The 275,594-nt window shown below is 38.3% G+C and overlaps 2 protein-coding genes, 1 non-coding gene and 1 pseudogene across 4 annotated transcripts; 3 read left to right on the top strand and 1 right to left on the bottom strand.

Annotated features, from left to right (window-relative positions):
* Nucleotides 1-91,233: 91,233 nt before the first annotated feature.
* On the bottom strand, nt 91,234-233,561 carry GALK2 (galactokinase 2). Its single transcript, XM_049781456.1, has 10 exons — nt 233,459-233,561; nt 225,049-225,137; nt 220,595-220,718; nt 217,660-217,750; nt 212,671-212,817; nt 162,690-162,788; nt 161,091-161,243; nt 142,672-142,882; nt 113,446-113,647; nt 91,234-91,811 (listed from the first exon to the last, which is right to left on the bottom strand). The coding sequence occupies exons 1-10, from the start codon at nt 233,509-233,511 to the stop codon at nt 91,604-91,606; spliced, it is 1,377 nt and encodes a 458-aa protein (XP_049637413.1). The 5' UTR covers nt 233,512-233,561; the 3' UTR covers nt 91,234-91,603.
* LOC126021753 (U6 spliceosomal RNA) lies at nt 121,311-121,415 on the top strand. Its single transcript, XR_007500230.1, has one exon. It is a non-coding gene; the product is annotated as a U6 spliceosomal RNA (small nuclear RNA).
* On the top strand, nt 202,178-202,250 carry LOC126021756 (uncharacterized; annotated as a pseudogene).
* An 8,017-nt stretch (nt 233,562-241,578) lies between the features above and the next one.
* COPS2 (COP9 signalosome subunit 2) lies at nt 241,579-274,624 on the top strand. 2 transcript variants are annotated; one of them, XM_049781458.1, is made up of 13 exons: nt 241,579-241,691; nt 252,471-252,584; nt 254,183-254,260; nt 256,686-256,811; nt 259,013-259,102; nt 259,234-259,311; nt 262,857-263,031; nt 263,713-263,891; nt 263,987-264,039; nt 267,886-267,983; nt 270,202-270,284; nt 272,016-272,074; nt 272,544-274,624. In XM_049781458.1, the coding sequence occupies exons 1-13, from the start codon at nt 241,638-241,640 to the stop codon at nt 272,686-272,688; spliced, it is 1,332 nt and encodes a 443-aa protein (XP_049637415.1). In that variant the 5' UTR covers nt 241,579-241,637; the 3' UTR covers nt 272,689-274,624. The 2 variants fall into 2 exon arrangements, with proteins under 2 accessions (XP_049637415.1, XP_049637414.1); XM_049781457.1 differs by having other exon boundaries at nt 258,992-259,102.
* Nucleotides 274,625-275,594: the final 970 nt, after the last annotated feature.

Below are 275,594 nucleotides of genomic sequence, written 5' to 3'. Positions count from 1 at the left end.
ATCAAATAGTTGCTTGGTGCTAAATGTTGCCCTAAACTTTAAAAGATATAATGGTGAATATACCAAAAGTGGTCTCTGCCCTTTGCAGTGTATGCATTCCATTAGTAGTACAAACATAAACACATTAGTCTGTGCTATGTGTAAGGGAAGTGGGAGGGAGATCAGAGGGGTGGTGGGGATATGCCTGATACAACGAAGAGGTTGAGGAAGATATGAGATAAAGGGGTAAATAGGAAAGGAACTATTTTAAGTAGAAAAAGACTCTCTGAAGCACTACATTTTAAGCCCCAACACACACATGCTAGAAATGACTTTGGTGTGTTCTAAAAGCTAGAAGGTATCCAATGTAAATGATGTGTCTGAGCACTGAGAAGAATGGTTAAAAAAAATCACTGAAGCAAAAATAAATGACAGGATTCAGATCATAAAGAACTTTGAAGGTCTGGTAATCAGAATTTGGGTTTATCCTAAGTGTAGTAGGAAACTGGAGTGTAAAATTGATTGACCTGATCAAAGACAGTCATTTAGACTCTGGAATAAATCCCAAAAGTAATTGAGCAAGTCCCTATAAATCTGCCATTGTGTTTAAACTGTGCTTACTCTTGGCATAATGCCCCACATCTTAAAACTAACTGTATATAAGAGACAAAGTCTGAGTCACATGCTCAAACTGTTGGAATGCTCTGACTCATTATATAAATATCTCAGTTTACAAATGTAACTTGACTCTTTGTGTCTGTCAGTCTGTAAACATTTATTTTATTTTCTATATATTAAAACTTCTCCAAAATGATCATCTAAAACTTAAATTTCTTCCACTGTTCTTATTAATTTACCCAATATGCAACGTTAGACATGGAGCTAGTCTCTAGATGGAGTTGCATTTCCCACTCTATATCTGTGTTTTCATTAAAATTGGGAAATGTTGCAATTGTGAAGGCACAATGATATAATTCTCTTAATTGCATAGAATCCTTTTAAATAAAATCTTAACATTGGCCAATAATCAATGCTATATATTAATGTCTACTTTTGACAGCCTAAGCCACCGTAACAATTTAGAAATGTTATTATGGGTGTGGAAAAAGCATTACTTTGCTCCTAGAAGAACATTTTGTAAAATACAAAGACTAATGTTGTATTTGCTTTAATTGTCAGTGTTTAACTCCATATTTGTTGTTTACATAGCAAGCAGCAAAATAAAGGCCATGACTAGCAATACAAATATTTAATGTTGGGGCGGGAGAGATAGCATGGAGGTAAGGTGTTTGCCTTTCATGCAGAAGGTCATTGGTTCAAACCCCAGCATCCCATATGGTCCCCGTGTCTGCCAGGAGCGATTTCTGAGCGTGGAGCCAGTAGTAACCCCTGAGCACTGCCAGGTGTGACACAAAAACCAATATATATATATATATATATATATATAATGCTTCACAGATTTCAATGTACTAATTAAAAGTTATTTTATTTTTAAATATTTAGATTTTATTAAATGACTTTTTAGTACCAGATGAATTTTTCAAAATCTAAAAAAAAAGTAGAACAAAGAAACTTATGATAATAAAGACACAAAAGATAGATTTTGACCTCAATATCCTTAGTACAAAAATGCATTCTCAAATATCCAGGTACCATAGGCTGAAGAGATAGTAGGTAGAGTGTTTACTTTATACATGGCAAAGCCAGGTTCAGTCTCCGTCACCCTATATTGTCCCCCAAGCCTAACAAGAGTTATCCTTGGGCGCAGAACCAAGAGTAAGCACTGAACACAGCTGTGTGAAGCCCCAAAATAAGCAAATAGAAATTAGCCAGTACTAGTTTAAATTGAGATTTGTGGCTAACGAAGACTTCATAAATAAAAAAATGGAGTTTCTTGGCTTCTCTTAGAACTAAACATTAATGCTATATTTAAATATTAATCATATTTTATTTTAATAGTATTTAATATTATCTTAGATATATTAGATTTCATTCCTCTAAGCAGTTATAAATATCATCCTTTCTTCCGCCACTTTTCCATACATGATTTTTTCTATTATCACATTTTCATCCTAAATCAAGTAATTTTTATCTCTCATGTCAACTTTTTCATTTTTCATCTCTTTTTCTTATAACTCCTCTATCCAGCATCCAATCTAATTTTTGTCTCTATCAAATTAATCTTCCCAAAGCACAATTATAACTGTATTGTTTTTCTGCTCAATAGTCTTTGTAACATCTTCATCTGTCTTCCTTTCTGATGACCAAACTCATTCTGTTTGCCTCATCCTCTTAGATTCTCTTAGTAGGTTGTGGTGAAGGGAACATATCTGCTCTCCTTTTTCCTCTTGGTAATGGAGTGAGCTAATAAGAAAGAAATTCTCACATAAATAAATAGATTTACCTATGATCTTTTCTTTACTTATCTTTCTTGTCTCTTTATCTCTTCTTATATCATTAGTCTACATGAGGTACTATAAGCAATTATTAGAGACATCCTTGGAAATTTTGCATATTGAGTTTTTGACAAGGTATTAAGGTACTTTGGTATTATTTATACTATTAGCTAAATATTTGAACTTAGTATTTACTTAGTATTGTATTTATGTGGTAAATAACATTATATTTATATGGTAGACAATATGACAAAGATGTAGAGCAGGATGATCAAGGTGAGGGCTAGAGGGATAATACAGTGGATAGGGAATTTGCTTTATAGTTGACCTGGTTCAATGGTCCCCTCAATCCCAATCAGGAGGGATCCCTGTGTGAAGGGCCAAAAAATAAGTCCTAAGAACCCCCAAATGTTGCCCCAAAACAAACAAACAAAAATGAGCAAAGTATCATGTGATTTCATGTGGAGGAGGATGCATATAATATACATAAGAATAATATTGAGGATATCGCAGGAGGAAATAAATAGGTATGCATGCTAACCATAAAAAGGAAAAGGTAAGAAAAGGGTGGTTGGCATTTGGTCATTAAAAATGTTTCATTGGGGCCGGGCGGTGGCGCTGGAGGTAAGGTGCCTGCCTTGCCTGCGCTAGCCTAGGACGGACCGCGGTTCGATCCCCCGGCGTCCCATATGGTCCCCCAAGAAGCCAGGAGCGACTTCTGAGCGCATAGCCAGGAGTAACCCCTGAGCGTCACAGGGTGTGGCCCAAAAATCAAAAAAAAAAAAAAATGTTTCATGACATTTAAGGTGAGATCTTGGAAAATAAAAAGTTTCATGACATTTAAGATGAGATCTTGGAAAATAAAAAGTTAGAATATAAACAGAGATATGGAGCTTGCCTTGCACACAGGTTTGACTCCTAGCATTAGCCCCACTAGGATTGATCACTCAGCACAGAACCAGGAGTAATCTTTGAGCACTTCCAGGTGTGATCCAACAACAACAAAAGAGTAGATGCTGAGCATACCAGATAAAGATAACAGGCAAAACAAGTCTTAAAATGAATATGAAAAATTAAAAGAGAAAAAGATGACTTTATAATTGTATATTAGTGAATAAGGTGACATATAATAGTGTCTGTAAAATCTTGGTATCAATGATAGGAACTTTGGATTTAATTCTAAAGGTTATAATCTATGAATACCATGGTCATTCTGAAATTTTTTTGTATAATGGTTTAAGGGTGGCTAAAACTGAAGCAAGAGGATCACTTCACTTGAGTATGTGCCTAATATCTAGACTGGAGATGGTATCACCTCAGACTAAGATCATAATAGAGATATGTAAAGAAGTGGACAGAAAAATGTTGGAGACAAAGCTTGATGATAGATACAATATTAGAAGAGTGTGAAGATTTAATTATAGTTATATGTGGCCCACACTGTTCTGCAGATTGTTTATTAAAAGTCATCATAGATAAAGTTCACAGTTTCAGCTTCCTTTTCCAATCATCTGCCAATGGACATTCAGTTTTACTCCAAGTAAAATTGGCTATTGTGAATAATGCTGTTGTGAATAAAGGGGTACAAATATCCCTTTGAGTTGGTATTTTCATAGTCTAATTAATCAGATGGCTGAATCATATGGGATTACCTTTTTCTTATCTATTTTTTATTTTTAAATTATTATTTTATTGAAACAGTTGTGATCTACAGAGTCCTTCTTAGTTGAGTTTCAGATATACAGTGAATCAGGGCTATTTCCACCACCAGTGTCAGCCTCTCTCCACCAATGGACCCAGAGTGCATCCTATACCACCACCCTTTGCCCCCTGGCCTGCCAGTATAATAAGTCCATTTAAGTTTAGATTGTTAAAGTTTAGATCTCTTTATTTTATTGTTATTGACTTTGGCTTGGATATTTACTTCTTCTATATTTTATTCCCATCAATGCATCTGAGACACCTTGACTCCTGTCCCCCAGATTTTCTTTATTCCTTTCTTGTTAGTTTTATAGAAAAATGCAGAAATATGTGGTAAAACAAAGTAATCTGTTTCCCAAGGTTCTATAGAAAAATAAGAAATAAAAAGGGGAAAAGTGTGTATGTGTGTGTGGCAGTTGTATTTGTTTGTTTGTTGTTTGCATGACACAGCAAAAGATGGGGGAAATACAAAGGAGAAACCTTTGGCTAAAAACAGGGAAGTCCTACCCATGAAGCATGCTTCCATAAGACCTAATACAGGCACGGGGCATAACAAGATGTCTACCCCCAACTTCTTTCTTAGATGTCCCAGGAAAAGTTTTTCTCAGTTACAGTTGTCTTAGTTAGGCTTCTGTAGTTCAGTGGTTCTCAAATAGTGGGGCACACCCCCCAGGAGCGGCATGAGGCTCCGTAAAGGGGGGCACATTTGACCTCGGCAAACACTGTCATAGCAAGCTAAGCTCCATGTTTATGTCTCTGTATGTCTCTGGAGCTGGGAGTTGCTGTGTCCTGCTTCAAACCCCGCTTTGAAGAGCTATGCATTGCAAAATGTGCTTATTGTAGCCATTAATCCAGACATCACCTCTGATTAAAAAATCAGCTCAAATTATTTTATATATTTTTGTTTTGAAGGATGAAGTTTTTAATAAAGATATTATTTACAGTCGCGAGGGAAGGCGCAAAAAATGTTTTCTTTTTCCTAGGGGGGCATGGCGGAAAATAATTGAGAAGCACTGCTGTAGTTAGAGGTCCTGGGTTTTGTGCAGATCCTATATCAAAGTCAGGGTGAAATGGAGTATTCTCTGGTTTCATCTCACTGTTAGGTCGAAATACAGGTGACCCTACCCTGAAAGCAAGTTGTTGCTGTTACCAAGTCATGAGGGTGTCATAAGAAACCACTCTGAAGCAAGTCTGTGCCAGCAGCATTTGAGCTTTCCCTGGTAGAAGCTGATTCCTGGTGCTGGTATAGAAATCCATGCTGGTTCCATTGATTGGATTCAAGATTCTGGGGTGAATGACCAATGTCCTATCTTCTGAAGCCTAAGCAAGTCACTGTGACAAATGTTCAAGGTGTAAGGCCCCACTGCAAAATAAAATATATGTATTCCTTTTCCTACTATGTAAGCATTTATTTCCACACATAAGTTTTCCCCATTTTAATGTGCCTATGCAAAAAGGGACAATTCCATATAATAGTACTGGTGCATATGGGGGTAAAAAATAAAACCAAGCTAAACAATCCAAATTACAGATACTCCTCGCTTAACGACCAATTTCAAAGACTTGGTCGTTAAGTGAATTGGTCATTAAGTCAGGAACTTCATGTACTGTATACAGTAGTACAGTATATGCATAGTACTTGACAATACAGTATTTTGAATAAGTAAAATAACAAGAAAGATCAAACTGAAAACTTCCACTTGTTTTAATTTGCATAGGTTGTGTAATATACACACAGTACTGTAATGTATTACAGAACATAAAGTTAGTAAAGTAGGCTTATTAAAGCACCAAAAACCACAGTACTGTACTGTAGAGTGTACAAGATGGAAAAACGATATTTAAAATAAAATAACGGTGAAGAGATGGTCATAAGTGCAAGCAGTCACTAAAAAGGTAGGTTATTAAGCGAGGAGTAATGTGAATTGTTCTAATGTGAACTCAGAACCCAGAATTTTTCCTAAACAGATCCATAAAAAGATATGGGAAAAATGCCTCTATATAAGGAAATACGCAATAAGAATTATACCTATTAAGGAAATACATCTAAAGAAATACACAAAGAAGATATACATATAACCTTTAAATCTTTAGAAATAGTCAGAGGTGGAAGATAAAATCTGGAGCACAGGATCAGCCAGCGACATAAGTTTGTAGAGTCTGAAAAATGGTTCCCAGTAGTCACTTATCAGGAAGTGTCCTTGAACTGAGGATTTCTCAAAAACCAAATCTGCTAGTGAGCAAGAGTCCACAACAAAAGGAGGGGGGGGCGGGGAAGAGCCACCTAGAGCAGATCAACAGCAGTAGGAGTGGCAGCTTCATTTTGGGCTGAGGCAAAGGGTCTGGGAATCTCTTTTCACTTTGGATTAGCAGCTGGTTGGGGTGGGGAGAACATTTTAGTTCCTGAAGAGTTAAGAACTGAGTGTAAAAAGGGTTAAATGGGAAGCAATAAAAGAGATTGAAGGGCTAGAAAATGATTTGTAAAGTGGTAAGTGGAGTGAGGAAAATATACACCATAGACAGACATTATATATGTTACAGATGGACATAGACAAACATTGAGATGACCAACACATACGCTGGTGCACACATAGGTAGACTCTGAAGATCAATCCATGGGTTACAGTTGAAAAGCTGACCCAGGTGGAATGGGTCAGAACACTTAAAAAATATAAAGCCATGGCTGGAGAGATAGCATGAAGGTAGCACATTTGCCTTGCATGTAGAAGGACAGTGGTTCGAATCCCAGCATCCCATATGGTCCCCTGAACCTGCCAGGAGTGATTTCTGAGTATAGAGCCAGGAATAAACCCTGAGCGCTTCTGGGTGTGACCAAAAAAACAAATACATATATATATACATATATATATGTATATATATATATATATATATATATATATATATATATATATATAAAACCAGCAAGTCAGATGGAAAGGTTTTCCATTTTCTAAGCAAATCACCATTGGTGAGGATAAACTTTACTGAAGAAAGGCTTTCTGGGTTAGATTGTGTATAGAGCATTCTTAAAAACAATCATAATTTTCTTTTTGTTTATGATCCTCCATTTAAAAATTTTTATATTCACTTATTTTTAATAATATATTTAAGCACCATGATTGCAAACATGTTTGTAGTTGGATTTCAGTCATAAAAAAAGAACACTCCTCTTCACCAGTGCAACCTTCCGAACACCAATGCCCCTTATCTCCCTCCTCCCCTACCCTTGCCTGTATTTGAGACAGGCATTTCATTTCTCTCAATCACTATCATTGTCATTGTGTCATCTGCAAATATAGTTTGACTTTCTCTTTTCCTATTTGGATACCTTTGATTTCCTTCTCTTGTCTGATTGCTATTGCTAGGACTTCTAATACTATGTTAAATAAGAGGAGAGACAGTGGGCATCCTTACCTTGTGCCAGATCATAGTGGAAATGCTTTCAGTTTTTCACCATTAAGAATATGTTGGCGATTCAGAAGCTACCCAGCGAGTGGGTGAGTGAGTAAAAAATGGCTGACCATGGGGACTACCTGGTGAAGTGCTGATTGACTCACTTGCGGAGTCCCTGCCTGGCTGTGCTTCTTCTGAGGAAGCTGAGGACCTGAAGGGAGCCCTGCCCTGTGCTTCTCTGTCTTTTCTGAAACCTTGGAGCTCTCCTCAGAGCCCTGGGAAGCGAACCCCCAAAAAACTGCATTCGGAAGCTACCCAGCAAGTGGGTGAGTGAGTAATAGGTGGCTGACCTCGGGGACTGCCAGGTGAAGTGCTGATTGACTCACTTGCGGAGTCCCTGCCTGACTGTGCTTCTTCTGAGGAAACTGAGGACCTGAAGGGAGCCCTGTCTGTCCTTCTCTGTCTTTTCTGACTCCTGAAACTCTCCTCAGAGCCTGGGAAGCGAGCCCCCAAAAACTGCATTCGGAAGCTACCCAGCGAGCGAGCGAAAAAGAACACCATTGCAACAAGAAGAAAAAAAAATCACACTAAGAACCCTGCTGGATCACAGAAGCAAGCATTTCTCTCCGGGCTGTCTTCTCTGCTGCGTGCTCGGGCCTAAGATTTGATCCTGTGTGAGGCTTCATCCACAGAGGACTCCCCTCCCTTAGAGGCAAGTCAGCACATCCATAAAGGGTGGAGCCAGAGGAGAGTGGTGCCTGCATCATATAGCCAATGAATTCCACCACAACACGTAGAAAAATCCACAATATAAGCGTGACAATGGGGAAACAACGCAGGCCAGCATCAGACATAGAGAATGAAGATGACAATTCTGAGGACCAGATAATGACCAACCAACTAATCAACCTCTCAGATAAGGACTTTAGACTAGCAAATTGGAAGATGCTCAAAGAACTCAAAGAAACCATGGATCGAGTTAAACAGAACACTAATGAGAACCAAGAAAATATGAAGACAGAAATCACAAAACTCCAAACTGAAATAACATGTCAATTAACAGGTCTGAAAAAGTCAGTAAACGAAGTGAATGACAAAATGGATAAGCTCTGGGACAGGGTATCAGAAGCTGAGAATAGACTTGGTGCTGTGGAAGATGAGATACATAATAATTCCATACAGTAGGAGAGACTGGAAAAAAAACTTAAAGCAAATGAACAGACAATGGAAAAATTAGTCAAAGAATGGGAACAAATGAAAATAGAAGTCTATGATAAGATCAATATAAACAACTTAAGAATCATTGGAGTCCCAGAGACCCAGGAAGAAAATTTGCAGGAAGAATCAATGGTCAAGAACATCATTAAAGAGAAACTTCCAGAACTAAAGAATATCTGTGATCAAATCCTGCATGCTCGAAGAGTACCAACCAAAAGAGACCCAAGAAAAACCACCCCAAGACACATCCTAGACACAATGACAAATCCTACAGATAGAGACAGAATTCTGAAAACAGCAAGATCAAAAGGGGAAATTACATTCAAGCAAGCATCCTTGAGATTTACAGCAGACCTGTCACCAGAAACAATGCCAGAAAGCAGTGGTGGGACATTGTGACAAGATTGAATGAAATGAATGTTTCACCTAGAATACTGTACCCAGCAAAACTCACTTTCCGGTTTGACGGAAGAATACATGGTTTCACAGACAAAAAACAGCTCAGAAACTTTACAGACTCAAAACCAGTGTTAAGAGAAAAACTGAAAGACCTAATTTAAGACAAGACTAACCAAAAGACACACCAAATTTCGATATAAAGATGGCAGTAAATCCCAGGACAATTCTTTCTCTCAACGTCAATGGACTAAATGCACCAGTCAAGAGACACAGAGTGGCTAAATGAATAAAAAAACTCAATCGAACCTTCTGCTGCCTACAAGAAACGCACCTGAATAGCCAGAACAAACATAGACTCAAAATAAAAGGCTGGAGAAAAATTATCCAAGCAAACAACACCCATAAAAAAGCTGGAGTGGCCATACTAATATCAGACAATGCAAACTTTATACTCAGGAAGGTGGTAAGGGACAAAGATGGACATTTTATATTAATCAAGGGGTATGTAGAGCAGGAAGAAATAACTCTCCTAAACATATATGCACGGAATGAGGGGCCAGAAAAATATTTAATACAACTGTTGACAAATCTGAAAAATAATATCAATAACAACACAATAATCGTGGGGGACCTCAACACGGCTTTGTCAGCACTAGATAGGTCAACCAGACTGAAACCCAACAAGAATATACTAGACCTGAGGAGAGAAATGAAAGAAAGAGGCCTAGTGGATATATATAGGACACTCCATCCCCAGAAACCTGGGTACACATTCTTCTCCAATGTACATGGAACATTCTCCAGGATAGACTACATGCTGGCACATAAAACATACCTTCATAATATCAAGAGAATAGAAATTTTGCAGACTACCTTCGCTGACCACAAGGCTCTGAAATTATTTGTGAATTCCAAAGGGACTCAGAAGAAACACTTTAACACCTGGAAGTTAAACAGCCTCATACTGAATAACCAGTGGGTCCAAGATGAAATCAAGGAGGAAATCAAAAGGTTCCTGGAAACAAATGACAATAAAGACACAAACTATCAGAACTTATGGGACACAGCAAAAGCAGTACTGAGAGGAAAATTTATAGCTTTGCAAGCACACATCAGGAAGGAAGAAGGAGCTTACCTGAGTAGCTTAATGACACAGCTAATAGAATTAGAAAATGCTCAACAAAAGGACCCAAAAATAGGGAGACAGAGGAAATAACAAAGCTGAGAGCAGAAATCAACGAAGTGGAAACCCAAAAAACAATCCGAAAGATCAACGAAAGCAGAAGTTGGTTCTTTGAAAAAATAAACAAGATTGATAGACCACTGGCAAACCTAACAAAGAAAGAGAGAGAGAGAAACTTGATAACTCGTATTAGGAATGAAAAAGGAAAGATCACTACTGATACGACAGAGATTCAAAGGGTAATCAGAAACTACTTTGAGAAACTCTACTCCATTAAAAATGAGAACCTGGAAGAAATGGATAAAATCTTGGACTCTTATAATCTTCCACAGTTGAAGGAAGAGGATGTAGCATATCTAAACACACCCATCTCCATTGATGAAATTAAAACGGTAATCAAATGTCTGCCCAAAAACAAAAGTCCAGGCCCAGATGGATTCACTAATGAATTCTTTCAAACTTTCCAAGAGGAACTACTACCAATCCTGGCAAGACTCTTTCATGAAATTGAAAAAACAGGAAAACTTCCAAATAGCTTTTATGAAGCCAACATCACGTTGATACCAAAACCAGACAGAGATGCTACGAAAAAAGAAAATTACAGACCAATATCGCTGATGAATACAGATGCAAAGATCCTCAACAAAATCCTGGCAAGTAGGATTCAATGCCTCATTAAGAAGATCATCCACTATGATCAAGTATGTTTTATCCCAGGAAAGCAAGAATGGTTTAACATCCGTAAATCTATCAATATAATACACAACATAAACAACAAGAAAAATAAAAACCACATGATCATGTCAATAGATGCAGAGAAAGCATTTGATAAGGTCCAACACCCATTCTTGATCAAAACTCTCAGCAAGATGGGAATGGAAGGAACCTTTCTCAATATAGTTAAGACCATCTACCACAAGCCAGTGGCAAACATTATCCTCAATGGAGAAAAACTAAAAGACTTCCCTCTAAATTCTGGCACAAGACAAGGCTGTCCTCTCTCACCACTCCTATTCAACATAGCACTGGACATACTTGCTATAGCGATTAGGCAAGAAAAAGATATCAAGGGAATCCAGATAGGAAAGGAAAAAGTCAAGCTCTCACTGTTTGCAGATGACATGATACTCTACTTAGAAAACCCTAAAGTCTCTACAGAAAAGCTTCTAGAAACAATAGACTCATATAGCAAGTGGCAGGCTACAAAATTAACACACAAAAATCAATGGCCTTTCTATACACCAATAGTAATAAGGAAGAAATGGACATTAAGAAAACAACCCCATTCACAATAGTGCCACACAAACTCAAATATCTTGGAATCAACTTGACTAAAAATGTGAAGGACCTATACAAAGAAAACTATAAAACGCTGCTCCAAGAAAGAAGAGAGGACACAGGGAAATGGAAACGGAAATGGAAATCCTGCTCATGGATTGGCAGGATTAACATCATCAAAATGGCAATACTCCCCAAGGCATTATACAGATTTAATGCTATCCCTCTAAAGATACCCATGACATTCTTCAAAGAAATGGATCAGGCACTTTTGAAATTCGTTTGGAACAATAAACACCCTCAAATAGCTAAAGCAATCATTGGGAAAAAGAATATGGGAGGAATAACTTTCCCCAACTTTAAACTTTACTACAAAGCAATAGTTATCAAAACAGCATGGTATTGGAATAAGGACAGGTCCTCAGATCAGTGGAATAGGCTTGAATATTCAGAAAATGTTCCCCAGACATACAATCACCTAATTTTCGATAAAGGAGCAGGAAATACTAAATGGAGCAAAGAAAGCCTCTTACACAAGTGGTGTTGGCACAACTGGATAGCCACTTGCAAAAAATTGAATTTAGACCCCCAGCTAACATCATGTACGAAGGTAAAATCCAAATGGATTAAAGACCTCGATATCAGACCCAAAACCATAAGATATATTGAACAACACATAGGCAAAACACTCCAGGACATTGAGACTACAGGCATCTTCAAGGAGGAAACTGCACTCTCCAAGCAAGTGAAAGCAGAGATTAACAGATGGGAATATATTAAACTGAGAAGCTTCTGCACCTCAAAAGAAATAGTGCCCAGGATACAAGAGCCACCCACTGAGTGGGAGAAACTATTCACCCAATACCCATCAGATAAGGGGCTAATCTCCAAAATATACAAGGCACTGACAGAACTTTACAAGAAAAAAACATCTAATCCCATCAAGAAATGGGGAGAAGAAATGAACAGACACTTTGACAAAGAAGAAATACAAATGGCCAATAGACACATGAAAAAGTGCTCCACATCACTAATTATCAGGGAGATGCAAATCAAAACAACGATGAGATACCACCTCACACCCCAGAGAATGGCACACATCACAAAGAACGAGAATAAACAGTGTTGGCGGGGATGTGGAGAGAAAGGAACTCTTATCCACTGCTGGTGGGAATGCCGTCTAGTTCAACCTTTATGGAAAGCAATATGGAGATTCCTCCAAAAACTGGAAATCGAGCTCCCATACAACCCAGCTATACCACTCCTAGGAATATACCCTAGGAACACAAAAATACAATACAAAAACCCCTTCATTACACCTATATTCATTGCAGCACTATTTACCATAGCAAGACTCTGGAAACAACCAAGATGCCCTTCAACAGATGAATGGCTAAAGAAACTGTGGTACATATACACAATGGAATATTATGCAGCTGTCAGGAGAGATGAAGTCATGAAATTTTCCTATACATGGATGTACACGGAATCTATTATGCTGAGTGAAATAAGTCAGAGAGAGAGAGAAAAACGCAGAATGGTCTCACTCATCTATGGGTTTTCAGAAAAATGAAAGACATTCTTGCAATAATAATTTTCAGACACAAAAGAGAAAAGAGCTGGAAGTTCCAGCTCACCTCAGGAAGCTCACCACAAAGAGTGATGAGTTTAGTTAGAGAAATAACTACATTTTGAACTGTCCTAATAATGAGAATGTATGAGGGAAATGGAGAGCCTGTTTAGAGTACAGGCGGGGGTCAGGTGGGGAGGAGGGAAACTTGGGACATTGGTGATGGGAATGTTGCACTGGTGATGGGGGGTGTTCTTTACATGACTGAAACCCAAACACAATCATGTATGTAATCAAGGTGTTTAAATAAAAAAAAATAGAAAAAAAAAAGAATATGTTGGCATGGGGCCAGTGGTGGCGCTAAAGGTAAGGTGCCTGCCTTGCCTGCGCTAGCCTTGGATGGACCGCGGTTCGCTCCCCCGGTGTCCCATATGGTCCCCCAAGCCAGGAGCAACTTCTGAGCACATAGCCAGGAGTAACCCCTGAGCGTTACAGGGTGTGGCCCAAAAACAAAAAACAAAAAAAAAAAAAAGAATATGTTGGCAGGACCCCAGCCTAGGCTTCAGCCTAGGATCTGTACAAAAACCAAGATATCCGATCCCAGAGGTCTGACTGTAACAATTGCAATGGAATAGAACTCTGGAGTCATAATTTAAAAACTCCATTCCAGGCTTTGCCCTGGGATCTGTGCAAAAACCGAGACTACCAATTATCAAAGTCTGATTACAACAATAGTGATGGAACAGAACTTCTAGAACTATAAAAAAAAAAACTATTCCTAGACTTCATCCTATGACCTATGTAAATACCAAAATATCGAGTTAGAGAGACCTGATCATATTCATAACTGAGTGGAAAGATGCCTGACACCTTGGGGAGAGAAAAAGAGTGTGTGCGGAGCCTGTATTGGTTCTCATGACAGCATGCTTCAAGGGCAGAGAAACCCGATATCTCTTAGGCCAAGACAATTCCCTTTCTTTTTCTTTTATTTATTTATTTATTTATTTATTTATTTTGATCAAAGTGGATTACATATCTTTCATAGTAATATTTTAGGTACATATTAACATTGAAGCAGGGGAATTCCCACCACCAAAGTTGACCTCCCCCCCCATTCCCAGCATGCATCTGATACCCCCCTCTCTTACACCCAGGGCTGCTAGTATAAGTGACCCCCTCTGTATCTAGCTTGTTGTAGATTGGGTATCAATTCTGTTGTTTTTGGCTTGGGATTTGGTGATTATGTCTGATCATTTTTATTACTATTTAATGATCATACAGTTATTTGGACTTGGTACCCTCTGTTATTTCCCTTTCAATTTGAGGGCAGAGCAAGATGGTTCCAGTTATGTGGTACTGTTTGAAAAAAAAATTAAAAAATTAAAAAAAAGAAATAGGATGGGGTAAAAATGCCACAGGCCAAAAGTGGGCAGGGTCCTTCTTGAGGATCCACACATCAGTTTTGAGAGAAGAAAGGAAAAAGGGATGAGGATCACCACAACAATACAAAAAGAAAAATCGAACAAGAAATCCAATGAGCATTACAGCAATAGACACATGCACCAAACAATAATCATGCTTCTGAAAAAAAAATCAGAATGGAGCACAAAAGAAGAAAGAAAACAACAACGACAATAACGAAACCAAAAAAAGCAAAATAAATAAATAAAACAAAACTAAAATTTGTGCTGGTTCCTTTTTTTTTTTTTGTAAAAAAGGGAATTCCCTTTCTAATCTCCCCAATATTTACTGTGCCTATGCAAAGAAGAAGGAGGAGGAGGAGGAGGAAGAGGGGGAGGAGGAGGAGGAGGAGGAGGAGAAAGAAAAAGAAAAAAAAGGAAGAGGCAGAAAGAGGAGGAGGAGGAGAAGGAGGAGGAGGAAGAGAAAGAAGGAGAAGAAGGAAGAAGAGGAAGAAGGAAGAAGGAGGAGAAAGAGGAAGAGGAAGAAGGAGGAGGAGGAGGAGAAGAAGAACAAGAAGAAGAGGAGGAGGAGGAGGACGAAGAAGAAGAGGAAGAAGAAGAAAAAGGAAGAAGAGGAGGAGGAAGAAGAGGAGGAGGAGGAAGAGGAAGAAGAAAGGAAGAGGAGGAGGAAGAGGAGAGCACAAACCTTTTCTGGTTTGGGTTTTTTGACTGCTTTTGTTTTGTTTTTCTTTGTCCTTTTTTGGTCTTTTTCATAGTTGCTGGCTTTGGTGTGTGTGTGTGTGTGTGTGTGTGTGTGTGTGTGTGTGTGTGTGTTGGTTCTTTTTTTTTTTTGTTATTGCTTTGTTTTTTGTTTGTTATTGGGTTTTTGTTACCTTTTTCTTCTTTTTTCCCTTCCCTCTTTTAAATTTATAACACCTAGAAGGACTCCTCCTAGTTTTGGGTATTTTTTTTCTGTCTTCTTTTCCTTTTTCTTCTTCTATATATCCAACAGAACTACATTGCTTGAATCATCTTGTTCAGCATCATAAATTGAGGTGGGGGGGGAATGAATGGTACCAGGTCCAGATATTCGCATGAACATTTAGTGGAAATAAAAAAATAATCAGACCTGAACATCAAACCCAAAGTCAATGCCAACAGAATCTATACCTAATCCACAGCAAGCTGTACATGTGGGGACCAGTTATACTAGTATTCTGGGGGGATTAAGGAGGGAGATATGGGATGCATGCTGGGAACAAGGGTGGAAGGAGGACATCACTGGTGGTAAGAATGCTCCTGATTCATTGTCACTATGTACCTTAAATATTACTGTGAAAGATTTGTAATTCATTTCGGCCACAATAAAAAAAAATGTTGGCAGGGGCCGGAGCAATAGTGTAGTGGTAGGGCTTTTGCTTTGCATGCAGCTGATGCAGGATGGACCTTGGCTTGATCCTTGTGTTTCATATGGTCCCCCAAGCCAGGAGCGATTTCTGATCCCATAGCCAAGAGTAACCCCTGAGCATCACCGGGTGTGCCCCCCCCCAAAAAAAACAATATGTTAGCTGTGAGATTTTTATAGATAGCTATTACTATCTTGAGGAAATTCCATGCACACATATATTGCTGAGGGTTTTCATCATGAATGGGTGCTGGATTTTGTCAAATGCCTTTTCTGCATCAATTGCTATTATCATGTGTTTTTTCTCTTTCCTTTTATTGATGTGGTATATGATGTTGATTGACTTGCATATATTGAACCATCCTTGAATCCTTGGGATGAAACCCACTTGGTCATGATATGATCTTTTTGATATATTGTTGGATTCAGTTTGCTAAGATTTTAAGGATTTTGTTTGTTTGTTGTTGTTTTGGTTTTTGGGCCACACCTGGTGATGCTCATGGGTTACTCCTGGCTATGCTCTCAGAAATTGCTCCTGGCTCTGGGGATCATATGGGATGCCAAGGGATCGAACCCCACAGTTTGTCCTAGATCAGCTGCATGAAAGACAAACGCCTTACCGCTGTGCCACTCCTTCGACCCCTTTCTTTTTTTTTTTTTAATTTTTATTTTTAATTATGAGAACAAGGGTGCAAAGTAAGAGGACAAGGTAAAGTTACAGTGGAAGGACAATCACCCATAACAAAATTCTCAGAAGTCCCCTTGCTGATATATTAACTTTGAAATTTCAGCCAAAGAACATTAAGATAAATAAGACAGAATCCATGTACAATTACTTTGTCCCTCAAGTCCCCAGATTGTAACACATTATAATATTTCTTAACAGTACACAAGGCAATCTAAAGCCATAAAACTTATGTAACTCCTTAAACATTACAGGCATAGTATTTTCTTACATTTCCATATACATGCATATTAGCTTAAGTTAACCTCAAATTTTAAGTGAGTTATTTTTAAGGATTAGAGTCAAAGGAGCACAGTAAGAATGGTGTTAGAGTGGCAATTGTTGTTTGCATAGGCCCACCAAAATATGAGGGACATGGAAAGAAATAACCTTGGCCTAAGTACAAAGAGACCAGACCCCTGAAGTTTCCTGGCACAAGACCAAGTCTAGGCTCCAAGCAAGCTAGATCGTCCAATCCAATACATTGTCTGTAGTGCCAACACACTTTTATTTTTCACACAGTCTCTGTTGTTGGTATCATGTTTCTGTATTAAAGATCCTGGAATCTGCATATCTTACATTGAAGTCAGGACGTGGAGCATCCTCTCCTTTCACCTCACAATCAAAGGGCAATGCAGAAAACCCTGTCCTGTAAGCAGGTCGTTGTTGTTGTTAAGTCTTCTCAGTGTTAAGGGAAGTCTCTTTTGAGCAGGTCGAAGTCTGAGCAGTGTAGGTCTTTCGGGGTAGAGGATTGCTTCCAGGTGATGTTATAGACCAGCCTGGATGTTTCGTGGATGGCTTTCCTGGTTCAGGGGAGAATGGAATATGCCCTTTCTTCTGAGGTCTGTGCCAGGTCGTTATGTCAATGTTCAGGGTGTAAGGTCCCTTTGCACTACAAGGTTTGTGTGTTCCAATCTCTATTAGATAGGATTTTATTTGTATTTATACTATTTTCCCATTGTAATGTGCCTATGCAAATAAGAAGCAATGCTACATGGTGTTATTGGCACATATGGGGGCCATAAGAACAATTACAATGATTCCATTGAAATGATTCAATCATAAGCATTAAGCTGGGGGACTCTTCCACCAAAATTCCTTCTTAAACAGCTCAAAAAGAGAAGATAAAAAGTGGTTAGAATCATCACTGTATAAGACAACATTTAGTAAGAATTATAGCTGTCAGAGAAAAAACACAAAATATTCTAAAGAAATACGTGTCCATTTTATGTATCTTGAAACAGTTTGGGTTTGTCACACACAATGCACAGCTTTGGACTGTGATTACGATTCTACACTACTGAAGTTAAAAAGAGTAAACTAGGTTAGTGATGTTTGAGAAGGGGTTAGAGAGTTAAAGAGTAAAAAAGAGCTTTGTAGGGGTGTGGGAAAGGGGAGAATACAAAATAAACATTCTGTATACGGAAAACATAACATAAGAATAAGGAATATTCTGAATACATGAAATATATGAAGTACGCGCGGGGGCGTAAGCCCCCCGCGCGGTTCTGTAGTTTTTGGATGCCTAGGGAGGAATTTCTCACCCCCTCCCCCCAAGGCCCGATTAACCAGGCGTGGCCCTGAAGACCCGCCTGGTGTGGGGGGAATCATGCTCTCCTGGACAAAGTGGTCAGCCCAGGGTCCTATGGCTAGCTGTCCTGCCCAGAGCCCCCATCATACCAGTCAAAAGCCCACGAAATCCTGGCATGTGGAGTGTTCTGGGCCCAGCCGAGCCTCTGTAGTTTTTGGCTGCCTAGGGAGGAATTTCTCACCCCCTCCCCCCAGGGCCCGATTAACCAGGCGTGGCCCTGAAGACCCGCCTGGTGTGGGGGGAATCTTGTTCCCCTGGACTAAGTGGTCAGCCCAGGGGTCCTATGGCTAGCTGTCCTGCCCAGAGCCCCCAACATACCAGGCAAACACACCAAGAAATCCTGGCATTCGGAGTGTTCTGGGCCCAGCCGAGCCTCTGTAGTTTTTTTTCCCCTTTCTTAAGGATTTTCAAATCCATGGTCATTAGTGAGATTGGTCTGTAGTTTTCTTTCTTAGTGCTGTCTTTGTCAGCTTTAAAAATGAACATAATATTAGCTTCATAAATGGTATTAGGGAGAGTTTCCATCTTTTCAGTATTTTGAAAGAGTATAAGGATCAATGGTAGTATCTCTTCTCTGAATCCTTGATAAAATTCACCTGTAAACCCATCTTGTCTTGGACTTTTATTTTTGGGGAGTTTCCTAATTACTGTTTCAATTCCCTTCTTTGTTATTGGCCTGTTTAAGATTTCCACTTCCTCCTCATCAAGTCTCAGGAGATGATATTTTTCCAGAAATCTGACCATTTCTTTTAGGTTCTCTAGCTTAACTGTGTACAGTTGTTCATAATAAGTTCTCATGATGTCTTGGATTTTTTTGGGTTCTGTTGTAGTCTTTCCCCCTTTTATTTCTGAACCTATTTGAGTACTTACCATTTTTTCCTTGTGAGTCTGCCAGTAGTTTGTCTATCTTGTTTATTTTTTCAAAAAAATAAAACTAGCTCCTGGTCTCATCAATTCTTTGTATTTTTTTTTTGTTTGTTTCTTTATTGTTTATTTCTGCTCTGGTTTTTATAATATCTTTTCTTCTTTTTGTGTTTGGGTTTCTTTGCTGTTGGTTTGCCAGTTCTTTAAGGTGTGCATTTTAGGTGTTGATTTTTGTCTTCTTCCCTAATGTAAGCCTTTATTGCTATGAATTTCCCCCTAATTACTTCTTTTGCTGTGTCCCATACTTTTTGGCATTTTATTTCTTTATTATCATTAGTTTTTTTCATGATACATACTGCTAAATAAATAAATTTTTAAAATAAAAATTTTATTGTGATCAAAGTGAATTACAAATCTTTCACAGTAATATGTAAGGCACATAGTATCAATGAATGAGGGGCATTCCCACCACCAGTGTTATCCTCCCTCCACCCCTGTTCCCAGTATGCATCCCATATCTCCCTCCTTTGCCACCCGCAATGCTAGTGTAACTGTTCCCCACTTGTACAGCTTGTTGTAGATTGGGTATTGATTATGTTGTCATTGGCTTTGGATTTGGTGTTCAAGTCTGATCATTTTTCATATCCATTAAATGTTTATATGACTGTCTGGTCTTGGTTTCATCCATTTCCCCCTCAAATTATGAGGGTGAATAATATGATTCCAATGATGTGGTTTTATTGGAATATAAGAAAAGATAAGGGATAAGATAAGAAAAAACAAGAAAAAAAACTAGGAGGTATCCAGTCAGAAGTACCCATTTAGAAGAAGAAAGAGAAAAGGGTATTAAAAAAAAAACAAGAGCTAAAACAAAAACAAAAAACAATAGGCAGTACCAACAAACGTGTAAAAAGAACAGAAAAAGAACAAACCAAAAATCAAGACCATTAACTAAGAGGAAACAAACAACAAAAACAAAAACAAAAAAACTAAACCAGAACTACATAAAAAGGTTTGTGTTTCTTCTTCTTCTTTTTCTTTTTTTCAAAGGCACAGTAAATATTGGGGAGATTAGAGCGGAAATTCCCTTGGCCTAAGAGATACAGGATTTCTCTATCCTTGAAACATACTGCCATGGGAACAACTACAGGCTCCATACATGCTCATTTTCACACCCAAGGCCTTTTTATGGTGCCAGGGATCTTTTCACTCAATTGTGTATGATGACATCATGCCTCTGTAGCTAGAGATCTTGTTATTTGCATATGTCATAGGACAAAGGCTAGGAGACAGTTTTCCTTATGGTGCTAAAAGTTCTGTTCCATCACTGTTGTTGTAATCAGTCTTCTGTATTTGGTAGTCTTAGTTTTAGCTCAGATCCTATGACAAAGCCTAGGATAGAGTCTTTCAGTATGGTTCCAGACATTCTGCTCAGTCACAGTTATTCGTTATCATTAGTTTTTTGTTTTGTTTTGTTTTGTTTTGTTTTTGTTTGTTTTTTGGGCCACACCTGGTGGTGCTCAGGGTTTACTCCTGGCTGTCTGCTCAGAAATAGCTCCTGGCAGGCACAGGGGACCATATGGGACACCGGGATTCGAACCAACCACCTTTGGTCCTGGATCGGCTGCTTGCAAGGCAAACGCCGCTGTGCTATCTCTCCAGTCCCCATTATCATTAGTTTTAAGGAATATCTCTATTTTTTCTTTGATCTCCTCTGTGACCCATCTGTAATTGAGCAGCATGTTGTTTAGTCTCCAGGTTTTAGATTTTCTATATATCTTCTTTAAATGTCAATCTTGATCTCTGTGGCATTGTGGTCTGATAAGGTGGTTGTCATAATTCTTATATTTGTGACTTTATGTAGGTTAGACTTGTGTCCTAGAATGTAATCTATCCTGGAGAAAATTCCATGTGCACTTGAGAATAATGTGTATTTACTTTTTTAAGATGAAATACCCTGTGTATATCCATTAGTCTTAATTCTTCTAGTTTCTCATTTAGGACTCTATGTCTTTTGTCTTAGTGACAATAATGGGGCATTGAAATCTCCCTCTACTATCATGTTTCTGTCCATATGTTTTTTTAAGTTTGTGAGCAGAACCCTTACATATTTTGCTGGCTCTACATTTGGTGCATAGATGTTGATCAGAGTTAGTACTTCTTGCTCTATTGTTCCCTGATCAATTAGTGTCCATCTTTGTCTCTAAGTACTTTCTTAAGACTGAATGCAGTTTTGTCTGATATGAGTATAGCTGTCCCAGCTTTTTCTGTTTTGTTTTGTTTTCTAATGGTTTATATAATTGTCTTCCATCCATTTATTCTGAGCCTGTGTCTGTCCTGACCTTTTAAGTGTATTTCCTACAGGCAGCAGATATCTCGGTTTTGTTTTCTGATATAACCCTCTCCTCTGTGCCTTTTGATGGGAAAGTTTAGTCTATGGACATTTAAGGAAATTGACAGAGAGGTTTGTTGTGCCATTATATTATGTAGTGTTGTTACAATTGAGGATTTGGTTAGTGTACGTGCTCTTTGAGTAGTTCATTTATGGTCAGTTTATTTAGGATCAGTTTATTTAGTGCAAATATTGTGAGTTTTTTTTCTTTGTTCAAGACTGTTTTTAATCCTCCCTCCCATGTAAATAAGAGTTTTGGGGTAGTGGATTCTAGGTTGAAAGTTTCTCATTCAGTAGTTTGAATATGTCATTTCATTCTTTTCTTGCCTGGGTTGTTTTAAACAGTCCTTCTCTCTGCTATTTGAATTACTAAATGTTTTGGTGTTGTTTTATTAGGGTCTATTTCCTTTGACACACTTTTTGCCTCTTGGATTTGTAGAAAAACCTCTTTCCCAAGCATGAGAACGTTTTCTGCTATTATCTCCCTCTCTATTTGTTCTTCCCCTTTCCTGTTTTCTTCTTCTGGTATTCCTATAATTTGGAGATTATTTCTTTTGTCTTTTTTAGTTAAACACCTTACAGTTTTCTTCCAGTGTTTTGTCACTCCTTTGTTTTTTACTTCTTTAGCACTGCTGGCTTATAATTTCTCTTCAAGTTTGTCTGTGCAATTTTCCACCTGTGTAATTCTACTAATATAGCTTGCTAACATGCTCCTTCAGTTCCATTTGTATGTATTCTCTCATCTTCTGAAACAGTTCTCCTTTGAGTTTGTTGAATTATTCATTGATAGATCTCTTAATTTCACAGGCTAGTGACTCCTTGATTTCCATTACTAAAGCATTAAGTGTTGACTTTAGGTCCTCATCTATAACGTTCAGGTGTTTGGGTAGACTTGGAAATTTGCCAGGATTTCTTTTCTCCCCAACTGTAGGTGTCTTTCTTAGCTTCCCCATTGAGTTTTGCATTTAGTGATTTGGAAAGCTGGAGTATCTGGGTGTTTAAGAAAATGATCTATTGAGTAGTTTGTATAAAAGGTGGCTCAAGATATATCTTCTTTAGAGATTGTTTTCCTAAACTAGCAAGGTTGATAAAAGAATATTGCATTGGTTTGTTCAGCTGGGGTTTGAGTTGTGTATTTTTTAAGAGAAAGAAGTGCTAGATCCTATCTGCCAGGAAAACTGTGATAAAATTGACGCTAGTGCATCCATGCAGTTTGGGAAAAGGGGGCTGATGGGAAGGAAGGGGTGTTCTTTGTTCCCACCCAGATACAGACATGACTGGTCGCAGGGGTCAGGCCATCAGCAATGGCCTATTTCTTCTTTTTTCTAAGAATTGCTATCTTGTGTCCCATGGCAGATTCACCAAATTACTCTCCCACAGTTTGCAGTTTCTTTTTCTTTTCACACCCTCTCCAATACTTTTGGAATTGTTTCCAATCATTTGGGTAATGGCTATTCTCATCAGTTTGAGGTGATCTCAGAGAGTGATTTTGACTTACCGAATGGATAAGGCACTTTTGTGCTTCCCACTGTAGGAGTGCTATTGTTTATATCAGTTTTCACAGCAGATTATGTAATAAAATGAACATATCAAAAAATAAATTTATAAGCCAGAGTGATAACAGTGGGTAGAGCACTTGCCTTGCAAGTGGCTAACCCAGATTCCATCCTCATCATCCCACCTTGAAACCACCAGGAGTGATTCCTGAGCACAAAGTCAGGAGTAACACCTGAGTACCACCAGCTGTGCCCTCCCCAAATTAAATACATACATACATACATTTAAAATAAGTGTCTCTCTGATACCAATGAACTGTGTCTAATTTTTAATATATTTCATTTATTTAAATACCTTGATTACATACATGATTTTGTTTGTTTGGGTTTCAGTCATGTAAAGAACACCACCCATCACCAGTGCAACATTTCCATCACGAATATCCCAAATCTCCCTCCTCCCCACCCAACCCCTCCTGTACTCTAGACAGACTCTCCATTTCCCTCATACATTCTCATTATTAGGAAAGTTCAGAATGTAGTTATTTCTCTAACTAAACTCATCACTCTTTGTGATGAGCTTCATGAGGTGAGCTGGAACTTCCAGCTCTTTTCTCTTTTGTGTCTGAAAATTATTATTGCGGCCACTGAACTTCGCTGGATCTCAGATGCCAGCACCCTTCTGCCTCTCTACTCTGCTGTCCTGCATTTTCGGCCTGATTTCACCCTTGGTGCGGCTCATCAGCCAGCCTGCCTTCCTGTGAACTTTCCGGGGAGTCTGCCTTCCCGTGAGCCTTCCGTGGAGGTGAGTCGACACGCCCAGAAAGGGAGGAGCCACTGAACTTCGCTGGATCTCAGATGCCAGCACCCTTCTGCCTCTCTACTCTGCTGTCCTGCATTTTCGGCCTGATTTCACCCTTGGTGCGGCTCATCAGCCAGCCTACCTTCCTGTGAGCTTTCCGGGGAGTTTGCCTTCCCGTGAGCCTTCCGTGGAGGTGAGTCGACACGCCCAGAAAGGGAGGAGCCACTGAACTTCGCTGGATCTCAGATGCCAGCACACTTCTGCCTCTCTACTCTGCTGTCCTGCATTTTTGGCCTGATTTCATCCTGGGTGCGGCTCATCTGCCAGCCTGCCTTCCTGTGAGCCTTCCGTGGAGGTGAGTCGACACGCCCAGAAAGGGAGAAGCCAGAGGAGCACGGTTGCTCCGCTCCCCTTCGTGACGGTGCACAGCATTTAGCCGATGAATACAATCACAACACGTAGAAAAACACGCAGTACTAGTGTGACAATGGGGAAACAACACGGGCCAGTGCCAGACATAGAGAATGAAGATGGCAACTCTGATGACTTGAACATGACCAACCACCTAGTCAGTCTCTCAGATAAGGAGTTTAGAGTTGCAATATGGAACATGTTCAAAGAACTCAAACAAAGTATAGAAGAGAAAACTAAAAAGAATCAGGAGAATATGAAGATAGAAATGAGAAAACTCCAAACAGAAATTTCAGATCAAATAACAGGTCTGAGAAACTCAGTAGATGAATTGAAGAAAAACATGTTTGAGATTTCCCACAGGTTAACAGCAGCTGAGGATAGAATCAGTACACTGGAAGATGAGATACATAACAATTACATACAGCAGAAGAAATTGGAAAAAAGCCTCAAAGCAAATGATCAAACAATGGAAAAATTACTCAAAGAATGGGAACAGATGAAAATAGAAGTCTATGATAAGCTCAACAGAAACAACTTAAGAATCATTGAAGTCCCAGAGACTCAGGAAGAAAATCTCCAGGAAGAATCAACAGTCAAGAACATCATTAAAGAGAAACTACCAGAGATAATGAATACATGTGATCAAATCCTGCATGCCCGAAGAGTGCCAACTAAAAGAGACCCCAGAAAAAACACCCCAAGACACATCCTAGTCACAATGACGAATCCCATAGATAGAGACAGAATTCTGAAAGCAGCAAGATCGAAAAGAGAAATTACATTCAAGGGAACATCCTTGAGATTTACTGCAGACCTGTCACCAGAAACACTCAAGGCCAGAAGGCAGTGGTGGGACATAGTGACAAAACTCAATGAAATAAATGCTTCGCCTAGAATACTGCACCCAGCAAAACTCACTTTCAGGATTGAAGGAACAATACATAGTTTCACAGACAAACAACAGCTCAAAAACTTCACAGACTCAAAACCATTCTTAAAAGAAAAACTGAACGGCATACTTTAAGACAAGGCTTACCAACAGACACACCAAACTTTAATATAAAGATGGCACTAACTCCCAGGACAATTCTTTCTCTCAATGTCAATGGACTAAATGCACCAGTTAAGAGACACAGAGTGGCTAAATGGATCAAAAAACTCAATCCAACCTTCTGCTGCCTACAAGAAACGCACCTGAATAGTCAGAACAAACATAGACTCAAAATAAAAGGCTGGAGGAAAATCATCCAAGCAAACAACACCCAAAAAAAAGCAGGAGTGGCCATATTAATATCAGATGATGCAAACTTTATACTTAGGAAAGTTGTAAGGGACAAAGATGGACATTTTGTATTAATCAAGGGATATGTACAGCAGGAAGAAATCACCCTCCTAAACATATATGCACCGAATGAGGGGCCAGAAAAATATTTAATACAACTGTTGACAAATCTGAAAAATAATATCAATAACAACACAATAATTGTGGGAGACCTCAACACGGCATTGTCAACACTAGACAGGTCAACCAGACTGAAAACCAACAAGAATATACTAGACCTGAGGAGAGAAATGGAAGAAAGAGGCCTAGTAGATATATACAGGACACTCCACCCCCAGAAGCCTGGATACACATTTTTCTCTAATGTACATGGGACATTCCCTAGGATAGACTACATGTTAGCACACAAAACATACCTCCATAATATCAAGAGGATAGAAATTTTGCAGGCTGCCTTTGCTGACCACAAAGCCCTGAAATTATATATAAACTACAAAGGGACACAGAAGAAAAATTTTAACACCTGGAAGTTAAATAGCCTCATACTGAATAATCAGTGGGTCCGAGATGAAATCAAAGAGGAAATCAAAACCTTCCTGAAAACAAATGACAATGGAGACACAAATTATCAGAACCTATGGGACACAGCAAAAGCAGTACTGAGAGGAAAATTTATAGCTTTGCAAGCACACATCAGGAAAGAAGAAGGGGCATACCTGAATAGCTTAATGACGCAGCTCATAGAATTAGAAAGTGCTCAACAAAAGGATCCAAAAATAGGGAGGCAGAAGGAAATAACAAAGCTGAGAGCAGAAATCAATGAAGTGGAAACCAGAAAAACCATCCAAAAGATCAACGAAAGCAGAAGTTGGTTCTTTGAAAAAATAAACAAGATTGATAGACCACTGGCAAAACTAACAAAGAAAGAAAGAGAGAGAAACTTGATAACTCGTATTAGGAATGAAAAAGGAGAGATCACTACTGATATGGTAGAGATTCAAAGGGTAATCAGAAACTACTTTGAGAAACTCTATGCCACTAAAAATGAAAACCTGGAAGAAATGGATAAATTTTTGGAATCTTATAATCTTCCACGATTGAATGAAGAGGATGTAGCATATCTAAACACACCCATTACTATTGAGGAAATTAAGAAAGTAATCAAATGTCTGCCCAAAAACAAAAGCCCAGGCCCAGATGGATTTACTAATGAATTCTTTCAAACCTTTCAAGAGGAACTACTACCAATCCTGGCAAGACTCTTTCATGAAATTGAAAAAACAGGAAAACTTCCAAATAGCTTTTATGAAGCCAACATTACCTTGATACCTAAACCAGACAGAGATGCTACGAAAAAAGAAAATTACAGACCAATATCGCTGATGAATGCAGATGCAAAGATCTTCAACAAAATCCTGGCAAATAGGATTCAATGCCTCATTAAGAAGATCATCCACTACGATCAAGTAGGTTTCATTCCAGGAATGCAAGGCTGGTTTAACATCCGTAAATCTATCAACATAATACACAACATCAACAGCAAGAAAAATAAAAATCACATGATCATATCAATCGACGCAGAGAAAGCATTTGACAAGGTCCAACACCCATTCTTGATCAAAACTCTCAGCAAGATGGGAATGGAAGGAACCTTTCTCAATATAGTTAAGGCCATCTACCACAAGCCAGAGGCAAATATTGTCCTCAATGGAGAAAAACTGAAAGCCTTTCCTCTAAATTCTGGCACAAGACAAGGCTGTCCTCTCTCACCACTCCTATTCAACATAGCACTGGAAGTACTCGCTATAGCGATTAGGCAAGAAAAGGATATCAAGGGAATCCAGATAGGAAAGGAAGAAGTCAAGCTCTCACTGTTTGCAGATGACATGATACTCTACTTAGAAAACCCCAAAGACTCTACCAAAAAGCTTCTAGAAACAATAGACTCATATAGCAAGGTGGCAGGCTACAAAATTAACACACAAAAATCAATGGCCTTTCTATACACCAATACTAATAAGGAAGAAATGGACATTAAGAAAACAACTCCATTCACTATAGTGTCACACAAACTCAAATATCTTGGAATCAACTTGACTAAAAATGTGAAGGACCTATACAAGGAAAACTATAAAACTCTGCTCCAAGAAATAAGAGAGGACACGCAGAAATGGAAGCACATACCCTGCTCATGGATTGGCAGGATTAACATCATTAAAATGGCAATACTCCCCAAAGCACTGTACAGATTTAATGTGATCCCCCTAAAGATACCCATGACATTCTTCAAAGAAGTGGACCAGGCACTTTTGAAATTTATTTGGAACAATAAACACCCTCGAATAGCTAAAGCAATCATTGGGAAAAAGAATATGGGAGGAATTACTTTCCCCAACTTTAAACTTTACTACAAAGCAATAGTTATCAAAACAGCATGGTATTGGAATAAGGACAGGCCCTCAGATCAGTGGAATAAGCTTGAATACTCAGAGAATGTTCCCCAGACATACAATCACCTAATTTTTGATAAAGGAGCAAAAAATCCTAAATGGAACAAAGAAAGCCTCTTACACAAGTGGTGTTGGCACAACTGGGTAGCCACTTGCAAAAAATTGAACTTAGACACCCAGCTAACATCATGTACGAAGGTAAAATCCAAATGGATTAAAGACCTTGATATCAGCCCCAAAACCATAAGATATATAGAACAACACGTAGGTAAAACACTCCAGGACATTGAGGCTAAAGGCATCTTCAAGGAAGAAACTGCACTCTCCAAGCAAGTGAAAGCAGAAATTAACAGATGGGAATATATTAAGCTGAGAAGCTTCTGCACCTCAAAGGAAATAGTGCCCAAGATACAAGAGCCACCTACTGAGTGGGAGAAACTATTCACCCAATACCCATCAGATAAGGGGCTAATCTCCAAAATATACAAGGCACTGACAGAACTTTACAAGAAAAAAACATCTAATCCCATCAAAAAATGGGGAGAGGAAATGAACAGACACTTTGACAAAGAAGAAATACAGATGGCCAAAAGACACATGAAAAAGTGCTCCACATCACTAATCATCAGGGAGATGCAAATCAAAACTACGATGAGATACCACCTCACACCCCAGAGAATGGCACACATCACAAAGAATGAGAATAAACAGTGTTGGCGGGGATGTGGGGAGAAAGGAACTCTTATCCACTGCTGGTGGGAATGCCGTCTAGTTCAACCTTTATGGAAAGCGATATGGAGATTCCTCCAAAAACTGGAAATCGAGCTCCCATACGATCCAGCTATACCACTCCTAGGAATATACCCTAGGAACACAAAAATACAATACAAAAACCCCTTCATTACACCTATATTCATTGCAGCTCTATTTACCATAGCAAGACTCTGGAAACAACCAAGATGCCCTTCAACAGACGAATGGCTAAAGAAACTGTGGTACATATACACAATGGAATATTATGCAGCTGTCAGGAGAGATGAAGTCATGAAATTTTCCTATACATGGATGTACACAGAATCTATTATGCTGAGTGAAATAAGTCAGAGAGAGAGAGAAAAACGCAGAATGGTCTCACACAATTTATGGGTTTTAAGAAAAATGAAAGACATTCTTGCAATAATAACTTTCAGACACAAAAGAGAAAAGAGCTGGAAGTTCCAACTCACCTCAGGAAGCTCATCACAAAGAGTGATGAGTTTAGTTGGATAAATAACTACATTTTGAACTGTCCTAATAATGAGAATGTATGAGGGAAATTGAGAACCTGTTTAGAGTACAGGCGGGGGTCGGGTTGAGAGGAGGGAGACTTGGGACATTGGTGATGGGAATGTTGCACTGGTAAAAAAAAAAAAAAAAAAAGAAAATTATTATTGCAAGAATGTCTTTCATTTTTCTTAAAACCCATAGATGAGTGAGACCATTCTGCATATTTCTCTCTCTCTCTGACTTATTTCACTCAGCATAATAGATTCCGCGTACATCCATGTATAGGAAAATTTCATGACTTCATCTCCTGACAGCTGCATAATATTCCATTGTGTATATGTATCACAGTTTCTTTAGCCATTCGTCTGTTGAAGGTCATCCTGGTTGTTTCCAGAGTCTTGCTATGGTAAATAGTGCTGCAATGAATATAGGTGTAAGGAAGGGGTTTTTGTATTGTATTTTTGTGTTCCTAGGGTATATTCCTAGGAGTGGTATAGCTGGGTTGTATGGGAGCTCGATTTCCAGTTTTTGGAGGAATCTCCATATCACTTTCCATAAAGGTTGAACTAAGCGGCATTCCCACCAGCAGTGGATAAGAGTTCCTTTCTCTCCACATCCCTGCCAACACTGTTTATTCTCATTCTTTGTGATTTGTGTTAATCTCTGTGGTGTGAGGTGATACCTCATAGTTGTTTTGATTTGCATCTCCCTGATGATTAGTGATGTGGAACATTTTTTCATGTGTCTTTTGGCCATTTGTATTTCTTCTTTGTCAAAGTGTCTGTCCATTTCTTCTCCCCAATTTTTGATGGGATTAGATGTTTTTTGCTTGTAAAGTTCTGTCAGTGCCTTGTATATTTTGGAGATTAGCCCCTTATCTGATGGGTATTCGGTGAATAGTTTCTCCCACTAGGTGGGTGGCTCTTGTATCCTGGGCGCTATTTCCTTTGAGGTGCAGAAGCTTCTAAGCTTAATATATTCCCATCTGTTAATCTCTGCTTTCACTTGCTTGGAGAGTGCAGTTTCCTCCTTGAATATGCCTGTAGTCTTAATGTCCTGGAGGGTTTTGCCTATATAGTGTTGTTCTATATATCTTATGGTTTCGGGTCTGATATCAAGGTCTTTAATCCATTTGGATTTAACCTTCGTACATGATGTTAGCTGGGGGTCTAAGTTCAATTTTTTGCAAGTGGCAAGCCAGTTGTGCCAACACCACTTGTGTAAGAGGCTTTCTTTGCTCCATTTAGGATTTCTTGCTCCTTTATCGAAAATTTAGGTCATTGTATGTCTGGGGAACATTCTCTGAGTATTCAAGCCTATTCCACTGATCTGAGGGCCTGTCTTTATTCCAATACCATGCTGTTTTGATAAGTATTGCTTTGTAGTACAGTTTAAAGTTGGGGAAAGTAATTCCTCTTATATTCTTTTTCCCAATGATTGCTTTAGCTATTTTAGGTTGTTGTTCCAAATGAATTTCAAAAGTGCCTGATCCACTTCTTTGAAGAATGTCATGGGTATATTTACAGGGATCGCATTAAATCTGTACAATGCTTTGGGGAGTATTGCCATTTTGATGATGTTAATCCTGCCAATCCATGAGCAGGGTATGTGCTTCCATTTCTGCGTGTCCTCTCTTATTTCTTGGAGCAGAGTTTTATAGTTTTCCTTGTATAGGTCCTTCACATTTTTAGTCAAGTTGATTCCAAGATATTTGAGTTTGTGTGGCACTATTGTGAATGGGGTTGTTTTCTTAATATCCATTTCTTCCTTATTACTATTGGTGTATAGAAAGGCCATTGATTTTTGTGTGTTAATTTTGTAGCTTGCCACTTGCTATATGAGTCTATTGTTTCTAGAAGCTTTTCTGTAGAGACTTTAGGGTTTTCTAAGTAGAGTATCATGTCATCTGCAAACAATGAGAGCTTGACTTCTTCCTTTGCTATCTGGATTCCCTTGATATCTTTTTCTTGCCTAATCGCTATAGCAAGTACTTCCAGTGCTATGTTGAATAGGAGTGGTAGAGAGGACAGCCTTGTCTTGTGCCAGAATTTAGAGGAAAGGCTTTCTGTTTTTCTCTATTGAGGATAATATTTGCCACTGGCTTGTGGTAGATAGCCTTATCTATATTGAGAAAGGTTCCTTTTATTCCCATCTTGCTGAGAGTTTTGATGAAGAATGGGTGTGGGACCTTTCAAATGCTTTCTCTGCATCTATTGATATCATCATGTGATTTTTATTTTTCTTGTTGTTGATGTTGTGTATTATGTTGATAGATTTACGGATGTTAAACCATCTTTGCATTCCTGGGATGAAACCTATTTGATCGTAGTCGATGATCTTCTTAATGAGGCATTGAACCCTATTTGCCAGGATTTTGTTGAGTATCTTTGCATCTGCAGACATGAGTGATATTGGTCTGTAATTTTCTTTTTCTGTAGCATTTCTGTCTGCTTTAGGTATCAAGGTGATGTTGGCTTCATAAAAGCTATTTGGAAGTGTTTCTGTTTTTTCGATTTCAGGAAAGAGTCTTGCCAGGATTGATAGTAGTTCCTCTTGGAAAGTTTGAAAGAATTCATTTGTGAATCCATCTTGGCCTGGGCTTTTGTTTGGGGGCAGACATTTGATTGCTGTTTTAATTTTATCAATAGTGATGGGGGTGTTTAGATATGCTACATCCTTTTCATTCAACCATGGAAGATTATAAGAGTCCAAGAATTGGGGCCAGGTGGTGGCGCTAGAGGTATGGTGCCTGCCTTGCCTGCACTAGCCTTTGATGGACCGCAGTTCGATCCCCCGGTGTCCCATATGGTCCCCCAAGCCAGGAGCGACTTCTGAGCGCATAGCCAGGAGTACCCCCTGAGCGTCACCGGTTGTGGCCCAAAAACCAAAAAAAAAAAAAAAAAAAAGAGTCCAAGAATTTATCCATTTCTTCCAGGTTCTCATTGTTAGTGGCATAGAGTTTCTCACAGTAGTTTCTGATTACCCTTTGAATCTCTGCCATATCAGCAGTGATCTCTCCTTTTGCATTCCTAATATGAGTTATCAAGTTTCTCTCTCTCTCTCTTTCTCTGTTAGTTTGCCAGTGGTCTTTCAATCTTGTTGATTTTTTTCAAAGAACCAACTTCTGCTTTCGTTGATCTTTCGGATTATTTTTTTGGGTTTCCAATTCGTTGATTTCTTCTCTCAGCTTTGTTATTTCCTTCTGGCTCCCTATTTTTTGGATCCTTTTATTAAGCACTTTCTAGTTCTATGAGCTCTGTCATTAAACTACTCAGGTAAGCCCCTTTTTCCTTCCTGATGTGTGCTTGCAAAGCTATAAATTTTCCTCTCAGTACTGCTTTTGCTGTGTCCCATAAGTTCTGATAGTTTGTGTCTTTATTTCATTTGTTTCCAGAAAAGTTTTGATTTTCTCTTTGAGTTCATCTCAGACCCACTGGTTATTAAGTATGAGGCTGTTTAAGTTGCAGGTGTTAAAGTTTTTCTTCTGTGTCCCTTTAGAATTCATATATAATTTCAGAGCCTTGTGGTTAGCGAAGGTAGCCTGCAAGATTTCTATTCTCTTGATATTATGGAGGTATATTTTATGTGCCAGCATGTAGTCTATCCTGGAGAATGTCCCATGTACATTGGAGAAGAACGTGTATCCAAGTTTCTGGGGATGGAGTGTCCTATATATATCCACTAGGCTTCTTTCTTCCATTTCTCTTCTCAGGTCTAGTATATTTTTGTTGGGTTTCTGTCTGGTTAACCTATCCAGTGTTGAAAAAGCCATGTTGAGGTTCCCCACAATTATTGTGTTGTTATTGATATTATTTTCAGATTTGTCAACAATTGTATTAAATATTTTGCTGGCCCCTCATTCGGTACATATATGTTTAGGAGAGTGATTTCTTCCTGCTCTACATACCCCTTGATCAATATAAAATGTCCATCTTTGTCCCTTACCACCTTCCTGAGTATAAAGTTTGCATTGTCTGATATTAGTATGGCCACTCGAGCTTTTTTATGGGTGTTTATTGCTTGAATAATAATTCCTCCAGCCTTTTATTTTCAGTTGATATTTGTTCTGATTATTCAGGTGCGTTTCTTGTAGGCACCAGAAGGTTGGATTGAGTTTTTTGATCCATTTAGCCACTCTGTGTCTCTTAACTGGTGCATTTAGTCCATTGACATTGAGAGAAAGAATTGTCCTGGGATTTAATGCCATCTTTACATAGAAATTTGGTGCGTCTTTTGGTCAGTCTTGTCTTAACTTAGGTCTTTCAGTTTTTCTCTTAAGACTGGTTTTGAGTCTGTAAAGTTTCTGAGCTGTTGTTTGTCTGTGAAACCATGTATTCTTCCGTCAAACTGGAAAGTGAATTTTGCTGGGTACAGTATTCTAGGTGAAGCATTCATTTCATTGAGTTTTGTCACTATGTCCTACCACTGCTTTATGGCCTTGAGTGTTTCTGGTGACAGGTCTGCTGTAAATCTCAAGGATGCTTGCTTGAATGTAATTTCCCTTTTTGATCTTGCTGTTTTCAAAATTCTGTCTCTATATGTGGGATTTATCATTGTGACTAGGATGTGTCTTGGGGTATTTTTCCTGGGGTCTCTTTTGGTTGGTACTCTTCGGGCATGTAGGATTTGATTGCATATATTCTTTAGCTCTGGAAGTTTCTCTTTAATGATGTTCATGACCATTGATTCTTCCTGGAAATTTTCTTCCTGGGTTTCTGGTACTTCAATGATTCTTAAGTTTTTTCTGTTGCGTTTATCATCATAAAGTTCTATTTTCATCTGTTTCCATTCTTTGACTAATTTTTCCATTGTCTGTTCATTTGCTTTAATTTTTTTTCCAATCTCTCCCGCTGTATGGAGTTGTTATTTATCTCATCTTCCACAGCACCAATCCTATTCTCAGCTTCTGTTTCCCTGGTGTAGAGCTTATTCTTTTTGTCATTCAATTCGTTTACTGAGTTTTTCAGGCCTGTTATTTGACCTGTTATTTCAGTTTGGAGTTTTATGATTTCTGTCTTCATATTTTCTTGGTTCTTGTTAGTGTTCTGTTCAACTTGATCCATGGTTTCTTTGAGTTCTTTGAGCTTCTTCCATATTGCTTGTCTAAACTCCTTATCTGAGAGATTGATTAGTTGGTTGGTCATTTTCTGGTTCTCAGAATTGTCATCTTCATTCTTTATGTCTGATACTGGCCTGCGTTATTTCCCCCATTGTCACACTTGTATTGTAGGTTTTTCTATGTGTTGTGGTGGTATTCATTTGCTAAATGATGTACATGGACACTCTCCTCTGGCTCCACCCTTTATGGGTGGGTTGACTTGCCTCCAAGGAAGTTGTGTCCTCCGTGGATGAAGCCTCACACAGGATCAAATCTTAGGCCGGAGCATACAGCAGAGTAGACAATCTGGGGAGAAATGCTGGGCTTCAGTAATCCAGCACAGTCTTAGTGTGATTTTTTTTTCTTCTTATTGCAATGGTGTTCTTTCCTTAGAAAGAGCACACAGCCGCATAGCGAAGCGAAGTGGCCATGCTCTGCTGGAGCCTCTTTTCGGCCCACTCCCAAGAGGTTCAGGTTACAGGACAGGAGACAGACACACACAGGCAGCACTCACAATATTTTCCCAGCCTGATATCAGAAACAGGGGACCTGACTTCTGCAAAGTACTGCTTATAGCCAGTTTTCATGTTATGAAGCAGTTCCTTGGTGTTCCCGCCCTTGAATGAGCCTCTGGGAGAGCGAGTTTTCTGGAGCCTCTTTTCGGCCCACTTCCAAGAGGTTCAGGCGACAGGACAGGAGACAGACACACACAGGCAGCACTCACAATTTCTCCCTGTGGCTAATTTTGAGAGGAAAAGCAACCATTGTGGCCAAAACAAGATGGGCTAATTTTTTTCTAATATAAGATTTTGCTTTATATAGCAGTTTTAATTTCCTTACCTAAGAGGCTTAGAGGTTACAATCATTTCTCCATAAGTTGCTGTTGCTGAGTAAAAAAAAATTAATTATATCATATATGTATAAATAGTTTTCAATGCCAGGTATCAAACTAGGGGACTCACACATGCAAGGCAAGTAGTCTACAATGAGCTATATTTCTGAATAACATATTTTTAAAGAAGTACTATTTAAGCCCATAAGAAAAACAGAAAACTTTAACAGCTTCTCTGGAAGTAAAAATTATTGGAAAATGTCTTACATTTTCTTAAATACATTAAAATTGCCCATTGCAATGATTAATTTTTTTGAGGGGGGGGCGCACCCAGCTTCACTCAAGAGTTATTTCTGGCTCTGTGCTCATAAATCACTCCTGGCAGTTTCGGGAGACCAAATGCAATGCCAGTGATTTGCAAGGCATACGGCCTCCCTGAAGAGCTATTGCTCCGGCCCAGCAATTGATTTTTCTTACTAAGTTGCATTATCTGTTAAATGTCTGTGAGGTCAAACAAAATAGTTTTCGACTCAGTTAATGCTGAATGGTAACAACTCCTAAATTAAAAACTCCTAATAAATTAATTTGTATTACATTTTAAATTACTTTTAGATAGAATGATTTATTATGGTGGCGTTAATTTTATTATTTCTGCCTGTATAAGTTAAATAAAAATAATTATTCTTAGTAGAACTAAAGCATTGATTAAAGGCTAATTCAAAAATGTTAATGAAATTATTTATGAAGAATTGCTCCTTTCCCTCTGTTGCCTTCTTCACATCTTCCATTCCATTATAATTGACAAAAAAATATTGACATATTGTTATAGTGAATATACATTTTTGGTTATAACAAAATATAAAACCAGGAAGCAGTCTCTAAGACATCTAAAACATTATTGTTCTTTTATAACCTCAAAAGTGATGCAAGAGAGGGGATGATAAAACATAAAATTTATAAATTTTTTTGCCACATCTAGACATGCAATCTTAAATTTAATAGATTTTTTTCTTTAATCAGTGATTCTCATCTCATTAGCATTTGTTTTTCCTTTTAGACTGAGAAACCAGCTTGTCCATTTTTACTTTCCTCGTTTGCCACTGTAATCAAATTATTATTTGTTTGTTTGGGTCATATCCGGTGGTCCCCAGGGTTACTCCTGGCTCTGCACTCAGAAATTGCTCCTGGTAGGCACAGGGGACCATATGGGATGCCAGGACTCGAACCACCATCTATCCTGGATCGGCTGCTTGCAAGGCAAACACCCTACCACTGTGCTCTCTCCAGCCTCAAATTAAGTTATTTCTTTAACAATCCCAAATATGTGCAAAGATATATGAATTATTTGGTTTTGTTTTGATTCTGAAACTGTTTCATATCCATTGTCCTTTCTTTTCTCTCTGTATTTTTCTTCTTCCTTTTTCTCCCTTTCTTCTTTTCTATCTCTCTCATCAAATTTCTAGAAATCCCCTTAGTTCATTCTTATATTAATTTTCTACGTTTTTGTTATTTTTTAATCTAGTCTTGAAAACAAATCTGGTTGCTATTATAAGAAGTATTCTTCTTAGAATAGTTTCATATTATATAAGACAAACAATTCTCAAATAATAACCCATAATGATGCAAACTCTGGTCATTTAAGCTTTTATCCAATAATTTTGAAAGACTTATTCATGTAGTCTAACTTGGTGAGCTTTTAAGAGATAAAGTTTATTTAGGTGAATTTTATATAAGTAATCATTTAAATAAAGTTAATATTTGGAAAATTGATTTTGAAAATGAGAAATCTTGGAAAATAATCATGGAAAATAATTCATTCTTTTTATTAACAATTCATTTTTGAAAATTCAGAAGTTAAACAACACATACTAAGTTCTATGAGAGTAAGACAACAGTAAAGCATATGTATTGAAAAAGAGATGACAACATAATTAGAAGTTCTAAGAAAGAACAATAATTATTAAAAGAGAATTACTGAAAAATGCTTATAAAAATGGGGAGTATTGTGCGAGGATATAGTATTCAGAGGTGAAGAATATTCAGGATTCAAATTGTTTTTTTTACAGTCATACATAACTATATTTGAATTATTGTTCTTTATAATTTGTGGCATAGTCAAGTTAGTCAACATCTTTGAATCCATCACATGTAAAAGGAATATTAACAATAACTACTTAAGAATAAGAGTTCCGCGTGGTAAGTGGCATATAGTAGGTGCTCAATGCTGAACATTCCATTTCTCTTTAAAGAAGTAGAAAAAGCTAGAGTCCAGTTTCAGAAATTAAATAGGGTGTTTGAAGGATTATAATTGAGTTTTGAATGAAGAATATGTTTACATCATTCTACCGGCAGCATTATAGGTGAGACTGAACAGTCGATGATCCTAAAAGAATCAAAAACACATAAATGTTTAGCACCTGAAAAGAACTTAATAATTATAAAAGTAGATGTGAATATCATAAACAGAGTCTACTTCACTGACATATATATTCATTTATCAAACACACTAGTATGTGTCAGACAGTTTTCTAAAATTATTGAAAGTTAATCAGTATATTCTGATTAAATTAGGTGTTCCTACTTTTGAAACCTCATTTTTTCAAATATAAAGAACCTTAGACTGAAGCATTTGATGAAATCACTGGTTCAATAGAAGAAAATACATAAGTCCTCTGACCCACTTAAGATAAGAATTTTTGAGAGATATTACCTACCTTTTTCCACATCTTTAATTTACTTATATGAGCCAAGAATGACAAACATTTGGAGTATACCAAAAAAGATGATTCAAAGAGAAGACATAGAAACTTTTTTTGTTTTTTGTTTTTTGGGCCACACCTGGCGGTGCTCAGGGGCTACTCCTGGCTGTCTGCTCAGAAATAGCTCCTGGCAGGCACGGGGGACCATATGGGACACCGGGATTCGAACCAACCACCTTTGGTCCTGGATCGCTGCTTGCAAGGCAAACGCCACTGTGCTATCTTTCCGGGCCCGAAACTTTTAAGTGAATTTGCTAAAGTATCTTTCTTTCTTCTTATAAAATATAACCAAAATCTCCTAAAAAATTTGAAATTAAGCCAAAGAATAAAGATAGTAGTATGTAAATATTCACTAAAAGAAAACTGGTTTTTTATATTAGAAAAGTAGAATTAATAGAATAGAGCATTTATTTAAAAATATAATTGAATTTAGATACACAGTTACAAAGTTGTTTATGATTGGTTTTTGTTTTGTTTTTGGTTTTGGTTTTGGTTTTGGTTTTTTGGGTCACACCTGGCCACGCTCAGGGGTTACTCCTGGTTCTATGCTCAGAAATCACTCCTGGCAGGCACTGGGGACCATATGGGATGCCCGGATTCGAACCAATGACCTTTTACATAAAAGGCAAATGCCTTACCTCCATGCTATCTCTTCGGCCCCTATGATTGGTTTTTAATCATAAAATGTACAACACCCTTCACCATTGCACATTTCCTGCCACCAATGTTCCTATTTGACCTCCCACTAGACCCCACCAGACCCCCAGCCTGCCTCTGTGACAGACATTTTCTTCTCTTTCCCTCTCTCTTACTTCTTTCTTTTTGCTTCCTTTTAGTGGTTGAAAAATGAACTCAGGCCTCTTTTTAACACCATGCACAAAAGTTAAATCAAAATGTATTAATAGCCTTTATAGACCTAAAAACCACAAACACATAGAGGAACTATAAAGTTAAACTTGAACTTTGAAGTTAAAGGCATCTTCAAGGATGAAATATCTCTGTCCATGCAAATGGAAGCAAAGATAATCAAATTGGTCTATATTAAACTAAGAAGCTTCTGCTCCTCAAAGGAAATGGTGACCAGGATTTAAAGACAACCTATAGAATGAGAGAACTATTCAGCCAATATCCAGCAAATAAAGGTTAATATCTAAGATATATAAGGCACCGTAGAACTTAATGAGAAAAAATTAACCCCATCTAAAAATGGGAGAAGAGAGAACAGAAACTTCCTCAAAGAAGAAATACAAGTAGCCAAAAGACACATCTGCATCATTAATCCTCAGGGAGATCCCAAATCAACAATCAGGTAGATATCTCACACCACAGAGACTAACACTCACTAAAGAACAAGTAAAACTGTACTGAGATGAATGTGGGGAGAAAAGGGCTCTGATTCACTGCTGGTGGGAATGTTGAGTGGTCCAGCTTTTTGGAAAAAAATATGAACATTCCTCAAAAAACTAGAAATTGATCGCCATATGACCCACTGCACTGCTCTTTGAGAAAAGCATTTAAAAGGACAGAGATTTCCTACTGAAATAGAATTCAACAGAAAGTATAATCATTGTGACTTTGTGTGTTGAAATAAAGCAAACATTTTAGGCTCTCATGAATTAAAGATTTTATAATTTTTTATTTTAAACTCACAAAATGTTAACCTTTCTATCTTCAATTGTAATTCTGACACATATACAGCATAGAAACATTATCAAGTTTAACATAGAAATGTTTGTGTGCCCAGATGTGTAGAAGGCACTAAATTCACATCAAAATTCTGCATTCTTTTCTTTGGTTTTTTGTTTGTTTGTTTGTTTTTGGTTTTGGGTCACATACAGCAGTGATGGCGCTCTAGGGTTACTCATGGCTCTTTGCTCAGAAGTCACTCCTGGCAGACTTGAGAGACCATATGGGATGCCAGGAATTGAACCCTGTCCATCCCGTATTAGCTGCGTGCAAAGCAAACGTCTTACGGCAGTGTTATCGCTCTGGCTCCTCTGCATTCCTTTCTAATGCAGCTGTACATGAACCATTTTCAAAAATTTTCCACTAGTTAAGCCATAAATGAAATCTCAGCAATACATGGATCTTACCTTAATACTATCTTTCACCCTATTGATGCCCCCTTCCCTTTAACCTAATTTAATACTTTAATCAATTATTTTACTCATTTGTTTGTGTTAGTCTTAGGCTTCTACCAATTTTCTACTTTATCAATTAATTGGCAATCTTAAGACTAATTAAAAACAATTCCCACTTTTCCCCTTCTGGACATTTATAGCAACATATAAATTGAGAAAACAAAATATGCAACCACAGTGATCAGTCTTATTTTTAACTCATAATCTCATAATGTAAATGTTTGTTTAATTCTACAAGGCAACTGTTCAGTATTTCTTAATCCTTTATTTACTTCCACATAGACAATTTACTTTATTTTATTATTTCTACATAGACTATTATTTCTACCTTTTATTTATATACAGTTCCAACACAGCCTCTGCCTACTCTAATTCTTAGTTCTCGGTGGTGAGTTTGCTTCTTACTCAATGAGAAAATATAACAATATGAACTTCAACATCCCCACTATCAAATCTACCCAATTACCAGAATTATCAGTTGGCAATATTCTCTGCTTTTCCTCCTGTGCTCCTAGAGTCCCAGCATATTACAAGTATAATTTAATTTACTGAGTTTTATTCTCATGGTATCATTTTACAGATTAAGGCACAGTTCCAATAAAATGTAACTACTGCAACTTTGTGTCATCTCTTCATTCTTACTCCAAAGAAGACTCTGGACCAATAATATCTTCACATCCATACCTGATGTAGTCAAAAGCTACACTTAAAAATAGCAATACAGGGGTCTAAAGCAATAGTACAGTGGGTAAGCTCTTGCCTTGTATGTAGTCAAACAGGATTTAATCCCTGGCTCTCTGTATTGTATCAACAGGAATGATCCTAGAGTGCAGAGTCAGGAGTAAGACCTGAGCACTGCTGGATATGACCCTAAAACGAAAACAAAAATTTAAAACACTATCATCTCTACCATTTGTCTTTCTCAGGCATTTTCTACTGTATAGAGTGGTGCCGATTATTTTAAAAATAAAATTGATTCCTTGTCAGGTTATAGTAGCACTCAGACTTTATCCCTGAGAAAATATCATTAAGAAGGACTTCCCATGGTACTAACTAATTCAAACCCTCCAAAATTCTGTTAATGTCTTCTAGTTTTACAAATTAATCTTCTCATTTTACTCCTTCTCTTAGTATGATAGATTTGATTAACTTTGGATTTAATTAGTCTCAGTAGTCAAGATCGAAGCTTAGTGGTAGCCAGATCAAAGAATTTGGGATTAGCAACCTTATAAGAGCCAGTTCTTAGTCTAACATCCACTTTGAGTATTAATTTCTCCTTCACTTAGAAATAGCTTGGTTTAATTAAAAGCAGAACCAAATTTTGCAAATTTGATCTTGGAATAAGAACTTACTTTAAATCGCATTGTTAGTGGTGAATATTGAGAATTCTCTCATGGAAGTTTGAGAGCCTGTAATTTAGTTTTTAATAATGGAATAAAATGCTAGTTTCTTTGTTCAGTACAGAAGTCTAAGTTACAGTAAACATTCTGAGGGAAAGATTTTGGTAAAAGGGTGGGGGACTGACACTGCGTCACGAGGACTTTTTCTAGCATTTTTCCAATTAGAGAACAATGGCCCCAAACAAAGAGGAAATGATATAGCTGAGCCACAGCACCCTCGTTTTAGCATTGCCCGAAGAGGAAAGCACAATGACCATTTATTGTGCCTTTTCCCTTTTTCTGTGCAAATGTTTCCAAACATACATACCTCTCCTTCCACATTTTGAAAGAAAAATATGTATGATAAGTAAGTCAACTCAGACCTCACCAAAATATCACTCTTTTATTTCTTTGATTTCAGTATTTCAAATTTTGGTGTATTTTTAAATTGATATATCTCCATTTTAGATCTCTATCATAGCAGGTGACTATACATTTCTTACCTCCTGTTTGTCCATAATTTTTGGATGTCCATAATGTCCATAATTGTCCATAATGTTTGGATCCATCCAATTCTGTTTCTCTTACAAAAGTCTACAGTCAACAAATAAAAAAATCTAAAGCCCTTGACAAAAATATTTAAACAATTGGATGACAGTGAGTAAAAAGAGTTGCAATAGTTTCCAACTTCCACTGGGCTATCATGTTACCTTCCTCTACAATCCTTCTCCTCTCCTAAACAATTCACAAGGTAATGAAATTTATGATAATTAGAAATAATTACACTCATTAACAAGTTTATAACTTAAGGGGGAAAAACCACATCACTCAAATCATTTGTTAAGTAACTATAGTATTTAAATGAATTCATAATTACCCAACAATTATTTCAATCATCCTCAAAGATTTGAGTTCAATGCATTATTTCCTGACAGACACATACAAAAAAATATGTTTACACTAAGCTAATCACTCCATTTTAATCTTCTTTGCTCTTTTTCATATTCTTAGTCTATTAGCCAAAGTGACCTTTGGCTGCTACTAGGGTGGGTGGTCTTTGCATAGTTCTATCCAAGAAATTGTTTCCCAACCTCACCCATATGTACAGGCCATTGCCCCCAATTCTTTTCCCATGTATGAACTGAAAATCTGTTCAGTTTTTAAGTGAGACTTTTGTTTTCTGACATCACCCGACAATCACTCTGTCTTATCCTAAAATGTTTATTTCTGGGGACCAGACGACTCGGAGGCACAAAGCACCTGCCTTTTCAGCCTATATTTCCGAGTTCCTTACATCCCAGGTGCCAACACAGGTATAGAGATAACAATCCTGGCAGCTGTTGTTTGCCTGGCAGCTCTGCTGTCCGATATTAAGAGCATCACAAGTGATTTCAGCACTGTCATCATGTATGTGTGAGTACCACAACTAAATAGTGTGACCCTGGACCAGCACTTTAACTGTGAAGACATATAAGCAGTGTACTACAGCCAGAAATTGCAGCCACTGACAAGCATGTATGTGAACATCATAGAGACCCCTAGCAAACACTAGAGCAAGAACCTGTGTGAACAGCACACAGGGTACCATCTTCAGTACAAACTATTCCAAATAGCCAGCATCCATCTGGAGAAGAGAGGAAAGGAGAGAGAGAAGCAAAGGAAGGAAAGGAGAGACAAAGGGAGGAACACAAAGAAGGAGAGAGGGAAGGAGGGATTCCTTTCTTAGGCAGCGACAGTAGGTATGGATGGGAACACATCAACCTCATGTGTGGCAACTAAATGTTGAACTAAAAGTAAGAAACACAACAAAATATATGTGCAAATGTAAGTCATTATAGCATCAGCAGGAGGAAGGAGAGGGGATAATAAACATTAAAATAATACATTAATAAGGGAACTGAGAATAGTACAGGAGTTAAAGCACATGCTTTATACACAGCAAATCAGTCTTTGATCCCTTTTAACAAAAGGTCCACAAGCATTGCTAGGAGTGACCCTGGATCCTAAAGTGATCCTAAAGCACTACCAGGGAGGCCCAGGTAATCCACACCACCACAGGGTCTCAGCAACACTGAATCCTTCATGTTTTAGTATTGAACCACAGACCTGATTAGACAATAAAAACTGGATGGGTTTCCTGGAACTCTTGTAAACCACTTGGGAAGTCCCCTCAAAAATTAATAAGGATCCGAGAGAGAGAAAGAGAGAGAGAGAGAGAGAGTACAGCAGATAGAGCACTTACCTTAAATGTAGTTCAATCTCCTGCACCACAGTATCTGAGCCCCATCAGTACTGATCCCTGAGTACAAAGTCATGAATAAGTCAGTCCTGAGAGAATATGAGAGAAAGTGAAAGAGAGAGAGAAAAGTTCAAAAAAGAACATGGCTTTGAGGTCAAAGAAAAGGAGATAAAAAGAGAGGTATGTATTCAAGAGAGAACATAGGCTTGAAAAAGCAAGCACTGCCATTTTTCTTATATGGATAGATAAAATTGATCAAATTGTGTTATAGTTATAAAAGAACATATCTCAAGCTTACCATTCCTTCTGTGTTTAGCCAACAGGCCTTCCTCACCTTTTTTATGTCAGGAATTAAACACATAGCTGAAACTCAATGGATATTTATGAAATGGATAAATACAGATAAAATGAGTAAAAATTTGATATATAAAAATTATTTGCTAATGGTTACCAACCAGAGTAATCTTTTATTAAGAAACTGATGAGTAAGAAAAAGTCTTAATCAATTCATTAAAGATGTGTAATGACATGTTTAAAAAGTTGTTTCAGTCTTGGTTTCCTCTGAAGTCTATAAAGACTGATGATACAGATGGATGCATCCCAAAGAGAAATCCTAAACCACCTCTAAGAGTTGGTAAGGAAAACAAAAACAAAAACGAGTTGATAAGGAGAGAATGTTGAAGAATCAAGGTTGTTCATTCAGGATGAAGGTATTGAATTAACTCCTCATGCATTCCAGCATAGTGAAGAAAGGATTGGGAAGTTAGAGTCCATCCAACAGAGCTTATATAGCCCTCATTCAAAGTCGGGTGTCCCTGGAGTTAGAATCACAGGACAGCTGGAAGGGAAGATATGACTCATATTAGAAAATTAGATTACATGTGAGTCTCAACAGCAACATTTGATCTCAGTTTAATATAATAAAATGAAACTGATTTTTGCATATTGAATTAGTACCTGAAGATTTTATTAATCCACTTATTAATTCTAAAGTTTTATAATGGCATGTTTAGGGCAGAAGTTTTCTACATATAATCAAATTATTTCGCCTCTTCCTGTCCAATTTTTTGCCATTCATTTTCTTTATCCAATGTATCTTCCTGTATATTGTTGAACAGAAGTGAAAAAAAAAGGTCAGAAAAAAACAATGGACATCTTTTTCTGTTTAAATTTTTGAAAAAATATCTTAAATTTATTTATTTATGTTAATTTTTTATTTAATTAAAAACATGTTTTATTGAGGCCAGAGAGATAGCACAGTGGTAGAGTGTTTACCTTGCATGCAGAAGGACAGTGGTTTAAATCCCGGCATCCCATATGGTCCCCCAGCCTGCCGGAGGTGATTTCTGAGTGTAGAGCCAGGAGTAGCCCCTGAGCTCTGTGGGGTAAAAAAAAAACATGGTTTACAAAGCTACTGATAATTAAATATTAAGGATATAATATTTCAACATCAATCCCACCACCAGTGTCAACTCCCATCACCATTGCTCCCATACACCTTCCTGCCCATCTCCCTGGCAGGCACATTGCAAAGTTCAATGGTTTCAGTTTAGATCTGATGTTTTCAGTGTTGTTGAGTCTGTGCTTTTGGTGTATAGCTATACCACATCCTCAATGTAACCAAAGCCCAGATCCCTGTTCCCCCATTACTTTCTGTTCTCATCTTCTTTATCAAATGTGCATCCTTTTTCTGTACTGAATTAATATTAGAGGAAATATGTCTAAAGTTTCCCTATTAATTACAACGTTGACTATAGGTTTTCACTAAATAAATTTAAATTATTGTTTTAAGGAAAATTTTTTCTGTGTTTGCTTATTGAAGGTTTCATAACAAATGTGAGACTTTTCCAATGAGATTTTTATTCTTTATTTAAATGTCTTATTAAAATGACCATACAGTTTCTATATTTAATTATGTTGATACACGAAATTGATTTATTTGTATGATTAACTCAATCTTGCATCCCATAGATCTTAGTTGGTCCTTGTTGGATTTATTAGAATGTTTCAGTGTTTTAATTTCTATTATATATATATATATATATATTTTTTTTTTGGTTTTTGGGCCACACCCGGCAGTGCTCAGGGGTTACTCCTGACTGTCTGCTCAGAAATCGCTCCTGGCAGGCACGGGGGACCATATGGGACACCGGGATTCGAACCAACCACCTTAGGTCCTGGATTGGCTGCTTGCAAGGCAAACACCACTGTGCTATCTCTCCCGGCCCATAATTTCTATTATATTTTGTTTATAATAATCTTTCATGCTTCTTTTAACAGTGATCTGTGGAGAAATAGTTTGGATACCCTAGTTTCATGTCACAGTGATGTTTTTCATTGGACTCCTAATACAGTGCTCATTATGTTTTCTTTCAGTAGGGGTTTATTTATCTTTGTTTTGGGGGGGGCTCGGGCAACCCTATGGGATTCAAACCCCCGTCCTTCTGCAGGCAAGGAAAGATGCCTTCCCGCAGCGCTATCACCCCAGCCCTTATTATGTTTTCTTAACAAATATTTTAAACCATTCATTTCCATTAGATTTTATCTGCCTATAGATTCTAATGCCTCTCACTACAGAGTTCTTTAGATAAGGAATCTGAATACCATCACTCTCTTTACAGTGCTCATCATCATATCACTTAGTATTCTAGTCATAAATATTATGATTGTTTTAAGAATGTTCTATGAATGTTCTGAATCATGAAGCCTTTTTACAGCAAAGTTCCTCTCCATCAAAGGAACTAGAAAATGTTTTCACCTGACATGCCAGCTTTATATTTTGAAGCTCTTTGACCCATTCTACCTGGGTCAATTTTCCCTATAGATCAATCCTTTTGTTTTTCTACGTGTGAATGTGTATGTAGTAGCCACTTCTGTGTTTAATGTTCATCCATATTCTACGTAATGTCTGTTTATATTGTAGTTTGCCCTTCCTTCTTGTATATGGCCATTTCTTTTTCAAAGGAAGAAGATGATGCCACTGCTGTCACAGAAGTCGCACTGGTGCTTATAATGCCACTCCAGCATAAGTTTGAAGGATCAATATAAATCAACCCCTCTGGGCAGCCCACTGCAGGGAGGGTGGGGCTCAGGCAGCACCATTGGTGTGTGAACTGCTCATGGTGCATGAAGGTCTCCTGCTCTGTGTCATAGCTCTGCTGCTACTGTCACTTGAGTGACACTTGAATCTTTAAATCTTTGAACTGCATGTCATTCTTAAAGAAAAAGGCAGGCACACTGCTGCCACTGATGTGTTCTCGGTGGCCAATTTTTACCACTTCATTTCACCATAGACTGTTGCTCACAATTGGTTTCACCTCTTAAGAGCTTCTCGGCTCTAGGAAATTTCCTGATCTGTGAATGCTGCGAGCCATTTTCACAGATTCCACAAGACTGCATTGCAGAATGAAGTTGTGATCCAGAATTTATCCTCTCCTCAAATTAACTAAAAAAACTTAGGGGATATGGATACCCTCTTTTTATATTTCTTAAGTGTATCTATTCTATGGTGTGTTTCATTATGTAGTTATAGATGTTCCCCTTTTTTTAGATTTGCTAGTAGGAATTATTAAAAGATAGTATAAATAGTACCTTGAAGTCTTTGCGTTGTTGATAGAAACAGGATAGGAATTGTTTGGTTTATTATCTTCCCCTTAGCCCTGTATTCTATGGTGTCATTCCTTTCGCATAGGTGCATTAAAATTAAAAAACATTATTTATTTGTTCTATTTTAATATATACATTTTTTCTCTATCCTTACCATTTTTGGTGCTGCTTGGTACAAAAAGCATTGACTGGGATAAAAGCTCAGAACAAAACCAGATGACAGAGACTGTGTGTGCAGCCTGTCATCCTTACCCAGAATAGCACCAGCAACACAGTATTACACCATATGTTTTTGTATGGGCACAGTAAAAAAAAGAGGAAACCATAGACACAGAAACAAGATCTTATCTTCTATGGATAAGAACTCACTTCTTATAGCAGGAGGGTGCCTCCTATCCTGAACATGTGTCATGTGGATACAACCAGTCCCCAGGAGATTGGACAGTGTTAGTCCAATCCAAAACCCCAGATCCCTGACGTAGAAATGATACAGCTTCGGGCAACACCACCAGGAACTAAGCTCCATTGGGAGATTTATAACACTACTCTGGCACCAACTTGTGCCAGTTTTGATATGACAATGAGGAAAGGAAAACTTGACCTAAGACCAGGCTGTCCTATCACACCACCTAACACTAAACTGAACTGTGAAAAATTAGAGCACCAACAACAGAAAACTGACTTTGACAACTGTGACTGAACAGAACCTACCTTGGGACTAATAAGGAAAACCCTACCCTAGGCTGAAGTCCAGGACACATAAAAAACAACAACAACAACAACAACAACAACAAGATGTCTTATTGCAGAGGTCCAACTTGGACAACAGAGACTGAGCAGATCCTCTGGACCTATAATATCCTAGGCTTCGGCTTAGGGACTGAACGAAAACAGGGAGCAAGTGTTACGGAAGACTGAACACCACAACAACGATGGATAGGAACCTCTAGAACCTAGAGACTCTATCCTAGACCCTGACCTATAACCTGCGCAAATACCAAGATCGCTAACTACAGTAGCTTGATTTTCTCACACACAACAAAGAGGAAACTTTCCTGGCATCACAAAAAAAAAGCCTTTGGGATGGGGTAATGAGTATATATGGATCCAGGGGTTGATCCCATGATGGTATGCTTCAAGGATGGAGAAACCCTGAATCTCTTAGGCCACGGGAATTCCCTTTCTTCCCCAATGCTTACTGTGCCTATGCAAAAAAGAAAAAAAAAAGTGGGGGGAACGCCAAACCCTACCACTCCAGCACCCATACTTTTTCTTGTTTTTTGATTTGTTAGTTTTTTACTTTATTTTCCTTCTCTTTTTTCTTCCACTTTTCTCTTTCTTTTTCACGCTTGTGGTGATTATTTATTTTATTTTTATTTGCCAGGTCCATTTTTTCTTCCATTTTTCTTTTTTTTTCCTCTTTTTTTTTTTTTGGTAGTTGTCACCAAATTTTTTTCTTCCCTTTTTCTTATTCTTTTTATTTCCAATGACAGTGGGATGGATGCTCAATCTACAACAAGCTGTAAAGTGGAGACCAGTTGCACTAGATACTGGGGGGTAGAGGAGGGAGATATGGGATGCATACTGGGAACAGGGGTGGAGGGAGGACAGCACTGGTGGTGGGAATGCCCCTCATTCATTGTCAGTATTACCATAAATGATGCAGTGAAAGATTTGTAATGCACTTTGGTCACAATAAAAATTAAAAAAAAATTAACTAAAAGGAGTTATCCATTAGGGATGAGAACTCAGTAATTTTTTGCTACAGGGGACCTTCTGCCCTGAATGTTTGCCTTGGTGACTTGATTTAGGCTTTATTCTCTAAAATATCAGTCGTTTACCCCTGAACCTTGAGTCCAGCATGGTTCTCTGCACCTACACCAGAAATGGACCATCTACCAATACAGACCCTAGATCTGCTCGTACTGGTCACAGCCTGGTCTCTCCTCTCAATATCTAGAAAAGTTCTGAAGATCAAAGTCTCTCCCAACCCTGAAGAGGGATGGGGCAGACCCCCTTCTCCAGGACAGTCCTACAGAGGATAAGGGCCCATGGCCACCTTCCAGCTCATCATTTTTACATGGCCTTCTCATCTTTACATTGGCCAAGACTAGGTAGACTTTACATGGAGATCATAAATGTAGGTTACCCTGGGGAAAATGGAGATCATCTAGGAACAAATAGAATTGTCTTGGCACTTACGTGCTCAAGGGTGGGCTAACACGCTAACCTTACTGAGCAAACTGTCTTTGAGGAGGATAACCTTTTCTGGGACCTTGAAGAAAGACTATGGGATTAAACAAATTAGTGTGCCTGTAGCCTGTAAATGGTCTTAAGGCATGCTGCTTCATGGTAGGGATACCCTATTTTTAGGCCAAAAGATTTTCTTTTCCCAACTGTTGCTGCACCTATGCAAAATATTGCCAACCTTTATCTTTAGAGGCTCTGCCCTAATCTTAGAACCATGGGGTGTGAATTATTTTGTTTGTTTTCCTATAAAGTCAGTTAGGGGAAGATGTTGGATTACTGGTCTCACCCTAATCAGTATTCATATTCCATCCTAAAATGTGAACTGGTGCTGGGATTATTGGATTATTCCCTACTTGGTATTCCTCTGCCACCCTAGGGTGCGGCCTGGATCTTGTCAATAAAAGCAAGGGTTGGAGGAAGGCAGGTGTTCATTTTTTGGTCTTCCTCCACTAAACTGCTTTCTTCTAAGGAGAGGAAGGCTTGTGTGGTGAGATTCCTGGCCTGAGTGTTGGATTTCTTGAACCCGTTCTTGTACTTTTTCACTGTGTGGATTATTTCCTGTGTCAACATTTGTTTCCAGACCTCTGTCTCACTAGAGCTCTGGTTATAGACATGATATATAATTTTTATTGCATGCTTTCCTCACATTGCAAGAGAAGACTTGGATATATTAGATTGGTTTTTCATCTCTTCCATAAACAGATGATATACCCAGATAAGGTTGATTTTTCCCTTGAAAACAGAGTAAGTATGCATGAGGATACCCAATGAGAGTTTGATCTTATTAGTCCACTAGTAAATTATATAATAGTGCCAGAATCTAGTACAAGCCTCTTTGGTTATCTTTTTATTTTTCCTATATTATTTTTAATAATAATTGATTAATAAGTTTACTGATGTAATTCACTAAAATGACTGTTTTGTCTTTAAAATATGAGACTCTCAAAATCATAAAATAAAACACGATGACTCATTTTTTTATAGTTGAAGATTATGTGGAAAGCTCTGTATTCATAAATTAAAGATCCATGCCTGCACCATCTTTTGTTTAGTTAACATATTTGACTTAGAAAAGTCATAGTTGGGCCCGGAGAGATAGCACAGCGGCGTTTCCCTTGCAAGCAGCCAATCCAGGACCAAAGGTGGTTGGTTCGAATCCCGGTGTCCCATATGGTCCCCTGTGCCTGCCAGGAGCTATTTCTGAGCAGACAGCCAGGAGTAACCTCTGAGCACTGCCAGGTGTGGCCCATTAACCAAAAACCAAAAAAAAAAAAAAAAAAGAAAAGTCATAGTTTCCTACATTTTATTTGCTTATTTATAAATTGATGGAATATTACTCATATTATAAAACTGTGAGGATAACATATGATAATATAAGGGAATGAGTTTTATAAATTTTAAAGTCCTATTATGTAAAAATGAGGTAGAATATTTATTTCCTCTGACTGGACCAAACTTAAAATATCTTAACCTTCCTCCATTTGCTTTTGCCTCTTTTTGTTTTCAGGGTATGTTGCTAGAAGAAAGAAGAATGTATCATGCCTTTGGAAAAGATAAGAACAACAATATTAATGACTTTTTTCTTATTCTAGCTATATATGCCAATATAAAAATGTTAAAAGACCCAAAATTATATGGAAAGCCTGCATTGCAGTATGAAGAAAAAGTTTCAAGACACACAAAAGAGGTTTGGAATATGGCAATTACTGAAGTATTTTTATTTTAAATAAAACTAGTTGAGCAGTTTTATATAGATAATATTGGTTAATAAATCTTGATATATATTTTAGAAAAATATTATGATCAGATATAATTATTACCCACATGTGAACATTGTTACTCTTAAGACTTGAACACCCATTTTCATCCATGTCCAGAAAGTTGTATCTCAAATAGATTCTATAGAATGCAAGCCTTTTATTGCTTTAGCAAAGATTTTATGAGGTCATTGGATAAAATACTGAATTTCATCTTATTTCAATGATTTTTGTTTGTTTGTTTGTTTGGTTGGTTATTGGGCCAGACCCGGTGATGCTCAGGGATTACTCCTGGCTATGTGCTCAGAAATCACTCTTGTCTTAGGGGACCTTATGAGATGCCTGGATCGAATTGAGGTCCATCCTGGGTCAGCCACATGCAAGGCAAACACCCTACCACTGTGCTATCGCTCCAGTCCCTCAATGACCTTTTAAAGTCTGTTAGTCTTAATAGCTAAAATGTTGTCTGACTTATCTAGTCAAGCCTGACACTTGCTTTAAATTTAAACTATGCTTTATAAAAGTTAACTTGCATTGGAGATCTGAGTGATTATTCAACAGGTACGGTACTTGCATTCATCTGACCCAGGTTTGATTCTTAGCACTCCATATAGTTCCCTATCCCTCCAGGAATGATCCCTGAGTGTAGAGTCAGGAGTAAGCAATGAGCATTGCTGTTTTTGACCCCCAAAACAAAGCAAACAAACAAAAATTACTTTCTGTAAACCAATTTACACATTATTCATAAAATTTTTGATCCTTAATAACCCATGTACATGGAATTTTTTCCATCCTTCCAATTTTTGAGTGATGGAAATTGAAGATAATATGATGAAAACTGATGACCTGTAGGAGTCACTTTGAGATCAATGACAATATCATAGTATTTGCACAGGGGCAGCAAGATCCCTAGGTTTTGACTTCAGAGAAATGTAATATAAATGTAAATATAGTATTACACAAGCATTAAAAATTGTATTATATACTTGTCAACAAATTGAAGACATATAGATGAATTTGTAATTAAGTGAACAGCCTTTCTCTTTTCTTTTTTTTAATTTTATTGTGACCAAAGTGCATTACAAATCTTTCACTGCATCACTTATGGTACATAGTGACAATGAATGAGGGGCATTCCCACCACCAGTGGAACAGCCTTTTTCTAATGACACTAAACTATAAAAAGTACATATCAAATATGTCTTTGATCATTTACTATACTACTGTATCACTGGCTCTGATCTTGCAGATTATTAATCAATAACTTAAATAAAAATGTGACTCATGTTTATTAGCTATGTAGTAGTCACAAATATTGAATAGATTATAATAGCCAAAAAATCAATGTGGCTAGAATAATTGGTCTGCTTTTTGAAGATATTATTATTGTGGGGAAAAAATAAAAGATGAATTTATAATTGTGTAAGTTCATCCCTTGTGACCCTACCAAAGTATATAAGAAAGCTTTGTTTTTCAGATTAGTATTAAGTCAGATTTTTAACAAGTAAAGTTTTATATAGATTCTCAATGTTCTTAATAGTTTCATCCATCTTTTGTGGAATAAATGAAAGCAATAGGATTTTTGTTCATTATTTTGGCTATTTGGGATAACCAAAAATTCTCTTCTCTTCAGTAAGAGTTTGTTGGGAATCTTGAGGTTTTTGCTGTAAAGTATTTAGAAAATGGCCAAAGATCCATAAAATTTTCATTTTCTACCTAATTTTTCTCTTGCCCGGTTGAATTCAGGGATCCTTATAGAGAAAAAAAATGATGTATGAACTGTACAGGAAAGTTCCCCTTACAGTTACAATTAACTGATAATTATAGAAATGTCTTTTTTCTAGAACTTCAGTAAGAATTCTGTTTTGCAGTACCCAGGAAAGAAACCAGAGAAAAGCTCATTAAAAAAAATCTTTCTAGACAGACAACAATTTCTTTTTTTTGTTTTGTTTTGGTTTTTGGATCACATCCGGCAGTGCTCAGAGGTTACTCCTGGCTCTAGGCTCAGAAATCGCCCCTGCCTGGCAGGCACAGGGAGCCATATGGGATACCGGGATTCGAACCACCGTCCTTTGCATGAAAGGCAAATGCCTTACTTCCATGCTATCTATCTGGCCCCGACAACAATTCCTTATAATCAAGACAAAACTTGATCTGATTTGATATGTTTTAACCTTTTTGACAATTATTTACATATATAATCTAAAGTGAATTATCATGGGTTATTATATTAAAGATTATTTACATAATTAAAACTATATCTGATATTGATATTATTCTCACCATTAAATTACATCTCACAATCTGCTTTTGGTGGTGGTAACCTTATTATTTGAAGCAATTCTGGATTAGCAATAAATGAATATGATTATGGAAGAGAATTTAATTTAGTGATGTGAGAGAGAAAAGGAGATGGGGAAAGAGGAGAAAGATGAGAAAGAAAATGTAGAGAGACTTTATATTTTATAGAAATAAAATATCGCCAGAGCGATAGCACAGTGATAGGGCATTTGCCTTGCATGTGGCTGACCCAGGATAGGCCTGGGTTCAATCCCCGGCATCCCATAGGGTCCCCCAAGCTGGGAGCGATTCTGAGTGCATAGCCAGGAGTAACCCCTGAGTGTCACTGGGTGTGGCCAAAACAAAATAAAAGCAAAACAAAATAAAAAAAGAATAAAACCCTATTTTTAAAGATACAATGGGGATCTGATCCACACAACTCACTTGAGAGCAGGTGTTGAGATAAGTGCATAGTGATCCTTAGGAAAAGGGAGGTGTATACACTGATGATGGGTGTGGTGTTGGGATTATGTGCCTAGAAAACTACATTAATAGTCTTGCAAATTAGAGACTCTTAAGTCAATTAAAAATAAATATAAAATGCGATGAAATAAATGTATTAGAATATGTACTATTAACATTTTTGTTTTTCCATTATTGGAACAAATTTTAATGTTTAATCTTATACATCTAAAATATACCAATACATTTCAAATTATGATGTCATAGTCTACATAATTTCAACCCATAATCAAATAAATATAAGATAGTATGGGAAAAAATAAAACCTTATTTCCCCAGAGGAGGTATAATAAATAATAAATATAAATAACAAATTTTACATCAAGTCATTACAAAACTTGAGAAAAGACTAACAAACACATAATTGCTATGTTGACTTTACACCCTACAAGAAGTAGAAAATACATTTGAACCAACCAACTTTTGTCCTGGATCAGCAGCTGCTTGCAAGGCAAACGCCGCTGTGCTATCTCTCCAGGCCCAGAAAATAGAAACATATTACAAATACATTATGGTAGAGTTTCTTTGACAAAATATTTATGATTGATGGGTCATTGTTTTTTTATCAGCAATATCATTATGTTATTCAATTGCTTTCAGTGACTTTGTTTTGATGAGAAGTAATCTATTAATCTTATTAGAGTTCCCTTCTATGTTTTTCTCTTGTTGCTTTTTGGATATTTTTTGTTTCAGTATTTCAGCACTTTCAGTATAATGTGTAGATGTGGCTTTATTCTACTTGGCGTGAAGCCTTTTTGATGTTAAACTTCTTGGATGGATTCTATGTAAAATTTTAAAAGTTTAAATCATTTTATCTTGTATTCTCCCCCACTTTACTGGAGATCTATTCATTTTGACTTTTTTCTTTTTAAATTCAAAGTAGTGTCTATTTATCATTGTTTGTTGTTAACTCAAAAGGCTGAAAGAAACAATACACATATGAAGACTTACACGTTTTGTTTTGGTTTTGATTTGGGGACCAGATCCAGTGGTGTTCAGGGCTTACTCCTGAATTTGTGCTCAGGGATCACTCTTGGAGGTGCTTAGGAACCATATGGTTCTAGGGACTGAAATGGGACTGTCTATGTGCAAGACAAGTGCCTTAAACTCTGACTATCTCTCCATCACACTTTTGTAATTCCTTTAATTAAGAGGGCACACTGAAGAATTTTCTTTTAGTTATTGTATCATATTAAATAATAGTATTATGTATTACTGTTCTTTTTAAAGCACACAAAAATTTGAAATGTGATTTTTTTTTTCTTTTCTCCAATAGTCTCATCCTGTTGGCCTTGGTCCAGAGCTTAATCCTTTTCTCCTCAATACAGGAGGTCAGAGTCCACTAATTCTATATTATCTTAAGATGCATAACATTGTTGGTATTTCTAAAACTCCTCAACATAGCAAGATTACACTGTCTGAAATATACAAAGAACCATATCCTTTTTTAAAACTTATATTTAATAGTTATCCCATCCCCTTTTTTGGATTTGTTTAGTAGTAAATTCTAGTAGATAAGTTGTGCTTGGGTACTGAATTCATGTCAGAACCAGGTTGTAAGGATTATTTAGCTTCTTATTTTTACCCCAATAAGAACCAGTAGTATCATGTGGCATTGTTCCTTTGTGCATATTAAATGGGGAAATCTGTTAATTTAATTTAATTTAATTTAATTTTATGGAAACTATTGTGATCTACAAAGTCCTTCATAGTTGAATTCCAGATATACAGTGTATCAGGGCCATTCCCACCACCAGTGTCGACCTCCCTCCACCAGTGAGCTCAGAGTGCATTGTATACCACCACCCTTTGCCCCCTAGCCTGCCAGTATAACAGGACCATTTAAATTTAGAATGTTATAGTTTGGGTCTCTTGATCTTATTGTTGTTGATTTTGGCTTGGACATTCTATCCTTTATTTCTCCACCAATGCATCTGAGACTACTTGGCCCCTGACCCCCATTCTCATTTTTAATACTCCTTGCTTTTATAGAAAAATGCAGAAATATGAGGTAAAACAAAGTATTTGTGTCCAAAGGTTTTATAAAAATGATGGGTGCCCCTATTTAAAAGATAAAAAAGAAAAAAGAAATGAAAAAGGTATAATTTAGTTAATCACATGACAATATACTTCAAGGCTGGAGAAACCCTGCATCTCTTAGGCCAAGGGAATTCCTTTTGGAATGACCCCAATATTTACTGTGCCTGTGCGGAGGGAAGAAAAACAGGGAAAAAAAGCAAAAAGCACAAAACAATTTTTCTTATTTATCTAGTCTTTGTCGATTTCTTTGTTTTGGTGTGGATATTGAAGTTGTTGTCTCTATTTATATTTTTCTTCTTTTCTTTTCTTCATTTATGTGCTCTGCCATGTTTTTTTTTTTATCTCAAGACCATGGCTTTTATGTGGTGCTTATCTTTATTATTGGAGTGCTCACTGGATATTTTATTTGACACCTCATTTTGTACTATTGTGGTATTTCACCTTCTTCTTTCCCCTTCGTCTCTCCAACCTAGCATGAGAGCCTCCAGAAGGACTCCGCCCATTTTTGGCGTATTTGATTTTCCCCCCAGTTTATTACTTTTCTCTTCTTCAAACAAAACCACATAACTTGAACTATCTAGTCCCGCCTCCCAAATAGAGCGAGAAATAAGGCAGGTACCAAAACCAAACAGGGATAGGACCACTAAGTAGTAAGCTAGGCACAGAGGGGATCACTTATTCTGGCAGCTCCGGGAGTGAGGGAGAAGGATCTGGGAGGTAGGACAGAAACAGACATGGAGGGAGGGCAATTCGGTGATGGGAATTCCCCTGATTTTATGTTAATATGTACCAAAATATTATTATCAATGATATGTAAGCCACTATGATTAAAATACAAATTATATTTATTTAAAAAAAGAAAAAGAAAAAAGAGAAAGGTATAATTGTGGCACGGTGTTTTCTTCCTTTATTCTTTCTTTCTTTCTTTCTTTTTTTCTTTCTTTCTTTCTTTCTTTCTTTCTTTCTTTCTTTCTTTCTTTCTTTCTTTCTTCTTTCTTTCTTTCTTTCTTTCTTTCTTTCTCTTTCTTTCTTTTCTTTCTTTCTGCCTAAAAACAGGGTGTCTTTACTCATGTAGCATCCTGCTATAAGATCAACTATAGACTCCAGGTATAATAAGTTATTTGACTCCAAAGACTTTCTTTGTGTCCCAGGAAAAGTTTTTCTCATAGTCATTGCAGTCAGGTTTCTATTTTTAGAGATCTTGGTTTTTGCAAAGATCCTATGTCAAAGTCAGGGTGTCACGGGGCATTTTATGGTTTCATCTCACCATTGGGTGAAGATACAGGGAACCCTGCTCTGAAAGCAAGTTGTTGCTGTTTCCAAGTTGTCATATGAACCCACTCTGGAGTATGTTGGTGCCACAACAGCATTAAGGCTTCCCTGGTAGGTAGAAGTCTGATTGCTAGTGCTGGTGCAGAAAACCATGCTGGTTTCATACATGGGATCCAAGATTTAGGGGTGAATGGCCAATGATAAATGGAAAATATAAAGATAAAATGGAGAAATCTTATTTAAAGAAGTTCTTATCTAATATAAATAAGAATTCATAAATTTTATATTACAGAGGGGGTCTTTCACCCTGAGTATTTGTCATAGTGACTTAACTTAGGTTTCAGTTGCTTAGACATTGGCTCGTTACCATTATTAGGTAAATGTTTTTAGGCCAAAAGTTTTTCCTTTCTATTTTCCCCCAACTTTTGCTGCACCTATGCAAAAATCTGCCACACACACTTTTTTGGGGTTGTTTTTTCTTCTTTTTTTATCTTTTTTTTTGTGTGTGTGTGTGTGTGGTTTTTGTGTCACACCCAGCAGTGGTCAGGGGTTATTCCTGGCTCCAGGCTCAGAAATTGCTCCTGGCAGGCACGGGGGACCATATGGGACGCCGGGATTCGAACTGATGACCTCCTGCATGAAAGCCAAACGCCTTACCTCCATGCTATCTCTCTGGCCCCCTTTTTTATCTTTTAAATAGGGGCTTCCACCATTTTCTTAGAACCTTGGGGTAAGATTACTCTGTTTTACCTCAATATTTTTGCAATTTTCTATAAAATTAAGAAGGAAAAAAATAGGCTGGGTACCTAAAAAAAGATAAAGCTGGGTGCTTTAGTGGATAAGCAAAGGACAGAACTAAATATCCAAGTCAAAGTCAATAACAATAAAATAAAGAGATATATACTTTAACAATCTAAACTTGAGTGGTTCCTGACTGGGAAAAACTGTGAGTGTTGCCTGTGCGTATTTTTCCACTGTCCTGTCTCCTGAACCTCTTGGGAGTGGGCTGAAAAGGACCCAGAAAAATAGCTCTCTCAGAGGCTCATCCAAGGGCCGGAACACCAAGGAACTGTGTCTGACCATGAAAACTGGCTATCTTCAGTATTCTGCAGAAAGGCAAGTCCTCTGTTTGTGACACCAGGCTGGGAATATCTACACCCGCCAGTGGTTCCCAACTGTGAAAAACTGTGAGTGTTGTCTGTGCATGTTTTTCCACTGTCCTGTCTCCTGAACCTCTTGGGAGTGGGCCAAAAAGGGCCCAGAAAAATAGCTCTCCCAGAGGCTCATCCAAGGGCCGGAATGCCAAGGAACTTTGTCCGACTATGAAAACTAGTTATCTGCAGTATTCTTCAGAAAGGCAAGTCCCCTGTTTGTGACACCAGGCTGGGAATATCTACGCCCGCCCAGTGGTTCCCGACTGTGAGAAACTGTGAGTGATGCGTGTGTGTGTTTTTCAACTATCCTGTCTCCTAAACCTCTTGGGAGTGGGCTGAAAAGAGCCCAGAAATATAGCTCTCCCAGAGGCTCCAGAAGAGCACGGTTGCTCCGCTATGGTTTGTGGCCGCGCACTCTTTCTAACCAATGAACCCCACCACAACATACAGAAAAAATTAGACTACAAGCATGAAAATGGGGAAACCTCGCAGGCAAACACCATGGACAGAGAATGAAGATAATAGCGTGGATGACCTAAAAAAATTCCAACCATCTGATTAACCTCTCGGATAAGGAGTTGAGAGTAAAAATATGGAAGATGTTTATAGAACTCAAAGAAAGCATAGATTGATCTGAAAAGAACACAAAGACAGAAATCAGAAAACTCCAAACTGAAATAACAGATATGAAAAACATGGTAGCTCAACTGAAAACCTCAGTGGATGATCTCACCTGCAGGGTAACAGCAGCTGAGGACAGAATCGGCGTGCTGGAAGATGAGATGCAGAAAAATGCAACACAGCAGGAGAAATTGGAAAAGAGCCATAAGACAAATGATCAGGCAATGGAAAAAGTACTCAAGGTATGTGAACAGATGAAAATAGAAGTCTTTGATAAACTCAACAGAAACAACATAAGAATCATTGGAGTCCCAGAGACCCAGGTAGGAGATCTCCAGGAAGAATCAACTGTCAAAGACATCATCAAAGAGATACTCCCAGACTTAAAGACTACATGCAATCAAATCCGAAGAGTACCAGCTAAAAGAAAAACACCCCAAGACACAATCTTGTTACAATAACAAATCCCACAGATAGATATAGAATACTGAAAGCAGCAAGATCTAAAAAGGAAATTACATTCAAAGGAGCATCCCTAAGACTTACAGCAGACATGTCACAAGAAACTCTCAAGGCCAGAAAACTGGTGGGATATTCTGAAAAGACTGAATGAAATGGGTGCCTCACCAAGAATACTGCACCCAGCCCGACTCATGTTCAGGTTTGAAGGAAAGATACAAAGTTTCATGGATAAACAACAGCTCAGAAACTTCATAGATGAAAAACCAGCATTAAAGGAAAAACTGACAGGTCTACTCTAAGACAAGAGAGACCAACAAACAGTGCAAACTTATCTACAAAGATGACATTAAATCCTATGATAATCATTTCCCTCAATGACAATGGACTAAATTAACCAACTAAAAGACACAGAGTGGAAAAATGAGTCAAAAAGATGAATCCAACCTTCTGGTGCCTACAAGAAACACACCGAGTAGTCATAATAAACATAGATTCAAAATCAAAGGCTGGAGGAAAATCATCCAATCAGACAACATCCTTAAAAAAACTGGGGTGGCCATATTAATATCTGATTACACCAACTTTATACTCAGAAAAGTGGTAAGGGACAACAATGATGGACACTATGTACTAACCAAGGGATACGTGCAACAGGAAGAAATCAGACTATTAAACATATATGCACCCAAATGAGAGACCAGCAAATTATCTAATACAATTACTGACAAATCTGAAAGAAGAAATCAATAATAGCACAATAATTGTGGGAGACCTCAACACGGCCCTATCAACACTTGACAGGTCAACCAGACTTAAACCCAACAAAATATACTAGCCCTAAAAAGAATAATGAAAGGAAGAGGACTAGTAAATATATACAGAACACTCCATCCTGAAAAACCTGGATACACATTCTTCTCCAATGTACATGGGTCATTCTCCAGGATAGACTACATGCTGACACATAAAACATACCTTCATAAAATCAAGAGGATAGAAATCTTGCAGGCTACCTTTGCTGACCACAAGGCTCTGAAATTAGATTGAACTACAAAGGCACACAGAAGAAAAACTTTAACAATTGAAAATTAAACACCCTGCTACTGAAAAATTAGTGGGTCTGAAATGAAATCAAAGAGGAAATCAAAACTTTTCTGGAAACAAATGATAATGAAGACATAAACTGCCAAAATAAATCAAAGAGGAAATCAAAACTTTTCTGGAAACAAATGATAATGAAGACATAAACTGCCATAATCTATGGGACACGGCAAAAGCTGTCCTGAGAGGTAAATTTATAGCTTTACAAGCACACATCAGGAAGGAAGAAGGGGCCTACCTGAATAGCTTAATGATGCGGCTCAGAATTAGAAAGTAATTAACAAAAAGACCCAAAAAATAGGGAGACAGAAGGAAATAACAAAGCTGAGAGCAGAAATCAACGAAGTGGAAAACCAAAAAACAATCCAAAAGATCAATGAAAACAGAAGTTGATTCTTTGAAAAAATAAACAAGATTGATAGACCATTGGCAAAACTCACAAAGAAAGAGAGAGAAACCTGATAACCCATATTAGAAATGAAAAGGGGGGGGCGGAGAGATAGCATGGAGGTAAGGCGTTTGCCTTTCATGCAGGAGGTCATCGGTTCAGATCCTGCGTCCATTATGGTCCCCTGTGCCTGCCAGGAACAATTTCTGAGCCTGGCCCTGAGCACTGCTGGATGTGACCCAAAAACCACAAAAAAGAAAGAAAGAAAGGAAGGAAGGAAGGAAGGAAGGAAGGAAGGAAGGAAGGAAGGAAGGAAGGAAGGAAGGAAGGAAGGAAGAAAGGAAGGAAGACAAATGAAAAGGGGGAGATCACAACAGATATTGCAGAGATACATAGGGTAATCAGAGACTATTTCGAAAAACTTTATGCTACTAAACATGAGAACCTAGAAGAAATGGATAAATTCTTGGACACTTATAACCTTCCACAATTAATTAAGGAGGATGGAGCGTATCTAAACACCCTCATCACGATTGAGGAAATTGACATGTAATAAAAAATCTGCCCAAAAAGAAAAGCCCAGGCCCAGATGGATTTCCTAATGAATTTTTCAAAGCTTTCAAGAAGAGCTACTACCAATCCTAGCCAGGCTCTACCATGAAATCGAAAAAAACAGGAACACTCCCAAACAGCTTTTATGAAGCCAACATCGCCTTGATACCAAAACCAGACAGAGATGCTGCCAAAAAAGAAAATTACAGACCAATATCACTGATGAATGCAGATGCAAAGATCTTCAACAAAAATCCTGGCAAATAGGATCCAATGCATCATCAAGAAGATCATACACTACAACCAAGTAGGTTTCATCCCAGGAATGCAAGGATGGTTTAACATTTGTAAATCTATCAACATCATACACAACATCAACAAGAAGAAAAATAAAAATAACATGATCATATCAATAGACGCAGAGAAAGCATTTGATAAGGTCCAACACCCATTCTTGATCAAAACTCTCAGCAAGATGGGAATAAAGGAACCTTTCTCAATCTAGTTAAAGCCATCTACCACAAGCCAATGGCAAATATTATCCTCAATGGAGAAAAAATAAAGCCTTTCCTCTAATTTCTGGCACAAGACAAGGCTGTCCGCTCTTACCACTCCTCTTCAACATAGTACTGGAAGTTCTTGCTATAGCAATTAGGCAAGAAAAAGATATCAAGGGAATCCAGATAGAAAAGGAAGAAGTCAAGCTCTCATTGTTTGCGAATGACTTGATACTCTTCTTAGAAAACCCTAAGGACTCTACCAAAAAGCTTCTAGAAACAATAGACTCATATAGCAAGGTGGCAGGCTACAAAATTAACACGCAGAAATCAATGGCCTTTTTATACACCAATAATGATAGGGAAGAGATGGATGTCAAGAAAGCAATCTCATTCACAATAGTGCAACACAAACTCAAATATCTTGGAGTCAACTTGACCAAAGACGTGAAGGACCTATACAAAGAAAACTATAAAGCCCTGCTCCAAGAAACAAGAGAGGACACACGGAAATAGAAACACATACCCTGCTCGTGGATTGGCAGGATTAACATAATTAAAATGGCAATACTCGCCAAAGCATTGTACAGATTTAATGTGATCCCTCTAAAGATACCCAAGATATTTCTCAAAGAAATGGATTAAACACTTATGAAGTTCATCTGGAACAATAAACACCCTCAAATAGCTAAAGCACTCCTACGGAAAAGGAAAGTAGGTGGCATTACTTTCCCCAACTTTAAACTGTACTACAAAGCAATAGTTACCAAAACAGCATGGTATTGGAATAAAGACAGACCCTCAGATCAGTGCAATTGGTTTGAGTTCTCAGACAATGTTCCTCAGACATACAATCACCTAATCTTTGACAAAGGAGCAAGAAATCCTAAGTGGAGCAGGGACAGGGTGCTGGCAGAACTGGTTAGCCACTTGCAGAAAAGCGAACATAGACCCCTAGTTAACATCATGTACAAAGGTAAAATCAAAATGGATTAAAGACCTTGATATCAGACCTGATACCATAAGGTATCAGAACAACACGTACATAGAACAACAAGGTATATAGAACAACACATAGGTAAAAACACTGCATGACACTGAGACTAAAGGCATCTTCAAGGAGGAAACTGCACTTTCCAAACAAGTGGAAGTAGAGAAAAACAGATGAGAATAAATTAAACTGAGAAGCTTCTGCACCTCAAAAGAAATAGTGCCCACGATACAAGAGTCACCCACCGAGTGGGAGAAACTATTCACCCAATACCCATCAGAAAAGGGGCTAATATCCAAAATATACAAGGCATGACAGAATTTTACAAGAAAAAAAAACATCTAATCCCATCAAAAATGGGGAGAAGAAATAAATAGACACTTTGATAAAAAAAGAAATACAAATGACCAAAAGGCACATGAAAAAAATGCTCCTCATCACTGATCTTCAGGGAGATGCATATCAAAACAATGATGAGATACCATCTCACACCACAGAGATTGGCACACATCACAAAGAATGAGAACAATCAGTGCTGGTGGGGATGTGGAGAGAAAGGAACTCTTATCCACTGCTGGTGGGAATGCCATCTAGTCCAATCTCTATGGAAAGCGATATGGAGATTCCTCCAAAAACTGAAAATTGAGCTCTCAATCAACCCAGCTATTCCACTCCTAGGGATATACCCGTGGAACACAAGAATACAATACAAAAACCCCTTCCTCACACTTATATTTATCACAGCACTATTCACAATAGCCAGACTCTGGAAACAACCAAGATGCCCTTCAGCAGATGAATGGCTAAAGAAACTGTGGTATATATACACAATGGAATAGTATGCAACCGTCAGGAGAGATGAAGTCATGAAATTTTCCTATACATGGATGCACATGGAATCTATCATGCTGAGTGAAATAAGTCAGAGGGGGAGAGAGAGAGAGAGAGAGAGAGAGAGAGAGAGAGAGAGAGAGAGAGAGAGAGAGAGAGAGAGAGAGAGAATAGTCTCACTCGTCTATGGGTTTTAAGAAAAATAAGTCATTTTTGCAATAATCCTTAGAGACAATGAGAAGAGGGCTGGAACTTCCAGTTCACTTCATGAAGATCACCACAAAGAGTGGTGAGTGCAGTTATAGAAATAACTACACTGAGAACTAGCATAATCATGTGAATGAATGAGGGAACTGGAAAGCCTGTCTAGAGTACTGGTGGGGTTAGGGTGGGATGGAGGGAGATTTGGGACATTGGTGGTGGGAATGTTGCACTGGTGAAGGGGGGTGTTCTTTACATGACTGAAACCTAATCACAATCTTTTATGTAATCAAGATGTTTAAATAAAGAAAAAAGATATTAAAAAACAATCTAAACTTAAATGAGCCTGTTATACTGGCAGGCCAGGGGGCAAAAATGTGGTGGTATAGGATGTACTTTGGAACATTGGTGATGTGAAGTTGACAGTGGTGGTGGGAATGGCCCTGATACACTGAATATCTGAAATTCACTATGAAGGACTTTGTAGATCACAGTGGTTTCAATTAAATAAAATTAAAATATAACATTTTAAATTAAAAGACTTTAAATTTAACATGATCTGTTTATGAATCATTTAAAACTTTTGATAATGTAATGGTTTTTTCTGTAAAAAAGTGCCTTTAAATAATTTTTTATTCATTAATTATGCTAGAAATCTTTGCAGTATGTTTGGCTAAAGTATTTTTATTTTAGACTGTGATATAGACATATGGAACAAATATAAACCCAAGAACTTGGTAGATTTAGCTCTTTTACAAAAGATTATCTTTACAACTCAGTGTAAAGTGGTTCACTTTTAAACATTAGTCACAAGTATGGACTATGGGTTTTTATTCCTGAATAGCATTGCATTGTTGGCATGAGTTTGAAACATCTGGCCCAATTGGCTGAGTACCACTGAGAAAGGTTCCAAGGTCTTCTGAACATTACTTGAAATTAATGCTTAGAAGTAAAATGAATGTTTATAAGTGAAACTTAAAATTAATGTAAAAATATTTCATAAGTTATTTTTATTTCCAGTATTTATTTAGTCACTAAGATTTACAGTACTGTTCATAATAGAATATAAGGCATTTATTGTTCCAACTCCACATTTTCCACCAAGTTTCAGCAGCCTTCCACCTATGTCCCCGTCCCAATGTCTCTCTCGCTTTTCTGTTTTCCTTTAATTTACTTATTATATTTTGAACAAAAAAGGGAGCCATGTTAGTCCCTTATATTTTCAGATAGACAATTAACTAAAATTTAGTTATTTAGTCCTAAGTAAAATCACTTTAGTAAGTTCAAATACATAATAATATACATTTGATGATGGCACCTTATGAAATGTAGCAGGTACATTTAAAATAAATTAAGTTCCATAAGTAATACTGCATTTTCTTTAGAGTAGATTCACAAAAGCACAAAGAGGATTGCTTTCTTGTCTATGGTTAAGATTCCTCTATAAAAATGATAACCATAAACATAGAGAGGTGGTGGGCATACATTTAATTGTTCCTCACAGAGGTGATTATGAAGGCATTTTAAAGCTTCATTATAAAGAAAATAGCAGACATATTTACTTGAGCATTGTAGAGCATGGTTAGCCAAAACTTTAATCATATTTTAACTTTTTAATTTGTTGTGTTTTCCCTTTCTCTTGTTTGTTGTTGCTATAACCTGAGATCACACACATATAGCAAGTCTTATAAACTTAAGTGCAATGCTCACACATGTGCTCACCAAGATGAATTAGTTATGATGTTATCACACACTTGGTTATGGCATACCAAAGAGAGCATAGGATCACAGTTGGGTACATGTGATGGTGCTGGGGACATACAACACAGACCCAGGCTTCCAGAGCAATCTCTCTACTACTGAACTGAACTATACCTGACCTCTTGAAATTACTTTTTCGGAATGAACTTTGAATCTCTCTTTTTTAAAAACTTGATTACTTAAACTCGTGATTAAACAGGTAAAATATTTAACTCTAGAAATTGGAGCAGAATATGTGGTGTCTTTAAACTGTGCAGAATCTTGTGTGAAATGTTTTGTACCTCCTAATTTTCTTTTAGTGGTTTGCATTTTGTAAAGCACCTCAAATTCTTCATATGTTGAGAGTAAACAAATACTCAAAATACTCAAAATTCTATCTTTTACTTATGTAACACAGATTATTGTTGGGGAGGGAGAGTAAAGTATGAAATAAAGAAAGGAGGGCTGAATAAAGGTAAAGAAATAGATCAGAGTAAAAAAAGAAAAGAGGTTCACTCTGAGGACTTCAAGGGAAACTTCTCCTGCGCCAGTCTGCCTGTGTTTCTGAATCCCTGAAGGTTTCCTCAGAAGCCTAGGGAGTGCACCCCAAAAAAACTGCATTTTGAAGCTGCCCAATGAGTGCATTCTGGCTGTGGGGGTCCCCGTCCAATAAGCTGAGCTCTCTGGCCTGTGGAGGCTACCATGCTGTGCCTTTGTTCACTCTGAGGACATCAAGGGAAACTTCTCCTGCACCTGTCTGCCTGTGTTTCTGAATCCCTGATGGTTTCCTCAGAGGCCTAGGGAGCGCACCCCCAAAAAACTGCATTTTGAAGCTGCCCAGTGAGTACATTCTGGCTGTGGGGGTCCCCATCCAATAAGCTGAACTCTCTGGCCTGTGGAGGCTCCGCCCTGCTGTGCCTTTGTTCACACTGAGGACATCAAGGGAAACTTCTCCTGTGCCTGTCTGCCTGTGTTTCTGAATCCCTGAAGGTTTCCTCAGAGGCCTAGGGAGCGCACCCCCAAAAAACTGCATTTTGAAGCAGCCCAGTGAGTACATTCTGACTGTGGGGGTCCCCGTCTAATAAGCTGAGCTCTCTGGCCAGTGGAGGCTCCACCCTGCTGTGCCTTTGTTCACTCTGAAGACTGTCAACTAGAGGCAGCAGAAGAGCTCGGCCACCTCACTTCACGGCCGCGCACTTTCTAACCAATGAACCCCACCACGACACGCAGGAAAAACCATACTACAAACGTGACAATGGGGAAATCTTACAGGCAAACACCATGGACAGAGAATGAAGACAAAAGCTTGGATGACCTAATAAATTCCAACGACCTGATTAAACTCTCGGATAAGGAACTTAAAATAGCAATATGGAAGATGTTTGAAGAACTCAAAGAAAGCATAGATTGATCTGAAAAGAACACAAAGACAGATATTAGAAAACTCCAAACTGAAATAACAGATCTGAAAAACACGGTAGCTCAACTGAAAACCTCAATGAATAGCCTCGCCAACAGGGTATCAGCAGCTGAGAAGAGAATCGGAGTACTGGAAGATATGATGCAAAAAAACTCAACACAACAGAAGAAATTGGAAAAAACCTATGACAAATGACCAGGCAATGGAAAAAGTACTCAAGGAATGTGAACAGATGAAAATAAAAGTCTTTGATAAATTCAACAGAAACAACATAAGAATCATTGGAGTCCCAGAGACCCAGGTAGGAGATATCCAGGAAGAATCAACTGTCAAAGACATCATCAAAGAGATACTCCCAGACTTAAAGACTACATGCAATCAAATCCTGCATGCCCGAAGAGTACCAGCTAAAAGAGACCCAAAGAAAAACACCCCAAGGCACATCCTCATTACAATGACAAATTCCACAAATAGAGAAGAATACTGAAAGCAGCAAGATCAAAAAGGAAATGACATTCAAAGGAGAATCCCTAAGACTTGCAGCAGACATATCACAAGAACCTCTCAAGGCCAGAAGACAGTAGTGGGATATTGTGACGAGACTGAATGAAAAGAATGCCTCACCGAAAATAATGCACCCAGCCTGATTCACGTTCAGGTTTGAAGGAAGAATTCATAGCTTCATGGATAAACAACAGCTCAAAAACTTCACAGATGAAAAACCAGCATTAAAGGAAAAACTTACAGGTCTACTCTAAGACAAGAGAGACCAACAAACACAGCAAACTTATCTACAAAGATGACATTAAATCCTATGACAATCATCTCCCTCAATGTCAATGGATTAAATTCACCAATTAAAAGACACAGAGTGGAAAAATGGGTCAAAAAGATGAATCCAACCTTCTGCTGCCTACAAGAAACACATCTGAATAGTCAGAACAAACCTAGACTCAAAATCAAAGGCTGGAGGAAAACCATCCAAGCAAACAACACCTTCAAAACAGCTGGCGTGGCCATATTAATATCTGATGACACCAACTTTATACTCAGAAAAGTGGTAAGGGACAACAACGATGGACACTATGTACTAATCAAAGGATATGTGCAACAGGAAAAAATCAGACTATTAAACATATATGCACCCAATGAGAGAGCAGCAAATTATTTAATACAATTACTGACAAATCTGAAAGAAGAAATCAATAATAACACAATAATTGTGGGAGACCTCAATACGGCCCTATCAACACTTGATAGGTCAGCCAGACTGACCCAACAAAAAACATACAAGCCCTGAAAAAAATTATGGAAGAAAGAGGACTAGTAGATATATACAGGACACTCCATCCTGAAAAACCTGGATACACATTCTTCTCCAATGTACATGGGTCATTCTCCAGGATAGACTACATGCTGACACATAAAACATACCTTCATAAAATCAAGAGGATAGAAATCTTGCAGGCTACCTTGCTGAACACAGGCTCTGAAATTAGATGTGAACTACAAAGGCACACAGAAGAAAAACTTTAACAATTGAAAATTAAACGCCCTGCTACTGAAAAATTAGTGGGTCTGAGATGAAATCAAAAAGGAAATCAAAACTTCCTGGAAACAAATGATAATGAAGACACAAATTGCCAGAATCTATGCGACTCAGCAAAAGCAGTCCTGAGAGGAAAATTTATAGCTCTACAAGCACACACCAGGAAGGAAGAAGGGAACTACCTGAATAACTTAATGATGCAGCTCAAAAAATTAGAAAATGACCAACAAAAGGAACGAAAAATAGGGAGATAGAAGGAAATAACAAAGCTGAAAGCAGAACTCAATAAAGTGGAAAACCAAAAAACAATCCGAAAGATCAAACAAAGCAGAAGCTGGTTCATTGAAAAAATAAACAAGATTGATAGACCATTGGCAAAACTCACAAAGAAAGAGAGAGAAACCTGATAACTCGTATTAGAAATGAAAAGGGGGAGATCACAACAAATATTGCAGAGATCCAAAGGGTAATCAGAGAGTACTTTGAGAAACTTTATGCTACTAAACATGAGAACCTAGAAGAAATGGAAAAATTCTTGGACACTTATAACCTTCCACATTTAAGTAAGGAGGATGTAGCATATCTAAACACCTCCAACACTACTGAGGAAATTGAAACTGTAATCAAAAATCTGCCCAAAAAGAAAAGCCCAGGCCCAGATGGATTTCCTAATGAATTTTTTCAAATCATTCAAGAGGAGCTACTACCAATCCTAGGTAGGCTCTTCCATGAAATTAAAAAAAACAGTAACACTCTCAAAAAGCTTTTATGAAGCCAACATCACCTTGACACCAAAACCAGACAGAGATGCTGCCAAAAAAGAAAATTACAGACCAATATTCCTGTTGAATGCTGTTGCAAAGATCTTCAACAAAATCCTGGCAAATAGGATCCAATGCATCATCAAGAAGATCATACACTACAACCAAGTAGGTTTTATCCCAGGAATGCAAGGATAGTTAAACATCTGTAAATCTATCAACATCATACACAACATCAACAAGAAGAAAAATAAAAATAACATGATCATATCAATAGACGCAGAGAAAGCATTTGATAAGGTCCAACACCCATTCTTGATCAAAACTCTCAGCAAGATGGGAATGAAAGGAACCTTTCTCAATCTAGTTGAAGCCATCTACCACAAGCCAATGGCAAATATTATCTTCAATGGAGAAAAACTAAAAGCCTTTCCTCTAAATTTTGGTACAAGACAAGGCTGTCCGCTCTCACCACTTCTCTTCAACATAGTACTGGAAGTTCTTGCTATAGCAATCAGGCAAGAAAAAGATATCAAGGGAATCCAGATAGAAAAGGAAGAAGTCAAATTCTCATTGTTTGCAGACAACATGACACTCTACTTAGAAAACCCTAAAGACTCTACCAAAAAGCTTCTAGAAACAATAGACTCATATAGCAAGGAGGCAGGCTACAAAATCAACCTACAGAAACCAATGGCCTTTTTGTACACCAATAATGATAGGGAAGGGATGGAAGTCAGGAAGGCAATCCCATTCACAATAGTGCCACACAAACTCAAATATCTTGGAGTCAACTTGACCAAAAACGTGAAGGACCTATACAAAGAAAACTATAAAGCCCTGCTCCAATAAATAAGAAAGGACACACGAAAATGGAAACACATACCCTGCTCATGGATTGGCATGATTAACATCATTAAAATGGCAAAACTCCCCAACGCATTATACAGATTTAATGCGGTCCCCTTAAAAATACCCATGATTCTTCAAAGAAGTGGATCAAACACTTATGAAGTTCATCTGGAACAATAAACACCCTCAAATAGCTAAAGCACTTCTAGGGAAAAGGAAAATGGGAGGCATTACTTTCCCCAACTTTAAACTGTACTACAAAGGAATAGTTATCAAAACAACATGGTATTGGAATAAAGACAGACCCTCAGGTCAGTGCAATTGGTTTGAGTTCTCAGACATTGTCTCCCAGACATACAATTACCTGATTTTTGAGAAAGAAGCAAGAAATCTTAAGTGAAGCAGGGAAAAACTCTTCGACAAGTGGTGCTGGCAGAACTGGTTAGCCACTTGCAAAAAAGCAAACATAGACACCCAGTTAACATCATGTACAAAGGTAAAATCTAAATGGATTAAAGACCTTGTATTAGATATGATACCATAAGGTATATAACACAACAAGTCGGTAAAACACTCCATGACATTGAGACTAAAGGCATCTTCAAGGAGGAAACTGCACTTGCCAAACAAGTGGAAGCAGAGATCAACAGATGGGAATATATTAAACTGAGAAGCTTCTGCACCTCAAAAGAAATAGTGCCCACGATACAGGAGTCACCCACCGAGTGGGAGAAACTATTCACCCAACACCCATCAGATAAGGGGCTAATATCCAAACTATACAGGGCACTGACAGAACTTTACAAGAAAAAAACATCTAATCCCATCAAAAAATGCGAGAAGAAATGAACAGACACTTTGATAAAAGAGAAATACAAATGGCCAAAAGGCACATGAAAAAATGCTCCTCGTCACTAATCATCAGGGAGATGCAAATCAAAACAATGATGAGATACCACCTCACACCACAGAGATTGTCGCACATCACAAAGAATGAGAACAATCAGTGCTGGCGGGGATGTGGAGAGAAAGGAACTCTTTTTTTTTTTTATTTAAACACCTTGATTACATACATGATTGTGTTTGGGTTTCAGTCATGTAAAGAACACCACCTATCACCAGTGCAACATTCCCATCACTAATGTTCCAAATCTCCCTCCTCCCCACCCGACCCCCGCCTGTACTCTAAACAGGCTCTCCATTTCCCTCATACATTCTCATTATTAGGACAGTTCAGAATGTAGTTATTTCTCTAACTAAACTCATCACTCTTTGTGGTGAGCTTCCTGAGGTGAGCTGGAACTTCCAGCTCTTTTCTCTTTTGTGTCTGAAAATTATTATTGCAAGAATGTCTTTCATTTTTCTTAAAACCCATAGATGAGTGAGACCATTCTGCGTTTTTCTCTCTCTCTCTCACTTATTTCACTCAGCATAATAGATTCCGTGTACATCCATGTATAGGAAAATTTCATGATTCATCTCTCCTGACAGCTGCATAATATTCCATTGTGTATATGTACCACAGTTTCTTTAGCCATTCGTCTGTTGAAGGGCATCTTGGTTGTTTCCAGAGTCTTGCTATGGTAAATAGTGCTGCAATGAATATAGGTGTAAGGAAGGGGTTTTTGTATTGTATTCTTGTGTTCCTAGGGTATATCCCTAGGAGTGGAATAGCTGGGTCGAATGGGAGCTCGATTTCCAGGTTTTGGAGGAATCTCCATATGGCTTTCCATAGATGGCATAGATGGCATGCCGTCTAGTCCAACCTCTATGGAAAGCAATATGGAGATTCCTCCAAAACCTGGAAATCGAGCTCCCATTCGACCCAGATATTCCACTCCTAGGGATATACCCTAGGAAACCAAGAATACAATACAAAAACCCCTTCCTCACACCTATATTTATTGCAGCACTATTCACAATAGCCAGGCTCTGGAAACAACCAAGATGCCCTTGAACAGACAAATGGCTAAAGAAACTGTGTTACATATACACAATGGAATATTATGCAACCATCAGGAGAGATGAAGTCATGAAATTTTCCTATACATGGATGCACATAGAATCTGTCATGCTGAGTGAAATAAGTCAGAGGGAGAGAGAGACACGCAGAATAGTCTCATCTATGGGTTTTAAGAAAAATAAGTCAGTTTTGCAACAATCCTCAGAGACAATGAGAGGAGGGCTGGAACTTCCAGCTCACTTCATGAAGCTCACCACAAAGAGTGGTGAGTGCAGTTATAGAAATAACTACACTGAGAACTACCATAATCATGTGAATGAATGAGGGAAATGAAAAGCCTGTCTGGAGTACAAGTGGGGGTGGGGTGGGATGGAGGATGATTTGGGACATTGGTGGTAGGAATGTTGCACTGGTGAATGGGGTGTTCTTTACATGACTGAAACCTAATCACAATCATTTATGTAATCAAGATGTTTAAATAAAGAAAAAAATAAGAAAAGAAAAGAAGGAAAGAAAGAAGAAAGAAAGTTGATATAATTTATGCAGGTTATTTTCTGAAGGTTGTAGCTATATATCTAACATGAAAAACATTCATATTTTGTTGTAATTCAGGGAAATTTATGATTAAAATGAGGGTCCTGTGTTATACACACATTCATGGTCTCACCATCATGTAGGCATTTAGCAGATCAAAACTGTGCCCAGAATGGATTATTTAAACTCCAAATTGAAATAATGTATATATCAATATTTATTAGGCATAAAAATATGTGCAAAGAAATAAACTGTTGTAAATTATCTGTCATGTGAGAGAATTAGTCACTGTATGAAAAAGACAAAGTAAAAGGAAGAGTAGGACTACCTGAATCATGAAAGATCCTGGCTCTGTATGATATTTGCTTCAGCATAATTCAAGCAGGGGACTTTTCAGAGCTATGCTCAGTCTTTCAAGTTTTATTTATAAAAAGATTTCTCTTAGACTGGTCTTCAGGGTCATGCCTGGTAAATGGGGCCATGGGGGAGGGGGGGAGAGAAATTCCTCTCCTATGCATACACAAACTTCAGAGGCAGGTGCTGCACCCAGAAGACTCCACATGCCAGTTCTTCTGTGTTTCTTCAGCTGATATGTTGTGGGCTCTGGGCAGGACAGCTAGCCATAGGCCCCCTGGGCTGACCATGTAGTCAGGGGACTGAGACTCCCCCCCCACACCAGATGGGTCTTCAGGGCCATGCCTGGTAAATCGGGTTCTGGGGGGAGCGGGGGGAAGAGAAATTCTTCCCCTATGCATACTGAACCCCCTTCAGGAGTTCTTTTCTTACTAGTATTCATTTTCAGCATGACGTATACTTTTTAACAACACCCAAAAATATTCTTAATCCTTGACTGTTTCTAGGAAAAAAATATGGAATTCTCTATATTTGGAGGATAATATTCAAATAGGTCTCTAAAATCAGTGTATATGTAGACGTGACTTCCTATACAGGGATCCTCTCTGACTGCCAAGCCTAATCCATAAAGAATTCATCTATACAATGTATATAGCCCCCCTCTGATATATTTCACCTCCCCCACACCAGAGCCCCTTCTACTCCCTCATCTCCCAATCCGGATTCGTTATCTTCCCCTTAATTAACCCTCTTTACCCTCAGTTCTTTAATTTGTTAGGCACCAAGACCAACCTCCTGCCCCAACAGATTCTGTCCTTTCGCACATCCCTACAAAGCTCATTATTACTCCTTAACTCTCTCACCCCCAACCATCAGTACCCCACATTTACCTTTTTTAACTTCAATACTACACAGTCCTAATCACAGACCAAATTCGTGCATTGGATTCAACAACCCCAACTATTTCAAAAGACATAAAATGAACACATATGTCTTTTGAATATTGATAGCTATAACACTTTCTTTTTTTTTTTTTTTTTTTTTTTTTTTTTGGTTTTTGGGCCACACCCGGTAACGCTCAGGGGTTACTCCTGGCTATGCGCTCAGAAGTCGCTCCTGGCTTGGGGGACCATATGGGACGCCGGGGGATCGAACCGCGGTCCGTCTCCTAGGCTAGCGCAGGTAAGGCAGGCACCTTACCTCCAGCGCCACCGCCCGGCCCCAGCTATAACACTTTCTAAAGATTTTTTTACCATTAAGATTCTACCCACTTTTTGTCTTTTCTTCTCTTTGTGAGCTGTTCAATAAGGAATTTTGGTGGAAGAGTCCCTCAGTTTAATGCTTATGATTGAACCATGTCATGGGGATTGTTGGACTTGTTCTTATGGCCCCCATATGCGCTGATAATGTCACGTGGCATTGTTCCTTGTTTGCATAGGCACATTAAAATGGGAAAATACTATACATACAAATAAGTTCTTATCTAATAGAGATTAAAACACACAAATCTCATAGTGCAATGAGACCTTACACCCTGAACATTGATAAAATGATCTGGCACAGGCCTCAGAAGATTGGGCATCTTCCATTCACCCCTGAACCAGGGAAGCTATCTACAAAACATCCAAGTTTTTTATAACAACACCTGGAAGCAATCCTCTACCAGGGAAGACACTACCACTGCTCTGACATCGACCTGCTCAAAAGAGACTTCCCTTAACACTAAGAAGACTTGACAACAACAACGACATGCTTACAGGACAGGGTTTTCTGCATTGCCCTTTAATTGTGAGGTGAAACAAGAGGTCGCTCTGCATCATCCTGACTGCAATGTAGGACATGCAGATTCCAGAATCTTTAATACAGAAACAATAGAGACTGTGTGAAAAATAAAAGTGTATTGGCACTACAGACAATGACCTGGATTGGACAACCTAGTTTTCCTGGAGCCTAGGTTGGTCTTTTGCAGGAAACTTCAAGGGTAGGGTGTCCTTGTATTTAGGCCAAAGCTTTTCCTTTCCATGTTCCTCATATTTCGGTGGGCCTATGCAGACAATGATTGCCACTCTAATACCGTTTTTGCTGTGCTCCTTTGACTCTAATCCTTAAGAAAAACAACCCACTTAAACTTTTGAGGTTAACTTAAACTAATATGCATGTGCATGGAAATGTAAAAAAGTACTTTGCCTTCAATGTTTAAGGAGTTACAGAAGTTTTATGGCTTTAGATTGCTTTGTGTGATGCTAAGAAATATTATGTACTACAATCTGGGGACTTGAGGCAATTATACATGGGTTCTGTTTTTATTTTTCTTAATGTTCTTTGGTTTTTGGGCCACACCCGGCGGTGCTCAGGGGTCTCTCCTGGCTGTCTGCTCAGAAATAGCTCCTGGCAGGCACGGGGGACCATATGGGACACCGTGATTCGAACCAACCACCTTTGGTCCTGGGTCGGCTGCTTGCAAGGCAAACACCACTGTGCTATCTCCCCGGGCCCTCTTAATGTTCTTTGAAAGTTCAAAGTTAAGATATCAGCAATGGGACTACTGAGAATTCTGTTTATGGGTGATTGTCCTTCCACTGTAACTTTACCTTGTCCTCTTTCTTTGCATCTTTGTTCTCATACTTAAAAATAAAAAAATTAATTAATAAAATAGTTTTCTCTTAATCTTTGTGATACAGGGCTACAGCAAGTAGGTCCTTTTCTTTCCATGCAGCCAAGCTGGGTTTGATTACTGTCACCACATCGAGTCTCCTGGACACAGTCTCCTGGAGTGATCCCAGAGCTCAGAGGCAGGAGTAAGCCCTGAGCACAGCAGGGTATGACCCCAAAATAAAACAAAGCAAAACAAATCTTTGTGATACAGCCATATATAGATTGTTTTTTCTCACTACTATTTTAATTATAATGTGTAAATTGTTACAAAAATTACTATCAATTATACTTTTGATTTCTTGTCAAGGCATTTCAATGAAGAATCTGATAAGACATAAGGATCTGGTAATAGTGTGATTGCTTTATCCAACAGAGTATCACAATTTCCTTATGCATTCATGTTTGGATTTTCACTTTGTCTTCAATCATTTTTGCTAAATATAGAAGTTCTCAGGATTATTCCTGGCTCAGTGTCAGGAGTGACTCATAGTGGTCCTCAGGAGACCATAAAAGCTAAGTGCAGGGCCAGAGAGAGTACAGGAGGCAAAGCACTTCTCTTTCATGTGACCAACCCCAGTTCAATTCATGGCACCACATATGGGTAAAGAGAGCAATCACACCATTAGATCAATAAAGTAAAACATATTTGTATACATGCAGATAACAAATGTAGAGATACAGAGAAAACTAAAACTCACTTTTGCAAAGTGAGTTTTGAGGGAAAAATTTTGATCACATTAATGCTCATATTTTTAATATAATATTCTTTTTTTTTAATATTATATTCTTAAGTCTTGACTGAAACAATGACTAAAGTAGATTTTGTAAGATTTGGTTTCTCTTGCTCTATTTAATTACCTTCTAGATTTTAGGACTAATGTATTCTTAATTTATCCATTGAATAATCAAGAATGCTATTTATGAAAAAAAAAAGATCTCTGAGACAAAATGTGCAAGTAACATAGATCTTATCTAAAAATGTTTTGATTAGTTTTGGTTTGGGGACACATCCAGTGGTACTCAGGGCTTACTCTTGGCTCTGTGCTCAAGGCTCACTACTGGTGAGCTCAGGGAGCCAATAGGATGCCAGGGATAAAACCTAGGTTGAGAGTGTACAAGGCAAACCTCCTATTCCCTGTACTATGACACCAGCCTTCTAGAGAATATTTATTTCAAAACTTTGCCACTCATACTTAATTTATCTTGAGAAAACTATAATTTGTATAGATGTGTATTATAGTAAAGTCATTTAGAATATCTGTCAAAGTAATGTGTTTAGTAGGATCAAAACTTGTACATTGAAGGTAATTTCTGAAGACAACACTTATGTTCCAAATATGGCTGAGACAATCTATTGAAAATAGGAAATTCTGCAATAGCACAGGTGGTAATGTGTTTGCCTTGCATGCAACCAACCCAAGTTTGATCCCTGGTATCCTACATGGTTCCATGAGCCTGCCAGGAATAATTCCTGAGCTCAGACCCAGGAGTAATCCCTCAACAATGCTGGACATAGCTCCAAAAACAAACAAACAAACAAACAAAAACAAAATTAAAACAAAACAAAAAACAAAAATGAAAATACAAATTCTAATTGACAAATTGGCATTTAAGTAATAATTACATGCTAATATAAACTATAAATATAGTGGCATTGCTCCCTGGAGTAAGATGAGCTGACCCCAGCAACACTCAGAAAACAGAATGTCAGTTCAAAAATAGGAAGAGGCTTCTCAAGAAGATGTCTACTAGGTCTCAAGGAAGACAGTAGATAACAGCTCTTTAAACACATGTGCATACAGACACAAGTCACCATTCAGTTGTGCTCAACAGCCTCAAACCATTCTAGAGATACAACTTCCAAAACTAATCACCACATCAGCCTTATGTTAAAAATATAATGGTCATCATTTTTACTTACATTCTTCTCCCAACTACTACCACATTCCCTCATCATCACTGTGAATGCAGAATCTTTAAGGTTTTGTAATTGCTATTGCCTCTTAAATTAATGGATTCACTCATCTGGAATCAGTAATGTGCTAAATGGATGCAAAGTTTTTCTGGTTCCAGGTTTACCTGTTGGCCTGCTCAGTCTTCTGTGCTGCCTGGACAGGGAACCATGTGAGGGCTGGCAATCAGGTGGGGCAACCTGCCTTACACTGTCACCCATGCTACAAGGATGGTGCTCAGAACCCTTTAGGGCCATTAATATTATTCCAGTCCTTAATCATCCATTGCCAATATACTGATTTCTAGTTATTCTACCATGAAGCACAAAGGAAGACTAATTGGCTTCTCCCTATTACACCAGTGCCACTATCACCTCTTACCCAGTTGTAGAAATGGCTTCTAACTATTCTCCCTTTGCTTCTGTTCCATAAACCTTAACTACAAGTCAATCTCGAAATGAAAATGAAGTGCCCTTCAAGGCTCTAATAACTTCTTATTGGTCTTTGCTCTAGGCTACAAAGCCCCTTACAGGTCCTATATGGATTCTGATTTCATCTCCACCACTCTCTCTCCGGCTCTGCTCCAGCTCTCTGTGTCCTCCCTAGTTCAGTTTTCTACTCCCTCTACCTTGTAGGCAGGTTTTGGCTCATTTATCCCAAGCCTACAGACATATTTTAGTTGCTCACCCTCTGCTTTCACTTCTTTCATGAGTCTTAAACTGTAGAACATAGTCTTTTTGCTCATATTTTGTCCCTGCTATATGCTCATGCATTCATGGATGACACACTGTAAAATGTGAGTCATTTTGAAGAAGAGGCTTGCAATATCTTCTATCCACTAAAACTGGAGGATCCAGAGTAGTGCCTAGCCCAAGGCAGGTAATTTGAAAAAACATCATTGAGTCAGTGAATGTATCATTCTGTCAGGTGACCATTTCTTGGGCTCCAAGAAATGACCCTCTCGTGTACTTGGCACTCTTCTTGTTTGTGTTTTTAGTTTGGGAACCATATTCAGTGGATCTTGAGTGGGGAATTCTTGGTTTTGTGCTCAGAGGTACTCAAAGGACCATGAGGATCAAAGCTAAGCCTCCTGTATACAAAACTCAGACTATCTGAGCATTTCTGCAGTTCATTCTCCTTAAATAATTCCTTTATATACTTATTTATTATTCATACATATATAGAGTTTTTAGCACTATTATATTAGTCCTGGATCATCTATGTCATTTCCAGCATTGCTGAATAAGTCTTGAATATACCTTCCAAAATGTTCTTTCCTTCATACTTAGATCTTGATATTGAAATTGTGAGCAAGCAAGGAAACTTCATGTATAGCTTGGAAATTCAAAGAATACATACTTTCAATTTGATTGAGAGAATACTTGTTGTAGGACCATACTTATTTTCCTTTGGGGTAGTCTCAATTGAAACCAGCACTGACTACTACTTATATAGTCCTGGACTCAGGGACTAGCTCCACAGGACTTCTCCTCCAAGCTCCCAGTGATAGTAGAAGTGTGAGTGCTGGAGCTTGTAAGTGAGTGGGGGGGAGTTCTTCATGTATGAAAGGAATTGGTGAAGGAACTTCTTCCCCTTTTGTAATACCCATTGATACTTAAGGAAAAGTATGAACTCGTTTTGAGTAGGAAGCTGAGGACTGGGAAAAGTATTTGGGGAAAAGGTACCAGAATAATGGTGGAGGGAAGTAGACACCTGGGTGGAGAATGTGGTGGTGGAATAATTCATGTATAAAACCCTACTCATGTTTGTAAACCACAGAACCCAAAGTTTAAAATTTCAAAAAAAAAAATCTTAGGATAATAAGTGTGCTTTGCTAGACACAGCTATGGGATAGGGACTCAACCTCGGGCTATAGCATAAAGAACAGGACTAGAATGCCCACCTCATTAACAGCTCATTTGCACTTGCTGTTTAGACTCTCAAGAAGTTTAGCAGAGGCCAGACTGAGGCAGCCAAAGCACAAAACCAGTGACTTCCAAAGCCTGAGAAACCACAGACTCTGACTGTTGGCAGTGTAAGTAGAATGAAGGGATGAGGCATGCCTGTGCATAGTTAAAAATTGGGGGAATAGGCCAAAAAAATGATTCAATGAAGACAACACATGTTTTGCAGGCTGGCGCTCTGGTTCATCCCCAGTGGCACTGTATGGTTTTCCAAAGCAATGAATTGAGGATAGTCCAAGTACCATTGTGTATCGCCCCCAAACAAAAACAAACAAAAAGCATAAGGGTTAGTTTTCTAGTTTTACATTTTAAAAATGTTGCTTTTATTTTTATTTTCTCTGTTATTTCAGAGAAAATTCCCTGTTACTGCCCTGTTACTTCAATAATGCCTATCATATTTTCATGTATATATCACCTAAATTGTTGCCAAAAAATAAAAAAAAGTTTCACAACAGTGAAACTATAGAATTTCTAAGACTGAAATGCTATCACTCTATGAATGGTGTTGTGCAGATAACTGAACACAATTTAAAGAGGCCAGGTAGGTATTAACTTACCTATCAATATAGGAAGATATATTTCTTTTTTTTTTTAATTTTTAATTATGAGAACAAAGATGCAAAGAAAGAGGACAAGGTAAAGTTATAGTGGAAGGACAATCACCCATAAAAGAATTCTCAGTAGTCCCATTGCTGATATCTTAACTTTGAACTTTCAGCCAAAGAACATTAAGAAAAATAAAACAGAACCCATGTACAATTACTTTGTCCCTCAAGTCCCCAGATTGTAGTACATAATATTTCTTAGCATCACACAAAGCAATCTAAAGCCATAACACTTCTGTAACTCCTTAAACATTGAAGGCAAAGTACTTTTTTACATTTCCATGCACATGCATATTAGTTTAAGTTAACCTCAAAAGTTTAAGTGGGTTGTTTTTCTTAAGGATTAGAGTCAAAGGAGCATAGTAAAAACGGTGTTAGAGTGGCAATTATTGTTTGCATAGGCCCACAAAATATGAGGGACATGGAAAGGAAAAGCTTTGGCCTAAATACAAGGAGACCCTACCCCTGAAGTTTCCTGGCAAAAGACCAACTCTAGGCTCTAGCAAACTAGTTTGTCCAATCCAGGTCATTGTCTGCAGTGCCAATACACTTTTATTTTTCACACAGTCTCTGCTGTTGGTATCATGTTTCTGTATTAACGATCCTGGAATCTGCATATCCTATATTGCAGTCAGTATGGTGCAGAGTGTCCTCTCATTTCACCTCACAATTAAAGGGCAATGCAGAAAACCCTGTCCTGTAAGCAGGTCGTTGTTGTTGTCAAGTCTTCTTAGTGTTAAGGGAAGTCTCTTTTGAGCAGGTCGATGTCAGAGCAGTGGTAGTGTCTTCCCTGGTAGAGGATTGCTTCCAGGTGTTGTTATAAAAAACTTGGATGCTTCGTAGATAGCTTCCCTGGTTCAGGGGTAAATGGAGGATGCCCATTCTTCTGAGGCCTGTGCCAGGTCATTATATCAATGTTCAGGGTGTAAGGTCTCATTGCACTACGAGATTTGTGTGTTCCAATCTCTATTAGATAAGAACTTATTTATATGTATAGTATTTTCCCATTTTATGTGCCTATGCAAACCAGGAACAATGCCACATGGTGTTATCGGCGCATATGGGGGCCATAAGAACAATCCCCATGACATGGTTCAATCATAAGCATTATGATTCCGTAATTCCTTATTCTTCCACCAAAATTCCTTATTGAACAGCTCATAAAGAGAAGACAAGATAAACAGTGGGTAGAATCTTAACGGTAAAAGAATATATAGAAAGAGTTATAGCTGTTAAAGAAAATACACATAAAATATTCAAAAGACATATGTGTCCATTTTATGTCTTTTGAAATAGTTGGGGGTTGGTAAATCAAATGCACGACTTTGGTCTGTGATTAGAACTGTGTTTTAAACTGAAGTTTAAAAGGGTAAATGATGGTTGGGAGTGGGAGAGTTAAGGAGTAATAATGAGCTTTGTAGGGGTGAGTGAAAGGGCAGAATATGTGGGGACAGGAGGTCGGTCTTGGTGCCTAACAAATTAAAGAACTGAGGGTAAAGTGATTTAATTAAGGGGAAGATAATGAATTCGGATTGGGAGATGAGGGAATAGAAGGGGCTCTGTGTGGAGGAAGGGAACTATATCAGAGGGGCTATATACATTGTATAGATGAATTGTTTATGGATTAGGCTTGGTAGTCAGAGAGGACCACTGTATAGGAAGTCACATCTACATATACACTGATTTTAGAGACCTATTTGAATATTATCCTCCAAATCTAGGGAATTCCATTTGTTTTTCCCTAAAAAACAGTCGAGAAATAAGAATATTTTTGGGTGTTGTTAAAAAGTATATATGTCCGCACGCTTTTGAAAATGAATAACAGTAAGAAGAGAACTCCTGAATGAGGTCCAGTCTGGGGTGGGGGGATCTCAGTCCCCTGGACTAAGTGGTCAGCCCAGGGGTCCTATGGTTAGCTGTCCTGCCCCCAACATACCAGCTGAAGGGAAACAGAAGAACTGGCATGTAGAGTCTTCCGAGTGCAGCCCTACCTCTGTAGTTTGTGGATGCATAGGGAGGAATTTCTCTCCCCCCTCTGCCCCCAGGGCCTGATTAACCAGGCAGGGCCCTGAAGACTCGTCATGTGTGGGGGATCTCCCTCCCCTGGACTAAGTGGTCAGCCCAGGGGGCCTATGGCTAGCTGTCCTGCCCAGAGCCCCCAACATACCAGCTGAAGAGAAACAGAAGAACTGGCATGTGGAGTCTTCTGGGTGCAGCCCTGCCTCTGTAATTTGTGGATGCATAGGGAGGAATTTCTTTCCCCCTTCTCCCCCCAGGGCCTGATTAACCAGGCATGGCCCTGAAGACCCATCTGGTGTGGGGGGATCTCAGTCCCCTGGACTAAGTGGGGGCCTATGGCTAGCTGTCTTGCCCAGAGCCCTAGCATACCAGTCGAAGACACCCAGAAGTCCTGGCATGTGGAGTCTTCTGAGCCTAGTACCTGCCTCTAGGAAGATATATTTCTATAATAGATATTCACACCTTCATTTCTGAGGAGCCCAGGCAAGGATCGCCCTCTGATTGCCCTTCCCCAATCTTTCCTTAACCATAAACTTATCACACCACCATTCCCAACTTATCATGATGCTTTAAAGGAAGCCAAAAAGCAACTGACAAAGAACCAAAGGGATTTTCATAGGTAAGTTTATAGCATATTATTGTTAAATATAAAATCAGTTAGATTTTAGATTCCCTTAGACCTGAAGCCATCCTAGAAATTGGCTTTCATGAATCTCCTTATTCTACTGAGGGGGGAGGCATATTTGAGCATTTTATAAACTCAGAGACTCAGGTAAGCCTGAAGGTTTTATGTGGTAGAGATTGTTCTACCACAGGGATTGAAGGAGAGAAGAAAGCATGGCTGTGGTCTGGTTGTGGGTATAAGCGAATATGGAGAGACCAGGAAAAAACATTGAGAGTAGAGATGGAAGGATTGTCCATTTGAAAAGGTAAGTGCTGGGAAAAACAGGTGGTTGACTGTCATAGTTCCCTGGAGCTAACCATAGCTATAGGAGTGGAATTCTGAAATGTTTCTTAGAAAAATGATCTCAATGTTATTGGATAATTTAAGCGGGAGGGTGGTTTTATTCTTCTGAAAAAATTTATTATTTACACCGATTTTTTCATGTGGATATTGTTCAGGCATAATGTTTCTAAACACATCCACCAACAGAGTCCATCAATCATGGTCCCAGTTCTTGTCTCAGCCCCCTCCTCATCCAACTAACTTGGTTGTACACATCAGTTCTCAGCATTTGTTAACGTGTTATCATTGTTTCGCCTCTGATCATAGGAAAGAAATTATTCAGTATTTGCCCTTTACAGTTTGTGGTGCTTAATATAAATGACTCTTGGTGGCAAATCAAGTGTTCTTGTGTCAGGAAACTAGAAATAGTATCGACACATAATTCCATCTGCTTTATGACAGCAAACTAGCAGGACCTAAGTCTGCCCCTAAGAACAAGATTAGACGTTGTATTACCCTAAAGCAGAAAAAGAGTGGGCATGCTCCTATTAGGTGCCTGATGCTCTTCACAAAATTTCAAGCAACATGGGGTGAGATCCCTGTAAGAGGCCCCGTGAAAGCAGCAGGAAAGTGTCCAGATCATGCTGTCGTCTTGGTAGGGGCTTTAGTGTTTTTGGAGGGAATATGCTGAGGGATTCTTACACCAACCAGAGCACAGAGAGATATGAAGGAGTTGGTTTGTGGAAATCAGAATAATGTTGATTTATTCTTTCCCAAACAGGAATGTCTGCTTTATTTTAAACTTTAACTCCAAACTTTGATCTTACAGAATAAGCCATAAAATTAATGAAGAAATAAAATTCCTAAGACAACGGCAGAAAAAAATTGACAAGGAAATTTATAGGTTTGTTTCTTATTCAACTTTGCAGTACTTCAAAACGTTTTAACTGAACAAATGTGTAGCATCAAACCACAATGGGTTTATTTGGAGAAAATACATAAAATATCTGCAAAAAAAGTTTTTTTCCCCTCCAGTTCTTTTCTACTAACACACCAGCTTTTCTTACAACACCAACCACTTGGAAATTAAGCTAGTTGCTAAATGTTTTCATTACCTTTTTACTCAAGTCCTAAGGCTTAGCTGAAGCATTTTTAAAAACTAGCTACGATGTGTGTGTGTGTGTGTGTGTGTGTGTGTGTGTGTGTGTGTGTGTGTGTGTGTGTGTGTGTGTATGGGAGGCAGAACAATAGTATAGCAGGTAGGGCACCTGTCTTACACACATTTGATGGAGTTTGATCCCCTGCACCTTGTATCATCACCTAAGCCTACTGCTGTTGTAGAGCCAGGAGTAAATCCTGAGCACCACTAAGTGTGGCTCAATTTCAAAGAAACAAAATCTGTCTATGGGGGCTGGAGAGAGCATAGTGGTCAAAGCACTTGCCTTGCAGGTCACTTACCATGGTTTGTTCCTCTGCCCCTACTGGGGTTCCCCGAGCAAGGATATCTGCCCTCAGGAAGATGTTAGAAAACATCTTATCAGAAATTAGAAAACAACCTATTCAGCTGAACTTAGTGCACTAAGTTCTTTTTATTCTTTTGCTCTTCTTCTACATGAACAGCTGTCTCCAGTAAAGTGAGAAAAATCCAGACAGATTCATTTGCTTTATATACTATAAATATAAAAAGTTATAAAGTACTAAGACTAACCCTATTCTTCCACCATACCCATAAACACAGAATACATGTGTGAAATTCTCCCCTCAAGAAGCCCAAAAAATCTATTCTGGGCAGCAGCCCCAATGCCCTACATCACATTACTGACTTCAAATTAGTTCACTTCTCACCAAAAATCTTATCTCTCAGTTTTCCCTTTCATAAGACCTAAATTATAACATCTGATTTCAGGTAACTTTTTGCAGATTTCCAAAAATTAAATCTGCACAAAATAGGATTTCTCAAGCTAGGCAATACAAAAGAATGTGGAACAGTTTTCAGAGCACTCAAATATGTTTCAGACAATGGCACATTATTAGGGAAAGAGGAAAAATACTTCATTTGGCTATTTAATTCCCATAGGCCTGTTAAATTTATAGGCACATTTTTGAGTTTCTAACTAAACATTTTTTTACAGAAAGAACTAGAGAGAAAAGACAATTGGAAAGGTGGGAATTGGGTAGTGGTGAGAGTTTGTAAACTAAATATATTAAAATAGCTTAGTGCCTGGATTGCATTTAAAATTCACAAGATCTGACTTTTACAGTATGACACATATCTCAATAAAGCTGATATTTGAGAAGGGTGATTGTAAAGTACAAGAGATAGTTGAATGATGGGTTGATTCTCACTAAGTGAAATGACCAGATTCAAGAGATGATGTAATACTCTATCTTCTAAGTTTTATGGGGAAATGTAGATTTCCAGTGGTTTTGAATAAAACTGGCGACCCAAACTGTAAAAGCCAAATTTGAGAAAAGCAAAGAAATACCCAAAGGGTAAGTAGGAGTGAATAGAAAAACAAAACAACAAACAAACAAACAAAAAACTGCCTTATACCTATTTTACTTTTCCTCTTATCCTTATTTTCTCCTGCCATTGTTTTTTTGTCCCAAATCCTTAGTTTTCCTTGCATCTAACCTCACTCAGAGATCACTGAAAAGGTTCTGTTTGCCTCCTAAATTCAACTATTCAACTCCTTCATGAATATTTAATGAGTGCTTTGTGAGAGAAATTATAAATTATTGGACTCCTGCCCTCAGCGAGCATTTCACTTGAGCACTTGCAATGTCCATTTCTTTCTCTCCAGATCTTTCTTCACCTTGTTTGTTCCTTTGACTCTTCTCTCCTCACTAATGATCCCTAAAATCTGCAGTGCAGCCTGCTAAGTAGAATGAATTAAGGGAATACCATGGGCATCCTCTCACTGAACGACACTGCTTGTTACTACTAGATACTGTGCCTAACTCTGAGGATGAAGTGATACTGCTTAAATTAAATTCCTGTTACATGATAGGGTCTAAAATTGTTTCTCATTTCTAATAGAGGATTAGAAAATTATAGTTCCATCTAGTTTTTAAGATTATTACATGGGTAACTGATTTTATCTAACATGTTCACAAGCAAGTAAGACACTACATAAAAGTTGGCTTTGAATTGTTGTCATTTAATACACTTTGAAAGACTTAATTTTGCTTATTTTATGATTAGACTCCAAGGAAAAGCTTTAAAGCAACCTGTTGAAACTCTGGCTGAATTTGAAAACTTTCTATATTCACTGGTATGTATCTTCTTTGAAAAAAAAAACAAACAAACCCAGAATTTATTATCAAACTGTTTGATAATAGATGAGACCATTTCAATAGCAATTTGTTACAGTGACAGAATGTTTTTATCACTAGTCTTGTATAACATAGAATTGAATGTATTAATATTTAATTTATATAGTATATGTAAAATATATAATGTAGTATACATTATAGTATATACAGCTTAGTATATATCAAACATGCACATTATATGCAATATATCACATGGTATAATAATATATTTAGAGCATATTATCACTTAATCTTGTTTCCTTTTTCTTTTTCTTTTATTTATTTTTTGAGATGATCAGGGGTTACTCCTGACTCTGCACTCAGGAATCACTCCTGGCAGTAGTCGGGGGATCATATAGGATGCTGGCATGGAACCCAGGTCAGCCATATGCAAGGCACTTGCCTTATCCACTTACTATCTCTCCAGCCTCCAGTTCTTAAATTTTTAGTAACCTATATGCACAATTAGAATGATCTCTATTTTACACTGCATGCTCTATTGTTCCCATTCATGGAACTGCCCATGGTTTAGTTTGCGCAAATGAAGATTTCCAAGGCAGTCAAAAATATAAGCTCATTAGATATTTAAAATCATACTTTATTTTCTATCAACAATTCAACAAAACATTGGATTCTGGCAGAATGATTCTCTCAATAAACAGAGGTTGTAAAGCTCTAACTAGAACTCTTAAATAAACAAAGTAAAGATACTATTTATATTTCCAGCCCGACCCCTTTTTCCTCCTCAGTAGCCTGTAGTTTAAATCTGATGGGACTTTTCTCCAAGGAAAGAAAATGTAGATAATAATTAATTGCATCTAATTTTGTTTTTGTTTTATAATAATAAACCCAAAGGTTGGGCATTCATTTTGGGGGGGGGTTCATACCCAACTGTGCTCAGGACTGATTCCTGATTCTGCACTCAGGAATCATTCCTAGCAAGCTTAAGGTTCTCTATGAGGTGCCAGGGATCGAACCCAGGTTGACCATGTGCAAGCCTCCAAAGGTTGGACATTCTAAGGTCAGAGATAGTAAAGAACGTTTCATTTTTTTTTTTTTTTGGTTTTTGGGCCACACCCGGTAACGCTCAGGGGTTACTCCTGGCTATGCGCTCAGAAGTCGCTCCTGGCTTGGGGGACCATATGGGACACCGGGGGATCGAACCGCGGTCCGTCTCCTAGGCTAGCGCAGGTAAGGCAGGCACCTTACCTCCAGCGCCACCGCCCGGCCCCAAGAACGTTTCATTTTAAGTGTGTCAGGCTTTCACTTAACATTAAGAACAATTTCTGTTGGCTATTAGTGTAACATAAAGAGAGGTCAAATCTAATCAAATTTGTCTATGAACAAAATAAAAATGATTAGTTGGAACTGATCATTTTGGACAAGAACTGGATGTGAAAAAGAATAAAGTAATGTGCATGGTACGTCTTCATTAGCCATAGTGAAAAAACAGTATCAAAAAAGAGAGTGAGGCAGACAGACAGACAAACAGAAAGAAAGTAAAATGCCTGCCCGGAGACAGTGGGGAACTAGTGGAGGGAGGGAAATTGGGGACATTGGTGGAGGGAAATGTGCACTGGTAAAGGTTGGTGAAGGTTGACTGAAACTCAACCATGAACAATTTTGTAACCACTGTTCTTAATTAAAGTAATTATAGGCATATAAAAAAACTGTGTACATGGGGCTGGAGCAGTGGCATAAGTGGTAGGTAGCCTTGCAAGTGCTGACCTAGGACAGACCCTGATTTGATCCCCCCCATCCCATATGGTCCCCCAAGCCAGGAGCTCATAGCCAGGAGTAACCCTTGAGCATCACCGGTGTGGCCCAAAAACCAAAAACAACAACAACCACCACAACAACAAACCACCCCAACCCAAAAAAACCTGTTTACATAATAGTAAGCAAATAGGGCAATTCTTTACTCCACAAAAAAAAAAAAAAAAAAAAAGAATTCCGTGGGGGCTGAAACTATAGTTCAGCAAATAAGGCACTTGCTTTGCATGCAGCCAATCCGTATTTAATCCCCAGCACTCTAGATGGCTTCCCAAACATCACCCCAAATCTGGGTGCAGAACCAGAAGTCACTCCTGAGCATCAATGGTTTGGTAGAAAAAAAAAAAAAAAAGATTCTTTCTCCCATTTGTCTTGGTCTCTCTTCCATACAATTCATAAAAGCATGCACACAGAGAACTGTTTATCAAGTTTAAGGAAACAGCGAAGCAAATGTGCTGGGAAAGGCTACAGTCAGTGTCGGGGAAACCACATGGAACTGTAGCCCCCAAATACCTGGGGGAGAGTAAGGTGGGAGGAAGAATTTTTGAGGGGCATGGATTGGCCTACATTTGGGTTGCTGGTTAAATGCCTGATTCTAGAGCTCTTCAAAAATGACATGCAAATTTCTAGAATATATGTGGAGGCAAACCCCTCACTCCTACGGAGCCTTCTGAATATGCCATGTTTACCCATATTCATATACTTAGGTCATCCAGTCTTCCTCTCCAGCTTTCAAGTAATACTCATCCTTCAGGGTCTGTTCAAATTCCATCTTTTGTATGAGGCTTTTTTCCTCAGTGACCTTAGACTTCTTTTCAAACAAAGTTTGTTATCACTCATAATGTCTAGACTAATACTTACTGATGGTTTGATTGAAAAAGTTTGTTTTCTTCATGCTAAACACCAAGAGAAATATGACCTGATTTAGAACAACAAAATTTTCTAAAATAGAATGATCATGGAAATTTTTACTCACCTATTACTAAGAAGAAATCTCCTGGTGAAAAATGCACATGAAATAGCAAAGCAACTTGGCAAGTACCTTTTATCCCTACAATTATCTATATATCTTTAATAAATTACATGCCAATAAAAATTTTGTAGAAAACATCAACATATTAAAAATTAAAAGATTATAACTTTAAATCAATTCATATTTTATACTATTAGTTTTAAAAACCTATACAATAGTTCAACAAAATTGACTCTTAATTTTCCAAAGTACTTATCCTTGAGCAATAAAAATGTGCCGTAAGTTTGTTTTAGAATAGATTTCCCAGTACCATTATTTCCAGATTTGAGAGTTTAATGTTTTAATTTTTCAATTATGGTATAATGTGATTTTTTTATAGTCAGTCCTGCTGCACCAGGCCCATCACCAGAGTGCAAAGTTCCCTCCACTAATCTACCAAGGTCCTTTCTCCCACCTTTCCTCCAATACCCTCCCACCACAGTTCTTTAGCCTGAATCTCTGTTTACATTGGGTATAGTCTAATCATGTGTTTTGTTTGTTCATACTCCACAAAAAGTCATATGATCTCATAAATTTGCCTTTTTCTTGTTGACTTTCTTTGATTCCATTCAAGTTGCAGCAAACTGCAAAATTTCTTTTTCTCATAGCTGGGTATTATTCCATTTGTACCTATAACAAACTTTCTTTATTCACTCATCTTTTGCTGAACACCTGAGTTGTTTCCAGATCTTGATTATTGTAAATAATGCTTCGCTGAACATAGGCCCATATTTTCTTCTGAAATGTTTTGTGGAGCTTTACAATGAAGTTTACTTTCCAAGGAATTTTCCTTTCCTTGGTATTTTCCTATGTGTCTAATATTTAGAAACATGGAACAGTCCCTTTGTATATGTTTAGCCTACAGCTTAACTACCTATTAAAGAATTTATCTTGGGCTATATATACTTTTATTAAGAGAAATGAAAGGGAATTTGGAATGACATATTTTCATTGTGGTATATATTTAGTAAGTTGAAGTAATACTGTTTTCAAATACTTCTTGGGAAATGTGACTATTTTCTTCGAAAATATATTACAACCAGCTTTTTCTTAGCCTCTCTGAAGCTGAAATTTAGAATAATATCCAATCTTTGTGGTACATATTAATGATCAAAAACAACCTGCAGAATAATTACACTGTGCTATATTCCTGATAACATACCTTAAGATCATTGCTTATATAGTAAGATGATCTTTGTCTAAATCTAACTTTTGGGAATTAGTAGTGTACAGGGTACAGGGGAGAAAGAAAAGACTTGAAGTATCTTTCACTTAAGTTTCTTTATTAAGTGAAAAATAAAGCTCAAGAAAAAAAAAAACACCTGAGAATATGGTATAGATGGTTAAAACAATTTTTAATAAACCTGGGATTTTCATAATAAATCAATATCTTACAAAGGTATTTGAGTGAAATTTCTCATTTTTTTAATTAAGGAAACTTCATGTTCAAGTAAATAATGTTCTAGAAAAAATTTGATTCCTTATTTTATTATTTTTATTTTAGCAGTGTCCTACATCTCAAATCGAGAGTGATTTTTTTGCATCATTATCACCCTCTTCATCAGTGAAGGAAGACTACAATCCTGAAGAATTACAAAAGAAATCAGAATTAAAACAATAATTAAGAATATTGCATACAAATCAATTTTACTGGCTTAGTTGCAGCAATATGTTTTATTCAAGTTGAATCCATGAAGTCAGTATTGAATTTTGTTTTCACCATTCATTTGTAAATCAATAAATCTTATCAAACCATTCTTAAGATATCTGTCCAAGCTTACACTTAGCTCTTATTGGTAGAAAACATATTTTACGATGGAAAATATAATCATTATAAAGCATTATAAATCATTAAAAAAAGAGAGCTTTTAACCAATTCTTTGGAAATAAATTTTGATAATACCAACCATTCATCATAATACAAAACAGAAAGAAGATTAATTTACTGTGGCGTACAAAGTCCTGCCAAGCTCAAAATGCCCCAAATAGTTTCACTGAGATTTTTTGCATTGTTTAAGCCTCAAAGAAAACCAAAGCCCCACCTCCAGGTTTGGTAGCAAACAGTTTCTGCTTCTCAGGTGCTAAGCCTCGATTGCTTTTCTGATAATAAACTTCGTGGACATTTGCTAGGAAGCTGGAAAGCTTGTCAGCAGGTACTACTGATACGGTACAGCCACCCCATCCTGCTCCGGTAAGTCGAGATCCTTGAGCGCCAAACTTCCTAAAACAGTTAAAAAAAAAAAAGAAAGAAAGAAAGAAAGAAAGAAAGAAAGAAAGAAAGAAAGAAAGAAAGAAAGAAAGAAAGAAAGAAAGAAAGAAAGAAAGAAATATAAGTTAAAATGAGAGCAATTTTCTGGGTGCTTATAGAAAGAACACAGGGCCTGCCCAAGTGTGTGGATAAATGTGTGTGTGTGTTTGGGGGTGGGGGAAGGTATGATGGAGAGCAGGTTAATGGTAGATTAGTGAAGTCACATACTTGACGTTACAACATTTTACACTATTTTAGAAGGTTATCTGAAATTTAATCATACCTAAAATTGATACCGGTTCTTACTCTTAGTAGTAAAAGTTAGAACTGTGTTTGACTCATGAGGGCTTCACGATACTGTCTTAACTTAAAAGAAAACATGAAACAAACAAACAAAAAAAAACCCTCCACTTGAAAAGTTTTATAGCAAGTCCAAAAATGATCAGAAGAGAGCAAAGAAAAAACAGACAATAGACAGGATCAACACTATGAATAAGAAAGTTTCTCCAAATGTAACATACCAAATGTAAAATACAATGCAATATCTACAAATAGGGCTTTTTCCAGTGGTTACACATTAGGGCTGGCTATTCCATGTAAGAGCATGATACCCTAGAACAGGGGTCTCAAACTCGTGACCCGCGAGCCGTTTGCGGCCCTCCGTACAACATTTTGTGGCCCGTGGCCGGCCTTCAAATATCACAGTATTCGTGATTATTCACTTACCAAATAATCACAATAAAAATTGCATTAGTAAGAAAAAAATCTCATTAAACATTAGCATACCCCAAGCAGTTCCGTTTGGAGTATGCAAATGTTTAATGCGATTTTTTGCGATTTTTTTTCTTACTAATACGATTTTTTATTGTGAATATTTGGTAAGCGAATAATCGCGAATACTTTGTGCCTAGCACAGACGTTATTTCCGCTGCTCCTGCCCGCTGTCCTTTGCATTATTGGAGGCCTAAGGGAGAGAAGTTTATGACAGAATTAGATTTTGTCATACCTTCATCATGACTTCATCAAAGCCTGCAGTAAAGAGAAAGATTGATGACAAGCACAGACAATTTCAGGAAAAGTAGGAGACGCAGTATTTCTTTGTTGAGCACAAGGCCATCCCCACGTCTTATTTGCTCAAAGAAAGTTGCAGTGCACAAGGAATACAACTCGAAACGCCATTATTCAACTAAACATGCTGAGAAATGTGCAAAATGTCAAGGAAATGAGAGAGCCAAGCGGGTTACCAGTCTTAAAGCATGTCTAATGAGGCAACAAGATTTCTTCAAGAAAGCAACCAAAGAGAATGTTGCATCAGTGGAAGCTAGTTACATGGTTAGTGAGATGACTGCTAAGGCAGGGAAACCATTCACAGGAGAGTTTGTTAAAAAAAAAATGCATGTTACAGGCTGCAAGTATTATCTGTCTGGAAAAGAAAGGTCAGTTTAGCAAAATCAGCCTTTCTGCCAACACTGTGGAAGAGCGCATTTCTGACATGTCAAGTGACATCATCAACTGTGTGAGAAAGCCAAATGTTTTGATGCATACTCAGTTGCTCTTGACGAGGGCACAGATATAACAGACACTGCGCAGCTCACAATTTATGTCCGTGGTGTTGATTGAAATTTTGAATTGACAGAGGAGCTGCTCACAATAATTCCAATGCATGACCAGACCATCGCTAATGAGATATTTTGGCATCTGTGTGATGCCATTGAGAATGCAGGTTTGCATGGAAGAGGTTTGTTGGAATAATAACCAATGGTGTGCCATCGATGACAGGGAGGAAAAATGGGCTGGTGGCACTTGTTCAAAAAAAAAAACTTAAAGAGGGTGTAGAGAAGGCCATTGCTCTTCATTGCATTATCCATCAGCAGACCCTTTGCAGTAAATGCCTGCCGTGTGACAATGTGATGTCTGTTGTAAAATACATCAACCAAATCAGATCCAGGGGCTTAAAGCATAGGAGGTTCTGTGCTTTTTTAGAGGAAATGGAGTCAGAATATGGAGAAGTGCTCTATTTCACCGAGGTACATTGGCTCAGCAGGGGAAATGTCCTGAAAAGATTTTTTGAGTTGAAAGAAGTGAAAGCCTTCATGGAGAAGGATGGGAATGCTGTTTCTGAGTTGAGTGAGCACAAATGGCTCATGAACTTAGCTTTTCTTGTTGACATCACACATAAGCTGAATGTACTAAACAAGATGTTACAAGGCCCGGAGCAGCTTATCAGTGCTGCCTATGACAACATGAGAGCATTCTCCACAAAACTTGTGTTATAGAAATTCCAGCTCTCTCAGACAAACCTTTGCCATTTCCCAGCATACAAGGAACTTGTGGGTGCAGGCATACCATTCAGTGGTGAGAAATATGTTGATGCTATTTTTTTTTTTTTTTGGTTTTTGGGCCACACCCGGCGGTGCTCAGGGGTTACTCCTGGCTGTCTGCTCAGAAATAGCTCCTGGCAGGCACGTGGGACCATATGGGACACCAGGATTCGAACCAACCACCTTTGGTCCTAGATTGGCTGCTTGCAAAGCAAACGCCGCTGTGCTATCTCTCCGGGCCCATGTTGATGCTATTTTTAAGCTAGAGAAGAAATTTGATCACAGATTTGCAGACTTCCAAAAGCACAGAGCCACTTTCCAAACTTTTGTGGACCCCTTTTCCTTTGATGTGCAAGATGCCCCTCCTGTGCTTCAAATGGAGTTCATTGACCTTCAATGCAAATCTGATCTCAAAGCCAAGTTCAGGGAGATTAGTGGAAAAGCAGACATGCATGGGCAATTTTTGAGAATATTGCCCCCCAGCTTCCCTGAGCTTTCCCGAATATTCAAGTGCACCATGTGCCTTTTTGGGAGAACATATTTGTGTGAAAAGTTATTCTCCACATTGAATTTCAATAAGTCAAAGTACAGGTCTAGACCTAATGATGATCATCTTCAAGCCATACTGAGGGTCTCAACTGCTTCCTCTCTAAAGCCAAATGTGATTCAGATTTGTGAGAAGAAATGCTGCCAAGTCTCTGGCAGCAAAGAATAGGCAAAAGATGCCATGTTCAGAAGAACTGTTCATGATCTTCACTCAATGTTCTATTCATGTTCAGAAGAAATAATTAAAACTGTTAATAATGACTTTTAAGGACTTTTTTTTTTGTGAAATCCCTTATGCGGCCCTGCCTCACCCCGACTTTGCCTCCTGCGGCCCCCAAATTGAGTTTGAGACCTCTGCCCTAGAAGATAGCTGAGATTGATGCTGAATAAATTTGTCACCGAAGAACATGCTATTAAACTCCAGGTCAATTTACCTTTTTAATATCTACTGGAAACAATGCAGACCATCCCACAAAGAGGGTGGTTCATCTCTAGGCCCCTACCCCACATCCTGTGCCTTTGGGAGGTGACAGCAACTCAGAATTTACCATCAGACAAAATTTGTGGTTGGGATGGAAACCACTCTATAATCCACCACGCAGCAAGGGATAATGTCCATTATCATTAACTAGGCACAGTTTATAACACAAGCAGTTCACACCAACCTACTGTTTATACCAAAGGGAAAGGCTCTATTTATACAAAGTACAAGAAGTTCACATCTTTACAAGATTTACCTAGCAAAAATTGTACTTTCAATTCCTCCTAATAAAATTTAATCCAATCTTAGCAAATTAGAATTGACACAATTCATTTAGCACAATTCCCCCCCCCCCCCATCTAAATTGGATACTTTACTTCTTGGAAAAGCTCAATAAAGTAATATGTTTACTCTAATGCATCAAAATTATTTCATCAGTAATTAATTTTGTCCTCAATGATGTTCTCTACTGGCTTCATTCATCACTTGTATTATTAATTAAAATTTACTTTTCAGGGGGCTGGAGAGATAGCATGGAGGTCAGGCATTTGCCTTTCATGCTGAAGGTCATTGGTTCAAATCCCGGCATCCCATATGGTCCCCCGAGCCTGCCAGGAGCTATTTCTGAGTGTGGAGCCAGGAGTAGCCCCTGAGCGCAGCTAGGGCTGCGAACCAAAAAAAAAAAAAGTAAAATTTACTTTTCAAATGAAAAGAGATGCTTAACAAAGAAAAAATGCTGGTAAGTAAAAAAGATTACTCAGCTCTTTCCCTATTACCCAGAAGCTGAACTCAGCCTGAAAAGTTTCTCTGACTCTGAAACCAAGGATTATTCTGAGTTCCTAAACTGGCAACAGGCTCAGTTTGCAACCTGGCAATTTAAAAAAGTATATATAAGAGTTGAAAAAATAGTACATGGCTAAAGTAAAACTTAATAAAACCAACCATGGCATAGTCTGGGGAACAATGTGCTTTCTTTGCTTTATTTTGCAAGGCTCAACTCTGTCCTTTCACATGGTCTTTGCAATACTGCTAGACATATTTTCTTATCCTTTCTCATTTGAACAATTTTTGAAAGCTGTGGTTTCAAAATTGAACCTAAAGCGAGTTAAAAGTGTTGTTTCTAACTGGCTGAAAAACCATAGGAATTGTGCCAGAGGGCCTATTTTCCTGAGTCTCCTCCAGTTTCCAGAGAGCAGAAGCCAGAAGGCTTTCTAGGTAAATACATTCACTTGTGAGTCTCCAGAGCTGCTCTGTCACCACCCTGCCTGCTGCAGAGGAAAAGGCACTGGGTTGCGTCAATTGCCTGGTCTGAAATCATTCAGTCTCAGATTCCCCAAATAGGGAAGGAGAGGCACTATTATAAATAACCTTCTGCCCCTAACTCAATGACACTTTGTGATCACAAATCTAAGGGCCGACCTATTAGCTAGTCAGCAATCTATTCTGCTCTCACACCCACAAAGTAAAAAGGTCCTGTCTGCAGTGATAAATTAAGTCTGCTTAATATGCCCTTTGGGATATGCCATGGAAACTCCCAAAGAGATCCAATGCTTAGCGGAATGAAGAGGAGTTGATCTAAGTGTGTTTTCACATTTTTGAGTTTTCTATCCCCTGGGAGAAGGGGTAAGACATTAAATATATAGTTCTTGAACTATTAAGGGATATAAAAGTTACAAAAACTGAAATCCTTAAATCCCCAAATGCAATGTGCAAGAGTGCGTGGAGCAAAACAGCACAAGCAGAATCGGAATGATAGTACAGAGGGTGGAATGCTTGCCTTGTATGCCCCCAAATCAAGTTTAATCAGGCATCCCTGACTTTCTTTTTTTTTTTCTTTTTTCTTTTTTTTTTTTTTGGTTTTTGGGTCACACCTGGCAGTGCTCAGGGGTTACTCCTGGCTGTCTGCTCAGAAATAACTCCTGGCAGGCACGGGGGACCATATGGGACACTGGGATTCGAACCAACCACCTTAGGTTCTGGATTGGCTGCTTGCAAGGCAAGCACCACTGTGCTATCTCTCCAGGCCCACATCCCTGACTTTCATGAAGAGTGATCCCTTAGTATGAACCCAGGAGTAACCCTAGTGTGGCCCCAAAATTAAAACGCACACACACACACACACACACACACACACACACACACACACACTACCTTTAAAAGCAAAGATCAAGAAGAGAGTATAAGATGTTCCTTTTGATATTTTTATTAAAAGTATATTCAAATAACTAATTTTCCAAGCTGTTCTCCCTCCCCAAATATAAGCTGCCTAAAATTGTTTGTTTGTGGGCCATAACTAATGTGTAGTCAGTAACTACTCCTGGTTCAATGCTTGGGGAGATATTAGGATGGTTCTGGAAGTAAACTCTGGATACTTGACATCCAAAGCATGCATCTGACCATTAGGCTATCTTTCTGGTCCTACAATGATCTTTTAGGTGAAGTGATTATAAAGCAATCACTAAGGTAAAAGGCACAGGACAGGGAAGTTGAATGTAGGAGAAGAGATCAAATCAATAAAACCAACCTTGCTACAAATATAAGGAAGGAAAGCAAGGAATTTTCCAATTTCAATAACATGCTATTTATTTCCAAAAAAAGTATATATTTGTACATTATGAAATAAATATTATATAAATTATTTCAAAAAACCTTAAATTTCAAACAATTATATCTAACTTTATCATCTTAACCTAAAAACAATTCCATAGATTTGGTAGCAATCTCTAATTAATGGTTGTTAGATTATCATATCTGCTTTAAAATATCAATATATATTATATTCAGACCACTTTTATTGTTAGGTAAACATTAAACTTCAAAGTCAGATAACATCAATCTTAAGTAAAGTATAATAATGAAAGAAGAAGTTGATGCTTACCCAAATATAATTCATCTCATTTAACTGACAAACATATAAGGCAACACTATTTTTTTAAAGTTACAGAATGGTTCATGTTTGATTTTGTCATACAATGTCCAACACCAGGCCCTTCAGCAGTGTACATTTCCTGACACCAATGTCCTGTTTCCCGAAAGTCCTCTGGCTTGCCCTCCTCCTGCCTGCCTCTTTTCAAAAGCAATTCTTACGCTCTCTGAAAAATATGGGTCCCAAAGGGCAAGGGAAGCTGGGTAGGAGGAACGGCAAGAAGGGTCATTTGAATACCCTAAGGGTCCTGGATCTTTGGAAGTAGGAATGGTGAAATTTATACATATATAGAAATTTATAACATATATATAGATGTTAAACTATACTACTGAAATTATATATAATAGTGCTAGCCAGTGGTAATAAATTTCACTTAAAAATAAATGGAGCTTTTTCTTGCTGAGCCAGCCTAGAGACACCAAGAACCATAATCCCTCCAGGACCGACACCCGGTAAGATGTTCCCACCCAGACTGGATTTCATCAGCGTTCCTGTTGGTGATCCTGCCTGCTTCAGAGCTGCCTGAGACTGGATTTCATCTGTGTTCCTGACAGCAATCCTGCCTGCTTCAGAGGTGGGTCGGGACAAACACACTGATTCCTGCTGGTTTTCGCCAGGAGTCAGAAGGGTGCAGAAGCCATCTTGGGCCATACTGTTTTCAGCTGCCTGAGACTGGATTTAATCAGCATTCCTGCCAGTGATCCTGCCTGCTTCAGAGGTGAATGTCAATTTTCTGGGTGACCCTGAGACCACGGTGAAGGTTTTGGAGGCTTCAAGCTCTTTCACTTTTGTCAGTAAGAGGATGGGAAACTGCAATCATCTGAGGGGATTACCTATTTCAGACTAGGATTAAAGTTCTAAAGGATTTCTGGGAACTCAGATGCCAGCACCCCTATCTGCCTGTCTTCTGTGCTGTGCTGCATTTTCGGCCTGATTTCATCCTGTGTGTGGCTCATCTGGGGATGGCTCGCCTTCCCTGGAGCCTTCCCTGGAGGTGAAAGTTTACATGCCCAGAAGGGGAAGCCGCTGAACTCTGCTGGAACTCAGATGCCAGCACCCATATCTGCCGGTCTTCTGTGTTATGCTGCATTTTCGGCCTGATTTCATCCTGTGTGTGGCTCATCTGCGGATGGCTCACCTTCCCTGGCGCCTTCCCTGGAGGTAAGTTTACACGCCCAGATAGGGGAAGCAGCTGAATTCTGCTGGAACTCAGATGCCAGCAAGCCTATCTGCCCGTCTTCTGTGCTGTACTGCATTTTTGGCCTATTTTATCCTGTGTGTGGCTCATCTGCAGACGGATCGTCTACCCTGGAGGTGAATTTACATGCCCAAAAAGAAAGGAGCCAGAGTAGCATGGCCACTCCGCTTCGCGGCCTTGCAAATCATTTAGACAATGAATACAACTACAACACACACACACACACACACACAACCCATAATACAAGTGTGATAATGGGGAAACAACGCAGGCCAGCGCCAGACATAGAGAATGACGATGGCAACTCTGATGACTTGAGCATGACCAACCAACTACTCAGTCTCTCAGATAAGGAGTTTAGAGTCACAATATGGAAGATATTCAAAGAACTCAAAGAAAGTATAGAAGAGAACACTAATAAGAATCAAGAGAATATGAAGATAGAAATCAGAAAACCCCAAACTGAAATTTCAGGTCAAATATCAGGTCTGAAAAACTCAGTAGATGAATTGAAGAAAAACATGGTTGAGCTTTCCCACGGGTTAACAGCAGCTGAGAATAGAATTAGTACACTGGAAGATGAGATGAATAAGAATTCCATACAGCAGAAAAAATTGGAAAAAAGCCTTAAAGCAAATGATCGAACAATGAAAAACTACTCAATGGACTAAATGCACCAGTTAAGAGACACAGAGTGGCTAAAGGGATCAAAAAACTCAATCCAACCTTCTGCTGCCTACAAGAAATGCACCTGAATATTCAGAACAAACATACACTCAAAATAAAAGGCTAGAGAAAAATCATCCAAACAAACAACACCCATAAAAAAGCAGGAGTGGCCATACTAATAGCAGAGATTAACAGATGGGAATATATTAAGCTAAGAAGCTTCTGCACCTCAAAGGAAATAGTGACCAGGATACAAGAGCCACCCACTGAGTGGGAGAAACTATTCACCCAATACCCATCAGATAAGGGGCTAATCTCCAAAATATACAAGGCACTGACAGAACTTTACAAGAAAAAAGCATCTAATCCCATCAAAAAATGGGAGAAAAAATTAACAGACACTTTGACAAAGAAGAAATACAAATGGCCAAAAGACACATGAAAAAATGCTCCACATCACTATTAATCATCAGGGAGATGCAAATCAAAACAACGATGAGGTAGCACCTCACACCACAAAGAATGGCACACATCACAAAGAATAAGAATAAATAGTGTTGGTTGGAATGCGGAGAAAAAGGAACTCTTATCCACTGCTGGTGGGAATGCCATCTAATTCAACCTTTATGGAAAGCGATATGGAGATTCCTCCAAAAACTGGAAATCGAGCTCCCAAACGATCCAGCTAAACCACTCATAGGAATATACTCTAGGAACACAAAAATAAAATACAAAACCCCTTCCTTACACCTATATTCATTGCAGCACTATTTACCATAGCAAGACTCTGGAAACAACAAAGAGGTCCTTCAACAGACGAATGGCTAAAGAAACTGTGGTACATATACACAATGGAATATTATGCAGCTATCAGGAGAGATGAAGTGATGAAATTTTCCTATACATGAATGTACACGGTATCTATTATGCTGAGTGAAATAAGTCAGAGAGAGAGAGAGAGAGAGAGAGAGAGAGAGAGAGAGAGAGAGAGAGAGAGAAACGCAGAATGGTCTCACTCATCTATGAGTTTTAAGAAAAATGAAAGACATTCTTGCAATAATAATTTTCAGACAAAAAAGAGAAAAGAGCTGGAAGTTCCAGCTCACCTCAGGAAGCTCACCACAAAGAGTGATGAGTTTAGTTAGAGAAATAACTACATTTTAAATGGTCCTAATAATGAGAATGTATGAGGGAAATGGAAAGCCTGTCTAGAGTACAGGCGGGGGTCAGGTGGGAAGGAGGGAGATTTGGGACATTGGTGATGGGAAAGTTGCACTGGTGATGGGTGGTGTTCTTTAAGTGACTGAAACTCAAACACAATCATGTATGTAATCAAGATGTTTAAATAAAAAAATATATATATATAAAAAGAAAAACTGAAAAACTTTCCTCTAAATTCTGGCACAAAACAAGGCTGTCCTCTCTACCACTCCTATTCAACATAGCACTGGAAGTACTTGCTATAGCAATTAGGCAAAAAAAAAAAAAAATATATATATATATCAAGGGAATCCAGATAGGAAAGGAAGAAGTCAAGCTCTCGCTGTTTGCAGATGACATGATACTCTACTTAGAAAACCCTAAAGTCTCTACAAAAAAGGTTCTAGAAACAATAGACTTATATAGCAAGGTGGCAGGCTACAAAATTAACACACAAAAATCAATGGCCTTTCTATACACCACTAGTAATAAGGAAGAAATGGACATTAATAAACAACCCCATTCACAATAGTGCCACACAAACTCAATTATCTTGGAATCAACTTGACTAAAAATGTGAAGGTCCTATACAAAGAAAACTATAAAACTCTGCTCCAAGAAATAAGAGAGAACACGCAGAAATGGAAGCACATACCCTGCTCATGGATTGGCAGGATTAATACCATTAGAATGGCAATACTTCCCAAAGCATTGTACAGATTCAATGCGAATCCTCTAAAGATACCCATGACATTCTTCAAAGAAGTGGATCAAGCACTTCTGAAATTCATATGGAACAATAAACACCCTAGAATAGCTAAAGCAATCATTGGGAAAAAGAATATGGGAGGAATTACTTTCCCCAACTTTAAACTTTACTACAAAGCAATAGTTATCAAAACAGCATGGTATTGGAATAAGGACAGGCCCTCAGATCAGTGGAATAGGCTTGAATACTCAGAGAATGTTCCTCAGATATATGATCACCTAATTTTTGATAAAGGAGCAAGAAATTCTAAATGGAGCAAAGAAAGCCTCTTCAACAAGTGGTGGTGGCACAACTGGCTAGCCACTTGCAAAACATTGAACTTAGACCCTCAGCTAACATCATGCACGAAGGTAAAATCCAAATGGATTAAAGACCTTGATATCAGACCCAAAACCATAAGATATATAGAATAACACATAGGCAAAACACTCCAGGACATTGAGACTACAGGCATCTTCAAGGAGGAAACTGCACTCTCCAAGCAAGTGAAAGGAGAGATTAACAGATGGGAATATATTAAACTGAGAAGCTCCTGCACCTCAAAAGAAATAGCGCCCAGGATACAAGATCCACCAACTGAGTGGGAGAAACTATTCACCGAATACCCATCAGATAAGGGGCTAATCTCCAAAATATACAAGGCACTGACAGAAATTTACAAGAACAAAATATCTAATCCCATCAAAAAATGGGGAGAAGAAATGGACAGACACTTTGACAAAGAAGAAATACAAATGGCCAAAAGACATGAAAAAATGCTCCACATCAGTAATCATCAGGGAGATGCAAATCAAAACAACGATGAGGTACCACCTCACACCTCACACCCCAGAGATTGGCACACATCACAAAGAATGAGAACAAGAAGTGTTGGCGGGGATGTGGAGAGAAAGGAACTATTATCCACTGCTGGTGGGAATGCCGTCAACCTTTATGGAAAGCGATATGGAGATTCCTCCAGAAACTGGAAATCGAGCTCCCATACAATCCAGCTATACCACTCCTAGGAATATACCCTAGGAACACAAAAATACAATACAAAAACCCCTTCCTTACACCTATATTCACTGCAGCACTATTTACCATAACAAGACTCTGGAAACAGTCAAGATACCCTTCAGGGCCCGGAGAGATAGCACAGTGGCATTTGCCTTGCAAGCAGCCGATCCAGGACCAAAGGTGGTTGGTTCAAATCCCGGTGTCCCATATGGTCCCCCGTGCCGGCCAGGAACTATTTCTGAGCAGACAGCCAGGAGTAACCCCTGAGCACAGCCGGGTGTAACCCAAAAAAAAAAAAAAAAAAAAAAAAAAGATACCCTTCAACAGATGAATGGCTAAAGAAACTGTGGTACATATACACAATGGAATATTATGCAGCTGTCAGGAGAGATGAAGTCATGAAATTTTCCTATGCATGGATGTACACGGAATCTGTTATGCTGAGTGAAATAAGTCAGAGAGAGAGAGAGAAAGACGCAGAATGGTTTCACTCATCTATGGGTTTTAAGAAAAAAGAAAGACATTCTTGCAATAATAACTTTCAGACACAAAAGAGAAAAGAGCTGGAAGTTCCAGCTCACCTCATGAAGCTCACCACAAACAGGGATCAGTTTAGTTAGAGAAATAACTACGTTTTGAACTATCCTAATAATGAGAATGTACGAGGGAAATAGAAAGCCTGTCTAGAGTACAGGCGGGGGTTGGGTGGGGAGGAAGGAGATTTGGGACATTGGTGATGGGAATGTTGCACTGGTGATGGGTGGTGTTCTTTACATGATTAAAACCCAAACACAATCAGGTATGTAATCAAGTTGTTTAAATAAAAATTATTAAAAAAAAGACAAAAAAAAAAAAAAAGATGTTCCCACCCAATGAATGTGGGGCCGATTCCTGCTGTGTGATTGGGCACCCAGAGACTTAAAAGGGATGGCGGCCATGCTCTCTGCCTTTTTCCTGCTGAGCCAGCCTAGAGACACCAAGGACCATAATTTCTCCAGGACACACACCCGGTAAGATGTCCCCACCCAACGAATGTGGGGCCGATTCCTGCCGTGATTGGGCACCCAGAGACTTAAAAGGGATGGTGGCCATGTTCTCTGCCTTTTTCCTGTTTAGCCAGCCTAGAGACACCAAGGACCATAATCTCTCCAGGACCCACATCCCTGAATTCCATTTCTCCACATTGTAAGAAGCAATCTACAGCCTTACCAATGAAGAAATTTTGCAGAACACCCCCATGTTTAAAGAAATCAAGATGGCTGCTCTGATAATCTAAAAAGTAGGAAAGAGCTAGGTATCCTCTCAAATAAGACGTTTAGATTAAAATTCTGGAAGATGTTCAGGGAGCTCTAAAAAAGCATTCATAGATTTGACTGGAGCACAGTTAAGCATCAAGAAGATTTGACGACTGAAATTAGAAATTTTCACACTGAAATAACAGGTTTGAAAAACTGAGCTTATGCAACTCTTGCCAGCATGGGGTTTGGGGAGACCCCATGCCAGAGGCCCTCTCCCTAGCCTAGGGAGTAATGGGAGGCTTGACAGGCCCCATTTCTGTACCCCTCTTTATCCCCTGACTCCAGGCCTTCCCTGGGTGCTATCTCAGATGGCCAGAAGTGGGTTCAGGTGGATTCTTAGCGGTCCTCAGGCTTCCCCCCTCCCTTCGTATTCCAGAGGGGACATGCATGGGGAGTAGGGCGGCCAGATATCTGGCTTCTGGTTTCCTCTTTGATTCTAGAAGCCAGCTGTTGCCAGGTATGGGGTTTGGGGAGGCCCCATGCCGGAGGCCTTCTCCCTGACCTGGAGAGTGCTGGGAAGCTTGGCAGGCCCCCAGCCGTCCCCCTTTTATCCCCCTGAACTCCAGCCTTCCCTGGGTGCCAGCTCAGATGGCCAAAAGTGGGTTTAGGTGAATTCTTAGGTGTCCTCAGGCTTCCCCCCCCTCCCTCCGTACTCCAGTGGGGAGGTGCATGAGGAGGAGGACAGGCAAATATCTGGCTTCTGGTTTCCCCTTTGATTCTGGAGGCCTGCTCTTCCCAGGTATGGGGTTTGGGGAGTCCCCATGCCGGAGGCCTTCTTCGTAGCCGGGGGAGTGCTGGGATGCTTGGCAGGCCCCCATCCATCCCTCTCTTTTTCCCCTGGACTCCAGGCCTTCCCTGGGTGCCGGTCCAGGTGGCCTCTATAGGGGTCATCAGGCTTTCCCCCTACCTCTCCCTACAGTAATGGGAATATGCTTTGGGAGGAGGGTGGGTCATTCTAGCACTGGTTTATATTGGGACAGTCACTGGAAACTTTTACTCCTTGGTCTCCTATTGACAGTATTGTATGCATAGTTTATATATGCATAATATCCAACTTGTATTGTGACCTTGATACTGCCCTACAAAGCTCACATCTAATCTTTTACTGCCTCAGTCCCAACCCTTATTTCCCCCCATCTTCCCATGTAGGTGCAGCTCATGACATGAAGCTCAACACATAGTAATGAGTGCAGTTAGAGAAATAACTACACTGAAGACTATCATAACAATGTGAATGAATGAGGGAAATAGAAAGCCTGTCTTGAGTACAGGTGTGGGTGGGGTGGGGAGGGAGATCTGGGAAATTGGTGGTGGGAATCTTGCACTGGTGAAGGGGGGTGTTCTTTATATGACTGTTATCATACAACTACAATCATATTTGTAATTATGGTGTTTAAATAAAGATAATTAAAAAAAATAAATGGAGAAGGGCTGGAGCGATAGTGCAGCAGTAGTGCATGGGCCTTGCACGTTGCTGATCTGGGATGGACCCAGGTTCGATTCTCAGCATCCCATATGGCCCCCTGAGCCTGCCTGAGTGATTTTCAAGCACAGAGCCAGGAGTAACCCTTGAGCACTACTGGGTATGGTCTCAAAACCAAAAATAAATAAATAAATAAGTAAATAAATAGAGGAAACGGTCAAAACAAAGTTATAGAAACATAGAGTGAATAGTATGTTCCAGAAATTGAGATACCCCAAATAGATAGCACATGGGTATACTGGCTTAAAAGAGATCAGCTGATGCCAATTCAACGAGAATAGTCATGCCATACTAAGGAATTTGAATTCTGAGGAAATAGGTTTTTATGCAGAAGTTAGAATAAATATATCTTTGAAAATAACTTTAGGAGCAGAGTGAATGAGTAGATTATTATGAGCGGACTTAAAAAATATTTAAAATAGCAAAATAACAATTTAAGAAATGGCTTAATTTTAAATTATAACTTAACAACTGTGAAACCAAGACCTTTATACATGATTAGCATATATATTCAAGCATGTATATATAATTACAAGCAATTAATAAAACAGGAATGTATTCCTTATATAGGAATATTTCTAAATTCTCTTCTGATATCTATAATCATTTGGCAAGAATCCTGAGAAATATGGATCTTCCAGAACATCTACTATGATTTATGGGGGAAGAGAACTTTTTTGACTGCAGTTTATTTGTAAAATTCTATAGCACTTATGTTTAAAACAAAATGCAAATAAAACATAAAAATGTTTCTGCATAAAACCATAACAACATAGATATGTTCTTCCACATAAAAATAACAATAAAGTGGGCCCGGAGAGATAGCACAGCGGCGTTTGCCTTGCGAGCAGCCGATCCAGGACCAAAGGTGGTTGGTTCAAATCTCGGTGTCCCATATGGTCCCCCGTGCCTGCCAGGAGCTATTTCTGAGCGCATAGCCAGGAGTAATCCCTGAGCACCGCCGGGTGTGACCCAAAAACCAAAAAAAAAAAAAAAATACAATAAAGTGAGGGGAGAAGAATAACAGGTAGGGTGTTTGCCTTGTATATAGCCAATCCTGGTTCAATCCCCAGAATCCCATATAGGTTCCATGAGCCTGCCAGAAATGGCCTAACATTCACAAAATAAATAAATAAAAGGCCAGAGAGATAGTAGTGGAGTAACATGCTTGCCTATCTGTCTCCCCAACTCTGACCTAGTCTCGCAATGGGTATAATATGAAGAAGCATTCTGTGGCTGTTGAATAAAGTGGTGGCAAGATGTCTGAGGAGGACAGTCAATTAACTATTGGAACCTTTGTTGCCTGATTAAATTGTGCTATTCATCTTCTTCCTTCAGAGCTTGGGCAATAATTCCTCTCAGGCAGAGCTGACACTCAACTTTCCCAATGTTGAGCCCAGTTTTCCTCTCTGTTACCCACAGAGCAATGAATCTTCTCTAATTTCAGTAAGTGTCAAAGTGGAAATAAAAGGCATTTAACTACTTTTTCTTAAGTATAATCAGGGAAACAGATAACAAATGAGCTTTCTTTCTCACATACAATTAACTTGATTTCAAAATGGTCTTGTGTCCCTCAATAAATTCTACTTTAAGCTGTAGGCATTTCTTAAATTTTATATTCTGTTTATTTAAAAAGACTTATAATTGGGAAAGCTTCATCTTTTTCCTTCTCTATTATACTTTGTTCACATAATTGAAGGCTTCTAACATTAATTTAATTTTTTAAAGAACTGCATAAGTCTAGTTTTCTTCTTCCTCCCTTGTCCTTTCTTTGGATTCAGAATTAAATTTCTTTTAAGAGCACACTTTAAAAAAAAGCATTTTGTTTGCTGTGGCCTCTTCTATTCTTTCCATTCCCTAATCTCCTTCGGTGCACTTTGGGCAGGTAGTGTCCTAGACTCTCTCTCTAACTACCTAGAGATGCCTTCTGAACAGTCAAGCACAATCACAAAGGGATTTTTTTTCTATGTAAAATGCCCTGCATATTTGAGGGATCAGTCCTTTATTCAATTACATTGCCTTCATGCTAGCAGGCCTTCAGAAAAACTTAGAAAATTCTAAAGTGCTACAAGTGAACTGGTGGTGATGGTGTGGTGGTGGTGAATTTTTATACTAAAGAATACCCTATCAGTTGCTAAATTTTTGCCAGTGTTGATCCTTCTTTGCTTTGCCAAGGTCCTTCCCAGTACCTCCAATACATTCTCTGCCAAGCCCAGTGAGACAGTCTCAGTGTCAAGAAGAACAAAGGTTTGAGTTTCTTTATTTTTCCACTAGAACTTGTCTTCAAGTTTACTTTCAACTACTTTTCTACTATATTTTTCCCTTTCCACTCCCCACTTTTGTTTTGTCTTGGGGCACATCTGTGATATTCTGGAACTACTTCCCAGGGTTTGCTCCCAGAAAGATCACATGCAATGGTGCTAGATGACCATGTAGAAAATGGAAGCAAACCCAAGCCTTCGACAAGGCACAGCATGTGCTTAGATTATTACCTGTCTCTCCATCACCTTTTCTCCTCCCATTCTTTTCCACCATCACATATGACCATGATTTTACTTTTCTTTTTTACCACATATTACCATTTTCTGTACTCCTTTCCCTTCCTCTTATAACCACACAAAAGAAAGATCCGACACTTGGAAATGGAGTTTAAATTTTATTTTTTACCAAGGATACAGTTAGTCTATGAAAAAAGTATTTTTAGACTCGGAGGGAGACATGGTATTAATTACTACATATCCTCTACTTTATTCTTCTGTACTATTCTCATCTGAGGTTGCTCTGTCACTAAGAATCTTTCAAAACCTAAAATCAACCTAGACAAATAGAACAGTATTATCCACTGTCAGTGACAGTAAAAAAAGCATTGTATCAAGGGTCAGAACAATGGAACAGTGAGTAGGGTGTTTGGCCCTATTCCACTGTACATGAGGTCAACCTGGGTTTGATTCCTGGCACCATATATGCCCCCCACCAAGCCTTTCTAGCAATGTTTCCCTGAGTGCAGAGCCAAATTTAATCCCTGAGCACCACCCCTGCAAAATGTTTTTTATTAATTTTATTGAGACCAATGTGAATTTGGGCTATTTTCACCACCAGTATTGACCTCCCTCCACCATAGTTCCCAGCATGCATCCCATACCTCCCCTTCCTTAGCCCCCTGAACTACTAATGTAATAGGTCCATTTTGTGTTAAGCTTGTTATAATTTGGGTCTCTTGATTCTATTGTCATTGACTATGGCTTGAGTATTTAGATCTGACTTTTTTTAACTAAATGCTCCTGAGACCACTTGGCCCCTGGGTACCATCCATTTTTTTTTCCTTTTCTTTTCTCTATTTGTAGAAAGATATCGAAAAATGAGGTAGAACAAAATGATTTAAGTTCTAAGGTTCTATGTGAAAGGCGAAATCCCTTATCTAGAAGATATAAATAAAATTAAAAGAAAGAAACAGGGGCCGGAGAGGTGGCACTGAGGTAAGGCATCTGTCTGCCTTGCAAGCGCTAGCCTAGGACGACAATTCAATCCCCGGATGTCCCATATGGTCTTCCCAAGCCAGGGGTAATTTCTGAGCACATAGCCATAGTCAAATGGGTGTGCCCCCCAAAAAAACAAAAACAAGGGCCCGGAGAGATAGCACAGTGGTGTTTGCCTTGCAAGCAGTCGATCCAGGACCAAAGGTGGTTGGTTCGAATCCCGGTGTCCCATATGGTCCCCCGTGCCTGCCAGGAGCTATTTCTGAGAAGACAGCCAGGAGTAACCCCTGAGCACCACTGGGTGTGGCCCAAAAACCAAAAAAAGAAAAACAAAAACAAAAACAAAAACAAAAAAAAAAAGAAAGAAACAAAAACAAAAAAAAGAAACAAAAACAAAAAAGGGGGCAGTTGTGGCAAGATTTTTTTGTGTGTGTGTATAGGCACAGTAAACATTGGGGAAATTAGAAAGGAAATTTCCTTGGCCTAAGTCGAGATACAGGTTGTCTCCACCCATGAAACATACTGTCATAAGACCAACTACAGATTCTGGGCATGTTGGTTGTCCTACCCCAAGGTCTTTCTTTATGGCCCCAGGAGAAGTTCTGTTCAGTTGAGATCTTGGTTTTTGCACAGATCTTAGGACTCAGCATCTTCTGATTTCATCTCACCATTAGTTGAAGTAGGGCAACCTGCCCTTAGATCAATTTGTTGTTGTTTCCTCATTGTCAGAGTGTCATATGAACCTAACTTAGAGCAAATTGGTGCCAGAGCAGTATTAGAGCTTCCCTCAGGGAAGAGTAAGAGAGTTTGATTCCTGGTGCTGGTGCAGGAAACTGCCAGTTCTAATGTTGTGATATGGTGTTTGGCATAGATGCTCAATGTCCGATCTATTGAAACCTAAGTCAAGTCCCCATAACAAATGTTCAGGGTGGAAGGCACCCCTGCACTGTAAAATGTATGGGCAAAATCTAAAAATTTTAAAAGAAAACTGTATCAAAAGCCTAAGAACTAGGCAGTAATTCCAACCAATATTTCCACATGCCAAAAAATTATCTTTCAATAAGGAACACTCACCCACATAGGTCTAAAAATAAATAGAAACTAATTGAATACTTAGCAATTATTTCATCAAACAAAAACTAGAATGAAAAAGATATACTCAGTACTAAACTCAGTATAGGAACAGATACTAATTAGCTCCTGATAATACACCCAACTGAATTTTCCCCGGGATCACATCACAGCAGATAATAATAGGCTAAACATTTTAGCTTCCATTCAGATAGGATTTTTCAAAATTAAGTCTTTCCTTGTTTTTGTAAGGTCTCAACCATTTTTGTACACATAATCATTAAATCTTTCATTAGAACCCTACTTATAAAATATACATAGACTTGGAGAACACCTGAAGAGAAAAAAGTGTGGGAAAAGGGGCCAGAGAGATAGCATGGAGGTGGGGCATTTGCCTTGCATGCAGAAGGACTGTGGTTCGAATCCCAGCATCCCATAGGGTCCCCCGAATCTGTCAGGAGCGATTTCTGAGTGTAGAGCCAGTAGTAATTCCTGAGCGCTGCCAGGTGTGACCCAAACCCCCCCCCAAAAAAAAAGGTGGGGAAAGAGAGAGAGAAGAGAAGAAAAAAGATAGAGATTCTAAAAACCAGGCAATAGTCCAAAATCACAGGACTTATGAGGAAAAAAGCATTAGAAAATAGCTGTCCTGGTGCCAGAGAGATAGTACAGCAGTAGGGCATTTGCCTTGCATGCGGCCAACCCAGGAGGGACCTGGTTTGATTCCTGGCATCCCCTGTGGGTCCCCAGCCTTCCAGGGGTGATTTCTGAGTGCAGAGCCAGGAGGAACCCCTGAATGCCAGCCACCAGGTGTGGCCCAAAAACCAATCAATCAATCAACCAACCTATCAATAAAGTTTTTTAAAAACAAAAAAGAAATTTGCTTTCTTAATCTGCAGCCCAGTTTTTTCAGTCCACAGACTGCCTCCCCTGCTTAACATGGTTTCACCATTCTGACACTGCAGATACGGACAACCAAAGCCTCTACCTTTACATTGGAAAGCCAGGGGCAGTGACTGCATCTCAGAATGCACACCTAGATTACTAGGTGAGAAAGCCAGACAAGACAGAATCACAAAACGCCTCCTGGGAGCCAAGCTTTCCTGCCGACCCATGATAACTCTTTCAGATCACTTCATATTTTCCACCCAGCAGGCCTGCTTTCCCAGCTTTTGGTCCTACACAAGAATTTTTACTAAGAAACATGAGATGTGGATTACAAAAAATGTGACTTTGACAGGGAGGAGAAGAGATATTTTCTCAAGACAGAAACCAAGAACCATTTTGATCCTTCGTTTTTCATCCGTACATTGTATGGAATTGCCCTTTTGGCATATCTGACACCAAATTGTTTAGCACTTCCATAGTACTTTCCCCTGTTCAAAGTCAGTCTCCTTCCTCCCTTTCAGGTCACCCCAACTACCCCTGATAGGACTTCCACTCCTCTCACCTCATCTCTGACTAATTTCTCCTTTTTCTGCCCAAAAACCACCGAGAGCCTGCTACCTCTCACTCGTGCCAGCCAAATAAATATACACACTTCAGCACCCATGAACTTGCCGTTCTCATTTCTTCACTTCCTTCAGGTCTCTGCTCAAACAGCATTTCCTCAGAGAGAGAGAGAGGCCTGCTTTAATCTCTAAATAAAGATGGCCACCCAATCCTGTTACTCTCTCCCTTCTTTTATTTTTCACCACAGGCATTTATCAGTATCATTCTGTTTATTTTTAATGATCATTTTCTTCTTCTCTTAAGAGAATGTAAGGTCACAGAGCAAGTATACTGATGTATCTTTAGAGCAAAGGAAGTTTTTAAGAGAATCCCAATAAGTTGGCAAAGGCACCTCAACTTTTTAGGAGAGATTCAAACGATCCAACTACCTTCCAGCCAAAGACGGTTCCACTTGATTTCTGCACAAATCATTTTACTGCCCCTGATTTCCAGAACTGAGCAATATTTGTCTCCTCTATTTAGTGGACCCTTGATATTTTCAGAAGAGAATTTATAGTGAAGCAAGCTTTGGAAAGGCTTTTGGCAATTAGTGAGCAAACCATGACGTCAGCATAGTAATTCTTATCAATACTCCGGACAAGTTGGATTACACAAGCCATTTGTGATCAGTGGAGCAATTTGATTTAAACTTTCAGACTATGTGTGGCAATGAGTGAAGCAAGCCACAAGCACCAAGTTGTTAATTATCTTGTCAGTACTAAGAGTTATGTATTATCTTCTCCTAGTGGAATAGTATCTTGCCAACAGTCACAATTTTCCTTTCAGTCCTCCCAATACCTGTGAGACCCTTTCTGGGGAGAGTGACCATTCTATTCTATTGGCCTCATGCTCTAAAAATTGTGCTACTCTTAGGCTTTGGAAGGGGTTTTCTCCTATACATTTCTCTTTCGACAGATCCTCACTGGACTGGCCTTTCTTTCTTCGTCCTCATTTTCCCAAGTTGCCTAATAGAACCAGAAAAAGTGAGCAATGTCAGCTCTCTGAACATATTCAGAACTTCCTGCATCATATCACCTATCCAGCATAGAGAAATAACTACATTGAGAACTATCCTAACAATGTGAATGATGAGGGAAGTAGAAAGCCTGTCTAGAGTACAGGCCAGGGTGGAGTGGGGAGGAGGGAAACTTGGGACATTGGTAATGGGAATGTTGCACTGGTGAAGGGCGTGTTCTTTACATGACTGAAACCCATCTACAATCATGTTTGTAATCAAGGTGTTTAACTAAAGATATTAAAAATAAAAGACCTCTACACATTTTCTGCCTTCTTTTGAATAATAAAGCAATCAACCTTTGGACAGGAATCAACCAGACAGGAATGCTGGCAAAGCTGCAGTAGAGTGACACCATTGATTAAAAATATCACCAGAGCAATAGCACAGCCTATGTCAGAGAAAAACACCTCACTAAAATGCCTCCATATCCAAAAATGGAAACGTTTTCTTAGGGAATTGCAAACTGGCTCCAAACCCAGAGTCTTCTCAAGTAACAATGCAACTCTGTCCTGTCCTTCAGATGTTTAGGAGGGCCTCTCCCAAAAGAGTGGGAGAAGGACCTTCTGTCACCTAAATTATGAAAATGCTGCAGATTGGCCATTTGCTTAACGTTTCATTAGTGGACTCCCTCAGACCTTATGCACGACACTGCTCTTAGCCTCACCGACAGATGTCCACTAGCTGGTCCAACTCAGGGCAGCTGCACTCAAACATGTCCCGGCAGCTCAGGTGGCTCTGGTTCATTAGCTCGCCCAGCAGCTGGACTGTGTTTTCTGGGGCTTCTTCACATATCTTCTTAAACTGGAGCACTCGTGCAGCCTCGCTGTACACATGCTTTGCCCGCTGATAGAGTTTGAAGAGTGGCACTTGAGAGAGAAGAGGGAAATCAAGGTTAGAAAGTTACGGGGCCGGGCGGTGGCGCTGAAGGTAAGGTGCCTGCCTTCCCTGCGCTAGCCTTGGACGGACCGCGGTTCGATCCCCCGGTGTCCCATATGGTCCCCCAAGCCAGGAGCAACTTCTGAGCACATAGCCAGGAGTAACCCCTGAGCGTTACCGGGTGTGGCCCAACCCCCCCCCCAAAAAAAAAAAAAGAAAGTTACTAGACAAGTATGAGCCATTGCCAAGAAAACTTTAAGCATCGAGATTTAGGGATGTGGTTCAAGTGCTAGAACGTGTTTTACATGTGCAGGACCCTGGTGCAATCCTTGGTGCTATACTACACCACAAGTTCTGCAGGGGATGGCTTCAAGGATGTTTTTAAAAAGGTAGGCACTGAGGCCTTCAATTTCAGCTTCTATTATCAATGCCTAAGACTTTATTATTTATTTGAGATGGCTCACCCCTCAGTGCTCAGGGCTTAGCCCTGGCTCTGTGCTCAGGGATCACTTCTGGTAGAGCTCAGGGATCTTGCTGTGGTGTCAGGGAATAAACTTGAATCTGCATTGTGCAAGATAAGCAACCTACTCGCTGTACTCTGGCCCCAGATTTAGTTATTTAGGTTGGGAGAGTGTATTTACTTTTCTATTATTAAATCACTATGAGATACAGAGTTAAAATATTATTGATAGTTAAGTTTCGGTCATACAAAGTTCTAATATCTGTCTCTTGACCAGTGCTTTTATAACCCTACCAATTTCCCCAGTTAGCCTCCCATCCCCATTTCCACCCTCAGCCTGCCTCTATGAGACACTTCTCTCTCCATCTCTCACTCACTCATACTCTGTCTCTCTCAATTCTCTCTCATCTTCTCCCCCCCCCCTTTTTTCCTTTTAGGCACCATGGTTTGGAATACTGTTACTGAAGGAATATCACGTGTAACACTTTACTTCTTTTCAATTTCCAGTTTTTATTCAGAATGATCATTTTCAACTATTATTTTCATAATGGCCTCTTCTCTGTTCCAACTATACTCCTCCATTTTTTCCATTGTCTTTGGAAATTATTCTCATACTATGGGTTTTTAATTTAATATCACACAGATGAGTGTGATCATTCTATGTCTATCCTTCCTCTCTGAGTCATTTTACTCAGCATGATGTTCTGTCCCCAAATCTATCCAAGTATCAGCAAATTTTATGACTTTATTTTTCCTAACAGCTGCATAGTATTCCATTGTACCCCAGTTTCTTTAGTCATTCATCTGTTTTAGGCTCTAGATTTGTTTCCAGATTCCAGCTATTATGAACAGTACTTCAATGAACATAAGAGAAGATGCCTTTTCTACATTGTTTTTGGCTCCAGGAGTGTATTGCTGGGTCATGACAGAGCTCAATTTCTAGTTTTTGAGAAATCTCCATATTGTTTTCCAAAAAAAGCTGGGTCAGTCTACATTCCCACCAGCACTGATTGTTCTCATTCTTTGTAATGTGTGCCAGTATCTGTGGTGTGAGAAGATACCTCATTGTTGTTTTGATTTGCATCTCCCTGTTGATTAGTGATGTGGAACATTTTTTCGTGTGCTTTTTTGGCCCCCAGACTTTAAATAGACATTTCTTGAACTGAAAAAAATCTTTGTAGTCTCACTTGTGTCTCTTGTGTCTGACTCTCATTGTGTCACTTTTCAAGGCAGTTTTATTGCCTGGTTTTTCTTGAGTCTAAATATAGTATATTTGCTTTTTTTTTTTGACACAGTTCTGCACTCAGAAATCGCTCCTGGCAAGCTCCAGGGACCACATGGGATGCTAGGGATCAAACCCAGGTCTGCACAGGGATGTCAAATGCAAAGCAAATGCCTTACTGCTGCGCCATCACTCTGGCCCCACTAAACATGTTTAAACTGGCAATTCTGTCCATAAAATGAACACCTGAACTTGTGGCTATGAGAGGGAGGAATGTACACAAAAAAGAGGTATGGAGTATTGTATATATATTCTGAAGATTTATTTTAGCAAAACATATGAAAAAGAATCCACAAAGAGGTAGAAATGATATGGAAACAGTGGAGAATAGGTAGGATGAGGTAAGGAATATTGGCCCTAAGGAAGGAGTTTCTGGTATGGAATGTCTGGAAGGACAGGAAACCTGAGAAACTTTCAACTCAATGAACAGTGCTCACCCACTCCCCTTTATTAAAAATGTGTAAGAGAGGAAAGAATTCTGCCTTTCTCTGGAATCCTGCTTAGGGAAACTTCTCCCATAATCCTGGAGTCCCTGCCTTCTCCTTGCCTCCTTTCCCTCTTCTGAAAATCTTTTCTGAAACACCTGGGATTGAGCCATTCTGCCTGCATGCACAAGATGTACTCCACTATACTAAGTTCTCTCTCTGTCCCAAGAAATTTCGAGTATATTCAACACTGGGGAAGCAATAAAGATTTGAGGTAGTAATGTGAGTAATAGGAGCTCATCTGGCAGCTCAGTTCAACCTCAAAGTGACTTGGTGGGAAGAGAACTTAAGCTAGGACTATCAGTTAGGTAGCTGCTGAAAAATAGTTCAAGTAGAAATAGGAGTAAATTTGATCAACATTAGTGGGAAGAGAAGGAAGAGACAAAAGGACTGGAGTCAAAGTGCAGTGGGAAGGGAGTTTTCCTTGTACATGTTCAATCCAAATTCAACTCCCAGCCCCTCATATGGATCCCATAAGACCCATCTGGAGTGATTCCTCAGTGCAGAACCAGGGTTAAGCCCTAAGCACTGCCAAGTGGAGCACAAACCATTTCCCCTACGTCCTCACTCCCAAAGTAAAGAAATGGAGATGACTTTAGTAACTATAAGGTTGTTTTTGGTTTTTGGGGGGTAGGGTGGGGGTGTTTCTGTTTCATTTGGTGTATGGTGGCTTTGTGTGTAGTGCTATAAAATTCACCCAGAGCCCTCCTAAGTGTGAAGTAAATGTTCTACCAATCCCCAGCCCCTAATATTGTTGGGATTTTTTATGTTGAAATTGATATAATAAAATGCTTGCTTTAGGATTCCATATGTTTCAGTTTTTACTTTGGAATTACTTTACTTCCCATAAACATAGGTCAAGTTACAAAATCATGACATGGGGGTGGAAAGGAATGGGGAATATTAGCTCATTTTTACTGTAAAATCCTCTGGATGAAGAAATCAACCTAGTTCCAGGCACAGTAAAGCAACATCCTTGATGATCATAAAGTAGTGTTATTCAGCTGTTAAGCCACAGTATTCTGCTCCAACATGACAAGACTTTTCCCCCAACTTTGATTTTTCAAAAATTTTATGTAAAATTTACAGGACAGTGGAGAAAATACCTATAAACCTATAAAATACCTATAAAATTAGATTGAACAGTTTTTAACATTTTGTCCTTTTTGCCTTAATAATTTGGTGAGTACTTTAAAAGTTATTATATATGTAGGTTTTATCACTACCTATTCAAGTATATATTTATAATTTAACAGTATTTTCTTGATTAATAAGAAACGTGCACAAATTCTGTATCATCTAAGAAAAATACCAAATATTTCTTAAATCATTTAACCAGTCTGTATTTAAAATTTCTGAATTACTTATATATCTGATGTCAATTTAGCCAGGAATCAAAATCCACAAATTAGATTCAATCATTGTATATAGTTGGTCTCTCTTAGTCAATAATTTACAGTAAGTTTTGATGCTCTGTTCTAAGTTGAATTCTAAATTAGAATTAACTAAATAACTAAATTAATTCTAAATTAGAATTTTAAATTCTAAATACAGAGTTCTGACCCATAAGAAAATACAGTAGGTAAACTATGCTTAGGTTTTCTCTTAGAATTTCATGTTCTCTTAGAATTGACTATTCCAAAGAAAGGCTTCTAGAGAGCTATCTTACATTAAACCTCAAAATTGAATTTTTGGTACAAGACAAAAAACACCACAGAGATTCCCAAACCCTTATAATCTTGGCCTCCTCTGGTGTCTAGTATTTTGCAGAACGATTCACAGGAAGACTCTGGCCAGGAATGGCTGATTGGAACCCTCAGGCTGCCTCCAAAAGGTACATGAGAGATTGCCAGCCCATTTCCAGAACTGTAGTAACTCAGACAAGGAAACCAACAAAGAGGGCATCTGTTTTATAATTGTGAAAGAGAAGTCTTGCCAGAGGCTCAAACAGATTTGGAGACCACAAAAATTGTGTTGATGAATATCACCAAACTCTGGACTCATGTTCTCACTTGATAAGGGTTGCTCTCATTGGGTCTCTGTTGTGAAGATACAAAAAAAAATGTTTTAAGCTTTGTCCAAAATAGCTGTCTTCTCTATCCAATTAACTTTAAAACCAGATCTCCATATGTCTATCAGCTCTTATAATCCTCTTTCTGTTTTGCTTATTTTGTTTGAGGGCTATAGCCAAAGCAAAAGTGGTAACCAGAGATTACTCCCGGCTCTGCATTCAGGAATTACTCCTGAAGGTGCTAGGGCAACCAGATAAGATGCCAGGGCTCAAATCTGGGGTTGACCTCATGCAAGGCATGAAAGTTATCCACTGCTATCACTTCAGTTCCAGCTCTTAAAATCCTTGGTAGTAATCATTTTAATAAGTGATGAAAGACATTGCTTTTTACTATGTTTACTGCCGGTATATTTAACTCCAATTTTAGTCTATAATGCCAGATGGCTCTCCATACAATGCTACTAGCTGCCTATTCTATCCACAGGATAACCAAGGCTTCAAAGCTGAACATATAAAATGAACTTTGTGATGCTGACTTTTCCCAGTCTTAGATAAATATAACTACTGAATCTTATTCTGAAATCATGACACAGATTCTGGCACCTAAATTATCATGGTCACAGGCCTTTAACTTGTAAAAATTGGTCAACAATTTCATTATTTTTAGATTTTGGGTTTTGTTTTTGTTTTCTTTTTCATTTTTATTGTGGTTAAAGTGAACTACACTTCTCTCACAGTAATGTTTGAGGCACATAGTGACAATAAGTGAGGGGCATTCCCACCACCAGGGTTAAATTTGTAATATTTCTAACTTCCTTGCTAAACTGAGAGTCTCTGCATTGGGCCCACTGAAGCAGCAGTTTGTTGGTCTGGAATGTTTTTTCCAAACACTCCGAGAAGCTGGCCCATCCTGTCAAGAATACCTTCCCTCAACTTCAATCTATGGTAACCTCTTCACATGCACTTTCTCTTTATTCCTTCATTCTACTTTATTCTCCCAACACTCATCGTCACCTAGTTTTCTTATCTGTTGGTTTTATCTCTTACCCCAGAGGATCAGCTTTGATACCAGGGCCTTGTCAAATTTCTTCACTATTGTATCCTCAGTAGCTAATATTTAGACTGATATATATTGTTTCGTTGTCTTGTAACATAACTGCACTGAAACACAGCTAAGAAAAATTATAGGTAAATTCAGTACTGAGTAAACAAAAAATATTCCTACTTTGGTAATCTATGCTTATTGGCACTTTTCCCCTCAAAGTGGTAGAAAGCTACTGAACTAAGCTTTGGTAAATGACCTTACAACTTATAAATGACCAAAGTATACCTAATTCCATCATACAAATTACTGATAATTGTTTATATTGCTTCAAAATGTGAAATTCAGATTTATATAAGTGTAAATAAAAAGTTAGGATAAAATATAAACAGTCTAGTATTTTTTTTTCTTTTTGGACAATTCTTGTAACAAAGAGGAATTTACTAATTTCTACTTTAAAATGCCTTGATGCAGCTGATCTGGGTTCAATTGTCAGCAACCCAAATTGTCCCCCAAGCCCTGCTAGGAGTGATCCCTGAGCACAGAAATGAGTAAACCCTGAGCTCAGCTTGGTGTGACCCCTAAAAGATAAAAGTAAATGACCCAGAGCAGTGGCGCAGCAATAGGATGTTTGCCTTGCATGTGGCTAACCCAGGATGGACCATGGTTCAATCCCTGTTGTCCCATAAGGTGCCCCAAATCAGGAGCGATTTCTGAGCGCAGAGCCAGGAGTAACCCCTAAGTGTCATGGGATGTGGTCCAAACCCCCCCCCAAAGGAAATGAAGACTGAAAGTGCTTATGTTCAGAATTTCTCCAATCAATGACTTCAAACCATTGGGTACAAATAACTAGCATTTTGTTGTGAGAGCTTCCTCCTAAAAACTCTAAGAGCAATAAGTCAAAATGTTTATATTCTAGGCTGTTACTTTTATTTGTCTTTAATTGAATCACCATGAGATACACAAATACCAAGCTGTTGAGAATTGAGTGCCAGGCATAAAAATTTTCAATCCCTAAAACAGCTCCACTGATTGGCATTCAAATTCTACATTTATCTTCTTCTTCCATTGACTGTCCACTAGAAGTAAACTGAAAGTAATGCTGAACGATCACATCTAGTTACAGGCACCAACTGCTCTCACTGAGCACCTGATGTATGTGTCCTGCACTGAGCTGCCAATGCCAGGAAAGACCTTTGAAACAGAAGACCTTCCTTTGATGAAGGTATAGCTGAAGCAGCCACAGCAAATGAGACTGCCAGACAGCTGCAACTGCCACTGACACCTGAGGGCTGGAAATGCTGCAGCTTGGGTCGGGGTGAAGTGTCAGGAGAAAAGTGAGCTCAAGAGAGCTGCTCCCCCCCTCCCCAGCATGTTTCTTTTATATTGGGAAATTTTATGTCAAAATAAAAATCTGTCCTTCTGCTTTCCCTTGAAAAAATGCAAGGTCTGGCAGCACTCAAACACTTCTCGCACAGCAGCTGCTAGTTAAGAGAGAGCGAAGAGCCCATCCAGCTAGGGCACACACAGTTCATGCTATGTGGTTGCCATCATTTCCAGTTATCTGATGCTCAGCACGCTGCCAAGTTTGAATGCAGGCCTGGTCCCTGGAGGCACTGTGTGTGGGAATGCTGGTCCCATTAAACTTTCCTAACAGGGTTCTCGGCTGGAGAGGAAGAGTGGGCATTTCAAGGGGGTCATAGTACCAGAATGAGCTCTTACTGTTACTAAGAAATATCTCCTGGAGATGCTCAGATAGTTCTGTATTGACATAAAATCTGCCTTCTTCTAACTTAGCCTTTGTTTGGTCTTAGAAAGCTGGTCTGACAGATATTTCCCCAGATGTTTGTAAATAACAATATTCCTTAAGAGATATGAAAAAATTATGTACATCTATTTCTTATACATTTATGAGGATACAATATATGCCACTTCTAATACTAAGGAAAGAGAACTGCAACCAAAGCTCTTTACTGTCAGAAAAGCCTTGGGGCCAGAGAGAGAGGATAGCAAATAAGGTGTTCACCAGAGGCATTCATTAAATACATTTGCATACATTGAACATGGGTTCAATCCCTGTGCCCTAGAGCATCATCTGGAGTTCAGAGCCAAAAGTAAAGCCTGAGCAGCTTGGAGTATGGCCAAAATTATTAAAGCAAACAAAAAAATGTATCGAGTCTTACAGAAAAAAATAAATAAAAGAGTCTTGCAGAAGATAAGTGCTAACAGAATATAAAGATAAGGCACCACTTACAAGAGTAGGAGAGCAAAATGGTATAGCTATAGAGAAATAGTACAAACTCCTTAGAAAATAAGTATTAGATCTATCATATAATCCAGCAACCCCCTTTCCACATAGAATTCCAGAATCTTGTGCTCGCTTCGACAACACATATACTAAAATTGGAACAATACAGAGATTAGCATGGCCTCTGCGCAAGGATGCCACAGAGAATTCCAGAATCTTGAAGAGAAACTGGCACTCTCATATTTACTAAATCCCTATTCACAATAACTAATATTGTGAAAGTAAAAGGATGTACACTGAACGATAGACACCTAAAAATGTGGTGCCTACAATCTGTAATGTGAAATAATATAAATAGACTTTCAGGATACTATACCAAGTGAAATAAGCCAAATAAATACAAGTACTGCATGATTCTATTGTCTGAGACTATTAAAATAGTCAAATTCATAAAACTAAAGACAGGAATATAGTTTTCAAAAGCTGAGAGACAAATGGAGTCTGTTCATGTACAGGCATCACAATTCAGTTGAATAAAATGAAGAAGCTCTAAAGATCTATATATTATTAAGAATTTACTGTACAATATAAACTCAACAAGCCTGTAGTGCCTACTTACAATATGTTAAGAGGCTAGATCCCATGTCAAATGTTCTTACTGCCACAAATAAAATATTAAAAAGTAATAGTATACTGGGAAGAACTGGCTAACAACAACCAATGGGAAACAGATGTTCAGGCAGCTCTTACCAGCTAAATTGATGGCGCAAAGCCAAGAGTGTCTTGATCTGAGCTAAACAGAAAACAGAGCCTGGAGTTTGGGTACAAATGGTGGAAGGTCATAGATGGTTTGGTATTGGTGGGTGCAATGACTCTACAGAAATACCATCAACTTGAACATTTGTACCTATGTTAGCTATACTATAATTAAAAACAAAAGATGAGGGTGCAAGTAGCAAAAATTCAGAAAGCAAGAGCAAAAGAGTAAGAAAAGTGAGATTAAAAAAATAAACTTGAAATCATTGTTATGTTGTAGCAGCGCTACTGTGTCAATTCTTCCACCATTTTGTCAAGATCCCACTACCTCAGCCCACAGTCCTTTTCTCCTCACCCCTCAGTCTCTTCAATTCTCTGTTTCATTGACCATGTCTCAGGATTTGTTTCCTCTGGGACATGCCTAATCCTTTTCTTTGTTTCTCTCTGTTCTGTGTATAATTAAGGTATAAAGGAACTATATAAGTACATAGAAAGATAGCCAGAGAGCAGACTGGCTCCCGAGCCAGTCCTTAAAGTTTTTGATCCATGAAAACCTCCTTCCTAAAAGCATCTATTCTATTTCATATTTACTCTGCTTTCATTAAGTAAAACTTGCAAAAAAAAAAAAACCATCAGTGGAGAATATACATTTGAAGTCACCTTCTTTCTTATGACCATATTAAAGGACTCTCCCTGGTGCTGTTTCTCTGTTTCATTCTATATGTATAATGTATAATTATATATTCCTATTGTATGATCTTCAAATGCATGTAATAACCATTCCCTTTATAAATATGTATGATTTCCCCTGAAAACTCTTAAATATACATAAAATATTATGGCATCCTGACTAAACTGGCATCAAATATTACTCTCTTCTTTTCTCTAAAGCTTGCTCTGCAACCTATGCTGAGAACAGATGCTTCTCAACTACTAAATGTTTCCTTACCATTGAAGTCCCTCTTCTAAGGAAGAGGGGAGAAAAATCAGTAATGGGTACATAGGAAGAAGTTTACTGCTATGAATAAGAGCCTTCTCAAATGCTTACAAAAAATCAGAGATGGGGAACACTCCTAAATGCATTCTTCAAAGCCAGCATGACTCTGGTTTCTAAAACCAAAAGAATGGTGTACACAAAAGAAAAAATAAATCACAGAACAATATCTTTGATTAACATGGAAGCAAAAAATTCTCAATAAAATTTTGGTAACTTGAATCAAGAAAATCAAGAAAATCACTTGAAATAAGTGACAATCATCTCAAGAATGGTTGCAAAGATGAATTCAAAGATTATACTTGGATTAGTTAATGTAACATACAAAATTAGCAACCCAAAATCATATCAATAGATGCTGAAAAAGCATTTAGCAAGATTCAACATCCATTTATAATAAAAAAGTAATAATTTTGGAATAGAAGGAACATACCTTAGTATAACAAAAATAGTATATAACAAATGTACAGCTAAATCATACTCTAAATCATACATACAGGGGGTGAAAAGTGAAAGCTATATCTCAAACATCTAAGACAAGAAAGTGTATTATCCTTTCTTCTATTCAACATACTTTTGAAAGCTCTAGGCAGAAATAAGAAAAAGAGTGAAAGGAACCCAAATTAGAAAAGAAGTAAAATTTTATTTACAGATAATATGGTGGCATAGAAAACCCTAAAGAATTCATTAGAAAAAAATGGGTCTGGAGTGATAGTGCAGTGGCTAATGCAGGACAGACCTCGGTTCTCTCCCCAGCATCCCATATGGTCCCCCAAGCCAGCAGTGATTTCTGAGCGCATAGCCAGGAGTAACCCCTGAGCATCATTGGGTGTAGCCAAACAAACAAACAAACAAGTGTTTAGCTTTAAAGCAACCCCATCAAAACATGAATACCATTTTTCAAGGAACTAAACAATTCTTTTTTTTTTTCTGGTTGATTTTGGTTATACTTGTTTTTTTTTGTTGTTGTTGTTGTTTTGTTTGGTCGATTTTTGGTTATGCTCGGCAAATGCTCAATGGTTGTTACCCTAGGCTCTGCATTCAGGTACTCCTGGCAGTGCTTATAAGTGATGCTGTACGTAAGACAAGTACTTTACCCACTGTACTATCCTTTGGTCCCAGGAACTAAAACAATTCTAAATTTTGTACTAAACTACAAAAGACCTCAGACAGTCAAAGGAATACTGAAAGAAAAGAAGAAAAATGGAGGCACAGTCCAAAACTTGGTTCCCAAGCAGTACTCAGGAAACTTGCCACTGTCCCCCAGTCCCCAGCAATTCTCAGCTCGATTGATGACACTTGTTTCAGGATGTTTGGTGCTAGAGATTACCCAGGCCATCCCAGCAATGCTCAGGGGCCTCAGAGCAATAAATCCAGAATTACTTTGGGGCTGCATCCAAAAAAATATATCCTTCCAGAAAGGCACCTCCACAAAAAAAGAAACCAAGAAAACAGTCAAAATTAAGTGGTAACCTAATGATTATTTGCCTTTTTAGGGTTATTCAATCTCCTAAGAATCAAATTAAGTTATGAATCCTCTTCCCCATCTGAATACACACATGTTCAAAGAATTCATAGAGCTACTCTTGGAGCCAGATTAATAACACAGTGAGTAGGATGCTTGCCTTGGCACAAGGCTGACTTGGGATAGATCCCTGAGCTCAAAGGTAGGAGTTAGTCCTGAGTGCCACCAGGTGTGCCCCAAAAACAAAGAAAAGAGAAGTCCAGGTACAAATAAAAAAAATCCATCAAAGATTTTAGCAATTCTATTAGAATTCTTGATGGCCAAAAATGGAAACCTATTCAGAATAACTCAAAGCAATAAGAGAACTCATGAAATCTATTAAGTTTACATATTCTTATTTTCTATTAGAATATAGAAAGCCAGGTAAAAGCAGGCCAGATAACGAGAAAAGCAGCGACTGAGGAACAATGCAAAAGTCCCTTCACATGTTAAGATATTATATTCAATTCTAGGACCTGTACCCAAACTCCCAAACATAAGCACCTGCTGGCACACCAGGGCAAATCAAGACCCTTATTCAGCATCAGGTGACAGTAAACTGCAAGAGGCAAAGATCACTCCTCAGCTTTGACCAACAGACACAGCAAATTTACATTGCCCCAGCCACAGTGAAAAAGCAAAATTTTATGCATATTTAATCTTTCCTTCTCCAGATCAAAAACCTAACAACTCATCTCTCCACCCAGGATCCACTTCACAGACTCTTTTTTTTGTTTGTTTGTTTTGTTTTTGTTTTTGGGCCACACCCAGCATTGCTCAGGGGTTACTCCTGGCTGTCTGCTCAGAAATAGCTCCTGGCAGGCACGGGGGACCATATGGGACACCGGGATTCGAGCCAACCACCTTTGGTCCTGGATCGGCTGCTTGCAAGGCAAACACCGCTGTACTATCTCTCCGGGCCCAGACTCTTTTTCTTAACACACATCTGTCTATGGATGCCTTTCTAAAGGCGTGTCTCCCATCCTAATCCAGTCTCAAAATCAGTCCAGTGAGTAGGAATTAAGAGTTATATCAGAGTCTCCCTTATTCTCAATACCATGTGTTTCTTCATGTCTCATTGTCAAATTAGATGAAGACTGTGGGGATATACAACACATTGGTTTCCAGCTAACAAGCGAAAAAGTATGGAAAGAAAAGGGAAATAAATATTTTAGGTATCAGCTTAGCCTGGATAAAGACTTCATCTCAGGATGATTAGTCAACAGCAAATAAATAAATAGGATGGTTTGGGAGAATTGGAAATCTTTACTGTGTAAGTTTATAATTAATCTTTCTGAGATTCTCCGACCCCAAAATACTTTCCCACTGTTTGGGTGAGGGGCTAAAAACAGTTGTGGCTTCAGCTGTCTTTACACAAACATGGAGCTGCACGCTACTGTCCAATTTCTCTGCATAACAGAAAGCTCCACTGGGATAAACCAAGAAATGGTTTCCAAGAACAGCAATCCAGAGGTAGATGGGTAAAACCACTTCAGAATCGACTCTGGAGTCCTCTGTTTTTCTATGCAGCTAAATTATAATAAGTCCCTGCTCTGAGGCATATAATCTGTAGAGTATTTAAGCAGGGGAATGGAAAAAAAAAAACATATAATCCTCATTGAAGTTAGACTGTGGTTTTGAATTTATTTTCCTAGCAATAATATTTTTCAAAAATGTGAAGTTTCTGAAATGGTCAAACCCACAAAAAATAAACGGCTGTTTTCGGCCACATTAGTATCCCATTCCCATGCTGCTAGGACTAAATTGAATTAGTATTTTACAGTTAAAAGGAAAAAAAATAACTACCTGCTTTTAAAAGCAAAACCACTGATGAAAAAATACATATAGGCACTTTCATACAAACCACATTAATCCATGGAAAACTACATTCCAAGAGACATTTGTGAAAATTTTAAATCCACAGCATAATGCCATCTCATACATGGAGAGTAATGGCACCCCACATGTTTATAGTTTCCCTCTCTCAGATTTCCAACAGGAATAGGAGACAGTACTGACGGTGTCATAATAAATGTTCCTCATACTGTCTAAGAACCTTTACCAGTCTGCTATAGTCACTCTGTTTGACAATGTACTAAGCTCCTATTAAGTCAAGCAGAACTTAAATAAGCCAGAGCCTGTCTCTCCCTCCTCCTTTTCCTTTTCATCCTTGACAAACAGAAGCAAAAGAAATGCTGAACAATGCCAAGGATAGGTCCTACATTTATGAAAAAAATATATAATGAAAAGTTTCAAGTGTCCTTTTCCTTCCTTCACTTTTTCTTTCTTCTTTCTTTCTTTTTTGTTTCTCTTTCTTTCTTTGTTTCTTTCTTTTTTCTCTTTCTTTTCCTTCCTTCCTTCCTTCTCTCTCTCTTTCTTCCTTCCTTTCTCTCTCCTTCCTTCCTTCCTTCCTTCCTTCCTTCCTTCCTTCCTTCCTTCCTTCCTTCCTTCCTTCCTTCCTTCCTTTCTTTCTTTCTTTCTTTCTTTCTTTCTTTCTTTCTTTCTTTCTTTCTTTCTTTCTTTCTTTCTTTCTCTCTTTCTACCTACTTACCTACCTACCTACCTACCTACCTACCTACCTACCTATCCATCCATCCATCTATCTAGGCCACACACAGCAGAGTTCAGGGGTTCCTCCTGGCTCTTCACTCCAAAATCACTCCTGACAGACTCAGGGGACCATATGGGTTGCTGGGGATCAAACCCAGGTAGGGCACATGCAAGGCAAAAGCCCTATCCATTGTGCTATGGCTCTGGTCCTCCCTTCATTCACTTTCAGGTAGCTCAGCAGGGCCAGGACCAGACAAGTAGCTGTGAGTGAGGAGTGAACTAAGAATCAGAGTTGGGGTCATGGAGACCAGCAGAGCTGAGATACAGGTGGTGATCAGAACCCAGGGGGCTGCCATCACTAGGCTTGCTGGGACAACAAAGGTAGCTAGCTGAGTTAAATGTATTTAGAACCTACTATTTACTATGATAAATTACTATATATATTTTATATATAACATACATTAAAATACCTAAAGGTTCGAATCCCAGCATCCCATATGGTCCCCCAAGCTGCCAGGAGCAATTTCTGAGCATAGAGCCAGTAGTAACCCCTGAGTGCCGCCAGGTATGACCCCAAAACAAAACAAAACAAAAATACCTAAAGGTGTTAATCATTACTATTATAATACTCTTAGCTGACATTTTAAAAAGCCAGGTATTTTCACCTATTTAGTTAGACTTTACATTCTATTTCTTCTCTAAATTGACAGAAATTCTTTGTTTGTTTTTGGATCATACTCGGCATCATCACTCAGGGGTTACTCCAGGCAGGCTCAGGGGACCATATAGGATGCCAGAAATTGAACACAGGTTGGCCGTGTGCTATCATTTTGGCCTAGAAATTGACAGAAGAAATGTTAACTCATTTATTCACTTAGCAAATGTTAGGTACCACATAAATACAGAGCTACACAAGACAGACCATATTTACGGTCTCATGCATCACATTTAGAACTCTGACTCATTGGAGGTTTACTTCTGGGTAATTCCACTAGAGTAACTATGCAATATGAGTTTCATAATTAGGCTGGGTTTTGTTGTATCCAGCTTACTTTCCAGTGTGCCAATGAGGCTGCTGTTATTAAGAAGGTATATTTTTTGTGCTCCCTTTTCTGTAACATTTATGACAAATTCTGAGGCAGAAGACTGCACATCCAGGACAATCTGCCTAGAGAAAAGAAAACTCTCTTCTTTGGGAATGAAGTGCAGTCTCTGACAAAGATAAATGTTCCATCTCATTCGTCTAAATATCTACCACATCCTCTGTGGCTGGCCATACCCAAATCACATTAACTCAAGAAATTTGGAGCTCGAGGATTTAAAGAAACAGAAGATGAAGGATGGTCAAGTCCATGGGTTCACCATGGGCCTGTCTCGGTTAAAGAGGGTCAATATTTGAGGCAACTGCAGGAATCAACTTCTTAATATGTGTCTCCAACATTTGTTTCATTTTAGCTCTTTCAAAACTCACACAAGTAGATGAAAGTTTCAAAGTTCTCCTTCATTTATGGCTCCAGAATGGCTGCAGGAGTCTGAAACGAGGCCACCATGATTAGCTTTATGCAATGGAGAGAAAAAGTTTAAGCTCTAGACCACCCATCAGTGGTCCACAGCACACTGCACAAGCATGATTTCCACACTCTGGCACTGGAAAGTTCTGCAGAAGTTGAGCTGTTTTAAGATGCTGTGTCTTTAAAATCATACTCAAGGAAGTATATTTACAGATCCTTGAACAGTTGAAGAGGCACTATGAATCAGTGAATAAGGAATAGAATGATAAACTTCTGAATACAATTCAAAAATCCCTTCCTCACACCGATATTCATTGCAGCACTATTTACAATAGCCAGACTCTGGAAATAACCCAGATGCCTTTCAACAGATGAATGGCTAGTGGTACATATACACAATAGAATTATGCAGCTTTCAGGAAAGATAAAGTCATGAAATTTTCCTATACATGGATGTACATGGAATCTATTATGCTGAGCGAAATAAGTCAGAGGGAGAGAGAGACACACAGAATAGTCTCACTCATCTATGGATTTTAAGAAAAATAAGTCATTATTGAAATAATTCCCAGAGATGAGGGCCAGAGGCCTGGCTCATGATATGAAACTCACCACAAAGAGTGCAATTAGAGAAGTAACTGCACTGACAACTATCATAACAATGTCAATGAGTGAGGGAAGTAGAAAGTCTGTCTCGAATACAGGCAGGGATGGGAGAGGAGGGGGGGGGGCATTGGTGGTGGGAAGGTTGCAATGGTGAAGGGGTGGGTTCTGTTTATGACTGAAACCCAACTACAATCATGCTTGTAATCATGGTGCTTGAATAAAGATTTTATATTAAAAAAAAAGGAAGAGAAAAACTCAAGAAGGAACCCTAAATCTTGGTTTAAATCATTTAAAATAATACATGCAAATAAAATAAAATAATACATGCACAAGTTGAATCTTTATTCTTGGTACTTCTTGCCTTCCACAATGGTAGATGTCAACAGAAAGTAAAAAAGGAACAAAAAAAAATGAAGAAATAAGACAAAGAGAAAGGGCTAAGGAAAAAAAGAAAAGGGAAAAGCAAATCTTTCTAAACCAGTGAGTTAGCACAAATGTTAAGGTGCTTGCCTTGTAGCAAAGGTTTGATCCCTCCATATAGAGCAAAGAGTAAGTTCTGAGCATATCCAAGTATGGTCCCAAAACCCTTTCCCTCAAATAAGGCTAACTCTCCCCACATTTGGATTCCTCAAAGTAAGCAGTATGTTATCTTATATGCATAGTTATTTGATTTATTCTTTTATACTGTGTTTCATGAAAATTTTCTTCCAAAAGTGAAGCAAAGCTAAAAGATTCATTTTATCTCATCTTATAAGTTAATCACAAAAATGTAAGAATTCAACCAAATCAATATTAATTAATTCTAGGAAGGTTTATAATTCTGATTAGAATTTTTTGTCAGAAATTTCTTCTAGGTTTTTTTTTTTCAGCCACACCCGTTTGATGCTCAGGGGTTACTCCTAGCTAAGCGCTCAGAAATCGCCCCTGCTTGGGGGGACCATATGGGACACCAGGGGATCAAACAGCGGTCCTTCCTTGGCTAGCGCTTGCAAGGCAGACACCTTACCTCTAGCGCCACCTCACCGGCCCCACTTCTAGGTTTTTTATGCAAAACTTTCTTCCAAATTCTTATATAATTTGAATTGAATATCTTGAGTTCATAGAATGTATGCCTAATGTCTTATAAATTATTCTTTAAAAATTTTTTTTATTTGGAGCACTGTGATTTACAATACTGTTGATGACGGGGTTTCCTACATACAATGATAAACAATTCACCCTCTACCAGTGAATTTACTTCCCTCCACCATTGTTTCTGGGTTCCCACCTATCCATCCCAATCCTCCTCCCCACCTTTGGTAAGTTGAGTTCTGTAGACCAGTTCTCAGGTTCTGTTGTCTTTGACCATTTCTTATCCCTATATTTTGTATAATCTATTCTTTAATTAATTAATTAATTAATTTGGTTTTAGGGCCATACTGGTGATGCTCAGGAGTTACTCCTGGCTATGTGTTCAGAAATTGCTCCTGGCTTGGGGGACCATGTGGGACACTGGGGGATCAAACCACGATCCGTCCTAGGTTAGCACATGCAAGGCAGATGCCCTACCACTTGCACCACCACTCCGGTTTCATAAATCAATCTATTTTGTACCTGAGAATAGTTGAAAGTAAAATAATTGAACAACTATTTTTATATTGCAAAGCACCTCAAAAGTTTTTCATTTAGTCAGAAAAAAAAGAAGCTTTTCCGAGAACTAAGTAAAATAATATATGTAGATCATAGTTTCATGAAATAAAAAAAAAAACACTCCATCTCACAATTGTATGACACAACGCTTCAAGAACATTCTAGGCAAGTTGAGTTTGCTCCTTAAACAAAGCAGACTAGTGGATACCACACCTTTTTTTCACCTTCTGAAGCTGGTGCCAGAATGCAGCAAAGCTGTCAAAAGTAAACTCTTTCCACAAAAAAATGTAATCTCTTCTTTTCAATTCTAAGAAAAGAGCCAACCCAAGTCAAAAATCTTTCTTCCATGATGCAGAGTTGCAAAGGCCAGCTTATCTTTGTTGAGATAAAAAGTAACAACAGTAAGAATATTTCATTAAATCAGAAGGTTAGTGTTTGAAATCTGACTCTATCACATCCTACTGGACAATCTTGACAAATCTTGACAAAGTCTCTGTGACTTTGATTTCCTCGTAGTGAAATGAGGCTCACGATGCCCCAGGCTCTCTGTGAGATTCAAATCAGATGATGTGGGTGAAGAGTAATGTGTAAATTATAAAGTAAATATTACATTTTCCTCAAGAGCAGTCTAATGTTGGTGTCCTGTGCTTGTTCAAAAGTCATGATTGCGCGTGACATGGAGGGCACCAGATCCAAACAAATTAGTCAGCAGCTGGCCAACATTTTGTCAGCATGTGGTCAACGGCAAAGTCGGTAATGCACACAATGAAAATGAGATCCAGCACAACAGTCTGGGCACTCCATAAAGAATACTCCCACTTTCTCTTATGTCTTCTGACCATCTGTATTTCTTCTTTGAAGGAGATTCTGATCATCTCTTCTTCCCATTTTTAATAAGATTTGCTATTTTTTCTTAAGATTATCAGTGCCTTATATTTCTTAGATATTAACCCCTTCTCAGATGTGTAATAGGTAGTTTATCCCAATCCATGGTCAATTTTTTTAATCCTGTTCACTGTTTCCTTTGAGGTACAGAAGCTTCTTAATTTAATGTAGTCCCATTTGTTTAGCTTTGTTTTCACTTGCTTGGTCAGTAGTATTTCATCTTTTTTTATAATATCTTTATTTAAGAATCATAATTACAAACATGTTTGTAGTTGGGTTTTAGTCATAAAAAAAGAACAACCCCTTCACCAGTGCAACCTTCCCACCACCAATGTCCCTATTTCCCTCCTCCCCCAACTCCTGCTTGTATTTGAAACAGACATTCTATTTTGCCCAATCACTACCATTGCCATGATAGTTGTTACTATGGTTATTTTTCTACTGCACTCACCACTCTTTGTAGTAAGCTTCATAACATGGGTGATCCTACCAGCCTTCATTCCTACTGTCTCTGTGTATTATTATAATAATGTCTTTTTTTTTCTTAAATCCCATTAATGAGTGAGACTATTCTGTGTCTATCTCTCTCCCTCTGATTCATTTCGCTCAGCATAAAAGTTTCCATGTCCACCATGCATAGGGAAATTTCATGACTCCATTTTTTTCTGATGGCTGCATAGTATTCCATTGTGTATATATACCACGATGTCTTTAGCCACGCATCTGCTGTTGGGCATATGGGTTATTTCCAGATTCTGGCTATTGTAAACAATGCTACAGTAAATATAGGAAGGCAGAGGCCATTTTTGTATTGTGGTTTTGTGTTCCTATGGTATAGAAACACAAAGAGTGTGTAATGAATCAAAGAGATGATGTATATTTATTGATGCTTTTGTTTCGTTTTGATTTTCATTTTTTTTTGGCCACAACCAGTGACACTTAGGAGTTACTCCTAGCTCTGCACTTAGAAATTGCCTCTGGCTTGGGGGACCATATGGGATGCCAGGGGATCGAAACACGGTCCGTCCTAGGCTAGCGGGGCAAGGTAGATGCCTTGCCACATGTGCCATCACTCTGGCTCATCAATGGCCTTCTCATACACAAATAATGATAGAGAAGAAATGGGCATTAAAGAAAACAATCCCATTCACATTATTGCCACACAAATTCAAATACCTTGAAGTCAACTAAAGAGGTGAAGGACCTATACAAAAAAACTATAAAATACCACTTCAAGAAATAAAAGAAAACATAAGAAAATGGAGACACAAACTTTATTCATGAATGGGAGAATTAACATCATTAAAATGGCAATACTCTCCAAAGCATTGTACAGATTTAATGCAATTTCTGTAAGGATACCATGGCATTCTTTAAAGAAGTGGGCCAAACACTTCTGAAATTCGTTTGGAACAATAAACAACCACGAATAGACAAATAAACCCTTAGGAAAAAGAAAATGGGAGGCATCACTTTATTTTTTAAATTGTAACTACAAAGCAATAGTTATTAAAACAGCATGGTACTGGAATAAAGACAAACCATCAGATCAATGGAATAGATGAGTATTCAGAGAATATTCCCCAGATGTACTATCAATTAAACTTTGATAAGGGGCAAGGAATGCAAAATGGAGCAAGAAAAGCCTCTTCAACATGTGGTGTTGAAACAGCTGGTCAGCCACATGCAAATAAACCAACTTGGACCTCCATCTAACACCATGCACAAATATATTAAAGACTTTTATATGAGACCCAGAACCATAAGATAAATAGAAGAACACATAGGTAAAACACTCCGTGACTTTGCAACTAAAAGCATCTTCAAGGAGGAAACTCCACTGTCCAAACAAGTAGAAGCAGAGATAAACAAATGGGACTATAGTAAACTGAGAAGCTTCTGTACCTCAAAGAAAATAGTGACTAGGATACAAAGGCCACCCACAGAATGGGAGACAGTATTCACCCAATACCCATCATATAAGGAAGCAATACCTAAGCTATACAAGGTACTGACAGAACTTAACAAGAAAAAATATATAACCCCATAAAAAATGAGGAGAAGAAATGAACAGATACTTCCTCAAGGAAGAAATACAGATGGCCAAAAGTCACATGAATAAATGCTCCATATCACTAATCATCAGAAAGATGCAAATCAAAACAACAATGTGATACCATCTCACACCACAGAGAATGACACAAATCACAAAAAAACAAACAAAATAATAAACAAAAAACCAAGAACAATCAGTGCCGGTGGGGATGTAGGGAGAAAGTATTTCATCTTTGAAAATGCTTTTTAGTTTCAATGTAATGAAGAGGTTTGCCTATGTTTATCTTTTATGAACTTCATGGTTTCAGGTCTGATATCAAGGTCGTTAATTCATTTGATTTGACTTTCTACATGACATTAAAAAAAGGTCTGGGTATTGAGCTCCCATTCAATCCAGCTATACCACTCCTAGGAATATACCCTAGGAACACAAAAATACAATACAAAAATCCCTTCCTTACACCTATATTCATTGCAGCACTATTTACCATAGCAAGACTCTGGAAACAACCAAGATGCCCTTCAACAGATGAATGGCTAAAGAAACTGTGGTACATATACACAATGGAATATTATGCAGCTGTCAAAAGAGATAAAGTCATAAAATTTTCCTATACATGATGTACATGGAATCTATTATGCTGAGTGAAATAAATCAGAGAGAGAGAGAGAGAGAGAGAGAGAGATGCAGAATGGTCTCATTCATCTATGGGTTTTAAGAAAAATGAAAGACATTCTTCCAATAATAATTTTCAGAGACAAAAGAGAGGAGGGCTGGAAGTTCCAGCTCACCTCAGGAAGCTCACCACAAAGAAGGATGAGTTTAGTTAGAGAAATAACTACATTGTGAACTATCCTAACAATGACAATGTATGAGGGAAATAGACAGCCTGTCTAGAGTACAGCAGGGGTTGGGTGGGGAGGAGGGAGATTTGGGACACTGGTGTTGAGAATGTTGCACTGATGATGGGGGGGGGTGTTCTTTACATGACTGAAACCCAACCACAATCATGTTTGTAATCAAGATGTTTTAATAAAATATTTAAGAAAAATAAAAATAAATAAAAAATATAGGTCTGGGTTCATTTTTTGGCACATAGCTGTCCAGTTTTCCCAATACCACTTGCTGTTGAAGACACTTTTCATGCCATATTTCCTTTTTCAAAGATTAATTATTAACTAAAGATCTTTAGTTGCCTAATTCCTTTATCAAAGATTAATTTATCATATACGTGAGGGTCTCTCTTGGGATATTCAAGTTTATCCCATTGATCTGAGAGTTTCTCTTTATTCCAAGACCATGCTGTTTTAATTACTTATTGCTTTATAGTGTTCGAAGTTGAAGTCTCCTTTCTATTTTTCCTCAAAGATTGCATTAGCTGTTCATGGATGTTTATTGCTCCATATGAATTTCAGGACTATATGATATATTTCTTTGAAAAAATGTCAGTATTATCCATATATTAATCATCAGAGAGATGCAAATCAAAATGAGATATTATCTCACATCACAGAGACTGGCACATTAAAGAAAATAAAAACAACCAGTACTGATATAGATGTGAGGAAAAGAGATTCTCATTCACTACTGTTAAGAAAGTCAGGCCAGCCCAGTGGGGCCCGACTGTAAGAAACTGTGAGTGCTTCCTGTATGTGTTTGTCTCCTGTCCTGTCTCCTAAACCTCTTGGGTGTGGGCTGAAAAGGGCCCAGAAAATTCGCTCTCCAAGAGGATCATTCAAGGGGCCGGACGCCAAGAGACTGCTTCCTAAAGTGAAAACCGGCTATAAGCAGTACTTCACAGAAAGCAAGTCCCCTGTTTGTGACGTCAGGCTGGGAAAATCTACACCAGCCCAGTGGGGCCGGACTGTGAGATACTGTGAGTGCTGTTTGTGTGTGTTTGTCTCCTGTCCTGTCTCCTAAGCCTCTTGGGAGTGGGCAAAAAAGAGCCCAGAAAATTCGCTCTCCCAGAGGCTCCAGAAGGGCATGGCCACTCCGCTTCACTACGCGGCCGTGCACTCTTCCTAAGAAAGAGCAACACTGCAACAAGAAGAAAAAAATCACACTAAGAACTGAGCTGGATCACTGAAGCCCAGAATCTCTCCCCAGACTGTCTTCTCTGGTGCATGCTTGCGCCTAAGATTTCAGGTTTGATGGAAAAATACATGGTTTCACAGACAAACAAAACCTCAGAAACTTTACAGACTCAAAAAAACACTCTTTTTTTTTTTTTTTTTTTTTTGGGCCACACCCTGTGACGCTCAGGGGTTACTCCTGGCTATGCGCTCAGAAGTTGCTCCTGGCTTCTTGGGGGACCATATGGGGCGCCGGGGGATCGAACCACGGTCCGTCCTAGGCTAGCGCAGGCAAGGCAGGCACCTTACCTCCAGCGCCACCGCCCGGCCCCTCAAAAACACTCTTAAGAGAAACACTGAAAGACCTAATTTAAGACAAGACTAACCAAAAGACACACCAAACTTCGATAGGAAGATGGCATTAAATCCCAGGACAATTCTTTCTCTCAATGTCAATGGACTAAATGCACCAGTTAAGAGACACAGAGTGGCTAAATGGATCAAGAAACTCAATCCAACCTTCTGCTGCCTACAAGAAATGCACCTGAATAGTCAGAACAAACATAGACTCAAAATAAAAGGCTGGAGAAAAATCATCCAAGCAAACAACACCCATAAAAAAGCTGGAGTGGCCATACTAATATCAGATAATGCAAACTTTATATCAAGAAAGTTGTAAGGGACAAAGAGGGACATTTTGTATTAATCAAGTGATATGTACAGCAGGAAGAAATCACTCTTCTAAATATATATGCACCGAATGAGGTTCCAGCAAAATATTTAATACAATTGTTGACAAATCTGAAAAATAATATCAATAACAACACAATAATTGTGGGGGAATTCAACACGGCTTTGTCAACACTGGATTGGTCAAGCAGACCGAAACCCAAAAAGAATTTACTAGACCTGAGAAGAGAAATGGAAGAAAGAGTCCTAGTAGATATATATAGGACACTCCATCCACAGAAACCTGGATACACATTTTTCTCCAATGTACATGGGACATTCTCCAGGATAGACTACATGCTGGCACATAAAACATACCTCCATAATATCAAGAAGATAGAAATTTTGCAGGCTACCTTAATTGACCAAAAGGCTCTGAAATTATATGTGAATTCCAAAGGGACACAGAAGAAAAACTTTAACACCTGGAAGTTAAACAGCCTCATAATGAATAACCAGTGGGTCCAAGATGAAATCAAAGAGGAAATCAAAACTTTCCTGGAAATAAATGATAATAAAGACACAAACTATCAGCTATGAGCTCCCATAAGGATTCTGGAAATGTACACTGAAACCAAAAGCACAATGCATAAAAGGTATCTTCACTCCTATATTCATTGCAGCACTATTTATAATAGCCAAATCTAGAAACAACCCAAGTGCCCAAAAATAGATATGTAGATAAAGAAACTTTAGTAATTTACACAATGGAATAATATGAAGCTGTTAGGAAGAATGAAGTCATGAAAATTGAATATACCTGGATGGATACGAAGAGTGTTATGCTCAATTAAGTGAGTCAGGGATAGACAGAATCATCACACTAAATTGTGGAATATATGGAAAAAAAAAGATACAGTAATAATACCTAAAGACAATATATACAAGGAGCAGGAGGACTGGTCCTTGATAGAGAGCTTTCCACAAGGAGCAGAGGAGTACAAGTAGGTCAAAAAAGGACTGTGACAATGATAATTTTAAATGATCACTCTGGACAAGAACTGAGTGTTGAGAAAAGGTAAAGTGATATGTATGACACCCTTCAGTAACAATATTATAAACCATAGGGTCTAAAAGAAAAAAATGGAGGGAAGGAGAGCTGGTAAGAATGAGAGTGAGAGCAAGCAAGAGAGTGAGAAAGAGAGAAAGAAAGCAAGAGAAGAAAAATGTCTGCTATAGAGAAGAGACAGGTCCGAGGAATGGGAAAGTTGGGATGGAAACTGGGAACACTGGTGGCAGGAAGAGTGCAATGGTGAAGGGATGGGTGTTGTGCACTGGATGACTGAAACTCAATCATGAACAATTTTGTAACTTTGTCTCATGATGATTCACTATAAAAACATATTGGAAAAAGAATACTCCCAATAAAATCTCTTTTTCTTAAACTAGTGCCAATTCCCCTAAACTCAATGTCCACTTTGTTACTTATAAATGTTTGTTGTCCTTCAACTGAATGTTCTTAATTTATTTCCTATGACTAGATACATGTACACTGACCACAGTTTCACCTTTTTTCTGGCTCTGACCAGTTTCACCTTTTTGTCTTAAATCAAGACAAGGAAAAAAACTCTCCCAAGCCAATTTGATCTCAGAGAGCATGCCACACTCCTAGCCAATTCCCACCTATGAAAAGACCTGACAATAATCTCTTAATTATTCCTACTCAATTCCAAGATATAGATTATAGCTAATCTATACAGCTTCTGAAATATATGAGAATTTGATAGTGTATGGTATAATTTTAATGGCTTCTAAGTGTTTCAAAGCTACTTGTTTTAAATTTACGAAGTGTAAAAAAAAAACCTCTTTTTAATTAAAAAAAAAAGAGTAAATGAAACTGCACATGGACCTTTAGTGTTCTGGTTGGTTTAACAGAGGTTAGAAGGCACAGATTGATTTTAAGCATCTTTCCCCACACGGTCAACTCAAGGCCAATATATTCCAACTCAACTCATATATAGGTAAAAAAAAAAAAAACACTGGCATAAGGAGAACTTCATAGAGGTATCCCTTTGAAAAAAGACATGATTATAATGATGGGAAAATTTATTCAAGTACACAGCTTAAAGTGTAGGCACCTGACATAGATGCACTAGCACCCCACCAGAGTTGTTGATGGGGGTTGATGGGGATATTTTTATCTTTGCCCCTCTTCACAATAGAGCCACAATTAATAAGTATCATATTTTCCAATATACAACGAGAAACATTTGCTTAAGGTTTTTCTTAGACCAACCAAAGCATAAAGTCAGAATAACTAAGTCAACAAAATAAAAAAAGTTAGATACTTAAAGTTATAACCAAATGCCAAGAAAATTCAATTGGTAATTTGACTGATGCTAGGTTTGCCCAAGCTCAAGAGAACAAATCAAGTGACATAATTCTAGGAAAGCCTAGAATCTCACAACTAATTCATTTAATAGGGTTTTTTATTAATATATTCCAAAAGCAATCTCCTTTGAGGACAATAGAATTACGAAGTGAATTCACTCATTTAGCAGATTTATTGAAAAATATATATGCTTACACTGGTGATGGGGTGTCCTCTTATATGACTGAAACCCAACCACAATCATGTTTATTAAAAAAATAAAAATAAAAATATATAAGCGAATTAAAGAAAATAATGCAAGAGTATAGTAGGGAGGTTATTTTAGGTAGTAAAGTAAAATTAAGTATACATCATTTTTATAAAAAAGAGTGAAATTATTCATGGTAGAGATAAATATATTCATCTATAGCAATGTATGTTAGAAAACTCATTTTTGTTTTTTAAGAATTTCTGAGAAATTAACTTACTAAAAATTTCTGAATGGGATCGAACTGATAGTACATCAGGTAGGGCACTTGCTTTATGTACATCCAACCCAAGTTTGATTCTAGGACCCCAAAAGGTCCCTCAGCACTGCCAGGAGTAATTTCTAAATGCAAGCCAGGAGTAACTCAAGTATCGCCAGGTGTGACCCCCCCCCTGCAAAAAAAATTGCTAAATAAAAGAAGAAAAAATAAGGTAGATGTAGAGAAAGAGAATATGCATGAAGAGAAAGAAAATTGGTCATCATCGAAAAGGATAAGGAAAAGAAAATCATTATTTGAGCTTTTAATCTTAGATAAAAATTATCTAACTTATTAAAAATTATCTAATTTATCTTAACAATCAGAAAATTATAATGTTTAGGATTAAAGGATCAATGGCAAGACCAAGCTTTTATCTAGTAAATGGAATAGAATGATTCAGGCAACAAAATAATGTCCATGTGGGCTCAAAGGACTATTAGGAAAGAATAGAATTAAGGTGAAATTGAAATTAAACTTACATTTAAGCAATGAGCTCACAGTGCAGTTTTCAAGAGCTAACATATTCTAAGAAGAGACCCCATGAGAGTGAGGGGGGGAGAGAGTGAGTGCGAGAGGGGGGGAGGGGAGAGGGGGAGAGATAAAGGGAGAGGGAGAGAAAGAGAGGGAGGGAGAGGGAGAGAAAGAGAGGGAGGGAGAGGGAGAGAAAGTGGGGGAGAGGGAGAGGGAGAGAGAGGGAAGCAAAATGCCTACTCCAGAGACAAGCAGGGGGTGAAGGGTGGGAGGGAAATGGGGACATTGGTGGCAGGAACATTGCATTGCTGAAGGGCAGTATACGTTCTTACTGAGACCCAACTATGAACATTTCTGTAACCACAGTGCTTAAGAATTTATTATTAAATAAAGTATAAAAAAAGGTGACTCCAAGCTAAGCATGAGATTTTCTTTCCAAAGACAACTTGACAGTAAATATTCTCATTATCTACTGTTTTCTTTGCCTCTTCTACACAATACATCTTTAGCATATTTTCAAATGGCCCACTCCTAGTATTCGCTCAGATTCTACTTTTTGCCTGCAATGGCCATTATTAGTCTTTTCAACCTAGAAGTTCATTACTTCCTTTTAAGATGTAGTTCAAATTAGAACCAATTTCTCTAGGCATTTAGCACTTTCTCCTCCATACTCTCAAGAATCTTCATAAAAAAAAAAAAAGGAAAAGAATCTTCATAATTAACTTCTTTCCCTGGGTACTGTTTACTGTGACTTTTGTGGCACTCTCTCTTGGAGATTTGGGTCACAAGATAGAAATCAGAGCATGCTCATCTTTTTGTCCCAGAATCCAGCACATTACTCAGTCTGAGAAGTCAATACTTATTTGCCCAATTAAAGAAATTAAACAGAGTAGAATCAATGGAATAGATTTATTTGACCCAGTAGGTAGAATAGATCTAATAGATTGAAGAGAATGTACTGTATGGAGAGGCACTTAAGTGATGGGCATGATGTAATGACACTGTACCCCACCCTAAACAAGTCTACCTGTTGAATATCTACCTGTTCCAATCTTTATTTAGATGCTTTGACATATCACCAGATGACTCAAATATATAATTCAATGAATTCCACATCTTGAACTAAAATTAGTTCCCAAACAATAATTCCCTAACATATAATCTGTCAGAGCCTTCTTTAATTTCTAGTTTTCCTTTTTCCCTTTCTTTCTTACCTCCATTCCCTTCCTTCCTAGACATAAGTAATCATCAATTCCAACTGAATTCTCTTAAATAATATCAAGAATCTATCCATTGTAGACCTAGGGGAGAGTAAAAGAACATGTACGGAGCCTGTAGTTATTCCCATGACAGTATGCTTCAAGGACAGAGACATCCGGTATCTCTTAGGCCAAGGGAATTCCCTTTCTAATCTCCCCAATATTTACTGTGCCTAATTAGAGAGAGAGAGAGAGAGAGAGAGAGAGAGAGAGAGAGAAGCATGAATTAATTCTGTTGTTTGTTTCTTTTTGTTTTTTTTGCTTTGCTTTGTTTTGTTTTTATTTCAGGACCATGGTTATTCTTTGGTTGTTGTCTTTATTGCTATGGTGCTTTTCGAGAGTTTTTTTTTTTGTATTGTTATATTTTCCTTCCTTTTTCCTTTTCTTCTCTTAAATTGATATTTATAGTCTCTAGAAGGACTCCTCCCATTTTTTGCTTGTTTAATTTTTGCCCCCCTTTTTTTCTTTCCTTCAAACAAAACCACATAACTTAAACCATCTTGTTCTGCCTCATCAATTGAGAGGGAAATAATGGAGGGTACCAAGACCAAACAGTTGTATGAACATTAAGTAGAAATAAAAAATGATCAGACTTAAACACCAAATCCAAAGCCAACGACAACAGAATTGATACCCAATCTACAACAATCTAGACACAGAGGGGACCATTTATACTAGCAGCCCAAAGGGCAAAGGAGGGGCGATATATGATGCATGCTGGGAACAGGGGTGGAGGGAGGGCAACATTGGTGGTGGGAATGCTCCTGATTCAATGTCGCTATGTACCTAAAATATTACTGTGAAAGATTTGTAATCTACTTTGGTCAAAATAAAATTAAAAAAAGAAAGAAAGGAAGGAAGGAAGGAAGGAAGGAAGGGAGGGAGGGAGGGAGGGAGGGAGGGAGGGAGGGAGGGAGGGAGGGAGGGAGGGAGGGAGGGAGGAAGGGAGGAAGGGAGAAAGGAAGAAAGAAAGAAAGAAAGAAAGAAAGAAAGAAAGAAAGAAAGAAAGAAAGAAAGAAAGAAAGAAAGAAAGAAAGAAAGAAAGAAAGAAAGAAAGAAAGAAAGAAAGAAAGAAAGAAAGAGAAAGAAAGAGAAAGAAAGAAAGAAAGAAAGAAAGAAAGAAAGAAAGAAAGAAAGAAAGAAAGAGAGAAAGAGAGAAAGAAAGAAAGAAAGAGAAAGAGAGAAAGAAAGAAAGAAAGAAAGAAAGAAAGAAAGAAAGAAAGAAAGAAAGAAAGAAAGAAAGAAAGAAAGAAAGAAAGAAAGAAAGAAAGAAAGAAAGAAAGAGAAAAAGAAAGAAAGAAAGAAAGAAAGAAAGAAAGAAAGAAAGAAAGAAAGAAAGAAAGAAAGAAAGAAAGAAAGAAAGAAAGAAGGAAGGAAGGAAGGAAGGAAGGAAGGAAGGAAGGAAGGAAGGAAGGAAGGAAGGAAGGAAGGAAGGAAGGAAGGAAGGAAGGAAGGGAGAGAGAGAAAGAAAATGGAAACATCAACATTGTATCAAAGAAATGGAGACCACAGAGACGTGATAATTCTGAAGGAAAATAAAGGCAGTACTTCGTAAATGAAAAAAAAAAAGAATCTATCCATTGTAATATCCACCTACAATATCCCTACTTTGAACAAAAGACTCACCATCTTGTGTGGTTGGACTGAGAATTTGGGTTTGAAGTTCCTTCAGGCTAATTCCCAAATACCTGCAGACCTCCTCAGGACTATACGGTTCGGGGTGAAGGGCATCCTCTATGACTAACAGCATTTCTTCCAAACTCACACCTAGTTTGTCCTGCACCTCCTTCAGCCGCATTACTTGATCCCATTGTAAGCATTTGTACTTAGCCAGGAGCTGTAAATTCCAAGCAAAATAATTGTCAGCTTTCATTTTGGAATTGATATGTACTATTTTAATTAGCTGATTCAACTTTAACTTTCTTTTCCATTCAACTGATCCATTGTTTAACCTTAAAATTTCCCACCATTGCTTGAAGAGGCATTCTGGGTTCAGATGTGCAGATGTTTGGAATTAATGTATCCTAAAACAAAAACAAAAAGCAAAAACAGAAAAGCAACAACAACCCTAATACTCTACTGATTTTTTTCCTTGTCACCACTTTCCCCAAGGCTATTTTTTTTGAATAATTTTATTCTTTCATCCCTCTGCAGTTCATCCCTAATGCACTGCTCTCTATAAAGTCTTCAGAAAATGACTCAAATCTCATGTGACCTGAGTCCTGAGGTGGACAGTGTATGCCCAATTTCATTAAGGCACTTCCTGTTTACTACATGTCTCTTTGAAAAAGAATAATGAGTTTAAGGATATGGGCATGTCGAGTAAAGTCCTAGATTTTAAATAAAAACCTCATTGGTGACCTTATGAGAACCATTTCATTAGGTTGCTGGTGGCAGTAAAGCTTTATGTTTCTCCACTTTTAAGAGTTCCTCTAACTACATCAAGATACACCTCTTCAATCTGTTGAAGAAGGTTTTGTAGAAACTGAATGTTGGTAACTCAGTTACTCATGGGAACCCCAATTCAGATTATGTTTCTCTCTTTTTCCTTAAACTACTGACTTTGGAATAGGTGACAATGAAAACAGCAGATTTCTCTCACTCTGAGATCTATAAGATTCATTTCCTAGATGTGAGGCTAGCAGGTGCATACAGACAACTTCAAAAAGAAGCAAGCCCAAAGTAAGGGAGATTAATTTGGAGGGAAATGTGCATTTGATTTACTATTCTATTATGCTGATAATTTGATTTGATTTCTTTTCAACAGGAAGCAGGATTTACCAGACCATTGTATTCTGGTTAGGCCACTCACTTCTGAAGAATGTTAATAGCATAAATTTTTATAGTCCTTGTCCCCTCTTGAAAATCCTGGCTCATGTATTCAAAAGGAGTTAACGAATTTATGCCAGACATGGGAAAAAAGAAATAGTCTTATACTTTTCTGTTCAATTATTTCACAGAACATAGTGCAGCTTTAAAAGCATGGAAACAAGCTGGAGAACTAGCTCAATGGGTTGAGAACATGCTTTGCTTCTTGGAGATCCAAGTTCCATCCCCAAGCATTACTGGGAAGAACCCCCAATAGAGAGCTAGAAATAGCCCCCTAGGCACTAGTGGGTGTGGCTAATATATCTATATATACATACATATTAAAAAGCAATAAAATACTGGAAGCAAGAAAAAGTTTTCTTTTGATTTCATTTGTTTCTCACATTGGTATTTATTAGTATGGTTGGATTTATACCTCCATAGATTGACTTATTTATTATTATTTTTAAGCACCATTATTACAAACACATTTGTAGTTAGGTTTCAATCATTAAAAAATATATCCCCTTTACCAAAGCAACCTTCCCACCACCAATGCTTTATAATTCATTCATGTGTGTCTATGTTCCAAACACGAAACTTAAGTGATAGGTACATAAGGCATAAAAATATTATACAATATACATATTTTGATAGGGGTCACTGCCTATGACCTTCAGCCCTATAGACAGGCCTAATGGCTCAGTAGTGTTCAAGAACCATCAGGGCTACACCAGCAATGCTGGGGCAAGGAGGGTACATGAGGGACCATAAAATATCTATCACCAAGCCGGGTAGGTGGCGCTGGAGGTAAGGTGTCTGCCTTGCAAGCTCTAGCCAAGGAAGGACCGCGGTTCGATCCCCCGGCGTCCCATAAGGTCCCCCCAAGCCAGGGGCGATTTCTGAGCGCATAGCCAGGAGTAACCCCTGAGCGTCAAACGGGTGTGGCCCAAAAACAAAAAAAAAAAATATCTATCACCAGAGATTGAACTTAAGGGCTTATACATGCCTAGCATGGATTCATGTATCCTACCACTTGAGCTATACCTTTGGTTCGTAACATTTCTTATTTTTTTAAGAGGGGAGGGGAGCTGTAGCTGGCACGTCTCAGGATTTGCTCCTGACTCTGTCCTCAGGAGTCTTTCCTGGGGGTGTTCAGGGAACCAAATAAAACCTGGACCTCCTATGTGCAAAATATGTACTTGAGTCCTTTGAGCTATCTCTCCAGCCTCAATTAAGTTTATACAGAAAAAGCTGATATTGATAATAGCCTAGAATGACACTTTCTCAAAACAAAATTCAAATATGAGATAAGTTAAAGTTATTATTGCTAACAGAACTATTACTTGCATAGTGCTATATGGTATGAAATGCTGTTTATGTCAACTCTATTTCTACTTTCTCAAAGAAATATGGCTTAGATTTGTACTACCATTGTCATTAGTTCAAATCACTGCTAAAATCTTAGAAATGAATTTCTAAGTACAAACTAAGATTTATGGTAGAAATAAAGTTCTGTGATTTTTTTTTTTTTTTTGGTTTTTGGGCCACACCCGTTTGACGCTCAGGGGTTACTCCTGGCTATGTGCTCAGAAATCGCCCCTGGCTTGGGGGGACCATATGGGACGCCGGGGGATCGAACCGTGGTCCTTCCTTGGCTAGCGTGGTCCTTCCTTGGCTAGCGCTTGCAAGGCAGACACCTTACCTACAGCGCCACCTACCCGGCCCCAGTTCTGTGATTTTTTAAAAACACCTTGATAGACTGATTTTTTAAAAAAGGAAAAAAATATGAAAGAACTACCCCCAAAAGATGTGTATGCTCTTCCTATGAATTTTTTTCAGTCAACACCAATCAATCCCTAAACTGCTATCCCCATTAAACAAGTCACAGTGCCTCAGGCACTTGATCCCAGGAAACTGAGCCAGGGATACAAGAGGAGAAAATCTGTGAGGGCTGTTTGCAGCCTTGCTTTCAAGGGCAACCCTCACTATGTGGTTTTCTTCCCCAGACAGAGGAACGAACATACAGAAGTTCACATTCACTTCAGCAATATTCCAGTTCACTGTTGGGTGTACTCAGCACTCAGCTCAAAGGTTCACACAACCAATTTGGTGCATATTTTAATTAAGGATGAAATCGCCCACATGTCCTCAATGACAGCTGCACAGCCATGGACCGCTGAGTAGCACAATTCATCGTGGGAGTGAAGTAGGAAAGCCACTTAAGCCCTTTGAAAGTTGGCTCAGAAAACAGAAAGATGTCTTGCAGATGAGGGAGAAGGGTGAGTAAGATTGCTGCAACTCCAAAAGAGAATTTTGTGAGGGGAACTGCCACTAGCAGCCCTGGTAACTGGTCTGCTGGTCTCATTTGTAAAGCTGGATGATGGGTCATTTCAACACAAGCTACTCAGCAACAGGACAGGGAAATAAAGGAAATCAATTCTTTACCCACATTCACCATTTTCACCACTGTAAACATTAACGACCCATATTCGATATGGGAGCTTTCTTAACTGTCTCACACTCTGGGGACAAGAAAGAGTGTTTTCCACATTCATGGAAAGACACAGATAAATCAAACCAATTTAAGGCTGATTATCCTCAGAGGCAAGCTTGACAAGCAGACCCTGGGGAACATTAATGTGGACAGGTGAGGCAGTACTGCAGCCCCTGAGATCTGTGTGAATAACTTTCTAGACGGGCAAGAAAGCTGAGCTGCTTATCCCCTAACTCTCATCCATCATTACTTGAGACCTGCTTCCATGGCTTTTATTTCCTTCCAGGTGGTCCAAATGCAAAATAAGCACTTTCCAGTAGCTAGAAAACATCCCATCAGAAGAAAGTTGCAAGGTCTTTCAGCAAGAGGGTATGGTAGAAAAGTATGAAGATATGGACCTAAATCAAGAACTTATTTGTTAGAATCCCCATTTTGACTTTCTGGTTGTTGTTGTTGTTTTTTAGCAGCATTAACAAATCATTGGATAAAGTACCAGTTATCTCATCAGATAAGCAAAGGGTAAAATCTCTGGTTCTTTCCCTGAACTAACACCAAATAATTCATTCAATAAGTTGTAAAAAAAAAAATTATAGTTTAAAGCTGAAAAAGTAAGTAAAATAAATCATCTGTAATCATTTCAATGAGATAAACACCAATGTCCATTTTTGTAACCATGCAAAACATACTTTGTGCATACATACACTTTGACATAAAGAGATCAATCATAGCTATTTTGAGTCTACATGATAGTACAGTGGATGGGGTGCTTGCCTTGCATGCAGCACTGGATTCAATCCCTAGCATCCTATAAAGTCCCCCAAGTCACACTAAAGTGATACCTGAGTACAGATCTTTAAGTACAACTGGATGTGTCCCCAAAACAAAACTAAACACCATTTTTTATTATGCACTTTATTTTTCTTTTTGCTTCGCTCACCCCATGTGACATATATAATCATAAACACAGTCACCATGCTGACCTCTCCCAGTGTCACTATCCTCATGGTCCATATTCGTGTAGGGCCCTGGGATAAATGTGAAGAAACACATACAGCCTACTACTACCCTCAGCCAGGCTGCCTCCTTTCCCAAGGCAGCCCCATACACAGTACGGTGGATCTCATTCATATCTAATTCCTATGAACCACAATGGAAAGAGTAAAGGTAAAAGAAAACTGGACTGATTTAAACGAAGTGATCACACTTCCTTGGTCTGAAATGGCTAGATTATAAATTGGGGACTATTGATGCTACTTTATAAGCTACTGTGAAGATAAAGACAGTAAAGACACCCATCGCTTTCTGGTCCAGAAAAGGCACGCTGTGTGGGCCATTTTTCTCCCTATTGATAGTCTCCTGCCTCTCTAGTTACATTTTTTCCTCTTGACACCTCCTTTATACCTTTATATTTAAATTTTATGTTGGAGTTCTGAGGCCTTATCCAGCTCAAGAGAAACTCCTGGGTCGGTTCTATGGGCTCACTCTTGGAAAAGAGATCATATGGTTCTGAGAATACAACCCAGGCCTCCAATATGCAAAGCATGTGTTCAGCCCACTGAGCCATCTCTCCGATTCTTCCCTAGGCATTTAAATATAACATGTTTCCTGCATTAAAGTTCTTTATTCCTGAAGTGACCAATTTTATTTCCCTTCTATCACTGTCTGACAACCAGAACCACTGCTATTAATCACCAGTTTCAGGTCCTCAGCAACCTCTAAATCAAACACCCTCCCCTCTCACCCCCCATGGTGCTTCAAGATGTCCAAACTACTTGCAGAACCTCAGAATGTTAATTTTTAGTCTCAGACTAATTTTTAGTCTTTTTATTCCCTCAGTCCTTATAATTTTAATGAAACAGTGGCTTTGGCTAATACTACGAATACCACTTTCTTTCTTTCTTTTTTTTTTTTTTTTTTTTTTTTTTGGTTTTTTGGCCACACCTGGTGATGCTCAGGGGTTACTCCTGGCTATTCGCTCAGAAGTCGCTTCTGGCTTGGGGGACCATATGGGACTCTGGGGGATCGAATCGTGGTCTGTCCTAGGCTAGCGCTGGCAAGGCAGATACCTTACCTATAGCCCCAGAAGTAAGGTGTCTGCCTTGCCAGCGCTAGCCTAGGATGTACCGCGGTTCGATCCCCCAGCAGTACTACTTGCTTTAAATTCTATATTACTGACTTCTCAAGCATTGAAGGTGCTGGTTTTCCTCTCACTTCTCTGGTCCTTATAATAATTATTTCCATGCTCACTTTTCTCCTGTGATTTAACTCAAGTTATTTCCTAAATTTAATCCCTGACCTTCTGACCTTCGACTATATACACTTTTCTTCAACTAACTAAATATATTATTTGATTTCAATTATCTCAAAACAAATACATCTAAACTCTAATAAACCTATCACTGAAATACATTCCAAAGCCAAATTTCTAAACACTCATAGAGATTCCCACAGGGAATGGGACCTGAGCAATGGGGGGGTCAGAGCAATGCACAGCAGTAAGGCGTTTGCCTTGCACACAGCTGACCCAGGACGAACCTGGGTTTTATCCCAGTGTCCCATATGGTCCCCCAAGCCAGGAGCAATTTCTAAGTGTATAGCCAGGAGTAACCCCTGAATGTCATCAGATGTGGCCCAAAAAACAAACAAAAACAAAAGAAATTCCCACAGGAAAATTACATCATCTTCCACATTCTGGTCACCTTCTAACCTAATTTCTGCAAACAAAAGGTAGCTCTATGATCATTCCCCAATATTCCAAATTGAAACTAAAGCACCAACGGACGCAATGTTTTGGCTTTATACATGTGTGTGTGTCTGTGTGTGTGTGTCTGTGTGTGTGTGTGTGTGTGTGTGTGTCTGTGTGTACAAGTGTTTCCTGAGTTCCCACTATTTTGCAGGGCTTAGGTCAATAAGCAAAGACTAAAGCACTCACATTTCCTGACTTCATGAAGCTCACAATCTGTCCATCCAAGGAGACAGATGTTAAATAATAAATTACACAATGAATAACTTAACCCAATTGTGACTAACCGTTCAAAAGGAATATCCAGGATGTGGTAAAAGCCTATAAAAAGAAACTAAAAGGAATGAAAGTAGAAATGGTGGTCAGGGAAAACTTCCTCAAAGTAATGGTGTTCATGCCAAAAGGACGAGAGAAACCCAATCATGGAGTCTTGTCCTCAATCCTTTCCTGGGTTTAGTCATATCTTTCCTCCTCTCCCTCCTTTTTATTTCCATCTTCATGGAGCCAATATTTTCAACCCACTTCTTTTCAACCAAGTTGGTGCTGTCAGATTACTACTTCTAAAATACCTTCCTAACAAAATTAGCTCTCCACTGTCTTTGGATCCACGTCTGGGTAATCTTGAGTACAGCACTGAAAATGCTGTTATGATCTGGTTCCATTAAATACATCCACCTTCTTTCTCAACCTGTGTGCTCTCTGTCCTACAGCTAGGATTCCCCATCTTCTAAATAATCTGCACTAGAAACTTGGCAGTGTGTTCTCCTGCCTCAACAGGCTAAATGAAATTGGCCACATTCTTGGGTATTTGGTTTTTCTCCACAAATGTCCAAGGACACTGCCAAAGTCTTGAGAATATTTTGCTCATTTCTCACATTCTACCACCAGAGAATAAGTTCCAGGTTCACCACTAAGTGACAGGAAGTCAAAAACTCTGAGTGATGGTCTCAGATTAGATAGGCTCTGTAAAGAACCCTGAAATCTTTGAAGTATCAACACAACACATGAATCTCTCTCCTTCATTGTTTCCCATTTGCCACAACTTGCTCGAGGAATTCAAAGCAGCCACATCCCTTTTGACTTACCATAATACTTATTATCAAGCATCACACATTTTATTCCCCAATATAATTAAGGAATACTCTTTCTTAGACATGAACATTTATTATGAAAAAGTGTGAGCCACTGAATCTGTGTAAAACATGAAAACCACAGTGCTCATTAAAGATTTCTGGCCACTTTGTTAATTTAAGACCATACAAATGTGCTTTACTTAAAAGTATCATTTACGCAAGAAGCATAATCATTATGACTCTCTATTGAGTTTGTTCTGAAATGTTTTTAATTTTCGTTCAAGTGGGTATAAAGACTGAATTTTAATGCATCTGCATCAAGTAGTTTTGGGACACTGATGGAAAGAGGTAGGGAGGCAGAGTGACAGCAAATAGGAGCTTCAGAATAGAACAATACACTTTAAAATAAAACAAAGAACATTCATCTTTATTGGTTTAGTTTACTTCACTGGACAACATACATAGAAATATACTCTTCTAGAGGAGGAGGTTGGGGAGACAGGAGAAAAGGTAAACTAAATGCCAGTCATTATATTATGCCATGTGAAACATTCTATCTAACGACACTCATTTTCAAAATCATCCTAGTCATTTCTTCACTGACAGTACATTTTTACTGTCTAAAAACAAAATTTACCTACATTGAGACAGCTTCTTTACCTTTCCCCATTTGAGTTTATTTTCTTATTTCATGAGTACATTTCCAGCAAAAATTATATTTATATACATGTTGCTAAAAATAAAAGAATGAACAATCTTACAGGGAAAATATACTTAGCAGGACCCAAACCTATGTATTCATAGACAAAGACATATTCCTAATATTAATTATATATATACATGACATATACATTAGCAATTTTATCTTTATTTATTTCTCTTTTGTATATAACCTGAGATTTTGGTGATTGAAGCAACATGGTTCAGAGAGGATTCTACTTCTTTTCTGGGTTTTGTTTGTTTGTTTGTTTTAGGGTCACATCCAGCAGTGATCAGGACTTCTAGCTCTGTGCTCAGGGATCAGGGATGGCAAAATTCAAGGTGATGCCAAGGATAGTACCTGAGTCAGCTGCAAGTAAGGCAAGTCTCCTTGCCTGCTGGTATATTACTGCTCTGGCTCCAATTTTCTGGTTTTCTACTTCATTTTTTAAAATAGAACAAGATTATATAAAACACTGTGTTTTATCTTAAAAAAATGTGTAGCAAAAAGCTGAATTAATATGCCAATTGTGCTCATCAAAGTGCTTCTAAAATGCATGTGGGAACTATAAGGTTAAATTCAGAAGATGTCCTCAAGAAGAATACAGAAGATGACACAGAGAAGAAGCCCAAGAATTCTATAGCAAATTAAGGCTTTCAGCTACTACACTTCCAAAAGAGATACTCTGGCTTTAAGCTAAAATTCTTGAAGACTTTCTTTCCTCTTCATTGATCTTACATTTCCAGAAAAGAAGGTCAGAGTATGAATCCACTCATGTGCCTCCTACTTGTATAAACTCACCTATGGAATCATTGATTCCATGATAAAACTTTAAAAACAATATTGTATATGTTTGAGGTCTCCTCAGGAAGACAACATTTACTCATTGACCTCTGGAGAAATGTTCAACAAGAATAAGCCTTCAAACAAAGACACTAATTTCTTCCATCTCCTCTAAGAGGAAATGTATCCTAAAGAAAGACAAGTTCACTGAAGCCTGACTATTGAAAAACCTTACTTTTTCTCATAATATGTACTATCCTGAGTTTAATATTAAACATTTACTTTCCATATTTTTAAACTAACTAAATGTACCCTAAATTTTAAAACATTTAAATAATGGTTTTTGAAAAATACTTAAACCTGAAATTTTCCAGAAAATTAAAAAAAATACTTTTTGGACTCATCATGTATTAGCTTTCCACTTCAACTTTAGGATGATGAGAATAAGGGCAAAATAAGTCAATCAGAAGAATAACTACATAATTCTACAGCAGGTGGGCACATAATTGGCACTTGTGAAAAAAACTGTAAGACTAAAAAAAAAATAAAACAAGTCAGAGAATTCCAAGAGTGGCCCTTCATTTGTTCAAATAATGACTATCCTTTGCCTACTTTGACCTAAATGTGTGCCAAGAATTAGGACTATAAGAGTTACAAGATGGTAAACAAATGAGACCATATCAAAATTATGAAGCTCCTGCACTGCAAAAAAAAAAAATAGGATGAACAGAATAAAATGATACCCCAGACACTGAGAGAGAGTATTTCCCCACCATTCTTCTGACAAGGGGCAAATATCCAAGATATAGAAAGCATTTGTAATTATTAACACAATAAAATAAAGTACATCAAAAATGGGGAGAAGACATGAACAGAAACTTTTTCAAAGAAAACATAAAAATGACCAAGGATATAAGAAAAAAATTCTCTGCATCACTTATCACCAGGGAAATGAGTATCAAAACAACAGTGACATCTCATTTCATCCCTGTGTAACTGGAACACATCAGAAAGAACAAAAACAACTGATGTTGATCTGCATGTGGAGAAAAGGAACTATACCCACTGCTGGTAGAATGTTAACTGTTTCATCTCTTGAAGCAATATAGACAATCCTCAAAACAAAAACAAAAACAAAAAACCCCAACTAGGAATTAAGCTCCCATATAACCCAGCAATTCCATTTCTGGACATTTCTCTCAAGAACCTAAAAACTCGGGGCCGGAGAGATGGCATGGAGATAAGGCGTTTACCTTTCATGCAGAAGGTCATCGGTTCGAATCCCGGCGTCCCATATGGTCCCCCGTGCCTGTCAGGAGCAGTTTCTGAGCACAGAGCCAGGAAAAACCCCTGAGCACAGCCGGGTGTGACCCAAAAACCACAAAAAAAAAAAAAAAAAAAAAAAAGAACCTAAAAACTCTAATCAAAAAAGACTTTGTGGCCAATAGCGATAGTACTGCTTGTAGGGCATTTGCTCATATATGACTGACTTGAGTTCAATTCCCTAAACCCCATATGGTTCCATAAGCCCCAGCAAAAGTGATCCATGATCACAGAATCAGGAAGAATCAAAAAGCAGACAGGTGTGACACTCCAAATGAAAATAAGAAAAGACATGTGTGTCCCGATATTCAGTGAAGCACTCGTCATGACAGCTAAAATCTGGAAATGATGCAAGTGTCTAAGAACAGATGACTAGAAATATGGTGCCTATACATATTGAATATGTTTGGTTATAAGAAAATAAAAAAACATAAAATTTGATACCACATAGATGAAACTGGAGAGGATCATAATGAATGAAGTCAGCCAAAAGTGGTAGACATACAGAATGATCCTTCTCATATTTGGGATATAAAGAAATATAGTAGGAAATTTTTTCTTAAAAGACCCAAAGCAACAAAAACTAAGAAATGGCTTACAGGACCAAACTTACCCTGACAGTGAAATGAAGTGGTGGTGGGAGTAGGAGAATGTTGAGATGGAGATGGGAAAGGGAGGGAGGACCTGAATAAAATGGTAGAAGGAAACAGACACTGGTGGGAAGGGAGGATGTAGTGTTAGAATGTTATATTCATAAAATCCTCTAATTGTCAAATTGTAAGGACATAAATCACAGGGACTAAAATTAAAAAACCACTTTTTGAAGAATTCACAGATGGACATAGTCTTACCACACAGATAAAATCAAATCAGGAGACCAATGTTGCAGAATTGTGACAAGTGTTAGAATTAAGAAATGCAGGGGCCAGAGCGATGATGCAGTGGTAGGTAGGGTATTTGCCTTGCACACAGCTGACCCTGGGCAGACCGTGGTTCGATTCCCCCAGCATCCCATATGGTCCCCCAAGCCAGGAGCGATTTCTGAGTGCAGAGCCAGGAGTAATCCCCTGAGCGTTGCCAAATATGCTCCCTCCAACACAAAAATAATGTTGGTGCTAGAAAACAAAAGCTTCCTAGAGACACATTTAGACTGACTTTGAAAGGAATAGGGGAAGAAGGTTCTGGATATGTGCTATGTCTCTTAGGTGACAAGAAGCATCCTGGCTGAATTGGACTTACTGGAAGTGGGGGATGCCAAGAAAGGAAGACATGAAATGCCCTGAATCATATCTTTTTTTTTTAAGATTTCTTTTTTTTTTCTTGTGAGAATAAAGATGCAAAGAAAGAGGACAAGGTGAAGTACAGTGGGAAGACAATCACCCATAAACAGAATTCTCAGAAGAAATACCCTTGCTGACACCTTAATTTTGAACTTTCAGCCAAAGAACATTAAGAAAAATAAAACAATAAAAAACAAAACACATGCACAATTACTTTGTCCCTCAAGTCCCCAGATTGTGGTATAACATTTCTTAGCAGTACACAAACCAATCTAAAGCCACAAATTTTATGTAACTCCTGTAACATTAAAGGCATAGTATATTTTTTACAGTTCCATGCACATGCATATTAATTTAAGTTAACCTCAAAAGTTTAAGTGTTTTTTTTTTTAAGGATTAGAATCAAAGGAGCACAACAAAAATGGTGTTCTAACATAGAGTGGCAATTGTTGTTTGCATAGGCCCAGCAAAATATGGGGGACATGGAAAGAAAAAGCTTTGGCCTAAATACAAGGAGACCTTACCCCTAAAGTTGTCTGGCATAAGACCAACTCTTGACTCCAGGCATACTAGGTTGTCCAACCCAAGCCATTGCCTGTGGTACCAATACACTTTGCTTTTTCACACAGTCGCTGTTGTTGGTGTCAGATTTTTGTAGTTAAAGATCCTAGAATCTGTGCATATCCTACATCAAAGTTAGGATGATGTGGAGCATCCTCTAGTTTCACCTCACAAGTAGAGGGCAATGCAGAGAGCCCTGTCCTGAAAGCAGGTCATTGTTTTTGTTAAGTCTTCTGGGTGTTAAGGGAAGTCTTTTTTGAGTAGGTCGATGCCAGATCAGTGGTAGGGTCTTCCCTGGTAGAGGATTGCTTCAGGTGATGTTATAGACAACTGTGGTTGTTTCATAGATGCCATCCCTGTTTCAGGGGTGAATGGAGAATGCCCATTCTTCTGAGGCCTGAGCTGGATCATTATGACAATGTTCGGGGTATAAGGTCCCATTGTATAAGATTTGTGTGTTCCTATCTCTATTATATAAGAACTTGTTTGTATGTATAGTATTTTCCCACTTTAAAGTGCCTATGCAAAAGAGGAACAATGCCACATGGCGTTATTGGTGCATATGGGGGTCATTAGAACAAGTCCAACAATCCCCATGACTTGGTTCTAACATAAACTTTAAACTGAGGGACTCTTCTACCAGAAATCCTTATTGAACAGATCACAAAGAGAAGAACAGACAAAATGTGGGGAAAATCGTCACTGTATAAGAGAATATTTAGTGAGAGTTATAGCTGTTAAATAGAATTCTCAGAAGAAATCCCCTTGCTGACACCTTAATTTTGAACTTTCAGCCAAAGAACATTAAGAAAAATAAAACAATAAAAAACAAAACACATGCACAATTACTTTGTCCCTCAAGTCCCCAGATTATGGTATAACATTTCTTAGCAGTACACAAAGCAATCTAAAGCCACAAAATTTATGTAACTCCTTTAACATTGAAGGCATAGATATTCAAAAGACATATGCATGTCCCTTTTATGTCTTTTGAAAAAGTTGGGAGATGTTAAATACAGTGCACCACTTTGGTCTGTGATTTGGACTGTGCAGTACTGAAGGTATAAAGGGTAAATGTGGGGTAATGATAGTTGGGGGTGAGGGAGTGAAGAACTAGAAATGAGCTTGTAGGGGTAAGGGCAACGGCAGAATTCAAGATGGACATCCTTAATCATAAGGAATACTATTAATATATTATATATAATATATATTATATATTAATATAACTGTATTGAGGGAAAAAAAGTTGCCAATGGCTGCCCCAGTGCAACTCAGCGCAACCCAGCATCTCCCAGCACCCCCCAAGCTAGGGAGAAGGCCTTTGGCCTAAGGTCTTCCCAAACCCCATGCCAGCAAGAGCTAGCCTCCAAAACAGAAAAGGATTCAGTAGAGAACCGGAAGCCAGACATCTGCCCGCCCTCCCGGAATCATATCTTACAAAACTCTCCAGACAGTGTGTTAAGACTGTTTTTACTTTATTCCAGTGAAATAAATTGATCTAAGCAAGAGATCACCAGATCAGATTTATTTAATCCATGATTCTAACTGCTCTCTGAAGAATGAGTAGAAGAAAGCACAGTGTAGCATTTGCTCTAGAATCCATCCCCAAGTTCCCAAACTCAGCTCTGTAATTGGTCATATAATGTTAGGTTTTGATTCTGCCATCTTTAATTTCTTTGTCACTTATAGTACCTGATTATACATCACCTAATCTCTAACCATTTTCTATTGCAAACCTCCAAAATTTTTATTTTCTCTTCAGTCCTGACTTTTTACATGTTCTCATGCTGCGGGAATTCAATAAGTACTTCCTAAATGGACTTCAAACTTGACTGGTAAGGGCCTACTATACACTGGGGTAGGAAAATGTCAAGACTCTCTTATGATTGGTATTTCCCTAGTACACATGAAAAATCTTGCTTGGGAAGAGAAGTTAAGGGTGAAGTAATACTAAATATATATTTAAATGAGAATTGGAAAAAATGGTGCATCTTAGAGAGCCTCGCAATAGAAGTTGCCATCACGTTTGCTGAAAAAAACAAGACCAGTTTTGGCCACTTCATATTAATTACCTCCAACTATGTTTCTGTAGTCACAAATATATCACATGACTGTGTCACACTGATACAATCTGTCCTCTCTTCTCCATTATCACCCTAAAAGACTTATGTATTCCCAAAGAGTAAGAATTTGTCATTGGGTCCCGAAGAGATAGCACAGCGGCGTTTGCCTTGCAAGCAGCCGATCCAGGACCAAAGGTGGTTGGTTCGAATCCTGATGTCCCATATGGTCCCCCGTGCCTGCCAGGAGCTATTTCTGAGCAGACAGCCAGGAGTAACCCCTGAGCACCACAGGTGTGACCCAAAAACAACAACAACAACAACAAAAAAAAAGAATTTGTCGAGCATATTATTAGATGTATTTATCTTTTGTGCTTGGAACTAATTTTATCTTTACTATCTTAGGAATGTTGCCCTAAGATTTAGGAAAAGAGAAAATAATAGGCATCAAAGAAGAAAAAGTTAAAAGAAAGGTTACTTCAAAATTCACTGGTATCCTCCATCTGCAAAAACAATCACAGTTTCCTACACCATCACCAGGAATAAAAATTCTACCAAGAAAGACCCTACTACCGCCATGGCACCGACTTACTCCAAAGAGGGTATCTGATTTTAGAGCAGGACTCTCTGCAATGCTACTAATGGTGAGACAAAACCAGAAGATGCTCATGTCACCTGGACTTTGACATAGGACCTGTAATGAAACCAGGATCTATAACTACAGAAACCTGACAGCAACAACTGTGATGGTAAAGAGCTGCTACTGAGACCACAGAAAATGACTAAGGGGTTGGACAACATAGTATGCCTGGAGCCTGGAGTTGGTCTTATGCCAGAATATTTCATGGGTAAGGTCACCCTGATTTTAGGCCAAAAGTTTTTCCTTTCTTTTTCTCCCATATTTTGCTATGCTTATACCACAAACACACACACACACACACACACACACACACACTCTCTCTCTCTCTCTCTCTCTCTTTATTAGTGTATCTCCTATCTTTAAAAAAAAAAGAGAGAGAGAGAGCGGAGAAGCTTCTGCCAACACGGGGAGCAGCAAGGCTCCATGCTGAATGCCTTTTTACCTTAGAAAGAGCTGCAGGGCTCAGGCTACCCCCAACAGTCTTCCCTCTTCTTCCTCCTGGACTCTGGGGCTATCCCTTTGTGCCTGCCCAGGGGGCCAGCGAGGTGAGTGCCAAGGAGGAGTTTAAAGGGGACCCCAGGCTTTGCCCAACCCCCACCCTGTACAGGGGGGCAGGTTTGAGGAAGTCTCTGGCAACTTTCCTTCCCACCAGAGTACATTCTCAAAGTATAGATAGTTTAATAGGAAATCACAGTGTTTAATTTATGTTTGCAATATACAGAATGTCTATGTTGTATACTGTTCTTCCCTCCTTGGCTCACCACATTATAAGCTCATTTATAGTCCTTTACTCCCTCACCCCTACTACCTATTACCCTACATTTAACACTTTTACCCTCAGTTCTTGGCTCCTCACGAAGCAGATCATTATCCCCACTCAAGTCAGCTGCCAACCAGCTCCCAAAGTGAATAGATAATTCTCTCAAGCTGAGAAAAAAACAATACTCTGTTGCTATTGATCTACTCTCTGCCACCTCCTGTCCCGCACCTCCCTTCAAACTATATCATATTTGCTACCATACTCGGTTTCTGAGAAGTCCTCACTCAAATACATTTCCTGATATGGGATTGCTGGGAGTCATTTTGCAGACTCTACAAGGCCAAATCACAGACCAAAATGGTGTCCCGGATTCAACCCCTTCCCAACTATTTCTAAAGACATAAAAGGGACATGTATATCTCCTTTGAATATCTTAGATGTATAACCTAAACAGCTCTAACTCTTATTGAATATCCTCTTATATAGTCACAATTTTGCCTACTGTTTTTTTTTTTTCTTTGTAGTCTGTTCAATTGGAATTCCGGTAGAAGAGTCTCTGTTTAGAGTTCATGTTAGAACCAAGTTACTGAGATTGTTGGACTTGTTCCCTCAGCCCCCATATGCACCAATAATACCTTGTGGTATTGTTCCTCTTTTGCATAGGCATATTAAAATAGGAAAATATTACATATGCAAACAGGTTCTTATCTAATAGAGATAGGAACACAAATTTTGTAATGCAGTGGGGCCTTACACCTTGAACATTGTCATAATGACTTGGCTCAGGCCTCAGAAGAACAGGCATTGCCCATATACCCTGAACCATGGATACCATCTTATGGAAACTTCCACAATTATCTACAACATCACCAGGAAGCAAACCTCTACCAGGGAAGACCCTACCATTGCCCTGGCATCGACTTACTCCAAAGAGGGTTCTTTTAACATCCACATGACTCAGCAACAGCAACAACCTGTTTGTAGGGCAGGGCTCTCTTTATCTAATGATGAGGTGAAACTAGAGGACATTCCACATCATCCTGACTTCAATGAAGAAGATGCACAGAAACCAGAATCTTTAAATATAGAATCTTGACACCAACAACAGCGAATGTGTGAAAAAATTTTACTGGGACCACAAAGAATGAATCAGGGGTTGGACAGCCTTAGTATGCCTGGAGCCCAAAGTAGGTCCTATGCCAGAAAATTTCAAGGGTAAGGTCTCCTTGTATTTAGGCCAAGGCTTTTCCTTTCCATTTCCCCCGTATTTTGCTGGGCCTATGCAAAAAAGAACAATTGCCACTCTCACACCATTTTTACTGTAATTTTTTAACACTTATCCTTTACAAAAAAAAAAAAAAGAAGAGCTTACTAAACTTTCTGCTAATGCTTTAAAAAAAGAATATATTTGAAGGACGATCTTACTAAACTTTCTGCTAATGCTTTAAAGAAAAAAGAATATATTTAAAGGACATCTTTGCAAACTTAGACCTGGTAAAGATTTTTCAGACACTACACTGAAATCATAACCCATAGGTCTGTAAAAATGCATTAATAGCATGCTCTTCATCAACATTAATATTTTCTACTCAAAAAATACACTGTTGAGATGACTAAAAAGAAATGAGCAAACATGTCACAGATAGTGAGAATATATAATATCCATAATATATATAGAATTTCCAAATTCAGGGGTCTTGGGCCCTCTATGATGTAGAGGCAAAGTGTTTGTATATACCAGACCATTAGGTCTAACACAATATTAAATGGTAAACAATTTAACTTTAGAATATAGCAGTCAAGAATTTAGGTTGTAGTGTGGGAGGGAATCTGGAGTAAGTGATGGAGAAATGAGGACACAGGGTGGTGAGAAGGAAAACATTGTATGCCTGAAAATCCATTGTAAATGCCACTTTAATCCCGGTGTCCAAATAAAAGAAAAAAATTTTAAAAAATACTTAAAAAATATGAAACATAAAGGCAATTTTGAATGGTGTCCACCTTATTTAATAATTTTGTCTTCAATTTAAAAAAATAAGACCCAATTTTTCCCCATCTTAAAGAAAGTTATTTTGGGAGAGAAGGGACAGTATAATTGAATTTAGAGTGGTGGGGGGTAGTGAATTATTTCTGTAAATATAAAATAATAATATAAAAACTGTTATAAGTCACATTATCTCAAATCAAGTAAGAAAACATTGCTGCTGCTATAGTATGTATTCTAACACTAAAATAAGTATTTATTTTTTGTTATATTTTACATTTTTATATATTTATGTTTGTTATATTAGGTATTGATTTATAATAATGAATTCATAAAACATGTAATGTCAATATAATTTCAACAAAATATTTAAAAAAGGAAAAAAAGGAGCTTACTAAACTTTCTGCTATTGTATAATGACTTTATTGGTGATACAGTAATTTTCACGAAAATACTTATCTGTAAACTTTTTCTTCCTTCTTTTCCATATTATTATTATTATTTTTTTAGTTTTTCTATTTTCTATTTTTTTTTGTTTTTGGGTCACTCCGGCAGTACTCAGGGGTTACTACTGGCTCTATGTTCAGAAATTACTCCTGGAAGGCTCGGGGGACCATATGGGATGCTGGGATTCAAACCACCGTCTTTCTGCATGTGAGGCAAATGCCCTACCTCCATGCTATCTCTCAGGCCCCTTTTTTCTATATTTTAATAACTTCACTTCTGTCATCCTGAAACAAATGTATTATGATCCGTTATGTCAACTATGTGATACACTTTCTTTAAATAAATAAATTTAAAAAAAAAGATTCACTGGTATCCTAAATTCTTACCTTGGCAGCCAGCCGACACTCCATTACCCTGATATTAAAATGGGATGTTGCTGCCTTATTCATTTCCACACAGCTGTTGGCAATAACAAACACTGCTCCATTTGGGAGTTTCACATCAGTTGCTCTCAGAGGATTAAATTCTATCAACTTGGCCTATAGGAAGAAAAAAGTAAGAGGTGAAACGTAATCCATTCAGATTTAGAAAATGTTTAATAATTTCTGCATTTATTTTCCTTAGCAAAAATTTTCAAAAGTGTATACATTTATTTAAATGTGAATCACTGACTTCCATGCCCATTAATGGAATCTGGAGAAACAACACTAAGGCTGACAATATCCTACTTTCGCAGATCTTAAAGTTTAGAGGGAAAGAATGGAAAGTCAAGCCTTTCCATTTTCAGGATAGAAGTATTACAATAGTAGCAATGTACAGGACATCATACAAATAAATATATGAAGCATGCTGCTCAGAGATAGTCAAGTGTAAGTAACTGAGAGGGAAATCTTAAGTCTCAATGAATAAACAAGAGTTAAGTTTCTTTCCCCAATTAAGGTCTTGAGAAAAGTGAAAATTTTATGTAAGTTCAGAGGTTTCAAAATAACGGAGCTTTTGGGTATTGAATTTTGACTGTATCTTAAATTTGGAGAGGTGAGGGAGAATACGAGATTAAGATAAAGGGGGAACAAAGAGTAATATTATGAAGTGTTTTGTAAACCCAAAGATTCTGAGATTAGATACCAGAGTCAACTTCTAGTACTCCTGCCATTATGTCAGCTTGTCGGATCTCATTCGACTCAACATGAGTATTTTCTCAGCATTAAACCAAATTTCCTCATGACTCACGTACTTTGTTTAGGGGTATCAACAACAAATATCCTCAATATAAAAAAATCCAGGTATTCTTAGAAAAAATGTCAAGCTTGTACAAATCTGATGACACATGAAGAAAACATTTTAAATAAATGCCTGCTTCTATTTTGGAAATAGGCAGTTTATGGGCAAAGACCAAAACCTCTGCTCTGCCTGAAAGAGTCGATAGCCAAAAGGAAGTGGTATCAAGCTAAGGAATTCATTCCTGGCTTGGTATCAACATTCCTTTTCCCACCACTGAAGCCCCAAAAATGTTGACAGAGAAAAATGATACCAAAAAGTAAATTATAAAAAGGATAGGTTGTGAATATATGTGGTAAGAGAAGTAACATTTGGGTTTCAAACCAACAAGAGATTATGAAAATGCCATGAGATGAAGTGATTTGAGACAAGGGCAGGAATGGAAGTCCCAATAACTAGAGTTGAGAAATCTCAACATATCAACATGAAAATTGAAGGGAAAGGGAAAAGAGAGGAGAGGGGATTAGGAAAAGTAAAATTACATTTGATATATTTTTTCAAGTATAATATTTATAATATTATACTTAATATTCTGGAAACCTCGGGAGAGATAATTAACACAAATAGTAATTAACTATTACCAAGCAGCTGAAAAATATCATCCTATAGTATGATGTCCAAAGTTAAGCATTCTGAGGATCTCAATCAAGCCTTTACACTCTATGAGAATTTTCCCTAGTATTTTAGTATAGCCAAATGATACTTACAGTTCCTTCTTCAGCAAGAAATGATATAGACTGATCCATTCCTCCTCCTTCAGTGCCAATATAACGCTCACTCTTGGCACAGATTTCAGCAAGCTCTACCTGGAAAAGTAAAGTTTGATTTTTACAGTGAGTAAAGTCATAAATCTATTCCTCATTCATTTCTTACACCAGACATGATAAATAGGTCTGAACTCAAAGCCAACTCTAACCAATGTATAGTAGCTACCTGGGGCACTTGTATTAATGAGGATTCCAAGTTATTATTAAACTTAGTAGGAAGTCTGCTATGGGATGGAATGAGCTATTGACTATGCACGGCCTGATTTGCTATTGTGAAAAGGCTCGGAGATCAACTGGAGAGAACCGAGCTTTGCATGCAGAAGGCCTGGGCTCATTCCCAATAGTTTCCCCAACACCATCAGGAACAAGTCCCAAATACAGAACTAGGAGGAATTTCTAAGCACTACTGTGTCTGCCTTTCTTCCTTCACCCCACACACAAACATCCTAAGGCAAGCAGTTTCTCTGTTTCTATTTCTTCAAGCCCTCTCTACACCATTATCACCCAATATACTTCATACAGGCACTAATTCATTTCTGCTTCAACTTCCTTTGTCTCCTAATAGTGAATGATTCCACAATCCTTAAATCCAACAGATGAGAGATCACTCTTTACCTATCCCTTTCCTTCTGACTGACTTCACTCCACACGATATCCTTTAGTTCCATCCATGTTGCTGAAAAGTATACAATTTTTTTCTTTCTTAGAGCTGCACAGTACACCACAGCTTTGTTTTTGGTGGGAGAGCCACACCAGAAGTGCTCAGGGATTATTCCTGGCTCTTTACTCAGAAATAACTCCTCCTTGGGGGACCACAGGATTCAATTCAGGGGATCGAAACCAGGTCATCTGCATGCAAGACAAACACCTTGCCCACTTTATTATCTCTCTAGTTCCTAAACCACAACTTCTTACTTCTTCCATCTATAGTTAGGCATATACTTAGAATTTAAAATGTAAAGAAACAATATGCTCAGGTAGAGAAATCCATAAAGTTCTCAGTGAGAAATCTAACTGAACTCACACTTAAGCAAAGACCTTTGGCTAGTATGAAAAATTCATCTCCTGCTCTCTCCCCCCATACACACAAATATGTAAGCAATAATAATCATCTATACATTATCTTTTTGGTGAGGACTGTCACATTTAAGTCTCTGAGCAATCACCAAATTACACTCATTATAAAGAAGAGCAAAATAGGATGCACAACAAATTAAGATTTGAATTTCCTGGCCTGACTCCAAAATCTGTATTCTTTCCATATATTCTTTTTTTTTCTTTTGGTTTTTTGGCCACCCCCAGTGACGCTCAGGAGCTACTCCTGGGTATGTGCTCAGAAATCGTTCCTGGTTTGGGGAACCATATGGGACGCCAGGGGCTCAAATTGCGGTCCATCCTAGGCTAGCACGCTCACGCAAGGCAGATGCCTTATGGCTTGCGCCACCACTCCAGCCCTCTTTCCATACATTTTTCATATATTCTATATTCATCTCCTCATTGGAGATGATATAATTCTTTGTGCTACTTCAAAGGAGTGCAAAGCACTTAATGAGATTGCCAAAATATAAGTATTTCCTTTCCTTTAAGGATTTCCTCCTCTTAGAAAAGAAAACAAATCCTAGAGGGATATATATTTATTCAGTGTTTTGTAAAACCTAAGGCCTGGCAAAAAAAAAAAAAATACCCACCTATTTCTTTTAAATAGGTTGTTAATTTTCTAGAATATTTACCTACAAGGATTTCAGAATTGGCCCACAGACCTCAGCATCTCTGTGTGAAAAACAGTCCAACCAAGAGCTGGGAATATCCTTCTACTTTGCTGCTGCCTCCCAGTAAAGAATTTAGCCTCATGAATTCATAACTGAATGGGAAATACCTAAGAATTCTAAATGTCAGGAAAACAAAACAAATAAAAATAAGAAACTTGAAGGAATGACTCATTTTATAGTTCCCTCTTCTCCATGAATACCTGAGTAGTGAAAATAAAGGAACAAATCAGTATCACAAGCTTCCAATCTTGGGTTAAGTTCCAACTCACCTACTAACCAGTTGTATGACCACAGAGAGGCTGTTAGTTTTTCTGAATTTTTGTTTCTTCCTGCACTATTAATAATATAATAACCATCAGGCAAATTGTATGGGTTTTGTGGCTAGAAACTATTAAAATGTACCTAAAATATTACTGTGAAAGATATGTAATCCACTTTGGTCAAAATAAAAATCATTATTAAAAAAAAAAAAAAAAAAAAAAACAATCCCCCAAGCCAGGGATGATTTCTGAGCACATAGCCAGGAGTAACCCCTGAGCGTCAAACAGGTGTGGCCCTTCCAAAAAACAAAAACAAAAACCAAAACCAAAAAAAAAAGAAAAAAAACTACAATTTAAACTCAAAACACTCCAGAATATATATTCTATTTTGATTGGGTTTGGGAATGAAGCACAATATTGTCGGGAAGTTCAAGACTATTCTAGAAGGTGCAGAAGAACATTCAGCAGTGATAGAAATCACACTTGGGATTCCAGCAGGAAAAGCTTGTACTCCAGACCTTTGAGCCATATCCTGAACCCCAAGCAAATAGACTTTTAATCACAATGCACTAATGCTTTCTATTTATAAAAGAGAGAAAAATGCCCACTGTCCTAGCTATGGGATTCTGAAATACATGCTCATTTTTATTTGCTAGAGTGTTTAAGGAAAGAGAGAATTTAATATGTTCTGAATACCTTCTAGGAAGAGGACCAACTCAACAATATGAAATGATGGGGCCTGAGGCAAACAGGAGAGTGGGTTTCTGTTTAAAACATTTCAGCCTAATTTGAGGGAAAATTTCTTTGCCAGCCAAACTAAACACACTTGTAGTATAAACTTCAGCAGCAGGCCCACAGGCTGACTTTCCAAAGGCCCTAGCCATCCACCTACATACTAAAATCAGAAAGGTCAATCCTAAATGAGATGTGAGAAAATAAGAGTAAAGTTTTGTTTGTTTTATACTGAGTCATGTTTACGGAAGAATTTACATGCTTCTGAACACAAGCAAATATCAGGGATAAGTTCATAATCTTCACCAGAAGTGATGTCCAGAACTCAGAACCATTAATACAGGGATTTTTTTTTTTTTTTTTTTTTAGTAGCAGAGCAAGTAAATGAAAGCAGAGAGTGTTTGTCATTCGAAGGCATGTTAACCTACTAGACCTTTTCTGTCTTTCGGATACTGGAAATAGAATTATAAAATGTCCTTCAGAATTTTAATCAGGAAATGTAACTTGCAAAGGCACTAAATTAATAACTCATGCATATTTAAATTATGTAAAATATCAATGGATTTAATGAAAGTAAGAAAGAGTTGACTAAAGCACTGTCACAAAAGTATGTGGGTGAAGCATATTCAAACTTAAACTCAAGGAAAAGACATAATGAATTCCAGGACCCAATTATTCCTTAATAAAGAATAAAATTAATTTATCTCCTGATATCTAATAGATTCTAACTCCAATCCCTTTTTCCTATTTTTCTCACTTATCTTCCACCACTGTACCCCAACATCCCAACACACATACATGCAATCCAGGAATCTTCAAAGAGGAAAAGCAAATTCTAACCAAGATGAATTCATCCCCCTTCCTATCAGTTTATTTCTTCTGTTCACTTTATAAGTGAGCACTTCAAGAACTCCAAGAACCTCCAAACTAGCGAGCAACTTGTGGTACTTAATTCTATCCTTTCCTGGAAAAGATGCCTAACAATCATCATAAATTTTAATTTGACAGCAAAAAAATTTTCCTATATTAATAGTCAATAAATCCATCTCTATCTGCGTTCTTTCCTTCTGGATAGTTTTAAAAAACCTGAGATTATTCATAGACTTTCTTTTAACGCAATAGAGGAAGTTGTTGAGTTAATTTAGCTCTTTGTGTCATTCTGCTCTTGAAGCAGTCTGGGAAAGAACCGAAAGTCATCTATGCTCCTAAATTAAACAGCTCACCCATCTGCTGGCCAGTGGGGCTGACAGCAGAAACAGCAGCTTTTAATAGTTGTTCAAAGGGATAAAGATGCATGAATACATTGACTTGCTAAATCTGAATATTTACAAAAACATTGATTATAACACAAAAACTTCTGATTTAATGCAATCAACTCATCTTTAGCAGGTTTACTAATGAGAATAATAAGAATAATAAAATTCCATTCTCATTATTAAATAAAATCATTTAATTATAAATTATAATTATTGAAATAGAATAATTCCATAGGTGAAAATTTTCATCACTTCAAGTCAACTACTCTTGCCTAAAGAAAAAAATTACTACTCAGCAATCCAAACCCTAACCAAGACCAGATTACCCAGCTAAGTACAAGTGAAGAGAATGCAAGAAATAAGCACTCAATGATCATTGACCATGTCGCCACCCTTGTGATTTGTGAGAATTAAACCACATTTGAGTGTGAGCCAGTGGTAGTACATGACAACATCAAAATGTAAAATGCATTGAGCTTTAGAGGTGAATTTCACATAGCATATATACATACTAATTTTTAATATACACTACTAACTCATCTAATGTGAAGATGCAACGTTCCTTCAATTATAATGTCAAAAATAAAATAACCTACATATAAGGAATAGACTAATAACTACACTCAAAGAGCTAGCAATAATAATTGTTTGGGGTAAACACATCTCTAAAAAGAAAAGAAAACACTTGTATGCCAGACAGCACCTGCTTTCACTGCAAGAAAAGCTTTCTACACACTTTCTTCCTACCACCCATCTGATATTGCTGCTTAGCATAAAAAATAGAGATTGTGGTTATATCTTTATAAATGGTCCCTACTTAATTGTCTTTTATTATTGAGCATGTGTTTTTGATGCTTTTATTCTAAAAATAAGGTAAACATGTTAATGACTCAAATGACTTTTCATTACAATACACATTTTCTCTATTTTCTTCCCCTATCTTCTTTCTCTACCCTAAACTTCAAAATATCTGTGTTCTCACCTGGTGCTAATTTTAAATTCTTCTCAAAACTGGCAAAGTTATTAGGTATGATTTAGCTCAGTAGGATAAACTCTTCATGAAACAGAATGTGAAAGCTATAAAGCTATAAAAGATTGATATAAACTTGTTGTTTTGCAACATGACTAACGATCAAGCTTTAAATAGTTGACACTTTGGAGTGTCAAAGAGGAAAATAAAGTTGGCTTGCTCATAATAAAATTAGAAGAAGGAGGGAGGCTATTATTTCTTCACAACTCTAACTCCAAGAGATCAGTAATTTTTGCACTTCAGGAAAAATTGCCTGAGTATAACTCAATTCCCAAAATTCCAATTCCTAATCCAATTCCCAAAATGATTACAGCAGACCCTCAAAACTGAAATAGAAAAGTTCCAGTAATTTAAAAAAGGGGGTCACATATCTAAAAGATAAAAAATAAATATCTTCTCAAAAGTAAACACTGCTAGAATCTAGAAGCATTAGAGCAGATATTAAAAACTCACGGGGCTGAAGAGAAAGTACAGAGGATAGGGAGCTTGCCTTGCAACCAGCCTATCTCAATTCAATCTTTGGCATCCTATATGGTCTCTCAAGCACCACTAGGAGTAATTCTTCAGTACAGAGCCAGCAATAACTCCTGAGTATCGCCAATTTTAGCCCCTCCCCAAAAAAAGCATTAATGAGTGTGTGTATAACAAAAGAACTGAAATGACCTCAATATCTATTGGAGTGAACACAATCTGTTGAACCTGGACAAGATCAATGGTTAGCACACATGGCTCTGAAAAAATATCTTTATGTGCTTCATGAGAGCAGCAACCTGGTTTATGAGTTAATTCCCTTCAAACTCTATAAGAGAGACCAAGAACACTTCTTTTAACTTATCTGATCTCTAGTTTGAACTATGGAAGGAATTTGATTCTGAGAAAGGGCCTTTAAAAAGACAGGGACATAATTTGGGGTTCTAGGTTCATGAATATTCTAAGAAAATGTTTCTGAGATTTCCTTAGATATTAGTCATGTTGCCTTAATGAATGAGGAAAAACCATCTTAGGTGCACAATAACATGCCACTTCTGATACTTTTCCCAGCAATTGTTCTGGGTATGTAGATGTGAGTGGTAAAACTTAAAATACTAATATGAATCTAATAGGTAATATTTTATTTTTTTCTTTTTCTTTCTTCTTTTAATTTTATTTATATTTATAGCTTCTAGACAGAATCTCCTGCCTGCTTTTTTTTTTTAACAGAACCATAGCACATGAATCATCTTTTTCTGCCTCAGATTTCTATGTCTTCCTACAAACTGAGAAAAAAAAAAAGTGGATGAGACCCACAGGTCAAGTGATCTCAGGAGCACTGAGTAGAAATAAAAAATTGTCAAACCTAAATGCCCAAATCAAAGTCAACAACAACAGCATCAAGAGACCCAAATTACAACAAGCTATATACAAAAGGGACCTGTTACACTAGTAGTCCAGGGGGATATGGGTAGAGGTATGGGAGGCAAGCTTGGGACAGTGACAGAGGGAAGTCAACACTGGTGATGGGAATGGCCCTAATTCAAATTCACTGTCACTATGTACCTGAAATACAACTATGAAAGACTTGTAATTCACATTGGTCTTAATAAAAATTATTTAAAAACATCTCTCTCTCTCTCTCAACCAGCCCAATGTCTTTCATAAACTCACAGCACAGAGTGATCATAATTGAGGGCTTGTGGTCTCACATGTAATATGACCTTTGTTATCTTGTAATGACAATAGCATCTAATGCATTTGGTCAGATACAGTTCAGAACATCTTCAAGCACTAATGAATTGCAAATGCAAGAGATAGGTTTTTCTAATTACTGAATATAACTTGTAGTGAAGAAGCAAGTATAGAGAGATTATGTATGACCCACAATCATTTAGCTAATAAATGAAAAGCCAAGAAAGAAAGAAAGAAAGGAAGGAAGGAAGAAGAAGGAAGGAAGGAAGGAAGGAAGGAAGGAAGGAAGGAAGGAAGGAAGGAAGGAAGGAAGGAGGAAGGAAGGAAGGAAGGAAGGAAGGAGGAAAGAAAGGAAGGAGAGAAGAAAGGAAGGAGAGGAAGAAAGAAAGAGAGAAAGAAGAAAGAAGAAGAAAGAAAGAAAGAAGAAAGAAAGAAAGAAAGAAAGAAAGAAAGAAAGAAAGAAAGAAAAAGAAAGAAAGAAAGAAAGAAAGAAAGAAAGAAAAAAGAAAAGAAAGAAAGAAAGAAAGAAAGAAAGGAGGGAGGGAGGGAGGGAGGGAGGGAGGGAGGAAGGGAGGAAGGGAGGAAGGGAGGAAGGGAGGAAGGGAGGAAGGAAGGAAGGAAGGAAGGAAGAAAGAAAGAAAGAAAGAAAGAAAGAAAGAAAGAAAGAAAGAAAGAAAGAAAGAAAGAAAGAAAGAAAGAAAGAAGAAAGAAAGAAAAGAAAGAAAGAAAGAAAGAAGAAAGAAAGAAAGAAAGAAAGAGAAAGAAAAAGAAAGAAGAAAGAAAGAAGAAGAAGAAAAGAGAAAGAAGAAAGAAAGAAAGAAAGAGAAGAAAAAATGTAAATTTATATTTCATATCAAGGTAACTACTATTGGGAAGGGGGAGGAGAGGAGGGAAAGGGAAGGAAGGGAAAGAGCTACCCCCAAAATGAGTTGTGGTAAGACAGCAGAAGGCAGAAGCCTGGCCAGATTGATAAATCAGAAAAATATGACCCAAGTGATTGCTCCTAAATACCAACAGGGCTTCTGACATCTGTGGTAAAGGCTGGTGTCACTCCCTTGGCAAATAAAGTATTTATTTTGGCTCTGACGTTTGAAAAAAAAAAAAAACGTTAAATAATGATGATAATAATGGATGGGCAGCAGTCCTGCAATCTCTCTGGTTTGGCAAGTATGTCCTGGAACTGCACGTCCCTTCCAATGGTCAAAAGGACACTCCCACTCCCTGGGGACAGCTCTTCAGACTGAGTTTGAAGCAGCACAATTCTGGTTACACCCCTAAACTTCAAAGTACAGGCCCCCTGTAAAACACTTCGGACTTTCTAAGAGAAGGGAAAGACGGGACATTATATAATGGCTCTTTCTGCTCTACCATGACCGGAACACCTGCCAATCTTCCTAATATGACTGATGCTAGAGCATTAAAATCGCAAATCCAAGAGCATCTACTCCCATTGATCATTATCAACAGCCCTGACAACAGCGGCAGGAAAAAAAATAGCTCACTGTTCGAGCAAGTTCCTCACAGACTTTGAGTTCCAGTTCCAACTGTCTACATGCTGAGTGTGATCCCTATGATCTACTATTCATGATCCATAGTGAGTCAACCAAGTGTGCAATCTCTTGCACACTGCAAATAAACATTTATAAACATCACAAGTAAAATATGCAACACCCAGTGAGCCAGAGAGCACTACAACTAAGTGTACAGGTACCACAATTGAATATGGGATCCCCAGTGTGCAATGCAATAAGGTGGCAACTAAGGTATGTGAGTACTGCAAACAAGTGTGTGAGCACCACGACCAAATACATAAGAACTGAAAATTGCGCTGCATTGGAGCCAGGGGGACAGCTCAAAGCAACAACAAAGGAAAGAAAAAGGAAGAAAAAATGGGCAAGGTATAGTTCCAGGCTAAAGCAGTTGTGTTGAATGTTTGAGGCCCTTGGTTCCATTTCTAGTAGGATCTCCAACACATATCCCCTGCTAAAATAATCACCATATTGAGGCTGGAGTAATAGCACAGCAGGTATGGTGCTTGCCTTACATGCCACCAAACTGGTTCTATCCCTGGCATCCCAAATGTTCCCCCAAACTTGCCAGAAGCAATTTCTGAGCATAAAGGCAGAAACAACCACCGAACACTGCCAGATGTGGTCCAAAAACAAACAAACAAACAAACAAAATCAACCAAACTAACAACTCATTGTACATATTTATCTAATATATAGGATTTTATGTGTACACTTCACAGAATCTTTTAAGGTCAGAAAATGGTGTTGAACTGTTGAATTCGATGTTTTCTTGAAATAAATTTGATTTACTGAGTTCTGTTCAAATGTCCTACCAAGTACATCTACCAAAGTTCATTATAAGAAACAGTTTTGGGAACATCACTTTTGCATTTGTGCTTAGAATATTGGAAAGGAGGGAGTAGGAACTGTGTGTCTCAGAAATCAAGCTCATGCCTTACATGTGTGAGTCACTGGGTTTATCTTCAGCACTGAAAAAAATAAAAAACAAGCAAACAGAAGCATTATGCTTTGTGTAGATAATAGATATAAATAGGTCAGAAGATGTTGCTCAGTGTTAGAATATGTGACTGACATGTGGAAGACCTCAAGAAATTTGATCAAGCAAAAATAACTTGATGAAGTAATAATTTTTGGTGTCTTCATTCTTCTTTCCTTTTCCCTGTTCTTAATTTATTCGTTTTACCATGTTAATATTCTTGAATGAACAATTGCTAGAATTTTTTTAAATAGTCATCAGAGAGATAGCATAAGTGTTAAGGCACTTCTCTTACATGCATCCAACTGTAGTGTGACCCCAGCAGCACATATGTATGGTCCCTAGGAAAGGTGAATATTAGAAATATTTCCAAAAACAAAAATAGATAGTCACTTTGTACAAGTAAACAGAAAAACTGAGACCTAGCAGGTACCAGATAGAATAGACAATTAAGAGGACAAAGAGAAACAAGAGCACATGCTAAGGAAAATTAAAATTGAATAAATTAGATAGCCATATCCCAGATTAAGAAAGGTCCACTTATTCCCAATTTGCTATGGGTTTGGAAATTTTTTAGTAAATAATTTAATGTATTACTTGCTTTGCTTATTCTTTCTATATCTACTCACATGTTTTTAATATAGAGGTGTTTTCTTTTACTGATTAATGCAGATACTAAATAATTATCTATAATATAATATTTTCTGTTGTTTGTTTTTATTTTGGTTTGGTTTTTGGTTTGGGGGCCACACCCAGTGGACTCAGGATATCTCCTGGCTCTACATTCAGAAATCGGTCCTGGCAGGCTCAGGGGACCATATGGGTTGCCGGGAATCAAATCTAGGTCTGTCCTGGGTCGTCTACGTGCAAGGCAAATACTGTACTCCTGTGCTATCACTCTGGTCCTATAATATTTTCTATCATAAAACCAACACTAACATTTTAGAATAAAGTACATTTTATTCAGATTTTCCTTTAACTTTTAAAAATTCTTATTTTTACTAAATTGTATATTTATAAGACTTATCTATTATTTCTCATAAACTTTTTCTTTTTTCCTCTTCTTTTCCTTCATGTAAATTTTAAAATGTATTGTCATAGAATCATTCATGTTAATTTAAACTTACATTTATTTTTAAATATTCAGCTTTTTAAAAAATTGATCAACTTACCACTTTACATAAACTGATGTACAATTTTTATGGTTTCATGCATTTCACTTTATTCATCTATTTCTGTGTAGCTGTCACCACCTCCACAATTTTATTTTTGGTTTTGGGGCCACATCCAGTGATGCTCAGGGGTTACTCCTGCCTATGCACTCAGAAATCGCTCCTGGCTTGGAGGACCATATAGGATGCCGAGAGATCGAACCGTTGTCCATACTAGGCTAGGGCGTGCAAGGCAAACATGCCCTACCAGTTGAACCACTGCTCTGGCTCCATCTCCACAATTTAAAAAAAAAAATCTTTCTTATATAAGAAATATAAAAAACGCAGTAAAAGAACAACAAATAGGGCCCGGAGAGATAGCACAGCAGTGCTTGCCTTGCAAGCAGCCGATCCAGGACCAAAGGTGGTTGGTTAGAATCCTGGTGTCCCATATGGTCCCCCGTGCCTGCCAGGAGCTATTTCTGAGCAGACAGCCAGGAGTAACCCCTGAGCACCGCCGGCTGTGGCCCAAAAACAAAAACAAAAACAAAAAAACAAAACAAACAAACAAAAAAAACACACAAAAAAGCAAAAGAACAACAAATAACTAGTCAACAGAACAGAAGAATTTGTTTACAAAACTTAGCTTACCGGGCCCAGAGAGATAGCACAGCGGCATTTGCCTTGCAAGCAGCTGATCCAGGACCAAAGGTGGTTGGTTCAAATCCCGGTGTCCCATATGGTCCCCCGTGCCTGCCAGGAGCTGTTTCTGAGCAGACAGCCAGGAGTAACCCCTGAGCACCGCTGGGTGTGGCTCCCCCCCCAAAAAAAAAAAATCTTAGCTTACCAAAAAAAAAATCTGGAATAACTTGTGAACTACACAGGACCTGCAATATCAACTACTACCTGACCATCCTTTGCCTTACATGGCAGCTTTGGTTCATTTTCCCTCTTCACCTCATGAGTCTTCTCATTTTTTTTAGAAGAGGACAGATTCTTTATTTCACGACTGCAGTTTGAGTTCTTCAGAGCATTCTGGAATTCTCTTTGCATTGTGTCAATCCAGGAGATCATCACTTTTTAAAATGTCATTTTCCATAGCATCTTCTACTCAGCTTTTGCATCTTAATTTGTCCCATAGGGGTTACCCTAAAAACTAATCCTCCACTTGAAAGTTGAGCTCCCCGCTGTATATTCCTCTCATAACATATATCACATTGCATATCTTCATAGCACATATCATAATTTGTGTCTGTTCCCTTCTTCTCTTTAACACTTTATCAACTTATTTTATTTTGGTTTGGAGGCTACACCTAAGAGTACTTGGGTGTGGCTTTCAGCTTGGTGCTTCAAGTAGGTTTTCACAGAGCACCAGAGACTATGCAACGCTTTGGATATACCCAACCTTCCTAATGGCCAAGCACTCAGCACATTCAGATATCTCCACAGTACACTCATTAGAAGAATGCTGAGTGGATGACTGAATGAACAAATATATTCACAATGTCAACTTTATTATACACTATACTCAGAGTCAAAAATCTCCATGTAGCAAATGAAGTAAAAATAACCACGGAAGTGCTCACTGCTCCATCAATGCATGGTAGCAGCATATCTTGATAAATAAAGTATCGCTTTCTCTCTTATGCTTCAATTGAACTTATTTCTTATACTTCTTGGTGTTGAGATACAGAAAGAAAAATCCAAAAAATTCATTATCATCAACAGTTTGCAATCTCTTTGATAACAATATGAAAAAGATAATGATTTTACTCTTTTCTATTTTGCAGACTTATTTCATGAAAAATGTGTCAACAAAATAGACATATAAATAATATGAAAAGGACTTAAAATTATTCCAAATAGAAATACTATATTATCATATAAATAACATTATATGTAGAAGAAAAAGCTGAGTGATAATATCCCTCAGAACCCCCAACTGGGGCCAGAGAGATAGTGCCAGATGGAAGACACTTTTCTTGCATGCACGCCACAACCACAATCTGGTTTGACTCCCCAATATCACATCTGGTCCCCTGAATATAATCAGGAGTCATGCCTGAGCATAGATCTAAGAACAGACCCTGAGTACCGCTATTTTTACTTAAAAACCTCCCAGCAAAAGACACCCACAGTATATTGTGGGTCCCCCACTTAAATAATTAAATGGATTAAAGTTTTCTTGTTTAAATGGAAGTCCAGAATTTAGATCCTTACCCTTTTACTTTGTTCCAATATATTTATATAGGGTTTTAGCTCATTATAAGTTTAGCTATTTAATATCTTAAAGCAATATTTTCAAACATTTGGCAGAAACCCATTATTATGGTCATAAAATCAGTTTAGTGTTCCAAAATAAGCTTTGTACAAAGAAGAGAATGGAATGGATTAGAATGAATAGAAAGCATTATTTTGTGAAATTTTTCAGAATATTTGCCCATTGTAAGTGTTACACTGCATTAAAACTACAAGTTTCGGGGCCGGGCGGTGGCGCTCGAGGTAAGGTGCCTGCCTTACCTGCGCTAGCCTAGGAGACGGACCGCGGTTCGATCCCCCGGCGTCCCATATGGTCCCCCAAGCCAGGAGCGACTTCTGAGCTCATAGCCAGGAGTAACCCCTGAGCGTCACCGGGTGTGGCCCAAAAACCAAAAAAAAAAAAAAAAAAAAAAAAAAAACTACAAGTTTCATAATACTATGTTACATTACATTAAAATGTTTCTTTTACTGTGACTATAAAAAAGTTTGAAGAGGCTCATCACCTTTGGGGCATGTCCCTGGCTGGCCAGGCTGAGTGGGGAAAGGTCTGGTTGGCAGCTGGATTAAATTATTAAACTTAAAGAAAAAAGTTTGAAAAACCCTGATTATAGAAATTAACTGAGAGTAGAATAATAGTGTAACTAATGAGTCAGACAGGAACTTTGTGGGTCGATGCTAATACTAACATATATTTGAAAAATATGTAGAAATTGCATCTAAATAATACCTAATATAATAAACCAATAATACTGCAATAATAATAATAATAAATTAAACGATAAAAATTTACCCCTCAAATTTAGGCAAAGCCATCATGTCTTTAGTTTAAGAAATATATGAAGCATTAGCTTATTTTTAATCTTCCCAATCTCTCTTTAATCTCTTCTTCTTCCTTTTTCTCCTCCTCCTTCTCCTTTTCTCTCACTTGTCTTTCTTCTCTTCTTCTCCTCTTCTCTCTCTCTCCCTCCCTCCCTCCCTCCCTCTCTCACCATCACAACCCACCCCAGGAAAAGTCCTTCTAAATTTAAGGGCACTTGCATGTTTTTCACTTCTAAACTTGCATTGCCCTCCAAATATAACTAAAAGTTCTTCCTTTTATTCATGGATCCCTCTCCCACCCCCAATTATCCTTTGTGATATAATTAAATATGGAGCAATAGCACAGTGTGAAGGTGTATGCCTTGCATGATGCTGACTCAGGACAGACCTAGGTTCGATCCCAGGCATCCCATATGGTCCCCCTTGCCAGGAGTAACTCTTGAGTGTCACTGGGTGTGGCCCCAAACCAAAAACAAAACAAAACAAAAACAAAAACAAAAAATACTTGATTCTTTTCTTAGTTCCTGACACAAAATTTTTAGTCTTTGGAATTGAACAGATTTCAATTCCAAAGATGAGGCTCAGAGAGGGAGAGAATTAGTAAAGGTAGGGTAAGGACATGGAAAGCATAGCAAGTAAAGAGATTAAGAAATGTTTTGTAAAGCTCTTCAGTATATTCACCCAGGTGTAAGTGTTGTGACAGTTGGAATCAGAAGCAATGTGACTTTTATACCCTTCTTCCTCTAAGGTCCTAATCAATATTGTTAGCCACTGCAATAACTTACTACCTTATAAATGTAATAGTATAATAGATCCCTCTGACATGGATATATAAATACCCTTTCACATCTTTACTTTTTGAAGCCACTGTCCCTTTCCTTTCCTTCTTTCTTTCTCAGCTCACTACTACAAGGTTATAGCAATTTAACTCTTAAATGCTATATTCATACACAGCAACCCCATCTTTACCCACCATACATACACTCAACCTTCTCACTTGGGATATCTGAATCTATCCAAATGATTTAAAAAATAGCAGTCATGTTTTCTATCATGGAAAAAAGAGGAAGAGTAGAAGCTAGTTTAAAGATAGAGAAGAATCAACCACAGCAATGGCACAGAGGGTAGGGCACTTGCAACTGACTCAGGTTCAATACTCAGCATCACATATGGTCCTGGAAGGCCTGCCAAGAATGGTCCCTGGGAACAGAGCCAGGAATAAGCTCTGAGCACTGCCAGGTGTGGCCCTAAAACAAACACAAGAAGAAGAAAATCAGTCGGCAGACATTTTGGGGCTTCCCTGGGCTTGCTTCAACCTGGGAACTTTGATCTTCTCTGGCATTTATCCCCTGACGGCTTGCCTCGGCTGAGGTGAGTGTTTCCGGGCCAGAGTTGCGGATAAAGCTGACTGCTGGGCCCCTTAGGCTCGGCAGACATTTTGGGGCCTCCCAAAAGCTTGCATTAACCTGGGAACTTTGATCTTCTCTGGCATTCATCCCCTGACGGCTTGCCTCGGCTGAGGTGAGTGTTTCCGGGCCGGAGTTGTGGATAAAGCTGACTCTGCTGGCCCCCTTCAGCCCACCTATAAGGGGTCGATTCGCGGCCCCACACTCCACCTAGCCAATGAATACCACCACAACATGTAGAAAAACCCACAGCATAAGCATGACAATGGGGAAACTATGCAAACCAACTTCAGCCATAGAGAATAAAGATGAAAACTCTGATGACCCAACAATGGCCAACCACCTAAGCAGTCTTTCAGAAATGGAGTTTAGAGAAGAAATATGGAGGTTGCTCATAGAACTCAAAGAAAGTGTAAATCAGAACACTAATAAAAATCAAGAGAATATGAAGATAGAAATCAGAAAACTCCAAACTAAAATATCAGGTCAAATAACAGGTCTGAAAAACTCAGTAGATGAATTGAAGAACGTAATGGATGAGCTTTCCAACAGGTTAAAAGCAGCTGAGGATAGAATTAGTGCGCTGGAAGATGAGATGCATAACTTTACACAGCAGAAGAGATTGGGAAAAAGCCTTAAATCAAAGGATCAGACAATGGAAAAGTTACTCAAAAATATGAGCGATGAAAATAGAAGTCTTTGATAAGTTCAACAGAAACAACTTTAGAATCATTGGAGTCCCAGAGACCCAAGAAGAAAATCTCCAGGAAGAATCAATAGTCAAGAAAATCATCACAGAGAAACTACCAGAGCTAAAGAAAACATGTGACCAAATCTTGCATGCCCAAAGAGTACCAGCTAAAAAAGACCCCAGGAGAAACACCCCAAGACACATCCTAGTCACAATGATGAATCCCAGAGATAGAGATAGAATACTGCAAGCAGCAAGATCGAAAAGGGAAATTACATTCCAGGGAGCATCCTTGAAATTTCAGCAGATCTGTCACCAGAAACACTCAAGGCCAGAAGGCAGTGATGGGATATAGTGACAAAACTCAATGAAATAAATGCTTTGCCAAGAATAGTGCACCCAGCAATACTCACTTTCAGGTTTGAAGGAAGTATACATGGCTTCACAGATAAACAACAGCTCAAAAACTTTACATACTCAAAACCAGCCTTAAAAGAAAAACTGAAAGATCTATTCTAAAGACAAGACAGAAGAAAAAACACACCAAACTTCTACACAAAGATGGCAATAAATCCCATGACAATTATTTCTCTCAATGTCAATGGACTAAATGCACCCGTTAAGAGGCACAGAGTGGTGAAATGGATCAAAAAACTGAAGCCAACCTTCTGTCTGGCCTACAAGAAACACACCTAAATAGACAGAATAAACATAGACTCAAAATCAAAGGCTGGAGGAAAATCATTCAAGCAAACAACACCCTTAAAAAAGCAGGGGTGGCCATACTAATATCAGATGACACAAACTTTATACTCAGAAAAGTGGTAAGGGACAAAGATGGATATTATGTACTAATCAAGGGATTTGTACAGCAGGAAGAAATCACGCTCCTAAGCATATATGCACCCAATGAGGGACCAGCAAAGTATTTAATACAATTGTTGACAAATCTGAAGAAGGATATCAATAATAATACAATAAATGTGGGAGACCTCAACACAGGCTTGTCAACACTTGATAGGTCAACCAAATGGAAACCCAACAAAAATATACTAGACCTGAAAAGAGAAATGGAAGAAAGAGGCCTAGTAGATATATATAGGACACTCCATCCTCAGAAACCTGGATACACATTCTTTTCCAACGTACATGGGTCATTCTCCAGGATAGACCACGTGCTGGCACATAAAACATACCTCCATAAAATCAAAAAGATAGAAATTTTGCAGGCTACCTTTGCTGACCACAAGGCTCTGAAGTTAGATGTGAACTACAAAGGGACACAGAAGAAAAATTTAACACCTGGAAATTAAACAGCCTACTACTGAACAACCAGTGGGTCTGAAATAAAATCAAAGAAGAAATCAAAAATTTCTTGGAAACAAACGACAATGAAAACACAAACTATCAGAACCTATGGGATACAGCAAAAGCGGTACTGAGAGGAAAATTTATAGCTTTGCAAGCACACATCAGGAAGAAAGAAGGAGCATACATGAATAGCTTAATGACACAGCTTATAGAATTAAAAAATGATCAACAAAAGAAACTAAAAATAGGGAGACAGAAGGAAATAACAAAGCTGAGAGCAGAAATCAATGAAATGGAAACCCAAAAAACAATCCGAAAGATCAATGAAAGCAGAAGTTGGTTCTTTGAAAAAATTAAAACAAGATTGATAGACCTTTGGCAAAACTCACAAATCAAAAGAGAGAGAGAGAAACTTGATAACTCGTATTAGAAATGAATAAGGGGGAGATAACTACAGATACTGCAGAGATTTCAAAGGGTATTCAGAGAATACTTTGAGAAACTCTAGGCCACTAATATGAGAACCTGGACAAAATGGATAAATTTTTGAACTCATATAACCTTCCACGGTTGAATAAAGAAGATGTAGCATATCTAAACACCCCCATCATTATTGATGGAAATTAAAACTGTAATAAAAATTTGCCCAAAAACAAAAGCCCAGGCCCCTGATGGATTCACGAATGATTCTTTCAAACCTTTCAAAGAGGAACTACTACCAATCCTGGCCAGGCTCTTTTATGAAATCGAAAAAAAGGAAAACTTCCAAATAGCTTTTATGAAGCCAATATCACCTTAATACCAAAACCCAGATAGAGATGCTTGCCAAAAAAGAAAATTACAGACCAATATCCCTGATGAACACAGATGCAAAGATTCTCAACAAAATCCTGGTGAACAGGATCCAGTGCCTCATCAAGAAGATCATTCACTTTGATCAAGTAGGTTTCATCCCAGGAATGCAAGGCTGATTTAACATCCATAAATCTATGAACATAATACACAACATAAACAACAAGAAGAATAAAAATCACATGGTCATATCAATAGATGCAGAAAAAGCATTTGATAAGGTTCAACACCCATTCTTGATGAAAACTCTCAGCAAGATAGGAATAAAAGGAATCTTTCTCAATATAGTTAAAGCCATCTACCAAAAGCCAGTGGCAAATATTATCCTCAATGGAGATAAACTAAAATCCTTCCCTCTAAATTCTGGTACAAGACAAGGCTGTCCTCTCTCACCACTCCTATTCAACATAGTACTGGAATTACTGGCTATAGCGATTAGGCAAGAAAAAGATATCAAAGGAATCCAGATAGAAAAGGAAGAAGTCAAGCTCTCACTCTTTGCAGATGACATGATACTCTACTTAGAAAACCCTAAAGACTCTACCAAAAAGCTTCTAGAAATAATAGATTCATATAGCAAAGTTGCAGGCTACAAAATTAACACACAAAAATCAATGGCCTTTTTATACACTAAAAATGATAGGGAAGAAATGGACATTAAGAGAACAATCCCATTCACATTATCAAATTATCAAACTCAAATATCTTGCAGTCAACCTGACTAAAGATGTGAAGGATCTATACAAAGAAAAATATAAAACACTGATCCAAGAAATAAGAGAGGACATTCGGAAATGGAAACACATACCATGCTCATGGATTGGCAGGATCAACATAATTAAAATGGCAATACTTCCAAAAGCATTGTACAGATTTAACGCGATTCCTCTAAAGATACTCATGACATTCTTCAAAGAAGTGGATTAAACACTTCTGAAATTCATTTGGAACAAGAAACAATCTCGAAATAGCTAAAGCACTCCTTGGGAAAAGGAATATGAGAGGCATTACTTTCCCCAATTTTAAGCTGTATTACAAAGCAATAGTTATAAAAACAGCATGGTATTGGAATAAAGACAGACAATCAGATCAGTGGAATAGGCTTGAGTACTCAGAGAAGGTTCCTCAGACATATAACCACCTAGTTTTTGATAAAGGAGCAAGAAATCCTAAATGGAGCAAGGAAAGCCTATTCATCAAATGGTGTTGGCACAACTGGTTAGCCACTTGCAAAAAAGCGAACTCAGACCCCCAGCTAACACCATGTACAAAGGTAAAATCCAAATGGATTAAAGACCTTGATATCAGATCTGAAACTATAAGGTATATAGAACAACATGTAGGTGAAACACTCCAGGACATTGAGACTAAAGGCATCTTTAAGGAGGAGACAGCACTTTCCATACAATTGGAAGCAAAGATAAACAGATGGGACTATATTAAGCTGAGAAGCTTCTGCATCTCAAAGGAAATAGTGCCCAGAATACAAAGGCCACCCACTGAATGGGAGAAATTATTCACCCAATACTCATCAGATAAAGGACTAATATCCAAAATTTACAAGGTACTGACAGAACTATACAAGAAAAAAACAACTAACCACATCAAAAAATGGGGAGAAGAAATGAACAGACACTTTGAAAAAGAAGAAAGGGAAATGGCCAAAAGGCACATGAAAAGCTGCTCAACATCACTAATTGTCAGGGAGATGCAAATCAAAACTACTATGAGGTACCACCTCACGCCACTGAGATTGGCACACATCACAAAAATGGAAAACAAGCAGTGCTGGCGGGGATGTGGAAAGAAAGGAACTCTTTTTCACTGCTGGTGGGAATGCCGTCTAATACAACCTTTATGGAAAGTGATATGGAGATTCCTTCACAAACTGGAAATTGAGCTTCCATACAATCCAGCTATACCACTCCTAGGAGTATACCCAAGGAACACAAAAATACAATACAAAAATCCCTTCCTTACACCTATATTCATTGCAGCACTATTTACAACAGCCAGACTCTGGAAACAACCAAGATGCCCTTCAACAGATGAGTGGCTAAAGAAACTGTGGTACATATACACAATGGAATACTATGCAGCTGTCAGGAGAGATGAAGTCATGAAATTTTCCTATACATGGATGTACATGGAATCTATTATGCTGAGTGAAGTAAGTCAGAGGGAGAGAGAAAGACGCAGAATGGTTTCACTCATCTATGGGCTTTAAGAAAAATAAAAGACATTTTAACAGTATCTCAGAGACAAGAGAGATGAGGGCTGTTAGGTGCAGCTCATGACATGAAGCTCATCACATAGAGTGATGAGTGCAGTTGGAAAGATGACTACACTGAAAACTATCATAACAATGTGAATGAATGAGGGAAGCAGAAAGCCTGTCTCGAGTACAGGTGTGGGGGGGTGGGGAGGAGGGAGATCTGGGAAATTGGTGGTGGGAATGTTGCACTGGTGAAGGGGGGTGTTCTTTACATGACTGTAATCATACAACTATAATCATATTTGTAATCACGGTGTTTAAATAAAGATAATTATTAAAAAGAAGAAAATCAGAAAAATTAAATATACAAATAGCAAGAAAGCAAGAAAATATTATTATATTAAATATTATTGGAAATAATTCTAACATTATATTTCTATCAATACTTGAAACCCAATTGTCACAATTGTCTGTTTTCATTTCCTTGCAATGTGACTGTGATTTGTCACAAGAAAATGTAAAATTTATTTCATTACTTTCAGTCCAATGCCCTATAACTTTCTAACTATATCAATTTCAGTTACAAAATATTTTATCTTCAATTTCTGCGTAAACCAATACGTATACATGATCCGACTCATAAAGGCTTATACCTATCTCCTTTCTTTAAAACAAAGAAAACTGGGGAAGGAAAAAAACAAAACTAAAAGAACCTAAGAGTTTAAACAAGTATGAAGAAGATAATTAAGGATAAAGATATGTTTCCACATTCATCAAGATATACAAATTTAAAAACATTTCCACTTTGAAAATTATATTCTGGGGCTGGAGAGATAGCATGGAGGTAAGGCATTTGCCTTTCATGCAGAAGGTCATCGATTTGAATCCCAGTGTCCCATATGGTCCCCTGTGCCTGCCAGGAGCAATTTCTGAGCATGGAGCCAGGAATAACCCCTGAGCACTGCCGGGTGTGACCCAAAAACCACACCAAAAAAAAAAAAAAAAAGAAAAGAAAATTATATTCTGCTTCAAGTTTCATTGCTTCTTTAACTCTTTCAATGCCTCCCTATGCAAGAATACCTTCACACTAAGAACACAGAAGCAAGCACATAGAAAACGGGGAATAAAAATTCAGAAAGTTCAAGATGGCCCAAGGAGGACACTTTACTAGTGATATACATAACTGTACTAATTCAGATACTTAGATCTGAGGGATATGCTGCCATATATGTATATTATAAACATAACTTACTAGCAACGAAAAGGAAGATAGTACAAAATGACTGGATCTAGGGGAATATAGTTCATATGGCAGCCATTTTAACACCAAAAACCTACCAAAAGACTGAACATCAAGGAAGGAGACATATTTAGTATACTCTGCCTAGAACATACTAACATCAAAAGTTACCAAATCAGAAAGGCCAGAAGCAATACGGTAAGAGTGTTTGTTTTGCACTACGGCCAATCCAGGTTCAATCCCAAATGCCATATGGTCCCTGGAGGTCTGCATGAGGTGATTTCTGAGCAGAGTCAGGAGTACCCCCAGTGCTGCTAGGTGTGACCCAAAACAAATATATATATATATAAATCAATATAAATTATTGTGTAGTACATATTTAAACAGAATCTCAAATAGTATATAAGAATAGCCCAAAAATGATAGTTTTACTAGAAAATTATCATATAGTAAATGAAGTCACTCTTTTATTGAGTTAGATATCCAGACTTTACACTCTGCACATACAAATATTTAAAAATAGTTCTTCTGCTTAGAGATCTCACCACACCCTAGATGGAAATACCTTTACAATAAAACAAACAAACAAAAAACAACAAGTTAGAACAGCAAAATTCCAATTTTATAATTAAGACATTTTAAACAAGTGGGGTAGGAAAGTAGAAAGCATTAAATGATTTTCCCAAGAACTCAACCCAATGCTCAAAGGCATGCCAGTTGACATGCTTCTAATTTGCTTTTAATTTAATTTTAGGCACCATGCTTTATAGTACTGCTAATGATAGAGCTGACTGTATACAATGTTTCAACATTATATCCTCCACTCCAGCCTTATCTCTGTGCACCCCCTCGTCCCCACTCTCCCACCCCTCTCCTGATAAGCTCAGTTCTATAGAACAACTCATATGTATGAGAATGATTCAGTGCCCAATAGTTCAGCTAGCCACATATCCATCTTCTATGGCTGAGGCATAAACCTCACAAGCCAAGAAAAAACACTGTTTATCTTTTCTGTCCTTTAAACGTAGCAGTTAGATGACTATAGAGAACTCAAAAATGCCATGATCACCCTGACTTCTATCAACACCACCCACCTGAAAAGAAACAAAAGGTTGACACAAATAAGAAAGAGAACAGGCACATGACAAGCACACAGCTGCAGTGCCAGGCTGGCTCTTCAGTCCACCTGTTCCTTGCAGAAGGTCTGGCGTAAATCCAACATTTATCTAGACAGGCTCTGGTATCACTATTACAGTTAGATATACTACTGACAACCTCTTTAAACTAACACAAAGATTTAAGGAGCTAAGCTTGTGTAGCGGAACCCCCTGAAAAGATTACAATAATCAGAGATACAGAGACATGTAAATATTTGTTAGTCAAACCAAATTCGTGTTGCCTGGTATTTTCTTTGGAGCCTGCCCATGTCATTACCCTGAAATGTGATATATACAAACCCTGAGTGACTGCAAGCGAAATAATGTGACCCTATATACACAGTGACAGTTTAAAATTACATTTGCTTTGGTTATTTTTATGTTAGACATCTCAAACAGTTTATTCCAAGCTTAGTACATTTTGTTTCCTAAACAAAACAATGAAGGAGAACATAAAAAGACTGAAATAGCAGCGCAACAATGAAGGATTTGAATTCCTTGACAAAATTGAAAATTTACAATTTTTAACTCATTGGTATTTCATTCATTCAACCAAAGTACACTTGGGTGTTGCGTTTCTGAAAATATCTAAGATAAATAAATTACAATAGTTAACTCTACCTTTAATGGATTTTTTTAAACTTTCTTTTAACTGTTATTAATGGAGTTTTATTTATTTATTTATTGGTTTGGTTTATAAGTCATACTTGGTAATGCTTAGGGGTTACTCCTGATCTACTCTTGGGAGTTACTCTCAGTGGTGTTTTGAGAACCACATGGGATATTGGGGTTTGAAGGAGGGTCAGCAATTTTCAAGGCAAACACAATACCCACTGCATTATCTCTCTAGTCCCACTTACTTTTTTGAAAAGAGAACTTAGATAACTTTAAAGTAAGGCTTTCTCTCGGATAGGCAACCTATCTACATATAGATGTATTGTTTTAACTGGTAACTATAATGAGATAAACAAAATTCATGTAGTGTGAGTCATTGAGGAAAAAAAATTCACTTATGTAATGTTGCCAGGGAAGAAAGTTAATAAATCAATCATCAGAAAAATACAAATAGAGAGGAAAATACTGGTTTGGGAGTTCCAGAATCGTTAGTGTCATGAAAGGCAAAGCTGGGGGACCATTCTGCAACAAAAGAAATGAAAGCAATATAGTGATTAAAGGAAATCAAAAAAGAAAAATCAAGAGGGGAAATTACAAAGGATATTATTACCAAGATAATTAGAAAGTTTGCATTTGAGTTGCATATTAAATAATAGTATTGTACAATGTGATAAGTATATTGTGGCTATGCTAAATAGTGCCTTGTACTTAGGAGATCATACTGAAGTATTTAGGGGTAATCAGCAATTAACTCTCAAATAGTTTAGAAAAAAATCAAGTAAAATATAAACATGAGAATATATCTGCATGGATCTAACATATATATATATATGCCTATTACCTATCTGCACTTTTTTTTTTTTTTTGTGGTTTTTGGGTCACACCCGGCAGTGCTCAGGGGTTTTTCCTGGCTCCATGCTCAGAAATTGCTCCTGGCATGCACAGGGGACCATATGGGACGCCGGGATTCGAACCGATGACCTTCTGCATGAAAGGTAAATGCCTTACCTCCATGCTATCTCTCTGGCCCCGAACTTTTTGTTTTTGTTTGGGGATACATTCCTGTTGCTTAGGGCTTACACCTGGCTCTCCATTCAGTGTTCTCTACTGTGACCCTTTATAATATTGAGAATCAAATCAATGTAGGTTGCATGAAAGGGAAGCACCCTAATCACATTATCACTCCAGCCCCTATTTTGCCACTTGTATCTGAAATTTTGTCCCAATAAAAATTGAGAAAAAAGGGGGCCGGGCGGTGGCGCTGGAGGTAAGGTGCCTGCCTTGCCTGCGCTAGCCTAGGATGGACCGCGGTTCGATCCCCCGGCGTCCCATATGGTCCCCCAAGAAGCCAGGAGCAACTTCTGAGCGCATAGCCAGGAGTAACCCCTGAGCGTCACAGGGTGTGGCCAAAAAACCAAAAAAAAAAAAAAAAAATTGAGAAAAAAATTCTGAAATATTATGTTAATAATCCATCTAATTCTTTGTGTGTGAAATTTATTGGTGTTGTCAGATTGTAACAACATATCATACTCTGCAGCCTTATAACCCAAATTTGAGCAAATCAAAAAAAACTAATGTCAAAAGGAATCAGGTTTTAAAAGTTTCTCTGAATTATTCCTAAAAAAAAAATTATTTTAATTTTTTCTGAAAAAAAAATTATTGCAATTTTTTGCTCTATCCATAGCTACATTACTTGGAGAATTAAAATACTTGCAATAGCTACTATTAAATTCATTTATTTATTAGTGAATTCATTTATTACATATTATTGAGTTTATACTATTTATACTAGTATCAATGTTTATGTTTTAGGCATAAAATACAGGCCAGAACAATAGACTGCAGGTAGAATGTTTACCTTGCACATATCCTAGCCAGGTATGAGTCTCAGTACTGTACCACACATGATTTTCCAGACCAGCAAAGAGTGACCCCTGAGTGCAGTCAGGAGGAAGCCCAAACTACCACTAGGGATTTCCCCAAACCAAAACATCAACAACAATAAAAGAACTATTGCACTACATATACAACTAGCTTGTCAATATCCCTCCACCAGTCCCTAGTTCCTGTAGTTTCCACTTAGCAAACTCATTCTGTAGGCAGATTCTTAGGATCTATTTTCACTGATCATGTCTGTTCCCCTATTTTGTTTCTTTATACTTCACATATAAGTGCGGTCATTCAATATTTGTCCTTCTTTTCACTCACTTTGCTTAACATGATTCCTTCCAGGTCCTTTCAAGTTGCAGCAAACTACAAATTTTCATTTGTCTTACAGCTAAGTAGTACTCCATTGAGCATGCATATTACAATTTCCGTATATCTTTTAACAGCTCTCAGGCTGTTTCCATATCTGGTTATGTTAAATAATATTGCAACGAATAAAGATGCGCACATATACTTTTTTCAAATTAGTGTCTTTGTGTTCTTGGATAAATGCCCAGGAGTGGAATTGCTGTATTATCTTTCAAAGCCCTTTCACCTTGATATCAGATCAGTAGTACAGTGGGAGGGTGCTTGCATGGTACACAAGTGAACCAGGTTCGATCACAAGCACCACATATGGTTCCTGAGCCATAAACAGGAGTGATCCCTGTGGGGCCGGAGCTATGGAGCAGCAGTAGGGCATTTGCCTTGCACATGGCTGACCCAGGACAAACCTGAGTTCTATCCTTGGCGTCCCATATGGTCCCCTGAGCCAGGAGCGATTTCTGAGTGCAGAGCCAAGAGTAACCCTTGAGTGTCACTGGGTGTGGCCCCAAAACAAAACAAAAATAAATAAATAGATAAAGAGTGATCCCTGAGTATAGAGACAGAAGTAATCACTGAGTACCATCAGGTCTAGCTCAAAAACAAAATTGAAAACAACAATAATAAAATAAATGCACTTTCTTCCCTTAACAAGGGAACAGAATGGTGGGTATTAAATAATAGAGACTCCTTACCCCAGAAATACAGTAAAGAAAATTCAAGTAAGGGCTGGGGGGCTAGAAGGTAGCAGTTAGGGAAGAGAATGATGAAGAGGACTTGAGGTAACATAAGGATATTTGTCAAAGGTTTTGGATACTTGTGTGGTATCGAAGTGAGATAATTATGTATTTCATAAGCATAAGATTCAGCAGTATCATAAGCATATGACCCAAACTATAATAATTTTTTTATTTTAATGATTTTTCTAAGGAGATAGGTTGGGAAGGATGGAATGGAGCCTTGAGACACTAATTGTGGGACAGATGCTAACATTGATGGTGAGTATCTATTGGAATACTGTATGCCTGAAACTCTATTAACAGTTTTGTAAATCACTGTGCCTAAATAAAAATTAAAAAACTAAAACACTTTTTACAGTGTACCTTTACACTTTACAGTGTAACCTTTTACAACACAAAGAATAAATTACATTTTAAAAATTTATAGCTTGAGTTTTTGCATAATTTGCAAAGCAATAACCAAGTTTTATTAAAGGAAGAAGCTAAAAACATATTCTTTCAATGTCCTTGTAACTTGGGAAGTCATGACCAATTTTATCTTCTTTATAACTTACTTAAAATTATAGGAGATTATAGGCTTTGATGGCCACACAGAATCCTGCTTCCACTTGATTTAAATAAATACAGTCAATTAACAGCTAATTAATAGCCCAGAATGTCTTCTTATGTGGGATGTTACCCAAGACCTTTGCAACAATTACATTTATTTGCATGTTTTAAAATAATTAAATCAACATATTGGTCAAAGAGTAACCCGGGTGGCACTCATTAAAAACTATTATTTGAAAGTGATACCCAATTTACAAAAAAAATGTCAGTTCTCTTGTGTCCAATCTTTAAGAAGGCCAGATTGGTATTGATACAAAACAGGGTACCCTGAGAAAGTTAAACAGCATAGCCAGAGCTTCTAAGAGATGAATTTAAGAACTTTCTCTGCTCATTTTAAGAAACCAAAGATAGTGGGACTTCCCACTCTTGCTCTAAAGAACTTACAATATTCTTTTAGAAATAATGTAATTAAGAAGTAAATTATGTTAAACATACTGAATTGCCAAACTGACAGCTGAATAGTCTACTTTTGCAATGAAACGTTAGCAAATGTTAACTTTGTTTTTCAGACACCCAGAAAATACATCTTCTGAAAAGTTTCATTAAGGTTTCATTCTTTAAGAGATTTATTTCTTTTTTTTTTTTTTTTTTTGGTTTTTGGGTCACACCTGGCAGTGCTCAGGGGTTATTCCTGGCTCCAGGCTCAGAAATTGCTCCTGGCAGGCACAGGGGACCATATGGGGCGCCGGGATTCGAACCGATGACCTCCTGCATGAAAGGCAAACGCCTTACCTCCATGCTATCTCTCCGGCCCTAAGAGATTTATTTCTGAAGAGATTTTAAAAGGAAAACAATAGGAATTCTGGTTTTTCAATGTCTTGTTTTAATCACTTATTGAGGATCTGTTATATACTAATGAAGCGATAACTAAAAAATACAAAGAAATTGTGAAATAAGGATGGAAAAAGTACAAACTATACTATACTGGACAACTGGATAGGATTTGAATATAAAAATTAGCTTACTAAAAGTAATGGGCAAAATTTATAACACCCACTCAGTGTCAAATCACTTCCCATGGAAGTAGACTCATCATCCAGTATTCTGTAGCATGGTAAGAGGTTAAAACATTAACCAATAAAGCTGGAAAAATAGTACAGTAGGTAAGGTGCTTGCTTTGCACATAATGACCTGGGTTCCATCCTCAGGACCAATATAGTTCCCCAAGCTCCACCAGGAGTAATCCTTAAACACAAAGCCCAGAGTCAAGTCTGAAAACTGCCAGGTATAGTCCTAAACTCAAATTAAAATTAAATAATACTAAGAAAAAAATGGACTGAAACACTTCATAAAGACAGTTTTTCCTCATTGTAGTTGGTTTTTCTCTAAATATTAAATCAAGTCTGACAGTTATCTCTGACTCCAAAACAGAGTAAAGGAACTATTACTTCTATCTCCCATAGAAAGTGAAAAAAGAGATAAGACAAAGCCAAGCGCACTTACTAGCAAATCCCAATCTCGAAACATAAAAGACTGTCCCCACTGATCCACTTTCACCTAACTTCTGACATCCCACAGAAAGAGGAGAAGCCATTAGAGCCACTTGCCAGGGTGCCGCAGCCTGCCATCCAACCATACTCCCGGTACCATACTCGCAGAATTGACAAGATTGCACCAGAAGAACATTACCAATCCACTCTGAAGGAATATTTTATAAGCCTGCAAGGTAAGTTTTATCCAAAAAAACTGATATTCAAAATAGTCAAATGTACTTCAGCTTCACTATTACTCCCTACATCCTCATTTGATCGGCATCTTCCATAAAATTCAATTTACAAACAACTGATCATAGTTTTGAGCAGTAATATTTTGCCTCTTTCTCACATCTCATTTTTTGTAGGAATCATAAAGTAATCTTCCCCAAGTTATTCTCCATCATTGCTAGACTTAATTTACCTTGCAGAAAGTAATTCTCTCATGCAAAAGAGATTGATGGTTTAATGGGCTTAGTGGATACATTGCATGTGGGAGACTGAGTTTCAAACTCCAGCATGGAAAGTTCCCCTTGTACTGTCTGGTAAAAATGAACCCGAATATCAAGATGGGAGTATTCATTCCTTAAACACTGCCAGGTATGGCCTAAAAATAGAGAAATTAACCCTTGCTAAAAAGTATCTCCCCATTTTTTTAATTCCTTATATCACTAGAAATCATATGTTCTTTGTTTACTCACTGAGTTCCCTTTCTAGGGGAAAAAAGCCACATTTAATAAACATTGTTGAATAAAGAGATGTAAAGTAAGGTTCTTTTTAACTAATCCAATCCATTTGGGGTTCTTGTTCCCTTGAAGGTCAGAGTGAGAAGTACATAAAGACTTAAAGTACAGGCTAAGGGGTAGTGGGCGGTGACATGGGACAGACCCTGGAAACATTGATGGAGGGAGGTTGACACTGGTGGTGGACTGGTCCTGAAACATTAGAGGTCTGAAACCAACTATGAATGCTTTTGCAAATCATAATGGTTTAAATAAAAATGAAAAAAAAAAGTAATATTAGATGGGTTCCAGTGTCCAAAAAAAGTATGTCCTATCATGTATTTTTTGTTGTTGTTGACCAGTAACTTCATAAATACCACTCTGGATTCATTATATCTCAGAAACTGATTGTCAGCCCTTCTCCCACTAGCTACCTAGCTCCCTCAGTGCAATCTTGTTTTGTTATTATTTTAAATTATTGTAGGGGCTGGGGGAAGTAGGGCATCTGCTTTGGCTGTGGACAACTTCCAGAGCTCGATCCTGCCATCCCATATGGTCACCCAAGTACTGCCAATAATCTTTTGGGCCATCTATTTGTCCACTTCATGGAAGTATCTATTCATATCTCTCCACATTTTTTTGTTTTATTTTGTTTTTGTTTGGGGGCCACACCCATTGACGCTGAGGGATTACTCCTAGATATGCACTCAGAAATCGCTCCTGTCTTGGGGGGATCATATGGGATGCCAGCAGATCAAACCGTGGTCCGTCCTAGGCTAGCGCTTGAAAGGCAGATGCCTTACCTCTAGCGCCACCACTCTGTCCCCTATATCTTTCCACATTTGTTGTTGATGTTATTGTTTTCTTTGTCGATGTATTTTGTGAATGTAGCTTGACTTTTCAATCAATGAAAATATATATCAAGGATACTTGACTTTCACAAATACTTATGCTTTAGGAATGGGGTCAGAGGTATATGTAGGTGGCCAATTTTTACTATTACTAGTTTTTTTTGTTTCTACTGTGTTGAAAATTTAACAAAAAACTCAAATATCTAAGGCAAATATTCTAACACTGAGTTATCTTTCTGGCCATAATTTTAAAATCTAAGCATAAGTTCACTCAACCATCTCCTACCCATGGCCAAGTGTTTGTTGCCAATCCAGGATCAATAAAGTCCCAGGTCAGTCCCTGAAAATGCCTACCATCCCTATTACCACATCAGCCTACCCTACATCTAGAATTCTGAATACAATTTCTGCCCACCTAACACTACACACACACACACACACACACACACACACACACACACACCCCAGCCCATAGTTTATCCAGTAATTCACAGAGGACCACAGGTACTCTGCAAATGTTCATGTGACAGTTGTGCTTCATCCATCTCACACACCCCAAGGATGCAAGACCCAAAGCTTTCTTCATTGTCAGAGCACCCTGTAAAACTTCCTAATGTGTGGAGGAATCAGCTCTGCCTCCAGAACTAGAAGGGCTTCTAGTTCCACCATCAACAACTCAGAAAAGCTCATCACTGGTCATTTACGCAACAGGGACTTAGGCAAAATATCAGCATGAAGAGGCCACTAACAGGCGGAGTGCTCAAACTGCACTTCCCACATTCAAGTTCAGAACCTCTTTGTAATAATATAATGGTAATAAAAGAGATTAGTTCTCTCCATCATTTAGTTGATGTATGTGGTGGAAAGGGTTACCAACTGGTGCCTGAAACACTCTAACTCTTAGAGGTGGGGAATTAAAAAGCAACAAGCTGTTCATAAGATGTTCCAGCAGGAAAATTAAGAGTACATTGGTAGAGAGTATGAAAAGACTTTTTAAATTATAATTTAAAATGTGGTCTAATATTGATTAGATCAACTAAAATGTAAATTTGAAAGGAAGCAAATAAAATTTGGTTTCATGTTTACATAAAAATTCAAGTAATATGGGGGCCGGAGAGATAGCATGGAGGTAAGGCATTTGCCTTTCATGCAGGAGGTCATCGGTTCGAATCCCGGCGCCCCATATGGTCCCCCGTGCCTGCCAGGAGCAATTTCTGAGCCTGGAGCCAGGAATAACCCCTGAGCACTGCCGGGTGTGACCCAAAAACCACAAAAAAAAAAAAAAAAATTCAAAGTAATAGGACAATTGATGCCAATATGATAATATTAAATTGAGATGAAATCTTTTTTTTGTTTGTTTGTTTTTGGTTTTTTTTTTTTTGTTTGTTTGTTTTGGTTTTTGAGTCACACCCGGCAGTGCTCAGGGATTACTCCTGGCTGTCTGCTCAGAAATAACTCCTGGCAGGCACGGGGGACCATATGGGACACCGGGATTCGAACCAACCACCTTTGGTCCTGGATCGGCTGCTTGCAAGGCAAACACCGCTGTGCTATCTCTCCGGGCCCGAGATGAAATCTTTTATTTTTCTTTTTAGTGTTATGTTTGGGTCCACACTGCAATGGTCAAAAGGTACGCTGACTCTGCGCTCAAGAATCACTTCTAGCAGAGTTGGGTATCATGTGGAAATCCAGAGATTGATCTGGTTCGCTATCTGCAAGGCAAATGCCCTATCAACTGTACTACCACTTCAGCCCCAAGGATTCCTTTTTTTTCTGTAATATTTTGCTTAGATGTCACACTCAGTCTTATAAATAGAAGCATGTGCTATTCCCGCCAGTGAACAAGCTGCCAGAATTTTAAAAAATTAATCATTCATCTTATGAAACAAATATACAACATAAAATCTTACTATGTGTTACATTAAAAAAGATTGTTGATGATCAAAAAATTTTCCAGTGGATCAGAATGCCTCACTTGAAAAAAATTCTCCCTATCATTCATTATGCAAACTAGAGAGTATTACTTGATGCTGATGATGTGGTAATGATTATAGGCATGATGACTGCCATTTATTATTATTTAAGCTCTATATGTGTTTACACTAATCTTTACTACAATTTTACTGAACAAACATTACTATCCCATCTTACAAATATAGAAGTTCAGAGAAATTAGGTGCCCAAGATCCCACAACTATTGAAGGAGTCTAAGGGTTGACTCCAGAAGGCACATTCTTTCCCCCATAATGTACTGATAAATGTTAAACTTAAATCAGCTTCTTGTAATCCCATCATATATATATATATATATGATATATATATCTATGATATGATATATATATATATATATCTGATATATCATCAGGCCAAATTAATCTAGGATAATAATCTCCAATGTATTTCTAAAGTATCTGGTAGTCATTTCTTTAGGCATACATTTGGTGGATAACTGAATAAAATACTATTAAGTTGTTTTATATGCTTGTATTATTTGCTATGACTTCACTAAAATATTTAATATATATTTTAGTCTATAAACATTAAATTTTTATAAAATTGAATTTTTTGTAACTCCTAGCACCATCACCTACTCTAACATCAATCCCTTGCATTCATAAGCACCAAAGGACTTAAAATTGAATCGGGGGCGGAGGATAGGGAAACATAATATACATGATAAAATACAATCAAATTTTTGGAAAAAAGATATGTATAAACTGCTTAACATACTTTTCAGAAAGTGAACTCCTAAACAATTAATAAGGAAAAATACTCAAAAAAGAAAATAAAAATTGTGTCTATAAAAACTAAGTCTAAAACTTAAGTTAAAAAACAAAACAAGGGGCTGTGATAGAGGTAAGGTGTCTGCTTGCAAGTGCTTGCCAAGGAAGGACCGCGGTTCGATCCCCCAGCATCTCATATGGTTCCCCCAAGCCGGGGCGATTTCTGGGCGCTTAGCCAGGAGTAACCCCTGAGCATCAAACGGGTGTGACCCAAAATAAAGCAAAAACAAAACAAAACATGGAAACATGATAGAAACCATTGTGATTTACAAAGTCCTTCATAGTTGCGTGTCAGACATACAATGAATTGGGGCCAATCTCATCACCAGTGTCCATGTCTCTTTACCAATGTTCCCAGAGTGTATCCCATACCACCACCCTTTGCCCCCCAGCCTGCAAGTATAAAAGACCTACTTAAAGTTTAGATTTTTAGGGTTTGGGTCTCTTAATTCCATTGTTGTTACCTTTGGCTTGGATATTTAGTTCTTTTTATGGTGTTGTTGGTGTTTTTGGTTTTGGTTTTGGTTTTGGTTTTGGTTTTTGGGTCACACCGGGCAGCCCTCAGGGGTTACTCCTGGCTTGTTGCAAATCAGCCCCTGATGAGGTTGACTGATGGAGGGATGGAGGATGAGGCCTTTCTCCTCCAGCTCGGACCACACGTCTGTTACCCTGTTCAGCCGGCGGTTCTGAGGTGAATGCGGCGGGAAGAAAGCCAACAGGCAGTCAGGCTTTCGAAGAAAACAGCTCTTTATTCCCTGAAGAGGCCGAAGCCAAAAGGCCTAAGAATAGGCCCTAGGAAAAAAAGCCCCTTACCTTCCACAGACCCTTACTTTTATGTCCCAGAATCAGGTACCACTCAATGGTGGGATCAGATACCACCCAATGGTGGGAGCAGAATTAGGTACCACCCGGGGTGGGAGCAGAATGTCAGGTCACACCCTAGGTTAGGGCACAATCACTGATCAGGGTAGGGTCAGTAACATAATAATCCTATAAAAATGTTTACATATACAACACTGGCTCTATGCTCAGAAATCGCTCCTGGCATATGGTCCCCCGGGATTCGAACCACCCACCTTCTGCATGAAAGGCAAATACCTTACCTCCATGCTATCTCTTTGCCCCCCCACCTTTTTAACACTACCAATGTACCTGAGGCCGCTTGGCCCTTGGCCCCCATCCTTTCATATTTCTGTTTCTCCTCTCCCACTCAGTTTCTTTCCTTCTCCTCACTATACTCTTTCTCATGAGTTTTTGGATTTTTCAAAGGTAGTATACTGAGCACAAACACTTCAAGAAGTCTAGTTACTTGCAAATTAGGTTGAATAAGAATAAATAAGAAATATGCAGGGCAGCTTGAAAATGCTTTACAATGATTTATAGGGTGGCTGACTCTCCTTGGAGCCAGGAGAAGCCATATTTCAATTCCAGATTTTGTTTTTATTGGTGGTGGTGATAGTGATGGTGGTGTTCTCTTCTTTTTTCCTTTTTATTTCTTTTAATTTATTATTATTGTGATAACAGTAGTTTATGAGAGTTTAAATGTTTGTGTGATAGAAGCACAATGTTACCATACCATTCCCCTGTTAAAACTAAATATACTAATTAGAAGTAAAAAAGCTATATTGTGAGCCAGAATAATAAGTACAGCAGGTAAGGTGCTTGCCTGGCATATAGCCAATTTGGGTTTGGTCCCTGGCATCAAACATGGCCTCCCAACACCCCCCAGGAGTGATTCCTAAGTGAAGAGCCAGGAGTAATCCCTCAGCATTCTCCCATGTGGCCCAAACACCCTTGCCTCCTGGCCCCAGCCCCACAAAAAAGAAAAGAAAAAAAAAAGCTAGATTGTCAATTCAAGTGCTTGCTTACTCCAGTATCTCCATCTAGTGGGCACTAAGGTGATAAAATTTAATTTATCCAGTATATTTCTGATAACCAATTATATTAGGCTAAGTCACTGAAAATTTTCCTAAGAAAAAATCAGGAAATTTCAGATATTTAGTCTGAAAATGAAACTGTCAATTGGCAGTATCAAAATAATTGTTTTACCATTCTACTCCAACAATGACCTAAATGTAGTGTTTCAATATTTTTAACACTTGGATATTACTTTCCAGAGGTTTTTGTTTTCGTTGCTGTTATTGACTTTGTGATAATTATCTTCTTGTGACTTAAATATATAATTGTTAAAAACCATTCAAGTATTTAGATGCCATATAAATATGAGTTTAGACAAATCTTTTTTAAAAAATGATAGCCTTGGGGCTGGAGAGATAGCACAGCAGTAAAGCATTTGCCTTGCATGTGGCCAACACAGGATGGACCCCGGTTTGAATCCCAGCATCCCATATGGTTCCCCCAAGCCTGCCAGGTGCTATTTCTGAGCACAGAGTCAGGAGTAACTCCTTAGTGCCGCCGGGCATGACCCCAAAACAAACAAAAAAATGACAGCCTTTAAGAAAAAGTTTATATCTTAGAAGAGAGAATCTTAGTGCAAGAAGAATCTGCTTTTTTACCTCATGAGAAAGCCAAAATCAAAAGGTAGAGATGATCCTTTAAGACACAAAATAAGAAAATTTATTCAGTCTGTTTTTAAAGTTCACATTCCCATAATAAAAATAAATGCCTTCTCCTAGAACTATCTTTGGAGAGAGATTTGATTTGATACCTTTCTCATCCAAATATAGTTGATGATAATTCTCTAATCTACTCAATTGTTTCTTTTATGCCAAGCATTATAAAAATGCTCACAAGAAAGTACAGTCTTGGGGCCAGAGAGATAGCATGGAGGTAAAGTGTTTGCTTTGCATGCAGAAGGATGGTGGTTCAAACCCCGGCATCCCATATGGTCCCCCGAGCCTGCCAGAAGCGATTTCTGAGTGTGGAGCCAGGAGTGACCCCTGAGTGCTGCCAGGTGACCCAAAAACCAAAAAAAAAAAAAAAAAAAAAGAAGGTACAGCTTTGTCTCTGTTCAGTGAAAAAAACAACTAAGGTTATTTCCTATTGCAAGACTTTATTTCTTTTACTTTTAATAGATTTATATATCTTTCAAGATTTTAAGTTTCACTCTCAATGACTGATACCTCATCCTATAAAATGACAGTGCTCTCCAAGAAATTTTTTGTGTTGTAGCTGTTGTCATAAGTTTTTCTTTGTGGAATTTTTGGGAAATGGAGGCCCCTCAGCTGGGCTGAGAGTCACCAGTGCCACCTAGCAGTGCTTAAGAGACTTTGAAATGCCAGGGATCAAACCCATAGTCCCATGTAGGCTAAGCATAGGCTCCAAACTGCTGACCTGCCTTCTCAAGTCTGGTGCTTATTGTTCTTTAATATTTTAGATCTGAAGAGTAGTGGGGGCTTAACTGACATGTCCTAAAAGCAAAAAATGCCATATCTTCTTTCTATAATATGAGTGCCAAGTAAATAATCCTGGAGTTGAGTCCAAGGAGTCTCTAAGAGGGAGGACTCTGATCTAAGAAGCTGGCAGTTTATTAGTTATTTTACAGAGTTAAGTGGCTTGACATATGAATCACTGTAAAGTTCCTTAAAATTCCCCAAGTGTTAAACAGATGCTAAGTTGCATTCTTCATGATTCAAAAGCACATATCTTACTGCACACGCTATTTGGAAAATATTCCTATTTACAGTACAAATCAAGTCACAGTGTTAGTTCCTCTGAGTAAACTCTTATGGGTGCAGGGTCATGTATGTGTTCAACCAGAGGTACATTTCATGTAACAGAAACCTTGATTATTGAGAAAACCTAAGATATTTTTATCCCCAAGAACTTCATTACAAAATTAAATTAGCTACTTTCCATTCAAGAAATATATAATTGAATGTATATTTAATAAACCCTTCTATATATTTACTTAAGGAGCCAGAGCAATAGCACAGCATTAGGGCATTTGCCTTGCATGCAGCTTACCTGGGACGGAACCCAGTTCAATACTGCCATCCCATATGATCCCCTGAACCTGCCAGGAGCTATTTCTGAGCACAGAGCCAGCAGTAACCCCTGAGCATCGCCAGGTGTGGCCCAATAACCCTCCTCCCCCCAAAAAAATAAAATAAAATAGATATTTACTTAAAATGATTTGTGATTATTTTTGCATTAGAATAATTAAAGGAGTTGAACAGAAAATTGAAGTGGGGACCAGAGAAATAGTAGAACAAATAAGCTGCTTGCCTTGCACATGGCCAATACAGATTCAATCTCAGGCATACAATGTGGTCTCCCAAGCACTGCCAGCAGTGACAAGAGTGATTCCAGAGCAAAGAGCCAGGAGTAACCCCTGAGCATCGCTGAGTGTGGCCAAAAAAAAAGAACAATTGGTTTGAAAAAGAGTGGATTATAAACATAATATATTAATTATATTTAATTCCTTTTTTTGTTTTTTTGGCCACACCCGTTTGATGCTCAGGGGTTACTCCTGGCTAAGCGCTCAGAAATTGCCCCTGGCTTGGGGGGACCATGTAGGACGCCAGGGGATGGAACCACGGTCCTTCCTTGGCTAGCGCTTGCAAGGCAGACACCTTACCTCTAGCACCACCTTGCCGGCCCCTATATTTAATTCTTACTATAAGAATTCTTGTGGAGTAATAAGATTTAGAAACACTTTAACAAGCAGAGAGAACATACAATAAAGGTTTTTTTTAAAAAGTGTCATTTAAAGAAATAGAAAGGTTTTTGGGTCCTTTTGTTTTGTTTTGTTTTTGAGGAGAGGCACATCCGGCAGTGCTCAGAGGTTACTCCTGGCTCTGCTCAGAAATCGCTCCTGGCAAGCTTGGGGGACAATATGGGATGCCAGGAATCAAACCTGGGTTCATCCCCGTTGGCCGTGAGCAAGACAAACACTCTACTGTGCTATCTCTCTGGCCCCCTGGAAAGGAAGTTTAAGGTAAATAATAGTGAATATATGACCAGGACAGCATCTATCTATCAGATGAAATTTTGAGAGGGTTAGTAAAGTTGTTACTAAAGATATAGGCACTCTCATGCAATGCTGCTATATACTCACTAACAAAATATCCTCTTCCTAGAGAATAATTTGTCAATAAATTTTAATTTTTTTTATTTTTTTACTTTTTTTTTTTTTCTTTTTGGGTCACACCTGGCAGCGCTCAGGGGTTACTCCTGGCTCTATGCTCAGAAATCGCCCCTGGCAGGCACAGAGGACCATATGGGATGTTGGGATTTGAACCACCAACCTTCTGGATGAGAGGCAAATGCCTTACCTCCATGCTATCTCTCCAGCCCCTGTCAATGAATTTTAAAAAATAAAATGATCAGGAATAAGAATGTTCTCTCTTACCACTGCCTTTCAATATACCATTTTATATTTTCAATATGCATCTCTATACTAGAAGCTCTAATTAGCAAAAGGTAAATTTTATCCCAGAAAAAAAGGGATAGAGCTGTTTCTATTCACAGATAAATATGATTATCTATGTAAATAATCCAAAAGAATCAATAATAACCCAAAAGACTCATGGAACAAATGAGTATTTATAACAAGTATACAGGATACAAAATATGAAAATTAATATGCAAAAGTCATTCACTTTCCAGTAGACACAATTTGTTTTCTGTTTAACTTATTTCCTAATAAGGTTTTTCATTAATATCTTTCTATTAATTGCTAGAATGAACAAGTACCTCAAAAAATGAAATAATTAAGACATATATAACAAGCTAGGTACACTATGTAAATAGCAAACCAGAATTAGAGAGACAGCTCTAAAGACTGAAGCAAATCTTTGCAGGAGACCCAGTTTTGAGCCCCAGTACAGCATAGTACTTGAAACAGAGCCAGAAGTGACCTTTGAGTACTGAACTAGAGAGGCAAAGGACTAAGTTAATGGAGATAATTAACTTGATTGTGAAAGACCCAATGTCATTAGATGTGACTTTTTCCCAAACTGCTCTACAGTTTCAATTCAATACTATTCATAATCTCAGCAAGTTACTTTGAAACTTTTAATAAAGTCTAAAGTTAAATAGAGGGAGGAAAGAGTTCTAGAAAGCAATGATCAAATAAATACTGGTACTTCAGTTGGTGTAATCCTAAAACATACAAAAATTTACAATCTTGTAAACCAATATTACTTCAACTAGAAAAATGTTTATGTCCATCAGTGATGAATAACACTGCCAAAATACTCTCAAACTTTTATATAAATAATGTTGAAGATAAATTAAGACAAAAAACAATCCTAAAAAAAGACGACTAAGATATTCTAAAATCCATGAGACAAATGACTAAAAATAGCCAACAATACTGAAAGAGAGAATTAAAGTTGGGGTAATGCCACCACTCAACTTGAAAAATACTGTAAGAATTACTTTAGTGGCCTATGTTCATCGCAGCACTATTTACAATAGCCAGAATCTGGAAACAACCCAGGTGTCCAACAACAAATGAGTGGCTATAAAGAAACTGTGGTACATCTACACAATGGAATACTATGCAGTTATTAGGAAAATGAAGGCATGAAATTTGCTTATACATGAATGGACATGGGGATTTTTTTTTCGGGCCACACCCATTTGACGCTCAGGGGTTACTCCTGGCTAAGTGCTCAGAAGTTGCCCCTGGCTTGGGGGGACCATATGGGATGCTGGGGGATCGAACCACGGTCCTTGCTTTCTAGAACTCTTTCCTCCCTCTATTTAACTTTAGACTTTATTAAAAGTTTCGAAGTAACTTGCTGAGATTATGAACAGTATTGAATTGAAACTGTAGAGCAGTTTGGGAAAAAGTCACATCTTAATGACATTGGGTCTTTCACAATCAAGTTAATTATCTCCATTAACTTAGTCCTTTGCCTCTCTAGTTCAGTACTCAAAGGTCACTTCTGATCAGGAGGGCCAGTCCATGGTAGAGCAGAGAGTATAGTTAAGAATAGAGAGGAACTACAATAGTTGAAATTGATCACTACGGACAAGAACTGAGTGCTATAAAGTGAGATGTATGGTACCTCTTCATTAACAGTAGTGCAAACCACAGTGGAGGGAGGGAGGGAGAGAGAGAGAGAGAGAGAGAGAGAGAGAGAGAGAGAGAGAGTGCTCGCTTCAGCAGCATATATTCTAAAATTGGAACGATACAGAGAAAATTAGCATGGCCCCTGCACAAGGAGAGAAAAGGGGAGGGAGGGAGAGAGAGAGAGAGAGAGAGAGAGAGAGAGAGAGAGAGAGAGAGAGAGAGAGAGAGAAGTAAAATACTTACTAAAGAGGCAGGTCAGGGAGGGTGGATGGGAAGGAAATGGGACACTGGTGGCAGGAAATGTGTACTATAATGCAAATCAAAGTGTCTGAAAGGAAAAAAAAAAGAAAGAGAGATAAAGAGAGAGAAGAAAAATATATGCCCCAGAGACAGGAAGGGGAGAGGGCATCAGGGAGGGGTAGAAGAAACCGAGGACATTAGTGGCAGGAAATGTACGCTTATGAAGGTTGTACATTGTATGACTATAACTCAATCATTAACAACTTTACCTGTGAAAGAAATTATTATAAACAACCTGCCTGGCATGCAGGACGGTGATTTGAATCCCAGAAGCCCATGTGGTTCCCCCAAGCCTGCCAGGAGCAATTTCTGAGTGTAGGGCCAGGAGTAACCCCTGAGTCTGGTTCTAAGTTCGCTTTTTTGCAAGTGACTAATCAGTTGTGCCAACACCACTTATTGAAGAGGCTTTCATTGCTCCATTTAGGATTTCTTGCTCCTTTATCAAAAATTAGGTGACTGTATGTCTGGGGAACATTCTCCGAGTACTCAATCCTATTCCACTGATCTGAGGGTCTGTCTTATTCCAGTGATAGTACAAAGGCTTACATAATATTGGCCTTGGTTTAATTCCCAGCAACTCATGTCACCCTCCAAGATCACCAGTATTGATCTAGAGGAAAAAACCTTAGACTATACCCTCAGCACAGCTGGGTATGACCTAAGAACAGAACAAAAATATATATGAAGGCCAAACAAAAATAAATTTAATTAAAAAAACAGCAATGTGTGCCTTAAATGGTCCTTTCACAGACTTTCTTTACACAATACAGTTTTGTCCCCTAACTGTTTCCCAAATTCCAGTAAGACTTTAAGGGGCAGTGGAGATACCTCAAAGGACTGTGTCTCCAGCATCCAGGTGTGGGGTCTAAAACAAGAACAATGAAAAACTTTACACTGATATTAGAAACTTCCCTGTGAGCAGGGAAATAGTCCAGTGGGTAGGGCACTTGCCTTGCATGCAAGAGATTCGACTGGGTCCCTGGAACCATATAGAGTCCCCTGAGGGACTTAAAAAACAAAAACAAAACAACAAAAAAATGTTTTTGGTGTTTTTGGGTCACACCAGCAGCACTTAGGGGTTAATCCTAGCTCTATGCTCAGAAATCGCTCCTGGCAGGCATGGGGGACCATATGGGATGCCAGGATTTGAACCACCATCCCTCTGCATGCAAGGCAAATGCCCTACCTCCATGCTATCTCTCCAGCCCCAAAACAAAAATATTTTAATACAATAAAAATTTCCCTGACAAGCTGAACTGTTAGCACACAGTGGTAGGCATCTGCCTTGCATGCAGATGACCTGGGATGAACCCAGGTTCAATCCCCAGCATCCCATATGGTTTCTCAAGCCTACCTGGAGCAACATCTGAGCACAGAGCTAGGAGTAACTCCTGAGCACTTCCAGGTTTGCCCCCTTCCCAAATAAAACCCTTCCCGGACTATTTCTTTTCCTCCTCTGTATGCATAAGGCCTGAGATAGGATAGGGGTTAAGGCACTTGCTGTGCATCAAGCAGACACCAGTTCAATCCCCAGCACTGCAAATGATCCCCCAAGCACTGGTCAGGAGTGAACCCTGAATACAGAGCCAGGAGTAAACCCAAGTAAGCCCAAGTAAGTAGCATCAAGTAAGCCCCAGCAAAGGAAAAAAAAAAAAAAGTAAAATTAAAAGATCCTACTTTATCTACTTTTTTTGCTCAGCTCTTCATCTAAGTTTTCAAAATATATTAGGAAAGTCAAAGAACAGGGGCAATATGAAAAAAACTGAACTGAATTGTCCCTTAATTTACAGAAATAGCTATTCTTGTGCTTATTTTAAGAATAAACTAGGGCATATGGAGATTTACACAAGTTAAAGCAAATTGGTCACAGAGGGGGACAGACCTCAAAAGTCTTTCATTTTCCCTCTTTCTTCTATCAACTATAAGTCTAAAAAGTCATGTAGCTCTTGATTAAGATAATTGCCATAATCCATGAAACCCAAATGCATAGAAATAAATGAGAAATACCCCTGAATTTAATAAGAGAGAGTTGTTTATCCTTATATATATTTATCTTTAAGCTATTTTCATTGCATCCAATGAATGTAGTGGGTAAGGTAACTATGTAGTATGCTTCCTAATGCCTGCATTGTTCTAATAATTAAAATATTTATTGCTAGGTGCAAGTGGAAGACAGTAGGTCTCAAAACATTGTGACTCAATAATGATAAAGATCTAAGAATCACAATAAAAGTTCAAAATACAATTAGGCATACACACAAACCTGCAGTAATTGTGGAAACAGTGGCCCATTTTCCTCCACCTGCTTCCCCTTAATTGGTGGTCATGTTTGCCTAGGTTAATGTTAAACATAAATACATATTTAGTCAAGAAAAGAAAATGCAAAAGAAAAAAGAAAAAGTGGGGAAAAGACTTAAGCAAGTCTACAAAGAAAAACTTTTATTTGCATTCATATAGCTGTTACTTTATCCAATTGAATCCAAATTGCTTAAAATCATTTGAAAAATGATTCTGTCTCATGAGACTCCTAAAGAGAATAGGCAGTAATCATAGAAATAGACACCCTTCACATAATGTAAAGAATTGTTGCTCTTCTTTTTTACTGATAAAGCTCTGAAAATTGTTTCCTATTTATGTAGGAACAATATTATTTCAAAGTTTCAAACATTTTCAAACATGGGCTACCAGCACTAACACTAAATCCTGGTTTTTGTACCAGTGAGCACATGGCTTCAGTCCATGTTCAACACTTAATTAAGAGATTGTTTCTAAAGATTGTATTCTGGATTTACCATCTTCTTAAAGGCCATGCTGCTGCAGTTTATTAATAGCCAACATCTGGCTAAAATGTGCTGAACTACTATTTTCCTTAACCATTATATGGATGAGATTTTTGTTATTCTAAGCAAACTGAAAACATGTTCTTGTACGGACTTCTATTATAAACCTAATAATTAGTGACAGTGCAAATTGTTTTCTAATTTTTCTTATACCATCTAGCAAACTGCCATTAAAACACTGAAGTTGTAGCTTAAAGTTGTATCTCACTGAGATTCTTTCATTTTATAATGTAGACCATGTCTTCATTTTTTAAACACAGGGCCTCATTCTGAAGGTCAAGAAATATTGAATATAAATATAGCTATATGCAAAGGAAAATATAACCTTAAACTTGCTCTAGGGAGCAGCCCTTATAAACTCAGGAAAGTGAAATCTTGGACAAACTTGGCACAGAGTTTTTGAACATTCCATTGATTCTCCTATGGAACTCAAAGGTCCCTTGCATAGTATGGATTTCTAACTTCAAAAGGACTCCTCTGAAAAGAGTATCAACTCATGTCTATAGAACTAATTTGCCTCTGAATTGAAGTTAACTAAATCTGTTCAGGAATTTAAGCAACTTGAAAATATCCCCATCGTCTAGTAAGTTTTTAAAAGGAATTTCATGAGACTGTAGAAGAATATCGAGGCCTTGCTGACACATATTTATAAGTCTGGCTCAGAGAACTGTTAGAATACACTTAGGGGTTCACTCTGCCTGAAATGCCGAGGGCTCCTCCCTGTACTTTGTGTCAGGACACAGACTTCCCTTCCCTTCAAATTGTCATTAGAACTCATCACTGGCTTTGAGATCTTCTCCATGTAACTAGGGCTCCTCCTTGTACTTTGTGTCAGAACACAGACTTCTCTTCCCTTCAAATTGTTATTAGCCTTGAAATCTTCTCCATGTTAACTTAATCAAGGAATCATTCCTTAAACCCTACTCCCCATTTCTATATAAAACCTTTCACACCTTGTATGAGATAGATGTTCTATTGACATAATATTCCACTATGTGCATTTTAAGGAGGGGAAAGTAGTTTTGGGGCGACATGGCTATGCTCAGGACTCACTCCTGGCTCTGCGTTCTTGGATCACTCCTGGTAGGGGCGGGGGGAACCATAAAGAGTGTGGGGGGTTGAACTCTGGTCAGTCACATAAATGTAAGAACAACTGCTTTACCTATGATTAAGTGGGCAAATAGCTGTATTTTCTTGGATTCATTTACCTAAAACTGAAAAGGAAGCTTCTCTTTAGTTCCTTCTGATTTGGAGTATGGCAGTTTGTGTCTCCTCGGTCTGTGGCTTTGACTCACTGAATCCCTTCTTCAGCTTTCAGATCTTCCAACTTCAGTCACTCAAATCATACACTGCCTTGCCTACAGCCAAGGTATGAAAATTTTCATATGGAAATGAGACATAGGACTAAAGAAATAGGCCCTTTGTGGAATTAGATGAGGCAGATTTCAAAGCAAGTAAATATTAGAAAAGAAAAAAGGCTTTATCTTGACACAAAGTACTAGGAGGGGCCCTATGGAAATTCATTCCTTTCATCTCTTCTTTCTATCTTTTACTTTATTTTAAATTTCAGCCTAGAAATATAAAATAAAGAAAAGGCTATAATAAAAGCATTCAAAAAATAAAAAATAAAAGCATTCTCTAGCTCTCATTACTTTGTTTCCATCCTTAAAATAATTTGCCCAGAGGGAAATACTTCCCATTTCAACACTTGTTTAAATGATCAAAAACCCTCAGAAAAATGTCATTACCTGCTTGTTGTTTTTTTTTTTTTTTTTCAGTTTAAACTTTATCTTCCTGTTCTGATAAATAACAATTTCAACTCCTGACAACTTTCTCTCACCTTCTAATTAAACTAATTGAAACTAAAAATTTTGGTTAAAGCCATATACACTGTTTATTAATGAGAATTTATTAATGGAGAATTATTTATCTCCTTTCTGGTACAAATTTTGCTTTCCCTGTATTTAATGATTGACTAATTTCCTCATTTTCTCAATGTTATTTGTGAATCCAGTCTTCCCATGTTCCGCAACAGCTCTGTTAAAATCATTCTCAATTCATTTCTACATAGTCAAATGTGTTAAATTGATCAGTTCCTGATAAATATGTTTTTCCAGAAATGCCTAGGAAAGTGAAGATAAATATTCTTCTTAGTTAGGTAAGACTGTATTTTGAGGGTCTAACTGTTTTTCATAAAGACTTTCAAATAAATTTCTACTCACCCTGTCACTGCTCTCTAAGGTATTGGTGCCTCTAATCCCTGGGCCTTTCCAGAAAGCAGTGAGTCAGTTTACTTTCCATATACACCCCCCATCATTAAGCACTTGGTTCTGACCTTTACTATTCTCTTAAATCATGTCATATCTTTCCACCCACATCCATCATTGTTTCTTGTGGTTGTTTATGTCTCCTTAACTTATCAGAGGTAGAGCTCATGACTCCTTTCTCATTTTTTCCTGTTATTTGGGGATGGTTTTGAGAAAAGATGAGTAAGGAATGGAGAGTAGCAATATCTATCTGACTTTTTGAAATCAGAAGTCTCTGACCTCTCCTATTTCATACATTCTTTATTACATCAAACCCTCTTCTGCCAGTTCCTGTTTGATTCATAAATTCTTATTTCTACACTTTCTGAGACTAGTCATTGTTGGTTTTAGACACGCAACATTTGCCTCATTAATAGACTTAACAATTCCTACTTCTACCAAAATATTCCATTTGCAGCAACTGTTGCCTGATCATGAATAGGGAATATTGGATGTGTATGTGTTACATCTATATGTATAGATGTATAACATATATATGTTACTTGTGTATCCAGTCTTCCCATGTCCCGCAACAGCTCAGTTAAAATCATTCTCAATTCATTTCTACATAGTTGATTGTGTTAAATTTATCAGTTCCTGATAAATATCTGTTTTTTCCAGAAATGCCTAGGAAAGTGAAGATAAATATCCTTCTTAGTTAGGTAAGACTGTATTTTGAGGACCTAGCATAAAAAAGCAAGGGTATATATATATATATATATATATATATATATATATATATATATATACATATATATGAATAAAAAGCAAGGGTATATATATTTTATATATATATAGGAATATATATCATATTGTTGTGATAAAGTATGTTTGCTTTCTATTTTTGTCTGAAAACAATTGGTCAGAATTAACTCCAAAGGTTTTTGTTGTTGTTGTCTAATTTTCTTTCTTTCCTTAGGATGCTTATATTGCCAGGCCAGAAAAATGCAAACATCAAATTTTATTAATTTTCCAACTAAAAGAGAAATCAATTCTTTGGCCTTACCCATCCTTAGACAACATATTGTTTCCATTTTCCTGAATATCTTGACTTTTTTAATCTACTGACCTTTTCCTCATTCTTATTACTTATAGACCCTTCAATATATTCCTAACTTTAGCAACTCCTTTCCAACTTTTGTTCAACTTCTTTGATGTTGAACTCACTCATGAAATAATTGTCAATCTGTGTTTAACTTCTCGGCATACTCTCTTCCTTCACTGTTGTCACACTTTTCTAGATTACTTCTACCTATTAAACTACAATTCAGTCTTTCCATTCCTCAAAAACACAGGCTTGTCAAATCTCTGTCCTTGTTTTCCTTTTATTTCCACCTACACTCCACTACTGAAAGTTCTTCTAATCTCAAAAACCAAATATACTAACGACCCTCAAAAGAGTCACCTCGGGGCTGGAGAGATAGCACATCAGTATGGCATTTGCCTTCCAAGCAGCCAATTCAGGACAGATGGTGGTTCGAATCCCGGCATTCCATATGGTCCCCGGAGCCTGCCAGGAGCAATTTCTGAGCACAGAGCCAGGAATAACCCCTGACTGCTACTGGGTGTGACCCAAAAAAACAACAAAAAAAGTCACCTCAAGCTCTTCGGTTCTCTTTCCTGACCTTAAGAAATATCATTTCTAAGTAAATATTTATAAAGAACTCCATCATTATGCCCCCAAATTCCTCTCACTCTTTCTTCTTTTCCTCAAGGACAGTTTTTTTCTTTATGTAAATTATGCCAGTGGATAACACCAAATCTATAATGTTTGATTCTTCACTGTACTCCTATTGTTTGCCCTATCAAAATTCAAGTACTGTTGACTCAGTCTAAAATATATCTCTCAGGGTCAAAGCAATAGTGCAGCAGGTAGGGCAGTTGCCTTGTACATGGCTGATCCAGGTTTGATCAGTACCCTCATCTGGTCCCCTGGACCTGCCTAGAGTGATCCCTGAAGGCAGAGCCAGAAGTAAGCTCTTAGCACTGCTCAGTGTGGTCTAAATCATCATCCTCATCCTCATCATCCTCATCATCATCATCATAAAGTCTATCTCTCACAACCACTTCCCTTAAACAAATTATCACCTTCAAATCTAGATTTTTATAACAGTATCATTATCCACTTCCTAAGCCTACAATGGTTTTATATCATGCTTCTTACCTTTTCTTCCAATCAAGAACCCCTTCCAAACTTGTTTTCTTTCTGTGGTACCTTTGTCTTAATGGCTGTCACCCTGGTTTTATGTTCTACTCCCATTTGTGCAATTTTCATCAGTTGCCTCCATCATAGATCCTGCGAACCCACAAGGTACTGACTGTATGGTCCCCCAGTGAGGAAATGCTGGTTTTACACAGTTACCAGGATAAAGCCTCAGTTCCTCTACATTACTGATCACTACCAGAATTAATGCTGTGAACTGTCATCCAAATTACTTCATTGTTGAGGGACCATATTAAGTAATGGAGATCAAACTGGGATGAGCAGAGTATATAAGTCATTCACTTAAACCCCAGTACCATTTTGCCAACCATGATTTCAAATACAATCAATGATAGGGTTGCAAACACACAAAAGAACATGATACAATCCACTGGATTGTCACATCAAAACACTATATAAGGGGCCAGAGCAATGGCGCAGCTGTAGGGCGTTTGCCTTGCATGCGGCTGACCCAGGACAGACCATGATTAGATCCCCCAGCATCCCATATGGCCCCCAGAGCCAGGAGTGATTTCTGAGTGCATAGCCAGGAGTAACCCCTGAGCATCACTGGGTGTGGCACCCCCCCAAAAAAAAAACAAAAACATAAAACAAAAAATAAATCACTATATAAGTTCCAGGCATATGTACTAAAAAATAAATAAATATGTATGTTTACTACGTTAAGTTCAACACAAAAAGTCTAATTCTATCCTTCTGTATAGAATTATCCCCTTTGAAAACTAACAAAACCAAATGAAAACAAACCCTTGGACTCCAACCACAGAACTGAGGTTACCAGAGGGGAACAGAAAAGAGGAAGGGCCCAATGGACAATGGTGAGTGTAGTGGGTAGCACATATTTGGAAGAGGTGTGAAATTACCCCTTAAACATATAGTCATGTAAACCAACATTACCACAATTTAAATTTTTAAAATAAAAACAAACAAGAAGAAACAAATAAGAGTTTCGACTGTCTGCATCATTACTTAAAAAAAAAAATCTGTCACTTTTGATGTGATTTATCCTCATTTCTCCCCTCTCACCCTCCACTTCTAGTAACCACTAATTAGTCTTAGAGACAGAATGTTCTTTTTTTTGGGGGGGGGGTTATTTTGGTCCACACCCAGTGGTACTCATTGCTTACTCAGGGATCACTCTTGGCACGGCTTAGGGGACCAAATGGGGTGCCAATGATTAAACCCAAGCCAGGCATGTGTGCTATTGCTCTGGCCCTTTGCTTTCTCTCCTCTCAAAAAGCAAGAGTTATTCTCCCCCTTCCTAAACCATGGTTTATAAAGACTAAGTAAACAGCTTTCTCCTTCATCTCTTCTTATATAAAATATTCGCAAAGTAAAAGTGTATTCAGGCTTCTCAAAGACTTCGCATATGATTGACTTTCTCTTGACTTGCCTGATGCCCAATGTGGATTTCCAAACTACCTGTAAACTTCGCTACATACCCAAGATTAAAAGTGCCTGTGATAGGGTAGGCTCTTCCTCTTTTTAGGCCAAAGGTTTCTCCTTTCTATTTTCCCCAACTTTTGCTGTGCCTATACAAAAACCTGCCACCACCCCTTTATTTCCTTCTTTTTTTCTTTTAAATAGGGGCTCCTGTCTTTTTCATAGAACCTTGGGGCAAGGATTATTTTGTTTTACCTCAGATTTCTGCATTTTTTCTATCAAAGTAAGAAAAAAGGAAACAGAAAGAATGGAGGCCAGGGACCAAGTGGTCCCAGGTGCATCGATGGGGAAAAAATGTCAGAACTAATATCGAAGCCAAAGTAAATGACAAGAGAATCAAGAGACCTAAACTTTAACAGTCTAAACTCAAAGAGGCCTGTTATACTCACAGGCCAGGGAGCAAGGGGTGGTAGTATAGGATGCACTCTGGGATCATTGATGGAGGTTGACATAGGTGGTGGATAGATCCTGACTCACTGTATAACTGAAAGTCAACTATGAAAGACTTTGTAGATCACATGGTTTCAATAAAATAAAATTTAAAAATTAAAAAAAGTGCCTATGATAACATTTTATTTGAACCAGAACTCCAACGCATTAATTCTCAGCACACCTGCTCTAAATTGCAAAGTCATAAATTGATGTGAACTTGTGAGATGAGGTTTTCTGTCAGATTTATGTTGCCTTTAAACAGGCCTAGGTTCTTTGCAATACAATATAAAAATACATTTATTTCAGGGCTGGAGGTAGGGCATTGCCTTGCGATCAAAAGGACAGTGGTTCGAATCGCGGCATCCCATATGGTCCCCCGAGGCTGCCAGGAGCGATTTCTGAGCATAGAGCCAGAAGTAACCCCTGAGCACTGCTGGGTGTGACCAAAAAAACCAAAGACCAAAATATATATAATATATATTACAATATAATAATATGTTACTATATTATAATATTTTATAATATATAATATTATGATAATATAATAATTATAACATATTATATATGTTTTATATATATTTCAATGATTAGCCTGCTGGCATAAGTAGATAGATAGATAAGTAGATTCTATTCCATTACTGTCTGGTCTTTACTTATTCTTTTTTATCTTCTGCTTGTCACAAGCGCAATAATAAGATCTAGAATTTCTTAGTTTAAACTTAATGTGTTGTTAGCTTGTTAAGTAGAAAACTATGCATGCACTTACACTTCACACTTAATCTGACAACATTTTAGTGCAGTTTTTCACAAATCTACTGTTGACTAAGTATCAGCTACCGCCCAGTGTTTTTTTTTTTTTTTTTTGTCACAGCAGGACTTCTTAGATTGTAACCCTTGGCCATGGACATGCATCCTTGGCAGCTAAAACAATACTTTTCAAAGGAGGAAATCTTGGTTTTGAGAGCCGGGTGTTAATGTGTTTAGAAATAGAAAACCTGATGAAGCGAATAACATTCAAAGCTGATTACCTTGGATAGGCTCAATCCCAACACAGTGAGTGTCACCAAGCCAGCACAACAGACCAAAGCGCTGGAGCTGGAGAGGCCCGAACTTGGTGGGATATTTCCATCCACCAGGCAATTCATTCCCGGCAGGTTACTAAGGCCAAAGTGTTCCTAAAAATAGAGAAAAAAAAACAGTACTAGTAGCTTCAAAGTTCTTTTTAAGGAGTAGCAAGACACTTTTTCATTCCCAAGAGAGGAAAAGACTATCAATGAACTTATGATGCTATTTATAGAAACCACTTGTGCAATTTTAAGTAAGACTATTCACGACATTTTATTTCAAGACTCTTGACCACAAGGAAGAGTAAGATGAAGATTACTTTTTTCTTTGTCCAGCAAAAAAATTACCGATCCATTCCTATAAATTGCCTTAAATTATCTCTTTCTTGTGTATTTGTTGATTTGAACAAAGAGGGAAAAATGTTCAGCAATTTTTAACTACACTTCTCAAGTAGCAAGATGAGAAATATCCATTTATTGATGTGGCAAGTTAAATTTCCATGTAGCAGAGCCCAACACTATAATTGCAAAAGTCAAACAGTAAGAGGTGGCTTTTTTCTAGGAGGTGTCTTTTTTTTTGGAGGGGGGGGGTTTGGGCCACACCCGGTGGTGCTCCGGGGTTACTCCTGGCTGTCTGCTCAGAAATAGCTCCTGGCAGGCACGGGGGACCATACGGGACACCGGGATTCAAACCAACCACCTTTGGTCCTGGATCGGCTGCTTGCAAGACAAACACCGCTGTGCTATCTCTCCGGGCCCAGAAGGTGTCTTTCTTCAGAAGTTTTTCCCAACTTCACTGAAGAAAAAAGCATTCCAAATGTTCCCCATTTTGTTTTACTTAGAAACTAAGATATGTAAAAATATTCTCAAAAGATAGTACAGCAGATCCAAAGCATTTTCCTTGCATGCAGCCATCCAAGTCCAACCCCCAGCATCACATATGGTTCCTACCAAATATAATTCCTGAGTGCAGAGCTAGAAGTAACCCCTGAGCATCATCAGATGTGGCAAAAAATAAAAAATCTTTCTCAAGAGCACATATAGATAACTAGAAGTAAGGTCCAGGCTTTTTAAAATCTGGATGAGAACTTTTCTATTGCAGATAGAAACTTGGGTCAACATACTTGTCACTGTGATTTAATGCAAATCCATTTTTAAAGAAAATCTAGGTTTTTATTTGAATTTATAGATATATTTAACCATACAATAGCCTTCAATATAGGACAATTAGAATCTCTCTACAAATGAGGAGAATGTAGACTCTAAAAGAAACAAGACAACTATGCAAACAGGAAAACCCAAAGAAATAATAAGACCCTTGCTTTCAAGATGGAAAGCTTGAGTTGGTGAGATCAGCCCAGCATGGCATGGTCATTGAGCACAATTAGCATTGACCATTAAAATAAAAAGATGGAAAGCTCTAATTTACTTAGATAACTGTTTAGGACAATGAAATTAGGACACTAATTAAAAATTAGGATTAAAAATGCTTTAACAATGCCAGATAGAGCATTACTGGGGTGCTTGCCTTGCTTGAAAGTTGAATCAGAAGCATCTCAAATGGTGCCAGAAATGATTCCTGACTGCAGAACCAGGAATAAACCCTCAGCATCTCTAAGAGTAGCCAAAAAAATCAAAATAAATAAATAAATTTTGAGATCATTTCCTCCTTATGGAGACATCACTTTTTGCAAATTATTCTAATAGATCAATAACAGGTAGGAAATACTATTACATTACACAATTACAACCAATCTCGACCAATCTTGCAAGAAATGCCAAGCTGATAAGCTAAAAATTTTGGGGTGTTTTTGGGAGAGGGTACAGACTGAGTTCCCCCTACTTGCCAATGCTCCAACAACTGCACCCAATCCCCACAGCTGGCCCCATACATTACATAATCATTTGTTTCATCTCACATATTATTCTAGGAACAAATTTTAATAAGCCAGTCAGAACAAAGCTGGAAAAAAAATCCTTCTCCATTATTTTCTTTCTTTTGTTTTGGGGCCTCTTGGGGGATACTCCCTGCTCAGTCTTCTACAGAAGCTCCTAAGAGCTTCTCTGAAAAGCCATCTGGGACAGCAATAAAATCCACAACTCACACATACAAAACATACTCACTAGCCTTTTGAACTCTTGCCCCAACCCTGCCTTCATGCTTCGTTCTTTTGTTGCTAAACTGACAAAATTCATGGGTCATAAAAAAAAGAAATATATACTTCTTTGCTTTATTTTAAATTTTGAAAATTTTCTTTCCAGAAATACAAATTATAAGCTGAAACACTGCTGCACAATTGTTCTTTCATATAGAATATTAGACATCATGTTAAAAAAAATATTCCTTGGAGGGGCAAGGGCAATAGCACAGCAAGTAGGGCAATTGCCTTGCATGCGGCTAGGGTTCGATCCTCAGCATCCCATAAGTTACCCTGAGCCTGCCAGAAATAATTTCTGAGCACAGAGACAGGAGTAATTCCTGGGGTGCAGTAGGTGTTGCCCAAATACCCACCCCCAACCTCCCAAAAAATCCTTGGAAAATGTCTTATATTTAATGATAAAATAATCCACACTGTAAATTGAACATGAATAATACTTGCAAACTTATCACATAATATTTAAATTAAAAAGTAGAACAATTATAGGGCAGGAGCAATAGCACAGTGGATAGGATTTTTGCCTTGCATTTGGCCAACCAGGGTCATCCAATCCCCAGCATCCAGGTGGTCCCCAAAGCCTGCCAGGCATAATACCTAAGTGCAAAGCCTGAAGCAACCTCTGAGCACTGTAGCCCAAAAACAAAAACAAAAAATGGTAGAACAACATCAAAAAACATGAATGAGGTTGGGTTTTTTTCCCCCAATTTTGTAGAAGCTCTACCTCAAAAGAATAACATGTTCAATTTTTGTTTTGTTTGTTTTGAGGGGAGGCCATGCCCAGTGCGTTCAGGGGTTACTCCTGGTTCTCTGCTAAGAAATTGTTCCTGGCAGGTATGGGAGAACCATATGGGATGCTGGGATTCGAACCACCATCTGTCCTGAACGCCTGCATGCAAGGCATACTGCTGTGCTATCTCTCTGGCCCCAAACATGTTCAATTTTAAGAGAAGCAAATAATCCTCAAGAACTTTATAGTATTTGAATTTGAAGGACCCTTGAAGCTGGAGTGAAGAGTACAGCAGGTAAGGTGCATGCTTTAGACATGGCCAACCAGATTCAATCCTAGCACCTCACATGAATCCAGCACTGCCAAGAATAAGTCCTAAGCACAGACAGGTCTCACTCAAAACTAAAAAAATTCTTCGAAGGACCTTAAACGGATTAACAATTAAATTGCTTTTATGACAAAAGTACAAACCAGTTTGCATATCAGTTGTGAAATTTCAGTTTCAATCTTCTTGAAAAAGAAGATTCTACAGCCTAAAATTTTAAAAAATAACACAAAGCAACATATATATTTTTCATCTTTTTACATAGAAGGTACAAATAGATATTTAAGGTAAATAATAAAGGTATATAAGAAAGATAAAATTTATTGCTAAAAAAATGCTTCCAAATACTGTAATTACCACTAATTTATATGACAAGTCAAATAATAATACTGACAATCACTTTACTTATAACTTTTTGCCATATGGCTAGAAGGTGGGAGGAGAGCAAAGAAAGAAATAAAAACAAGAGTTCTTAGTCCAGAACCATCAAATTTAAGAGTACAGTACTGTACATTAGAAATAAATATGATGCACTTCAGAATTGGATAGGCTAAGTTTGAAGCTATTCATGAAAAATTTCCAAAGAGAAAAACCAGGCAGTAGAGAATACAAACTCCCTAAATCAGGGTTAGTTCATTAATTGTATCTTGCCCACACAGGAAAAATCTGCCTCTTTAATGTTCTTTATCAGACTATTCTAAGATAGACCTAAAATAGTATCACTGGAATATAAAAGAGGACTTGAAATTGGCAAAGTCAGGGGCCGGAGAGATAGCACAGCGGCGTTTGCCCTGCAAGCAGCCGATGCAGGACCTAAGGTGGTTGGTTCAAATCCCGGTGTCCCATATGGTCCCCTGTGCCTGCCAGGAGCTATTTCTGAGCAGATAGCCAGGAATAACCACTGAGCCCAGCCCGGTGTGGCCCAAAAACCAAAAAAAAAAAAAAAAAAGAAAAAAAAAGAAATTGGTAAAGTTATTTTTCTTTTTGTCTTTCATACGTTCTTTATAGGAGAAAAGTGAAATATTTATTATTATACAAATATGAATATTAATTATTCACCATTTCTAGCAAAAGGTTTTTATTATAAATTCCACTATATCTTTTATAAACTCCATCTGAAATAGTAACAATAATACTAGCCACATTTATCTATCACATGTCTACAGTGTTAAATTAGTATGGCAAAATAGAGACCAAATTTCAACCAGAAATGTTTGATGCTACATCGTATTAAGAATATATCTCAGGACCGGCGAGGTGGCGCTAGAGGTAAGGTGTCGGCCTTGCAAGCGCTAGTCAAGGAAAGGACCATGGTTCAATTCCCCGACGTCCCATATGGTCCCCCCAACCCAGGGGCAATTTCTGAGCGCATAGCCAGGAGTAACCCCTGAGCATCAAACAAATGTGGCCCGAAAAAACAAAACAAAACAAAAGAATATAACTAATCATCCCTCAAACAAAATGTAAATACCACTAGAATGTTTTCTTCAAGAGAAAATTTGAGTGATGTTTTCAAACCCAGGTGGTTACTGGATATGAAACTTATAAACAGTCAACTGATAACTCCCTATGAAAACCTGCCAGTAGTAGTCATATCTGTCTCATCCTCTAATATAGTGTCAAGAAAAAGAAGAGACATCAATTAGTATTGAAAGAAGACAAAATGACAAAAACAAAAACACTCTTGATATAATACACATCATAATCCCAACTGCTACCAGGTGTCCCATAAACTGATTTACCTGAATTCCTTTCAATCCACATAGGAAATAGTTATGCCACATAGGCTTGGTTTTGTCAATCTCAATGTTATTGGCACTAGTCGTAAACTCCCTGCAAAAGCAAAAGAAACTGGTAAGAGCGCTGCATAACCATGGCTGACTGCTGCCATCTTGTGCCAAGAGAATGATACTGAAATCCGTCAACATGTACTTCAGGGTGCCCCAAAACAGCAAACATCTCCAGCTGCTCCAAGTTAAGAGCATTTGTAGTGAATGAAGAATGAAACTACTTCCAATTATCCTCGTCCTGCCTTGAAATCGAGAGTAACCAGTAATGTTTAGCATATTCTACATCACTTTTTATGCCATGATGGGCCTTGTTAAGCTGGTTGTAAACCAGATAGGTCTTGACCATTGTGCCTGCTGTTTGGCACACCTCAAGCTGGAACTCAAAGAGGTACTCAAAACCTTCTTTTCCTACCCTCTGCTCCCCATCTCATTTTAGCAATTCATTTCATACAATTAAAAAAAAAAGAAAAAAAGAATTGAACAAAATTCATTACACAGGAAAAATCCCAAGAGTTTACTCTGATATATATTAATAAGTAACTAAGTGGAAGAGAAGGAAAAATTGTTCTTTAGGGTAAAATGCCCAAAAATCGATGAAAAATAAATGATGAAAGTTTAAAAAAAAACATTATTTGGCAAACACTAAAGAGTGTTTCAAACTATTTCAGGAAAGAGTTTTCAATGGGTGCCATTGTTAGTGAGTAAAAATCTGATGTGAAGAAAGATAATCATAGACTCAAAATATTTCCCCCATCAAATACTTACAGTAAAGAAACCTGGCATATACTACACTAACCAAATGATCAAAACTAGCATTGCCAGGAAAAGGATGCCATGTCCTTCCTTGAGATGACACACCGAGGACACATAAATGAGTATGTGGAAATTCCCTGTACTGTTTTTTGTGACATTAATTTGGGATGGTTGGTAGTACGGGATTGGACCATATACCTAGCTATATTTAGGAATTGCTCCTGGCTCTGTGCTCAGAGGACCATATGCTGTGCTGGGGACTGAACCGGAGTACAGAGCAACCATGTACAAAGCAAACCTGTACTATCTCTCTAATCCAATGTTTTGAGACTTCTCTATAAGTCAAATATTTTTTTCAATATGAGAAAGAGAAAGACTTCCAAATCAAAGGCCTGTGTGTATTTGTGTGAAGATGGAGGATTTATTAAGAAAAATTGAGGGGCTGGAGCGGTGGTGCAAGCTATAAGGTGTCTGCCTTGCATGCACTAGCCTAGATCGAACTGTGGTTTAATGCCCCGGTGCCCCATATGGTCCCTCAAGCTAGGAGTGATTTCTGAGCACATAGCCAGGAGTAACCCCTGAGTGTCACCAGGTGTGACCCAAAAACCAAAAAAAAAAAAAAGTTGAGAGGGAAATTTGCACAGATACAGAGAGCCAATTAGGGATGTGACTTCAAGAGCTAGATCACATGTTTTGCATGCAGGAAGCATGTTCAAGCCCTGGCACCACATAGTGTCCTGAACACCGAGGAACAAACTCACAGCAATGTGCTGAGTATGGTACAAAAAATTTTAAAAATACATAACAGAAGTATGAAGCTAGGGGACTGGAGAGATAACACAGCAGCATTTGCCTTGCAAGCAGCCGATCCAGGACCTAAGGTGGTTAGTTCGAATCCCGGTGTCCCATATGGTTCCCCCGTACCTGCTTGGAGCTATTTCTGAGCAGATAGCCAGGAGTAACCCCTAAGCACATCCAGGTGTGCCCCCCCAAAAAAAAACAAACAAACAAAAAAAATAAATATGAAGCTAGGCCAAAACTATAATGGAAAAAGCAAATAGGGCTTATCTCAAATAGGAAGGCTATGAGTTGAATAGCAAACTCATCGATGTAATGAATCATATTTTTTAAACAGATCTTCAATACTGAATCAACATTTGATAACATGTAATACACTTTAATGAAATTTTAATCTTGGAAAACTGAGATGTTAAAAAACTTTCCCTCATCTTGATAAAGTATATGTAGTAAACATTGACATATTTTACACACCACTTATATGACAATGTGATTAGAGCATTCTAGAAAAGGCAATAATATCTGAAGCCACATTGCACAATTTACCAAGAGACATTAGGTAAGTAAATAATGTTAATACACATGCTAAAATGGCAAGCTGTTATGGCAGGGTCCAGAGATAAAACAGTGGGGAAAGTGCTTGCCTTGCATGCCACAGGTAAGAGTTTAATCCCCAACTACACATAAGGTTTCCTGAGCATCATCAAGACTTATCCCTGAGCATGACCAGGTGTTCTACCACTCCTCTACCCTCAAAAAAAGCTATAGTAAGATGAGGCCAGAGCGGTGATGCAAGCCATAGAGTGTCTGCTTTGCACGCACTAACCTAGAACGTGTGGTTCGATCCCCCAGCGTCCCATATGGTTCCCCAAGTCAGGAGCAATTTCTGAGCAAATAGTCAGGAGTAACCCCTGAGTGTCACTGGGTGTGGACCCCCCAAAATACAAACAAACAAAAGCTATAATAAAAGAGTTAGATGGTGCCATAATAAAATACAAGAAAGGAAGGCATCATCCTGAGAATTATAAATACCTTTGGGGCAAAGACATATCTTCAGGAAGTAAATTTTTGTTTGTCTGTTTATTTGGTATAGAGACTCAAGGCCAGGGCCTTACACATGTAAGGCCTCAACACCTGAGCTACATCCCTTACACAGCAAATACATACTAAATGAAAGAACAAATGTTGAAATACAGCCTGAGATTCTTTTGGAATTCAACTACCAATTTACAATAAATTCCATCCCATATATTCAAAAGAGTTCATTTAATTACAATTACAAACACATGCATACATGTATTTCGCACAGTTATACATGGCAATATTAAATACTCACGGGTACAAGGAATTTGTATTGGCCAATTGGAGAATGTGTGTTTTCACAGGTTCCACAGCTATTAGCATATCCTGTTCTACAGCCATAGGAAGAACAGAATATCCACAGTAATCTATATGTTCCCCTGAAAAAATGAAAAAGCAAGTTTGAATCATTGTTAGCATATGAATCTGGAGAACTTCAAGTTAAGTTGCATGTGGGAAACACGAGACTAAATAGCAGTTTTGGTTTTGTTTTCTATTGAGTTTTATTTAGCTCTGTTTTGTTTGCAGGGGGTCTGTGCTCAGAGGCCACCTGAGGTGTGTGCTCGAGGTCTAAACCTGGTAGTACTCAGGTGGTGCCAGGATTTGAATCAGTGACCAGATTCAGGTGCGTCTACTCAAGTGCCTTAACCATTCTACTATCTCTTCAGCCCACCAAAACAGGTTCTAACAGAAATTTGAAAATACTATGGGAGGCAGCAGCAATTCCGTTTTCTTTCACTCACTCCACCCCAGACATCTGAGCCAAAAACTTCCAACATGAGTACATTACTTCTTAGTTTCTGTTCATTTTTAAAGATCTTTACATTTCCACAAGTTTTCCCCCACTTTCTAATTTATAACGATCATGTTTAAACACTTAGGCTTGTGACCACTTACATGAAGCATTTAAAATGTCATCTTTTCCTTGTGCTCTTTTGTAGTAACTTTTTAAGTAAGAACCACTGAAAGGGGGGCCAGAGCAATAGCACAGTGGTAGGGCATTTGCCTTGCACGCGGCTGATCCAGGAAGAACCTTGGTTTGATCCATGGCCTCCTATATAGTCTCCCGAGCCAGAAGCAATTTCTGAGCGCAGAGCCATGAGTAACCCCTGAGCATCACAGGGTGTGGCCCAAAAAGCAAAAAAAAAAAAAAAAAAAAAAAAAAAAAAAAAAGAACCACTGAAGACTTTAGTGCACTTATTTGTCTTTCTTACTAATAATTGCACTAAAGTTGAGAATTTACCTTTTTTATCTTTAGTACCTAATCAAATGCCTAATAAGTTAATTGCATGATAAGCTATGTGGTATTTGTCTGACAGAGGCAGGATAGAATAAAAACAGAATTCAATCCACACTTTTATATATAAAATAAGTAAAAAATGCAAACTATTATTTCTATTTGAAATTTCTCTATTCCAAATAAAAGGGGATTGGAGCGGTGGTGCAGCGGTAGGGTGCTTGCCTTGCATGCAGAAGGATGGTGGTTCGAATCTCAGCATCCCATATGGTCCCCATTGCCTCCCAGGAGCGATTTCTGAGCGCATAGCCAGGAGTAACCCCTGAGCGTCACTGGGTGTGGCCCAAAACCAAAAAAAAAAAAAAAAAAAAGGAAATTTCTCTATTCATCACCAGAAGCATTTTTTCCTATTATATATATATATATGTATATATATGTATTATATATCACAATGTTTTCTCCAAATTATCATCTAGACACAAAGTTATGGTTCATAAGATTTAAATAAGAAAATAGGGCCCGGAGAGATAGCACAGCGGTGTTTGCCTTGCAAGCAGCCAATCCAGGACCAAAGGTGGTTGGTTCGAATCCCGGTGTCCCACATGGTCCCCCGTACCTGCCAGGAGCTATTTCTGAGCAGACAGCCAGGAGTAAACCCTGAGCAACGCCGGGTGTGGCCCAAAAACCAAAAAAAAAAAAAAAAAAAAAAAGAAAAAGAAAAGAAAATAACGAGGGGCCGGAGAGATAGCATAAAGGTAAGACGTTTGCCTTGCATGAAGAAGGTCAGTGGTTCAAATCCCGGCATCCCATATGGTCCCCTGAGCCTGCCAGGAGCGATTTCTGAGCATAGAGCCAGGAGTAACCCCTGAGCGCTGTTGGGTGTGACACAAAAACCAAAAAAAAAAAAAAAAAAGAAAAGAAAAGAGCGAAATTCAGGAAAGTTGAACTGAAAAGCTCATATATAGTTCCCTAGGATTTCATCTTTGTTTTTTCTATGGCAGCACTGATCAACTAAAAAACATAGTGGCCAGAGAGCGCAGCGGTAGGGCGTTTGCCTTGCACACAGCAGATCAGGATGGATGGTGGTTCGAATCCCAGCATCCCATATGGTCTCCCGTGCCTGCCAGGAGCGATTTCTGAGCACAAAGCCAGGAGTAACCCCTTAGCGCTGCCGAGTGTGACCCAAAAAAAAAGAAAAGAAAAGAAACACAATAATGAATAGAATTCAGGAGTATAATTAAACCTTTTTTTTTTTTTTGGTTTTTGGGCCACACCCTGTGACGTTCAGGGGTTACTTCTGGCTCTGCACTCAGAAATCGCTCCTGGCTTGGGGGACCATATGGGACACTGGGGAGATCGAACCGTGGTCCGTACCAGGCTAGTGCAGGCAATGCATATGTCTTACCACTTGCACCACCGCTCCAGCCCCCTAAACTTTTAAATCAATAGTAACAAATGATTCTGGAGAGAAAGTAAAGGGGATAAAGCCCAAATTTGTTTTGGTTACTCCTGGCTCCATACATAGGAATTAATCATGGTGAGCTCAGGGTACCATATGAGATGCCGGGGATTGAACCAAGGTCAACCTAGGGAAAGGCAAAGGTGCTCTCTGCTGTGCTATGGCTCCAACCCCCAAAATTTTTTAAATGAGACAAATTTGTTTCTTTTGATATGGATTGATAATGGAAGATAGAGAAATGATATTCAAAAGTTGTCTCTACAAAAAAAGAGGTTCACAAACAGAAAAGCCATATTTTAAAACTATAACTTAGGACTATCGGGTGTCTTCAACAAGAACAGTAAACAGGGTCACTCCTGGCAAATAGCCAGAGGAGAATAAGGGTTCAGGGATCAAAGTCATAGTTTCCATGCAAAGCATGTATACGAGTCCTTTGAGCTGTCTCCCTGACTGTCTTCCTCAATTAACCATCTTAAACATTCCCTTTATTTTTCAAATCTTTCATTATTTGGTTCAAGATAAAATTCTATGTTGGGGCTGGAGAGATAGCATGGAGGTAGGGTGTTTGCCTTTCATGCAAAAGGGTGGTGGTTTGAATCCTGGCATCCCATGTGGTCCCCGAGCCTGCCAAGAGTGATTTCTGAGCGTAGAGTCAGGAGTGACCCCTGAGCGCTGCTGGGTGTGACCCAAAAACCAAAAATAAAAAATTCCTATGTTATCAGTAACTGAAGCTGGATGTTGGGTCTATGGAAGTTCATTCATTATATCAACTCTAATTTTTCCAATATAAAAGTTACCTATTAACCCTTCTTTAACTCAGGTTTCATATAGTTCCCTATTTATTTTTGTTTTAATAAAATCTACTCGTCTTCAGACTGACAGTTTTCAGTGAATGTAGTGGCCACACCAGGAAATACTCTAAAAAAAAGAATCCAGGAGCTGGCTGGTCACAGAGGCAATCCTGGAAGGGCCTGGGAGACATGTTGGGATGCAGTCTTAGAAATTAAGCCCAGAATACCCCACATGCAAGATATGTACTCAACCCCCTTGAGCTGCATTTCCAGACTCGAGCTGTCATACTATTTAAAGCAAGTAATTAATAAGAAATGTCCAATACCCTTCTAATGTAATGAATCTATCTCTAACATCAGAATTACTCCTTATCTAAAAAGTTATGCTACAGCACAGAGATATATTTTAATCTCACTTGAAAAAATATTAACACACTTTTCAAAAAGTTTACCAATTTATCGTATGAACATTGAGTAGAAATAAAAAAAAAAACTGATCAGACTTAAACACCAAATCCAAAGCCAACGACAACAGAATCGATACCTAATCTACAACAAGCTAGATACAGAGAAGACAACAATCATGCAATGCCCCTGATTCAATGTTACTATGTACCTAAAATATTACTGTGAAAGATTTGTAATTCACTTTGGTCACAATAAAAATTACTTTAAAAAAAATTTCCAATTAAAAACAATAAGCACAAAGGGTCAGAAAGCTAACTCTGAGGACTGGAATGCATGCCTGTTATGTGTGGAGGTCCTGAATCTGATTCTCAGTACCACAAGGCTTGCCCAATGACACTGGGAAGGGTCCTGATGGCCCCACATGGATATCTGTGCGAGGCCCAAGAAATATAACATCTCAAGAGGCCCAAGTATTGAACCATGCAGCTAAGTATCAATAAAAGTGAGCCCAGGCTTTCTCATTATTGCATGAGAGGGTCCTAAGTAAATAAATAAACAAAAATATATACTGAGTAATCAGTTAAGTAATTTAGAAAGATAAAAGTGTAGTATATTCATTATGTAAAAGCTTGTCTTGCCTAGTAGATACACATGAAATGTTGTTTTTGCGGTTTTTTAAGGAAAACACTTGAACAAAACTTTAAGCACCTGCCTTGCATCTATGCATGTTAGTTAATCCCTGACATCACACACACATTTTCTCTCTCTCTAAATCTCACCAAAGGAAAAAAAATAAGAGAAGAAACGTGAAATACCTATTAAGTTGACTCTTCCTGGTGCTCGAACATAAAATTTGGGCATGGTTCCAAACTTAGAGTGAAACATCTCCTTTAGTTTCAGCAATCTAAAAGCAAAAATAAAATATTTCAGAATATCCAAATAATGGGAAAAGCTCATAAAAAACACACATTTTAGGAGCACATTTCATGAGATAAAAATAGTGGTTCCTGGGGAAATAGCTCGAAAGATAAGTAATTAAGTTCAATTATAGAAGCGCCACCAAGTGTATCCAGGTGAGCCCACCGCTGGGACCAATTACTATTTCTTTTTTTATGTTTTTGGTTTGGGGGCCACACCTAGCAGCACTCAGGAGTTACTCTGGACTCGGTGCTCAGAAATCACTTTTAACAGTTTCGAGGGACCATATGGGATGTCAAGGATTGACCCTTGGTAAGCCAGCTGACCAAATGCCATACCTGCTATGTTAATGCTCCAGCCTCCACCAGCAGACACAGCACTAAACTTCAGACCTGCATAGGCAGCTGAATATTGTCAGGAGTGGCCCCAGGTCTTCTTAAAATTGCTTAAAAAGACACCCCACCCTCCTACTGCTACCTGTCCCCCAAATCACCCTTTGATATTTCTTCTTAAAAGTCCTAGGATGGGGGCCAGTGAGGTGGCGCTAGAGGTAAGGTGTCTGCCTTGCAAGCGCTAGCCAAGGAAGGACCATGGTTCGATCCCCCGGCGTCCCATATGGTCCCCCTAAGCCAGGGGCAATTTCTGAGTGCGTAGCCAGGAGTAACCCCTGAGCATCAAACGGGTGTGGCCCAAAAAGAAAAAAAAAAAAGTCCTAGGATGAATCAAGACTTAATTTCCCCCAGTGACTTAAGGGTATAACTGGTGTACCTCACAGAAAATAAATATTTCTTTCAATTATGAAGAATATAACTGTATAAATTTTCTGTGATAATCACACAAGAATCTCTTTCAGGACTTGAGAAATAGCACAAGGGTTAGAGACCTTCCCTCTGGTACTGCATATGATCCCCCCCGCCCAAGCACTACCAGGACTGATACTTGAGCATAGAACCAAGAGAAAGCCCTAAACACAGACAGGTATAAGTCCAAACCCCCACTACCGAGAAATAATAACGAGATAAAGTTAAGAGAGCAGAAAACCAGATCAAATGTCTGAAGCACATCATTGACTGCAGGAGGCCTAGCTTTAATTCTAGCACTCATGGCTCCCCAGCATCAAACCACTTGAGTATGGCCCAAAAACAATAAGAGAAGGTGTTGGAGCATAGCACAGCAGTAAGGCATTTGCCTTGCACACAGCCAACACAGGACAGACCCTGGTTCGAATCCTGCCATCCTATAAGGTCCTCTGAGCCTGCCAGGAGTAACCCCTGAGGCTGCTGGGTGTGGCCCAAATACCAAAAATAAAAAAAAAAGAACAAGAGAAAACAAAAAATATCATGTTTTGTTTCTAGATTAAAACTTTATTTTGGGGGGCCGGAGAGATAGCATGGAGGCAAGGCATTTGCCTTTCATACAGAAGCTCATTGGTTCGAATCCGGCGTCCCATGTGGTCCCCTGTGCGATTTCTGAGTGTGGAGCCAGGAGTAACCCCTGAGCGCTGCCGGGTGTGACCCAAAAAAAAAAAAAAAACCCTTTATTTTGGGGGGAGAGATAGCATGGAGGTAAGGCTTTTGCCTTGCATGCAGAAGGACAGTGGTTTGAATCTCAGCATCCCATATGGTCCCCCGAGGCTGCCAGGAGCAATTTCTAAGCAGAGAGCCAGGAGTAACCCCTGAGTGCTGCCAGGTGTGACCCCAAAACCAAAAACAAGCAAACCAAAAAAGAACCACTTTATTTTTAAATATAGAAAAAAGGGGTAATTTCTCTAGAAAAATATAAAGTTCTAAGAAAATATTATGAGTTAGTTGTATCAGATATTAAAAAAGTTGATGTTTCCATTTGTCAAACAATTCTAACAATAGAAATTGTAGAAAACCGGGCCCGGAGAGATAGCACATTGGCGTTTGCCTTGCAAGCAGCCGATCCAGGACCAAAGGTGGTTGGTTTGAATCCCGGTGTCCCATATGGTCCCCCGTGCCTGCCAGGAGCTGTTTCTGAGCAGACAGCAAGGAGTAACACCCTGAGCACCGCTGGGTGTGGCCCAAAAAACAAAAACAAACAAACAAACAAACAAAAAAAGAAATTGTAGAAAACCTTCTCCTATTATTTTAAGAGACATATATAGTCCAGATGCTACAATTTAAGAATAACACTCCCCCAAAAAGAAAGCTGTTCATTTCAAACAGAGGTTAATTTCACTGTGGCACTAGAGTAAAGTGCTAAATAAAGTATTTTTAATTCAGAGTGCATTAAAGTAACATGTAATCCAATGAAGTTTACCACCAAGAAATGTTTATTCTAGTAGAAGGGAAAACTGTAACGCTAAACTATAATGACCCTCTCAAAATATGAAAAATAGTAAAGCTCAATAGCGATCCTGAGTTCTTTTGTTATTGTTTTGCTTTATAGACCATATATCTGGCAGGGCTCGGAGTTCAGGGCTCCCTCCTGGATCTGTGCTTAGGGATCACTTCTGATTGGTGCTGCAGACCTAATGGCGTGCCAGGGATGGAGCCAAGGCTCACAACATACAGGACAACCTAAATTCTTAAAATAAGTTTTTCTCTTTTTTGAGTCATATCTGGTGCTACTCAGGTGCTTAAAAATAAATTTTTAATATTTTTTTTAAAAAGGCAGTTCCTGGGACTGGGAGGTAGAATAAGGGTTATGTGACCTATTAAAGGAAGCTTACAACGACATTCACTACTATAGATTGTAGGTCCCTGACACCACATCATCTATCATAGGACCCAAGTAACCCCACCTTTTGCCATTCAGCATCTTCCCCAAATGACTGAGTGACCTGAGGCACCTTTAGCGCAGTTTGGGAGGCTCCAATAAATAAATAAATGAATAATTTTAGTTTCTGACACACTAGACAAAACTAAAATATCCTTCATTTAGTAAATAGTAAGCATTAAATTTAATGATAAGATATTAGAAGCATTCCCCATAAATGCTTTCACATTTAACCAGACTCAAGGGGCATGGAGTTTGCTTTAGCCCAAAAACTAAAAAATAAATTTTTTTTTGTTTTTTTTGGGGGTCACACCCCTGGCTCTAAGTTCAGAAATTGCTCCTGGCAGGCTTGGGGGACCATATAGGATGCCAGGATTTGAACCACCATTCTTGTTCATGCAAGGTAAACAAACGCCTTACCTCCATGCTATCTCTCCGGCCCCCTAAAAAATAAATTTTTAAATAAAATCAGGTTCATACTGTTTGTACTACACTATATTTAAAATAAATTGTGGGACCTAGAGCAATAATACATCAGATAGGGAATTTACTTTGTATGTGGTCACTCCAGGCTTGATCTCCCAGCATTCCTTATGGTCCCCCAAGCCCACCACTGAATGCAACTCCACAGGTGTGGCCCAGAAACAAAACCAGATAACTAAAAAATAAATGGTCAACATCACAAAAGATATCATGAAGTTAAAAGGAAAGTGAAAAATTAAAAATCATATACAAATATATAAATATGTAGATATACATGTATATACATGTGTATGTATACATATGTATGTATAACATACATATTATAATGTATGTAATATAGTACATAAATCATGTATATATGTATGTGTTATATATAAATTGTGTCTAATTATAGTTACATATAAAGCAAAATAGTACATCTCAAATATATTCAAACATTAAAATTGGTAGTTATGCAAAGAACCACAAACTAGCAAAAATAGACAACCTGGGTAGAACTAATGATGTGGCTCAACTGAAGAGCACTTGATTTGATTTGCACAAGAGACACCTGAATCAATTCCTAGTACCCTCTCCCTCCTTGCTTCATATATACTCATACACTAACACACAACATCTAATAACACCTTTTTTTTGCAGGGCCATTGACAGAACCTACAAAATTTTCCACACCTATTACCTTTAAACAATCCCATTTTCATAAATGAGCCTAAAGAAACATCCAAAAATGCCCAAAGCATTTTGGAATGTTTACTGCTATAGTTTGATGGAGTGAAAAACAGGAAACAAGCAGACACATTCTGTTAAAACACACACACACACACAAAATCACTAGATTTAAAATAGACTAGAATGATAGCTCAAAAGACTGAATATGTACTTTACATCTGGGATGCTCAGATTTGATCTCCATTACTGCATGGTACCCCAAGTACCACCAGCAGAAACCCCCAGAACACCCAGCCGGGAATTTCCCTAGAGTACTGCTGGGTTGGGCCAAAAAATACAAGAACAACAAATCATCTGGGTAAATTAGAAAAGCTAATTGATGTTTTGGATTGGACAATCTAACTTGCCTGGAGCCTAGAGTTGGTCTTGTGCCAGAAAACTTCAGGGGTAGGGTCTCTTTGTATTTAGGCCAAGGTTATTCCTTTCCATGCCCCTCATATTTTGGTGGGCCTATGCAAACAACAATTGCCACTCTAACACCATTTTTACTGTGCTCCTTTGACTCTAATCCTTAAAAAAAAAACCCACTTAAAATTTGAGGTTAACAAGCTAATATGCATGAACATGGAAATGTAAAAAATACTATGCCTCTAATGTTTAAGGAGTTACGTAAGTTTTATGGCTTTAGATTGCCTTGTGTGCTGTTAAGAAATATTATAATGTGTTACAATCTGGGGACTTGAGGGACAATGTAATTGTACATGGATTCTGTTTTATTTATCTTAATGCTCTTTGGCTGAAAATTCATAGTTAAGATATCAGCAAGGGGACTTCTGAGAATTATGTTATGGGTGATTGTCCTTCCACTGTAACTTTACCTTGTCCTCTTTCTTTGCATCTTTGTTCTCATAATTAAAAATAAAAAAATTAAAAAAATAAAAGAAAAGCTACTTGACATTATTAAATGATTCATGAAGCAGTCAGTATTCTCTCTTGAAAGTTAAAAATATATTTTGGGGGGGCTCTTTCTTTGCACGGGATCCACCCAGATCTCCCCAGTACCCCATATGATGATGAAAGGGGGGGGAGGAGGAGTGGGAGGGGGATGGAGATGAGGAGGGTGAGGAGGAAAGGAGGGGGAAGGAGAAAGGGGAGAAGGGGAAGGAGGGAGGCAAAAGCTCCTTTCAAGGGCCAGGATAGAAAATATTGTCCATAATGAATTAAGTACACAATAGGGGGGCCGGCGAGGTGGCTCTAGAGGTAAGGTGTCTGCCTTGCAAGCGCTAGCCAAGGATCACGACCGCGGTTCGATCCCCTGGCATCCCATATGGTCCCCCCAAGCCAGGGGCAATTTCTGAGCACTTAGCCAAGAGTAACCCCTGAGTATCAAACGGGTGTGGCCCGAAAAAAAAAAAAGTACACAATAGGACAACAGACACAAATGCTTCTAGTCAACTTATTAGCAGCTCATCTGCCTGTAGTGTATGACCCACACATATTTATATCCAAATCATGATGGGCAGGAAAAAAGTACCGGGGCTATAGAGATAGTATCATAGGTAGGGCCTTTCTTTGTTTTGCACACGGCTGACATAGGTTTCATCCATGGCATCCTATATTGTTCACCCAAGCCCATCAGGAGTAATTCCAAGAGTACAGAGTCAGGAGTAACCCAAGATCAGCCAAGTGTGGCCTGAAAAAAAAAAAAAGAGAGAGAGAAGAAAAAAGTAGTTCCATCTTTGTCTTAGAGAAAACAGAGTTTATGTTTGTAAGTAGGTAGATAACTTCTTTCTCTAGTGCAAATGTGGAAATTCTAGGCTGACAGGTTTAAAATTCGACCCAAGGGGTCAAAGGCTAACCTGGTATGTAGAACACCTGCCTTCTTGAAACACCATCCCATATGCTGTTCCCTGACATCACAATATCCAGAGTACCATGAGCCCCACAACCAAGTGTATTATATAACGCCTCCTTATCACAACAACAAAGAGGAATGTTTTAAATGGTATGTTAAAATGTAATAAAGCTACAACCACTATTCTCTTGTCATTAGCCATTATATGAGAAATAAAGCAGATGTGAGTAAATGAAAAAAATTTAATAGATAAAACTGCATCATTAGCCGATAAATTTCAATCAAACTGTATCGTCTTAATTTGATGGGGTGGGGATTAGCACTAATTACTCCATTTTAGGCCTACTGAGTGCTTCTAAACAATTCCAGTAATTGAATGTTAAAATAAATGACCCATACTATAAAATACTTTAAGCTCTTAAAAATGAGGGGGAGGAGGTGTGAGGGGAGGAATGATATAGCAGATCTCTGAGAATCATTGCTAAATGAAAAATAAATAACAGAAACTACTCTGATGTCTATTTATGTTAATAAACATTTTTTAAAATAGTGGCATTATAAAGATCAAATGATACTATTCAGATACAGCTTAATGGATAATTTATAAGAAGAGAAAGCACTGACCACACAGAACGAAATAGCAGACTCCATAGTAAGGAAAGCCTTCTGGGATTTTTCAGAATTTATAGAATATATTGTTATATAATCTGAATGCCATGGCAATATTTGACCATAAAAAGGAATGACAGACAAATGTAACATATAATATAAACCATGAACACTCAAAAAATAAACAAGTCACAAAAATATGTGTCATATAATTCCATTTATTTGAAATATCCAGAAGAGATATTTAAATTTACAGAGATCAAAAGTCCCTTAGTAGTTTCTTAAGGATGGAGGTTGGGAAAGGAAATGTAGGAAGGGATTGAAGGGATTTAAGATTCAGTTTGTGGGATGGTTCCATGGAGACAGAGCATTGGCAATTTTTAGTAAAACAACACTGTCAATTGTCAATTGTCACATGACAGACATAGCATAGGAAACAGAGAAAGCTTATGGACTTGATATTAAACAAATAAATGGGTTGGGGGGACGGAATGGTAGCACAGTGGTAGGGTGTTTGCCTTGCACACAGCTGACCCAGCTGACTGACGCGAGTTTGATCCCCAGCATGCTCTATGGTCCCCCAAGCCAGGAGTGATTTCTGAGCGCAGAGCCAGGAGTAACCCCTGAATGCCGCCAGGAGTGGCCCCACCCCCCAAAAAAAACAAAATAATAATAATTATAATTATTATTATAAATACATAAAAATTTTTTTTTGGTTTTTGGGTCACACCTGGCAGCGCTCAGGCGTTACTCCTGGCTCTATGCTCAGAAATCGCTCCTGGCAAGCTCAGGGGACCATATGGGATGCCGGGATTTGAACCACCATTCTTCTGCATGCAAGGCAAATGCCTTACCTCCATGCTATCTCTCCAGCCCCTACATAAAATATTAATAAAAAGAAAAAAGGTAAACAGAGGCGGAGTAAAATGTAGATAACAAAGGGAAGGAGGTTAAATGAACCATAGACAATCTGTGTGGCAGGTCAGTAAAGATTAAGGATTTTTAATCTGTAGCTAGAAACTGGCAGCAAATTGATTTCATTGATTGATTTGATTTGATTGATTCCCTGAATTCAAAGAAATGAATAGATGGAATACTTTGTGGAGGCAGGGGTGTCCTGAGGAAGACTAGGAAGGAGTTTTCTTATTTCTGTTCTTCAGTAGGGCCTGCTTGCTTTCTGTGACTTATTTCGAGAGCGGGCTTTCAAAAACTAGCAAGTGAGGTGAATCAAGACTGAGTTCCTCTGGAAGTTGCAACTCAAACCCGGTCAAGAGATGGCTGCAGCAGAGACAGGTGGAGGGTGGGAGGTGGCAGGGAAGTAAAGTAGGGACATTGGTGGCAGAAAAAGTGCCTTGATGAAGAGTGGGTGTACATTCATGAACAATTTGGTAACCACGGTGCTTAAACAAAGTAATTCTTATAAATGAATGAATGAATGAATGAATGAAGCCTGAAAGATTTAAATAAAGTCTTGGAAAGAGTGGGAAAGAGCATCAATAACAAACAAATAAACAGATAAATAAAGCAAGCCCGGGAAAGAGCGGGAAAGAACATCAAGCAAGCAAGCAAGCAAGCAAGCTAGCCCTGGGAAAGAGTGGGAAAGAGCATCAATCAATCAATCAATCAATCAATAAAGCCTGGCCCAAGCGGGCAAGAGCATGCACAGACAACTAAAGCCCTGCTAAACTCAAATAAAAGTGGGGCAGCACGCCCTGATCAGTAGCCCAAGCAGGACCCCAAATGCCACCAAGGGCCACCCCAGGGTCTGCCAGGTGAGACCAGCCCAGAGCCCAGAGGCCAGGGGCTGTCCAGGTGAGGCCTCCCCGGGCCCAAACCTCGTCCCGGTGGGGCCTGCCCGGCCCTGGACACCGCCCCCCCCCCAGTCCCGGCCAGCCCCCTGCACCCCCGTCCCAGAGCCCCGCAGGCTGCTGCATCCTCTCTGGGCCCACCTGCCAGGCTCGGCCGCCTCCACTCGCCGCGCGGCCGGGACCCCCGAGGCCATGGCCCGTCCACGGGTGCCTCTGCCTTCCACGTCCACGCGTCCCACCCGGGTCACGGGACATGGGTCCGGCAGCGCGGCCTTCCGGGAGAGGAAACCTGGGAGCTCCTCCTCCTCCACTTATTCTCCTCCTCCTTCTCCTTCCCCTCCTCCTCCTCCTCCTCCTCCTCCTCCTCCTCCTCCTCCTCTTCTACCCTCCTCCTCCACCTCTACCCTCCTCCTCCTGAAAAACATTTATATTTTACAGTATTTTTTTTTTTTTTTTTGGTTTTTGGTTTTTGGGTCACACCCCGTGACGCTCAGGGGTTACTCCTGGCTATGCGCTCAGAAGTCGCTCCTGGCTTGGGGGACCATATGGGACGCCGGGGGATCGAACCGTGGTCCATCCGAGGCTAGCGCAGGCAAGGCAGGCACCTTACCTCTAGCGCCACCGCCCAGCCCCTATTTTACAGTATTTTTACACTCACTATGTGAACACACATATTGAACCTCTTGGCTCTTTAGTTTTTGCATCTTGGGACATAAAAAATAAGATTTAACATCTAAACTATAAAGTAACAAAGTATTTAATAAGTCTAGTAACCATGAGACCAAACAAAAACTTGATTAGAAGTAAAAGCATGGAATTCTAGTCACATTATTGCTTTTGATGTTCATTTTCTGTTAAGTGACAATGAACATTTATTCATATGCCTGTTTACCATCTATATATGTATGTCTTCTTCCAGAAGACCCAAACATATGTTGGAGTTAGATAGGTCCATGTGACTAGAATAATGTTGGGTTGTTTACTCCCCAAATGACTTCTGGATTCATCCTTCATACTTCGTTTAAGCTTCAAGATACTGATCAGTATAAACTGTTTCTAGTTAGACTCCTCTACCTTTTGGCTGGTGAGAAGAATGTGAATCACTGGCAGGATATCGGAAGACAACAAAACAGAGAGATTGGTCACACAAAACACTCACACAAATTTGCAAGAAATTTAACAGAATTTTGAAAGTCAATTTTATACTTCTGAAGTAACATTTTTTATTATCTTAGTGTTATGGTGGTTTTCATGGATTTATACATATATGTCAAATACATAAAATTGTGTGCTGAAGCATGTACAATGTTTAATGTACTGCAAAATTTCACTTAAATAAACTTTTAAAAGCACGTATACATTTTAAACACAGGATTCACTTTCTACAAGATACCATGTTAGATCATCCTGTTTAAATTTGTTTGGGGGCCACACCTAGTAGTGCTCTCTGCTTAATCCTGACTCTGTGCTCCTGGTGGCTTATGGGGAACCATATGGAATGCCTTGAACTCAAGTCAGTCTTGTTCAAGACAAGTACATTATGCACTGTACTATCTCTACATCCCCAAAATGTAAGTGCTTTAATACTGTTATGTGGCATCTAAAGAAACAAAGCCAGGGAATAGGCAATGACCAATGAGAATAAATCCAATGATTCTGATGGAGGAATATTGGAAGTCTGGGTTTGGAAATGGTGTCCTGTAAAATAAATCCCCATGTTGTGAAATCATCCACACATGCTGTGTTTCCACCCCAGGTCTGAAGCAAGAAGGGTAGCCATGAAGAAATATTCCCAGTCAGGTGGGAGTCATGGAGTCAATAACTTCTCCCCTAGTGATGTCACTGCATGCCAAAGTCAGACTGATGGGGCCGGCGAGGTGGCGCTAGAGGTAAGGTGTCTGCCTTGCAAGCGCTAGCCAAGGAAGGACTGTGGTTCGATCCCCCGGCGTCCCATATGGTCCCCCCAAGCCAGGGGCAATTTCTGAGTGCTTAGCCAGGAGTAACCCCTGAGCATCAAATGGGTGTGGCCCGAAAAACAAAAAAAAAAACAACAAAGTCAGACTGACTTTTCTTTATTCTCAGTATAAATTCAACCAGATTGGGGAGAGTATGTGGGCTTTTAAATATCAAAGAGATAGGTTTAAAGGAAAAAGGAAGATGAGGGAACCCCTTTGTTTTGGGTTAATAGCTGGGTATCATCTTATAATACAGCACTGTAAACATAAAACATTAATTAGCATTAAAATATTATAAATGATGATTTATAAAATTTAAAAAATGTGGGGCCGGGCGGTGGCGCTGGAGGTAAGGTGCCTGCCTTACCTGCGCTAGCCTAGGAGACGGACCGCGGTTCGATCCCCCGGCGTCCCATATGGTCCCCCAAGCCAGGAGCGACTTCTGAGCGCATAGCCAGGAGTAACCCCTGAGCGTCACCGGGTGTGGCCCAAAAACCAAAAAAAAAAAAAAAAAAAAAAAAAATTTAAAAAATGTAAAAAAATGCTACTGTTTAATAAATTTGACCTTACATGAAAAAGAATATTATAAATACACAAAATATTCAGGATGGGCTATGTAATTAAGGTGATATTTAGGAATTTGAGGGGCTTACAGAGTGGTGCTCACAGGTTACTCATGGCTTTTTCTCAGGAGTCACTCTGGCTGTCTGTAAGGGACCAAGTGCTGTGCTGTGGACTGGGCCAACTACATACAATTCAAGCACTATAACTCTTGTACTGTCTCTCTGGTCCCATGCTTTGATAATTAAATAAAATTTCAAGAACAGAAAAAACCTCCAAGGGGGGAAAAATCCTAAGAGAAAATATCTGGTTATTTTTAATTATTTAATAGTACTTGTGTACTTTTTGCACATGAAGACAATTTTCATTGCTCTTAGTAAACTTCCAAACTGAATTTATTAAATTTGGGGATAGCTAAGAATATTATGCTTAAGTTTTCTAGGTTTGTCTGTTTATTTTTTGGGCCATACCCAGCAGCACTCAGCACTTTCTGGCTCTGTACTCTGAAATCGCCCCTGGCAGGCTCAGGGGACCATATGGGATGTCGGGAATCGAACCCAGGTTGGCTGCATAAAAGGCAAATGCCCTATTCGCTGTGCTATCACTCCAGCCCCATGCTTAAATTTTGTTTTTGTTTTTGTTTTTAGTTTTTGGGTCACACCCAGCGGTGCTCAGGGGTTACTCCTGGCTGTCTGCTCAGAAATAGCTCCTGGCAGGCACGGGGGACCATATGGGACACCAGGATTCGAACCAACCACCTTTGGTCCTGGATCAGCTGCTTGCAAGGCAAACACCGCTGTGCTATCTCTCCAGGCCCTCCATGCTTAAGTTTTAACTGCAATTTTACCTAGTGTTCAAAACCAATTTACTTGAAAAAAAATCCCTATTTTAGAGTAAGTAGTACATTAAGAGTAGCAAATAATGGGGCTGGCGAGGTGGCGCTAGAGGTAAGGTGTCTGCCTTGCAAGCGCTAGCCAAGGATCAGGACCGCGGTTCGATTCCCCGGCGTCCCATATGGTCCCCCCAAGCCAGAGGCAATTTCTGAGCGCTTAGTCAGGAGTAACCCCTGGGCATCAAACGGGTGTGGCCGAAAAACCAAAAAAAAAAAAAAAAGAGTAGCAAATGATATAAATTCACTAGTTTAAATACATATAATTACTATGCACATAGCTATTAGACCATTTTTATTTTTATTTTTGGGCCAGGGGTAGAAATGCTTCTCATTTCTACTGGATTCTAGTCATTTCTCCTGGATCTAGTCTCAGAGATCATGCTGGCCAGGATTTGAGAGATCACAAGTAGTGCTAGGGATCAAACAGGGTGGGTCTTCCCACATCCACCTGCCATTTGAAAACCCAATCACTGCCACTATCTTCCCAGCAGAAAAACTTCTGGATCTTCCAGCACGTTCAAAAAGAAAATAATGGTCACCTATGCCCCCCAGGTAGTCAGGTCCAGGCAGATATCTCTCAGGAATTCTCATAAAATGGGAGCAGGGAGGGAGTATCCCCTGACTGCAAGAACTATACAACCTAGCACTGCACCCCAAATTAACCTCCACAACTTAACTCAATCAATCACACTTCCAAGCTACCAAATTGTTTCAGATCTATAAATCCTGTACACCTCAATATTTTATAGAAATATCACAAGAAATCTGTTGGAAAAGTTCTAAAGTAATCCACCAAGTTTAGCAAGACTGAACACTCACAGGGAAGGCACCACTAGAACTGTCCTCAGCCCAGTAAATCCAAACAGGGGTCTCAAACTCGAGGCCCGCGGGCCGTTTGCAGCCCTCCGTACAACATTTTGTGGCCCTGCCCTAGAGGAATCTTTTATTGTATTTTTGTTTGTTTGTTTGTTTGTTTTAGTTGTTTGGGTCACACACCCCCAATATTCAAAGCTTACTACTGACTTTGCACTCAAGGATCACCCCGACTTTGCCTCCTGCGGCCCCCAGGTAAATTGAGTTTGAGACCCTGATAGTAACTTTAGTAACCTGAGACACTGACTTTAGTAACACTAGGAAGGAATACAACAATAATTTCAAATTCGCCCATGTTGATCTAAGTTTTGATCGTTCCATTTGCCTTTGTGTTGCAACAAGCAATATGAAGTCAATTTGTTTGTGCCGGCATGGAGGCAAGCTAGAGTGGTGGGTAAGAAAATTAGAGACAAGGGTCACACTGGTGGAGGGATGGGTGTCTTGAACATTTAATGCCTAAAGTGACCGGATTATGAATAATTTATTAAATCACGGTGCAAGATTTTTTTAATCAGATAGGCTGTATGCAAGTGCCCTACCCACTTTACTATTTTTCGGTCCTGTTTAATAGAAAAATTTTATATTGTTTCCCAATTTGGCTCAGCTATGCAAGCCTGAGTTTGGTGCTCAGGCAAAGCAGTAAAAAAGGCCACCAGAATTATACCTGGGCTACCCCAACAATGCTGCGGAGAGGGGCATGTGGTGCCTAGGATTGAATTCACACCTTTTGGGCATGTATTTGCTCTATCTTGCCCTCTCAAAACATGCACTCACACTTTTGCACTATATCCCCAGTCCTTTAATAAATTCTTTTGTAAGTTGCTCTTTTGACTTAAAAATTAAGACTATTTAGCTCTGATTACTTTGAGAAATTAAATCTCTTAACCACATTGGGATTCTAGTGTTACTTTCAAAGAATTGTGATTTTTTTCAGGTAGAGTATGTAATTTATTGTTCAAACTCCTCTGTTGGATGCTGATGAATGATTCTGGCACATTTCTCCACCAGTGCTGTCCTAGGTAACTGGTGTTTACTAGTAGCCACTCTATTTACAGGGTTGCTTTGTTTTAAGCAGAATATACCTGTGTTCTACCTTTACTTCCAGTGAATTAGAATCTCTGTTGTGGAATGTGGGAAAATAAAAATCTAGAGGGGTTGAGTGAAATAGTCGCAGTGCATAAGACATTAGCCTTGCACATGGCTGACCCAGGTTCCATCCCTGGTAGACTACATGGTTCCTTGAACTGTACATGAAGAATCCCTAAGTGCAGAGCACAGGCAGGCTTAGCCCAATCCACAGCATAACACTTGATCCATTGAAGACAGCTGGCATGACTCCTGAGCAAAGATCCAGGAGTAACCTGTGAGACCCACTAGGTATGCCCCCCCCCCAATTCCTAAATATCACTTCATTTGCATAGCCTTTTTATTTTAAATAAAAATTAAAATCTAGTGAATTTCCATGTTAGGTAAGCTTTTATCTTTGATCCTTTATGGCTTTTCTAATCCTGAAATTCTGCGCTTAATGAGAATTCTTATTATGGACAGGTTATTAGTTATTAGGGAATTATTAATTTTCTTAGTGTAAGGATACTTATTATTTGAGAAGATGTCCTATTTTCAGGGAACCTGCACAGATTCATTGGAGGTGGTCTGTCATGATCTCTACATATAACTTTCGTTTGATTCTAGGAGCTCATACACAGATAAAAAGAGAGTCAGAACCGGAGAGATAGCATGGAGGTAAGGCCTTTGCCTTGCATTCAGAAGGTCAGTGGTTCGAGACCCAGCATCCCATATGGTTCCCCATGCCTGTCAGGAGTGATTTCTGAGCATAGAGCCAGAAGTAACCCCTGAGCCCTGCCGGGTGTGACCCCCCCCCCAAAAAAAAAAAACAGTCATTAAGGGGATGTATACTTGTTCATGGGACTATTCCTTATATATTTTTTCTGTATGCTTAAAATTCACTATGATAAAGTGTTAGTGTATTAGACTATTAGGGGAAACACTATATAGAGGTAGAAAAGATTAGTTGTTATTATTTTAATATTCTGATAAAGATGTCAATTTAAGTAACTACTAATAAAATACTCTACTATTCCTTCTTGAATTTTTTTTTTTATGAGAGGGATGAGAGGGTATGAGAAATCAGTCCTAAAATATCACACTTGTAAGGTACAGGTTTTATTTCTGTGCTATATCCCAGGCCCCCTGGATTTTATTTTTTTTTTTTTTCAAAAAAAATTAAGTGACTTACAAGCTGCAACGCAGAGAAACCATCAGAGGTATTCAGAAACGTGAAGCTGGCAATTGCTTTGCCATTCGGCATTTTGAAAGCGAATTTGCTGTGCAAACTTTAATTTGTTCTTGAAGAGTCAAGACAAACATTATTGAGAAAAATGTCAACCACAGCATTACCCTACCCTTTGTATTTTGTGCAGTGATTATTTTTTAAGATCTTTCATGTAAGTAGCAAACCAGGCTTTACTATCTTTTCATCTCATTAATTCAATTAAAACCATTACCTTTTAAAAGTCAAAAAAAATTAAGTGACACATATGTTCCTTATAAACTTGTTTAATACAATACTATTTTACAACATTGTAAGTGTATACTAGTGTGTGCTGAAGCAAATTATGGCACACTAGCATATTCAAGAAGGATTGCACAATTGGTGATGGGAATGTTGCACTGGTAAAGTGGCATGTTCTTTATATGACTGAAACCCAATTACAATCATGCCTGTAATCAAGGTGCTTAAAGCTTTTTTTTTAAAAGGATTGCACAATTTGACAACAATAATTACCAACAATATATTGCATATTGCGCTATGCTGTCACATTCCTAACTGCAAAATAAATCCGAAACTATACCTGTGCTGTAAGTATGCAAAATATGTGTCCAGAATCTGAAATGTATATGTTTGAAAGGGAATTTATTCCCCTAATTGTAATTTTCGGCTGACAATTCCAGTGATATTTGTGCAACAACTACAAATGCACTTTTCGAAATGACAGTTGTCGTTCATTGACATCATCATATGGCTCCCGGGTCAAAGAAGATAGTTTAGTAATTCGATGAACAAACGGTTAATGTGTTGATTCTTTTTGTTATTTCCCTCTTACCAATACCACACTTTGTTAAGTCTTGAATGTGGTTGGTATCTTCCTGTTTTGCTCTTTGTCAATATTGTGCTGGCTATTGTGGGATTTTTGCTTGATACATAGACAGTATGTTTGTATCCACTTTTTTTTTAAACTTGATGGGAATTTTTATTTGCAATATATAATTTTGGCATTTTCAGAATGTAGAGATTTGCTATATATATATGTAGGTATGTATATATATACATATATATATATATAAGAATTTATATCCTGACAATATGGAGCCTTCCTTCCAATGTGGTGATTCTTAGTGGACTGAATGATCAATTAATTATTAATAATAAATAATTAATAATAAATAATTAATAATAAATAATTAGCAATCAACTAATAATAACAAAAGTCTATTTTTTTAATGTCATCCATCAGCAATGAGGTGAAAAGTTTCCAGAACCCCAGGCCAGAGAGAAGACTTTCCCCTGGCCCAGGAGTTTGCGAGTTTTCAAGTTTGTCAGCTCCCATCAGTTGCTAGGCAGAAGAGTTGCTAAGGAAACATCAGACGTCGGAACGGAAGAGGGGGCGATGCGCACGCTTTGGGCGTCCTAGAGGAAGCTCCCAAAGGCGCGTCTCAAGGGTTCCGGGAGAAAGCGTTGAACCTGCGCGGACGAGAACCCCCGGAAGTTACGCAGGCACGCAGGCACGTACGCAGGCGCTGTTGCGCCGCGCGGGGGGTTGTGGGAAGGGCGTCGCGGGGGTAGAGACTGTGGGGGGGCGTAGCGGAGGGAATTGTGGGCGGGGCGCCTCGGGGGTGGAGACTAGGGAGGCGCGTGGCGTCGCGTCGCAGGGGATTGTGGGAGGCGCGCCGCGGTGCATTGTGGGCGGAGGTGGTCTCCGTTTTCCTCTCCTCCCTCGCTCCGTCCCTCCCGGCCAAGATGTCCGACATGGAGGACGACTTCATGTGCGACGACGAGGAGGACTACGACCTGGTGAGGCCGCGGGAGGGTCGCAGCCTGGCGCCACCGCCGGGGACGGGGTCCGGCCGGTGCGGCTGAGCCGGGTCCTCTCGCGGGAGAACGCGCGATCCTTCGCAGCCGCCTCGCTGCTGCAGTGACAGGCCGGGCTCCCGCCTCCCTGCAGGCCCGCCCCGAACGGCCCCCGAGCATCCCCGGGCTCCCGGACCCGGCTTTGGGGTCCCCGGCTCGGGCCAGGGCAGCGCCTCAGGCCCCCCTCCCACCCGGCTCCCCTGAGGCTTTGGGCCCACCTGGCCTGCTGTTCGGGAGGGAGGCACATTGGGGACCCTGGGGGATCCTCACCTGTCTCCTCCCAAAAAAGTCACCCCAGAATGTCAGTCCGTGAGACCCGAGCTAGGAGCCCCAGATTGTCGCTTGGAAGGAGTCTGGCTTGCCCAGGGCCTGAGTGGGTTTATTTTTTATTTTTATTTAATTTTGGGGGGATTGGAAAGATCAGGGTGCAATGGAGAATTGGAAGCCAAAAGACAGACAGACCTGAGCCACTCCTTTCCTTTTTCCTCCTTAGGAAAGCCCTGGAGGAGGTTTGGCCGTTTGTTGAGAGTCTGGCTCAGGGGTTGAGTTAGGTTTATTTTTATTTTTGATTTTTTTTTGGAAGATCAAAGGTGTAATGGAGGATTTGGGGGGGGGGGAGACAGACCTGAGACACTTGTTTCTTTTTTTCTTAGGAAAGCCCCGGAGGAGGTTTTGTTGTTTGTTTGGGTGATGCATGGTTGGGTGTAGCCAGTGTTGGGAGTTATAAAATACTCGTAGTATAGAAATCAATGGATTTGTGTGGTTGGAAGGTTTTTTTTTTTAATGATGTTAAACTCATGAGCGATGGTTCAGTAGTTTATTATTATTATTATTATTATTTCTTATTATTATTTCTTCCAGGTAGCTTTTCAAAAACCGTTATATGTGTGGGAATTAACAACATATGCCCTGGTCAGAATTAGTGGCAACTGCAGAGTGTTACCTAGTTGGGGACATTTCTAGTGCATGTCCCCGGTATATTGTGATGCTCCGTTATCATTTTATCCTAACGTTGAGTGGATGCTTACTTAGGGAAGCCTGGGCCAAAATGTGGGCCAAGATTACCTCTTTGCGTAATTTCCAGTGAAATGGTTTCTGCTTAAAAAGAAAAAGAGAGTATGCTTTTAAAAGATGTTAAATGCATTCTAATATTTAAACATTTTTGGTGACATTCCCCCCCCCCCCCAAAAAAAAAAAAAAAAAAAACAAAGGTTAACTAGAGCCATCTGTAATTTTGACCTTAGATTAACCCAGCATTTTTCAGGTCATCTTTGATGAGTATTAATCTTCAAAGTCGATGTGAATCTTCCTTAATCTAGTGAAAGAAAGTAGGTTACCATCAGAAATAAAGTGAAAATCTGGAGGGCTGGAGGCCAGTGGGTACTGCGCTTGCCTTGCACATGACTAACCCTAAGCATCTGGTCCTCTTAGACTGCCAGGGAACTATCCCTGAGCACAGAACCAAGAGTAAGCTCCGAGCAGTGCAAAGTGGAACCCCCAAATAAAAATCTGTTGCTGAACCAATGTATTTATTCAAAGAAGTAAGTAATGCCTTGTACCTATGAGCTAAAAAAATTTTTTTTGGTTTAAAAATAAAATAATTGAGTATGTTTGCCCTCTTAATAGAAGCAAAAACAAGCATTTTTAACCATATAAATTTATGTAACAGAAGAAATTGATGGTCTGGCAAGTCTTGTTCTATCGTTGATTTTTAGAGATCTGTATATCATTTGCCAACATAATATTAACTAGTAACTAGGGTGCTATTTATTGCATTATTTAGGCCAGTGATCAACCATATTATAATTCCGCATTCCCACTTTTGTAGCATGAAGTTGGCTCTGCTCATCTTTTTAGAAAGACTTACCAAAATGGCTCTTTGCTAAAGGTTATTTTAAGTAGAGCATTAGCTATTTGAACTTCAGTGTATTATTTGGGGGAAATGTTGAAAGGTAGATAATTCCAGTTATTTAAATTACTGTCAGGTTGTGAGTTTCATAGCTTCCCTAGTTGTGAGGAGTAAATGTTCACTGCTTTTATTATCTTAACATCTAGCAGCTTGGATACCTTAATTTTTAATCTTTTCTGGAGAAGAGAGGTGAGTCTTCATTACATGGTTGGTATCTTGCAATTTCTCACCATTTAACAAGATCATTAGATAATTATTTTGACTTTAGTTTCTCATTGTGTGAAGAATCTTAAAATGTGGGTTAGAAAAATTGGAAACACTACTTTGCATTTCTTTAAAAGGGGTATTTGAGGGGCTGAGGAACTAGCACAAAGGGCTTTAGGTTTGATTTGTCACTTATTCCTCCAGCCCTACCAGGAGTGAGCACTAAGCCTAGAGTAGCCCAAATACTGCAGGGCATTGCCACAAACACTGCAGGGATAAGTACATTGAAATGAAAAACTGAGTAAAATACTACAGGACAAAGTAAAAAAAAACCATTGTGTATTTAATATAAGACCTTTTTTTTTTTTTTTTAAAGTTTTTGGGCCACACCTGGCGGTGCTCAGGGGTTACTCCTGACTATCTGCTCAGAAATCGCTCCTGGCAGGCATGGGGGACTATATGGAACGCAGGGACTTGAACCAACCACCTTAGGTCCTGGATTGGCTGCTTGCAAGGCAAACGCCGCTGTGCTATCTCTCCGGCCCATGAGGCCTTATTTTTGTCCTTCATTGTACCTCAGTAGGTGATAGTTTCTTTTCCTGTGATATTTGAGCTTTTTTGTTTTGTTTGTGGTACACACTTTGCTGTTCTCAGGACTTACTCCTGGTTCTAAACTCAGGGATCACTCCTGGTAGGGCTTAGGGAACCATATATGGTGGTGGGCATTGAACCCAAGTAGGTTGCATGCAAACCAGGTGCCCTACTTGCTGTTCTGTCTCTGGCTCACTTCTGAACTGTTGTCTCTAATTTCTTAACAGATGCAATGTTGGGTAGATTTTAGAATAGGTGTTTTTTGTTTTTGTTTTTTAGAGGGAAGGCCACACCCAGCGGTGTCAGGATTACTCCTGGTTCAGCACTCAGAAATCACTCCTGGAAGGTTTAGGGGACTGACTACATGGGATGCCGGGAATTGAACCCTGGACATCCACATGCAAGGCAAATGCACACACTGTGCTATCACCCTAACCCCAAGAATAGATGTTTTTAAGATAACTATTGTTTGGGCCTATTTTTTTTGTGCCACACATTTGTTATTTAGGTTAAACTCTTTGTGAAGATAAAATTGTATATTTAAGATTTTTAAAGAGAAGACTAGAAGGTCAGAGAAAGAGTTCGAAGAGCAAGGTGCCTACTTGTACTTGCCCAACTCCAGGTTGATCCCTACCATCTCAGATGGTCTCCTTAGTATCACCAGGAGCAATCCCAGAATTGCCTAATAGGCTGGACTGACCCCTGAGCACATGTGGGTGTGACCCCAGTAAGCCAAGCCTCCTACATAGTAAAAATAAAAGACCAAGTGACTCAGGTCTTGCCAGATCCTTTGCAAAAGCACCTTATAAGCCCGAGGCAGTGAATTTAGTGCTGCTGCTTTTTTACTGAGAGTAAAACAAATGCATTTGACCTTTCGTTTTCTCAGTGACAATAATAAAAAAACAATGTGAAGTGAATAAATAGCTTTAATTTTTTTTTTTAGGGGAGGTGGAGGAAGGTGAGCTAGGGTGGGTTGGGAATCTCCCAGACATTCCCAGTGATGCTTGACCAAATGATTCATTTCTAGAGCCAGGGGTACAGTGCTACTTGCACCCTATCGAAACAGGGCCACTAAGCTAACCCAGTAGTGCTCAGGAGACATGTGGAACAAGGATCAAATAAGGGCTTACAACTGCAAAGCATGTGTCCCTTATTTATTCTGTTTGTTTTTAGGATATAGGCAGGGTTTAGAGGTTAGTCCTGTTCTATTGCTCTATCCTACCTCTCACCTTTGTCCCTAGCCCTCTGTTTTGTTTTGTTTTGTTTCATATAAAGAAAATGTTGAGCCACAGCAGGTAGGGTGTTTGCCTTGCATGCTGCCAACCCAGGTTCGATACTCAGCATCCCATATGGTCCCCAAGTCTGCCAGGAGTGATTTGGAAGGAAGGGAAGGAGGTAGATAGGGAGTGATTATAAAATTTATAATTATAAAACTGGGACCATGTCCAGGTTATCACCAATATTGGAATATAATCCAGTATTTCTAAAAAATAGTAATAAGAATACTTGCCTTATACCTATAAGCTAAAAAAAAAAGACATTTGATTTAGAAAGAAAATGAAATTCAGTATATTTGCCCTCCTAATAGAGACAAAAACAAACATTTTTAGGCACCTCTCTTCTCCGGAAAAGGTTAAAGATCAAGATATCCAAGTAATAAGAATCACTAAAATAAGACAATCCAATGTTTCTAAAATAACATAGTAATAAAAACTTGATAAAATAGTATAGCTCCAAACTCTTGAGTAGAAGAAGATATAACACTGTAATTTGGAAGCTTGGGGGTGGGAGGTTGGGACCAGTATGTGGAGTGCTCAGGGGCTTTTATTTTTTATTGTCTTTGTGCTCAGGAGTAACCACTGGTGGTCCCTGTGGGGAACTGTATGCCGTGCTAGGGATTTGAACAAGAATCAGCTGCATTCTAGGGAGCGCCTTAACTCCAGTCCTACCCGTGGCACTAGATTAAAAAGAACATATATTGGGCTCATCAGTAAGAAATAGATTTTATTAGGGGATTGGTTCATGATGCCAAGACTTTGTTTCTTTTACTAGACACCTTTCCTAACTAAAAGCTAAAAAAAAAAAAAAAGCTAAAATTTAACTAAAAAGGGCTTAAAAAGCTAAATTGCTTTCACATTAAATCACAAAATGTAATGTGTATTTTTCTCATAATATAGCCCCAGAGGCCAGAGCTGTTTTCCTGGCTAGCACTGAGGAGGATAACTCACAAAGAACTAGAACTGGCCTGTCTCAGTCTCTGTGATGTGTAGGGAGATAGAAGTAAGAGGAGTGGTTGCTATAACTGAAAGCCCGATGTGCAAGTCTTCACCAGTGCTGTACACACAGGTATATATGTCATCTGTGTTGCAGATTGAATGGTAATAAAACATTTTGTTGCATGGGAACAATAAGAAAATAAGAAAATTGTCTGGAAAATATGAACATGTCGTTAAATACATTGAAACCTCTATTTTCTTGCGAAAATGAGAGGAATTTGGTTACCAATAAAAATGACAAATGGGTATATATATGCAAATGGCTCTGAAACAATATATAAAACAGGAATATCTTTTTTTTCCTTGTTCCCCATTTGAACAAGTTCCCTTTACCCATTTATAATGAAATACTTTCTCCCAACCCCTTTATAGACCAGAATACTGCATATTCTATTTGTTCTTGGCTTTCTTTTTCTCATTTTATTGAGATGCTGTGATTTACAAAACTATTAATGATAGGGTCTCATGCATACTTCATTCTAACTCCATGCCCACCACCACAGTGCATCTTCCCAAGGACTTCCATTCACTCCTTTGCTTTTTAATTTATCTTGGAAACTATCCCAAAAGTAAGCGAAGATTTTCTCCTTTGGGTGTTTTACTTTTGTGTGTGTTGTATTGTGTAGTGTTTGTTTCGTAGTATGCCCAGTGAGTGATTCTCTGCACTTATTCCTGACTCATGCCTGGCATTGCTACAAGACCATATGCAGTGAGAAGTATCTAATCCAGGGGTCTCAAACTTGTGGCTTGCGGGCTGCAAACGGCCCTCCGTACAACATTTTGTGGCCCTGCCCTAGAGGAATCTTGTTTTGTTTTGTTTTGTTTTAGTTGTTTGGGTCACACCCCCAATGTTCAAGGCTTACTACTGACTTTGCACTCAAGGATCACCCCGACTTTGCCTCTTGCGGCCTGCAGGTAAATTGAGTTTGAGACCCCTGAATTCTAATCCATTTGGTTGGATGCATGCAAGGAAAGTGCTTTAACCCACTCTTCTACTCCCCATTCCCACCCATTGATTTGCTTGTTTGGACGACTGAATGGCTAGGATTATATCTATCTAGTCCTTACGGATAATGGGATGTTTGCCATCACCTGTCTATATCTCTTAGATTTCTTCATTGCTTGCGGTACAAATCAGATTTTTTCATAAAACCTTTTCATGTTTCTCCAATCGATCCAAATACCTTTCTAGATATCTGTTGTCTGGCTCTTCTGTTGTTTGACTAGTTTATGCCTCACCAACTCTTACACACCACAGCCTGTACTTCAGCTTTGACCATTCAGAGTTCTTCCAAATAAGCAATTCCTTTCAAGATTCCTTGGCCCACAACAGCTCCTAGCCATATTTTTAGGCCCGAGTAAGGTAACATTTCTTCATATTTACTCAAGAGTAATAGTTAATCTTTTGAGGGCTGCTACACATTTGATTATAAATGGGATTGTTATTTTATTTACATATCCCTCTTGACTAGCTTGAGGAGACAGTTAATTTTCATTTGTTTGAGCAGCACTTAATTGTTGATATATTAAATATTGAATATAAATAAGCAATGGAATTTTAAGTCCAAAATGCCACCAGTTTAAGGAATTATATCACTATAACAGAATCATACTTTGCTGTAGTTCACAGCTGGTGGTGAAAGTGACAGGTTCATAATATCACGGAGACTGGTTCAGCCTAGGATGATAATTTTTCCTGGTTATAAGAATTTGCCAGTGTCACTGTGGCAGTTCTCATGAACACTTAAGAATTGAACTGTATTTATGCAACTTATACGCATTCTACTTAATTCATATAATATGGAAAACCCAAAGAATATGGTCACAAAATGTTTAGGGCTGGTTTAACTCTTACCTTACATCACTGAGTCTTGGGTAAATTAAAACATCTAAAATTTAGTAAGTCAAATTATTTATAATGAAAGATTATAAGATGTGTTGGTATTGTTGCCTGAAGAAGGAGGTTTGGACACATATCCAACATAGCTCAGGACCTTTTCTTGTCTCTGTGCTCAGCAGCACTCCAGGGCAATATCCAGGGGACCGTGTGTACAGCTGGTGATTTAGAGCAAAGTTGGTGGGAGACAATGCAAGTTCCTTAACCCCTGTTCTCACTTTCTAGCCCAACCTTTTATTGTTTTGTTTCCCTTTTACTAGCAACTTCATGTCCTACTGTCATAAGTATCTTTCAACTTTTATTTCCCTTTCCTCATACTTTTGCCCGGTTTTCTAATTTGTATTTAAGAAAACAAAAATAGATATTGTCTGAGAGTTCATTCAAATTCATAGTTGTTGTGGCAGTTATAAGTCAAAAAAATATGTGTAAGTTCAGAGATTTATTCTGAAAAGTTATGTTGCAGAAAAGCAATTTTCTGGTTCAGCTAGCTATTCCTATGTCTTATTGAACACTTAACTGATTTCCAAAGACATGGAATAGATTTTGTGGCTACAAGCAATTTTTTACTACTCTGTATCTGCCTTTTAGGGAAAAGGAAAATGACTCAAAGGACTGGAGCACGTACTTTCCATGCAGAAGCCCTATTCCAGGCCCTGGCACTGCATGGTATAGTGGAAAAAGAAGGGAAAAGCATTTAAAGATGTGAAAGGATTTGGCTACTTGCAAGGAGTAATCAGGAAGGATGCCAGGGTGATAAGGAGCAGCTTGATTGAACCTATAACTTTGTATGCATAAAGAGGAATCAGATTTGGGGCAGGGGTTGCTTTTTTGCTTTTGTTTGGGGGCACAGCTGGCAGTGCTCAGGGCTTACTCCTAGTTCTGCATTTAGGGGTTATTCGACTATATGGGGTCGAGATTGAACCCAGGTCACTGCATTCAAGGCAAATGTCCTACCTGCTTATACAATGACTTCAGCCCCAAGAAAATTGGTATTTAAAGGTTAAAAAGAATTTAAAAGGCTGTCTAGAGATAAAGAAGTAGCTTGAGAGCAGACAGTATTTCTCAAACTTTTATCTTTTCACGTTCTGATCATTTAACGACTTATAGTTTTGTTTTTATAACTACTGTTGATGCTGGGTTTTTGTTTGCTGTCCTTTCTCAAAACATAACTCAGAATCTGTCTCTATCACAGTGTCATGTGATGTACAGTTGTCTTTTTTTTTTAAACTTGATCCACTTCACTGGGATAGGATATGAGTAACTGGGGTAGGATATGAGTAACCAGATTAAGAAGTAAAGAAGTGGGGGTTGGAATGATAGCACAGCAGGTAGAGTGTTTGTTCGCCTTTTATGCAGCTGACTCTGGTTCATCCCTCGCATCCCAGATGGTCTCCTGAGCCTATCAGGAGTAATTTCTGAGCATAGAGCCAGGAATAACTAAGCAGCACCAGGTGTGGCCCCAAATCAAACAAAACTAAAAAACAAACAAACAAAAAGAAAGCTTAACAAGCTGAGTTCTGAAAAAGCATTTAGGAGCCCTGGGTCTGATCGTTTGGTACATGTATCATGGTTCTCAAAGCACTGCCAGGTGTGTCCCCAAAACCAATCAGGAAATGAAGTAAATATGGGCCAAAGAGATATCAAGTACAGCAACAAAAAAAATTTTGTGAAAATTACTGTATCTTGCAATGAGGTCATTAAATCATTGTCAGAAGGTTTACTAAATTCTTTGTTGTTCCTTGATCTTTCTGTTACTTGTATTCTGTTTCTGAACATTAGGTGGTTTCAGATCCACATTGGCTTCTACATGGGGGTGCTTCTTCTGAAATGACAGTATTGAACAATTGGAGTTTTCGTATGGCAGCTGGATGATCAGCTTTTTTGGGGTGTGGTTTCAGATGAGAGGCCTTTTTGGAAGTATGAGAAAGGGGGTTACCCACACTCACTTCAAAAAAGTCCTGGTGATGTTAGCCCAAATATTGACATACCTGGAGATTTGTTCGGTTTGGTGTCTGCATAAATCAGAGTGGTCTTAGTGCTCAGTGGAGGAGCTGGGCCTTGGATGAAGCGGCGGTTGTGGGTGGTGAGTCCAGCTGTCCTGGTGGGGACTTGGCCCACCATTCCTCCACCAGAGGTCACCAGCTTTTAGCTGCACGGCTGGTGATGTGCATGATGTACCCATGATTTTCATGGCTTGATTTACATCTCTTTTCAGAGTAGTGAATCTTTTTAAATTTTTGAAGAGTGATTACCAGTATGGCTTGCCCTCATGGCACGGAAAGAATTTTCCTCTAGAGGGCGTACATTACAAAGCCACTGTTCCCAGGTAAAACTGGGAATATTTATTCTGTCAAACATCTCTTTCCATTTTTCTGCTCAAAGGAGAAAAACCTTGTGTTAATCTAATGTTTTCACCATTTTTATTACTGTGCCTTTAAGAAACATTTAACATTTATTCTATCTTGGTGAAATGTATTAACTTAAGATGGAGAAATAGCTGCTATTGCTCTTGTCTTTTTGTGTTGCCTTTTTTCTTTTGGTTTTTCGGGCCACACCCGTTTGATGCTCAGGGGTTACTCCTGGCTAAGCGCTCAGAAATTGCCCCTGGCTTGGGGGGACCATATGGGACGCCGGGGGATCTCCTTGGCTAGCGCTTGGAAGGCAGACACCTTACCTCTAGCGCCACTTCGCCGGCCCCTTGTGTTGACTTCTTTTTGACAATTTTTTACTTTGTAAGACATGGAACTGAAGAAATAATTTGCTTTCCTAAAATAATTTTTATTATGCTAATCTTTATAATTTGTAGCCAGATTAAATATTAGGGTTTGGCTTTGTTGTTGTTGTTGGAGTTTTTTGGGGGGGTGTGGGGTGAGCTGCACCTGGCAGTACTCAGGACTTAAACTTGTCTCTGAGCTCAGGTCATTTCTGGCAGGACTCGGGACAGGGCTGACAGGTATTGAACCTGGGGTGGCTATGTTTAAGATAATCCTCCTACTATCACTATCACTTTGTACCGTCACTTTGGCTCCCTTTCTGTAATTATTTTGCTTTTGTATTTTTGGGTTTTTTGGGCCACATCCCTTTTGCTTAGAGGTTACTCCTGGCTCTGAACATAATTATTCCTGGCAGGCTTGGGGGATCATATGGGATGCCAGGGATTGGACCTGGGTTAGCTGCATGCAAAGCAAACACCCTACTTGCTGTGCTACCATTCTGTAACAGAATTGTTTATATTGATTCACAAAGCAGTTGTTTCATTCCAGGTTGTGGGGGGGGGCTTTACTGTTTTAGTACTGAATTTGTGATGAAGCTTATATACGGTTATATAAATTTATTTTGGTTTCTTATTTTTTAATGATAATGGAATGCTTGTAAGACAAATATTCTTATTAAAATAATGATATCCAGTGTAAGCTATTCTGTATAGAGATTCCATCCTGCATAGACCATGTGAGAATAATGAAATTTAGATTTACAGAGAGGATTAGATTATGGAATTAAAAAAAGGATAATCAGTGTTAGGATTTATTTTTTCAGGTCCTATGACCACCAAAAGGTTAAACTACTACAGAACTGGGGGGATGTCCTTAACCAATAGAGCTTTTTGAATTAGGCATTTATGTTGATGCTATGGGAATATTAACTTTGCTATCAACAAAATTATTCTATATCACTTGGTTTTATTCTTACTTTGCCCCCTCTGTATTTAAAAATGTGGTGAAATATAGTGTATACATTGAAATTGTTTTGCTTATGTGTGGATCTTCTTAAATTTTTCTTCTTACAGCGCTGTGTGGGTTTCTTGCTTTAAAAACAATCTTTTAAGACTCCTTTCTAATATATAGGAATACTCTGAAGATAGTAACTCAGAACCAAATGTGGATTTGGAGAATCAGTACTATAATTCCAAAGCATTAAAGGAAGATGACCCAAAAGCAGCATTGAGCAGTTTCCAAAAGGTTCTCTTTCTTTTTTTGTTCTTTGTTGTTGTTATTGTTGTTGTTGTCATCATCTTAAAGTGTCTTTTTTAAGAAATGATGTCTTAGATCAAATAAATTCCAAGTTATTTTTGTAGAAAAATCTTACAAGATTTCCTTGTGCTTACAAAAGAATTTTTCTGTGGCCTATCTTATTTTTGTTTTTCATTTAGGAACCAGGGCCATGTCTCAAAAAATGCTAATTGTGGTTCTGATTGAAGCAAATCAATGTGATGATCAATAAATATTATATATACAGCCTTGTCCTTCTTTTGGGGTTCACATAGTTTTACAGTTGACTACTCTTGCTTTTTTGTTTTTGTTTTTGGGTCACACCTGGCAGCGCTCAGGGGTTACTTGGCTCAGAAATTGGTCCTGGCAGGCTCGGGGAACCATATGGGATGCCGGGATTCGAACCACCATCCTTCTGCATGCAAGGCAAACACCCTACCTCTATGCTATCTCTCCGGCCCCTACTCTTGCATTTTTACCATTGAGTTACTTAAATGGGAAAAACAATTCTATGACTGCATAATAATCAGAATTATTTCATCTTGGGTTTGTTTTGCACCTGAAAGTGCTTTGGAACTAACTCTTAGCTCCTTGCAGGGGACCATTTGTGGCTGGTGTTTGAACCTGGGCTCCTATGTGCAAAGCATGTACTGCAGTTCTTTAAAATATTTCTCTAGTCTGAGAATCAGTTTTTACTTAATCTTTAATGAATATATTTTAAAATAAGCTTGCTTCTCCTTAAGTAAAGCATTTTAAGGCTTAAAATTCTTGAAGCTGGAGAGATAGCACAGCAGTAGGGCGTTTGCCTTGCATGTGGCTGACCCAGGAGTGACCCAGTTCGATTCCTGGCACCTATATGGTCCCCCAGCCTGCCAGGGGCGATTTCTGAGTGCAGAGTCAGGAGGACCCCTGAGCTCCGCTGGGTATGGCCCAGAAACCAATCAATCAATGAATCAATCAATAAATAAAGTTTAAAAAAAAGACTTAAAAGTCTTTTCCCTTTGTTATTGTTTTGATGACCAGGTGTCCTACAGTGTATGGCCACAGTGCTCATACACACTTGATACATATTGGGGTCACACATTTAATGATGCTTGGGTCCTAGATAACAGCTGCCAGAACCACCGTCATCAGGAATTGAGCTCATCACCTTCTGCTTTAAGACAGGTGCTTAAGCCACTGAACCATCCCCTGGCCTTGGTGTCTGCTTTTCCTTTTAAGGACATTTTTGTTTGTTTGTTTTTGGGCCACACTTGCTGATGCTCAGGGGTTCCTCCTGTCTCTGTGCTCAGAAATCGATCCTGGCTTGGGGGACCATATGTGATGCCAGGGGGATTGAACTACAGTTCATCCTAGATTGGCCGCATGCAAGGCAAATGCCCTACTGCTTGTGCCACCACTCCAGTCCCTCCTTAAGGATTTTTTTCTAACAGGATTGGTACATGGTGGAATTATTGGAAATGTTTTTCATGTATGTCATGTAAAATTAATTCTAAAATAATTCTAATCACACTGGATCTCATTAGATAATCTAGTATTAAGTTAGACTAAACCTTTCTTCTTTTTAGGTGTTGGAACTTGAAGGTGAAAAAGGAGAATGGGGATTTAAGGCACTGAAACAAATGATTAAGATTAACTTCAAATTGGTAAGATTTATTTTGAGTGGAATTTTGTTAAAAGTGAAGTAAACTGAACGTATAAAGAATAAATGTCATTGTATTCAATTCTCTAAAATACTTTGTTGATATATTTGCACACTTCGTCTGCTTTTAACTTGTAGTATAAAATAACAGTAATACTAAATTAAAAAATTTTGAATACACCTTTTCTGCTTAAGAAAACGTATTTACATGGCTGAAACAATAGCACAGCAGTAGGGCATTTGCCTTACATGTGGCTGACCCAGGACGAACCAAGGTTTGATCCCCGGTGTCTGTCCCTGAGCCAGGAGCGATTTCTGAGCAAATAGCCAGGAGTGACCCCTGAGCATCACTGGGTGTAGCCCCTCCAAAAAAAAAAAAATACAAACTGAGCAATGGTATAGCAGGTAGAGCATTAACCTTGTATATGACCTATGTTGTTTGAACCCTGTAACCCCACATATTCCCTGGAGCACCACCAGGTAAGACCCTGAGCAAAGGTCCAGGAGTAACTCCTGAACATTGTTGTTTGTGACCCCAAACACACTCCCAACCAGCCACCCCACCCCAAAACAGAAAGAAAAGAAAACTTACTTCTTATTTTGTGGACAGGGTGTGACAGCATTATTAATGACAATACTTTTCTTCAAATATTGGTATTATTTTGGAGTTTGAATATATTTTTATATTGCAGTTTCTTTTCCATTGATCAAGGAAAATCTTAGAATTTTTTTTCCTCCTCCCCTAATGTTATCATTAATTCTTCTGTCTCCTACCTCACAAAATGCGTTCATATATGACTTCTTTTTAACCTTTATTCATCTGCTTCAATCCAAGCCAAAGTGATCTCTCGCCTGGATTGTTTTGGTAGTACACTGATGAATTGATGTCTCTATTTTGTTTTGAGGCATGAGTTTTGGGAATAGAGGAGTTGCAGTCACAGAACTCAAACCCAGGATTTCACACATGTTAAGAAGTATATACTGGGGCCTGAGAGATAGCACAGTGGTGTTTGCCTTGCAAGCAGCCAATGCAGGACCTAAAGTGGTTGGTTCGAATCCCGGCGTCCCATATGGTCCCCCGTGCCTGCCAGGAGCTATTTCTGAGCAGACAGCCAGGAGTGCCCCCTGAGCACCGCCGGGTGTGGCCCAAAAAAACAAAAAAAAAGTATATGCTACACCACTGAGCCATCTGATATTCTTAGGTCTGTCCTTGCCCAACTGCAATCAATCTGTTCTCCACACAGCACAATAAATCAGATATTTTTTTATTTCTTTAATATTTAATTAAATATTTAATATGTAATATTAAATACACCATAATATGTACTATTTAATTACATCTTTAATTATTAATATTTCTTTGCACAAGTTTTCTTTACTATTATCTTATTCTGTTCACTTTTTTCCTACCCACTTCTGCAACTATTTCTAATTGTCCCCTGTTTAAACTATGATATTATTAGTTGTTTATTCACTCTAACAAACATTTTTTGTATTAGTCAAGAAAAAATATTTTTCTTCCAGTTCGGCATTTCTCTGATTAAAAGTAGAGTATAACCCAGTAGAGAAAATAATAGCAATTATATATCGCTGAATTGTGACTGCACTATTAAAGTTGTAGATTTATAGACTTCTGTAGGACTGGTTCATGATATGAAGCTCGCCACAAAGAGTGGTGACTACAGTTAGAGAAATAACTACGCTGACAATTATGGTGACAATGCCAGTCAGTGAGAGAAGTAGAATGCCTGTCTCAAATAGAGGGCAGGAGTGGGGGTAGGGAGGGAGATTGGGGACATTGGTGATGGGAAGGTTGGTTGCACTGGTAAAGGGGGCCATTCTTCTTAGGACTGAAACCCAGCTACAATCATGTCTGTAATCAATGTGCTTAAATAAAGATATTATTAAAAGAATAAATAGACTTACATGATAAACTTGGAAGGATGGTAGACAGTCCACTCCGTATCTAGGTGCTATAAATTTTACCCTTAGTAATTCTTTATTTCTCAAACCTCCTTAAGTTCTTTATTTCTCAGGTCTTTCATGTTTCCTGGAAAACTATCATAATACAAATAATCCTGCAAAGAATAGCAACATTAGCTGTGGGCACTGTTGAGCAATAATAGCAAGGAAAGAAACATGTAATGTTCAAGAACTTTCTGATGAAGGAGTAAGATAGTATCTTTTTAGCTGGTGTTCAAGACATGCATGGTTGAATTTTTAGTCTTATGACTGACTAGCTTAGTGATTTCTATTATTTAAATCAATATTTTTGTATACCTAAAATTTGGAAAAGACACAAGTTAGCCATTTTGCACACTAATTTAATTTAGCTGATAAATGTTTGGAATTTTGAAGTTTAGTTATACTAATCCACATATTCTCAGTATATAAATATGATTCTAATAATGTACTTTTTCTTTCCTCAGACAAACTTTCCAGAAATGATGAACAGATATAAGCAACTATTGACCTATATTCGGAGTGCAGTCACAAGAAATTATTCTGAAAAATCCATTAATTCTATACTTGATTATATCTCCACTTCTAAGCAGGTTAGCTCAAATTCTGGCTTTATTCCTTGTTGCTTCTCAAGCTTTTGTTTATACTAAGAGCTTTGTTCCTTTTTTTAATAGGTTTAATGATTTTATTTTAACAGACTTGTTATTAGTGTACATTAAATATACTGTATACTATTTTCTTGGGAATAGTAGCATATAATATTAAAGATAATATAATTATTTTATATCTTTAGATATTCACAGAATTTACACACAGCTTCTACAGGTTTATATTAATCTCCTGTCGTTACCATCCCAGTTCCTTCTAATAAACTCATTAGACCACTTTAGCATTCTCAGATGTTTAATACAATTACATGTGACTTGTGTAAGTTTATTAGAATGTGAAGATTCTTGGGGCCGGGTAGGTGGCGCTGGAGGTAAGGTGTCTGCCTTGCAAGCGCTAGCCAAGGAAGGACCGCGGTTCGATCCCCCGGCGTCCCATATGGTCCCCCCAAGCCAGGGGCGATTTCTAAGCACATAGCCAGGAGTAACCCCTGAGCGTCAAACGGGTATGGCCCAAAAACCAAAAAAAAAAAAAAAAAAAAAAGAATGTGAAGATTCTTAAGTAAAGATCCTGGAGTACATAAATTTATACTCGCCAATATTTTTTGAGTATTCAGTAAATGCATCTACAGAGGTTGGTGAACGCTAGGCGATGAATGGAAGTACTGATAATAAGGAAACTACACTGGGCACTGGGACTGTTAGTGGTCTTGGTCTTAGAATTTTGTTAAGAAAAGCAGTTTTGTTACTAAGAAAATATTTGTTTTTATCCCTTAAGCAACATTGCCCTAAGTGTTAACATTTTTCAGTATAATGGGGTACAATAATATTGTCTTCCCATTTAATATTTCTTAGGCTATTTGGTTTCTTGTAATGAAAACTGTTCATCTCAGAATCAGTGACTTACAGTATGCATTTCTTTTTTGTTTTATTTTGTTTTCGGGTCACAACTGGTGACGCTCAGGAATTACTTCTGGCTCAGGACCATCCTGGGTTAGCTGCATGTGAGGCAAATGCGCTACTGCTGTGCTATAGCTCTGGCCCCCTGTATGGCATTTCTTAGGACAGTTTATTAAGTAGGACAGAATACATCTTTTGCTACAACAGTAGTCCTGATTATACAAATTATAGAGATGTTCAGTATTAGAAAACATTGTCTTAGGTGGAAATATCTTTGGTATACTATTTTAAATACTATAACAACAAGGATTTAAAGATTATATCTGCTACTGCGTGCTTTCATCTATTAATGTTTTTTGTCTTTTGAAACTAAGAATAAGTACATAGTTGGTGCCAGTTACCTTTTATTTACTAGTCCATGAGTAATAATAGTGTAAATAAACTTCCTTATTCTCATGGCCTAGTTACCTCTTGATTCTGTTAAACAGAAGGCCAAAGAATGAGGAGTTCAAACAACTGTAGAGCCAGTAGTAGAAGGGAAGCAAAACAAATAGTGATTTCCAGGGGGAGAAGGACAGGAAATCTATTTAATTTGCTCAAGTTAACTCATAGTGTAGACTTGTCTTTTCTTTTAGCTGCCTGATACACAGATAAAATTGTTTTAGACTTTACTTCGCCTAGCTTTTAGCAGTTTGATTCATCCTATTTATTTGTTTTGGTGTTTTGTTTTTCTTGAGGGAGAAACCAATTTATTTCTAATTTTGTTTCTTGGGTGTTGGGACCTAGCCACTCAGGACTTAACTGCTTGCTCTGTGCCCAGGGATCACTTCTAAACCATCAGAGTCAGGGGCTAGGATTCAGTACACTTGCAGGGCAAGTGCCTTCTCTACTCTTCTCTCTCTCCGGCCCCCCTATTTGTTTGTTAAGTAGCTTGTTTGATTTTTCCATGTAGATGTCAAATAAAGAACTGTGGTAAAAACAATATATTAAACTAGTCCTATATATACATAATTCCATTAATATAATATGAATTTTTGAATTGAATAAGACTATTACTATAAGAACAGTAAATATTTTCTGGGTTTTATTTTTAAATTTCACATAAAAATAAATCATGAAACTTCATGTAATTTGATGTGCTATGCTTTATTAATTTTGGGGATAGATACAGGTAATATATCTTATGTGTGTTAAAGTTCAAAGATGCACTTTTAGTTTGCTCAAATTAACTTTATTAACAGGTACAAATTTGCTGTTTACAATTATAGAATTCTGATTTTTTATGTCAGATGGATTTACTGCAGGAATTCTATGAAACAACACTGGAAGCTTTGAAAGATGCTAAGAATGATAGACTGTGGTTTAAGACAAACACAAAGGTAATAACTTCTGTTACAGCATTTTTTTTTGTTTGTTTTGGAAGCATGGCTGGGTATCCTCTAGAAACTATATACTACAGTTGTACACCTTCTCCTAAACTCTGATTTTAACCATCTTGTTTCTCTTATAGCTTGGGAAGTTGTATTTAGAACGAGAAGAATATGGAAAGCTTCAAAAAATCTTACGGCAGTTACATCAATCCTGCCAGGTAGGAGTTTGAATTATTTTATTTTTATTTTATTGGTTAGGCCATACCCAGTTGTGCTAAGGACTTACTCCTGGCTCAGCTTAGGGTTCATTTGTGGCAGGGGTTGGGACCCTACATGGTCCTGAGGATGGAACAACTGTCAGTTGTGTGGAAGATAAGAGCTTTGACAAACTCTTTACTACAGGGGTCTCAAACTCGCGGCCCGGGGGCCCTTTGCGGCCTGCCATACAACATTTTGTGGCCCACCTTCAAATATCGTAGTATTCGTGATTATTCGCTTATCGAATAATCACAATAAAAATCACATTAGTAAGAAAAAAATTGCATTAAACATTCGCATACACCGAGCAGTTCCGTTCGGGGTATGCAAATGTATAATGCTATTTATTGCGATTTTTTTCTTACTAATTCAATTTTTTTATTGCGAATATTCGGTAAGCAAATAATCACGAATACTTTGTGCCTAGTGCAGACATCATTTCCGCTGCTCCTGCCCGCTCTCCCTTGTATTATCGGAGGCTTAAGTGAGAGAAGGGAGAGAAGTTTATTACAGAATTAGATTTTGTCATACGTTTATCATGACTTCATCAAAGCCTGCAGTAAAGAGAAAGATTGATGACGAGCACAGACAATTTCAGGAAAAGTGGGAGATCCAGTATTTCTTTGTTGAGCACAGGGGCATCCCCACATGTCTTATTTGCTCAGAGAAAGTTGCAGTGCACAAGGAATACAACTTGAAATGCCATTATTCAACTAAACATTGCTGAGGAATGTGCAAAATATCAAGGAAATGAGAGAGCCAAGCAGGTTGCTAGTCTTAAAGCATGTCTAATGAGGTAACAAGACTTCTTCAAGAAAGCAACCAAAGAGAATATTGCAAATATTGCATCAGTGGAAGCTAGTTACATGGTTAGTGAGATAATTACTAAGGCAGAGAAACCATTCACAGAAGGAGAGTTTGTTAAAAAATGCATGTTCCAGGCTGCAAGTATTATCTGTCCGGAAAAGAAAGGTCAGTTTAGCAATATCAGCCTTTCTGCCAACACTGTGACAGAGCGCATTTCTGACATGTCAAGTGACATTTATCATCAACTGCGTGAGAAAGCCAAATGTTTTGATGCATACTCAGTTGCTCTTGACGAGGGCACAGATATAACAGACACTGCGCAGCTCACAATTTATGTTCATGGTGTTGATTGCAATTTTGAATTGACAGAGGAGCTGCTCACAATAATTCCAATGCATGACCAGACCACCGCTAATGAGATATTTTGGCATCTGCGTGATGCCATTGAGAATGCAGGTTTGCCATGGAAGAGGTTTGTTGGAATAATAACAGATGGAGCGCCATTGATGACAGGGAAGAAAAATGGACTGGTGGCACTTGTTCAAAAAAACTTAAAGAGGAGGGTGTAGAGAAGGCCATTGCTCTTCACTGCATTATCCATCAGCAGGCCCTTTGCAGTAAATGCCTGCCATGTAAATGTAGCCGTGTAGTGATGTCTGTTGTGAAATGCATCAACCAAATCAGATCCAGGGGCTTAAAGCACAGGAAGTTCTGTGCTTTTTTAGAGGAAATGGTGTCAGAATATGGAGATGTGCTCTATTTCACTGAGGTACGTTGGCTAAGCAGGGGAAATGTCCTGAAAAGATTTTTTGAGTTGAGAGAAGAAGTGAAAGCCTTCATGGAGAAGGATGGGAATGCTGTTTCTGAGTTGAGTAAGCACAAATGGCTCATGGACTTAGTTTTTCTTGTTGACACATAAGCTGAATGTACTAAACAAGATGTTACAAGGCCCGGAGCATCTTATCAGTGCTGCCTATGACAACGTGAGAGCATTCTCTACAAAACTTGTGTTATGGAAATCTCAGCTCTTTTAGACAAATCTTTGCCATTTCCCAACATGCAAGGAACTTGTAGATGCAGGCATACATATACCATTCAGTGGTGAGAAATATGTTGATGCTATTTTTAAGCTAGAGAAGGAATTTGATCACAGATTTGCAGACTTCCAAAAGCACAAATTTTTGTGGACCCCTTTTCTTTGATGTACAAGATGCCCCTCCTGTACTTCAAATGGAGCTCATTGACCTGCAATGCAACTCTGATCTCAAAGCCAAGATTAGTGGAAAAGCAGACATTCATGGGCAATTTTTGAGAGAATTTCCCCCCAGTTCTCTGAGCTTTCCTGAATGTTCAAGCGCACCATGTGCCTTTTTAGGAGCACATATGTGTGTGAAAAGTTATTCTCCACATTGAACTTCAATAAGTCAAAGTACAGGTCTAGACTTAATGATGATCATCTTCAAGCCATACTGAGGGTCTCAATTGCTTCCTCTCTAAAGCCAAATGTGGTTCAGATTTGTGAAAAGAAGCGCTGTCAAGTCTCTGACAGCAAGGAATAGGCAAAAGATGCCATGTTCAGAAGAACTGTTCATGATCTTCACTCAAAGTTCTATTTATGTTCAAAAGAAATAATTAAAACTGTTAATAATGACGTTTGAGGACTTTTTTTTTGTGAAATCCCTTATGCGGCCCTGCCTCATCCCGACTTTGCCTCCTGTGGCCCCCGGGTAAATTAAGTTTGAGACCCCTGCTTTACTACCTCTTCAGCCCTATACATTTTTCCTTAATATTCTTCTTACTAAGATCATAAGGGGAAAATGTATTTGAAATATTGATTAGGAATTTATTTATTTCAAGCATCAGCCCCCCACGCCCCCAATTTAGAGACTAGGCACATGTTCTCATTGGGTGCACGTGTTGCTGCTATATATATGTGTGTTACTGGCCCATTCACATGGTGCCAACATACATATGTTGCTTGCAGCTCCCCTCTTGAAATGAGTACTTGCATTTGCATACTTTTCTACTTTATGGAATGTGCTCGGGGCGCTCTTTATTGAAATCATTGTGATTTACAAAGTCCTTCATAGTTTGATTTTAGGCTTACAGTGACAGTGAATTAGGGCCATTCCCACCACCAGTTTTGACCTCCCCCCATCAAAGTTCCCAGAGTGCATCCTACACTAGCACCCTTTACCCCCTAGCCTGTCAGTGACACCTGTTTTTTTTTTTTTGTTTTTTTTTTTTTTTTTTTTTTTGTTTTTTTTTTTTGGTTTTTGGGCCACACCCGTTTGATGCTCAGGGGTTACTCCTGGCTATGTGCTCAGAAATCGCCCCTGGCTTGGGGGGACCATATGGGACGCCGGGGGATCGAACCGCGGTCCGTTCCTTGGTAGCGCTTACAAGGCAGACACCTTATCTCTAGCGCCACCTTCCCGGCCCCGACACCTGTTTTTTAATACCCCTGGTCATTTATTCCTTATTCAGTGGAAATTATGAAGGTTATGTGGGATCCTTTTTGCCCATGAAAGATGATGTTCTTGGTATGCTGATTCCTACTTAAAATGTGTGGTATGTTTTTCACCCAGTATTAACTGTATGGTTTTTAGGTTCATTCAGAAACTAAAATTTAAAAACAAAAATTTTTTTTGGTTTACTTTGGATTGTTTTGACTAAAATTCATTATTTGCTTTTGTAGACTGATGATGGAGAAGACGATCTTAAAAAAGGTACACAGTTATTAGAAATATATGCTTTGGAAATTCAGATGTACACAGCACAGAAAAATAACAAAAAACTTAAAGCACTCTATGAACAGTCACTTCACATCAAGTCTGCCATCCCTCATCCACTAATCATGGGAGTCATCAGAGGCAAGTTTTTTTTTGTTTTTTTCTTTGTTTTTTTTCAGAGGCAAATTTGGTATGGAAAGGATAGGCACTGACTAGGGAGACATGTAGCTGTCACTTTATGTGCTTCAGTGATTGAGCCTGGATTGTTTCTGTCAAGTGGAAATTAATGACAAAGTTTTAAAATCAAAACCAATGGAATTATCGAGCCTGAGAAAGAAATTAAGTTTTTCGATTAGCAAGTTTATTTTTGAAGTAAACATTAATTGAAAATATGTCATCAGGGGCCCAGAGAGATAGCACAGCGGTGTTTGCCTTGCAAGCAGCCGATCCAGGACCAAAGGTGGTTGGTTCGAATCCTGGTGTCCCATATGGTTCACCGTGCCTGCCAGGAGCTATTTCTGAGCAGACAGCCAGGAGTAACTCATGAGCACCGCCGGGTGTGGCCCAAAAACCAAAAACCAAAAAAAAAAAAAAAAGAAAAAGAAAATATGTAAATTCTGTTCTTGAATTGTCATGATGCCTTTAAAGTTTCTGCTTCAACTGGGAATGAGTATTTGTAAATGCTTACTTAACTATTATTTAATGAAGAGTTTGCTTTTTTTGAAGCCATGTAACCAGGGACTAGTACTATTTAGTTGATATAATTAAAAATCTACAAGTTACTAACATAGTTTTTGTTTTTGTTTTTTTTATTCTTTACAGAATGTGGTGGTAAAATGCACTTGAGGGAAGGCGAATTTGAAAAGGCACATACTGATTTTTTTGAAGCCTTCAAGAATTATGACGAGTCTGGAAGTCCTAGACGAACCACTTGCTTAAAATATTTGGTCTTAGCAAATATGCTAATGAAATCTGGAATAAATCCTTTTGACTCACAGGAGGTATTTGTGTTAATAGTTCATTTTTTTTGTCAGCTGTCTTTTGTAGTAATATTCAATTTATGTATATAAACAGCTAACTCTTTTATTATATTTAGGCTAAGCCGTACAAAAATGATCCAGAAATTCTAGCAATGACAAACTTAGTAAGGTAAGATTTTATATTTCATTTAAAGGTAAATATCCTTACAATAGTTACCAGTGACCAAAGCGATAGGACAGTGGATAGGGCGTTTGCTTTACCTGAAGTTGACCCAGGTTCAATCCCCTGCATCCCATGTGGTCCCCTGAGCCTGCCAGAGTAAGCCTGAGTATCACCAGGTGTGGCCCAAAAACAAATAAAAAACCATTGTCAAAAAGAAAGAGGAAAGAACTTTTCAGAATTCAATTAATACTCCGTATTTGCTCTTTCATTACTTTTTATTTTAAAATACACCAGTTTCTGATATTTGTATCTTTGAAGTTTTTGTTTATGCTGAATACTGTTTATTTGCATATTTATGTGTTTTTATTATTTTTCTGTAGAAACTGTAGATTTTTAAAATAATTCACATTGTTTTGCCCCTAAAAAATAAAACCTTTTTTTCTTTTTTGGTTTTTGGGCCACACCCTATGACGCTCAGGGGTTACTCCTGGCTATGCGCTCAGAAGTTGCTCCTGGCTTCTTAGGGGACCATATGGGACGCCGGGGGATCGAACCGCGGTCCGTCCTAGGCTAGCGCAGGCAAGGCAGGCACCTTACCTCCAGCGCCACTGCCTGGCCCCACCTTTTTTTCTTTTAAAAAGAAAGGAATCTGTGAAAGACCAGAGAGATAATACAAGGTTTATGGTATCGCCATACACTCAACCTACCATGGCTCAATTCAGGTGTATCGTTTTCCCCACCTCAGAAAATAAAACTTTATCTCAGATAATTTTCTGTACCAGTGGAGTCCTATTTGTGACTTATTGGTGATTGGTGACTTTTGTGAAGAACATATATAACTAACGATGATTAGCAACTGAAAAACTTATCATATAACATACACCAAACATAATTAAAGCAGGTAAAACTAAACAGAGTCAGGCCCCAAAATAGCTTATCAGGTTGATTTGACTGCCTTGCAAACCTAAGATCAGTGAAATGAAGAATTTATTCCCTAATACTACCATACATGTCCAAGTACAATGTCGGCTTCATACACCACCAGATGTGTGCCAATATCACAGCTAAAAATAATGTAATCCCCTTGAAAGCACTGCAAATATATGAGCACAAACAACACTCCAAGCTCTGCATCCAAAACGTACACTTGCAGCACAGCTAAAGTCCACAGACTTGTCACAACAGTGAAAGGGAGAAGAGTATCTTTAAAAAAAATTAAAGAACATTTATTTTAATTGGGGAAAAACCTATAGCCTAGGAAAGGAGGTCTGTTTTTCTAAAAATAAAAATGAGTGAGCAAGAAAATTTCTCCATTGGACTAGGAATAAATGGGACTTTTAACTTGAATGTGCTTTTTTGGCTGAAAAAGAACAGGTATTTTTTAAGTTTGTTTGAGATTGTACAAGTGAGTTTATGCAGGTGGTATAATTAATGTACATAAACTTAGTCTGTCTTTAGATGATTTTTAAAAGTACTCTTAGACTAGGGCTGCAGTTCAATAATAGAGCTCATATTTGGCATATATGAGATCCTAGATTTGATTCCCAGTACAAATAAAATTTTTTTTTTTTTTTTTTTTTTTTTTTAGTTTTTTTGGGCCACACCCGGCAGTGCTCAGGGGTTACTCCTGGCTGTCTGCTCAGAAATAGCTCCTGGCAGGCCCGGGGGACCATATGGGACACCGGGATTCGAACCAACCACCTTTGGTCCTGGATCGGCTGCTTGCAAGGCAAATGCCACTGTGCTATCTCTCCGGGCCCAAATAAAAATTTTTTTATCCAAGTTAAAAGTGCTATAAGATTATCAATCATGAATAATCTACAAATAAATTTCTAAGAGTTGGGGAAAATAGTTTATTAGGTATGATTGAGTTTTTGTATGAAATATCCTCATTTGCTTTGTTTTTATATGGTTATCACTTGTTAATACTTTTGTTTAAGGGAAATCATAATTATACATGAAAAATTTATCAAAATCAGGTCAAAGTCGTAATTCAAATGGCTATTGTGTATGCCAGTATGAATGAATAGGGTTGAATCTTGGCACTGCATGGCCCTGGGAGCATCACTGGGAGTGGATCCCAGGCAGAGTGCCAAGAGGAGCCTCTGAATACTGCAAGAATGTTCACACACTTTGCTCACCAAAAGGGGTGCTAGAAATAATTAGGGGCTTAAAAACCTTAATACACTAAGAAATTGTCTAGTTTACTATAAATTTTAATTAAATTGATTAGTTATGGAAGTTGATTTCTTAATCTTATTTCATCCCGTCTGCATTTAGCCATATAAATAAGAGATATTGAATTAATTGATTCACTTTCTAATACTTTAAAAAAATAACGATCTTTTAAAACCCTTATAAATATTGAGTGGAAATTTTAGTTTACACATTAATCTTCTATGTAAATTAAAGTTTTAAATACATGGGGCCTGAGAGAGGTCTTAAAATAGTCTGAGTACATGCTTTACACACAGATTTTACTCCCCCAGCATTGCATAGTTCCCTGAGCACCACCAGATATGGGCCAGAATGATAACAGTTGGTAGGGCATTTGCCTTGTAGGTGGCCAACTCAGGACTGACCTGGGTTTGTTCCCTGGCATCCCATATAGTCCCCTGAGCCTGCCAGGATCGATTTCTGAGCTCAGCCTGGAGTAACCCCTGAGCACCACCAGGTGTGGCCCCAACACCCCCCAAATAAATAATACATTAAAAATGAGTGAAAGAACTAATTTACAAGTTCTTTTTAAAGTATTAGCTATATTTATATCAATAATATATTCTAATAAAACCAGTTTTAACTTGAAAACTTATCAGTTTTATCTAAATTGTTCTATACTTTATACAAGACTTGTTTCTTCAACTACTTAAATAGTGAAAAACATGTTTCTTGGTTGAGAGACAGGTGTACAAATGTTCTCGCTACTTGAATATGTCCTCCTGTAGTATATTACAGTTATATATTTGGGATAGGTAAGAAAGTAATGCTTCCTAATTTTATCTTCCTAGTCAGTTGCCAGCAGACTAGAGGAAAATAATTCCTGTTGAAGCACTTGAATCAACTGCCCCTAACATGAAGTTACATTGCGACCCAACAGATGGAAGCACAGCAGAAGGCGTGCAGAATGGCTGATGATATGTCTTACATATAAAGCAGACAGTGGTGCCATATCCAGAAGGTTGGCTTCTTCCTTCTCAGCACCTTTAGCAGTTCACATAGTGCCTTAAAGATTTTTTAAATGTAGATAGGAGACTCAGAATCCTGAACATATATATATATATATCAGCCTTTGACCTTCTGCAGCAGTGTTCAGTCATTCTTTTTTTGCATGTGTTTGTCCCATTCAGCACTAATTATCTTCCACTCTAGTTTCTGCCATAGATAGTCCAGTGGAATTTCAAAAGAGAAATGAGACTCAAATTACTCCCTTTGAAAAGTTTTGGCAGTTGGTGGTAGCTTTCTAGAAGATTAAAGTTAGGAAGCTACATTTCTAAGTAACCTTGAGAGAAGATAAGCTGTTGTATTGAAGCACAGTTAGGCTACATGAAGCCTGGTATTTTAGGATTAAGTACACAGTTCAATTAGTAAACTCAAACATTCAAGTTATTGTCAGTTCTTAAAATGTTGGGATAGCATTGTGAAAACGCCAGAAGATTTGATCTTATAAAACTAAAAATATTCAAAAGGAAAATCCTTTTTGCTTGCAATGGATGTGTATCTGCAATGATCTCTGAGCCAATCTAGCATTAGGTTTTTGTATATGAAAATTGAGGAAAAGATTGCTTGGCATTAGTTATCGACTTTATTACATGTTGTCTTCATAATTAACTAGACTTCTGCTTTTTTTTATAGTGCCTATCAGAATAATGACATCACTGAATTTGAAAAAATTCTGAAAACAAATCACAGCAACATTATGGATGACCCTTTTATACGGGAACACATTGAAGGTATGTGTCCTTCTGATAACTGACTGTGCTTTCCTTGCCCTTGTTTGATGATGCTTTTTATTGAGCTAGTTTGAGTTGAACTCTTTTTCTTCTCTTTATTGGCAGGTTTAGAAATATTTCTAAATGCTGTCATGAAATAAATACTCCAGTCTAAGCTGTTTTAAGGAAATCATAAACATAAACCAAAGTCATGTTGTTAAATTTATAACTTATATGTTAGTTTTTCATAATATCCATTTCTTACAGGTATCTTGTTTCTTTTATCTTGATAATTTTTGTTAAATGTTTATTACTAATACATAGGTTAATTTTTAGGTATTACTTCTGCCAAATGACAAAAAGACTGCAAACTATGCTATCACGAATGGTGCAATGCCTTTACTATGTAAAGTAGGTTAACAGTGAGTTGGGAGAAAGAATGCATGGGCTAAGGAACTTGAAGGTAGCCAGCCCTGGTTCACTGCTTAGTACCACTTGGTACCACAGCCAAAAGTATAAACATTAAAAGTCAGCTGAATATTGAGTCAGTAAATGACATTTTTAAATAAATGTCATTGGATTTAAAAACTAAAGAAATCCGTCCTTTATTCTGGGGCCTCTTTATTCCTGCATGGTTCCTGCTGTAATGGAACTGTTCTAAGTTTTCCTTTTGTTACTGTTGTTGCTGCCCACAGTGCCAGGGATCCTATTTAGGGCCTTCACATTCAGGGCATATACTCTACTACCTGTGCTACATTCTTGGCTCTATATGACGGTCTTTAAATGACCATTTGAAACAGCTCATTCAAACATGGAAATTTTAGGCTAACCGGGGAAATCTTTTCCCTTTGGAAAAAACATTCTTTTAGGTGGGAGGAATAGCATAAAATAGGGATGCATGAAATTAAAGCAGAGCTCCTAAATGCAAAGAGAGCATAAGATTTGTCCCTTTGAGCCATCTCCCCAGCCTGGAAATTCCTCCCTCCTCCTCTCTCTTCTGCCATCTTAAAATCTTTCATATGAGGACCAGTGATAGAGTACAAGCCTTCCATAGATGGAGTCCTGTATGGGTTCTCTCCCTGTCCCCAAATAGTGATGGGTAAGTCCCTGTTCCCTCTATCCTACGTAATCCAATCAGATGTGGAACTAGGCCCTGAGTACTACAACCACAGACGTCACAGCCATGGAAGTTTTTATATGCAGCCTAGAATGATATATACTCTGAAGATATAGTTAAATGTAGAAACCTTGTGTATGAATATGTTTAGCTGAACAAAAAAGATACTTGAATGTGAAGAAAGTAGAGAAGATTGTGAAATGTATACAATGTAATTTTGTAGCTATTGAAAGAGTATAAAATTATGAACTTGACTTGATGTTCATCTGAGTGTCTTGGAAGATGTTAACTGTGAAGGCAGAGGATGCCACTCAAGTAGTAGTGTCCATGTGCGTGCGTGTGTGTGTGTGTGTGTGTGTGTGAATCCCTGTGCTCCATATGATGCACTGCATAGTTACCAGACACCTTCATGTGCCAAGGAAAAGTTACTACTAACTACAAGGGAAGTGCTGAGCAGTGAGAAAGTGTGAGAATTGATTGTTTGTTGTTGTTGTTTAAGTTAAAGCTGGTTTTATTTTGAAGTTCTGAGAAAGTGGAGAGAAAGAAAGTAAAGGGAAATGGGGCTGGAGAGATAGCATGGAGGTAAGGCATTTGCCTTGCGTGCAGAAGGACGGTGGTTCGAATCGTGGCATCCCATATGGTCCCCTGAGCGCTGCCGGGTGTGACCCAAAAGCCAAAAACCAAAAAAAAAAAAAAAAAAAAAAAAGTAAAGGGAGAATGCAGGCTGTTGAGAGTGGAGCAAATGAGCCCCAGTATACATTCTGGTGTGAAAGTGTGGATGTAGACATCTCAAGAAGAGAGATGAGGGCGGTACAGATTCCGTGAACATGTGCTTGGGTTATCAGCACATTGAGTGCAGGCAGGAGAATACTTTAGAGAGGGTCCAACTTGAGCCAAATTGAGGAAAGGTGCGAGCAGGAAAACCTTCAGGAGGGTTTTACCTCTCCAACTGTGGGGATCTGTTGGATCTTTTTCGGTGATGATTATTTCAATCCTTGCCAAAGAGATACATTTTGAGAAGATAGCTGTTGGTTCTGATTAATATGGTTTAGAACTGCATGATTTATGAAGATTAATCTGATTAACCATTAAATGCAAGTGTTCTAATTATTGTCTTTTCAGAACTTTTGCGAAACATCAGAACACAAGTGCTCATAAAATTAATAAAGCCTTACACAAGAATTCATATTCCTTTTATTTCTAAGGTACTTATTTATTTCTGATATTTGTTTTTTTTTTTTTAATTTAAAATGCGTATTTCTACCTTCTACCTAAGAGAGTAGGGGCCAAAAAGTTCAGTGGGCTGAAGTGCATGATTTGCATGCAGGAATCCAAAGTTCCATCTGTTGTACTGATGATGTGGCCTAAAAACCTAAAAATAGAAAAGCAATTTTAATTTGGTGACATAATATTACAATTTAAAAATACAACATAGCTACAAAGAATTAGTGTGGGGGTTTGGTTTGGGGGTCACACTGCCCAGGAATGGAATCTTTCCTGTTGGTGCTCGGGGGACCATACAAGATGCCATTCATCAAAATTGGGTCAGCTGCATGCAAGGAAAGCAAGCACATTAAAATGCTCTGCCGCAAAATAAAAAAAAAATTTTTTTTTTGCATTTTGGGCCACACCCAGTGATGCTCAGGGGTAACTCCTGGCTGTGTGCTCAGAAATTGCTCCTGGCTTGGGGAACCATATGGGATGCTGGGGATCGAACCTCAGTTCATCCTAGGTTAGCACTTGCAAGGCAAACACTCTGCTGCTTGCACCACCTCTCTGGCCCGCAAAATAAAATTTTTAAAGAACTTTTAACATCTATCTTGTTTTCTCCTTTGTGTCAAATTAAGTTAATGAAAATGAAAAAGATTTTCTTGTAAAATATTCTTTCTGAAACTGCAGAGATTACACAGTGGATATTGCACTTGCCTTGCACGTAACTGACCCAGCTTCGGTATCCAGCATTCCATGTAGTTTCTGGTGTTTCATTAGAAATCCTGAGTACCTCCAGCTGTGGCCAGGAAACAAAAGAATTTACTTTTGACTCAGGAAATGTTGGAAGGGACAGTAGTGACTAACATGTACTTGGGGACAGGGAGCTAACTTGAAGGACCCTATCATATGTTCTGGCATACAAGACATTTAGGTCTCCCTGCACTTCTGTGGCTCCCAGGTGTTAAGTATGCAAGCAGCTGAGAGCAGTGCTGGGTATGACCCAAGGGCTGGGTCATACCAGGAGTTGGGGGTCAATGGAGAGAGCTTATGTCTTGTATGCAGAGGTTCCAGTTCAACCTTTCACAACCACATGGTCTCCGAGCACCACTAGACCTGAGTGACCCATGAGCACAGAATGGAAAGTAGCCCCTGAGCATTGGCAGTTATGGTCCAACACCAAAATATAAAAGGAAAACTACACATAAAGTTGGAGAAGTGTAAACCCATATTGTTGCTAATTATGTGTCAAATTGAGTTAATGAAAAAGACTTTCTGATTATTAAATTTAACTGATTAAATGTGATAATTATTACATATTATTTGATAATTGTGCCTTGGAAGTTGCAATGTCAATTGCATCTCTGACCTGATATGTTTTCAAAAATATTTTGAAGTGATAATGAAATTTTATGTAATTTTTCACTGACTTTCTTGTTAAGGTGATAGAAATAAATTTAAAATAAGAATAACTAGATAGCACAATGGTAGGGTATTTGCTTTTCGTGCAGCCGATTCAGAACGAACGGTTCGAATCCCAGCATCCCATATGGTCTCCCATGCCTGCCAGGAATGATTTCTGAGTGCAGAGCCTGGAGTAACCCCTGAGCTCCACCAGTTGTGACCCCAAGCACACCCCCCCCAAAAAAAATCACTATATAAAATCCTACTTTTTACTTACTCTTTTAAGTTTATTAATTGGAATTATAGCGAGTCTTTTGTCTTAGGAGTTAAACATAGACGTTGCTGATGTGGAAAGCCTACTGGTGCAGTGCATACTGGATAAGTAAGTACTTGGCTACTTTTTAATCACAAAATGGTTAGAACCACAAAGTTTGATTAAAGGTGATGAATGTTGCAATCTTATTCTTAATTTTTGTCTGCTACATTCTTTGGGTTTTTGATAAATGATTGGCTTACAAATAGTATGTAATCTTTGAAAATAGTTCTGATTTCTCAGAAGAAAATTTTAATTAATATTTGGCCCTCAAGCCCCTAGGAAAGTAGTGAAGTATACTTTAAGTACAAAGATGTCACATAATAGTTTGGAAATTGTAAGAACTATATATTGATTCGAATGTATTGTAAATGTAAGTCTTCACAACTATCTAGAAAAAGAAAATTCTTAATCAGTCAAAACATACAATTTTTTCTTGGTATTTATTGGTAATGTAAATATTTGATTAACATATCCAGGAGATAATCTTACTGAAAATGGTGTGAAGACATGCCCTTTTTTATTTATTTGCTTCCAGCACTATTCATGGCCGAATTGATCAAGTCAACCAACTCCTTGAGCTGGATCATCAGAAGAGGGGAGGCGCCCGATATACTGCACTAGATAAATGGACCAACCAACTAAATTCTCTCAACCAGGCTGTAGTCAGTAAACTTGCTTAACAGAGAACAAACTTTTACAGGTGTACTTAAAGCAACAGTGCAGAGAATTAACCCTACAAAGAACTGGGAATGGCAAAACCACTGTTGGTTGATATGTCCTGAGAAATTATTGGCATTATGGCAGAAGTGCTTTTTTGATCAACTGGTTTATGTTTTGCTGCTGCATTTATCCCAAGAAAAACAGCTTTAATCTCCAGAAGAAAACCAAAATGCCATGGGATTTATGCTGTATTGACATCTTGCCCTAATCACACACCATCGTAGTAATCTGTCATGGGCAGCATGACCAGAGAGAAGATTTTTGTCATGATTTTAAATACACCGACGCGCTACTGTTGGTTAAAATTAAACATATTTTACCTGCAGAAATTCTCTCACAGATAACCTGCAATAACTTGAAATGCATACCCTTTTGAACACTTCCTTTTCTCCTGTGTAAATTAAAATGTTCGCTGCATTTTGCAAAATGTCAATTCTCAAAAAGTGTGTCCGTATATTTCTGTACCTGCAGTGTAGTAAAGGTTTAGAGGAAACCCCATAATTCTAGTGGCATTCCGTCACTTAGGTTTCAAGCAGCAAATAAACAGTGCAGCTCAGAAATTGTAGTTTGGTTCTTGATGTGTTTTATTATGTTTTGGACTTTTGTTATTTAGTACCTTCGATGTTTCAGATCTTTTATCTTTAGTTAATGTTTTTTTTTTTTAAGCCTGGGAGCAAATTATTTGTTTTCAAGGCTTAAAAGTCTTTATTAATAAAGTAAGGACAACTAGTTTCTAACTAAGCACTTGCATAGTACTTACTTTGACAGTGATGCTTTAAAAGGAATAAGATTCTTCATTTGTTGTTTTAAGAAAGATACTCCATTTTCAAAGAATGAATGCTAACTCTCAGTGTTCACTTTAAACAAATATACCAGAACATAGACAGCTAAATGAATGTTGCCCTGAGGAGTGATCATGCTGGAAGATTCTTTCCTAATTCCAGCAATCTACCATTGCTCAAAACCCTTTCTCTCTTTTAGAATTGCATTTAGAGCAAATTGGAGTCACAAACACTATTAACTTTGCAATAGTTGCAGGTTTTTTTTTTTTTGTTTTTGTTTTTTTTTAAGTATTATTCAGCTTGTTTGATTGATGAGTGTCATTATTTGGTACCAAATGATTTCTTAAAGTTTTTTCAAATTTAAATGTCAGTAGGGTAACAGTAGAAAGTATACGTCTGGTTTTGAAGGCGATCTCCAAAAGGTCTTTTGAGCAGTGGTGGTATCATTAGAATAATCTGTGACCTTCGACTACCTGAACAGAGACACGGCTCATTTGAATGTACTGAGTTTGGGATGTGTTTGTTTAATTTCTTTTAAAAGTTCACGTTGTTTTGTAGTGTCAAAAGAAAAGAATTTAAGATTAAGATAATTTCTTTTGTTTTTCTATTGCTTGTTATTATGTAAAAAGTGAGTGGCAGTTCAGAAAGAAGACTGTTGGAACTGAAGAATGACAACCATTAAGTTTTGATCATTAATCAGATTTTATAAACAGTGGAAGGAGCATGGACTTAATAAAAAAGGCATGCTTAATCGGTTTTGTCAAAATTTTACGAAAATATGTGCTATATATTTATACTAAAACTATATAATCCTTAGATTTAGAAGAGCAATCAGTCAATGTCTGGCAGATTAAAGCAATATTAAAACAGAACACAAGTTGGAAATTGTAGAAAAGCAGAAAGAAAACAAAAGACAAAATAATGTCTCTGGTAGGGAATAAAAAAAATTTAAGATATTTAAAATGACGTGTTTTTTCTTCTCTGTTACATAAATCATTTGTGGCAAGTGTGCAGGATTTTTTTTTTCACAGAAGTGATAAAAAGTAGGGTTTATTTTTCAGTATTTGGAGAGCCTTCGTTACTCAAATAAAAATAAAAAGTTTCTGTGCCTGTATTCAAATATGTATGCATGTGACAACTGGAAAGTGAAAGCCTGATGTAACTCTTGAGTTGATGGCACTAAAATTCAAAGGATTTGAATGATGTGATTAGCACATAATCATCTACCCTGTTATACCTGTGATACCTTTGCTGTGTGCAGTAGTGCATCTTCAGTTTGTGGAGTGGAAGCATACACTTGGTAGCCTTTGGTAAACTAGACTATGAATATAACAGTCTACAAAGTCATAACATAGTCTTTAATATTGTGTATGCATTTATAGGCTTTGTCTGATATTACCAAATTATAATAGTTTTGAAATCATTAATTTGATGCACTTACTCTAGAAAACAGTTTTGATATAGCAACAGTCTTATTAATATTGTTAAAGAAACTTTTTGTACATTTTGTCCATTGAAATAGTAGATTGCTTATTAAAATGTAGCTAAATTTAAGGGATTTTAGAAATGGGCAAATTCTTAGCTTTTACACTACTGTTTAAATCTCTTTGTGAAAACTGTAGCAACAGTCTACTTCAAACTGTAATGTGTTTATCTCTTCTTCACCTCTAAACTTGGATAAACTCACTACATAGCAAATGTTGGCTGCCACAAATAATATCTGTTGCAAGGGCTGGATTTCTATTCCTCACTATAACTTAATTCATTTAGTTAAAGTTGACTAAAGTTTATTCTCCACATCTTTATGTCAATATAAGTTTTTTAAAAACAAAGTAAATCTATAATGGGGCCAGAGAGATAGCATGGAGATAAGGCATTTGCCTTGAATGCAGAAGGTCAGTTGTTCGAATCCCGGCATCCCATATGGTCCCTCGAGCCTGCCAGGGTCAATTTCTGAGCATAGAGCCAGGAGGAACCCCTGAACACTGCTGGGTGTGACCCCAAAACCAATTAAAAAAAAAGTAAATCTATAAAATAGTGCTTTTATTACATGAATCAAATATTCTTATGGACAGTCTATTTAC

The sequence above is a fragment of the Suncus etruscus genome, chromosome 10, assembly GCF_024139225.1.
Source record: "Suncus etruscus isolate mSunEtr1 chromosome 10, mSunEtr1.pri.cur, whole genome shotgun sequence".
NCBI classification, from domain to species: Eukaryota; Metazoa; Chordata; class Mammalia; order Eulipotyphla; family Soricidae; genus Suncus; species Suncus etruscus.
The sequence above is the reverse complement of the archived record's forward strand: the minus strand, read 5'-3'. Positions and strand labels throughout refer to the sequence as shown.

What these genes read in the sequence shown, in the direction of transcription:
- COPS2 (XM_049781457.1), top strand. Translation starts at nt 241,638, where the DNA reads ATGTCCGACATGGAGGACGACTTCATGTGCGACGACGAGGAGGACTAC. An exon ending in TTAAGATTAACTTCAAATTG is followed by an intron (nt 254,261 to 256,685) that starts GTAAGATTTATT and finishes TTCTTTCCTCAG; the next exon opens with ACAAACTTTCCAGAAATGAT. An exon ending in AGTTACATCAATCCTGCCAG is followed by an intron (nt 259,312 to 262,856) that starts GTAGGAGTTTGA and finishes TTGCTTTTGTAG; the next exon opens with ACTGATGATGGAGAAGACGA.
- GALK2 (XM_049781456.1), bottom strand. Translation starts at nt 233,511, where the DNA reads ATGGCCTCGGGGGTCCCGGCCGCGCGGCGAGTGGAGGCGGCCGAGCCT. An exon ending in GAGGCGGCCGAGCCTGGCAG is followed by an intron (nt 225,138 to 233,458) that starts GTGGGCCCAGAG and finishes TTTTGCTTTTAG; the next exon opens with ATTGCTGAAACTAAAGGAGA. An exon ending in TTCTTGCTGAAGAAGGAACT is followed by an intron (nt 161,244 to 162,689) that starts GTAAGTATCATT and finishes TTCTTCCTATAG; the next exon opens with GCCAAGTTGATAGAATTTAA.